Source organism: Bombus affinis, chromosome 10 (assembly GCF_024516045.1).
Source record: "Bombus affinis isolate iyBomAffi1 chromosome 10, iyBomAffi1.2, whole genome shotgun sequence".
NCBI lineage: Eukaryota > Metazoa > Arthropoda > Insecta > Hymenoptera > Apidae > Bombus > Bombus affinis.
In genome coordinates, this window is record NC_066353.1 from 11,396,186 (window position 1) to 11,684,543 (window position 288,358).

The 288,358-nt window shown below is 40.1% G+C and overlaps 8 protein-coding genes and 3 long non-coding RNA genes across 30 annotated transcripts in view; 4 read left to right on the forward strand and 7 right to left on the reverse strand.

The window, feature by feature from the left end:
• The first annotated feature begins 629 nt into the window (after positions 1 to 629).
• LOC126921303 (protein lin-54 homolog) lies at positions 630 to 7,958 on the forward strand. 3 transcript variants are annotated; one of them, XM_050732777.1, is made up of 12 exons: positions 630 to 939; positions 2,141 to 2,537; positions 2,598 to 2,918; positions 3,008 to 3,262; positions 3,382 to 3,600; positions 3,688 to 3,804; positions 3,905 to 4,042; positions 4,129 to 4,368; positions 4,436 to 4,641; positions 4,917 to 5,160; positions 5,240 to 5,436; positions 5,531 to 7,958. In XM_050732777.1, exons 2-12 carry the CDS (start codon positions 2,151 to 2,153, stop codon positions 5,712 to 5,714), a joined length of 2,508 nt encoding a protein of 835 aa, XP_050588734.1. In that variant the 5' UTR covers positions 630 to 939; positions 2,141 to 2,150; the 3' UTR covers positions 5,715 to 7,958. The 3 variants fall into 3 exon arrangements, with proteins under 3 accessions (XP_050588734.1, XP_050588736.1, XP_050588735.1); XM_050732779.1 differs by having other exon boundaries at positions 3,008 to 3,244; XM_050732778.1 differs by lacking the exon at positions 630 to 939 and adding an exon at positions 986 to 1,137.
• LOC126921312 (serine/threonine-protein kinase pakA-like) lies at positions 7,329 to 9,851 on the reverse strand. The gene is made up of 2 exons (XM_050732803.1): positions 8,607 to 9,851; positions 7,329 to 8,536 (listed from the first exon to the last, which is right to left on the reverse strand). The coding sequence occupies exons 1-2, from the start codon at positions 9,490 to 9,492 to the stop codon at positions 8,031 to 8,033; spliced, it is 1,392 nt and encodes a 463-aa protein (XP_050588760.1). The 5' UTR covers positions 9,493 to 9,851; the 3' UTR covers positions 7,329 to 8,030.
• A 275-nt stretch (positions 9,852 to 10,126) lies between these two features.
• LOC126921311 (chondroadherin-like protein) lies at positions 10,127 to 178,462 on the reverse strand. 4 transcript variants are annotated; one of them, XM_050732800.1, is made up of 10 exons: positions 178,299 to 178,461; positions 150,694 to 150,826; positions 114,084 to 114,155; positions 21,674 to 22,429; positions 20,942 to 21,164; positions 20,622 to 20,761; positions 18,503 to 18,655; positions 16,231 to 16,411; positions 15,981 to 16,120; positions 10,127 to 15,113 (listed from the first exon to the last, which is right to left on the reverse strand). In XM_050732800.1, exons 4-10 carry the CDS (start codon positions 22,020 to 22,022, stop codon positions 14,845 to 14,847), a joined length of 1,455 nt encoding a protein of 484 aa, XP_050588757.1. In that variant the 5' UTR covers positions 22,023 to 22,429; positions 114,084 to 114,155; positions 150,694 to 150,826; positions 178,299 to 178,461; the 3' UTR covers positions 10,127 to 14,844. The 4 variants fall into 4 exon arrangements, with proteins under 4 accessions (XP_050588757.1, XP_050588759.1, XP_050588758.1 ...); XM_050732802.1 differs by lacking the exon at positions 150,694 to 150,826 and having other exon boundaries at positions 178,299 to 178,459; XM_050732801.1 differs by lacking the exons at positions 114,084 to 114,155; positions 150,694 to 150,826 and having other exon boundaries at positions 178,299 to 178,462.
• LOC126921329 (uncharacterized) lies at positions 63,124 to 73,467 on the forward strand. Its single transcript, XR_007712292.1, has 2 exons — positions 63,124 to 73,081; positions 73,378 to 73,467. It is a non-coding gene; the product is annotated as an uncharacterized LOC126921329 (long non-coding RNA).
• Positions 178,463 to 217,098: 38,636 nt separating the features above from the next.
• Positions 217,099 to 231,013, reverse strand: LOC126921304 (sodium- and chloride-dependent GABA transporter 1-like). Its single transcript, XM_050732780.1, has 11 exons — positions 230,577 to 231,013; positions 226,772 to 227,077; positions 226,029 to 226,163; positions 225,829 to 225,957; positions 225,594 to 225,738; positions 224,943 to 225,314; positions 224,338 to 224,554; positions 223,688 to 223,840; positions 223,409 to 223,612; positions 222,733 to 222,903; positions 217,099 to 222,264 (listed from the first exon to the last, which is right to left on the reverse strand). The coding sequence occupies exons 2-11, from the start codon at positions 227,070 to 227,072 to the stop codon at positions 222,127 to 222,129; spliced, it is 1,965 nt and encodes a 654-aa protein (XP_050588737.1). The 5' UTR covers positions 227,073 to 227,077; positions 230,577 to 231,013; the 3' UTR covers positions 217,099 to 222,126.
• Positions 231,014 to 231,787: 774 nt separating this feature from the next.
• On the reverse strand, positions 231,788 to 234,379 carry LOC126921293 (uncharacterized). Its single transcript, XM_050732749.1, has 3 exons — positions 233,971 to 234,379; positions 233,252 to 233,522; positions 231,788 to 232,849 (listed from the first exon to the last, which is right to left on the reverse strand). The coding sequence occupies exons 1-3, from the start codon at positions 234,377 to 234,379 to the stop codon at positions 232,471 to 232,473; spliced, it is 1,059 nt and encodes a 352-aa protein (XP_050588706.1). The 3' UTR covers positions 231,788 to 232,470.
• A 741-nt stretch (positions 234,380 to 235,120) lies between these two features.
• Positions 235,121 to 252,426, reverse strand: LOC126921305 (uncharacterized). Of its 3 annotated transcripts, none has more exons than XM_050732781.1 (10): positions 247,575 to 247,963; positions 244,398 to 244,628; positions 243,954 to 244,053; positions 242,613 to 242,733; positions 241,213 to 241,423; positions 240,572 to 240,967; positions 239,075 to 239,431; positions 237,579 to 237,857; positions 235,784 to 235,999; positions 235,121 to 235,511 (listed from the first exon to the last, which is right to left on the reverse strand). In XM_050732781.1, the coding sequence occupies exons 2-10, from the start codon at positions 244,519 to 244,521 to the stop codon at positions 235,360 to 235,362; spliced, it is 1,956 nt and encodes a 651-aa protein (XP_050588738.1). In that variant the 5' UTR covers positions 244,522 to 244,628; positions 247,575 to 247,963; the 3' UTR covers positions 235,121 to 235,359. The 3 variants fall into 3 exon arrangements, with proteins under 3 accessions (XP_050588738.1, XP_050588739.1, XP_050588740.1); XM_050732782.1 differs by lacking the exon at positions 247,575 to 247,963 and adding an exon at positions 246,178 to 246,668; XM_050732783.1 differs by lacking the exons at positions 244,398 to 244,628; positions 247,575 to 247,963 and adding an exon at positions 251,909 to 252,426.
• A 140-nt stretch (positions 252,427 to 252,566) lies between these two features.
• Positions 252,567 to 263,754, forward strand: LOC126921308 (pre-piRNA 3'-exonuclease trimmer-like). 4 transcript variants are annotated; one of them, XM_050732793.1, is made up of 12 exons: positions 252,567 to 253,515; positions 253,594 to 253,828; positions 253,937 to 254,219; positions 254,288 to 254,482; positions 254,549 to 254,653; positions 254,735 to 254,842; positions 254,921 to 255,017; positions 255,103 to 255,202; positions 255,276 to 255,359; positions 255,435 to 255,523; positions 258,261 to 258,359; positions 259,592 to 263,754. In XM_050732793.1, the coding sequence occupies exons 1-12, from the start codon at positions 253,385 to 253,387 to the stop codon at positions 259,674 to 259,676; spliced, it is 1,611 nt and encodes a 536-aa protein (XP_050588750.1). In that variant the 5' UTR covers positions 252,567 to 253,384; the 3' UTR covers positions 259,677 to 263,754. The 4 variants fall into 4 exon arrangements, with proteins under 4 accessions (XP_050588750.1, XP_050588749.1, XP_050588751.1 ...); XM_050732792.1 differs by having other exon boundaries at positions 253,937 to 254,215; positions 254,284 to 254,482; XM_050732794.1 differs by lacking the exon at positions 259,592 to 263,754 and adding an exon at positions 255,649 to 255,704 and having other exon boundaries at positions 253,937 to 254,215; positions 254,284 to 254,482.
• On the reverse strand, positions 259,591 to 271,749 carry LOC126921324 (uncharacterized). 6 transcript variants are annotated; one of them, XR_007712288.1, is made up of 4 exons: positions 269,277 to 271,749; positions 269,117 to 269,193; positions 265,910 to 268,869; positions 259,591 to 265,305 (listed from the first exon to the last, which is right to left on the reverse strand). It is a non-coding gene; the product is annotated as an uncharacterized LOC126921324 (long non-coding RNA). The 6 variants fall into 6 exon arrangements; XR_007712286.1 differs by having other exon boundaries at positions 265,910 to 269,466; positions 269,558 to 271,749; XR_007712285.1 differs by having other exon boundaries at positions 265,910 to 269,193.
• A 1,226-nt stretch (positions 271,750 to 272,975) lies between these two features.
• LOC126921326 (uncharacterized) lies at positions 272,976 to 273,593 on the reverse strand. The gene is made up of 2 exons (XR_007712290.1): positions 273,169 to 273,593; positions 272,976 to 273,072 (listed from the first exon to the last, which is right to left on the reverse strand). It is a non-coding gene; the product is annotated as an uncharacterized LOC126921326 (long non-coding RNA).
• Positions 273,594 to 276,398: 2,805 nt separating this feature from the next.
• The window catches only part of LOC126921302 (calcium-transporting ATPase sarcoplasmic/endoplasmic reticulum type), a 51,102-nt gene continuing 39,142 nt past the window's right edge, over positions 276,399 to 288,358 (forward strand). For 2 of the 5 annotated variants that reach the window (XR_007712276.1, XM_050732775.1), the window contains exons 1-2: positions 276,399 to 276,833; positions 281,083 to 281,270. Coding sequence is in view for 2 of the 5 variants with exons in the window: in XM_050732775.1 (XP_050588732.1) it covers positions 281,153 to 281,270 (118 nt within the window). In the remaining 3 variants the exon portion in view is untranslated. The other 3 variants (XR_007712277.1, XR_007712278.1, XM_050732776.1) reach the window with 3 other exon arrangements.

A 288,358-nucleotide genomic window follows, 5' to 3' on the forward strand; every position in this document is an offset into this window, starting at 1 on the left:
ACCAGATTCCATTATATTTGAAATCCAAATTGATATATTGTTATAATACTTATTCTTTTTCAAGTAAAACATGTATAAATATTGGAAGTAAGATTATAATCGTAAACAGAAAATATTTTTACAAAAAGAATGCATTTAAATGTTATCTGATTATCTATCCTGTTTTTTCAGTGATTATATAAAAATAAGCTACGTAAGAGATATTTAAATTCAATATATATTTGTATTTTAAAGATCTATTTTTGATCATTAGGAGTAGTTGATAAGTAACATTAATACATACATTTTTACTATACAGAAGTAGCTCTCTCTAATATTCGAGTAATTTCATTACTTGATTAGACGGTCATTAACTATCAAATTAGTATTGTGTTTCGCTATCGCAACATAAGAATATACGTGTATTTTTTAAGTACAGAATTCATTTGATATTAACGTTAATAACTAAGTTATTGCATAAATAAAAAGGTAGACTTTCATTCCTTTATTTAAGAAATAAAATTTGTAGAAATTTATAGACAGAAACATTATAGTTATAACAATATACAACTTTTCGTGAAATATTTTACATTCAAAATATTCAAGTTTTTGGAACACTTGGTTTTTTATTGGCCTAAGAGGGCGCTAAAGGGCTGACGTGTTTTTAGCCGCGGAAGGGTGAAAATGGCGAAATCGAAATTTGCAAAGTGCGCGAAAATATTGGTTGTTTTTGACGTAATATCCGATTGATAAAGTAAAACGTTTACTTTTGTTGAATTACATATAAGAAAAAATATAACTCTATAGTAACAGTGAACTTGTCATTCTCGTTTCTCTTTGAAATTTTAATACTAAACGACCTTTGGGTCTGTTTGTACACAGCGGTGCGTAGTGCACTGTGGGACAGCAATGGTGGGCGCGTGATTTTGAACAAATTCGAGGTATTAAAGGAACACCCAGGTATGTATTATAAGAACGATTAATTTATTTAGGAAAAAGTTTAAGTGAAATTTAAATGCTTGACGAGCATATAAGAGACATTTTTGTATTATTTGTTAAAATTAAAATAAGTTTCGTGGCACGCCCCCACCCAGCACTGTATGTACCTGATATGAAATGATAACTTATAGGTTAAGTTAAATTTTGTGCGATTATAAGGTGAATATTTAGGAAAAGTTCCTTTTTTATTACCATTTGAAATATTAAGTGTTTAATTTTTCTTCGTACATTAATGTCGATTTGCTGTGAAATCATTAAAACTATTAAAATACTTGGAGAAATTCAGTTCGTGGAAAATGGCGCGTTCAAGTAATAAATGGCGCTAATGTTCCTAAGTAGACTATCCTTCGAATTTTTCTTCATTATTCAAATTTTATTGTTCGAATTTTCGAAAATTCGAATTATACTCGGTCTTTATATTGTTGGACGTGCTTGTAGATAATCCTACTGCCCTTCGTAGTTATAAAAGGCACATCTACATCTTAAAGATTTGAATTTTTGAATTTTTAAATCGTCGTCGATTCGTTTCGTTTTTAAGTCAATTCATAAATCGTTTTATATTTTTCCGTTTGTTTGCAATATTTCTTTCTATGTATTGTCTAACAGCGTTTCGAGCTTTATAATATAAACGATTTACATTCTATGAATTTCTAACCTGTGTATCCATCAAATACATGTTTATGATGAAAGATACAGACATCTGGAAAACCTTTTTAACTTAGATAAAGTTATTTTAAATATAAATAAGTGATATGATGACATGATATTAAATATTGCTAAAATTGTTTATAGTTTATAATTTGATATTTTATACTAGCATATAGACTTGTGCTTAGGAATCTTTGTATCGTATGTTTTGTTTCCGTACTTAGTTATGTAATTAATGTCCTGGCTTTATTATATATTTAAGATTTTTACGAAAATGATAATTTTAAGAAATTATATATTATATGTCTATATGGCTTTCTTGATTGTAATTGTTGTTATATAGTTGATTATATAGTTTGTTACAAATCTGTATATAATCCTACATTACATATTGTATGTAAAAAGAAATAATCTAAAAAGATAATATCAATACAAATTAAATGAAGTACATTATACGTATACTTATTTTCATTTAAAATATATAAGTTTCTGCAACAAGTAACATTTTGTATAGGGACGTAATCATGTCTATAAATAAAGGACAAAATGCTAGAGCATTGGTTGAACCATTAGCTCTTGATTCACGTACACTTGGTGATGGAGACTTGAGTGCACTGAGTCTATCGCATAATAATGAACAATATTCATCCAATGACTTTGAAGCATTTGCAAATATTCAAGCTGAGCTAGAATGCATGAATGCTGAAGAAGTTATGACAACGGATGAAGAGCATATAATAATTGGACGTAATATTGAGACTGAAACGATTGTACCTGATGTGGAAATGACTGAAGTTTCTGAACAAGCTCAAGATGAACATATTATCTATACAACAGCGAATCAAAATAATCAAAATATTGTATTTCAAACAAAACCAACGTTACAAAGGCTTCCTGCATCTACAGTACAGGTACACAGTATATAATACTTATGTTGGTTATATATTATTATTTGTTAATTATTTTAATAGGTAAAGTCAAATGTTGGTCAGGTTACGCAAAGTCAGTCGATTATGATAGTCTCTCCAGCTGGTGGTCAAGGTACTAGCCAAATCTTAAAAATTTCACACCCGTCAACAGCATCAGCTGGTCAATTACAATCATTAGCTCAGACTCTCATAACGGCAAAATCTGCTGATGGTAATATAGTTCAGTTAAGATCTGCACAACCTAGTAAGCCTGTAATGGCAACTAGTCATTCAGGAAATATCACATTAGGAAGTGTACAGAATGCAAAAACATCTCAGTCTGCTATAAAACGTACTGCACAGAGTACCTCTCAAAATCGAAATGTAAGATTATTTGTGATATAATATTCGTTATTTTTACTGTATTTAGGATTGAAACATATATTAAGCTTCCCTTTTTACCATGATTTTAGGTATATACAAAAATGATACTAGCTGGAAATCAAGCACCATCAGGTCAACAAGTTCTTATAGCAAGTTCTCAAAATGAAAATCAACAAACACAAGCAATAAAATTTTTAAACAATAGTTCGTCAAGTCAAGATGTTACAAGTCCAACAAAAACTATAACATTAGCACAAGCACAACAAATGGGATTACTTTCCACTAACAAAGTTCAACATATTTTGCCCTCAACACCACAGAAACAAGTGAGTATAAAGAAAAAAGTAAGTATTATCTTCTTAATATTTTTATAAAAAGGAAGAATTAAAAATCTTCCAATTAATAAATAATTAAGATGTAAGATCTCTCAGAAATAATTAATTCGTATTTATTTTTGTTAAAGGGAATAATTGTAAATAAATTAGTGCAATCATCAAGTTCTCAACCCTCTAAAATGACTATAGTTCCAAGTAATACAATTAAATCGCCAACAAAGATATTACCTGCTCCTACAGTAAACACACAAGTTAAAGCTTCGACAATTTCAAATCAGCAATCAACATTTTCCTCTTCTAATAAATCATCTGTTCAACAAAGTCCACAGAAAGTGATTATACGACAGGTTAGTTGTATGTATGTGATACATATTTTTAATATAATTTTAATATTTTTTTAATATCTCTATGCTAATTATAAAATATTTTGATAGAGTTCTTTAAAACCTGGAACTGTCCTTGGAAGTGGACAAGTTATTAGAATACCAGCAAATCAAAACATTGTTACTGGATCTAATCAAGTACATCAAATACAAATGCCTGGCAGACAAGTAATATTTTTTTCATAAAATCAAAACAATATTTTTGCAATATTTTTCTTTGCATTAATATTTAAAGCCTAAATATCTTAAATATACAATACTTTTCAAGGTGCAATATGTAAGATTAGTTAGTACTCCATCATCAGGTACTACAAATGTTGTTACTGTGGGTAAAACGAAATCACAAACAACTTTACAAACTGTTGGAGTTGGCCAAAAAATAGGAGGTCAACAACAGATTGTTAAGGTTTGTAAAAATAAAACATATAATCATCGAAAGATACTAGAAAATTTACTTATATACATCTTGTTTTTTTTCCAAACAAAATGCAGGTAGTTCCATTAAATACTAGCAATCAGCCATTAAGGACAGTTGCACCTAAGGCTACATTAACAGGAAGCGGGCAAAGATTATTAATTCCAGCAACTGCGACAGTAGCCAACCAATCAAAAAATGCAGTTGCTATCCCAGCATCTGCTTTAAGTCAATTAGCATCTGGGCAAGCTGTTCTTTCAACTAATTCGAATGTGGGAAATATTGTAGTTTTACCAGCCCAATATATTCAGCAACAGGTTTAGTATATTTCTTTCATTAGAATATTTGTGATACGCATAGAATAACATTATTTATCTCTTATAGCCAACAGATGATGTAAAATTGAAATCTCAACAAACAACATCTGGTTTACTAGGTAATTCACAAAATTTGCAGACCTCAACAGGGACTTTATCTGTGGGATCTGTTATAGAAAGTAAAAGCTCTCAAAGATCATATACCAGTGTTGAGCCAAATGGTATTCGGCCAAGAAAACCATGCAATTGCACTAAATCACAATGTCTTAAATTGTAAGTATAACATAAGACTGTAAACTAATTCACATAATTTTTGAATATATAATATCATTGTTATGATTCTACTTTTAAAAACTGAACATCAGGTAGTGCTTTTCATTTTTTTATTATGTTGTAAAATGACAGTCCACAATAGATGTTATATTACGTTTTTAATTAGAAGATTGTTTTGTGATGTAAGAAATATTTGATTTTGACATTAATACATTATTATTTTAATTGCGTTTTAATAAATGAAAGCAATAAGTCGTAAATATGTTTTGCTGCAGATATTGTGACTGCTTTGCGAATGGAGAATTTTGTCATATGTGCAACTGTAATAACTGTTCTAATAATCTTGGAAATGAAGAAGAAAGACAACGTGCTATTAAGTCCTGTTTGGAGCGTAATCCAAATGCTTTTCGTCCAAAAATTGGCAAAGGTCGTGAAACTGGCGATGATATACGTAGACATAACAAAGGTTGCAACTGTAAACGAAGTGGATGTTTAAAGAATTATTGTGAATGTTACGAGGTATAATAAATGGCCATAAACATAGATGTTTTTAAAAATAATAAAATATTCTCGCTAAAATATTTTTTTATTTTACTAGGCTAAGATTCCTTGTTCTGCTAATTGTAAATGTATAGGGTGCCGTAATGTAGAAGAACCGAATTTAGAGAAGAAATCTTTAAAAGACCTAGCTGAAGCAGCTGAAGTGAGAACTGCACAACTTACGCTAAATAAGACAAAATTACAATTATCGGAAATGGCTTTTAGGCCACCTGCTACATCAAATACTGGTGCAAGGTATGTTTAAGAAATATTGAAAAGGAAGGAAAAGATAGAAATATTACGAATTACATGCTTGTGATACATGTTTATTGTGATACATATTTTACAGGCAACCATTTAATTTTTTGACTGATAAAGTAGTACAAATAACGTGTGAGTGCTTAATGGCGCAAGCTGATGAAGCAGAACGTAACATGTTTGATGATGAAACATCACAAAGACTTATAATCGAGGAATTTGGTCGCTGCCTCAAAGAAATCATAGAATCAGCACACAAAGCTGAAGCTACCTAGCAGGTACATTCTAAGGAAAAATATGTTCAAAATGTTCGAAGTTTGCGAACCTATCCTGAAGTCACAAAATTGAAGATGTTAGTTATTGGTACTTCTTAATTTGATAATTGGTCATACCAACTATATATAAGTGTTACATACCAAAGATAATGGTGAAAGGTATTAAAATATTATACATTCAACCGTTTTCTTATTTTGTTTTATTAATATATAAAAGGCTTCTTTTATAATCATAAATTGCATATACGTACTTTCGAAATTATAGATATGTTTATCATAGCATAGTGAGTGTTCAGTTATGTGTGATTAAAAAGTCTATCACTAAATTATTTTTATTTTCATTGAGAATTTGATAAAAATAATATAAAATTGGTTATTATTTTATTATGTAATATATCAAGAATATAAGAGTAAGTTTAGAAATAATACGGTTGAATGAAATTTTACATGAAAATTTGTAACACAAATATATAAGATAACAAAAAATATTTATATATTTGTCAATTACATTTTAAAAAGATTTTATTGGAAATTAAAGTAAGAGGCTAAAGTAGTAAGAAGTATCTGTACATTAAATGTTCTATACTTCGTATCCAAATTTGAATTTCTAATTAATTAATTCTTGATTAGCATAAAAGTTCAGATGTTTTAATGAAAAGAAATGCATGTATTCATAGAATATTGGATAATGATGGAGTTTTATGGAATAGCGAAAACACTCAATTTTTTATCGCTAGGCAATGTGATTAATGAGCTCAAAATTAAATGCGTTTAATATAATGGTTTATATTATTTAAGATTTCCATATTGCATGTTAATTTAATATATTTATCTTAAATCGAAAAAATGATTTTTCTTGGTTAATTTCAGAATAGCTCGGTGTATATATGTTAGTTTAAAAGTTTACAAAAAAGAAACATTAATTTCCGATGAAATTGAATTTGTTTATAATCGTTATCATTATCAAAGATATTTGAAAAATTTACGTTATTTGTAAAAGTAAGAGTTACTCCAGTTATTCCTGAATAATGTTGTATTTTTATGATTTTTTCTTTATCGATGTTCTTCGTCTATAGCTAACATTAACAGATTTTTTAAAAGGAGGTTGGGAAATTTTCTTTCATTGCGTTATGTTTGTGCATCTTATAATTAGCATACTTTTGAAAAAAATATATTAGGACATTTCCGTACATTTTCTTACGATATGTAATATCGCACAACTTCTATCAATTCTAAAATAAAAGTTTTTCATTCTGCGTTGCAATAAATTGTCTCTTTGAATTTAATTATTGTATATTATTTAATATGAGGAATTATTTAAATAATTAATGGTGGAGCATTACAGTGAATTAAGATATTGAGAATGCAATTGTCTAATATATAAATTAAAGATTTGATAGGTACAGATAAATGGATATTTCTCATCATGTGTTGACTTTATTCATCACTGCAGTAGTAATAATATCTGTCTACCATTAGAGGTGATTAAAGTATAACTTTTATGTAGCAGATTAATATAAAATATAGAGAGTTTATATGTTATATATATGGAATAGTGTAAGAACAAGTGTAATATAGGTACAAACACATATAAATACATATATATTCATAAAATTCATACTTCAAATGATAATGTTTATTTTAAGTATATAAATTGTACAGATTCATAATATAATAAGATAAAAATTGTGTGAATAGAAATTGAGGCATTTATTTAGATGTCTCAAAAGAAAATTACGGTAATGAAAAATTAATCGTATGTTTCTACTTGTTACATGTCATTTGTATAACAGATTAAATATAGAAATATAAATTTAAAATTAACATTACAAATTTTGCAAATGATGCTGATATATGTATAAGAAACTACTACTATGTACAGATAATATTTGTATATCTACGTATATCTTTATAGTTTGTCCTCTGTACATAGGGAGAAAAAAATCTGATATCATAGAGTTTAATAAATAATTTATTCCTTTAACTTAGAAAAATTTATTTAAATGAATAAATAATTTCATGATCACAGTGTACAATTAATATGTAAAAAGTTTTAATTGATTTAAAAATTCCAATATAATGTAAATAGATAATACATAAATTGTAACGATATTATATGTTATTTGATATCAGATTTTTCATGATGGTGGTTTACATAATGTTAAAGTATATGTATGAAGATAATGTATGTATATACATGTCGGACACATGTACCTTTCAATAAATCTTACATTTACATAGCAAGCATTGAATTATATACAAAAAGTTTACATTATACATAAAAATACGTGTATTTATTTCTATTTTAAGTGCTTATTAAAATTTCACTATTTTTTTAGTCTTTTTATTATCTTTTTCGTCTATGCTATTTACGTCCCCTCCTAGGGATTCTAAATTACCATTTGCAATTGTATTTACTGTAATAGTATTTTCTTCCTTTTCTTTAATCAAATCCGGACAGTCCTTCTTCAAATGTGTAACATCTCCACAAATTTTACAAGCTCCTCCTTGAGGATAAATTCCTTTAGGATTATCGGGGCATTGTTTAGCAATGTGTCCTTGTTCACGACAAATAAAACAAGTTGCATATCTGAATTCCATTGGCTTAGCTACTTTACACTCGAAATGAGTATGTTCTGTTGATCCACATTTAAAACAGATTCCAGTTCCTGCTTGTTCTGATCCAAGTTCAGGACAATCAGATAAATTATGTCCAGATTTACGACAATGAAAACATACACATTTTCTAATTCTAGCTAGTGCTTTTTCAGCTTTTCTCCTTTCCAGTTTCATTGCTGCATTTATTTCTTTTTGTGGAATACCTACAAAATGATGAAAATGATTAAAAAATGTTTAATACACCATTATAAAAAGTTTACTAATACAATGTACCTTTCATGATCATTTTCTGCTTTAAATCACTTAGTCTATCTGCATCTTCTTTTTTCACTGGAAACCCATCAAATTTCACAATTTCTAATTCCACACCATTAATGGTTATTTTTGAAGGGGCTACGTCTGGTTTTCTTCTTTTGTGTTCCTTATCATCTCGAATTTTAGGTGGTTTCCTCTTCCTTTTCTGATTGTCAATCTTTTTCATACCAAACTTATTTGGAGTATTCTTAAAGTTCTGTGATTTAATTGGAAAGTTTTTATTAAAACTTTTTTGTGGTTTATTAATTTCTTCATTTCCATTCTTGTTATTATTTGTATTTTTTGGTTCGATACTATCATTATTATCATTTTCTGTGGTTTTGGATACACTTTCATTCAAATTTCTTTTCTTTGTATTGCGTTTTTGGCGTTTGGAAGGTATATTGTTTTCATTTTGTGATTCATTCATATTGATTACTGCATCGATATTATTTTCCTTAATTTCCAATGTATTGCGTTTATCTTTTTTTCTTTTCTTATTGTTATTTGTATTATATTGATATACATCTTCTTGGTGTTCCTTACTTTTTATTTCTTCTACAGGATTATCTTTGCTAATAGTCTTTTGCTTTTTCTGTACTTTTTGCATCATTACATTATGTTTTATATCAGAATTGTTTGGAAATTCTGCCCATGAACTATTAGCATTTTCAACATTATTAGTAGTAGTTGTATTTTGTGTGTCACCCAGCAATTCTTTAACAGTTTTTGTTTCTCCAGTAGATTCTTGTTTTTTTGATAAATTTTCAATTAATTGTTGTTTCATTACATGCCATGGTGTAGCTTCATTGGGTATTTTTTCATTTGAAGCTTTTGAACCTTTAGCTCTTGCATATCGAGTCATGATTTAAAAATGTTGAAAGCCTTTATGGTTTTAGATAATTAAAAGTTACCAGTTTGATTATTATTGTTAATGTTTATTCATAAATGAACAATATTGGTTTTAAAATATGTACTTTTACAGTTTTTTAAAATTGTAATATAGATGTAATTATAGTATTTTATCAAATAAATTTAGCAAACTGCTTTACCGTTTATTTGGGTATGCCATTATTAACAATCATAAAACAGTTATAAACATTTAAAGATTAAAATTCATTGTAATAAATTTCGAAATAATAACCCAGTATGTATTTGTTACCTTCGTCACGCGTAACATAACCTTATTTTCTAGCACGTGGATGAAGATAAACGATGTTGATTGGTTACTCGATTGGAATCGATTGTTCGAGTGTGATCTGTTGCCACGATCGTTCGATAGATCAATAAAGTATTTGAAAATACAAACTTTTATATTTTTTAAAAATAAAATACTCTTCCATTTATATTTATTGCAACAAGTAATTTGACTATTCCTTGATGCTTATATTGTTGTCAAAATTAATCAATTATAGTGTATACTTGTTAGTACAGCTAACTATAGTATAAATGAAAACAGACAAGGATTCGGTAGAAAGGAAATAAGATAACGATGGTCATATGCTTAGGTACCTTTTATTCGTTTTGAAAGTTTCACATATACACGTTAATTGTTAACGACATAATAAACAATGACATATAGACATTAGAATCTGAGTAGATGCCCGTATCACGGACCTTTGCGAGAAAAAGATGTTTCGTAATACATATCACGTAATAATTATCATTATAGTGACCATATATATATGTAACAATATTTATAGACATATACAGACGAATTTTATGTGTGTATCTGTGTTTTACATAATATTTATATTTATATATTTATAATTATATTTATATATATATATTTATACGTTGTAACACCGATATGTCATTTTAGGCATGGATTTTCCGTGTGCGTGTGTACGTGTGTATGTGTATGTATCCTTTGCGATAGAATCCTTTCTCATTCGTATTTCAATTTCACACGAACTTCGTGTGGCTCTTACACAGATTAATTATCTACTCTTAATCAAAGAGGAAATAACATATAGGTATGTAGGTAGTAATGTGTCCGTACATGTAATCTATCGTACGTGTATCCTATGTTTGTAAAATTATTATTTGTACGTGTGTATATGCTTGCATGTCTCTCGCGTGTATGTGATGTTTACCAGCGTATACAATAATTATAAGTTGAGGAAATTTAAATGATTCTTTGAGAGGTAACGAAGCGGACAATATAAGAGAGCACCGAGATAGATACAAGTAAAGATATCCACCGAAGTTCAATGAAAACAGAGAGAAAGAGAGAGAAAGAGGGAAGGAGGGAGAGAGAGAGAGAAAGAGAGAGGAAGAGAGAGATAAATAGAGAGAGAGAGAAAGAGAGAGAGAAAGAAAGAGTGAGAGACAGAGAGACAGACGGACAGACAGAGACAGAGACAAAGAAAAGCTCCGTTCTTGAAGTTGTTCATACGAACAAATCCTTTCTTGACATTGTGTATTTGTTCTTCGTTTTTACTTGCATTTTCTCTTTCGTTTCGTTAAACTGACGCTTTTTTAATTTACGTTTACATGCGTGCACATGCATCTCTGTATGTATCATGTGTACGCCAAAGAAAGGTTTTCAGAGTATTACGCGCTATAATTGAAATAAATATATGTATGTATATATATTTATATAATGTATAATATGGCTACGCCGTGAACGGCTCGTCGGCTGCGCCTGCAACGACTTCATCACTGTAAGACACTGTACAAAAATACCGCTTATAATAATTAGTAATAATAACAACGCAGCCGGCGAGACTAAAACCTACGGCCATCAGAGATATGTCTCGACATGGTTCTTTGGGTGTCTCCGACGCGAATACGCGCAAGCGACTAGCCCGTTTCATCGTTCTACGATCACCTAAAGGGATATGTTTCACTATGTGAGTCAGGAGTCCCTTGGTTTTTCTTTTGATAATATGTCAATGAAGAAGATAGTACAATTAGGAAGAAATCTATGATCCGTCGATATTATGTACCAAGTTCTAATAAAAAGTTTTTGAGAAAGTCGCGAATATATATGGTACTGTTGATAGGTAAAATGAAACAAGAGACCGATATTGCTCGACGAAAGCTAAGATCAATGCGGAAACGGATATACTTATATATTTTGCTACTTCTTTCCCGTCGATTCAGTCTTTAATCTTGGGATCTAAACTCCTGCCTCACTGGATAAGTGCGTCTATGCTAACGTTACTATTCTCTTTATTTCTGTATCTACTGGTATTTTTCGTCAACTTATAATCATTCACGTGCTGTCGTTCGAGCGAATCTTTTTCTTTTAACAAAATAATTGGCATCAAAGTAGTAAGATATGAAGAAAACGTATCTTCGATATGCCTCCTGAGGATCCTAAGCTATGTGTAGGGCCTGCAAAGAATACCACTCGGCGTATCGTTTAAATGAAGCTTCATATTTTTTTCAAATCCCAACTAATAAAGAAAATTCGTCAGAGAAGAAAGTACTGGACAATCATTAAATAGATACTGGGCTGAAATAATCTGCAATGAGATTATTCACTTGTAACAACAGCACGTAAATAACAACTTCGTATTTTTATATCGATGAAACTTCTTAGAAAAAACATCCAATGCGTATATGTATATATATAATATATAGGTATATAATATATCTTTGATGATCGTAATAATGTGTATATATATGTAACGTACATATATTATATATATATTAACAAATAAATTCTCTTAAATCTCACGTTCACGATATGTATATGATCTTTAGAGATTATATCAGTGAAGCCTTAATTAACCATTATTTTACAGGTAAAATTTTGGGCGTATAAATGATATGTGTGTGTTGTGTGATATTGGCACGAACCTTCTCCCTTTTTTGATCGAAGGAAAAAATATTTTCTTAATATCTTGTCATCCCTCCGATACCTTCGGTATAACTCAAAACGTTTTGAAAGAGAAACTTGATTTATTAATTAAATAAAATCGGTCAGATCGATGTTTTAAATCATACGTAGTATCTGTTTCGAGGACAATCGATAATTCGATAATAAATCGTATAAATTTCGAAAAAAAAGGAAAACGAATATTTTTGTGATTTTCCTTCGATTTCCATTAGGTTTCATAGCGGTTCGTGTCACGACGTAATATTATCATTAATCTAATTTCGATATGCAGTATATTATTCGTAATATTAATGCCTTAATCTTATTACTTTTTTATTACTCTATTTATCGAATAGTAAAACACGATGTACTTTCCATGTGTAACTTATTTACGATTCTGCGTTCTGTGAACGCATTATCGATAATTAATAATTATATCGCGCGGTATAAAGTGTACGAAAGGTGTTCGATGATGGTTTACCATTTTACCAACAAATACTCGCAACGGATTAATCAACCCACTCCTATGATATACATATATCTCTATATCGTTTAATGTAATCCGACAATATAATAATTACGTGCAGGATTTGTCTCTATACTTTCTTCGTTTCCGCGTAACAATCGAATTTTCCGCGTTCGTCGAAAAATATTACAGATATCTTTGACGTTTGCCGCGCGTATCGAACGAACTTCGAACACGTTTCGCAACTCGAAATACAAGCATACGTGGTGTGTTCGCACGTCACAATCCGTGCGTTGCTATAACAAAGAGGGGAATTTAAAGCGTCTAGTTGAAACGAAGGATGGTGCGGCAAAAGCGTAACTGCGACGTACACGATCGTTTTGCCGTCTCATCTCGCGGCGTTGCTGAAAGACGGTGTAATTTTATCACGCGCCGTATAAGTGTCGACGTCTAGAGCGCAAGTAGAGCCTACAAAACAGAAGCGACAAGCCACTTGAATGATCGCGGTCGTGCTCTACCAGAATTGACAAGTGTCGGTTTCCTGTTGAGTATATTACGTTTCATCAGCAGTCGTTATTTCATTTCGACCGGTCGGTCCTTTGTGAATGGAGTTAAGCAGCTGAACGATCTCAAGATATCACCGGTAAAGATTGCAGGCTAAAGAGCACGCCTGAATATCGATTACCCGATTACTCCGTTTCCACCGAATATTTATCGGCCGAGTAACGTAATAAATTCGCGATTTTTCCTGAAATAACGCAAATACCGTGGAACCGATATCCAGATAATAAATTAGCAATGTAACTTTGTATAATTTTCAAACCGGAACTAAATACCTTTATATATATACCTATTATATAAAATAGGAAACATTAATTTATCGTAAATACCGTCGGTCAGGCTGTCTGACGAATATTTTCGCAACTTTCAGCAACAACAGAAACTGGAGATTGACGACCTATCGTCTATATTGCTATTACGTGAGATTGTGACGTACGAAGTGCGAACATTAAGAAATGTCGACGATATCGTCCCAATGGTTTAAGGAACGCGTTGATATGTATAAGATGAATGTCCGTGGATGAGTGACGGCTAAACTATAGACATTCGAATTTTCTATCAAGTTATACTACGCGTCTCGCGTTCGTGCGAGCTTTAACAGACATCCATAAAATACTTGGCAACGATCTTGATATGTAACGTTCGATGAAAAAGGCTCTTACAATTATTTATGATATCGAGGGCTCCTTTTTCACCCTGTTATCGTACGTCGCGATCGAATTCTCTCTTGCCCCGTTTCGGATATTCTTTGACCGTCGTTCGTTCCCGATGGAACACCTACGATTTCGACCTTGGAATTCGACCAGTCAGACGCGACAACTGAGATGTACACGGGTGCTGTATTATATTCAATCGTATCGTTCTTCGGCTTCGTTTTACTCCTGATCGAACGACATCGTGCTCGATACGTTCTTTTCTTTTCCCTTCGTCTTTCGTACGATAAAAAGGAAAGTATCGATAAGATAACGAACATTGAAAGAAAAAACATCTTCGATTTCTTTACGATTCAACGATAAGATATCGCGCGCAAACATTTCCCACGACTTTCGACCAGCTCTCGATACATTTGCTCGTTAAGTAGATTTACTCGAATTGCGCAGCAGTGGAATTGCAATGGTCGAAAGTGAGACTACATAAAGGATTAAGCTATAAATCGTTCAATCGTGTCACGTCTCCGCGACCGTGGCATGATTGCACGACGACAGAAGAACGATAAATTCGCTGGCCAACGAAAGTGGAGCAAACGAGGATAACGCCGCCGGTAGCAAGCATTCGCGTTCGCGAATCAAGGGAATAAATTCGCGCTAGGGGAAACTGAGATGTCCGGACATAACGTGACATAACGGCATCGAACATCGCAGTTAGAGCATAGTAACGACGGCCACTGTTGCTATTTCTAGCATTATATCGATGTAAACGCCGCAGCTGCCAGTCGACGAGGTTCTTCCAGCGTTTTCACCGACGCAACCCATTCTCTCCAACGGTATGTTTTGAACGGAGTACTCCCGATGTTCGTTGGGCATGGTGCACACAGTGCGCTTCCTCGACATCCTCTCGTCGTCCTTGTCGCGTAAATTCCCCAACCAAGCGGTGTACCATCGTAGCTCGCAGTTGCAGATCAGAGGGTTGTCTGTGGAAAAAGTGCAAGTGGAAAATGTTTCAGATAAATGTCCAGTGTACGTATTTATTATTTCGTTTCTTTTATTCTTGGATATACTTCTAGTCGATCGTTTCCTCGATAGCTTTTATTAGTTCGGGCAACTGTAATTTCTTAAACGACTAATTCATTTTACGCTGGCTATTGAATCGTTCTGGCGAACTGAGATACCTTTGTGGAGAAAGAGCTTGGTTCGATTGCGGCCTGTTAAGCTTTACGATGTTGCAGGAGCAGCGCTCGTTCGTAGGTCTTACAGGGCATTATTTAAAAGGAGTGTTTCTCCGTTCACACGATAATGACGTCTCTTAATGACTACCACTTCTCCGAGTCGCAGTCGCTGCATTCTGAATCCTCCGACTTAAAAACTCGTCGGCGAGTTCGTTAACTAACTCTTGAAATATTTTCCTCCACTCTTCGCGATATTTCATTCCTATACTTTTACTCGACGACTGCTTTCATTTACGTTTCAAATCCTTCCCGTTTGTCGTTCAATTAGACACATTCGTGGAGTTATACGAAACATTGTACGAGTCGTTAAAATTTCATAAAAGGAAATGCAGAGCAAAGACTGGCAATTACAGGGACTAGGCTTTTTAATTTACCACGCTATTTGCGCCAGCCTGAGCCTGTCTCTTCGTAATAAGCAAGTAAGTTCCCGATAATAAGTTTTCCGTTTTCTTTCCTTTAACATCGAGTGATACTAATTACGTGAATATCGCGCATTTCCTTCCACAAAATCGTGTTAATCAGGTTGGCTTCTAAGAGGAACATGGCTCCCAGGAACATGACTTACGCGTTGCCCTCTCTCCAAGGAGGTTCGAACGGATCCTTGACATTTACCTGTGATATCGATGTGTCGTAGGGTGTCCACGATATTTTCAGTCACTTCCTCCTGTATGTGCGTGAGCTTGTTGTTCTGCAGACTCAGCGTTTCCAGGGAGTTCAAATTTTCGAAAACCAAAGGCGGCAGCACCTTGATTCTAAAGAAAAGGAAAAAGAAAAGAGAAAGAGAGGAGAACGTCGCCGTTTACGATGATAGAGTTCTACTAGAAGAGAAATATCGTTTTCTTAACGAAATAATAAAAATTACAGGTTCTTCTGCAGGTTGAGAAACGTAATGGAGTCACCATATCCGGTGAAAGCGTCCTCCGGGAGCACGGTAATGTTATTGGCCTTTAAATCGAGGTGACGTAATCGATGTAGACGGCGTAACGCGTCGCTCGGCACCGAGTGTAAATTATTATCGCCCAGTCGCAGATATTGCAGGTTCTCTGTAATTCGATTAAAATATAACACGCGTGAGCGTAGTCGTAATACGACAGGTTTTTGGGCTTGGGAAACGAGGCTAATTAATCGACGGTGAAAGAGAACGCAACGCGTTTACGTTGAACGTAGGGAAAATTTCGTTCCTCGACGATTCCAATTCGTTCGTTGGCTGCGATCGATACGCTTTGTTTCTTCACATTCTTTAAATCGTTTTCCCCCGATAAGGTGAGAGACGTGTGTTGGATGATCGCGTGATGACAAGTAATTTGGATTAAGTTATTTGGATTATAGAGGGCTGCAGAGCCATAAACGCGCTGATATTTGCCCCGTTAACGGCATAGCACGCGTAAAAATGGTCGTCTAACGCTTTTTTTGTTTGTTTACAGCAAAGCGTAGCTCGCTTGAATTGCTATTACCATCGATCGATTATTGGAAAGTTTATTTATCGAATCGTTTCGTCCTTTTCTGTTTATTAACGTTGAATAATCGATGTTTCAAACCAGTTATCGAGCAAAGGAATATCTTATACGTACAAAGTACGCCTTACAAAGAAAGCGCGAGCCGCGAGCTATCATTTAAATTGCAATTTCAGATGCGACAGCTGCTATACATTCGTCTATTTCAGGCTGTTTTCGTCGAATTAAGGAATGTTCATACACAGAGTGTCTTCGAAGTTAAGCGGTACAAGCGGTTGGCTGATGATTCTACGTGTAAAAATAAGCAGAAAAGAAGGAATAACGTTTCTTCGTTTAACGCTTCGTTTTCGAAAAAAGTGAGTCTGAAAATCGGTTGGGTAACCGTGTAAGTTAATTCTTCCATTTGTAAAACTTCTGTTCCTCTCCGTGTCTGTATTCTTAAACATATTAAACACACTATTAAAACTTATTAAACACACTATTAAACGTACAATATACATTGTCGATCGAAATTTATGGGAACGTACAATTGAGGTGCACGCGTACCTCACCGATCTTCAAACTCATTTTTCTCGAAAACGAGGCCTCGAACGAAAAAACGTTATTCTTTCTTTTCGACTTATTTTTGTGCGTAGAATTACCACCCGATCGCTTGTACCATGATTTCAGACACATCCTACGTTACATATCGTATAGCGGATTCGTTCCAACGCGTTACGTTCGGAATGGTGCCGGCACCATAGAATATTGAAACATGCGCTTTAAATCAGACCGTTCACACTATTCGCCACGGTACGTGACAATCCGTGCTGTACGGTATAATTGACCTGTAATCGTCGCACAGTCACGATGTAGCAAGGTAATATTTCATCGACGTGCATGCAACTTTCAAGTTTCCTCGATTCCGCCCGGGGCACAACGTCCATTCGATCGAGTCTGCTACCTGTTTGTACGTCAAACAGGCAGACTTCATCGCATAATCATAGAGAAGTTCAATCTGTTCGCTAATCCAGGATCCTGCCGGAAAAACGTCATCGAGTTTGAAAAGAGCGACGACTGTTCCCTTCAGAATAGCCTTGCCATAACGTGCCTCTCGTTTAACTTCCTCTCTGCGAGATTATTTCCATTGAATTTACGTAAATTACCCTTTCTTTTTTAAATTTTTTAATCAAATTTTTAATCGAATCACCGACAGTCCTTTTTTTCGCGAAATTACGCACGAAGGCAGGCAGGCACTCGCGAATTTCACCGACGTTCCACTTATCAGCAAATTGTCGTTAAACGGGCGTTCGACGCCGACAACGAGCAACGAAGATTTTTCCGCAGGATCACCGTTTCAAATTTCTACGTTATAACGCAATGTTAGACGATCGAACGATTTAATATCGTTACGTGCAACGATCGTTCTCGAACCAGATAAGCGATTGAACGGTTACAAAGGCAGTTTACGGGAACTGTCGGAAATAATTTCGATTAGCACGGTTCTCGCGACGTTGGCTTTTGCCGTCGACGGAAAATCGAGATCGACGCAGCTCGGTGTACGCGTTTGATGGAAAATCGGTCGGATAATCGGTTATCCGAGGCGTGCGAGGCGATGCGATAGAAATAATGGCGTTTCGCCGAGCGTGCCACGTGCCGAGACGTTTCAAAGGAATCGCATGAAATCGTGATTAAGCTTACCCTCGAGACCGATGAACGCATCCGGATCCACGTGTGTAATTTGATTTCCGTCCAGCTCCAAAGAGTTTAATTGCGTCAAATGGGCAAACACGCGGGCCGGCACTTCACGAAGCTGATTGTGCGCCAGTCCTAACGAATCCAGGCTTTTCAGACCTGATAACACAGGGAAAAGAGAATTTTTATCGGCACGACTAACGTGTTCAATTGAACAACAATTACATTATCTGCTAATATATATCGTTTCAGCTTTCGTCAAGGAATGGTGCCGGTTTCACGATATTTTACAAAATCCATAGTTTTGCATATAGTAATTTTACCAGTTTCATATACCGTAACGATGTATCCTGCGTTATTACAGTGAATCCTATTGTAACGCGGCAGTAATAGGTGCCGCGTTGTATCGACATCGTGTTTCGAGCGAAAGCAAAACAGCGTGATGGAAATATTCGTGTTATACGAACGCTGTCCAAGTCTTCTATTAAGTCGCGTTATATGGAAATCGTGTTACGAGAATATCGCGCTGTAGAATGGCCGCGGTAATTTTTCCACCGTGTTACGTGGAAACCGTGTTTTCAGAGTACATGCTGGTAATATCGAATTAAAAAGATCATCAGGTATGCGATGAAATATCCGCAGCAGCGAACCACGAATAAGCCGTACTCTTAAGCTGAGCTTGCGCCGTCAGACGACTGTCCGCAGACACGTGTCGCGGACAATCAGCGTCCGTCTTTCGTGGAAAATCTGCAGAAGGAACGACGCTGATTGGCTGCGGCACGTGTCTGCGGATTATCGTTCGCAAGCTTTGGCAAGATAGCATGGTAATTGCTTTCTCTGTGCAAAGTAAGCTAGGTTCGTAACACGATCGTTTAGGGAAATTTATAACGAAACATTAGAACGAAAGATCTAAAAAGAGTGTCTAAGATACGCGTCAGGTAAAGAGAGGTTTCCCAGGATTTGTAGAAACGCTGTCGTTGTTATTGGTTCAGGCAACGACTCGTCGTCCCATTCATAGATCGTAAAAGGTAGAGAGGCGAAAAAGAAAGAAATAGACAGATTCGAATAGATAGATTTGTTCTTTTTCTATCGCAAGTCTGAAAATAGAAGTCGACAGAAGAAAGTAAAGCACGGGGTTGGAGCGAAGGGTCGGTCTCACCCTTGAAGAGGCACTGCCATTGCGCGAATCGATCTGCTTGAAAGTTACCACGCGGCCCTCTTTTTTAGAGACGAGCTAATTCGCGTCTAAGAATAAATACAGATATTAACTCTATCGATGACCTTATTGCTCGCATGCGAAAAGGTCGGCGATGCACGCGCGTGCACGCACTGTAAAGTTACGAGGTTAATCGAATATAAGTGGATTACAGTCTAGTACTCGAGCTAGGAAGTTGGTATAATAAGACGAACGAATCGCTTTCAAACGATACGAAACTCTGATTTCAAATGGAATCGTTGCAAGTCCGATGGATGAGAAATACCAAGTTCAAAGTAAAATCCTCGAAGCTGCGAAGATGCACAGACGCGTGCAACGAACGCAATCCGTAAGAATAATACAAGATAATCATAGTGCTCGTTACGATAATTCGATAAGCGAGCCAAATGCCTTTCCACCCTTTTAATTATTTTCCTAAAAATATGAATCTTCACGAGCATCGATAAATATCTCTTCTCATTTTAGCGTGAATTCTTTGCAATAAAACTGTGTAAGAAATATTACCTATTACCATACGGCGAATTTTCATGTGATTATCGCATATTCGAAGATACTAGCGAAGCACAGAGTGCACATATCGAGCGGAAACACGTAAAATATTCAAAGTACGATATTTCATTCCTTTTAGTGGTACTCGTAACGATATGAATTTGCATAAACGTCCGCTATTTATCCCGACAGCTCGCTTCGTAATATTAGTCGATGGGAAAGTTCGTTCCGATTTTTAAGGAATTTGGTCGGCGTAAAAAAGATTGGGAAAAGAGCATTTAACAAATATCATCCTACTTCAGGAACGCTGCAACGCGAGGAGCTCGAGCCGTACGTGGCGCGTTAACGTCAACCGCCCCAGAGGAAATCCCGAGCTAAGTCGAGGAATCGCAGGGAAGGCGGAAACGAAAGTAGACGTACCTTCGAAATCGCCTTCCTGAATGGCCGTGATCCTATTCTCCTGCATCTCCAACTTCTTCAGCATGTCCAGAGTGCGCAGCGCCGGTGTCGGCACTTTGGTCAAATTGTTTCCTCCGAGATTCAATCTTCTCAGCTTCCGGCTACGGTTCAAACGTATCCTTTTACTTGCAACTTAATTCTACGACGCTTGTTTAAGTCAGTTTTTTTAATCGATTAATCGGAAATGATAGGGATCGAAGTAATGGAAGAAAAAGCGACGTAATGAAATTCGCAGCCAGGTGATAGGTAGCAGGTGGTTGATTCCAGCTGAAGTAACTTACTTGTGCAATCCTGTGAACGCGTCCTCTTCTATGTAGGAGATCTCGTTCTCGTACAGGGAAAGAATCTCGAGGGTGTCGAGCCCTTCGAAAGCCTTTTTGTGGATGTTTTTGATCTTGTTGCGGTTCAGGTTCAGTATAAGTAGATGTTGAAGATCCTTCAAAGCGCTAGACGGCACCGAGAGCAAAGCGTTTTGCGAGAGGTCCAGCTGCGTCAGGCCAGTCCCTGCGAAACGCCGCGATAAACCACATTGATGAATTGCTTGCGCTTCGTCGAAAGGGTCGAGTAAGAGGCGAATTCGTGCGATCTCAACGGCCTTCGCGATGGAACGTTGGAACAGTTATCAAGCGGTTTCTCGTTTGCGAAGAATGGAAAGATACTTAAAAAAAGAAAAAAGAAAAGGAAAATACACCGAAAGGTAGGAAGATGTCAAAGCGTAAATAAGAAGAACGTTCAAGGTCCGAGACACGCATATGTCTCTACTTAAACGCAAAGAGACAGGAGCAAAGACGAGAAGAAGCGTATCGCTGCTTGAATTTACCGCGTGATCGGGTCTGAACGAGCAGCGAAACCGTTCCAGACGAAGAAGAACGCTGTTGAGGTGGCGATTGAATTAAAAGGTTTTTCCGTCGGTCGATTTGAAAACAGGGAGAAAAAGAGGAGTCGCGAGACGTTGTCAAAGGGATGATCGAGACGCTCATTGGGCAAAGAACGAAGAAGCGGAGGGTACTCACCGATGGAACTCAGAGACGATTCCTCGAGCTTCGACAGGCTGCTGTTGTGAATGGTCAAATGGCGGATGTCGAGGCCGAGGAACACATACGGCTGCAGCTTCGGCAGGTTGTTGTGCCTGAGCCTCAGATAAAAGATCACCGCGTTCGTCCTCCCTTTCAACTTGCTCATCACCTCCGAGATGTGAAGTATGTCCGTGTACTCGCATACGATGTCCAAGCCGGATTTCTTCAGTGTGCAGGAACAGGGCGAGATTTCACCGTGCGAGGGGCAGTTGACCGATTGCGCGAGGCTCAGACTCGTTGCCAGACTCATTGCCCAAATCAATGTCCATAAGCTGCTCTCCTTCATCTTTTTGTTCGACTACCTGCTGTTTACTCGAAACTTTATCGAAATTTTATGAAAATTTGATCTCGTAACCTCTTTATTCCCCTCCTCCTCCTTCTTCTTCTTCTTCTTTTCCTTCCTCTAGCGGATTTCTCTTGCTTTCGTTTTGTTTTCGCTTAGCTGTTCGAAAGAAAGGACTGTTTTCGTCGTTTCAGTCTTGTCGTTCTCGGCGTTTTCTATTCCCCCCTATCTCTCCCTCTCTCTCCCTCTCTCACACACTTTCTGTCGGCTGCTTCTTCGCACCACACTCGGTCGGCTTCCTCTTTCCTGTTGCTTCGCCCTCTCTGTTCCTGTACCTGCAGCCTGCTACTTAGCCTCTGCTCTTCTCATATCCATTGTTCGCTCTTCCGCGGTGCACCGGTACACCGAGTCTGCAAACAAAGAGCGTAGGTGGTTAGAATTTCGTTGCGGCTTTGGAATTTGGTCGCTGGTAATAATTGCGCGTGAAACGTGGTCTCTTTTGTGCATTGCTGGAGATGCTAAGAGGAATCGATTCCACCTATCGGTAATGCTGAGTCTCCTGTTACGTTAAAATAGCAAGATTTAACGGCGAAGGCGATCGATACGCGAGATTTCCAATCGCAGACGGTCGTACTTGTAGTTTTATTCCACGTTACGAGATTTTATTGACACGTATAGAACGTGGACTGGCTACTGAAGCTCGGATGGTTCGCGTCTCTGTTCGGTGGAGGATTAAAGTCGATTTGCTAATTTTCGGTAGCTAGGAATTTTCGTATCGACAATTCTAATTGCAAGAGGCTCTATTTAACAATTTTTAATTTACTGTTATTTAACAATTGTATATAAATCTAACAACTTACAATCTCGTTATAGCTGAAGCTACAACAATTTGTTAATTAATTAAGATTTTATAACAAGAAATAAGAAGTAACTGCTTGGTTCTTACATTCTGCGTCGAACGCAACGCTTCTTATTATCTCGTCGGATGAATTATCACTGAACGATGACGTTATCTGTCCGGAAACGATGCAGTTATCGAAGGAACCGTGAGAAGCGACGTTACGAAACTGGAAAACAGCATCGCGTTACTTCAACCGCCAATTATCACGAACTGCGGATCGTTTCTATCGCGCTATTTTGCAAAATCGTAAACTTCTATTCAAATTCTTCGTTGGAACCTCGACTTTTCCGCTTCTCGCGTATCCGTGGCAGATCGATAGATAATTGGCGATCGGTTCTACCAATAAATAAAAATAATCGCTTGCGACAAGAGTATTCGGCATGAAGGAAGAGATAATCTTCAATTTTGTTTCTTCGTCGATTCTTTCTCGAAGAACACGCCATCGTACGTGAAAAGCAAGCCCTTCGAGGCAAAGATTCTTCGACGATCAGGATAATTAGAGTTCTGTTCTCTCTGTTTCAGCCGCACGAGCGACGCGGTCCCCAGATTTTTGCCACAGCGAAGATATTCGAGACACGTTTTGCTCGCGTGTGAAGCGATACATCGGATGCCAAAAAAAAAAGAAAAGAAAGAGAAAACAGAAAGTTTGGAAATAATCTCGGAACGAGAGTCTGACAACATGGAAACGAGATGCTCCTATCTTCTTAAACGAAGAAATAATTTTCGTTTAATAAACGTAGAGAATTCGTAATAAATTCGAGCGGCTTTAAACGGAAGTTGTAAATGATTGGAATTGTTATGACTCGCCTTAATAACCAAATAGAAGTTAAGATATATGAGCCCGGCGGCTTCGGGATTATCCGTAGCCATCAGCGAGTCGAAATTTATAGTTTCCACTTACGAACGTTCCGCGATAATCTCGCCGTTGCTCGCGTTCCAAAATCTCGAATTCATCTCCCTCTGTCCCGTAGTTTAATTAAAGATAAAAAGTCGCGTAGCTGAAATTCGCACAGCTCTGCAAGTTCGGATTAACGATCCGTTAAGACCGCGAATAGGATGAAACGATCCCGTGACGGCATTGTTTCGAAAAATTTACGCGATCCGTTCTTCTCGCGCGTTTTATCCGATCGCGGAAAATAATAATTTATCATCGCCGTCACGTTATTTCGATAAACATCGTTGTTGCAGTCGTCGTCGATCATTGAACGACGTAGAACGGCAGATAGAAGCGCGGAAAATGCCGCAGGAACGACTATCCGCTGTGAAAATAACGCGGCTGCGTAAGCAACGTTGCGAATATTTGTAGCGCAAGTGTTTTACCTCGTTCGTTAGAAAGTTAGAAAGTGGATTGGATCTATTTGGATTGGACCGGGCCATTGCTCGGATTATTTCTTCTTTGCTATTCCGATCGTTTCTTCCTCGGTTCTTTCGCGTATTATCTCGCTTCGCTTGTTTCGCTTGACGATCCTGAATAATTGCAACGTCCTTTCACACGACAGCCATCGTCGAAATCCTAGTTCCAACTTTCCGCTTAAATGTTCTCTGTTTCAGCCGCGCGAGTGACGCGGTTTCCAGATTTTTGCCATAACGAAGGATATTCGAGACACGTTTCGCTCGCGTGTGAAACGATACATCGAATGCAAAAGAAAAAAAAAAAAAAAAAAAAAAGAAAAGAAAGAAAAATGGTAAAAAAACGTTTACCGTCAGATACGTTCCTCGTCGCTTTTTACGAGGTATATTTATTCTTTATAATTTGATTCATACGTAACTTGGTTGGACGTAGCTGGAAGGAAAAGTTTCGAAAAATATTTGTCCCCGGACGAGCTCGGTTCCCGCCACCCTAGCGTGCTATCGCTTTCAGCCCCTGCTGTTTTTACTGTCCCATGGTATTTTTTCTATGTATAACTTGGACAGACCAGGCTTAGGGCGACACCGCCAAGAGTAAATCGGGCCAAAGTTCCGATCCTCGGTTACGAACGAAGAAGAAAAACGAAGATGAAGGTAAAACGAGTTACCGGCGAATTAACTAGTTAGCTGTTTTTCACGAGTATACTCGTCACGAAGGAATGGTAATATTTTCTGCTACGACGAGGCCCGTCGGCAATAAAATTAAAAAATAACACAGTCATTTCGTTACAAGCTAATTCTGTATGGCAACACGTACTCTACGTTCGACGAGTATACTCGTCGTCCTTTACATTTCGCGACACGTTTTAGGTACACACTTTTCAAAGAGGTTGCGACAGCTAACCGGTTAATGATACTCGGAGAACACGCTCTTTCGAAGGCTAAATTATCTGTTCTTGCATCGCGTTTATTCGAACGCAGCATTTCTATTTACGTTTCCGAGCCGTTTCGCACGTGGGAACCTTTTGAAAATCCTCGAAATAATTCGTCAGCAGAAAAGAGGATCGCTTAGCGAAAGGGAAATATATTTTTAATTAAATGGGAACTTTTTTTACCGTTTTAATTAAAAAAGCGGTTATTTTAGCAAAAAAGCGTCGTTTTCAATGAAAGTATGGCTTTCGGTAGAACAGGAAATTCTTGTAACGGAAGCAGCTTTTTTTAACTTTTTCCTTCAGCGAGAAAGTTTTTTTAGTAGGAAATTTTTCTAGTAAAAACGTCGTTACCGAAAACACGTTTCGCATCGTCATATCCAGCTGATTATAGAAACAGACGGATATGAGATCCCACGTAATTCCAAACTATGAAATTGGGTAGAGATCCAATTTTTTTTTTTTTTTTCGAAAAATATGAAAAACCACACGTACCGATCCATGTAGATCACGTGGCGGTTTCCTCTGTCACTCGCGAGATACTTGCTACGGAACTGCGAAGCGAAAGAATGACGAGCGTTCGCGTGATCACTGGTCATCGCTTATTTATGTCACTGCGTATCAAGAAACTTAGCCGCTCACTCGATTAATCGAAATAGGGGTTTACATTGAGCGCAGGGGGAAGCATAACGACACACTTTTCTCTATCCACGATGCAACTGTGCGAATGATGTAACCGCCACATCCAAAATAAAACATTCGATGGTTATAGGTCACGGTGATTAATCATCATCGTTATTATTATTATTATCCCATAAGACAAGCTTCACTCGATTATTATCTCTCACTTGGATTTCGTTTTTCCATTACTTCTTTTCCGTTACTTTTTCTCCAATATTAACCCTCGCTTCGTCCGTGAACTCACTTTATCGTTGACAAAGATAAACCATCGACGTAGAATTAATATGGAATTAATATGCCCGAGGATTCGCTCGCAAGTTCTCTTCGCATTTGCCGCGAAGGAACGAACACGATGTTCGCGCTACGTGGCCAGAGTTAATTTAACCGAACCACCGATTATCAAACAAACGAACGTCGATCGATGCGTCACTAGTCCTCGCAATTCCGTCCAGTTTCTATCCTTCCATTCGCATCCGGTATTCTCCGCACGTCCTCCTTAATCGGCCGCGCCGATCGCTTCGCCAATTTGCGAAAGCCGGTCAAAGCCGCCCGGACGACGTCCAAACGACCAAAAAGGATCGTAGCGAGATTCGTAGCGAGCGAACCGATTAAACTCACAGTCGCCGACGATCCAATTATCCACTGGAAGAGACCCCGCGAGATCTTCCAATTTTCAGCCAGCTCTCGCGAATCTTTCCGGTCCTCGAGATGCAGCTAGCGACGAGCAACGACTATGTTCCCTTCGATCCAATTGTGCAATTATCCTGTTCCCTTTTTAAATCGTCCCTTCTTTTTGCATTCCCGACGATTTTACTTTCCACGAAGAGAGTCCTCCTTTTTTTGGCTAACAGGCGAATGATTGATGAAACTTTGCCGTTCGTTGGACGGTTGCCGTCTCGTGGACGAAACGAAACGAGTGGACGAACGAAAGCTGCCGTCAGTGCCGGCCTCTGCGCGGTACCACGACGGAGAGCTGACCTGGGTGTCCGTTGGCATCATCATTGGCCGGCTAATGGGCGGTTTCCGTCTCAGGGGATCATGGGATACGCAACGACGGCAATGGCAACGAGGTGGACAACCACGTCATCGGAGATCTCGCGATACTCCTGGGCGTGGAAGCCAAACGGCTTACCGATGGTCCACTCGGTTTTCCACGCTACACCGTCGCTCGATGAACGTTTCGGCATCGGTGCACCGTTCGCGCTGATAATCTTCGTTCAATGCGTCGATTTGTAAGCTTTCTGTAAATGCGTGTATGTGTGTGTATGTTTGCGTGTAAACGTGGCTGTCTATGTATGTACGTGCGTCGAAGATGTCGTAAATGTATATCCGTTCGTTTGTCGAAATCGGATGAAAAATCCTACGACGATCAGATCGATCTTCTTTGTCTTGTTAATTCTGTGTGGCATTGACGTGACAAGTTGATGGACAGGTTGTGCACGTCTGTGTATTTATGGAACACCGAGACGCCCGGAAACGTTTTGATTTAATAGCGTTACGTGACGCGAAAATATTAGGCTGTTCCAAAAGTTTCATTTTATAAGCCTCCTTTTAATAAGGTTTCCTTTGATAAATTTCGTTTTGTAAGGAAATAGTACACACACAACGTTCTTTCTTTTATATTATTTTACTGATTTATCGTTCTGTGGGAGCAAAATGGATCGTAAAGAATTCAATGAAATGATATAGAACGGTAAATGTCGTGCATTCATTTTTTCCCTTATAAATAAATCTTTGCGACGAACTAATACGTTTACGTCACTCCGTGATAACGTGATACGTTTCTTCATAAATGTTTACTATTAAACAAGTGCGATTCAATGTACACGTATTTCCCTGACCTATTACGTACTCTGTGAATCGCCAGTACATGTACAGGGTGTCTTGCGTAACGCGATCAGCCGACTAGAGGCTGATCGTATTCACGGCAATACGAAAGTGTAGAATAAGATCTGCTCGACCGAAACTTCGTTTTCGAGAAAATCGAGTTGGAAAATTTATCGCGTATGCTTGAACGTGTCAAATTCTGGACCGGAGAGGAGCAAACTATGGACCAAAGGTTATCGTATATGTCGTATATGGAAATAAGTGGAAAATGCGCGGTACAAGTTTTTCGCGAGATCCGTTTCCGTGAAAAATAACTTTGCACTAAATTCTTCAAATTCTATTCTCTTGGTCGTGTAAAGCTTTAAACGGAAAAGTTTCATTCCACATTTTTGACTCATCCTCGGGTGTGCAATAATCTTTCGCCGATTATTATTACAATTCTTCGAAACTAGATTTTCTCGAAAAAAAAAAACGAGGTCTCGGTGGAAAGAATTTTAATCGACGTTTTCAACTAATTTTTGCATGAAAGATCAGCCGGTGGTCGGTTGACCACGTTACGCGAGACGCCATCGAATGCAAATGTAAAACTTCCACATTTACGAAAAAGCAGAAGGAAAATTTGAAACGCGGACTATCGATCAGTTACTTTGCCTTTGAGGATAAGTGTCCGACCGCTATCTCGAAGAAAGTTTTGCAAGATCGTATAAAATATATTCCCGCGAGGAATGGAATCAAGACGGTGAAGAATTCAATAAGAAATAGCGGTCACGAAAATATGTATAAGATAACGTTAGGACGACGCGAATTTTCGAGCTATCTGTTTAAATTGCTTTTCTGTAAACGTGCGAATATTTCACGAGTATTAAACATTATTTACGGTTATCTTCCCGTTAGTTAGGAACATTCGTTCGAACGTCTTACGTGCGTTAAAAACATTCTATGAGGCTATCTTTTCGTTAGTTAGAACGGCGCACGCGATTGTCGTTTCAGCGCCATATATTCGTATTAAACAAATACGTACGGGAATAATTTAAATCCTGACGTGAGATTAAAGGTTGTAGAGGGTAATCTGACATTTCGCAGTGTCGCACGCAATATCTGCTCGCAATGTGCTTGCCTGCGCCAACGTCAACGGCCGAATTCTTTTATTTCCAAAGCGTTTCCATTATTCGTGGTGTTTTCGTTAGGAGAAAAAAGCGTAGGAAAACGAATGTAAAAAGGGGAGAATATAGGAGGAATAAAAGGCTGCGAAACAGGGTGGAATAAAAGGCGGGAATATAGGTATTATACACGAGTATTGGACGATAAAGAAAACTAAAGGCAGATGCGTTTAAAATTTGGATCAACGTTGAAAGCTTTCCAGTGTGCTACAAGTTGCAATATTGAGGCGTAACAGCACGTTGCGATATTCAGCCGTGGCATACAGTTTTAACAACGAGATATATTATTGAACTTTACTATACGTTGCCACGGATTAGGAAATGGAATTGGTCATGAATTATATTATTAACGAATTACGTTAAATTGTATTCGGCCATAATGGCCGAATAAAATACCAAACAGCGAAATATTGCATTGTACTGCTAATGAAGAAGGAGAAATATGAAATTCTAATAGGTAATAAATTATGCACAACGGGCGGCTGTTAATTCGATAATGATAATACCGACGATACTATAAAATTACTAGAATAATCGGAATATTAAAAAAGAAGCGAAATATCACACGCTCGCGGTTCGAATTCTCATCTCAATGGACCTCGAATATTCCCGCAAATACAATTACCGTAAAATGCACTCGTCGTAACGATAGAAGCGACTTGTCTCTTCTTCGTTTCCAAATAAACCGTTCGACAGTTTCTAAGGGGCGAGTGCATTCCTCGTAGAAATCTTAAAGGCGAAATCTCGGCTTAATTGATATTAAAAGCGGCAACGATAACGGGAACAAACGCGCGGAAGAAAAGTTGAAGGAGAGCGCGGCGATGGAGGAAAGGGCCGTTGAATTTTATTCGTCAGTTTATCGGAGTCCGCAAATTTACCGCGTCCAGCTAATTTTCGTCACGAAAACTCTCTCGACCCGCCGGCTTCTGTCGCGTCATTCTTTCTTTTTCCCCCCTGCTTTACATAAAATAACCGCTTTGAAACTACCCGCGGCGCACGGTAACGAACGCAAGAAAAGGGACGAGGAGAGAAAAAAAAAGAGGAAGCAGAGTAGAAGGAAATGAGAGAAAAAGAGGAAGGAGAACGAAGCCGGTTAACGGCACAAAGGCGAGTTTCCATGGAGCAGGGTGAGAATGGAGAACCACACCTTACCTTCTGCCAGCCTGTGCCAGCGACCCTGCCCTTCTTATCGTAATTGCGACTCGCGGTGATCGATCGTTCGTCTTCGCGGCGCATTATCATGCGCGTCGGCTTGCTTCCATCGGAAAAATTCTCCTGGTCGTCGGAGATTCTACCGCGCTAATTGAATTTACAGAGGGAGGTCGGACTGTCGTGTCGAGTGGAAAATTCAATTCGACGCTAAAGGTGCTTTTATCCTTCCCTCGACTTCCATTCGAACGCACTTACCGGCCGATCGACCGACCACGATCGAGGTGAATCCCATTTTGGTCGTCGCTACCGGTTCACAGGGAATCAAGAAAGAAACGAGAAGAAGATAAAGGACGGTGATTCGTTCTGGATCTCGGGAACGACGGGCTCGGCTTTGAAACCAGCGACGCCAACGATTCCACGTCTTTCCTCGATGTTCAACGTCTGCTTGCTGCGTACTACTATTGGGCTGGCAACTATGTGATTGCGGATTTTGTCATTAGATGGTAATGACAACGTGCGCAATCACTTAGTTGCCAAGTCAATAGAACTAACTTTTTTTTTCCTTTTCAAAAACGGCGTTTCAAAAACCCATTCGGCTGGACAATTCGTGCGACGGTGTCTCGATTGCTGATCGTGATCTCTCGCTGAATCTGATCGACGAAATTAAAGAAACTGTCGCGTACCGGAGCAGGTTCGACGAGGAGGAGGGCCGTGACACTTCTACGGTGGATTGAGACGTTTCGGAAATGGAAAGCTCATGGAAGAGGGAATCGTTGAGGAATATTCTATTTGGAGGAAGAGGAACAGCAGAGGGAGAAACTCGAAAGGTGGCTAATGCGGATATCGTCGAATGGACATGAACTACATTCGTCTACGAAAGTGTTAGAATTTAATCTTAAAATTAAGATAAATAATCTGTGGGAGACACAATGTTTATGTTGAAATAATATTAGGTGATATTTATTAAACAGACTCACAGAACCAAATGGTAGTGACCCATGGTCCCTTAAAGATTTTGAACCCCACTCTCTATACTGTAGTGAGTATGACCTGTGTAAGTGTCGTGTTCAAAATGCCTGTGCAGGTGTCTGTATGTGTGTAATATCGTTGTATTGCAACAGAAAGTCGTTGAACTTCTGTTTCGAAACGACCGATAAAACGATAGGATCTGCTTAATAACGAGCAAGGAACGATTTTATGTTCGACTTGTCGATGAAATGTTACCATTGACGCGTTTACGTAATTATTCGACGTATTCGACGAAAATAATTCACGGCAACATCCAGATGCGATATAATTCAGTCGTATTGAAATTTTCTTGGAGATTTTAACGAAGCGTCTTTGTCGAACTCCTCGTCCGCCTTGGAACTATAATAATCTTTATGCCGCATAAACTTCCATGCAAGTTCCACCGCGGAGAATATGCGTTTGTTAGAGTATGTTAAACTTGGTGACCCAATTGCAAACTATCTCCAACCAGGCAACGCACCGACTCCATCCTTATGGCAAATTACGCTAACGTAAATTTAGTCTGGCTCGGTTCTGTCAGTCGTTAAAACCTCTAAGGATGCTCCTGTCGTACAATTAGGCAACGAGCCCTTTTCGACCACCAGAATAGTTGACATCTTCTTGGATTATCCCAAAATTTGCATCGGAATATGTTTGTCAAACGTTGCGAAGCTCTTGTCTGTCGTCACAAAGCTAAATTTGTACGTTTTCGAATTTTCCGATTTTCAAGTTTGCGAATTTTTGAACGCCCGAGTATTCGAATAATCAAACTGTCGGGTCTTCTTGTATCTTCTAACAATATTTGTCAAGCAGCTACTATCCTTCTATGATAATACGAAAGAATCTTGCTCGCAAACGGATTGCGACAAGGGTTTCCTATAGCGGCCATTATTTTACACAAGATTTAACGAGTACTTCGCGATTTCAATCTCGCTCGACTGCGATCTTAACTCCGCGTAAATTCCGGTAATTTAACAAGTGGAGCGAACGCTCAGTCAATGGTAAATCGAAACGTCTCGGGGAACCATTTCTCAGAGACGCGGTGAATAATTTCGTTCACGAGGAACAGTCGATTAACACAAGCATTTAACGCTAACATTATCAGAGCCGGTCGCGAATGGCTGGTTTCAAAATTCAATTTCAAAATTCATCGTTATTTCTTTCGTTCGTTTAACATTATGTTGATTCTTATATTAAACAAAAATTGAGAAATTCATCGATCGGATGATATAAGAATTTACATGCAGTTAGACGAACGAGAGAAATAACGACGAATGTACAATTTTAAATTAAATATTGAAATTGGTTATTCCACCGGACCTGGAAAAGTTAGTCTCAAACAACAAATGGTCCCAGCCTTTAACTATGATGTGTACATGCGTGTGTGTATATACAGGGTGGCTGGTAACTGGTGGCACAAGCGGAAAGGGGGTGATTCTACGCGAAAAAAGAAGTCGAAAATATAGAATAGAAATTTTTCGTTTGAGGCTTTGTTTTCGAGAAAATCGACTTTGAATTTTCGCTGGGTACGCGTGCACGATCTACGAGTGAGATCCGTTATAACGAGCCGTGATAAAGTGCACACGTACCGAGCGAAAATTCAAAGTCACACTCTCGAATAAATTTAATTTTCAATTTTTATTGGAAGCCATCCTTTTCTTTTTTAATTATTTTAAATTATTTTCAGATTGCGGTTTCATATATATATATATATGTTTACGTGATACTCGAAGGCGCGAGAAATGCAGAGAATTTAGGTAACGCGGGGAAACCATAGAAAGCGTCGAAACTGTAGAAACCAGTGTAATATTTCGCCAAGTAAAACGACAAAATTGTCTACCTAGGTTCCATTTTCCTTGTTACATTTATACAAAAACATGAATTTGCATAATTATCCGCAGTTTAATTATCGTAAGTGGCCACGCTTCTACAAATGAAGACTTCTCGCGGTTCTTTTTTATACATAAACGTAGGTATACGTTCTCCGTTACGTGGTCTGTATAATATTCTTAGCTGCTGTTTTTTTTTTTTTTTTTTAATCCTTGTCCGAAGAAACGTTGATCGAGTTATTAAAAATTCCAACATGTTTATTCGTTGCATCCGTTTTGATTCGAGAAAGACCACGTTAAAGCGAAAACGGACAAGAGAAGGCACATCCAGCGTTTCTCCGAGCTGCAGAAAACTACGATAGCTCTTGAAACTGGAAAATATTCTATTAGGATAAGTGTGTTATAGTTGTAATTCGATCGGAAATTTCCCGATGAAAATGTAGATAGTGCGGGTCTGTTAAACCGGAAAGTTAGACCGCTCGATCATCGAAATTGTTCATATTTACGAGGGTTCAACGATATCCGTTTATTTTGTAATTACGCGGTCGGTATAATTACCTTGATCATGCTAGTTGTTAATATCGCAGGGACAAACGGCCCGACCAACTAATTTCATAGAGTATTACCATTGCAATTACGATACTCGCGGTATTACGAATACGTCCAATCTAACCCTTCCCGATCAACCTTCCACTTATCAACAGATTCCTCAAACACCATAAACACAATGTCGATACGATGCAACATCTTCAACTTGCGGAAACCGCGGATAAAGTTAAATTTTAAGAGAGAGTTGCACGTACGTACAAACATGAAATATAAATATTTTTCGGCTACTTCTTTTGACGATTATTTTGAAAATTCTTTGAACGCGTTTATCACCTTTGAAAAAGTACATTTCTGCCAACTTTCCATTCAGAATTCTAATTATTCAGGCGCATAGAAACGAAAAGCAAATCGACTTTTACCTGACCACCATGCTTTTCAGTCTGTAAATTTTCAAATCGAAAATGTTCGCCTCGAAACTCTCTCCCTACTCGGCAAGTAACTTCGAGTAAAATGAATAATTACGAATGTTTAATATTTCTCGAACCTAACACCGAACACTGAATACTTTAGCAATCCTATTAGCTATTAATTAGTAATATGGCGTATATCGATAGCAAGATTAATATTGCTGACTCATTAATGGCACGCTAATATTTCATGGACATAGTGATGAAGCTGTCTATCGTTTTAACCGTTTTGGCACTTTTCATCTAAGACGATTGTCGTTTAACGAGAACTACCGAATATCTTACAATTAGACTGCCGGTAGCTATGGAAATTCGCGAGAGGCGTAATTTAAAAAATGGGATTTCACCATAGCATTGTTTTTATCTACGGAATATCAGGTCGTCCGAAAAGTTTCTTTCGTTTTATAAGGAAATAATGGATGCACAACATTTTCCGTTTTATGTTATTTTATCGGATTACGTATGATCCATTTTGTTTTATCAAAATAAAAATCACAACGTTTCACAGATTAGGTTTCGTGTTTGTATAAAGATGCATCGTTGTAAAAGACGTGTCTGTAAAAGAAAGACACTTTCCGGACAACCTAAAGCTACGACAGGCACTACGCTTCCGACGTGCGTCTACTTTTCTCACATTGTACGTTCTGAAACTTCTCGTAAACGCGTCAAAAGTCCACTTGTAATTTCCATGCGTATTTCCAGATTTCGTTCAAACCTGATCGATATGATCGCGATAGTCAAGCTCCGTAACAGCGTTAATTTTCAAAGTGTATCGCGTAACGAACATTTCTCTGTAGCGCGTCTCTAAAAGGCGTCTACGAACGTTCGAATATTTTCGTCGGTCTGTGTGCTTTTTACTAGCTCGTTGCATCAAGAATTTCGGTTTCCTAATTAGATTGTGCCACGGGCAAGAGCCAACGATCGGAGCAAGGTTCGCCTTAAAAATAGTCAGCGCCCGGCAAAACCTGGAAACGTAACGAAGTTCCTGCATCGTTGGATGCAATATTTAGCGAAATCGGCGAATGCTAGCAACGGAAAAATCTTTTCGCGGAGCCATGAATACTTCAGTCGCATCGATCCGCGTCGAAGGTTCCAAGTTGCGTCGGAATGAAAAGAAGAACAAGCGAAGCCAGAGAAAATCGGATAGAAGGAGCAGACGAAGAAACAAGAACGTCGGTTCGTTAGAAGAGGAATTTCGAGTGCGAAGTTTCCAGATTTTTGCTTAGAAACTCGTTTTACTTGGTTCGAGCGTGAACGTGTAACGTTTTTCGATTAAAACTGTATTTTATATTCCAGGAGTCTCATATCTTCAATTCGACAAGCTGAAGGATATCGTTTCGTCAACGAGAGAGCGAGGCTTTCGTCCCCTTCTTCGGATCAATTTCGCTCGTGCTCTTCGCGTTTTAGCAGTTTCTTAAAGACAGTTTATCAATTTTTCACGAGGAACTTTCTTGGAAGAGGCAACAGACTTGAACGCGATTTCTCTGCTCGGCGTAAATCTTTCGAGTTGCTTCTGAAAAATTATTCTCTCGAATTCAAAGATTCTTCTTTGAGATCTTCGCGAACGAAGCGGCAAACCGCCGCCAGTTCGAGTTTCGTCGATCGTTCGATTCACCAAGCCGCGAAACAGCACCTAAAGCTCAGGCAAATGTTCCCACAGCCTCGTCAATTTTATCCTCCGGTTAAACTTTCATTGGTTCGTTTCTAAATAGCTCGCGGATCCAGCGAATCCATCGATTCGTTGTACATTTCCATACCGGCTTGATGCAGATTTGCCGTCAATGATGTTTTACGAATCGCGATTCGCTTGGTCGACGTTGGCACGTTACACTGCCTCGTTATCTCGTTGTGGTTTGCGGCTCGTTTATTATCTCGTTACCAATCGGTCGCTTAAGTTCCATGTAAATTACGAAAGTTTGGATGTTGGTTGTTTGCCGCTGAGCTCGTGGAACGACCACTTAATACGGAAAACTTGCAGCCTCTAATCAGGCTCAAGTATTACCAAGCTAAATATTACACGAAATCGCTGTTTAATTGAATCAACGAGTTTCGCCGCGAGCAACGAGGTGAATATAAAACGAAACGACGAGTATACCCTGGGAAGCACACAGTTTGAATTGTCGCGTATTTTTCGAGCGATTGGGAAGATTCAAAAGGTCGGTGGAAAAGTTCGTTCCGATTTACATTTCCATTCGATATACCTTTTACTGAGTTACATAGGTGCCATTTTGTTCCACGATCTTTCTCCATCATTCGCGCCACTTGAATATTCCATCGTTGCAGAACCTCTCAGGTTTCTCGGCGAAAAACTTTCTAATACGATTTTTTTACCAAATTCCTTGAAACTTGGAACGAACTTTCCGAGCCAGCAGTATAGTTAGATGCATCTAACGCACCGATAATGGTGTCGTATTATTCAAACGTAAAAACACAGTCGTAACATTTTCTTTATGCCATCCATTGCTATTTTTACTGTTTCATTCGACAGTAGTTAACATTTTTCATAAAATATCGCACGAGATATCTAACACGCGAATTAGCATCTTTCTATTAGCATCTAGCAACGATCCGACGTCGTGGTAGAAACGAGTGAGAAAGAAAGAGAGAGAGAGAGGGAGAAACGTCAGAAAGGAATTTCATCAAATTTTTAGCGCGCCTGTGAGCTCGCGTTTTAATTTGTAGCAAGTTCCAATCGATTCGTTTCGTTTCTACGTTCGTCAAACTCCCCGTGATTCTAATTAGAACTTTGACTCTGCACTTTTATAATGTTTTAATCGCTTTAAAAGTAGCAGCTATGCTTCGTGGTAAACACAATGAAATATTTCCACATACAACTCTCCTCTAAATAACGAACAAACAAACGGACCATTTTTCTACTGTCCGACAGCATTAGGTTGTCCGAAAAGTGTCTTTCTTTTACGGACACGTCTTTTACAACGACGTATCTTTATCAGGTTTGTAAGTATGAAACCGGAATTTGCCTATAGATGGCCCTAGCTGATAATGAAGTTATCACTAAACTGCGTCACTGATGCCAAAAGTCTTTGCTGACATCTGACAAACATTTTCGACTCGGAACAATACAAGTTTCATACAACAGCATAGTTTGTAATAGCGTTGAACGTGTCGAATTTTGTGGCTGGAAACTACGATTTGCGGACAGCATTGATTTTCTGTTACCATTTGAAGAAAACTGCCGCAGAATCGCATCGAATGCTCGTCGAAGCTTACGGTGAGCATGCTCTTGGTAAATCACAGTGCTTTGAGTGGTTTAAAAAATTCAGAAGTGGCAATTTTGACGTGAGGAACGAAGAACGTGGAACGTGGAAGGTGATCTATTATGAGCTGTTGAAACCTGGCGAAACCGTTAATACCGAGCGCTACCGACAACAAATGATCGATTTGAATCAAGCTTTGCGCGAAAAACGACCAGAATATCAAAAAAGGCAACACAAAGTAATTTTGCTTCGTGATAATGCACCATCACATACAGCAAAACCGGTCAAGGAAACGATCGAAGCGTTCAGTTGGGAAATACTTTCGCACGCGGCTTACTCACCAGACTTGGCTCCGTCCGATTACTATTTATTTGCATCGATGGGACACGCACTTTCTGACCAGCACTTCGCTTCTTACGAAAATGTACGAAAATGGCTCGATGACTGGTTTGCCTCAAAAGAGCGACGGTTTCTTTGGCGTGGCATCCACCAATTGCCAGACAGGTGGGAAAAATGTATAGCTAGCGATGGGCAATACCTCGAATAAAATATTTTTAATCATTTTCATACAATAAACGTGTATTTTCTATACAAAAATTCCGGTTTCATATTTAGGTACGTGGTATACAAACATGACAGATAATCAAATGTCGAACGTTGTGATCTTTATTTCGATAGAACAAGATGGATCATAATTCGATAAAATAATATAAAACGGAAAATGTTGTGCGTCCGTTATTTCCTTATAAAACGAAAGAAACTTTCCGGACGACCTAATACCTTCGATCGGCGAAATATGATCATGCGGTAACGATATTATCCGGCGAATATTAATTAATTACTCTGTCATGTGTCTCTCTTTAGCGGAAAGGGAAGGAATCTGACGTGGAAATAAATTTCCTCGAGTCTGTCACGTCGCAGAGGTTCTTTCGCGTTTAATCCGTGGCTTTTCAACCGTTCGAGACGTAGCTAGCAGGAGGCGAAATTTAATTTCAGGGGAACAGTCTCGAAGAGGCTCCGACATCTTCGCTTTTAATTGCTCACCGAGAGGCATCGATCGATCGAGAACGTGACGATAATGTTAATCGATGAATCGTAGCGCGTCTCCAACGACTCGAACGTATGCCAGCATCGAGACATTTGCATCGATCTTTTATTCATGCGAGTTTCGTTCGAAGGAACACGCGATCAAGCCGAATTATTCGTAGATTCGTCCATTCTTTTTCCAATTTTATGCTCGTTCGCTGTGGATTCGCCGAGAACAAAGAAAGTCCGACTTTATGGTAGTTCGAGGTATTACGAATGCTGATCTCCATCAAGATAAATATTATTAATAGTACGAATAGCAGAAATACTTCGGGTACAAGCTATTACCGGAGAAATAGTTCGAATAAATAGTATTACGTTAATACGCGTACATGTACATGTACAGTTTATTTTCCAGCCAAGCATCAGGTTCTCTACCATTAAATTTCGTCGTATCGTCGATCGCGAAACGCGTTAAAGAAAAACGACGTTTGTAGATCGCGTATGCTCGATGTTGAAGAGATTTATAGCCGTAAAACTACCGAAACCTCGCTGCTTCAAGACTAGAGCTACCACACTACTCAAATTGACTGGTTTTGCAATTTTATTTTCAAATTCCTACTTCGTGTTATATCTTTTTCCGCAGTGATGTAATGACTTTCGCAACGATAACTAAAAGAATAATATAATGAGTTTTATTTTATTTCTTATGTATTCAAACTGAAAATAATTTTGTATCGAGACTACTTATACCAATACCAGTGAAAATGCCTGTTACTTGTCAAAGTGTAAAAGGGTGCTGCAATCTGTTTATCGATCCCCAATTAACCAGTTTCCTCGTTTTCTACAACTTGCCACGCGTTTCTCAAATTTTTACCGCGTGTCATTCGATGTGACGATATCAGTTATCAGGAAAATTCCGGATCGATCGCTAAATCGCTAGATGCTAACGCTCGAAATACCACAGCAGTGAAAATGACTGGTTCTACAATTTTATAAACGTGTCTACCCTCGTTTAGGGATCCCAGATTTTTAAAGACCAGTCGAAAGTCATTTTCACTGGTTTTGATAGAAATAGTTTCGTGTTAACTATCGGTAGTTCTGGTGTTAATATCTGTGCGCTCCTCGATTTGGAAAAAGTGCCTTGAAAATATAAATTCATCTCGTCTGCCTGATTCGTTTTATAAATTTTTATAAATTCCCAATGCTTGCGATTTACGTTAATGTACGAAAGTATCTTTGAAAAATGCGAGAATGGAATCACGCGTAATCGTACCATTTTATACAATTGCACAAGTGTCCATAAATTCCATAATACGTTTGCTGTTGATGAATCTCACGCATCGTGTCACGTTAATACCAGTCGCTAGATTTGCATAAATTGCAATAACCCATATTTCAACCTACCTTATTAAGTTATTAATCTCGCGTTACCAGCGAACGTAAGATGTACTCGAGTTAACGATATCGCAGCGTTTAAGTAACGTGATTGCCATCCGACCGTCTTGTTAAGTGTGATCTGTTCAAATTACTTTTTGGATATTCCTAGCTATTTTTATCGCGTTCAGATCGTAAGAGGCGCATGGAAAGAAAGGAACACGGCAATAAATATAAAACGTTTCGTCGTAAATCACGTATTTCCACGATGGAAACTAGTTCACGAGTAGAGAACGATTGATCGATACTTTTTCAACGTGGAAATAAAAGTTGGCCGAACGTTACTTTATCATTTTACATCGACTCGTATTCGCTTTGAAGTGGCAGACAACGTAACAACTTCCGAGAATGCGATCGATGTTTCTTCGGTTAAAAGACGAATTAAAGTCATTTGAACGTGTCGCTTTCCATATCCACTTGCGAGCTAAGAACACAAAGTTTCAACGGCGATGGAAAATCGAGACGTAACGCCTGTAACGCGTCGCTGCAGAAATAATCGAGAATTCAAATGGAACTACAATAAAGTTCTGTACACGTGATTGTACACGTCCGTTTGTTTAAAATCATCATTCCTATAATTTCCTATTTTCAATCTATTCTGGCAAAATGAAATCTGAACGTAATTAACATCGCTGCAGATACGTAGACTCACAGGGTTTCGCTGAAAATTAAATCGAGCAAACGGATCAATTTTTCATTCGATAGAAATTTCACGACGATTCATTTCTCGAAACTAACCCTCCTTCCACCAACATATTCGATTATTTAAAATTGGACTTTCTTCATTCTCCTTCCTGCAAAATTATATCACACCGCGCGACTATTCTTATCGAAGGAATTGTTTGACGTCAGAATTTTGACGCGGACTTTTCAAAATTTCATCGGTCCGAAGGTATTACGATCGTACATTCGCTACGTTCGCGTATAAAATTGATTTCGCCAGTCTTGTGCTTCCAAACGTACTCGAAATAATCTTAGAAAGGAAGTTTCAACGTCTATCGGATACGAATGAAACGTAAGCTTCTTACGAATAGACACGTAACAGGTTCAAAAGGAGGAATTTCGTTGGGAAACGAAACGACAGCTGGAAAATAACAACGAAGGGAAAGCTAGGCTGCGGAAAATGCACATGGGAAATATCGTGACGCTGCGGCGTCCTCCCGTCTCGTGTATTTTCGTCGGGCTGCCATAGCTTCCCGTTCTAATTACAATGGCTCGCCTCTAAATTAACACCTGCATTGTTTATACGCGATCGAATAAACAATGCAACCTCTGCGATGCAATCTCAGTGGAGACTGGCTGTACACCGACTTCGTTTTACGACGGCGGCTGTTTTTTAATCCAGCCGCGAGAAATTGATTCTCAGATGTGTTTCAACAAAGGCAAAAATATCCCACTTTCTTTTTTCCATTTATTCGTCACCGCTGTCGAAAGTAAGAATTTTCGGACTTTTCAACTTTTCGATCTTTGAATCTTTAATCTCTGGATTTTCAAGCTTTTAAACTTTCAAACCCTCCAACTTTCAAACTTGTGAATTTTAATACCCTCGATTTATCGTTTCGCTTTTCGAAGATTCGAGGTTTTAAACCTCTGAATTTTTCATCCTCCGGATCTCCAAATAATCGAAACCCTCAATTTTATTTAAATTGCCAATTTTCCAATATCCTAAAACCCTTCGATCAAACGTTAATATAACGCTACGTGAACAGTAGAATTCGCCGCTAACGCACTAATTACACTAACAGTACACGCGAATTATCATTCTCAAATGGAAACCAGATTCAACGACTAAAGTACCGGTAATTTCTTTATCTGGATGTATATTTCATTTCCGATATCCATAAAAAGCGACATGTTGGAGGAATTGTTTCGCTTTGGGGATTTCCAATAAGAGGCAAGGGACATTTTCCTTCCCTTATCGATTTTTACAGCTATTCGTGCCACTGGAATTTACGATTTTCATCTGGTGGAAGGGTATTTTTGATGCCATGAAAAGATAAGCAACGTAGGAAGTTGCAGCCAGGAGACTCGAATCTGTGGCTTGTTTCTCCATCTATGCGTTATTCATCGAGCTTATTAAGGAAGTTATTCGTAATGTATCCAACCCTGTATGTGCTCTGCAAATTGAACCGTTCTTTCTCTTACTGTCCTAATCTAACGAATTATAACGTTGCGTTATTTTACTCAGCAACTCTGCGAACCGCAAGATTCGAAACGCGTGATTGCCGTCCCAAAGTCGAAGATTTCCAAACGACACGCGTGTCCAGACGTACACTGACGGCTGACACTGAAGGCTAATAATAGCGATACTAGTGGTAGTGATTAATAGTAATTAAATAATAGCAGCAGTAAGGTAGCGGTAAATTAAAGTAACAATAGCAATGGGTCGGATAGAAAGTTCGTTGCGATTTTCCTAGGGAAATGGGTGCGAGCTTGGCGAATCGCTATGAACCTCGAGTTAATTTGTCCAACTTGGTACCGTCGATCGGTCAACAGTCAACCTCAGAGCGTAAAACGAACAAGTTGGAACGTGGTTCGCCAAGACGATGCAAGACCACGCGTGTCGATCGTCACGCGACAAAGATCGGTGGAACTTGAATGGGATGTTCCAGCCCATCTACCATGTTCCTTCGATCTTGCACGCTCAGACTATCGCTTATTCTGCTCGTTACAAAACTACCTCGACGATAAGAACTTGCCCCCTTTGGGAGACTGGAAACGCCAGTTCGAACGTTTCTTTTCCTCAGAAGACTAAGCAATTGTACGTCGACGGAATAACCAAGTTACCACGAAGATGGCGAAATGTCATCGGAAGGAAAGGCGCGTGCATTGCTCGGAAACAATACGCGTAAAGGAGAAAACGCGTGCTTCGATTTGGCCGTAAAAACGGAACGATCAGTCGGAATTTCTAAATCGAAGAAACGTTATCCGCAGTTAATCAATTGGTCGAGCAATCGCATTTATATTTTTATATCGCGCTTCTCTCTGTTAACCGATGTTAACGATTCGTTTTCCACTCGTTCATACGGTTTTATTCCCGTTTCGTTGCTCTATTTTACGGGATTAAACCGTACGCTGAAGCGCGCTTCGGATCGTCGATTATTTCCTCGAGTATTTTCTTTTTCAAAATGAAATCGAGCAAACGTGGGACGTTCCGCCGAAGAATATTTCAATTTCTTTTACGCGTGGCAGACGTTCGTCGCGCGTGAGATAAGTTCGCTGGTGACAATAACAGTGTCTCATCTTAAGTACGATATATTCCTGTTGTTTTGCCGTGGATTTCATAGGTTTTTTATTAGCCAACCGTAAACTTCAAAATTCCTTGATACGAGCCGATCTACCTGGGCCGAATGTCGTCGTAAAAACTCTCCGGGGAGCTTTCTCGTACAGCCCTGAAGCGTTGTCGTGCGGAGTATCGTTTCATCAGCTCGCCAAATATAAGTTTCGCGGTGGTCGATTTAGCGAAACGTCTATAAATCGTATAAAACAATTTAACGATCGAGCGTTTAGGTCTTCCAAGCTGGAAGATTAAATGCATCGTTGGTTTTCTCTTAAAAAAAAAAAAAAAAAAGTCAGTCTGCGAGACAGCTTTTCGAACAATCAGCTTCGGATCTTTGTTATTACCGCAGCGTCGGAAATAGAAAAATTCACGTCGACTATCTAAGTAATAGAAAACCTGTCAAAAGTGAAAAGCTTGTGAAAAATTCCTCACTGATTCGACGACGATTTTATAGAATCGATGCGAAGCGCTAAGCTGTTATATATAAACGAAGCTACATTTACAATCTTTCGCGATTGATCGCAGTTGAATAATTAAATTCGCCATTTGCGACGCTCGTTACTCGATCGTTTACCGAGAAGCCAACGAACAGCCGGCGAATATTTTTGTTTCGCACGGTGTCAGAAAATTAGCAAGAGAAATAAGCGCAGAAACGTTGAACGACGACTGGCGAAAGAAGTTAACGTTGTATCTACAGTTGCCAGCTTCTTTGACTTCGAGAACAGTGCACGTATTATGTCACCGGTCGAGAATATCCTAATTAGAGGGGTCGTAACACCGGCAAGCCCATTTACCTTATTTTCCTGAAAGTCGACGAGAACGACACGGTAGACGGAAGATCGTAGAAGAACAGTTTGAAGAAAATGAAGAGCGTACGAACCGATAGAATTTGCCGCAGCGACGCCGTGAAATTGCGTTTGTATATTTGATTTCCACTCGTATTCCTTTCGAACGCTCGTTACAATACGCGAATAACGTTATTAATATTTAAATCGGATTGATTCACGTTGAAATCCTCGCACACCTTTAGAAATCCAGTATCGACGACCGATTTAATGGCTTGTTTGTATGATTTCGCGATAAATCTTCCTTGGAGCAAACAGTTCGATGCGCTGCGTTTGCCAGCCGAAAATAAATTTCCCCGGTGAAATGTGATCCACCATGGTATTTGCCGTGGTCGGTGGTTATATTTCGCTGGAGAATGTTGCGCCCTTATTATGCAAGATCTTTATTATGAGAGAATTTGCATTTATATTGTCAATTAGTTCGCGAAACCTACCTGTATCCGAGTGCACGCGTCGGCGTCTGAGCGCGTACGTTCAAGTGAATTCGAACAGGTGCGGCGCTGGCTATAAATTATTCTATGCAATAGCTGTCGTACGTTTCGAAGTATACAAAAACTTACGACCATTTTATCGATAAGCTATCGGTGCAAGGTGGCTGAAACTTGTAACTACGAAAATAGTTCCATGTCTTAGCACTTTGAACAGGCTCGGTCTTTAAAAATGTTCGATCGGTTCCGTTGTCTGTCCAGAAATTCAACTATTCAAATCTTACGCGTTCGAAGGAGGCAACCTCTTAATGTTCTTTCATATCGACGCTTTATCTTTGCTAACTTCCAGCGTATCGAGAGACTTTGACTCAACGGCGAACGTCGTTAGCGAAATCGTCGACATTTTTCCGGATTCTGTAAGCTTCCTTAAAGCGTCTGTATTAACTCGCTATAGATGTTAAATAAAAACTTGGAGTTAGTGCTCGCTATTTTAGTCACCAGGGGATCCATGACCGTAACGATGAATAAATAGATAGATAAATAAATAAGATAAGATTGGACAATATTTGCAGTTCGAGTTTAAAAGACACGCAGGTGTTTTACCTAAAAGTTGATCAAATTCGAGAATCTTCTTAGATGATTGTTACAGAGAAGAACTCCATGTTAGATCGTCGAATAACGAGTTAATTAAACCGAATAAAGGAAGCAAGGATGGCAGAAAGAGAAACTAAAAGTCTTTAATCTGGATGGGACGTTTTAATTAAGAAGAGCGGTACCATCTTCCACTGATAACGTCATCAGCCTAAAATCCACCGAAAAACTGAAAACCGAGAAACGAGAGAACCTAGAAAAGAGGAAAAGAAGGAAACAAGAAAACCCATCGCTGTCGCTGTGCACGCAGCGTTCCCATTCACCGCACACGCTGAGTAATTCCTATGGCGGGACAGGATCCTCTTTGCAGCTCATTCCGTTCACGTAACGTCGGCATCATATTTCCGATCAAAATCCATCACGAGCATGGCTCTTCTTTTTTTTATCCGTATCCGGTTGCACGTTCGTCTCGTTTATATCGTGGATTCTCATCGAGATTCGATCCAGCTGGATGCTCGAGAATAGGCCCGAGGGAAAAAATGCCAATTCGTGGTCCGAGATTCTCATAGGCCGCGCTATCCACGATGCTTTTATTAATCCCGAATCACGTTGATCAAGACACGCGTCGGACCGTGCATTCTCGTGATTACGCAAGTCAAAGAACGTTGTTCGTTCGCGTATTTTCTCTGACGCGTTCATCCGACGCTGCAGTCTGTGAAGGAGCTATCCCTTCAAACACGCGGTCGTTTTTCAGAGCTGCCCGACTGGTTCGCCCGTTTCATCAACGAGGATTTTCATTTTCGGACCGAGCTGATACGAACTTCAGACTCGTATGAAAATTGTAAAGAGAGAGAGACGCGGTTTAACCGTACTTTTCGGATCTGGACGCGAGATCGGTTCGCGATCGTGCGAGAGAATCGCGAGAGATTTGAGCGGAAAAATGGTGGTTTATGGTGGCAGCTCGTGCGTGCCGTCCGATTAATTAAAATTTCGTTCTTTTTTCCTCTCGGAGACACGCGTTTGATGCGCTCCGCGTGCGAAAATCTAACGGGGCAGTATTTTCCAGACGAGTACGCGCGGAACAACCCTCTAACGCTTTATTCGCACGTTATTCAGGATATTTCAACTGCGGTCTTTCTATCGTTCTTACGTTACTCGGGTTTAAGCTGGAGTTCGATGAATTTGAATAAACGAGAACAGGCGTGAAATATTCCTTATGAAAAAATAAAACATGCTCATTTAACACTAGAACTACCACACCACTCAAATTGACTGGCTTTGCAATTTTATTTTCAAATTCCTACTTCGTGTTATATCTTCTTCCGCAATGATGTAATGACTTTCGCAACGATAACTAAAAGAATAATATAATGAATTTTATTTTGTTTTTTATGTATTCAAACTGAAAATAATTTTATATCGAGGCTACTTATACCAATACCAGTGAAAATGCCTGTTACTTGTCAAAGTGTAAAAGGGTCCTGCAATCTGTTTATCGATCCCCAATTAACCAGTTTCCTCGTTTTCTACAACTTGCCACGCGTTTTTCAAATTTTTACCGCGTGTCATTCGATATGACGATATCAGTTATCAGGAAAATTCCGGATCGATCGCTAAATCGTTAGATGCTAACGCTAGAAATACCACAGCAGTGAAAATGACTGGTTCTACAATTTTATAAACGTGTCTACCCTCGTTTAGGGATCCCAGATGGATTAATAATACGAAAAATCTACTACATAACATGGAATTGCTTCTGTAAGAAAGTAACGAATCAATAAATATAAAAATATTCCATTAGTACGTATTTTTTAAAGATCATTCAAAAGTCATTTTCACTGGTTTTGGTAGAAATAGCTTCGTGTTAACTATCGGTAGTTCTAGCGTTAAAGTTTAGTTTCCAATTGAGTTTGAAAATTTATCAAGTATATTTGAACACGGCCAATTCCTGACTAGACAGGATTAGACAATCTATAGAATATCGTCCTACCTGCGAAAATAAGTCGAAAATGGAGAATACAATGTAGTATCTCAAATGGGTCCTAGAGTAAGGACAAGAACGGTGTTTTATTTGCAGTTAAGTTTTAGTTTAACAAGCAATACTCAATGCAAAAAACTGATTACAATATCGTCGTACGTCTTATTATCATACTCGGCTTTCAACTTCCCGATTCATACTCTCCGGCTCCTCCACTCACATTCTCGGCTTCTCCATTCACTCTCTCTGACTTCTCAACTGACCACTGACTGTCCTAGCATCCCTTTTGTCTTTTCTTAGCCCCACCACGCATGTGTTCCGTAAACACCCGTGGTCAGGGTCACGTAGGCCATTTCTACGAAACTATTCCATTGAAGGACCAACGACACATTGATGGACCCGACGACGCCTCGGCTCTCGCGAGATTGTTTATGGTTCGACCGATATCTTAGGCCTTTATGTCCACGATTCTACAACAATTTTTTACTTTTTCATAAGGAACCGCGCGCCCGCTTGTTCGTGTTATTCGGCTACACCCTGTATAAGTGGAAGAAGCAGCGAAAGTAGACGCGAGTAAAGACCGTGCTATCGAAATCCATGGCGAATGAACGCGGATATGGGGCACGTGCAGATTCGTGCATTCTAACGCAGGAGCAAGGCTATTGATAGCAATTGTGCCACGAATGGATAACAAGTGTCGGATCATGCGTGCTGATACCGGGGACCTCGAGGTACTTCGAGTCGATATTGGTGACCCCGAGGTCACGACGAGGTTTGTAACGTTTCTCGGACGTTATCTCGATTAGTATCTCGGCTCTGTGCAACTTGCCTTTCGAACAGGTGACGCATCATTGCCAATGATTTCGTAATTTGAAACGACGCGTGTATCCATGTAATAACAGTTGGTCGGATGTGACTACATAGAAACGTGTATTAATTAAATATCAGTGTTAGAAGCGAACAATGATACACGTGGAATTACTAGATAACAATGACGGGTGATATATTCTCGATTATTTGTTTTGGTAACGTTCAGTGTGTTGGATAATACGATCGTTATATTATTACAGAATTATTAGGCGGTACTAGGTTTAATGGGATTAATTATTAAATTAACTTGCATATCTGATAATTAATACGTTCGAACGTTGCGTTCAACTTGCATTTGCTATCGTCCTAGACGATCGCGATAATTTTCATTTCCTTCATTTTAAAACGATCGATTTTAATAGCTTGAAAGCAAACGGCAGTAGTATAAGCCGATATCAAGCTATGTGGTCAGACGTGCTATTCCAATGTTTCACAGCGATTGCGAGTAGCAAAGGTAGCTTCGAAAATCGTTCTCACAATTTCCTTGTGCTTTCGCATATATTTTTATTTCCTAATCGTGAACATCCATAATCCGTAATTTATATACAGGAACGCATTTTTATTGAGACAAGCTTCGATTTAAGCAACTTAAAACAATATATTTGATCCGCCGATGGCGAAAGAAATGGAATAAAATGTTACGACAGACTAAAATCTCGGGATTTATCGAAGTCCCAATAGCGACGCTCGTTCGATTCGTCAACGTTAATAAAGCAGTTTGCATTCTAATTCGTCAAACTGTGAAACATAAAACTGTTAAAATCGTACAAAAGTCATCGTTATCGAGTTCAACTTAAAATACTGGAACTAACGATTCCGAAAATCTTCGATATCGATCGTGACGCCTTCGACGCGATTAGAAAACGGAACACGAATAACAAAGAACAAGTAACAAGTTTTTTTTTTTTTTAAATATTACAACTAATTCTTTGATATTACAACGAGTATCTCGTCTATTCTTCCATACCATAGTCGTTCTTTACATTTTTCCTCGTTTAAGTTTCCCATTGATCCATAGATTGGTCACAATTCGTCGATCAATATCAGTCTCGAAATTTCTCGCATCAAACTTCCTCACACGTCGCAAATCCTTCTCGATGTCCATGATTCAACAACATCGAGGATCCTGTAGCTCGGCTCGCTTTTACGCCGAAAAGTTTCACGACTGCGAATCGTTATTATCGATTTTCATGACTTGCACGACCCAGCATTCGCAACGATTCGCTATCTCAGTGAAATGGTCGAACATGACGACGTTGTACGAACCCAAAGAAGATCGCTGTCCATTTAAATAGTCGCGGAGGTTGTCGACGTCGGGTTCTACGGCCCTTGTTTCATCCCTGAACCGTACGTTACACGCTGGACGTTGCTTCCTATGCTCGAGGAAGCCGTGATTTTTCAGAGGTTTCTCCTCTGGCCGTGTTTCCTTCGTTTTGTTCATGGGAATGAATAAGTAGGTTCATTTGTAAGGATGACTCTGGAGCATGCTCGACCCTGTTTGCGCTTGGAAAATTGTTTGCGTCCTTATTGCCATAAAGTATCGTTAAGCCGGAGAAGCTGGCGAACTTACGCAAAACTTTTTGCATTTACGTGTCCCGTTCTTTTTTCCGTTTGTTCCTTTCGAATTCGCGCACCCATATAATTTTGATTGTTATCAAGTTTTCACGTCTATGAGATTGCACTGCCTTTGTACGATTTATTTCACATGTACTCCGTATTTCTAGAGAATCGCTCTTTCGCTTCCTAATATCTCGAATTTGGCTTTCAACCTTTGAAGCTATTTTTTTCTTTTTTTAGTTTACATTTTTTTAAAGGGTTCTCTACGTTGTGATAACAGTGCCACGGAACAAATAGCAGACACTCGACTTCTCTTGCTGAGAAGCTTCCACAACTTTTTACTTAGACCACTTTTACGGTAGAGAAATCTAGAGCAAAGCCAAAGTAAGATTTAATAACGTACAAAGATCGAGGGAAGAAAGGGGAATAAGCATATTTCTTTACCGTATTGTACTGTCGTTATTGTCCCCTAGAACGCATAGTACGAAAGTTCTTTCGCTTTAAAATCTAACGGAAATTTAGCCTCGTAGACGAGCGAAACGAGAAATGTATACGCAAAGTAAGTAAGTCGGGAAAGTTGAAGGATTCTTATTACGAATATATTTCGATTAATTCGCGAACAAAATTCGGAGAACATCGGAGACAAGTTAATATACGTCCGAGGCAAGTTTTCCTAAAAAACCAACGGCTGAATTAAACTGATAGAAATGCTGACGAAAAAGTAAAGAAGAATTTGCTCAAGCCAGTCCCGAATAATCTATCGACGACTTATTTTCAGCGACATATTTCGCTCGTTTTCCCGTGTTTCCTTGAATTATGCAACGAACCGTTTCGTTCGTCCTGTTCGTTTGTATCCGTTTCGATTCTTAAACCGAATCACGCGTACCTGTAAATGATCCGCAATGACGGAGCGCGCGTATCGATGAATTGAAAATAATTTTCGTAGAAAACCAAATTATGAACGATTGATCGTACGCGACGCGCCATGCGCAAAACAAACAACCCTGCAGTTTGTGCTCGCCGTGCACGCGATTTCTATCAATTTCTCTCCAGCGTATTTCGTTACTTCGCTCCTTTTTTTTTTTCATCGCGTCGGTGACCGAACCAGGAAAAAGCAAAAAGTTTCGAATATTTTTTTCCCGCCAGTTTGATTCCGGTTTTTCCTCCTTTTCGTGCGGACACGAGTCCCTTTCGCTCGCACGGGTTAGCTAAATATTCCCTGTTTATCCGCGAACGTATCGAATCACCGATATCGATCTATAGTGCGTCAGGCTTTGCAACGGATTTAGCAATTAGGTCGCAGGAATACCCCTTCCACGTATCCCTATCATTTTTTCCTTTCCTTTTTCCCTCACGATGTTAATCTCCGTTTCCAATAAGCACCTACGGTGACCTATGAAAATGCTGCAACATCTGCCATAAAAAGCTATCGTGGGCACGTTGTTTCCGTTATATGAAACTTTTTCAGATTTTATTGCTATTGCAACGACACGTGGCTATTTGTATCAACATATCGGTCCAATCAATTCGATAATGTACGATATATGAGAGTCGTGCGTCATTTGTGCGAATATGGACTTCGCAAAAAGCGACTATGAAAAATGACCATGCGCGCGATAAACGTTTCGCGACGTTCGTATAAGTTTTTCGGATGAATTTGAAATTTTATTAGCAGGATCGCGATAATCGTAGCTGGTTGCGGTGTTAAGGAAATTACGGAAAACCGGTTCGTCCCGAGAGTGGATCTTCTCTGAGAACGTTCTACCATGTGTTTGTTGATTGTTAATTTTAACCCCTTAACGATTTACGTTGGACCGAAAACGATCATCGTACCATGGGCTATGCCCGTAGTTAAGGGGTTAATCGACGCGCGGTGATCGATACGCGAGTAACGGGAGTATCGTGGAAATCCATCGGTCAATTTTTCGAAAAAATCGTTCGAAAAGCTTTAACGCGGCTCCTTGTGACATAATCAGGCGATTCAACGAAATTAAACGATTAAACAATCGCTGTCCAATTTCCCGATGCCGCCCGTATCCGCGTTTCGAATCTACCTGTCGATAACATCGATTCTGTCGCTGCCTTCGTTTCTTTGACGCACGCACCAGCGACACGAGACGATAGAAATAAAGCAGCGACCGAGAGCAATCAATTTCAGGGATGAAATCATCGCGATACCTTTTATTCCGAAACTGAAGTTATTTGACATAACGGAAATAGGAAATCGAATCTGATTAGGAGATATAACATCTTACGTTTGTATTTGTGTGCGGACTCGCGTTACAGGTCGAATTTCTGTTTACAGAGACGTTGCCGCTGATTCGGCCTAAATCTAAAATACATTTTTCACGTGCTGTATTGCTTTGGTTCTTAAAAGAAAAATCCACCCTACGAACTCCTTCAATTTCCCTTTAAATCGCATTTTGCCTCCCGTTGAAGGTTCTCGGCAACGATTCGCGACAAAATGAAAAAGGAACGCGTTCAAAAAGCTTTATCGGATTCCCCCTTCCACTGCCTCTATACCGGCGCTGTTGTACAGGCCGTGAAAATTGCGTGACAAAAGCGTCCCGGCGCCTTCTTACCGCTTTCTAGTCGTTTTTCTTGTTTTCTTCCGTCTCTGCGACTCGAACGTACGTACGTAAAACGGGGAGAAAAGGAATTCTAAGCGTCGTCTTCGCGGCGACGGAAGCTTCGAACGCTCGATACGTGGCTGTCCTACCTCGTTAGCCCGCGACGTTTCTCCCTTTTCGTCGTCGTTAGTCGGGTTTTAACGCCGCGAAGATATTTCGACGATCACAGTGAAAATATAACGAGTTGCTCGATGCAAGGTATTTCGAATTTTAATTATTTTATTGTCGTTCGACCTACGAATAATTTTGCTCGCCGTAAGATTCAGAATATCGCGAATAAGATAACGGTCGCGGTTTGAAAACTACGCTGATTCTTTTTAAGCATCTGCTTGAAACGCGAGATATAAGGAACAGCGAGGGAGAAATTTCAGCAGAGTTTATTTCGAAATGCGAAACGACGAATTTCCTCTCTGTGCTTTGCTCGTAAGAAAAGTAAGAAGAAAGGTCGTTTGATGCTGTGTAATTTCTAGAAACAGCTATGGAATTTGTTGGTTTTAAGAAGAAGCGTTCCGATAGCGGAATATAACGCGTAGCTGAGATCCTGTACGGTGTGCAAAGTTCTGTAAGACAAAGAGTCGGTAAACCTCATTGTTCGTGACTTCTCAGCTTTCCTCCTCTTTTATTTTTTTTCTTTCTTCTTTATCCTACTGAACCTTTCTCTCGTGTGCATTGAAATAACTTGCTGCAGTTCGAAATACGACACTCCAAAGAGGAGAACCGTTCCGTGTTTCCACAATGCGATTATTTAAGGAACGAAACGATAATTATATTCTCCCGGAGGTCTATCGAACGATTTTCTTTGACATTCGAATATCATTATTTTACATCGTAATAATACGTAGGATTTTTCTCTAACTTTATCGCTCCTCCGTTATAGGACTTTTTTCACAGAGTTTATGCGTCAAGCATCGTGAAAGATAAATCAGCAAAAAACCAGGAAGAATATCCATTCCTCCAATGCGAATTCTTTCCTTTCTCGGATTTTTCGCCCGTTCGTTTTAGCCAGTGGAAAGAGGCTTATCAAAGTTGTACGATTACCCCCTCTTCCCCCGGAAGTTGACGATCGCACTGACGCCGTTCTATTTTCGCGGAAATCTGCAAATTTTCAATTCTTTCTTCCGGAAACTTTCGATGCGTCTCGTCGCGTCGCTTCGTTTCTCTTCTTTGTACAAAGTCCTGCCGAAAAGCGTGTGACGGACATCGAGAGATCGTGCGAGTAAAGAACGAACGAAATCGGAAAATCGAATAATAAATGAAAAATCTGCTCTATGGATATTCACGTGGCTGTAACAAATCCGATGAAACTACCCGACTAAAGCTAGGATAATTTAAATTGCTTAAATTCGAAAGCATTCAAGAACTAGGAAAAGAGAAAAGAAAAAGGACAGGGAGGAGAAGATAATTCTAGAGCTGCAATTAGCGAGCGTAAATTAAAAAAGTAATTATCTCCGTACTTCGTATTTTGTTCGTAAATGAAAGTTCGCCTCTCGTTGTTTGAAGTTCCATCTTCCTGCGCAATTCTTCAAACGAAACATCGCCATACAGTTTTAGCCCTTCGACGTGACTTTCGTTTCACCCAGTAGATACGTGGGCGCGAGATGCGCATCGTCGAACAGAGCTCGAGCCATTCGTTGTGCCATCTCTGGCCTTTACCGCTTTTTTCACATCCTCTTCGGTCCTGTTGTTCTTCGCTGCTGCTGGGAAACACGCAACGCCCGAGGAAGACGCGCAATGATCGTTGGTGGAATTTCCATAAAATTTCTATCGCGATACGCTTTCTACGTTTCCAGGTGAAATAACAAAGTGCTCGTGGCGCAATTCCTGCACTCTCTGTCCCACTCATTTGCCACTGGCCAGTTGACCTTTCGTTCATGCGCCAACAATTTTTATTTAAATCACCGCGTCTCTGCGCTTTTCCTTTTTTGTCCGATCTGTTTTTGGCGTTTAATCGACGTGTGGATAATTCGGGCTTAATGTTACAACAGGGTTAGATTTATCAGCGTTTGCTGCAATTTTTATCGATAGTGGTATTTAGGGTAGGCGAGGAGATTTTTAGCCGATGGCGAAATATTCGTTCGAGAAACCCAGAATAATTTTTGCGTTTTTTTTTTGGTTCTTTTAGTAGAAAGTCGAAGAATAGATCGTGAAATTTATCGGACCGCGGTACAGGTCAGTCGCTTCGCTAGCAAACCTTTCGTTCTTATAATAGCTCGTCCGCAGTCATAAAATCTTCCGATTAGAAAGAAATTCGACGCTCGTCCTAATTTGCTACGTTGTCGAAACGTTGGAAGAGATACTGGAATAAGAGAGATGAGATATTTTACAGCATCAGAATGAATAATTTACGAGGATAGTCGGTGGAGTTATAAACGACATGGTGGACGTAGATATTTCGATCAAAGTAATTGATTTCTTTGCCTGTGAAAATACACGGATAGAACGTTACGGTCGATCTAATACACAATTGTAGCTCGCATAATTTCAGTACGATTAACCAACCGATAGCTGGTTATTTATAAGGTTAATTGGCCGTTCGATATTTAACGAGCTGTAACGAGAATTCGCAGGAATAAGAAAATCGAACGAGTCCAGTGGCGAATAGAATTAATCGAGTTTCAATTTCTAAAAATAGCCATGCATCCATAATAATTCATACGGTTTGTCGTTTGTGTATTTTTCCCCTGCGATTTCCCCCGGGTAAACGGTTCGCGTAAGAGAAAACTAGGAGGAAGGGAGAGAAAAAACAACAACGAGGATCGTGATCGAAGCACGACGAAACAATTCGTGGGAATCCCGGCAGGGGTTTCAATTGCAACACCTGTAACGCGTCACCGTGTTCTCGATGAAATAATATTTACAGCATTATCGCGAGCTTTATTCGATTAATTGTAAACAGATGCGAAGGATCGATCGCAGGTTGAAAAGTGTTAGCCGTTTGATTGGATGAAAAACGTCGCCACGTTCGATTCTCCGTTGCAACGAAATCCTATGGCGAGCCGATCGTTTCATCTTTTCCGTCGCCATAAATAATCACTGGGGGGATGCGCAGATTCACATCGATGTTATCCTTTCAATGGAAAATTATAGCGCGGTCGTTGGAAATGTTTGCGTGGTATTACCGGCGGTAAACGAATGGGTCGGTGTATGAGTGAAATAAGACGATTACGGTCAGACATCGAAACCAATAATACGCAAAGGTGTTTACGAACGACATACACGTCGAATCTGTCAATTTTACACGTATCGCTTGCTTCGTCGTTCCTAGTTAATAAATAGACGATGAGCCGCGATATCTTTCGTACGATTTCATGAAACGCACGAACGTACGTTTACGTTGATAATGAAACGCGCAGATATTCCGCTTTTCCTACGTGAAATTTTATCTTCCGTCGAGACGATGTTGCCCGCAATGATATAACGTTAACGAGCCAACGTAATCGCGCGTGAAAAACGTTGTTTACGAATAAATTAAAAGCAATTAAACGCAAGCGTAATTAAAATGTAGAGGAGCACGATGCGATCGGAAAAATCGTTTTAAAATCGAAATACTCGGCTCCGGATTCTCAATGTCCAAGTGACCATAATCTTGATCCTTTGATTTCACCAATTTTTCCCATCAACGAAATCAACGTCCCTTTCACGTTCGATCTCTTCGTACGCATCGTGATGTTACTCGCTTTGCGACAATATCCTGCGAGTATTCCGAGTTTGGAAAGTAGGAAAATGACGACAGTAATCAACGAGAAGGTAGGTTATCGGAGCAAGACGTTCTCGCGACAAATGGTGCTCTTTTCGAGCTTCTTTTGGCGACGTGACGCGTCAACCATACTAAGCAGACAGACGTGGAGTCTCGGAAGCGAAAAGGGAACACGGACGAGGGAGGCGTCCGTCAGCTTTGCCAGCCGAGAAAAATAGATAAAATCAAGCAAACTGCGTTTGCTCCGACCAATGGCGCGACTTGTTCCGACAACGTTCCCGACAGAATTTCGGATTTGCATGCTAACGAAGAAAAAGGACTACCGCGTCTCGTCCAGCTCTTTATTTCGCGCAGTTCTCCACAGCTGTAGAATTTATAGAATTCAGCTGTGCTACTAAATGTTTTTCATAGACGGGAACGAGAGGAAATATTTGTAACGAAACCTCGGTCCGCAAAAACGGAATAACGTTTGCAATTGTTCGATGCTGTAAAAAAGGAAAATTCCAATAATTACGAGGAACGATCGTACGCGGGAATCTTGCTACGCTAATACATTAAAGTTTCAAGGGGAAAGAGGGGAAATTTGAAAAGTAATTCTAACAATAACGAATGCAATAACGAGAAATCACATCGGTTTTTCCAATTTCCAGATACAAAAACACGAAACGCTAGAGAGACTTCCGATAATTATAAAATACGATCGACGCGCGCGATAACTTTTTAACGCTTCCAGGGAAAAAGAAGAAAGTCAAATAGCTCGAACGATCTCGAATGCCGATAATCTTTCGTTGTTCGATTTTCCTTTACCAATTTGCCGAAGGCCGAGCTACCAAACGCACCGTTAATGGTAACCTTGATACTTGGAAGAAAAGAGAAGAGCAAGTATCTTCGATTATCGCTAATCCCGCTACTCTCTGTTTTCCGTTTAACAATTTTCCCACGGCAAAGAACGGAAAACGATAAAAAGAATTCCAACAATTACATCATTACGCGCAACACGCGCGAGAAAATCTCGTTCGTCTAATTCCTCGATCCTCCGAGGCAGGAAAAGGAGGACGGTGAAAACGAGAGGAAGGAAGGAAAATTCTATTTCCAAATAAAATCAGTCGCGGAACGGCTGTGGAGGACGTCGTTGACGCGTCACGGGAACCGGAAGCTGGGTCGACAGCGGTTTGCGCGCAAAGCCATAAGAAAGCATAGTCAGGTCAGAGTCCATTAAGTGGGCGACTTGTGGCGAGCTGACTCGGCTCTGCAACCTTCTATCCGGGCCAGGTAATTTTATATTCTCCCCTTGGCCTCGTAGCGGCGGCTCTTCCGCGATCTAACTTCACCTGTTGGTTGGCCCTCTGCGTCGTTCCTCGGGGCGTGATATTGATCGGCGTGTACGGCCGACGTGCGGCGCGGCAAAACCTTCGCAACCGTATAACGCGACATGGCCGCGTAATCCCGATCGCGATCACTCGAATTCATCTCGGGATTACGAGCCGGGGTATCTGTCGCATCCGGCACTTTGTTTATCTTTTGCCTTGAATTTTCCCACCAGACCGTCGCTCCTTTTTTTCCGACGTCATCCTATCTCTGTCTGTGGCGTTTTTATTCTCGCGATCGAACGTCTCGGAGTTACCGATTTCACTGACTATCGTAGAATCGGAAGGTCGTAAGACGAGGACGGTAAGACGAATGGATTTAAAGGTGGACGTTGAAAAGTTGCTATCTTTGGACCTGTTTGCGAACGAAAACTTTATGCATTTCAGAGAATCTCTCTGAAGGAAGGAGAAAGGTAATTAGCATTTATGCGCGGATGCGATGGGAAAGTTGAAAAGAACGAACGCGATGACGAACAAGCGGCAAACTTGTCCTTGCGTTACGCTTACGAAAGTAAAAAAAGATCGGTTTTTAAGCAACGTGGATCGACGAGATCGAAGATATTTAGAACGCGATGGGTATGGATAATATTGTACGTATCTTTGCACGATGATGATGTTGTTTCGGTGAGATGATTGGATTGTTAGTTGTTGGTAATACGTGCGGTAGGTAAATTCTCCTCTATGATGATAGTAAATACAGGCAGAGTTGTTTTTAATCGAAGTTGATTCAGTGCACGCTAATGGACATGTTTGTTTAACAACGAAATTGTTTCTGGCTTGTAATTATGATTGATGATCGATGTTACTGCGACTAAACGAACATGTATAAATGTAACAGCGTAACAAGAACGCGATATATAAATACATAAATAGATAAATATGAATATACATAAATAGACAAATATATAAATATATTAATATATGACTATATAACACTGATTGTAAGATATAGCGGAAATTGTTTTCAATTAATATTAATATTCGAGGGGTTGTTGGATGAATTTATCCAACGATGAAGTTTATTTGCTCTTGCGAGTTAAATGGAATTGATGATGCGCGATATCAAGTATACCGAGCACGGGCGTTACTTTTTCGACCAACTTAGTTTTCAATTTGTCAACGGGATGACAGATCTGTTTTTATCAGAATCGCTTCGGCCACGTATATTACCAAGACACACGATAATGGTTCTCGTCTCGTTTTACGATTAAATCGAATCATCGATCGACGTCGAGCGCATGACGAATACAGATAATTTAGATTCTCTTTTGAGGATAAATAATCTTTTGATTTGTTAACCGTGCGAGCGATCTGCATTTTTCACACGGTTCTCGTTTGCAATGTGATTGAATCGTCGATCGACGTCGTGCATTTGATGTATGCACGCGTTGTCGATTACGGTGAATTATAACACACCTGTTCATTTTTATCTCTCTCACTCTCTCTCTCTCTCTCTCTCTCCCTTTCTCGTGAAATAATTACGTTTCGAATTACACGCGCAGCGTGTATTATTTGCACCGAAAACAGCTTTCGTGAACAAACCTTTTACTCTGTTTTTAACGTTGGCTTAATTAAAAATCACGGTTGATAAAATTATTTACTTCTACGATCTAGGCCCATCGCGTAAAAAAAAATTTATCGAATCAAGTTCCTCGCACAGATAAAACGTAGCACCAACGCGTAACAGTTTAATTAATACGAAATCCAACCCACGCTTTACCATTAATTCTATAATTACGGAACAAATGTATAATAATTCCTGCCTCTATGAGGCTCGAAAATTACAATTTTTCTCTGTCGCGAGAGCAAGCATTTTCAAGTCCTAAAAAAAGAGAAATTCGTTTCCCAGATCTCTTTGGTGGTAAAACATCTGCCAGATGTTTTACAAGATTAAAATTAAAATATCCTTCGAACTAATCATTTTTTCACCCAAGCATTTTGGTACGTTCTTGCAGAGAATCGAAAAACACATCGAATGGCGTATAAAAAATGTACAGTTGCGTTAAGGAAAGCAAAGATAATCGTAAAATAAAAAAGGCGCGTCCATCCAGTTTCGTTCGAAACGATTTTTCCAATAATACAATATATAGTTTCGAAGATATATCGATTAAAACGAGACACCCCGTATATATAAAAGATTTTCAGATTTAAAAATATATTCGAAAAATGTCTTACGCGTAGATTTTTTTATTTAAACTGGTTCCACGACTACGAACAATATAACGTGGTAAACTGGACCGTCGTCTTTTCGGGTTGCGATATTTGCCGATAGTGGACCATGTTCAACGACTGATCGATGATCAATCGCGATATGGGAACATAGCGAGTTCATTAACAGAAGCGCAGGTGTTCCTCGATACGCTCTCGTAAACGACGAACACCATTACAAATCACGTGTATCGCACAGCTTTCGAGGTGTCACGGAGGTTTAATTAGCACCACCACAGATACGATCATTCTCCGTGTAACCAGATTTTGAGGAACCGTCCTATGTGTAACCAGTCATCCGCATTGTACCATTGCGGATCATCTCGATTATCGAAACGTTAAATCGAGACGCTAAAATCACGAGATACTAAACGAACAAATGGTAATTTTACTTTTACTAATTCGTTGCTCGTTAGAGGCACACACTGCGAATGTTTATTTATTTACAAGCAGATGATAGAAAAATGGAAAGTTGTAGAGGGTACGCGTAACGTGTAAAAAATATATAAAACATCCAAAGTAAATTTCTCGCGAGTATTCACGATAACCAGAGATTATTGTAATATTCGAATGCCAACAAATTCATCTTCTTTTTCTTCTTTTTGCCTGGTACATCGTTCAGATAGCGTTAACAAGACTCGCTGAATTTCGTGTTTCTCGAAAAGAAATTCGTTTCTAAAATTTATTATACACCTGCTTAGAAATGGCAAGATGTTTGTCCAATGAATTAACAGCGATATGTGCGTGACTGAAGGATCGCTTACTTTGTCCACGATGTTAAAACACGATGTTAAAAGAGGAGTGTTTGGAGTGCTCGACATTAGCCGGCGAACGAAATGGCTGTGCAAATGGATGCAAACACGCGTAAAGACAAATGGTCGTGGAAGATACATGCGCGAGCACTTGAGAGGAAGCAATCGAGACAGAATAATAGAAGAGTTCAAAGTTCGAGACGAGAATATGGCAATGCGTTTAATGGCGTAGGACCAGAGTCAGCGCAATTAAACTGTTATCTTCGTTGTATTCTTATTAAATATAGTCGTTACTGTCTCATCTAACATTTTACGACACGAGAGCGAATAATTCGCGATCGAAGGTCTAACGATACTCGTGAAACGTCTGTTTTCGATTTATTCGTTTATTTATAGACAACTCAATTTCGCAGCAGCAAAGGTGTACCGGATGAAACCAAGATACGTAACACTAAACTATCCGCTGTGAAACGAGAGAAAAACAGAATGGATAGCGTTGGTTAACGCGAGTTCAATGGATCCCCTTTGATCGACTGCTCTTTTTTTCCCTTCCATGCTTTAATTCCGTCAGGTGTGAAAACAGCTGAAAATCTGTCGCGTTTTAACGTCTTTCCACGACGCTATATCGACGCGTGTTTTAACGCCGTGTATTACGTTCTATGTAAGTAGAACTGCAAAGAGAATCGTGTAACGGGACGGTGCAAGAACAAACTGGGTACTTTGCTCACGAAGCACAACTGCAAAGAAAATTACGTAACGGGACAAGTACAGGAACGAAACGGGTCTTTTACTCGTGAAGCAACGTAATTGCATTATAATTACATGTTCCGATGAACTATAGTCCTGACGAATACGCTGGAACAATGAAATACTCGTAACGCAGACTCATATCTTCGATTATTCTTCCAGTTCTTCGAATGTTTTATCCGCCAGGACAAGAATTCATTGTAACTGCAGCCTTGGTAGATTTAGACGATGATCTCGGACAATGATAAGCTACAACGAAAAGCGTATACGAGGTCGAAGCGGGCCTAACTCATTAGGATCGATCGGATCCATATTCCTTCTGCTAGTCTTCTCTTCATTTCTGTGTAGTATCTCTGTTATTTTATTCTGGCTGCTGGCAACAGAGAGGACTGGTGCAGCAACGAGGCAGCTCCATTTTCCATTAATTCGAGCGAATCGACAAAGATGAAGTTGAACGTGCCAGAAATTATCTGTACAAGTTTGTGATAATAAACGATCATCGTCAAATGATAAATACAATTGAGATATCGAAGTTGGTCGCTTATTGTCGCAAACGTCGATAGTTTTACTCTGCCCTCGTCGTTTCTTCGGCCGGTGCAATTTATGGAAAATCGTAAATAACAAATAGATGGCCGACTCCTCAGCGATGGCTTCCTCAAAAACTTCGTCACGGATTTTCCTCGCGCGGTTCCAACGTGTCGTTGAATTTTCACGGGCTGCACAACTTTGGCCACGGTCGCAACGTTCGCCGGTAATTATTTATACGGGGCGGGTCGGTTGCATAAAACGCGACGCAGGTTCCGCCGTGGCAGGGGATGGGAGGCAGAGAGATACGGTATAAGCGTTCGCTGGATTTATTCCAGTCATTATCTTACCTAATTCATTCAGCAATATGCATTTGCCGGCGCTCGTGGAAGTAAATTATAGCGAGGCTCGCGAGCGAAAATGAACGAGCCTTGTATTGTCCGACGCGACTCTCTCCGCTGCACCAGACCCCCGATTCAACTTAGACACGAATCTACTCGGTTTACAATAAACTACAGCTAGAAGCTGCTGTTGCTGCGAGATAGAACGATACATGGCGTTCGCGTGGAAATTATGCGCGCCGGGTTGCCTCGTCTCGCGTGTGCAGCGCACTATGGCAAGAGTTTGGAAGAAAGGTCTAACTTTCTACATTTTGAGCTTCCACGATGATGCGATCACGTGTTTGCCAGTTGTTTGATTCGAACACGTCGGAATATCCGCGAGATGTTGGAACTGATTTACGCGCTGTATCGACGTAGGCTGAGCTTTTCGTCTTGCGGTATGTACACGTCACTTGTACGATGAAACCACTGCGCGTTCGTTGGATAGGTCGTGGTGATAATGCAACTGCTGGTGCATATAAGACTTTTGTCTTCATTCGGGTTGCCTTCTTCCCAGTTAGGAATTGCGAAGAAAAAATCGGTCTACAGAAAGAACGACGTAGCAGTGGAAAAAGATCGTCGCATGGAGGCCCCTTGTGTCCTTGTTTAGAAAACGCATGCACAATCGTACAGCGAATACAGGTTGAATAAAGAAGAATAACATCTTTCTTGTTTAAGACCTAATTTTCGAGAACAGTTAGTTTGTAGATCGATCAGGTACGCGTGTACTAATTGTACGTGTTGAAGTGGGTTGCACTTCTAGGAAAACTCTACATCTTCTTTAGCGTTTAGTTTTTGGCACAACGATTCTCTTTGCAGTGGCTTCTTTGGTTTCTATTAAAGATCGTCGACATACAGATAATGTCGACGATAAAGTGCAAATGCCGATAAACCGAAAGGGTCGGGAAACTTCAATAGATTTGACGGCCATCAATATATTTCGGCACCACAGCCGTTGATGTTCAGTTAGCCACCAGAAAGTCAAAAGTTGTTAATCGAGAGTTGTCATGTCACACTACCGCATTAAGTTCACGTTAAATAATCATCGTTTTTTGTTTAATCCACTGTGATAAATCCATCTATCAATACATTATCGTGTAAACTAGAAACCATTGGAGATCTTAATTTCTAATATTTCTGAATAAAGAATGTCTATAATATATTCATCCACTCGTTCGCTCTCTCTATTCCGAGATATATAAAACCTCAACAGTAAGATTTGTTATCATTGTCTTATTTGCGCCAGTGCGCGCATTTGGAATGGTTTCAGAAATAACGATAGCGCTGCTACTTGAAAAAAAATCATTTCATTAACGTAACAACGTGTTCCATACGTGGACCACGTTGCTGCGTGCATAGCTCTGCTCTAATTAAACGAAGTTATTTAAAATGTTTAATTAAATTATTATCAACGCGAGTAGAAAGAGAAGTCCGGATGCTCCGTCTATCTCGCTTACTCTATGGTGCTAACGGTAAGAGTACTCTTTCATCGCGAAGTAACGCGCGGCTGTCTACGAAACAGCGGCGAACCGTTTACGCGTTTTCGCCGTGACGTTTTTGACGTTAACCAGCAACGAAGACGTACGTGGCAGATACAGACAAAGCGTTTTCCTCATCGCTCGGCATTTTGATAATGAGACAAAATGTACCTTACTGAACGCTTCGTGCACTGAAAACCGGCGTAGACGTATCATCACGTCTAATAGACGACGCTTACGCTTCCGCGAATTAAGTCGCTTCGCGGACAATGGGCTTTAGTAGTCTGTAGTCTATCGAGCGCGTGAGAACTGTGAAAGCAAGCGTAAATGTTGCATTGCATGGGAGATCCTCCCGTCCGAAAACCGTAGCTCAGAGGAACAAAACGCAACGTACCAATAATACGATTAAAACTCGAGGAGGAATTACAAGAGCGTTAATTCCGGTTTGATCGTGTACAGTTACGTATAAACGTGTGAACGTATGCGCGTGTGCGAGTGCGTACGCTCGAAACTGCTACCTAGAGATCGCGATCTTTGGTCCAAAATTAATACGAAATAATCGACGATTCGAGTCGCGGCTCTGTATCGCGCGTGTCGCCTTATAATTCACGCGTTCTTCTTTTTCTCGCGCGACTATAAAAGAAGCGAAGCCGAACGAGCGACAGAATCTGCCTTGCTGAGTATATATTTTCAAATACGTGTTCCTTTTACGGTGCGGGAGGTGCGAGAAGTTGGAGCGTCCGTTGAAACGAAATAGATCGTAATGGCAAAATCGAGCGACAATCGAGGGTCGAATTTCGACGAACATTCGCAGTATGGAACGTTAAAGCGGCGTAGACGATTTACGAGACGTCAGTTCCGAGGTCGATTCGCTTTTCGATCTTCGCCGTGATTCGGCGTTCAAGAAGAAAAACCAATGGAATTGTCCGCTTAATTTAATCTGCTCGCTGCACGGGAAGAGAGAAAAGGGCTATCAGTTGCACGCTATCAAAGGCGAGGATGGATATCGCGGTCAAAATAGCTTCACGCTGACGAGTCTGGGTCGCGTACGATCAACCACTTTCGTGAAATATCGCTGCGAGGTTTGATATCGTTTGCCATCTCTCGCTATGCAAAATCCACCATTTTCTCTCATTGGCGAAATAAATTTGCTGGAATACGCGTTCTTGCTTGACATCTGAATTACTAATTACGAAAAAGCAACAAATCACGAATCTTGTTTCGATATCAACGATGGAAATTTATTCCGAATAAAATAATCGCACGCTCAAACATTCAAACGACACGATTTGCTTCTAGCAAGAACATTTTCAGAGAGGAAATCGCACAGTTTGTTGTCGATAGATAGAAATTTTACTGAAACCCTTGGAATTAGTTTCGAGGATTCTTTATTTCCTGCCAGATTTTCAAGATTTCGCTCTCGGTGCCATTTTCATAAACCTCGAGGGGAACAAAACACGGAAAAACGTGTTCTCCACGACGAAGGATTCTATTTTAAAACCTGTTCTCGCCGCGTGCTGGCAAAATGAAATTGTACAGCCTTGTTTTCGAGAATATGGCCATGTTCTTGGGTCGTTTCGACTCCTTTGCGACGAGATCATCGCGATCGTATCTTTCCTGCTGCTATCTTTCCGTCAGTATCGCGCCTTTACCATCGTCGTTCCGATCTTTCGTTCGATCCAACTTTCGCGAACAACCGTGCAGCAGTTAGAAAATCCTCAACCGTGAAAAATGCTTCACCGATACCTTCTCGCGATACCTTTAAACAGGTTTTTCGTTTCTCGGAAGATAGTCTGCAGTCTGCAAAGAATATATCGCCACGTTGCTTCGAATCTTTGCCGGTTAAAAACTGGGAAAAGCTCAAACGCGTATTGGCGAACTTTTGAAAGCAGCAAACGTAAAGAATGAAACATAATCGTTCGTTAGATAGGAGCGACGAGTTAATCGATTTCCTGTCACCAAGTGTAATATCGGTGAAATATCGAGCCTCGTTCAACAGCATTTCAAGTTTCAAGTACAATTTCCACCCTTTGTACGAATACCAATTCAATCGTGGCGCTTTTCGTTCGCGCTTTTCTCCCTTTCAACGCGTTTCGATTGTCGAAACAAATTTCTATAAACGTGGCCCAAGTACCCTCTCTTTATAGAGAGAGAAAGAGAGAGTTTGCAAGAGAACCGTGGTTCGTCGAAGAGATATTAATTAGTACATTTTCCTACGATCTACATACCATTGCTACAAATCGGAATATTTAACCCACATTTTGTATTCTTTAGTTGACGTTTGAATCTTCGAACGTGTTAAGAAATTAGCTCTTACGCGTCCTTTCCTTATCCAGTGAAACGCGACTGTTGCAATTAAAACGGGCATTTGGTTTATGCAAACGACACGGCGAAGAACGAAGGGAATTTTCAGATTACCAGCCGCGATATTTAACGATGGAGCTAAAGTTCGCAGCGAATTCTTTCGCGTATTTTCTCTCCATTGTGCGAATTCCCATAAAACCGTATGAAAAAAGATTAATAATGGATAACAATGACAAAGGAACGAGAATGGAAGCGCGGCGAAGAATAACTACGTTCTACAATACCATCCATCAACCTTGTTCCCTGGAATTCGCACATCGTTTTGTCAATCCGGTACTTTTTCCCAAATTCCATTCTGCATCCCCGACGAATCGTTGTGACCAAGCTAAAAAGCTTTTTATTCGATTATTTTTATCCAGCTGGACAAAAGACGCGTTTCGTTTCAAAAACTACCGCCGCGGTATTGAGAATCTGCGACTTACAGTCGGTCGAGATTCCATAATCGCATAGACAAGATTAATTCTCCGTTTGTCTGCGCCATTTAGGGTTGTTGACCTCAAAGGATCAACGCACGTAGGATACCTGTTCCAGCGCGACCCTTGCAGCCTTCCCTCCTTAGAGGTTTGCGAATTACCATCAAGCTGTCTGGTATCCCTGAGCAGACCAAAAGATCGGCGTTGTATAGCCCCGGAGTGAGAAGATCCTCTGAAAGGACTGACGTTTGAAAGCAGCGTACGGTGTCAAACGAGGCGCCAACGTGCACCCGATCCCATCGTTAAGCGACAGAGGCGCGATCGTTATGGATTCCGCAAACGACATCGGGCTAATGTTCTACGTTCCGGCTGTCTGCCTTCTTTTTTATTCGTTCGACGAGTCTTTCCACCTTATTCCGTCTCCTTCGTTCCAATTCTTTTTCATTTTATTTCCATACGGGAGGAATCCACGTCGTGCTTCCGATTCCAAAGGGATTAACGAACTCTCGATCGACGCTAGAGAATGCGGCCAGAAGATTCTAACGGCGATTCGGTAGAATTATTCCGGAATTTATTTCGAAATTTGACGTGCACCAGAGCGATAAACGCGGTGGTGCGCAAATAATTTTGGTAGCCATCGTACATTCGCACGCGGATCGATTCACCATGAAAATTGTACGAAGATAACAAGGTACGTCGGCTGCCTCCCTCGAAGCGTAGCTTCTCTTTAAAAGAGTGCGAGACAAGTTTGCGGCAGTTCCCAGAACACTGTTCAAAGGTTACGTAATAGCTGGCGAAGTGGAGCGTGTAGTTCACGATGTACATTCGCAGAGCCGGGAAACTTTTCGGACGGCGCAAAGTATACGCGGCAATTCGCGTGACAGATATTATCCACGTGGGTGAAGGAGAATTGAAATTGGTGGTGGATGCCGGTGCTGGAAGCCCATAAAATTTCTCTTACTCGCCGGGGCGGCTGAGAATTTCGCGTAATTTTCCGTGGCGTAATGAGAAAATTACCCAAGCGGGATAACTCGATGAATCCGGAACACCTTTTCGAGCTCGCCATCTTGCTACGGCTGTTCGACGAGTATTAGCATCGCGCAGCCAGGAAATCGAACTTTCGATAAGCTATAACCGAGGTCTATCCACTCGACCGCTCACGAAATCGAACCGTTACGCGAATCCTGGGATCGATTGATTGAAATCGATCGACCGGCTACACAAAACGACGCGGGCTAAAATTTTCATGCGAATCGAGTTACGTCAACTTTTGTTCCTGCGGGTAAACGATCTTTCATCGACTATTAACGCTTATTATTTAACGATATCATTTACGCGATACGTTTCTTACTCCGCTTCTTTGCTACTCTTCAAATTTCCAACGACTTAAGGCACTGTGCTTTTATACGTAAGACAAAGAAAAAGAAAATTGCGAGTGTTTTCACGCGATGTCTTCTTTTCTCTCGTTTAGCTAGTAATAAGGCGAATAAATGAAAAATTGAAATGGAATGTAGAGAAACGTAGGAAAACGGTAAGAATTGCTTGTTTAGACGTTTTGAGTAAAAATTGACGGTAAAGTTGTTTTGTTTGCAAGTTGCGATAATGAAAAGCATTGCTGCTGTTTTTCTTCTTTATATTTCTTTAAAATTTCTTTAAAATTACGTCGAATTTAAAGCGTTAACCGGTTAGCTGTCGCGACCTCTTTGAAAACATTGAACAGCGTGTACGTAAAATGTGCCGCAAAAAGTAAACGACGACGAGCATACTCGTCAAGCACAGAGTATGGCTGTAGTAATATAGAATTAATTTTTAACGAAATGACTGTTTTACTTTTTAATTTCATTACGGACAGGGCTAATCGTAACGAGAGAAATATTGTCATTTCTTCGTGACGAGTATACTCGTCAAAAACAACTGACTGGTTAACGCACCAACGATACGTTTATCGTTCAGAGAACCGTAGCGATTCGCGAAATCACCTACGTACATCTATCGTAGAAAATTTTTATGATAATATTATATGCGCTGTACGAAACTTTCTGAAATACCATTAGCGTTATAACGAGGTACCATTATTTCGGCCGCTGATAAAGCTTCGAATAAATTTGACGACATACGTAATATCGGGATTTGCCAGACATTTATCGCGAACGTAGGTTTAGTAGAGGTCGCAAAAAATTTTTTATTAAACTATAAAAATTATCTGAAATCGCACGACGACTGATTCGTGCCATACCTTGCATGCTCGTAAAAGGGTTTTACAGCAAATGGTCAACGTTAGGATCACCGACGAATATCAAAGAAGGAAAGTTATTCGAATTTTTAAAATTGCACCCTTGTACAACGTAAAATTATAAATTGGCTGTTTAATCTGTTCGGCGGTTTGTACGTTAAGCGTCTTCGTAAATTTTTATTCGTAAGAAATAACGATAGTCCGAGCAGCTGGTACAAGTAAACGTTCGCGCCAGACAAAAGGTTTTTCGTTTGCGTTGTTGGCGACGATTTCAACCCTCTTTGCGGACTTTCGTCGCTTTAATCCCTCTGTTCGAGACTCGACGACGAGGTCGCGTCGGATGGTTTAACAACGTCAAATTACAGAGACGTGGAAGGGCGTTCGAACGACAATTACAGGCCTCTGTGGCGCGAGGTGAAGCACGTCGACAATTTCGTGCTCTTTCGACGTGGCCGCGACATAAAACTCGTCGAATTGCGTGAAATTACAAGCGCGCTGCTCTATAGCAGGACTGGTCGAAGTTTGTCGTGTGTTTGCACCGTCGGCGCTCGTATATTCCGGCTTTTTGTTTATCCGCCATGTGAAATCCGTTTGCGATAAACTACGCAGCAAATACGTGGCGCGGCCGAGTAGAAATAAAGGCTGTATAACAGCGTTCGTAGCCGGGCTATCGCGTGTTTGTTCCTTCGAGAAGTTTCGCAATTGAAAATAAGCGAACCGTATACGCGCACGTGTTTGGAAAATGTTTCGCGCAACTGAAGCAAGTTTGTCAATGTTGAGAATTTTGGATCTTAATAGCCGAAATAATGGTATAGGAACACTAAATTTACACTTGGAATCTATATTATAATAGTTATATATTTACTTGATGAACGATTTCAAAGATATTCATCGATACACACTTGCACGCGTCTCGGCACTTTCTTACCAGGCTGTTGACTGAACAGTTTTACATTCCTTCGTTTTCGAGAAGCCGCGCACACACATACATCCACATACTGATATTCACATACGAGTATCACTACCACGCAGCTAACCTAATCTAGCACATACAATTATACATATGTCAATAATAAAAAAAGGCGAAGAAAGATTCACGGAGCTGTTGTTTTTGTAATATTCGTATGTGTAATCTCTCCTCAACTTCTCTCTATACGTAATTTATCTTTCCCAACACTCGCGGGATTAAGTTATTTCGGATTCTAACGGATGTATAGTGTTTCCACGCGAAGTGCACGTTTCCATGTAACATCCGAGTACGGGATTGTTGTGACCAGAATTCTACAGTTAGCTTGCGACCTAGTTTGGTCAGAGCCACTCAACGATACCTTAGTATCGTGATAGTAGCCATCCAGACACGTAGCAATCTAGAACGTATAAAATACGTAATAGATAAGTCCGAGTCTGATGAAAAATTCATTTTTATTTACAACGAAACATGGTATTGTGGTTTATAATTGGCGGAAGAATTATTGTGCAGAAGCTACGAATTAAGCGAAATATCAAGGCACTGTTTCTCATGACTTATATCTTATATCGTTGAAAACCTAAGAACGAATAAATATACAAGATATATCGAAGAATATAGAAGATTAAAAAGGGGAAAAAAAAGAATGGTACAAACGTATGAAATGAAAATCAACGTTTATACCTGAAGAAGTTTTTCCTCGTCGAAATTTCTCATCGAAATCACGAGATGTTATTCCTATTCTTCACTGTCGTACGACCAATAGCTGGAAGATAATAGAACAGATCCGCCTGTACGCAGACATGTAGAATAAGACGTAACCAGTGGAGCAAGTAGAATAGGTTCTCGCTTGGTCAGACAAGACAAGAGACGCGTCGGTTGTGGTTCGTCGAACAAGTAGAATAGCAATTCTAACTAGTCAGACGAGTGGAACAGTCGTCATTTCCATCGAAGCAAGGAAAGTGGGCACATTTGAGAACAGGATAAGGATAAATCCCAACGTTCTTCGTGGTTAACAGAGTGAAAGTCTCTTGGAACATTTTTAACTCTCGTTTCCTAATGGCAATCGTTATAAAATTTTGCGAATATTGCAAGGAATTTTTATATTTGCAAACCATTTTTTACTTTACAAATGGCTTTCAGATTTCGGATACGTACACGTGTGAACATCGAATATGTACAGTGTCGTATATTTTTACGGTAAATCGATGGAACGGCTTTTGTTTGATTTTTAGCGATATGTCGGTCATTACAAAACAATGTGCCGTTCGAAACGAAGCATCGAGCGTAACGGTGCCTTTTAGTGCATAACGCGATATGTTAATGGAATTTTATTTCCATTACGTTCGCCGTGACAACGTTCGTATGTTATTAAACGGGCAGAAGCGAAGGTTTTCGACAAAATCAAGAGGCCGTGAAAACTGTTATAAAACATTATGACACGCTATAGGTATTACGACACTGAAAGATATAAAGTTCTCGTATATTTTCAAGTTGAGAAATAGAAAGAACAGAGAGAAAGTTGTAAAAGTGCTATCTCAGGCAGGCATTGGCTCATTCTTATTTAAACGCTGGGACGAGCAGGCAGGTCTAATGGTTTTCCTTCCCTTCTCTCGTTCCTTCCTCTCTCCATTCCTCTGTTCATCTTTCTCTTTCCCTTGTCCTTTTTTTCTTTTCTGTTTGCTTTCTTTCTTTCGCGCTGTATCTCTTAATCCCCCACCAGATCCTGCTTCATGCTGTGGCAGATAACATTAACAGAAGTAACAAAAATAACGCAACTAATATAATTATCATGTTCTCTCGATTCCGTAAATCGCACAACGCTCGTCCCGCGCTATTGTACCAGCCACGCATCCACGAATCGACGCAAAGTAAGCGTTATCAAAGCCATTATCGAAGAACTTGTTACATTCATTTTATCGCGCTCTTATTCCCTTTCCTTTGGTACTTGTTTGCTGCACAGGATCGTTCAAAGGCTGCGACAAAGCGGATTATATTCACCAGAGATTGTATTCTGCAACGTCGTTCGACGTTTCTCCGCGAATTACGGCGGCCTTTTCAATGCTGAATTTACTTGCGACGTACTTCCGGGGGACATCCAGAGATCGTTTTGCTCGCGGAAACAACGAGTCTCTTTCGTCTGTTCGCGTCTTGACTCGCGTCTAACCGACAGAACGGTTTGAAGAATCGCGTGCAAAACGGTGGTCGACGGCCGCTAATTCCACTTCATTCAGTCCTTTCAACGTTTAATCGCAAATTCCCGAGTTCCGGCCGGCCAGCCGTCACATAACCAACTAAACTAGTTTTAATAGTTCGCAATTAAGAAATTGTTTTCCGGTGGCCGTGGTATTTCAGGTCACGTTCGTATAATCGCGACGACATTCATTGGTCCGCGAATTAACCAAAGCGCGGTGTTACGACGGCGATCGCGCGAGGAAAACCGGCAAGCTGGCTATGTCGGTACAATGCAGTTTCAAACAGACACGAACACGTAATATTTCGTAAGCGGCTGCATCGCGTCTCTCGCATTCCAATTATTCAACTTGTGCGAGTTAACGTCGTTGGAGAAGACGTCGCCGAATTATCGGATGGAATAACGCTGGTCGTGTGACTCGAATCTCTGCACTCTGAGAGTCTCGTGCTTCCGCAGTCCTCCTATTTCGATGTACTCTTTTATATTTCTTTTTCTATTTACCAAGGCTTCTCGACGAGAGACACGTTACTATCTTTTCATCGCTTCAATCGTTTAACTATTGGTAGATTTTCATAAACGGTTCCCTTCGAATGTGAAAATACGACAAAGCTAGATACGATATGACGTTATCGATGTAACACGTGTCGTTAAGCGCAGTCGCGTTTTCCGAAATTTACGAATTTTCGTACTCAAAGTCTTGGAAGTTTCATTGGAAATAAATAGAAACGAAACGATGTCGGTACCAGCATTGTAGGTTTGAACAATAAATAACGAAAGGAGTTTTGGTTTATAGTTAAAGTTCGTTTTACGAGGCTCTGGAAAATTTCATCTGCCTCCTACACAGCTTATTTAATGCGTGTAGCAAATTGCCCCTGTAGATTCTTGAGTGTCAGCGAGCGTAGGCAGTGACGCTTTTGAAACGGATAGTCGAAGGGGATGTGTAATTAAATTCAATGGTTTCGGTTTTGTAACTTTCTCTGCTCCCACGTAACAGTTACGGTTCATTGGCGATCGAATTTCCGAGGCTAAAAGTAATTTCTTGCGAGCGCGAAGCCCACATCTTCGGCCAGAGTTCATTGACGTTAATCGAAAGATCGAACGCGATTTATTAAATTCATAAGAGTTTATCCTCAAGCTATCGGGAACCAACATCGCGTTAACCCTTTGAATTCTTATTCTTATATCTGAGGAACTCCTTTGTCGAGTCCCACTCGACATTCTTTCAGTCCCATTTTTTTTTTTTTGTGAAACGTGCGAAAGAAAACCAGGATTGCACCCTGGAAATTGTTTGAAGATATATCATGCACTTAAAAATTACAAAATACAAGAATAGCGTGAATAAAACTGGTATTTAAATGAATTTCTTTCTTCCTTTATTTATTTCAATTGTCTTATTTCTTAGTTAAAGTAAATTTCAAATAAAACACATAAAAACGTTGGCAGCTGCTGGTAACGAAATTGAAATGAAATTCGGAGTGCAAAGGGTTAACTTGGCGTTTCGTTTGTAACCATTGATCGGTCAATTTACGTCATTTTTTTGTTTTTGTTTTTCCATATTTTGATTTTGATTAATTTTGTAAAGTTCGAAGAAGCTCGGGTACCTGTATCGCAATGGCAAATTTCACTTTTCCCGATAGTATTGTAACGCGAGCTACTGTGAAATATTTACCAATTTGCAAATGGAATGGATTTTCCGTACTTCGACAAAGGAACGTGTCAATTGTTTTATTTACGTGTTCGCGTAACTTCTACGCATTATCTGGCTGCATTGTTTCTCTGTCCGGGTTACACCAATGGCGGAGACGCAGTTTAGTACTTTTAATATTCACGATGGGGCGTATGCTGGCTGCTGAAACGGGCAAAACTCTCATAGAAAGAAGACCAAGGAGAAAACACCTCACTGACCTCACTAAAGAAATAAAATAGTCAAACTCGAAGATGGTATCCCGCTGGGGGTAGCCACCCACGTGTTACTTAGCGATTAAATTAGACAAATTTACCAAATGTCCAGCTGGACAGATTGTAAAGTGCAAATTAAATAATAAAAAGGACTTAAAAATATCAACGGTCAAAGAAGAAATCGGCAGATACGCAGAAATACAAGAAAAGAACGGCAACACATCCAAACCAACTGGTTGCTGAAGCGAGCAAAACTCTTATAGAAAGAAGACTAAGGAGAAAACACCCCACTGACCTCACTAAAGAAATAAAATAGTCAAACTCGAAGATGGTATCCCGCTGGGGATAGCCACCCACGTGTTACTTAGCGATTAAATTAGACAAATTTACCAAATGTCCAGCTGGACAAATCGTAAAGTGCAAGTTAAATAATAAGAAAAAAATGATGTAGCGTGTGGATAAAATACGCGTTACTTACGATCGGTGAAAATTTAATAAACGCGTTGCTCTTGAACGACGATGTTTCAATATTTTGCTCATTTCTTTCGATTCATCTTGAATATTAGGGGAGAGGGATCGGCAAGTTCGGAATGGAAATGTCAGACTACGAATCAAGGTAGACAGTACGTGTCAAAATTGAAGTCTGTTAACGAGTTTCCTATTCGAGTACACAGCAGCGTGGCCTGTAGCTTCAGGTACTCCGATATTCGTGATTGTAATTCAAGCTAAGTTGAGGCTATCTCGATTTCCAGCCAGGCGTTAGAATTTAGTCCCTTATAATTAATTACAGAGATTTCGAGAGATCAAACAGTTCTCAAGATTGCGAATCAGCGTTCCACACTCTGGATCGACGTTAGGGATTTAGACGTTGCGCAGCTGTTACGATACGATCACGATTCTAACGCGAATTCCAACATCACGGAGATTTCGTAACTTGAAACTAGAAAAAGAAGGAAGAAGAACGCTTTTTCTGTAATTTTATCAAATTTCCGATAAAAATACAGAAAAGTACGATTTATGTTTAATCGCGTAACTCGTATCCTCGCCCGTGCGAACTTAACTCGTTGTGGGAATCACATTCGCGATAAATCAATTAAGTTTAAGCATTGACCCACTCAGGGGCGGAAAATATTTTCGCAAATAATAGCCGGAGCGCAAATTGGAAATTTCTAAAAATTTATTTATTTTCTAGCGCGCACATCGAAAACAATAATATATTTGATTAAATTTCGGGCGAATAAATTTTATTGGAAAATAATTCCGTGATACCATTGACCTCAATTACGAGATTGCAACGGTCAAAGTTTGTGAACGTAACAACGACACCTGTATCCGTGAAATTTACGGTCAGATTATTCAAAATTCCGTATCTACGATTAATTACCGTTCACACAGTGTCGTAGTTTAAATACTGCCGCTTAAACACTGACACCGGCTACTCGCTCCGAAATTAATCCCACGTCAAACACGTTTTAAACGAGATATCCTAATTGCATTTTCAATAATTTCGACCTCTTGGCTAACTCGCCCGGTTTCGTGTCTCTATTAATTTCTCTCTCTCAAGATTGCCTGAGATTTCGTTTTCCACGAAACAGCCACGGTTTAACAATTTCCATCTTTCCATCTAATTCAACACGTTCGTTCCGATTTATGGTCGTTTAATCGTGCAGAAGCTAACGGTAATATCGAACGAGTTGAATAATCTAAGAGTCCGCAAATCGAAGGGAACGATCATCGACAACGTTGAAAAATTTCCCAGAAAGGAACCTTACGCGAGAGCTACGTGTAGCGAAATGTCTGAATTCTGCTTGGTAAATCTTTCCGACAACCCGATAGGAAAATGCAATTAATCCGTTGAATTTAGGAATAAATGGATAGACGCCGGTTGAATTATTAATCCTTCATGCTGTTTCCTTTTTATTTGCAAAAGTACTATCGTTAAAAGCAAATAGCAACGAAGTTGGGCGATCGAATTGACTTCGAGATGTAATCGTGATCGATGACCAAGGTATTTACGACTTTGTGTCTGTTTCCATTGTCGAGTATCCGTGGGGATAGCAGAGCCATGGACGTGTAGTATTCGATGAAAGTAGTAGGTCAGATCTCGGTAGAACGAGCGAAATATCGTGTCTCGTATCAAGAGTCGATTAACATCGGGAAAGAGAGAAATAGCGAAATAGCATTTTAAGTATTTTGTAGATTAGAGACGCGACGGTCGACGACCAAACTAAATTATTCGATAAGTTTAACGTACGTTTTCTAGTTGTTCGATAATTTTGCATAATCGTAAAAGGTGTGCGTGGTAACGCGTACAGATCTTCGTTGCTTGTGGTTGCATCGAACACGCCAAATGCAATGGACGAAATTCGCGCAAATACGTAATTCTATTCGATTTTGTCGGTATCTGACCAAGTCTGTGCTGTAGCAACGCGCGGTTGCCTATCTCATTGTAGAAACTATTCGAAACGGCTATCGTTGTCCTAAACGCAAACTTATATTACGTTATAATTGGCAATCTGTGAAAAATTCCAGTCACATTACGCCGGTTTATCATCCTGAATTACTACGAGCGTAAAACTAATCAACATGGGAGCAACTTCGCTAAATATAAACCGTGTAAATCGCCTGTGTTACGTATACTGGGCGCATGAATCGCGTGCCACGTGTTATGAAGTAGCTTGGCTTGATAAACTACCTCACCGATTAATACAAACTGACGATACAAATTAATAGCAACTAATGCGATATCTATTTACCATCAGCTTGAATATTTCAAATGCTGCCACGTAGCTGGAAACGTTCGTAGGATGCATGCTCGATGCCAGATGCGAACGTTTAGAATAATTAATCTGTCGTTTCTCGTTCGAAATGCCTGGCACGTTCGCTGATCGGCGAAATCTCACGCAGATCGTCGACGATTCCAAAGTTCCTATCGACGTGAAAACTTTTGCACGCGGCTATACACACGGTGATACATAGACGCCGCGGTGATTCCGAATGAAAACGCTGAAAACGTTCGTTACTCGGTGGGATTCGCATGGAAGCTAGTTTACCCATCGGAAACGAATTCTAAGGGCAAACAGAAATTACTCCGTTTGTGGCTGATTGTATCGCAGCCCCCGGGGAGCGCCAGTAACCCCCCGGTCAATACCACCGGTATTTTCATTTCCGTCGGATGTTCTTACAGGCTGGTTCATTCGGCCCCGATGAAAACAAGGGAACGCGAGAGCGGAAAACCAAGAAAGCGACCTATTCGCCGGATTAAACGTCGGATTCGATAAACAGCCGATTTTTTTGCATTCGTTGAGTCGCGGCCGGGAGTCGATCGACTGGAAACGCGACGCATTTACGCTGTGTAATTTATCGCGAGTGGAAGAAGCACGATGAGGATATGGAAGATTGATTAGGCGTGATTAAAAAACGAAAGAAGCAAAATTCCCAAGTTCCCTGTTATCCGACGTGTATCGAACTTTATCCTAACTTTGTTCTTTTTCGAAACTTTCACGTAAATAGTCGGGTATTATTAAGACGATCGATCGAACTGACGATTAATTAACTAGACAATGAAACTCGTGCAATATCGCGTTATCAAAAATGTTTTTTATCGTTCTAGCGCACGACTTATCAACGTGGACATTTTCGTGTTACCCGAGTTTCTCATTGTTCGTGGTAAGTTCTGAGTTCCACGTCACGAGATCGCATAATCGAAATTCTACAGCACCTGGAATGTATAGATCATAGAAAGAGATGTGCCGGTAATTATGAAAGTGGTCTACGTAATTCGAATAGTCGTAACCGAATTCCGTTTAACGACGCTAGTGCAAATTCCATCTAACTGTTCGATTTTCCACCACTTTGCGAAAAATGATTTTACAGTTCTTTTCTTTTGTTTAATTTAAGTTTCCAAATTTCGTACAGATTTACGCGTTACACATGGTAAATATAAATAGAGTTGCAGAAGTTGTAAAACTAGTTTCGTTCCTCGAGTATCGAACAGAGGACATTGCCATACGGTGTGGTCGATGTTTCGACAGCTGTGTGTACGTGCGTGAACATTTCGGGTCGTCAATTATGCGAACTCGAACTCGAACTCGTCGAATTCACATTATCGTAGCGCGCGCGTGTGTGAACGCGATACGAAAAAGCTAATAGATTCATTTCCCTTTTAGATTTTTCACTCGGTTAGAATTAGCAGTTTAACGTTGTTGGTTGTCGATTTGAAGATAAAAATTTAGAACTTTTAGCAAAATAATAGGAACATAAAATATACGATACAGACGTATCAAGTATGTGAAGAAAATCGGAGAGAATATGACGTGTAATGGAAAGGAAATTAATTATTAACGCGTTTATGTATATTACCTTAATAATTAACTTTGCTATTAGAATTCAGCCATCAATTTTATTATAGAAAAGTGGAAAATATTGAAATATTGGACAGCAACTGCAGAGAGAACAGCGTTTACTTTAAACCGTTTCATAAATATTAATATCAAACAGGAACAACATACATATTTTGAATAAAAATTTCATAATTTTTTCCCCTGTTCTTGTTCTCTCTCTCTCTCTCTCTTCTAATATTTTTCATGAAAACCGAGAATCAAGATTCTCAGCACGTAACTAGTAACGAGAATAAACGAGAATGTAAACGGCCTGTTTTATAGATCGTTCGTAACTATTAAATGCGATTGGGTTACTAGATGTTAGCATAAGTTGGAAGAGACACGGTCGAACGAGATAAAAGACACGTCTAAATGGGTGGATATCGCGTTTAAAACGAATGTCGGACAGTCGGTCGGCGACTCTGCCTATATAGATAACTAGCGACGTAGGAAAAAATTAATGCGATCATTTGTATTCATTCGCTGTGTACGTGTTTGTCGTCCGAGTGGTGCATTTAATAAGAATGCAAATGTGGCTAAGATAATGTAAGACAAACATCGTTTCTATTTGCTCTAAATGAGTACATAAGCGTTTATCCAATTCAATTTGACGTGTACTCTGATGCTGATCTACGTTACGACCGCGTTGTTATATCGTCCATATCTAATATCGTCTAATATCGAATAATTACACTGATCTCATTATTTTTTTCCAAATTTTTAATTTCGTCAACGATTAATCCTATTACTATATCGACGAAAATTCGACTTTTGCTGTTTATCTATTTATATTGTATTTCGCTCGCGTGTCCATTTTACATATTTTTATCGGTATACTAATTTCGATGCTACTCGAAGACTACAGGAATTTCGATCAGTTAACTGCGTTCGACGCGGTTGACGCGTATACTCGTCGGATTACCATTTACTATAAAAGCTCAGAATTTTAGTAAAAAGTAATATAAATGACATTTGGCGATACGTTACCTTTATACCTCCAGAGAACCTATTCTGTATTTTATAAAAAAAGTTTGTTTGTTATTCTCTTTGCTGCGTATATCGGCTATTTCTCGAGTTGTTCTGCGTTTTATACCAGCTACACCATCAGAAGCAACTTCGCTTGGAAGATATGTCGCATGGTCGAAAAATGGAATCCGTAAGGAGTAAGGAGGTTACCGGTGGTCGACACGCGAAGTGCCACTTTGCGTGGTACTGTGCTTTGAAAAATACCACGCCGAAATCGACCGAATTTCTTATTAAATTTTCTTTCTTTAATCTTTCTTTTTTCTGAATTTTATTAGTTCGTTGGCAATCTTTAAGTCTTTAATAACGACACCTTTACCAAATTAACGAATCGTTAATTTCTTATCGAATAAGAATTGTAGTCCCTCCTCGTTCTGTTTTACCATTTTCGTACAATTTTTAATAGCAGCATTTGCCCTGCGTTCGACGTGTACATTCGTCAGTGCTTGATTTTACTTGCGCATCCTGTAAGGGATCTTTGAGATTAAATTAGGTTAACACGGTAAATCGAAAGAATAAGCTTCTTAGAAACAGATAAATCTGCGAATTGCCGTAACAAACCAATGCCATAGTGACGATCAATATGTTCGAAGGAAAGTTAGCGAAAAAGTGGCAAAGATAGGTTTAACTATACTTGACACGAAAATCAAATAAAAACGAGCGAGATTGGTAATGATAAAAGAGACAACGTTTAGTTGAAAAATTCCGATCAAATTAAACTAAAACGTTCGATCTGTGCCTTTCGCTTGTCAAATATCTCTCGAGCCTGCTAGCTTATCAACAGGTTAGAAATTGATTCTCGTGTAACACGATCGACATCGGGTATTTTCTTTTATTATCCTTCTTACAGGGTAAATCTGGAGAATCGGTAGAGCCAGTCAGAAGAGTGAATTTTCCGGCTCAGCCAGTCTGACCCGTTCTTTTCATTCGATATAAAATGATGGATGTTTTCAATTCGCTACGCAGGGATATCGGTTGGTCGGAGTGAAACGTGGTTAAACGAGAACGAAGGCAGAGTTCAAGGAGAAACCGAGCGAAGGAAACAGAGGAAGAGGTGAAATACGAACTAGACAGATGTCGGATAAGGATAAAGCGAACAAGACGTGATATCCACAGAAAATCTCGAACTAAATAAGAAAGAACGGAATGGAAAATGCGCTGGACTAAATCAATCGTTTCGACTTGTGTCGCCATTGACCTTCCGCAAAGACAAAGTGATCGGTCGTTGTTTCGACAAATTTCTCGATTTTACTACGCGGGTATATCATCGATGTGGAGTTTTCAAGAACTTGGTCGTAAGAAGGTGATACGAGTAAATAATTAATTGAAAAATAAATGTCAAACGATAACGTTTACGACACGGCAGTCTTTTTCTGATTTTCTATTTATGGCGTTGATCGGTATGGCTTGCGAGCGGTCAAATTGTGGGTTCTCGAGTTTGACGATGCAGAGGCCATAGCGTTGAAGTTGGAATCGTAAAACTCGACATGAATCAGCCTGAATTCGTGAAACTTCAGAATCGTAATATTGCACGAGGTTGGATCGCATCAAAGTCGTGGGATCCTGGGAATCGTTGGATTCACTTCAAAGTTCTATGATTCCGAAAATTTGGAATTCCAGTTATATATGTAACTCTCGAAATTGTAGATTCACGAATGCCACGATGGCGAGGTCACAGATAAAATTCCTCTCGAAATCCTGCCACCTCTGTACGATTGTAAGATCGCGCGAATCAGCCGTAGCTTCGTATCACGAAGCTGTACAATTAAAAAGATATTAAGGCGTCGACGTGGATATCGATCACGTCGAAAAATCAATTAAGAACGAAACAAAGATGCCGGAAGACAAAAGGATACGCGGAGCGAAGGAAATACTCGCGAATAGAGTGAAAGGGAAGCGTAATAGAAACGGAAATAATCGGATAGTAGCGAATGGAAAAAGGGAGGCCGGATGGGGCGTAGAAGAAGAAAGACGAGCCGATAGAGAAGACCGTGGCAAAGTCTGAATCATATCGTAACTCGCGTTAACTAGAAATCGATAACCTTCTCCCGTCCTGTTTTTTTCTCTCCACCCTTTTTACGGGGTTACGGTTGAGTCAGGGATAAAGAACACGTAGCCATAGTCGTTTGACGATATACGTGCCGTAGCTTTCTTACTCCGCCCCTCGACCGTCGTCGACTAAAACCTAACGCTTTAACGGCGTTCGCTTTGAAAACGAATCACCCATTACGACGATTTTAAGGCCGCTACAGACGTATACCTGGCGAAACACCTGTTTCCTCTGCACGATTAAAAGAACACACGAGTTACGCTATAGATTTTTCGCAACTTAGCCTCACGATTTTTTTTTTCTACTTCAGTCAGACGACTAGAATAAATGAGGCTCATCGCGCGTCATATAAACGCGTCACGGGTATAACCGGCGTGTAAAATAGAACACATGGAGACCAGTGAACGATGTTGTTATCTAAGATGATACAAAGAGCGGCGAAACTTTGTCTTCTTCCATTTTTCTGAGTAATTAGCCGCTTAAGGCTAAGGGGAAAAAGCTGCGGCAACTAATAACGCGAACAGGCTGTATATCACAATTTTACAGAGCAAACACGGTAATAGGTAAAAGGGTGAAATGGTGGAAATTTGCATCAGCGCGATCTACAGAAAATATCGTATTCAAGTGGACGTTGTAATCGCGATTTCTAGTTACCGTATGCACCGCTGGCTCTCCCTATTTTTTGTGTCGTGTACCGTCGATCCGTAGTCCGCTGTACAATTCGAACAACTTCTGTTTTCGTCCGGACGAAAAAAGGAAAGCAAAACAGAAACGCGTTGCAACGGGCACGAGATGAAAAATACGGTTTTCGAGCACAGTCGAACTGCATGCGTCGAATAGATTCCATTTTGTGACGGATCGACGCGGGAAAGTGATTAATAACGTGACGCGTAGAAGCTTCTCGGCCGCGTCTCATGCCGATGAATTTTTCCTTCGAGCGATACTGTTTATGGGTTTGGGTTGACAACTGAGTGATTGCGGATTTTGTCATTAGATGGTATTGACAAAATCTGTGTCGTTCTGTAACAGTATCATTCGAAGGAAAAATTAGAAATAGAACTGCAATGATTCTTTGAATTTAACGTGTTTTATCGTTGAGCGAGCGAGATGATTCTATTTTAGCGAAGTACGTGACACGCGGCTTCGTAAAATGGTAGCAAATAGACGGGTAATTTTCGCTAAAATGAAGTTAAACAGTAGAAAAGTTTAATTCGCTAACTACGTTACTAATTAGCTGGTCAAATTAAAAATTGAATGTGAGTTATAAAATTAAATATATTACAGGAGAATTTCTCCGAGCGAGATCAACGTATTCAATTTTTCAACGCTCTTCAACGTTGTTATATGACATTGTTATGAATTATTAATCTTTAGAGGTATCGCAGAACCGTTTTATGAACGTTTAACCATTTAAGAATCTGTCACACCAGAAATCTAACGAATCTCGTTTCATCATCTGCTTCCATAGATACGTTTAATAAATTTACCATCAGATATACCGTAATTGCTCGTAAATGTTTAAGCTTCTATAATCTATAATCTTAAACATTCATTGTTACTTTTCGAGGAATCTTCGCGATATTACCCTGATCGTTTATGTACACGGATTGGTAGTGTTTCAAGTTCGTAAGTGTTACAATTAGCTTGGTTCTGCTCAAGTTGCAGCGTTGTCTTGGCTCGGTGAAATTGTTACCAACACGTTGTCGTCACGGATGTACTTGTTGCGGTTCACTTTCCCGGGAACCCACGATCGAAGACACAAGACCGTGTAATCGGGTGAATTTACCTGTTTGATTCGGTAATACTGTCAGATGCACAACGTTGAACACGCATCAAAGCGAACTCTACAAGCTGCTGCGTATTCTGTGCGTGTACGGCGAAAATAGGTTGTTTAACAACTTGGAGAAACGGAATTTTTTATGCCGAGAGAGAGAGAGAGAGACAGAGAGAGAGAGAGAGAGAGAGAGAGAGAGAGGAAGATGATCTATTATATTTTTGAAAAGCAACGAGATTTCTCTTTTCTTTTGAGTGTTTTTTTCATAGAATATTTTTGTGGTTTAAACATTTGCAACCACCGACACGAAATTACGTCTCTCCTCAAGCTATAGTCGACTGTTGTCGACGTAAAATTACGTCACAGCGTAATTTTATCGTTCATCAGGATCCCGTGACAACGAAATTTTTAATTTGAGGAATTTTAATTCAGCGAGTACGTAGAAAATGGTTAAAAAAATGTAGCTGGGAAAACGATCGTGCCGATCGATGCCAAGTCGACAGAATTTTTATAATTTTGTTGCGTGACTTGTACCGTCTTTTTGGGATAAATTTGATCAAATTAAGATCGTCGTAAGGGTCGTAAGATTTTCCGATAACAAAAGTTTCACCATAAAAGAGACGAAACGAGGCATTCGGACAGATATAATTCAAGTAGAATCACGCGTTTGTAGTCAGACGCCGTGTATCCGATTACCCATTTCACGGTAAATAGAGTTTTTCCAGATTAATTTACGTTTGTCTGGAATAAAGCACGAGTAAAAGAAGATGTTCGTTTTTTTTCATAAGCAGAAAGCAACCGAGGGATTTTTTAAGCGGCGGGAAAATTAAACTGCGCGCAGGCATAAATAAAATTCACGAAAAGATAAAAAAGAATTCACGAAGTAATCCGTATTCTGATACCTACGAGATTTACCGCAGTGTACGCGGTTTAAAATATGCAACACTTCCGTCCTCAAGTTTCCGCGCGGCAAAGGCGAAAACGCGTTACACGTATACAGTTCGTGTACACCGCAATTAATAAATTCGTTTCTTGGGCAAGAAAATGTTGCAAATCTTGCGAATGGAACGCGTGGAGGATGAAAGGTGCGAGAGAAGCTAATTATAATATAAAATAATATTAATTAGCAGCGTAAAAGAATATTACATTTCGAATAAAGAACGTCGCGCCTTTCTGTAAAAATATATGAAAAATTCACGAATTTCAGCGACAGCGAGAAATCGCCAGAACAGTTAGATCGTTTTACGTCGCTCGTATACCGCGATTCTCGAGTTTATGCTCCATCGAATTCCCATCAAATTAAACGCCTATCGTCATTTCTGTTCCGGTAGATCGTCTACAATATCCGTATCACTTTCGGTTCAAGGAGAATGCTCGACAAATAGAATTTCGCAGGATTTTAACTAATAAATTTTACTTGCGCGTGAAACGCTACTTCAACGAATTTTGTATGAAAGACCGGTGTATATGGAGAAACGAAGGATCGGAAATAGATAGGAAAAGGTTCCTGGTCAACGTACAGCCGCACTTCCGGCCACGAACGACGTAACAAAACGAGACACGATTACCCTATTCCGATATTTATGTTCGGTTACATTGACTTGTAGTAGTCACGTAGCTAAACCGCCCCGGACGAATGAAATTAACTGGCCGATTATATTCTCCGAGATAATTAATCCACTTATATGGCTGATACGTGACTGAAGCGTGGAACGTGGCTGCAACGTATATAAACGGAAACGGGCGTGTTTCCGTTAAATTAGCATATAGCCATTGAAAACAGCGCAGCTCCGTCTCGATAATTTATGACAATTTTTAATTGGCAATCTAACGAACGATCATATCGCGTCGTAATTCGATTATCATTATCTTTATTTTATTTGTTTTTGCAATTTATTTTTAGTTCCGAGACTCAGAGTTTCGGAGTATAGAAATTACCGGATGTGCAAGCAATATTTTTTTAGGAAAATTTGCGAACAAATGTTTTTCAATTCCAATGTTTTTAAAAATAATTCTCTCCTGCCGACGTATGAGATTTTCTTAGTTTCAGATCGGCGATACGTGGCGTTCGAAAGGTAACCGGTAGCTATCCACGTCAGAATTTTTCCAGGTGAAATTCGCGTTGAATTACGACGTCCCATCGACTTGAAAATTATTTCACAACAACGACGATACACGTGAGTGAACTTCGTACAAAGGTCCGATCATCTTTCTTCTTCTCCTCCTCCTCGATTTCGCAATTTCGTGAATCTGACGGTTTACATCGCACGATTCGAATACCAACGTTCAAACGTATCTTTCGCCGCGAAGCGAAAGAAAAAGAAGAAAGAAAAAATATTCGTCATCGTTGTGACGTTAGATTTTTCCCGATTCTGATCGTTCAGCCTTTGAACGTCGTCCGCTAAATTTGCTGCAAGCGATAGAAAAGAGCGGAATTAAAAAAGCTATTGTCGGTCTATTTTGTCGATCTAACAATCAAACGATTGGGCGAAGAAACGCATCAGATGATACAAAGATGATTGCTACGAGTAATTGATTCTGCTCTTCCGTGCTTCCTACTGGTGATATCGTCGCCCTAGTTGTCAACTGTTCTATCTCCACTAGTTTGCAAATTGAGGAAACTGAGTTTCCAGGTGATGAACTCTAACATTATTGTTATTAGAACTTAGAATCTAAAAGAACAGAATATTTGTTGCATCCCTATTAGAAGATTCTTCGTATTATTACAGATTTGTATTCTTTATATCAATGAGACACACACGTATGGATCGGTCAATTACATTCTTCTGAAAAATGGAGTTAGAACGACTGAGAACGAGATGGACGATATGTAAAATCTCTTACACACATCCACTAATTAATTACTAATTAATCGCATACGAGGTCGAAAGAAATATTCTTCGACGTGCCTCAAATCAATATGCAATCGGAATAAACAATAGAGAAACACGTGAAACATCAGTTTCCTCTTATCTACATATAAACTCTCCTTCTCTGTAGACGAATCAATTTACAAAATTCTGCTTCATCGCAGAACACAGCAGCGAAACGATATCAAAGTCGAGTCGTCGATATTCGAATCGTGGAAATTGCAATTTCTCTTCCATTTCTATTTCCTTTCGAGTTTCTAATTTAGCAGACGACCGATCTTAGCAAGTAAACGAGTATTTGCCCGTTAAAATCAGACGGACAGTGGCGAGCAGGAACGTTATCGCGGTGAAAAACAAGGCCGCAAGCTTCTTGCGATCGTGCCGGTGTCTCGTACGCTTAGGCGTGCACCAAGAAACACCCGGAGCAATCTCGGGGCGAATCGGTTCTGTTACGAGGCCGACTAATGAAACCGCTAATTGCATCTACGCGACGGCTGGTTCCTTCCTAAGATAATAATAAGCCGAGAGAAGACGATAGTTGACTCGGCTAAACGTATATCCTCGAGACGAGGAGCCATCTTCGCGGCGCTCTCCAATCTTGCGGCAAGACGATACCCCCGGGGGCTCAATTTGCGTTGCCAGGCGAAAGCATCGCTACTTCTCTAGTGGCAGTGTCTGCTGAAATATTTAACAGTACCGTGGAATACGCCCAGTGCGTACACACCGGGCCGCCGGTGTTAAAAACACGACGGTGCAGCCGCTCGCTTCATCCGCCTTCGTCCTCACGCGCAACCGCGTCCTTGCGTCCGTTTCTATTGGACTGTTCCTTCGTTTCGGAGACGATGAACGATTTTAACGACGACGTAAATTGGTATTCTAAGAAACAAAGTTTGAGTTCGTTTGGTAGTTTACGTTAAGTCATTTCCTTTTACCTTTAGAGGTTTTTGCAGACGGCGATTTCGAGAGATTTGGGTGTTTTCCCGTGAAGTGTGCTGTTTCAGTATGGAAAGATCTTTGATAATAAGCGCAGGATATTTTGCAATAATTTAAAGCAGCTGTGAAATTGAATGAAAGAAGGAAGGAAGGTTTAAACTGTACTTAAGATAGTTCAGGTCTGATTTCTTTTTCTTGAACTCCGTTGCTGGTATATTTGTCTGCGACAGTAATCTTGCACCAGGATACGCTGTAGGTTTATTTCGTCCGAGGAGGTAATGGTATTTGAAGTCTCGTGTCGTTTGATGGCTCGACGAATTTACGATCTCGTGTTTCTTTCGCCAATGTTGTATATCCTACTCCCAATTCGATATGTTTCTTTTGCCAATGGTATATCCAACTCCCAATTCAATATATACCTTTTCACGTTTTCTCTTTGACAAAGATGAAAGATAATTAAAATGAAGCAAGATCTGACGTTTTCTTATTCGCGCGATTTTCTTCTTTTTTTTTTTATATCGTTGCTGAAACGTAGCATATGAAAATGCAAATTTCACGAAGATTCGCTGAAGAGCAGATGCGATCGATGTACCTGCCTCGCAGATGATAATCGTTTCGTTATTTAAAAAACGCCAAAAATAAGAAATATCGTTAAAATTCTCGTAGGACGTTCACAATCGATGAACTTTCGCGGATCATAAGCAACTCGCTATCGTTGCCTGCTAAAACGCTGAAAATATATTAAAAACACAAATGTTATTAAAATTCTCGCAGAACCAAGCCTCGTAAACTTCTTCTTTAACAATCAGCTTTTATCGTAATTTGACTACAAACTTTCGCATAAACTTCACCGTAATTAAAACATTTATTTTTCCGGTCTGCCAGCGGGAAAGACAGGGAAATCCGGTATCCGGTGCTTGGAAGCGCCAAGAAAAGCGTGGAAAATACCGAGAGGAGCGTTATACACGAGCGTCTCGGCGATCTTATCGGATTTCAGCGACGTGTGCAGGTTTCATCGGCGTCGATATCTGACCATCGCTTTTTTACCGTCCCGCGAATATGACGCCTCAGATGAACGGGCTTTACGAGCTCGCTAAAGCGAAGATTATATCTGGCGTCGCGTCGATGTCCATTTTCGTTTCACATAACGCTTTGGAACTTTATGTTCCTGATACTCTTCACGTCGAGATCCTCCGACAGCCGTTAACATCGCGATATCCAGGTCGAAACGTCGCTTTAGGCTTTTGAGAATTTCAACAACTTTCCTAAGCTTTTTCCTCTTACCCAACAGGTGTACACATACTGCCAATGGATATTAACATAACTTTCATATATTTGTATCGTGATATTGAAAATGTGTATCGCGTGAAACGAAGTTTAATAATCTCAAAGTCATCGTAACGAATTTTAATTATCTTCTTGTAATTCACAATTGGACTGGTTTAAAGGTATCTTGGTAACACTACGATGAAATTGGGCGAGTATCTCTTTCAAAGAAATAACCACGACATGGGAAGATCGTAAAGGTTTGTTTGCAGCGAGAAAAAAGCCGTGGAAATAACCGTACAATAAATACAGCTGAAACATGTTTCTCCATTGAAATGTAGATCGCATCGTTTAAACAAACAGAGCTATCTGTCATTAGAAACAAAGGACGTGTTTAGGTGTTTGGCTTTTGGCGAGACAGCGTGTACGTTTCCAAATACCGAATTGTAAACTTCTGGGTACACAAAGGCGTGAAAGATATATGTATGTAGGTGTGTATGGGTGAGTATGCATGGAAAATCCAGCCTGCGCGTTCGAAAAGCATCGTAATTCGGCGAACTGAAAAAGTTAGCCAACGATGACAATAGCTGTTGTTTAAATACACAGATGTCCATCCGGAATGCCGTGTTCGTTGTTACCGTGAAACAACACCGATCCGCGTAAACTCGTAAATTGAAAATTGTCGCACAAGCTTGAAAGTTAATAAATTCTCACAAAATCATCGAATGATCCGAGAAAGAATGACAAATATCGTCCGTTGAACGCGAATGCGATCGATCAAACAGCTGATTACATAAACCGATAAAACACGTAACGATCGAATAACATTGATCTTTGACGAAGTTTCGTGTTTTATAATTTGCAAGTAATCGTTAACGAGCGTTCGACACGCGTTTAATTCCTCGCTAAGTTCGCTCAGTCTCTTTTCTTTTTTTTTTTCCCATCTTCAGCAACGTTCGCATTTTGCCAACGGTTCACGTTTTTACCGCGCAAGCTGCATATTTGATATCCGTGAAAGCATGTTACGTCGAAGCATCTTGTAAACCGTATAGTCGATTTGAAACGCGGCTGCAAAAGGGCGGCGGACGAATAATCTTTAAAATATTCAGAGAGCCGAGAAACCAGAGCAGTAATAAACATACTCTGCGCCGCTGCTACGCCAGAAACTGGATATATTAAAAAACGAGACAACGGATACGCGAGTTTCCTAGCGAACATCTCCTTCCACTTTGTCCGACATTGTTTAATAAAAAACGCACTCGCCTAACAAACTGTCTGCTCTTAGGGTATCGAGAAACTCGACCATGAAACGTATTACTGCTATTAATAAATTTTCTAACTTTGTCCTTCGCTCCTCTGTCATCCAAACTTTCACAGAATTTCTAAGGAGGTTGTATTCCGTCCTATCGTTTCGTTAAAATACAGCAAACGCATGAGCGATAATAAAGAAGAAAAGAAATAACAAAAAAAGAAAAAGTTGCGTCGGATTGCCAATCCAAAGGACGAAAATTCTTTCCCTTTTTATCTTCGGTTTATATACATATAAACCCGGTGCAGCTTATAATTCGCTCGATAAATTAACGTGAAACGTAACGTCCGGGTACGTTTGAGCGACGCGTTTTAAGGATACTGACGGGTCGTTGAATATTCATCGGGTTTCGAAGAGCTCCGTTGAATGTGTACGTTTCAATCAAATATGTGCATAGTTGTCGGTTGAAATTAGATTTGACCTCGTGAAATTCCATCGCAATGCTTCCTCGTATTCCCTCCGCGTCACCGTGAAAGCTTAATTACGATATTAGTTATACACTAATCACGGCGAGATGTGTCGTGCTTTCGTAGCATGTTCAACGTTAAAATGCATTCTTCAGGCCATCGCACAGACAGCCTGATAATGTCTTCACGGATCAGAGCGAGTCAGAATGCTGTTTATTTAATGTATCAGGCCGTCCGAATAATTTCTTTCGTTTTATAAGCAAATAATGGATGCATAACATTTTCCGTTTTATATTATTTTATCGAATTATGATCCATTTTGTTCTATCAAAATAAAGATCACAACGTTCGACATTTGATTAGGTTTCGTGTTTGTATAAAGATGCATCGTTGTAAAAATCGTGCCTGTAAAAGGAAGACACTTTTCGGATGACCTAATACGAATACGAATAAAAAGCATTAGCGAAACGTTCGTACGATGGCTTAACACTTTACCGATCGATAGCCGATTAATCGGTTTTTTGTCGCCGACGCTTGTCGACCGATAGCCTATTAATCTTCGTCGCAATATTTCTCATTATTTGTTATTTAATGCTAAGGTAACTTGCTCAGTTGCGTGAGTCGCGTTGCTTTGTAAGAGTTTTGCTCCCACAGTTTTGTAGCAATTTGAAAAACTTTCGGTTCGCGATAAACGAAAAGAATGGTATCGGAGAGTCTAAACCGAAACAGAGCCGGCGCCAGGGAGAATCTGCGCCTGAGGTGCCGGTCGGACGTGCGTTGCTATTAAATCATTAGCGGCCGGTAAAGTGTTAAGGGTATTTTATTAAAAGCGATTAATAAGCGTTTCCATTGAAATCATTCTGAATATCCTACGATTGCGTTAACAATCGTTATCGACACGTTTAAAAGGTCTCAGGTTATTGCGAGTCGGTTGAATTTTATATATTTTCGGAATATACGAAAAAGCGTGTACGATTATAGACGCAAAGGATTCTACTCGAGTATTATGACAATTTATTGGAAATTTCAAAGTAGAACTTTTACCGTCACGATATTTATCGATCTTCTTAATAGTTTAGGAAGATATCTTTATCGAATAAAAGAAAAGAAGAAACGAAGGAAATAAATTCTGGTTCTAAAAGGAATACACATTCTCCATAGAGATTACTTTTCGTTAGTAAAAGTCACAGGACGTTATATATGACGTATCGATTTTAAACTATTAATTTGGAGTCTCTCGATACCTCCAGCAAGTCGATGAAATGAAAAATCGTTTAGATTAAAGCCCGTTGAACATTCTGTGCTTCTTTCGTCGGTCGGTACAAAGAAAGAAGCCGTACGGAGATTGTTTAATCAAAAGTTTCAGAACGAATCTCGATTCGTAGGAAAAAGGCGGCGGTAACTTCCGATATCTACGCCGCGGCGCAAGTTCTTGTTTGAAAGCTCGAGCTCGTGGAACGACGCCAACTTGGAAATAATCGTGGCGAGCAACTTTCCCGCGAAGTTGGCATAATTGCACGCAATCGAGCCCTTAACTTTTTCATTATCGCGGTGTTAACTCGTTTCTAATCGCCGGTTAACCAATTAACAACGCTCGCGACTTTATCTAGTCGTGAAATTAATACGCCGTGGCAAATGAAAATTTTAGTCTATCTTTTATGCTCGTTTACCGCGTGCTTGGTAACGAGATCGAGTTTCAACTTTTCAACAACTTTCCATAAGAGGAAAACTCTTATTTCGAACGAATTAGAAAATCGGAAGAGTTCGAGGAATAGAATTTTATATCGTTGAATTTGAAACATCGCCCGATAGATCAGAGTTTTTAAACGTCGTGTTTATGAACGAATTGAGTGTGAATATCAATCGGTTTACGATCGATCGTGTTCCGCACGTTCGATGGAATTTTCATTTTCGCGATAATTCAATCTTCGTATCAAATCGCCCGGAGGAATATTGCGTTTGTTCCGCGTTTCTCTCTGTTAGTTTCTATCGGGTATTTCGTTCCAAGGGAGATCCAACGATCGTTCGAACGTTCGGTAAGACAATAGAAAAAGTCTTACTTCACGGTACTAAACGTTTAGATTCGTAGCAATGATATACGAACCGCACTGAAACCTGCTTTGCTCAATGACTAAAATTAATGACTACGGCCAGCAACAAGTGATCACTATTACAGTCGACGTATCGTATCGTGAATCTGCAACATGTATTAAACAATTCGTGCGATCGATTCAACCATGTACCGATGGGCATGTAACAACGTATCACTGTTTGACATCGTTACGCTTCCTCTGCAGCTGAAAAGTGTTTGTTCCATTAAATTGCAAGCAAGATTAATTTGTAAATAGCTGAGAAATTAGACGATCGATAGGCTTATCGATTAAAAAGAACCGATCCATAGCTACGATAGAAAGCATTTGTAATTCCCTTTGCGAAATCGCAGAGTCAAAGCTCTGCTAACTCGATCATCATGCTTGGCAAATAAATAAATGAAATTAAGGAAGAACACAGAGAAGAAGAGAAGGGAAGAAAATCGTTCTAAGAACCTTGCTCCACTTGTCTACTTCTTAGCAAATAATCCGCTCCAATTAGGCGATTATCTCCCACATCATAACCCTCTGCATTCCGATATCAAAACGCTTTAAATTGCCAAGTTCCAGCAAGTTCGCAACTATTCCAGGATTCTAGCTGCTTTTCGAGAAACTCGGACGCGACTATTCGCGGCAACCTTCCGGAGAAGTCGGCACGTACGCTGCTCTGAAAACACAATGGGGTCACGTGACTCGGCCCGACCAGCCACTTTCCTCATAAACATTCACGAAGGTTTCTGCACTTTAAATATTTACAAAGGCCTTGGTGCTTGTGTGAGTACGTATGGACCGTGCAACGGCGGCGTGGCGTATCTCCTCGTCGTTGTTCCATCCACGTTAGCGCGGCGTTACCTTCTATACGGCGCGAATCTTTTATGGTGGCCATAACGCGACCGACAACGGGTCGCAGTAAAACGGATATGCGTTGCCTGGTCTGCATTGCGTTATAAAGTGGTTAGCCATCGACCCGCGAGACATTGTCACCTCGCCAAACGCTCGCTATTTGTCACTGTCGAGCCGGATCGCTTCACCGTCGATAATTTCCTTCTTCCTCTGCCCTGTCGTTCCTACGTTATTTTCTATGGGGCCTGGAAACGCTGCTCTCGACGATGCGTGGTCGTCTTCGACGTTTCGTTTCTGCTTCCTCGAGGCAGGACGCTCGCTGGTTTAAGAAAGGTTTCACGAGGTTTTGCCTACTTTTCCATCGCTTTCGTTTATGCTGGAAGAAAGGGAGCGATGCTTTTAGAGTGTACGTATAATAGCTTTGTGTAGGGGAGTTTCACTCCTGAATAATTCGCTTTATCAAGGATTTTCGCGTTTCGTTAAGACGCGCAAGTGGAGTTTGCGAAATATTAGGTGAAAAGTTTCTTTCGTTTTATGAGGAAATAATGGATGCACTTTCTGTTTTATATTATTTTGTCGTATTTTACGTATGATCCATTTTGTTTTGTGGCAGCACTCGACGACGATGTAACATCGATCCACATCAAAGACCAGGCCATACACCGCGGGCAAGATGGCAGTCAGATGTCTGCACATCCTTGGCGCGTATCCTCAATAGTCTTAAGGACCCTCCATGGGTCTTGGTATTTTTATAGTTGAGGTCCTTCAGACCAAATAAGTTTCTTTTGTTTCGGGTTTCCTTTACATTTATTGTTTGCTACGGGTTGATACGGGAAAGTTAATTTTTCTCACGTTTGGTATCTTCCTTTAGCAACTTTCTTTCGAAGGCGGCTAAAATCCTTCCTGGTCCACCAATCTTCCTATTATCCAATCGGAAGCGGTGTCTACTGCGCTCATTTTCCTAACCGAAATTGTCATCAACAAATCCGATGGTCTCGTGTCCTTAGACACACTCACTCCTAGCTTTCCTCAGACACAGTATCGTCAGTAAAACTTCACTTTCTGTATCCTTAGAATAGTCAACATATCTTTACCGGTTTCTACCCTCAGACCAGTCGCGTACTTAACGTATCAGTGTATCTAGGTTTTACACAAAGTTGTTGGAGTGAATTGTGATTTCTGTGTGTTCATTCAGCGTGTGTTCCATTGTGATTGCTGAATTCATAATAAAGTTTAATAGAAGCAAAATTGATAGTTGTGTTACGACACAGCTATTTTATTTTATCATCCAACCCTCAAGTTTACGTGACAACGGTTTCGCGACACAAATGTCGTAAATGTACCATCGATATCTCCGAATATTCGGCAGAATGCAAACGCGGCAACGGTCGTGGACGTATAACAAACTCGTGCATAGTGAGGATATCGAGAGACAACAAAGAAAAGAATCCATTTGGTTTTGAACAAAAGATTCGTCCCTTTCGAACAGCAAAGTGCGAAAGTTCTAGCGTAACAGCGAAGCAAACATTCGAGAAGCGTGATTGTTGACTGTTAATTGTTAAATAAACTTTGTTGTTGAACATCGAGAGTATTTCTTGGGCACTTACATCTAACATCAGCTCAGTTCTATCAAGATAAAAATCACAACGTTAGACAGACTATGTTTCATGTTTGTATAAAGATGCGTCGTTGTAAAAGACGTGTCTGTAAAAGAAAGACTTTTCGGACAACCCAATACTTGCGCCACAGTTGTTATCCTTGTCGTTTCTATTTTAAACGCATCAACGGACGAAAACGATGATGTTGCCTCAGCGCGGGAAAGAAGAGCGGGTACTTGGCAACAGATTTTTGTAAGGAGTTAAAAAGTAAATTGTTCAGTGTATGAAAGATACACATGGTTCTGTAAAAATTCTACTATCGCGAGAGGAAAAAGGGAAGACAGAGTAGCTAAGCTTAAAATGTTTAAAACGTTTCTACCTGCTGGAAAAAATAGGACAAAACGCGTGATTTATCGCTTGGAATTTTCCCCGTCACGCGATCCTTTGCGGAAAACAACGAGACGAAATGTCTGCAATTTTTCGTCCTTTTTCTTAAACGTCCTTCGAAGGAAAATTAGCGCACCGCGATAATAGTTCCGCACGTAGTAAAAGAGAAATATGGAGCAGAAATTCATACGTACTAATACATGTACATACATATAGCAAGAGTCGTTTGCGTCGTGTAAGCTTCGCATGACTGGCAGACATTCGAGCGTGAATCATAATTAAATTTCAATGGTCGCACCGCGCCACGGAACATTCGAACTTCGCCTCGATAGCGTTACGCCTGCGAATTATCGTCCCATGCTCGAACTGACACGACGCGACGGTAAGCTCTAATAAGTATTGTTTTTCGTCATAATTACGGATTCCAATGCGTTCCGATTGTACAAGGAAAATACACACAACGTTGTTTAAATAAAAAAAAAAAAAATATATATATATCGCTCGCTCGCGCGGTCCGCTAATTATGAAATTTTTCGATTCGAAGGATTCGAGCGAAAGAACATTTCTATGGACGGTAATGAAGCAATTTTTTGGAAGAATATTTATAAATTGATAACGAGTAACATTTGATTAAATTGGAAAGGAAATATCGAATAAAGATAGAATTAAATTCATTTGCTCTTGATTACAGCTTTGTCTCGATATTCATCACAGATTTTTACAATAAATGCCTTTTTGTTATAACCGTAATCACACCGTGATATATTGTACATGTACGATTGCAACAAACTGTTCCGGTATAATAAAGTTACTGCGTTTAAGAATCTTCGTTAATATTGGCAAGTTCTCGCTGCTACGTAGAATTCTTAGACGAAACGTTGAAATGATCTCGCAACGAAGCTTGACACTCGAAAGAAATACGAGTTGCATTTGATCGGAAAATGAATATATTTCGGGAAGGATGGCATTCCAGTTCTCCTTATACAACTTCAACGAGCACTTTTCAACTTCTTTGTACAAGGAACGCGGTTAAAGTTTAAAGATCTTACATGCGATCTGATCGTAATCTTTGTACGAGGATTTGCCGTTAAGTATACAATTTTAGATAGAATTTTTAGTTTAATTAGTTAAGAATTCAATTGAAATGAAAATTCAGTCAAAATCAACGAATTAGTTTGAAAAAGATTAAAAATTCTGTTGCTTGAAATACATGAAATTTTGAAATTCGGCACGTTAAATTTGTAGTTTGAAATGCGCATTTTAATTATGGACGGTGAATCGTAGATTAAACCAATTAAAAATTAAAGCTTCGCTCGTCGTGCAATATATTCATTCGTAAGTTATGCAAAATAGAAAGCGTTGTTCATTGATTTAACCGGCAATAAAAATACAAATTGACACGGATAATAAGAAAAAGTTGGACACTCGGTTGCGTGCAATTATGCCAACTTCTCGGGAAAGAAGTTTCGCGTGGCAATTATTTCCAAGCTAGCGTCGTTTCACGAGGTCGAGTTTCCGAACAAGAAACTTCCAGAAGCACAGATATCGAAAGTTTCCGTCACCTTCTCGATGCGCGTCGAGTTTTGTTTTCAAAACTTTTAATTAAATAAACCACGTGCCATTTTCCACCACATACATCGTACAATTCATTTTTAACAGAAACGAAACGACATTTTCGAAGAGACAAGAAAATAGAAAAATGTCTACGTAAAGAAATTACCAAGTTAAAAAATGTCTGTCTCTCTTTTCACGAAAGCTTGTTACGTTTCTTACAACTTTCTCCCCTTCTACATATATATAAAAGAAAAGAAGAAGACGCAACTTAAAATTAATATTACACTTAAAAGATCTGCAGTTCGGCTGACCAGTTAACTTTCGTCTTTCTTCGTCAACCAGTTAGATTTACGTTTCATCGTAGAATCGAAGTATGGCACGAACTTCGCCCCTCTTTGTACCTACATTTATCTTTCATTTTGTACATCGCCTTGAATTAATCAACCTCCCACATTGAAGAGGAACAACAGGCAAGAAATCGATAGAAGCTTTTCCCCGTGCTTGATACGATGCGCACCCTTTCCCTTTCTTTATCTTTTCTCTCAAAGGATCATGCCGATGGAGAGACACACGAGTGCTTCGAGTTTTGTTCGAACTCGAATGGCTCTCGAGATGAGTCGAGGTCTTTGGGGAATTTCGCTTCTTCGGCGAGGAAGCGGCAAACACAGTTTGCGATCGTTTTGTTTGTCGCGTTAAATATCCTTACTGTTACAACGATGGGAAATATTTTTCTAGCAATTAAAGCGTAATATTTTTATCGCCATGGTCTTTTATACGTAATCGCCACATGTATTGATGATAAAATAAAAATCAAATTTTCCGGCCATGTACGAGACGAGCGAGATCCCGTTCGTTCTATCAATTATGCAACGACGCGAGAAAAATAATTAAACTTTGGACAGCGTTATCGACGAAACTTTGTCGTATCTTTTCGAAACTTTGTCCATCGTCGAGGTGAAATTAAAGGAAACATATTGCACGACTTTAATTGAACTTTCTAGCATGTGATACGTTAATATATTAACACGAGTCGATTAGAAAACCAGCTTGTAAACGTCCGTGCCAAATTATCCGGAAATTACCTTGGGAAATTGTTTCGTAACGTAGTAGGAAATTGAAAAACGAATAAATTATATTTCGCCGACGTTCATTCAGATATTTCCTCCTTTTAACATATTCTATGTTACTCTAGCAGCTAAAATACCCAGTTTTGATCGGCACCTTATATTAGGTTGTCCGGAAAGTGTCTTCCTTTCGCAAACGTGCTTTTTACAACAATGCACCTTCGTAGAAACGCGAAACCAAGTCGGTGAAATGTCGCGGTGTTTGTCTCAACAGAACAAAATGGATCGTACGTAATTTGACAAGATAATTGTGCGTCTATTATTTCCTCATAAAACGAAAGAAACTTCTCGGACAACCTAACCAAACATAGCTGACGATCTTGTGAATTCCTGCAGGCTCGGTAAACGTTGTGTTGTCCCTGAAACAACATCGAGTGTCGAACAGGGAATTCGTCAAGTTCCTGACATATCGCAGGCCGAAAAGAGAAATATCGTGGTAGAAATTCTGTACGAAATACGATCTCTGCGAAGAAGATGCTATTGCGTTGCGAATATAAGCAAACTGTCTGTGCTTCGTATTTTCGACTCCTGCTCCACTTTCGTCATAGGTCAATGTTTCGCGCATCTGAACTATATTCGCGAAATGCTCCTTAAAATGGCGAAAACCGTCTAAAAATGCGTAGCAAAACTTTATTTTATGCTATGTGTAGACGATATAATTTTCAGAGAAGACAAGATATTCATTTGTTAGCATCCGAAAGTCAAATTATTTTAAAACGTCAGAAACTAGATGGTTTAATTCGACGATCGAGTACGATTATCGGCGCTAGAAAATTTATCCAGTAAGAAATATCGCGAGATATAAATTTCTTCTAAACGAAGAGTCGGTAATTGCATGGTGAAAAATTGTTCGTCGATTCGGAGAGCGAGGAAATGAACGCCGAAAATAATCGGCGAAAAAATTGCATTTCGTTTCCTTAACTTCCTTATTTCTGCTAAAAATAACACGCCGGATAAGTATATTTGCAGAATAGAATTTCAGGGACCTAAGAGAATGCATTTAAGGAAAGCTAAGAATCCACTGCTTTTTTATTCAATTATTTTCGCGAACGTTGCAACATAAATTGAACTAGACTCGGCTAGAGCAACGTATTACCCGGTTCCCCTACTCTGTTTTCTTAGCCGGACGCTAATGTGGTCGGTTAATGGCCCGGTCCAAATCCATTATGCTCAAACATTATCGCAAGTTCTCCGGTCGCGCATCATGACGTCGCTATTAATCAGAAATTCATCAACAGTTACGGTGGTTCCGAACTAATAGAACGTCAATTAATTTTCCAAGCTGACCTCCGCGATCACGATCGCGTTTGGTCCTTTCAACTTCATAGAACGCGTTCCTTTTTACTCATTTAGACCGACTAATTGCGTGACGAACCAGCGGTTTTCTTCCCGCACGGACGGAGATGAAATTTTGGGAACGTTCATTCGATCTAATTAATTTAATCAATTTCGTATTTTACAGCGGACTGATTAAACAAGTGGAAAGAAGTTAACCCTTTGCACTTTCAGTTCCTTTCAACATTTCGTTGTGACTGGTTCTCGTATTCGACGGATTAAATTCAAAGGCTGTGTTACGCTGCAAAGATTTAATTAAAACACTTTTCGATAAGAAGTTTTGGATCGAAATATGTATCTTTTCAAGTTTATCGTTTGTTGTTTATTCTCTGCTTTTATTACTTCGCATCGTTGCGATAAATATCAAAATGAATTATATGATTCCGCGGAACCATCTTTCGATGGAATAAGCGTGCAAAGCACAAGAGAATTACACCGCAGCGTTACGAGTACGGTGTAACCTACAAAGCGACTGGTCTCGAAATACGCTAAACACGCATCAGGCCTTTATTCCCGGTTGGTATTCGATTCACGTAATTGAGAAACTCTATCATTCTGTAATTCTACATTTAGAAACGTATCAAGTGTCTGTCGTTATTTTCCCCTGATAAATTACGTAATTCTTCTCAGCGCTGTATCGAGTTTTAAATTACACACACGGAAAAGAAGAAAGATTTCTGATAAAAGGAATCGTAATGTCAAATGTAGCTCGTCTTAGCACTGCGAAAGGTTGATAAAACAGCAAAAGATGAAACGTGAATATTTCGACCTTTACGAGACGCGAAAAACTATTACGGAAAACCAGGGAAGGTTTCTCTCGCAGTTTGTATTTTATTTATTCGAAATATACAGAGGCACCGTTTCACAGTATCGCTCGAGATTGTGTTTTGGAATTATAATAACCTCTGCTCGGGGTAGGTTGCCGGGTTTATACACCCCTATTTGGAATATTACGCGGTAGAGGGAAAGAGAAGGAGAGGATATCACGTAGGTTTCTGAATATTGAGGAATTTCGAGCTGTTGCGGCCAATGAGATAACGCTTTGCTGTGGAACGCTTAGAAATGGTCTTAAGAGATTTGAGATTTTGGGTAACCGTAGGCGATAAGGTAGCCTCACAATACCAGAGGTTCTAGATCGATCCTGAGGGCCTTGGAGTTTCGAGTTGTCGTAGATGATAGTGATAGCGATATGCCATAACAGGCTTGAATAGTCCTGCGATATATCTATAGAAATCTACTGTCACACGAACGACTGCGAAGAGATCGTTCATTAATATTTTCTAGATTTCACGATTTTATGAAATTTCATGAAATTTGCGTGTACGCGATCGCGATACATCAATGTCCTTAATGGGTTAAAGAGTAAAAGCGACTAGACTATTTTTACACGTATTTCAATTTAAGAATCTGGCTGTTCAGAGGTTCTTTCCTATGCAAGAGACGATTATCCTTCCCCTTTCACTGTTCAGATCCTTCACGAGCTACGTTTCCATTCCCCAAGGAAGCAACATCGATTCTCTTGCAATTCAAAACATTCTCGCGCATCTTCAGCGAGCGATCAATCTTACAGTCGCGTACAGCTCCTATCTCGAACACTGCAAATCTACGATTGCCTTCGACTATTCTTAAAAGTACGTTGTTCCGGATTAGCGTTATTCGGTCTAAGGGACTAAAAAATTGCAGGTAATAGAATGCTGGAAAGTAAGAGCCGAATGCATTGGAAATGAGATTCCACGAGCTGTAAGATTCCTTGGAAGAGCATTTCACTGCGATGAATTGCTAGAAAGAGAATTTGATAACGATGATACGACGACCGTTTAATATTTATATCAGAGAGATTGATAATTCACGAAATTGAATCGAGGATTTCGAGATAATTGATAGCTCCGTTTGCTGGCTTGCTGATCCCAAGAGTGGCAGCTCTTTGAAAATACTTGCTACCAACGTTCCACGTTATACAGTTATTTGAAAAATATTATTATTCAAAATTCAACGAAGATCAACGTCTCTTACTATGAGATATAAAGCGCAACGACAAACAGTCGACGGAAGTTATCATAAATACTACTACTATCGTATGCAGTTTAAAATCACGATTGCTCGTAATTAGCCTACCCTGTGCGGTATTATTATCACTTGCTCTACATTTGTAATTCAAACGTTACAACACCGTGAGACGTAAAAATGCATAATTGAAATTCGAATTAAAATTGAAATTGAAACGTACGTGTACGCTGTTCAACGTTTGTACTTTGTCGCGTAATGAACGGTACTATGAAAGAACAATGCGGAAACTGGGATGCTCGTCTACGCGGTAACAACGGCGTGGCGAGCTTGTTGTAGCAAAGATTTTTATATTTCCTGCCGTGTCTGCCGAACCAGGGATAGTTTTATGGAATAGCATCCGCTGTTCCGCGCGCTATTTAACGAACAGCAAAGTTTATTTGGTCTGACCGGCGAAGGAACGCCAGCTTTTTGTCCGTAACAAAACGGCATGTTAAAGTTAATTAAACTTTCGTCTGATAGCATCGTTACGGGAAATGGACTGCGAAAAACCTACTTGCTACTTCGTGCGCGATACGAATCTCTGATTTAACGCGCGTGCAAAGAGGATACCGAAGACAAGAGTAATAACTACGGACAGCTCGTGGGATTAAACGCGCGAAAGTTTTCGATGAACGAGGAGAATTTCGTCGCCCTGCTTCCAGCGAAACAACGTGACAGTCATGCGACTCGGAAGATGAAGGAGGGTGAAAGTGTGACGCGTTGGCTGGAATGAAAAGCGAGGATCGTTAGAAGCGCGTAAGTGTGGGCCTTCGCGAAACGCTGAATGGCCGCTGAGAATACGCGCGTGTATGGCACGAGGCGTTTTAAGGGGGCCGATTCCTCCAGCGGGTAAAGCTTTAAAGGGGCAATCTAGGAGAGTTTTAAGAGAACACCGCGAATGCAACGTTTATTTATGTAACGTTATCTGTTTCTGTGATTCACATAGTTCGAACGCTCGTAGAGATCCTTTACGAGTATTAGGTTGTCCGAAAAGTGTCTTTCTTTGGCAAACGTGCTTTTTACAATAGCGCACCTTCGTACAAACGTGAAACCAAGTCTGTGAAATGCCGCGGTGTTTATCTCAACAGAACAGAATGGATCGCACGTAATTCGACAAAATAATCGTGCGTCTGTTATTTCCTCATAAAACGAAAGAAACTTTTCGGACAACGTAATCGGTTGCGCGTGTTAGACGAAACGCGTTGGAATTAAATTGGTAAAATACGAAACCAGCCTGCAAATATATATAGCGGTTACAACGAACTTGTGTCGGTAAAAAGTTCGTAGACAACGCGCGAAGAGCGATTTTAACAGCGGATTAACGATAAAAATGCTGTCCGCCATGAGATTCCACTTTCACGCTGGAGTTTGGGAAGTTTGGTAGCCGCAACGTTGATAAGACCGCGGAAGAATCGTCGATGTATTCGAACAAATATTAAACATGTCAATTTAAACAGCCGTGGAGAGGTAGCCGAAAACGTGACAATTAGATTTGTCGCCGGTCGAATCGTGAAAAATTGCCTCCTCGTATTTTCTGTGCGCGTTAAATTGAAAATGTTTCCTTCGTTTCGCTTTTTTTTTTCTCTTGCATCTCCTGCAATTCGTTTCGCGATTCTATATTCGCGTTCTATACTGTTATAATTTTCACGAGACGCGTACCGTTGCCTGCAATTGGATAAACGTACCTGTGTATGTCGCCAGGAAAAGAGATATAGAAGGGAAGAGAGCGTGCATCGACACATGGTAAAAGGTGGTAGATTTTCGCCAGGAAATGAAGGCCAGAATTCTACAGCATCCTCGGCAGCAAATTCCATTATTCTTCGTTAGAGAGAAGCAAACGGAAAATTGCGGTACAGTGTACACAGAGAGTGCGCGTCGGATGAAACGCGAGCAACATTTGCCCTGGCCCCATCAACCACAGCCTCAGCGATGGTTAAATCCTGTTTACCAGTTTTAGAAATTCTAATCTTCTCTGGCAATCGTTTTCTCGTTCTCTTTGCCTCTTATTCTTTTTTATTGCTTCGTAGGACACCGCGTCAGCGTTTGTTTACATTTTATTTTAATGTTAGTGTTTTAATCTTCCTTTTGTCCAGAGGACTAATTGTCCAAGTTAATACAAAAGAATCTGGTTCATCCTGTAGACCTTCTATATCTTTTATCCATTCACGCAATAATATAAAATAAAGTTGCCGGTAAGCGTCTGTATGTTGCGGCTCATTCGCTGTGGCATTACCGAGCCAATAGAAATTCACGAGTAAAATAAAGTTACCGTGTAACATCGACTAGTTTCTGATACTTGTAAGGTTCTAGGAAGAGCGCTCGTGATCAACGTATATCCTTACTGAGGATACGAAGATTTCTTCGTCATTTCTGTGACAAGTCCAAGATTGAAGTATCAAGCGGCGGATTGGCGCAGTGAAGAGCGTTCTTCTTTTCTGTCTTTTAAAATATCACAAACTAAGACCAAGGTAGGTAGATTTCGTATTTGAGGTCCCAGTCAATTCGTTTGATCGATTCTCTGTTTATTCTTTCGTTCAGATGTCCTAAACGCGCAAGCGACTTCTCTATAACGCGTAGGTCGTATGGAAGAGCATTAGACTTTTCCCATAGAAAAATATTTGAGGTTGCAGCGTCAACAGAGGGTGTGTAAGACGCGTGCGAGTATCTTGCGGATTAGTTTCAATTACCGGGAAAGTTCATCGAATAACAGGATAAAGGTCAAAGGAAACATATAACGTGGTTCTGCGAGCTTAAAATTTCATGCGAAATCCTCGTAAGAATTCCAAGATATCGTCAAGATTCAATTACATTAGCACGCAACCTATAATGCATCGTTACGTACAATGTGTGCGAAATAAATTTCTACGACGTTGCAATTTGTATCGTCCTTCGTTCTTCCTCGTCAAGACGAGAAGTGTCTCCTCCAAATGATAAATTACAGCCAAGTATAACGTCTTCCGGTTCTCCGTGCGTCGTCTCAATACGGTCGGCCGTCGAAGTAACGAGTCCCCGTAGAATATAATTCTCGTTCCCTTCGCGTCCGATTTACTTCCTGTATCCTGCATTCTTTTAACACGGTTTTGCGTACACGCCAGCATGATTTATTAAGCCTGCATCGAGCCGTTTCGTGGATCAAGCCGGTCGTATCATTTTTCAAGGGTCGCGTTATTCTTTGCACAGACGTGTTATTCCCTTCCGCGTCTTTCTCACCTGTTTCTCTACCCATTGCGCGGCGCGTATTCATACTTGTCTCTGGACGAAAAGCGAGAAACGAAATGGTTGCTGTTACCGGTGAAACTATGGCTGGATGTTGCCGGTGTAAATAATGGATTACGCTGAATGTAGGAAAATGGAAACTAAAACAACGCTTCGTGTTTTTCGGCTTCCGTTGTTACAGATTATCGCGGATACAGAATGGCTGCGATAGTCGCATCGTTCCCAAGTTTTTCATACTACGTTTGCACGTAGATGACTGCCAACGTACGCGTGCGTATGTACGTTAGGATGGTTGATACAGCCGCGGATGGTACGCGATCGAAGATGCAACGAATGTTTGCGAGCGAGGCTATCGATTTACGTCTCGTAGAAATTGTGCTGCGAGGTAACAATCTGCGATGAGAATTGTGGATCTTGATAGCCGAAATATCGTTATAGGAACACTGAATTTACACTTGGAATTAATATTAGCATAGTCATATATTTATTTTATGGACGATTTCTAAAATATTCATCGATACACACTTGCACGCGTCTCAGCACTTTCTTCCATATCCGACTGTTAACCGACTGAACAGTTTACATTCATCTGTTTTCCAGTATCTCTTTTACGCATTTAACCCAGTCCAGCACACAAAATTATACATATCTCAATAGAAGTATTAATCGACGCTACTATACCGTAACGTTGCAATGAAGTTTTTACGAACTGCGATATCGCGCTTCTCATATACATACGTGCATCGTATTCAGGTATACGATGTTTGCAGCGAAACTTACGGAGGTCCGAGAAAGGGATCGTAGGATGGTCGTAAATCTCATCTGTGTCTGGGCGTGCCTCCGAGATTTTAAGGTAACCTTCTCTTAAATGGCGATATTTGTTTCCATTTAGACAGACGCGTGGCCTACGCTCCGCGAGTAATTCGTTCGCTTGTAACTTTCAACGTTATATTCGGTGTCATTTATTGCCGTTGAAATTGTAACTTCGTGGGACGTTTTCGAGATTCCTTTACCGTCTATGTACGCGCCCGGCACGTCTAAAAATGAGAATAAGGCTTTTCCGCTTTACGACTAAGGAAGACTATCACGTTTCTTGGTCTTAACGGTCATTCTATCATGCTATCTCTCTTCTAACTATGACAATCCCCATTACTCGTCACATAAAGCAGCAAAGTACGACGTGCCTTACCGCAGCTACGAACATTTCCTCTTCCAATAAGCCTCTTCTTCGCTCCAGAAATACCCCAAGCGATAAACTTCGGCTATAAATCATTTGGCAGAAACCAAACCACGGTATTCCCATGATGAAACTGCCCCGATCGTTCGATCGAATTATCTTACGATATTAGAATTCTCCCTATAGTCCACCTTTAATCCCATTAAGCTGGAAATCGAGAAAGCAGAATTCGCCGAATGTGTTTACGGTAAATCGGGACGGAAGGCAGTGACGGAGGAACAGCGAATCCTACGGCAGGCAATTCTGTTGGAATTGTTCGAAGCAGAAACGGAAAAGGGAGCGTTCGATCCTGTTTCCGGAATGCGCGATGGCTCGCGTGTGCGAGTGCATGCGTACCGTGTAAGTACCACTTACGTATTTCGTTCTCGTGTATTGTCCGGCTCGAAAATACGATTCGGCCGTCCTGTGGGGAATGGCGGAACTGCGACAGGAATTGCCGAAGGAGCCACGAAAGGAAAGGCAAAATAGAATCGCCACGAAAGTGAAGGCGAAATAGAATCGCCACGAAAGTGAAGGCGAAATAGAATCGCCACGAAAGTGAAGGCAAAATAGAATCGCCACGAAATTGTTTCGGACATCATTCCGAGCATTTATTTCCTCGATTCCGTTCCTTATTTATGGTGAAAGAAACTCCTCGAATGGATACGAGCTCTTTCTTCTTTCCCTCTTTTATCTCCTTTTCCCGCCCTTATTTCTTATTTTTCGACGGTGAAGAAGCGGAAGTGCTTACGAGGTTCTCTCCTCCTGGTCCGTATATATCGGACGGTTCGATGGAAGGAACTCCCGACACGAACGTCGCTGAAAATGAAGAATCGCTTTTTTTCCCCCCGGGGAGAAAGAGAAATATGGGAGACAAGAAAGATGGGGGGAATTCGAGACTCCCCGCTAGCTTTTGCTCTCCCCATTGCCATTGGGAGTTGCTTGGGTTCGCCTTTTTTCTTCTTCTTTCAAGCTTGTTTGTTTTACATGTTGCGTTATATTCATTCGTTGAAGCTTTGTTAGCTTCGGTAAAGCCAGGATTACATGACAGATAGTCGTAAGAAGATTCTTCTAAAACTTGAAAGGTGAAATGTTAGCGAAATTAGCAAGTCATCAATGTCGAATTCCATAAGGTGAGTTGCTTAATGGCGCCGACACGAGAGACATCGTTGCTATCAGACTTTACGAGCCGGTGTCGTTAGCATCGATTTTACGGTTTGGAAATCGTGTTTGCTGCATTCGAGAACGTAAAGTCGAAAAGAGCCATGTTCGTGACTTGCAAACTCGGGCAATTGCATTGATTCGCGAAACATTTTGAAATTTCCTCTTTCTATCTTGCAGCACGATTCCTTTTACGGGCTTAAAATCGAGTAATTTTCGGCGGAGGAAGATATCAAGCGCTGCTTCTGCTAAATTCATAAACTTCCGACGAGTACATCCGCGCGAGTTCATCCGCAGTACGAAAAAACATCTAAACGAGGATAGTTTGAAGCACGTTGACGCATAGCGACCGAGTTTTAATAAAAAAATATTAAAAGGCGTGATCTTTTTACTTTAATGCCATTTTATGACTAAAGAACGGTATTTTATTACCACATTGTAGAAAATTAAAGCAACGTGTTAGAACCGAATTATTAACGCAAATGGTATTTTAGTTTTATGACAAGCAATATTTTTAATACTACGAAGAGGAAGCAGGAATAATAATTAATAGCTTTTCGAAAGCAAGTAAAAATAGAATTTCATATATGTCGTTATCGTTATGCTATTTAACGTTTTTCGAATGAAAATCTATCTTCGACTCAACATTTCTACGGTAATGTAAACTCGACGATTCAATTGAGATGTATAGTAATACGAATTTCACGATGAAACGTAGTTATCCCTGCAGCCAGGGTAGAATCGTAACTACGTAGATTGAAGATGTTAGCAGTTGTAGAGTGTTGAGAGAATGTAAGGATTATGGTCAATATCAGCTTGCTTCTATATGGTCATTAGCCATGGACTTAGAGTTTTAGGAGAACCGCACGCTATCGACGTTAATAACACTCAGAGTTTCTATCTAGTCTGAGCACTGTCCAGAAGTTGGCCAGTGCTACGGTTAGCACCAAGCACTAACCGTATTCGATGTAACTTAACTCCGGCGATCAAACGAGAACCGGACGTTTCTGTGCTACAAAGCCCTCGACGATATTACGTTTGATTAATGCAAACTATTTTACTCGAACGCACGAAAACTAACTTTCCAACTTTCAGCAAATCTAACCTTCGGAGTAACCCAAGTTATTCTTAGTAATAAAATTTCAAGGAATGTTCGATGGTAATTTAATCGTAATAAAATCGCAACGATAATTTAAATAATTCCAACTACTTTCTCGCATTTTCTCACACGCTTACTTTGCCATTTAAACGTATAAGAAGTTTGGCTCGAACACATAATGACAGTTGCGTGAAATACCAAAGGAAGTGTACACTGATCGAACGAGCAATTGCCAGCCGTTGCTCGTAAATTTCACCGATATAACGTACAATAGAATCTAGTCTCGCGATAATGCTAACGAAATTTCAAAACGTCTCGTACACAGTATACGCGTGATACGCTCGGAAAAGGAACACGTTCGCGAGCAGATGACGAGCAAACGAAGAACCGATGGTGGCCTGTTCTCGAACACCAGCAGGAACCGTGAAAATAAAATTTCCTCTCAGAAAGTCATACCACAAAAAAAAAAAAAAAAACGAAAAAGAAAAAGAAAAAAAAAGCAAACTCGACTAGGTGTGAATTTACCCGAAATCATATTTTGTGGTCGGTGACACGTTGGCGATCGCGCCGTAACCGCGACACGCACCAGGCAAACTTAGTTTGGCTAAAGTCAGACGATATTGTTGCACGACTGTCGGCGGATAACCAGTTACACAGCTTCATAAAGCTTCAAATTTATGAGGTAGTTACCTTTTGAAGTGGCCGACCGTATATTTAAATCACAGTCCCATACACGTCACTTAGGAAGGGGTACGCGCGTGCCCTGGATTCGTGTCGGACACTGGTTCGACGGTATCACGGATCGCATGCTGGCTCCGACTGCATGAAAACGCATTCGCCGGCGAAATGCTCTCATAATGAGATTATAGTCGCGCGTGCATTATGCTGCGCGTTAATGATAATTAACTATCGTTAGGTGACACGTCCGCATACTGGCCAAGCGCTAGACAAAGCGCCAGCACCCTGCACGGATCCGCTGGCGAAAATAGATTCGCCTGTTGCGGTACGACACGAAATCAACCCTGCCGACGACGCCAAGATGCAAGGATTAAGGACCGACTAAACTAATGGAGAATCCACGTCGTCGCGTTCGTTTATTTATTTTTCCTTTGGTCCAGTTTATTCGATAAATCGACCGCGAAATAATTCTAGTGTTCTGCATACGCACAGCGTTGGTCAAATTTCTTTAACCAATGTTTCGAGGAACGAAACGATTTGAATTGCCCATGAAGCTTGGAATTGTTGTTTGTCTAGTTGAACTCGGTTTATACGAATCCTTCGCGGGACAAATTATACTCTTGGAGTTGATATTCTTCAATTTTTTAAAATATAGTATTTTAATATGGCGATTGAACCGAGGGAGATTTCTAAAATGAAGTTTTAAAAAACGTGTGTACGTTTGCGAAAGAGAAGCTCGGAAAAAGCATATCTGATTTTACGATGATCGATATATTCGACGTTATTCGATTGGATGTATTTTAAACGATTCCAATATGATTCGCGATATTGAGTTAAAAGAATCGGCAAGAATATATATTTAGTCTGAAAATCATATTAAAAGACAGATCTGATGAAATGGGATTGATCGACGTTGTATCGAATGATAAAGTATTTTTCACCCATGGTCTTTATACGAGATAATCAATTTTCCCAAATTATTCAACCAGTAGGAGTTTATTTGTTCGGGCAATAATTAGAGTATCGTCCAAACAGACCAACTTTATATAAATAGAGTTCTACGATCTAACGTTGTACATATTTTAATGCGAGTGACGAATTAAAAATTCACTACACTCTTATCCTGATTTTATTACGACTGTACTATACCAATTCCATGAGCAGTTGTTTAACAACACACCCAGACGAAGGGAACTCGCAAAATCGTAAAATCGGTTGATAGATACGAACTATCAAATAAAACGAATTAAAAATAAGCTAGTTTTAACGGCATAAACATTCAGCCGTAGACGTTACAGCGAAACAGAGCTAATCTTTGATCGATTTTTTCGTCCTGTTTTAGGTCGTGCTTTTCTTTTTCGCCTGTAACCTGTTCATCCTGCTTCGACTAGAGTTTTGCCTATCTATGTTGTTCCTCTGCCACGACTATTTGCGCCTACTTTACCGACTGACCAATCGCCAATGTTCACGTCTCGTTACGTTCTATCCATTGTATTCTGAATTCTCGATTTCCACCGATTCTACGGCGATCGTTATACACATGTAGACGTGGAGCAGGAAGTAACACGTGTCAGTACCTGTAGTACCGTATGCCAATACTATCGTTCAAGAAGAAAATACAATTCCTTCCGTTACGTTGCACAAATCGAAGAGAAATCATTTAACCCATTAATCTGGGATCCTGAGTTCAACACGCTTGATCGATTTCAGATGCCACGTCGAAAGTCACGAGTAAAGAGCTTTCTCCTGTACGCTATCGTATTTCCGATGGTTTGGAAGTTGCGCGATTTCGAATACGCGGCAGTCGCGCCAAATAAGCTCCGTTAATTAGAATATTAAAACAAAATAATACTCGTTACTGCTCCTCGTCCGGCGGACTTTTGTCCGAACAAAATGAAATTCCCGGTGAAATTCACTGTGCATTCGCCAGGATACTCGAGGATAATTTGCTTCTGATAATTAATCGTCTTTTGTTACTTCACATCCTCGTGTTCTCTTTCCCTTCGAGTATCGTACAATTTTTCGAATGTTGTTTTAATTTGTTTATAATCGATTGTTTGATCACCGATAATTGTTTTCTGTAGAGAAAACGTTCATTCCGCAAGAAATTTTTCTATAAATAATTCGCGTTTGTCCGATCTTTGTTTCTCTCTTTATCTTCATTTTAGCCGTCTATCAGCGATAATAAACAACTACAAACAATCGCTATCGCTGATAAAAGACACTCGAGTCCGTTTAATCTCAATCTTATTTCCTCAAATTTGTCACGCTTATGACTAACCGCAGCGAGCAATTAATCTCGCTTAGTATCATTTAAAAAAGCGGCGATGTCAGAGCGAGCGGAGAATCTCTGTTCCATCGCTCGTACGCATCTGCTAAACCTGAAAACAGACGAAATTCCGAGCAGAGGTGAATGCGCTGAGGTACAAGCGGTTTTGACTCTGGCCAATCTTTCGATTAAGACGAGAAGAGAATATTACCTTGTAGCAGTTCAAGAAAATTAATTCTCGAAATCGCTCAGCCACTGGCTACCTTACGACCTTACTTTATCTTTGCCTGGCAAATTTTCTACCAAGCAGCTTCTTCCTTCTAAGTCCATCCGCTATCCGAACTAAGCTCCGAAGCTTTCAGAACTTCCCTCCTTATCGTGATACAGAAATGGTCGGTTAATACTGTAAAATTGGCGTTATACGCGCGGAAAGTACCGGCGAATATTCTACTTTGAAATTTTGTCGAGAAAGACAAAGCGGAATTAATTAGCTAGGTATTAACTTGTAAACAAAGTGAGATACTTCCCTTTTTCTGGTTTTCTTTCTCATCTTTAATGCTACGATACTTCGACTTTGACGAAAGACGAGAGACTTTTAAGGAAATATTGGACTGGCAACTAAGTGATTGCGGATTTTGTCATTAGGTGGTAATGGCAAAATCCGCAGCCACTTAGTTGCCAACCGAATATATCATTAAATTCAACGTATTTGCAGTATAATTCAATTTTCAAAGAGCCTAGTCGTACAGAAATGCAGCCATTTATCTTCAACGTTGAAAGTTTGCCCGTATACGTAATGCTTATAGTAAACCGTTGGAAAAATGACTTTTTGATTAATTACGGAAAAACCGTTCTTGCAAAGTTGTTAGAAAGCCAATATGTCGTGTAAAATTGCTGGAAGAACGTCTTCTTTTTAAAAATTCAACTCTGACATCTCACCGTGTTCGAGCAAAGCTAACGCGAAGTATTTAATATCGGTAATTTTGGCATGCAAAATGTCGTTGAGGTATTAATATAACGTGAAGTTGTCGTTCTATCCATTCCAGAATTCTTTGTCAGCGTGAGCGTGTAGAGAGTGGAAACAGCGAAGGAATTTCTTTCCGGAGAGGGAATAGACGTGCGCGAACGACGTGGCTTTCGAGGCTCATCGTATTTTACTTTCGAGGGATATTGTCGCGCCACAAATACCTTGAAAGATTGGCAGGTTACTAACACGTTGGCTGCTACGCGAATTTTACATATTTTATCTTGGGAGTCGCGACAGATCGAAATATACTACAGCGTAATATTCAATTTTTCCAAAATATTTTCACACGTTTCTCCGACAATGCTATCCAAATCTTTCGTTTCGCGAAATTTATCTCGTCCCAATCGCTCTAAAAATTGTACAAACGTTAGAGTAAATATAATAAATTTATAAATGGAACTCGGATAACCGATAACCACCGTGACAGTCAAAGTGTCAATAACCCGATCTATTAATTTTGAAGTAAACCATAGACGCGATTAAAATTATTTTCTCGATTTATATAAAGTTCTGACAGTGGATAAATTCGAAGGAAATTGAGTTGCGTTTCGTGCCGAATGCGTAGGAAGTAGCAGACATGTACTTTCAGATTTTGCGTGGGCTTTTTCTCTTTGCATGATAAACATAAATATATTTTCGTCGTAATTTTGTCGCGAATTCCTCACGATATTACACGGATATTACATCGTTCGCACGCAAATAACTTCCTTTATGTGTGATCACGATTTCGTTGGAAGATACGTTGACTGTTACTACTGAACTGACCGTAAACTTCCACGTAAGCAAGTACAGTGGAGCACACGAGACGGAACGAAGAATTGCACTACGACTTTCTCCGTAAATACCGGGGCACGAAATGAAAGCAAAAACTTAAAGAAGAAGTTATTTCGCAAATTGCTCTTAGACAAAGAATTATGAAGTTGAGGGAACCTTGAGTCTAAATGTTTGCACGAGTCTGCTCGAACGAACGTCTAATTACATCGTACATCTACTTAAATAGATTTTTATTCGCTCTTTATTTATTGTTAGAAGTGGGTCACGCATAAGTCGAATCGATAAATTAATCCTTCTTTTTCTCTTACGGAGTAAACAAAGCGAATCTTCATTTTACAAAGTTCAGAAACAAAATCTTTTTTCGAACCGCGATTCGTCACACGTTCACAATATTTTTCGTATTATACGCGTATCGATGAAAGGAAAACACGAAATTTACTTTTGAGAGACGTACGTTCTACTTTTCAGCGACGATCCGTACGTTTAGAAGCAAAAAAGGATGTACAGACTCAAGTAATTCTGAAATCTCGAGGGGTTTCGTTTTAATTTGCAATTTATATTGCACGGGTAAGATCGTTAATAACGTTTACGACGTAACCTACGTGGGTGTCGTTATCTATGATCCAACGATGCTACTTGGAGATTAAAAATTAACAAGAGGTAGAAAATATTCAAACGATCAGATATTTTCACGACCAACGATACATACGATACGTGCAGCGCGAGTAACGTAACCATTTCGCTAAAAGAAACAGAAAACGTATCGATTGCAATAATTCGCGAGTTTGTTGAAAAATATTTACCTTGTAATCTACATCGCGCGGATGAAGAGTTATCGTCGTTCAACGTAAATAATCGCGAATCTGTTCCGACAGCTGCATTTTCGAAATCACAGCGTTGTTTCGCTTTTGTTTTACAGGATCCAACGACACTTTCTCGAGTCGTTGAGGATATAAATGGTTATTTCATGTAGTCAGATGAACGCAACGAGGGCATGACTGCGTCGGATGATTTACGAGGCTCTCCGTTAATAGTAATTAATCGTTATTCGTTAACGCTTGACAGTGCAAAGCAACTACGTCAAATGCGATTATAACTGGATAATAAATCGTGTAGAGGGAAAAAAGGTGAAAAGAGAGGAGTAATTATTACGTCGTGCAATGAATTTCTGTCACGATACGTTCTTTCTCTAATTCCTGTGTCTTATATTATAAATACAGAATGACGATCGTTCACATCCGATAAACTAGAAAATTTGTCGCCGATTTCTTGCAACGCTTTCGAGTAGGCGGAAAGTAGAAAAATTTGTGATCTGTTAGATGAAAGGAAATTTATTGGTACATCAGGTATCTAAAATCTTGAATATTCCAAAATTAACTGTTTAGAGATATTGAAAGAAACGGCAGAGAATGAAAACTTTCAAAGTATTTATTTCTCTTTGCTCCTTTGTGTTTCTCTTTGTTGAACAATTTAATAATTCGCGTGGCAAGTGTAGAGAAGTTGTAAGCCATATTAATTGCCAGTTACGAGCACGGGAGCAGTGTCGTGATGAAATAACCGAACGAAAGCACGTGAATATGGAAAGGAATGGCGAAAATCGAAAATTGGTAAACGCGGTGCACGAAGCAGAGTAGAACGCGACGGTAACATTTTATTACATTTGCGAAAGTTATTCGAACCATCGTGTCGAGCCTCTAATTGTCACGAAATAAGATTTACGACCAGACCGGAAGCTCCACCCACTGTCACGCCACGTTTACCGATTTTTTTTTCTTTTTTTTTTTTTATTAGCTGGAATGCAACAGCCGGAACTCGCATTAAATGGTTCGACCACCGTCGGTCGTCGTACTCTTCGACCTTACTATAATATAAATACCCAAGTACATACTTTTTCTTGCTCCGCCGTATTGTTATCGAAGGACGGCCTTGAATATCGTGGTATCGAGCCATTTTTCATCCTGCTAGCGAGTGTTGTCCAGATAAAATGACACTGATAGGTAATACGCGCGATTCTAAAGAACGATTTGAAAGTATTAATCTATCCGAGATTATATTCTTACGATGTCGAGGTTTTATAAAAATTTGCATAATTGGCTGCCGAGGAAGGAATATAACGATTTTGCTTGTAGCGAGAACGTTTCAATATGTTTCGTGTTAGGATATCCGAAAGATGTAACAGCTGGGATCTATTAATTTCCTTAATCGACCAGTTGTCTAAAACGTCATTTCCGAAGGGAATGAGATTCCTGAAAAATAAATAAATAAACTACTACGACGATGACGTAAAGATTTCCCCAGAGGCAAACGATAGCTCACATGAATAAGAAGCTCGCAGTTGGTCGAAGAAACTGGCCGAGAGATATCAAAGTTTTACGTTCGCAGAACGTCGTACAATAGACGAAATATCTGACTATCGGCATAATCTGAACGTTTTTACCTATTTTCTACGTTAAGACAATTCGAATTTAATTCTATTTATTCGTTCAAGTATCAGCTTCGTTAATGTTTCGATCGTTGAAAAGCCGAAGCAGAGTTCTTCTCGATACATTCGATGCATCTGAAGAACGAACAATATCGATTTTACACGTGTAACAGAATTTCAATGACACTCGTTGGGAAACGATACACGAGGCAGCATCGTTTCTTGCGTTCGCGGGACCAGCGAATTTTTGCCATCTTTCGAAATAATGTTTACTTACCGAACCGTGATCGGTTGTAGCCAATTAGCGGAATACCCTCGCGAACAGTTCACTGACGCGCACCGTACGTACCTGAAAAAAAGAAACGAACGCCGTGTGAGTGTATGGAATACTGTGCTGAATTTGATTTATGTCATCGACGATGAAAAGGAACGGCCATGAAAAAGCTCCTTCGTCGAGTGGCTGCTCGACGCGATGTATAATCCATACACAAACCGATACCAACGCCAACTCTATGATACTCGAATACCGCGCTGTTCTTCGATGCAATTCTACCTTGCTCCACCTTTATTTATCTATTTTCTCTCTTATCGTTGTGGAAACCAGCGATGATTAACGATCGGTCGAATCAATGGTACGTTATTAATTGTCGTAGATTTATCTACTTTTTCTTTCTTTCCGTTTCTTGGGTTTCGCTTCGATGAGAATTACTTGGAGCTTGTGAATAGAAGGTACGATTCGATGAAATTATTTGACGAAATGGAGCAGCATTTTATGCCCGAAGAGGAAATAGATGTTCGATGAATTAAAAAAGAGAAAAACAAACGACATTTTCGTATGTTATTAATTCAGAGATCAATCCGGAGAGTGAATTAAACATCGTGAATAAAGTATTGCTTGCTTAATGAAGAAATATTTCCATCGTTTACTTAATTTGTACAGACACGCGATTCTTTTATTTAAACTTAAACAATTGTGTCTACGTTATTCTTTATCTCAGTCTAATTAAACGAATCGTGTATCCGTGCAAATTACATTATCGATAGAAACATTTCTCCATTACGCCGGTATTATATATTTATTTCTTGGGACAGTTAGGAGGCCATTTCGAAGAATGAATTAAATATCACGAATAAAACTGGCGACTGGTCGATTTGCAGACATTTCATTAATTCGATTACCACGTAATTATTTTACAACGAAATATATCTATATATATATATGGATAAGTGGAATCTTGAAAGATTAAATCCATTAGTAAATAATTTTAAACAAATTCGAAAAAGCAAACTTCAATCATTCGGTAATAACGTTAACATAAATCATAAATAAATTACTATGTACCACTCGATAAATGCATATTTCAGCAGTAATAACTGGAGTGTCAATTTTACCTAAATTCAACTGGACAACTTCAATCATCCACCATAATAACATTAACATAGATTGCAAACACGTATTATAAATTGATAGAATTATATTTTAATGAAGTTAAATTTAATTGCAACTTATATAATAACTGGTCGGCGAAAAATAAATTTGACCTAATCTCTATATTCGTTGGTAGCCAGGCAATAGCTGGATCGTATTTTTGAAACGGGTTATCAAAACGATCAACTTCGATTTTCTTAGCGACAAATTCGAAGAACAGCCGCGCGTTAATTGCAATCTTGTACTGGCTGGGTACATCCGTGGCATGTTAACGTTCGTGCCCTCCAACTGCTAGCAATTAAGCCACCAGGAATTTCGTGAATCGGATTAACAATACGATCGAAGCAATTAAGCCCGCGTTAATCGCGTTGAAAACACAGCCACGCGGTCCTTTCGTTTGTACGCTATTTCAAAGATATACCGCCGGTTCGACTGTGAAACGCCATCCACATTTTCATTCTTTCGCTGTTCTGATCACAACATCGTCGAAAACAATCGTCTAGATTCAAAAGCGCAAAAATGTTCATACCTTGTGCAAGAGATATGTACGAAAACACGTACGTATTCGATAAAAGCGAAAAAAGAGGAGATCGAGAAAAATGAATTAACAGCACGGGCAACTATGTTATGCCATTACAGTATAGTAAATTTTTGAATAAATTGCAGAATATTTGGCTGTTGTCTGCGACCAAAAGTTTGTGGAAACGTAATTTACACGTTCGCTTCGATCCATTCGTCTTTTCCCTCGTTTTTCGAACGCCAGCAAACCGATAGAATCTGGTAACCAGGATTTCGAGAAATTTCAATTTAACTGATCGTTATAAACGGCGACTATCATTTTCGGTTAGGTTAACCTTGATGGCAGTTCGCGTAACTGTGCCGTTATATTTACCTCGTCGGACAATGAAATTGCGGGGAATTACGAGCACGTATCGGAAGTAATACGATCGTAATTGCGACGTTACGTATGAAATGAACGTCATTAAAACAGGACTGTTATCGCTATTGAAGCGTATATCATCTTATCAAATGAATTCGTACAAAAATTATCGACATAATGTAACGTGAAACGAACATAAGCTGAACTTCGGCACATGTGCGTAACGATAATTGGCAAATGAAAAATCGATCCGATATAATTCTATAATCGGACAAAAGCGTAATCCTTGACTCGTTTAATCAAACGCAACTCGTATAATTATTCCAGCGAGAAAATTCAACGCCCACTAACGCATTAATTTATGCGTAATGCACGCAGACTACGAAAACAGGAAACGATTGTTCGCCACTGAATGATCGATACCTCGACGAAGGCGAACTTCGAGCAAACCTCCTCGAAATGCTCAGATCGGAGTTTAAATTTCATCGAATGGATTTAATTGCTTCATAAGCGATTCCATACGTATGATTTATCACAAATACTCCACTTGCTATTCTCGTATTGCCGACATCCAGTCTCACGAGCCAGAATCATCAACGCGATATTAAATATGGACGTAATTTCCACTTTTGATATAATCTATAAATATTAATAATCTATTAATTTTAATAATAAGCAATAATCTCTTAATAATCTATCGAGTCTCTCCTTTCGGATATCGGAAGTTCTTGAATTGCATTTCAGTGGAATTATTTTTATTTAAGCGGTGACTCTTGATTTATCGAATGTTTTGCTCGTCCTCGAAAGGATTTATTTTTTACTTTTAAACACGATTCAATCGTTTCCTATATTTTCGTGAAATCGATAATATCCTTATTCAAACGATAGACGGTTCTGTATCTTCTAAATATTCCACCGGCATCGATATAAACGCGTGTTTTTTTTTTTAAAATATCTAGACATTTGTAATTTAAATCGATGTTTGTTGGAAATACTACCTTAAAATAGAAGCACCATACGATAAGCTCATATTCGATAATCAACATTTCAATTTGAAATACAAGAGTATTTTCATTACAAAAATAGATTCTGTTACAAGAAACCGCACGGCCCCGAAGTATGTACGATAAACGCCCTGTAGATCAGCGTATTTTAAATAACCGGTGACGTCTTCTGGAACACCGGAGATGCAAATGCATTTTCCATAGAGTTGGCCTGTAAATGAAACGAGCTCGAAACACGGTCTCGGATTTTGTCGCTTCTTTGAGTGACAATGGAGAAAAACGGCTGCCTGATACACAGCAGGGGAAAATAACGCCGGAAGCCTTGGTGGCAGATGCGGTTTAACGTAAAAACAACCAGACAATACGTATTATTTATAGAGCGTCGAAAAATTCACGGGTTTTTTCGCCGGCGAATTGGAAAACAACGATGGGAACATCGCCAAAGGGAGACGTCGAGAAGAGAAGAGATTGTCGTCGAGCGTGCGAACGTTCGTCGAAGGTCCGTGTAACATTATTTGAAAGAGCGTGATCGCGTTTCACGTACGAATGTGAGTTGATTTTTTTTCTCGTTAAATCTGCCCTTCCGCGGTCCACGGGGATTTTTTCAAAGGGTAGGAAATAATTTCACCCCCGTCGCCGGCAAGTTCTCGATATTTTTACGTACGTGACTAAATCGAGGTCCGCGCTTTTCCGATACTTCCTAAGCGGATTAAAGCTGTTCAATTTACAGCGGCCAGTCTCATTTATATTCCGCGCGGACAAAACGTTGCGTGAAGTTCGGTCGGAATTTTTACGGAACGCTCGTGGTATCTCTGATGGGATGCTTCTATTATATGTATGTTACACGGGTTTAACCTCGTGTTAATTATGACAAATGTTGAGCGCGTAACTCGCACTCGCGAATTTTTCAACTCTTTGTCATTATTATTATTCTTACGCGTCCCGACCCGGTTTTAATGACTTAATAAAACGAATCGTAGCGCAAACGTTGCGGTAGAAAATTTCCAGGATATTCGTGAATCACGTCGTTCACACGGCATCGCGAAAGCTATTCGAATACTTGGCGCGGAATATTTTTACGAATATATTATCCGCGTTGTACGAAATTTGCTGAAATTTTATCGACACCGTGACGAGACTCTGTCGTAATCGTATCGGGCTAATTTGAAAGCAATCCGACTATAAGATCCAGCACGAGCAAAGAAAGCAGAAATGAGGAGAAAGAAATAAATGAAACAGAGTCGTATCATGGATAACGGAGGAATTAGTAGAATCGAGTCCCATGGCTGTAAATCACCAAGGACACAGGAAGTCGAGCAACTCCGCGCAAGAATTTTAGGATTCTCAAATACATCGTACAGCAATCCATTCGTGTCGTTTCTCGTGGCGATAAATAACCAACGACAAAGTCTTCCTAGCGTCAGCTCGACGCGCATATTAAACGACGAGAGACCAATATTTTCTTCGATTGCTACTTCGTTCTACGTCGATCGCCATCACCGACGAATAAAACGCGATTCATCGCGAATCGTTCGTACAATTCGACGGCAATTTGCGCAAGCTGGTTGCCGTGTCGTTCGTGTATAACGACTCGTTCGCCGACGCATCATACGGTAATTATGCCCGTTATCCAATTAGCCGTGACCTAGAAACAAAGAACTACCTTTGAAACCAAGTGTCCAAAGTAGTTCGGCTCGTTTCAGGGTAGCTTGGAACCGAAATAGAAAGGAAGCGAATTCTTGCACATCTGACTCGATTATTCGCGACTTTTGAAACTAGCAAAGTCGATTGGCTTGAAATTCGTTTTCCGTTTTAGGTGACTTTTATTTGTAATAATACGACAGAGTTCGAAAATGCTAGCTTTAAGGCACAGGGAAGGTTATTTTTAAATTTACGTGTGTATTACGGATAATAATTGGATTTAATCGATGCAATTTTTGCGTACAGCGTTCGCTCTCTGAAATCATAATTAAAATTTATAGAAGTTATTCACTTCGTCGACTATTTTTCTCCTCGCAATTACATTTGCAAGTGTGCACTCCCCTGGTTCATTCTATAGTTTTATGCCATATTTGTTCATCGTTAATAATCGTTAACGTATGTTTCACTCCTACGCGAAGTTTATGTATATTGTACGGTTTACATGGACGTCATATAGACTTTGCTAATATACCAACCTCTCTCTTATTTGATCGTATCTGTCCGACAACGATATCTTCCTTAATAACATTAATGAAACCTAGTTCGATACTAGCGCTAATTTCACTTTGTTAATCAAGCTGCCGGCGATGTACATAAGTCAACACGTGTGTTCCAGTAAACTGTATTCTCATACGTATAAACTTTCGTACTAATTTTTAGAAATCACTAGATCTCCGCGCTTTGAAGCTGATATTTTTCGATTCAACCCGTCAAAGGGTAGAGAAGCCTCAAATTGGGTGTGCGGAAATCAACCGACGCGGATCAAAGATCCATCGAAACACGGAAATCAACCATCGGCCGTACGATTACAACATTAAATATACAGGGTGTTGCCGAATAAACAAGAAACAAATGCTCGAAGAAACAAATTTATTGCGCATTTTGTTCGTATTTTTTCGCCTCGTGCCCGTTTGCACGTGTTATTCGGTCGCACCCAGTATATGCGATTACAAAGAACCACCGTCTCGTAAAGCCAGCTCGAAATGAACTATAGCCAACGTCTTAGCAGGTAGAAAAGGCGAAACGAGTGGGTCGTTCAGATGGTACGTGGCCTTCCTTCGATGAAATTCGAGCAACTGTTCGAAGCTTGCCATGCTCCACGAGTTAATTCGTAACAATTGGATTACACGGTTGCGAAGGAGGTCGAGCAATTTGGAGGAGCGAAGGACGCCGTAAAGGAACCACCAAGGCTAGCAGCACACCTGTAGCACTATAACCCTCGCTGCGAACCGACCACATTCGTTTCCGGATTTCCTTGGTCGCGTGCGCCACACCGAAAAACGTGCCACAGCTGAACCAGCAATCGGATACGAACGAGTCAGCGTTTAGACAAGGAGCATCCGTCCTCGAACGTGTTACGGTTTCGCTGGTAGCTTAACGTAGACGTACGACCTTCTGTCCAAATTAGCTCTTCGCTTACAACCGCGTCAGGGCCTCGTGCAACCAAGGGGATGTTCGATCAAGGAAGGTTTCGAGTATCGAGAGAGGATCTCTGTGGTTGCTTTAGCGTCCTTGGGCGGGAATGGAGCCTAACGATACCCGTGGCAGTTTGATTCCACGTAGCGGTCAGGGTAGTCTGAATTATTCTTCGAGGCTGACGATGCTCGTACACCGGAATACCGAAGTGTTTTGCTGTTACATCCAATGACGCGATTGATGAATATCTAAGTCTGCTAGACTGATATCTAACTCTGTCTGTGTAATGGACGCAGGATGCAAATTAAAATCAAAATGCAATTTCCACTTATCGTGACTCGCTTGAGGGAACTTCGGGAAACCTAAATCAACCAATCTCGGTCTACTCTCGCTTCTAAATTTCCACTTACGAAGTTCCTCGTTCAAACGACCAGAAACTTGATCGAAACCAATCGTTTCGCTCTATCCTTGCTTCCAAATTTCCATTTCCAAGTCCCTTATTCAAACAACGAGAACTCACCGTCACCAGACTGGAAAACAAACTTCCCCCGCCGCTTTTCTTTTTTCTTTCGTGGCAGCATAGTGTCGGAGATATTACTCGAGAAGTTTCTGGCCCTGCGTTTCTTTCACGTGATCGCCAGTTCACGCAACGACCGTGCTGAATTACAGCTGAGATAAGGTCGGCGTGTTTCCATGGAGAGCGCCATCACGGAAATGCCCTGTTTCGCTCCCGAAGGAGAGCCACGCTCGTTAAACTAGCGGATAGAGCTAGAAGAGTTAACGTTACGGTCGCATTGTACGCGACGATCGGTAGACCGTTCCGAAGGAAAAGAACGTGTAAAAGTAACGCGATACCAAGGTATTCTTTGGTTTTGTTTGCGCCATGGCTTTGCCCGTGACCAGAGTTACGCTTCTACATTAGAAAGTCTAAGTTATTAAATGAGATTCGCGCGCTGCGAGCAATCGATTCGTTCGCGTTTCACGTTAATCTTGCGAATAGTTTATCACCGGGGAAATTCGGTTTAATACTGCACGGGCTTTACGTAACCTCGTTACATCGGCGATCGTTTCGTTAAGCTACAAATAGCCGTGGCATTTTCGATCGAAAGTTTTACCGTACAGGATGGATACGTTCACCCGTTTACGCTCTTTAATGTTATATACGGCCCGGTATACGCTGTTTAACGTCGCTGAAGTCGCGATACGCATCGTATGCGAGGCCTTCGACAGGGCGGTCGTGGAAAATTGACTTTTCTCTTATCGATTTACGATACACGCCGCTACCTGCATGGAAAAGCGTCCTTTTTCGGGGTTTATGGCGAGTTTTATCCGACACGGAATTTTATGACTTGGGAGAGAGAATTCGTATTACGACGATTACCAAAAGTATTTGCATAACATTTGGCTCGTATTTTGACAAAATTGTAGCTTTTTATTCGTGTTTCTAATAATAAAATGCTTCAATATGCTTCAGTAGCAGCGATCGGTGATTGGAATATCGGGTCTGAAAGAATAAATTCCGAGAGATACAGTCGCTAGTAGAAGTGTTTGGACAATGTGCTCGATGTTTGCAATTTCGGGATTTTAAAGTTCATCCACAAAATGATGTTGTTACAGCGCTAATGAAGTTTCAGAAAGCTTCGTGTTATAATATCTACAATACCTACGATGTATTTATGAATATTCGCCGTAAGTATCAAAATATTTTTGCCACTTGGTATCGTGGTATTTGCGCATAAATTAATTATTAGGTTGTCCGAAAAGTTTCTTTCGTTTTATAAGGAAATAATAGACGCACAATGTTTCTGGTTTTGTATTAGCTTATTGAATAAAACTAATATAAATCTACCTAATTCGATAAAATAATATAAAAGAGAAATTGTTGTTCATCTATTATCACCTAATAGAAAAACAAGGTGTCCGAAAACGCTATCGTTTCGCGAGCAATTTATGTTGTAAAATCTGATCTTAACGGTTAATATTAGAGGGAAGCCTAGAATTTCATGATCTTCTTGAAGGATTAGACAAAAGCGCAGGTGTGGGACTCATCAATGAGGCTTAGGTTTTCCTGAATATTACATGCGCTTTGCACAAATCTGCTCTGTGTGTGGTACGTGACTATGCAAATTGGGAATTTCGTATGCACCGTTGAATTGGGAATCGGCTCCTTCTAAAATCTGCAGCTCTCGTTGATTATTGATTCGTTGTTGAATAAAAAAGCAGCTGAATTTTTCGAAGCTCCATTGTGGCTTCGAAATATTCTCTGTTCTCTGTAACTACGTGTTAAAGCGAAATACACGAGTGTCCGAGTATTAGTGTGCAAGTAAATTTATATTTCAGAATAACGGTGGCTAATTACCCTTGCTAATTTCGTATTATAAATAAATCTAGCGATAAGAATTACGTCAAAATATAATACTCGTTATAACGTTTATTTTCGGTCACCGAAGTTTCTTCTCTGCCTGGTCACATAGATGTTAGATACCAAAAAATAAGGCTAAGTCATCGTGCGCTCGAGTCTTTATTCGATAGAAAAAATCCCAAGTACCATGTCTTAAAGACGTAATTTCCGTCTACGTTAAAAACATAGCGGATGGTGTAATTATTATACCTAAATAATTATATAATTAGCATACAACTAAAACAGTCAAGTTTTTCCATATAATTCACGAGTAAATATCGCTAGGATATTCAACAACGAGATTACTATCTCTGTAACACGATCGACAAGAAAATGAATTATGTTACTTTCATGATGTAAGCTTCAGAGATACGCTTTCATTGATAATCCGATATTCCGTAGCAAAACACACAAAGCAGGTAAAAACGCCAGGGGCAAAAAACGTAGAAATCTGTGGATCAGATTTAAAAATTTGCTCGTCAAGAAAAATCTGCACGTATCCATAAGTATCGCGAACGAGATACTTTGAGAGTTACTTTAAAGAGAAATTCGAGGAGGAATAACAGTGTAACAATAGCGCACGAAAGACACGCGTGAACTAACGTTTATTTCGCGTCAATAAGAATTGCATAGAAGATGTAGAGTGAAACTCGTACACGAAGATCGTTCGTATTGCACACAGAGGCGGGGCGTGCATGAACCAAACGGATGTTTCGTGTCAAGTTTGTCATACAGAATATTCCCCTTTACAAATGATGTCATTTCTGGGTTGGTTATCGCTGTCTATCTTTTACCTACGACGTACACTGTGCACGGTTAGCCGTACTTCCGTGTCTCGTCCGTATTTTGTAAATGATTTCAGTCAAGACACGTAACGTTATCGTAACGATGCAGTTTAAACGTATATAACAGGCCTTGACAAGAAGAATGCTGACGCTTTTCAAGACCATACATCACGCGATTCTACGCGGACAAAGGGAATTTTACGTTTTAATAATCTCGAGCAATTTTAGGCATGTCATTAACATATAATTAATATATACACACAAATATATATAAATATATATAAAATTCTACGTTAAGTTTACCAAAGGCACCAGTATTTTAAGTAATTATATTTTAAACGATTATGAAAGTTGCGAACATATAATTTTTTGCAAATTTGGTAATTCTAACGTTTAGTTAGTCAACGAACTATTTGAGTCAGGTGGTAGGAGGTTTTAATACATTTCTTCTTATGTTATTTTCTATAAAAATATTTGTCGATTAAAAAGATGCTGAAAAGAAATACTATTGGAATACATGTATCATACGGTCATGGATTGTTACAGCCATTGTCGTTTTCAAGTGATTACGATCGTGGCGCATATGCAGTTCAACATATTCAATGACAAGCTCCTTATAAATCAGCCCTAACTAATGTTATCATGCCCATTGTGAAGTTAGCGAATGCGTAGGCATCGATGAATAATGTATCGCGAATTAAGCATGTATCCAGTCAACGGGATAACGAGACCAGTGTTCCATAGACGAACGCATTCGATCGAGTTTCAACTATCCCATGTTACACGGAATAACCCTGTGCTACGTGCGTAAAATTTAATACATCGGTTGTATATAATTGACTCGGCATCATGCTTGAACGATTGTATCTGATGCGTCTAAAATTCCTCGTGAAATAACTCGTTGCAAGGCTGTCTTTGAAAATTCATTTTTCAATAGAATGTCGGAAAATAAAATATCCCTTTATTTTCTATGTTCTATGTATTCGTGCTTATTTTCATTCGTTTCGAATTTTAGTAGAATTTTAATAGAGGAACATTATACGATAGAGTAAGCGAAACTGGATTAAGCGACGGAGATGAACGGGACGCTTCAGTAGAAGAAGACACGGCGAGTCAGACATCTGCCGCGCGTATAATAAGATACAGTACGGAACTCCACGACTGAACGCTTCGTTCTCGTAATTTTCTTCCGGAGATTTTTCGCAGCGACGAAAAAGAAACACCCGAATTTGGAGATGTGGAACGAGAGATATCGAAACGCGAGTCCTATCGCACGGAGAACAACGACGACGACAAATTCCTACACGACGCGACGTTGTTCTTAAACGTTTTACGTCCGAGTGGTAGTGAAAAAATTCGTACAGCAGCAGGCCACAGCTAGCAATTTCGACGAAATCGAGATCGCGACCACGTACGTGCACAGAAAGCTACCCGCGCAACCCACTGATTAGTCATTGATTAGTCGTGAAAAGGAAAAAGAAAGAACGAGACGAAAAGAATGGCGGCAAGCTAATGTATGGTATTTATTTAATTTTTATTGAAGTATCGCGTGATTGTAAATTTTCGTGAGCACGTGACGTTACAGATGGAAAAGGGTTCTTAGCTATGTTTAACTGCAAATGATCGATGACAAGTCTAATGTAAATATAATAGCGGTCCTAGATAACAGACATTTAATTCCCTTTCTCTCTGTCGAGAAAAATGTTCCTTTCACTTCGAAATCTTTTTCGCTTTTCAGCTTCTACGTTGTTGCGTCTCGGAACTCATAAAGAAGCACGTGAGTGTTCGTCGTCGACGAAGTTTATAATTCTGAAAGGAAGTTTTTGAATGGTATCAGAGACAGTCAACAAAAGTTTTCTTCGTGCTGAATAATCAAAAACGTATTATAAACTCGGCATTTCCGAGGGCTAATTAAAAGACAGCTTTTAACGGCAACTCGCTCGCGAGATTTTCCACGGGAAAGGGAACACGTGACGGTACAGCTGGCACACTTTTTGCACGGTGGATGCGTACCGTGCAAAAAAAAAAGCGGGAAAAAAATAGAAAAGGTCGCGAAACAATTGGTTCCCAACAAAGTATAAAACTTGTGCTAAACTAAAGCTAACAGTGGAAAAAGCAATTTAAAATATAGAATTGTATTCGATAACGACATTTTATACAATAAACACACGAACGGAAAGGTGACGTGTCAAGGAAAAGCAAAAAAAAAAAAAAAAAATATTTTTTTTCAAAAATCGACATTTCATTCGCCGTTGCTCTCTATTACGTTACATGCGTTTTCTTATTACTGGGAAAAATATCACCTTTGTCGCTCGAAATATCCTCCGTTCGATCGTGTTGTATCGGTTGTGACGACGTATAATATTTTCCCTTTTCTTTCGACGATTCTTCAAAACAAAACAAAAATTTGAAATCGGATAAAACGTTCGAGATCGGTGTAAAACGATGTTCCACTTTGTCAGTTAGTTGTATTTCTTCTACGAGTAGTTTCCTTTTCTCGTTATTATTCGTTTTTACGAGATCAGAGATACCTGAGGCTACTCTAACGCGTGTTGAAAAAGCCAAGTAAAAAAAGATACCGTGTAGAAAGAATCTCAGGTGCTCTCACCGTTCCTCTTTCACCAAAAAAAGTGCGTCCAGGATGCACAAAGGATCGCGACTCTTGCAATCTCATTCATTGGAAAATTACCATTTCCGTACATCGCTCGATCGACGTGAATCCTGAGCGAACCAGCTCAGTCTGTCTCGAACGAGCTCGATCTACTTCAGATGCAACCGAGCACTGCAACACGGCAGAATCGTTGGAACGTCGAAGATAAGACGCGCAGCGCTAGTAAAACGCGTACTTCGAGTTCAGTAGTGTACGGTATAACGGATTAAGGCGGATTGTTGCACCGAAATTGGCTACAATACACGACCATCCTCAAAACGCCGAGACTCGAAAACAAGCGAAAAATATTTAGTCAGAAACTCGTGTCAAAGTCAACGAACTTAGAGACGCGTCAGACGGTGCTCGTTTGAAAAAAGTAGCCCAGACTATCTTCGTTTGAAAGGAGAATTACTCGAACGCGAAGATTTCATTCGGTCGATCCGCCTTTAATCTTTGATTAGTCTCGGAGGAAAAACCGGCAGATCAAAGCGTGGAATCACCTAAGATACCTCGGATCTTTTTCTGCGTCTCTTTTCGTCTTTCTATCGCGAAAGAATCGGACGAGCGCGTTCGATGAAATATTACCAACGACTCTTCGAGACGCTTCAAACCTTCTTCACCGAGATTCGTATTGATTCGACCGAGCTCCTAGACGTCGAGCTAATTATAATTGCACCGACTGAAAGGTACTAAGAGGCTTTTAACCGAAGTAATTGTAGCGTGAATTTTATAGGAATGCCGGCTACTCGTTCAGCCTTCGGGCGAACGTTGCGCCACGTGACTCCGTTTCGACCACATCTCGAGGTGAACGCGTTTCCGTTTCCAGTTTCCGCTTCTAGCTGCCGGCTAAGGGGCATTTGATCGTGAAATATTTTGACAGCGCTGCCTTCGTACACGTCAGAAAACACGAAAACATCGTTCTGTTCCCGAGCGAAGATATTCCCTGGAACTTCGTTTACCGTTTAAACAGAAAGCCAATAATTTCGATCGTCTCGATCTTCGATCATCTTGGTTACTTGTAGAGAAACGGAAAAGTTTCCTTTTCAAAGATTATACGATATCAGAAGCAGGCTATATCGAAAGTAATTTTTTCGAATCGCGTGCAGGATTTCGAGAGATCTTAGAATCACATCTACTCTCGAAATGAAATATTATACCTTTCCCGTTATTTGTAGAACACAAAATTCATACGACGCAACATGTCGTATATTACCTACGTATTTCACGTGAAATAAGACAATAAGACAATACTAAATAAACAATGATCTTCGCGTTATAAGAGAAGCGACGTTTATTCACGTCGACGTCATACTGCAGTACATCGTCGTTGAAATAGCCCATGAATTTTTTATCCATTATCGAGCTGTTAGTTCATACCGTTGGTGGATGCTCGATCTTTGTATACAGGTGATTCGATAATATTGTACAGGGAGTAGCAAGGAATGATAGAATCTCGCTATGCCTGTTACATCGTTAATCGTAGTCCTATTTCAGTGGATGATAAAATCGACGATTCCGTCCGTTTTACGATTGTATCAGTACGCATGTAAGGATTTACAAACAGATAGCGAATAGTCGTTTATCGGATATATTTTCGTTCGCCGACGAAAGGACATCGATACTTAAACCAGCTATCTTCACGGATATGTTTAGGATTGAAAGCCGTAACGTCCGTTGCAACGTTAGCTCTTTTACGTGCGCTTTGGTCATGCGATTACGATGATATAAACTGAAACACAGCTGCGTCATACGTGCACTTTTTTCCTTTGATTCTTCGATAATCGAAAGTATTTTGCTAAATAATGCTAATTCTTGGAACACGATTGATCAAAAAATGTTGTTTCCAAGAACAAGATGAAACGTTCAGCGATCTCTTCTTTCGGCTGTTTAACTTTCAGCGGTCTGCGTCTTAATGTCTTAATGTCTTAGTTTGCGGCAACGTCTTACGGTTTATCTCGCGAAATGCAAGTAGGTACTAGCCGTAACGCGCGTACGTCATTTTCCTCTTTAGAAATTCTTTAAGCGAGATACGTCTGGATAATGCACGTGAAAATCTGATTCGTTGATAAATTAAAGTAACGTACGTGGCGTCACATACGTTAAGTAACATGGCACAGAAACTCGCGTCGTACCTGACACATTGTATATCAGATGGAAGAGAAAAAAAGCACGAGTCGGCGTTATAGAGCGGTTAAAGGCGATCGTTTTCAAAGATTCGAGAAAGGACTGCTTTCTCCATCGAGAAACCAATCGTAGAAACATTCTTTCAACGCGACGTACATAAGTAGTTTCTGCCGATTGAAATCGACCAGCGTAATTTCCTGACAAAGGTTCGACGATTTCCCAGCTTATTATCCATGGAGCCGGCCTTATCTAAGGAAGTCTAGTTATTATGCTCGAAGGAACCTCTCGGTATAACCATTTCCATTTCTTCGCGCAGTATTCCTCCCGAGTATTTCACGGAGAAATAGAATCATCGAAGCAATTTTCGAGGGTATTGCGCTCGAGTAAAATCAGAGCCCGACTCGAACTTGTTTAACTTCCGGCCCGCCATCGCTACCGCCTCCTGGCTAACGTGGATTCGAACTTCTCGTCGACAGCCTGAGAATACGCAGGCGAAAATTTTCTAACGGCTGATAAAGTACGTGAGACGAAACTACGATGCCCGAATCTTTCGCTTAGACTTTAGATGGCCATGCGAATTAACTTTCGGAAACTTTGCCTCGTGTCCTTTCGTGATTCCAAGGGAATGGCACACGACACTTGAGAAAATGACAAGTTGATCTTTCTACTGCAACTTGCTGCGTGTTTAAATTTATGGCGCTATGGCGTGCCGTGTGTACACAGGAATACATTAAAAAACATTGCTATTCTACATATATTATGTTCTCTTTCATATTCTATCACAGATTAAGTTGTAGCTTACACAAGCCATAATTATGCCGCGTTTGATCGAGAGTCAAACACTTTTTTTTCAAGAATTTCTCTAATATATTAACTTTATCGTGTTTTTCGTTCAATTATACTTAAGCGAGCATGTCAATGTGCACGATGCATTCTGTTATTCGTCACGCGACCAATAACGAGCTAAACAGTTTACTCTCGGACGTAAACCGCTTAAAAGTCCTTCATAACTGACCTCGTGACTCGCCAAATTCCATGATCAAGGATAACCGGAATTACTCGTTTATATTTTTGCCGACTCTTTTAACACGTTGACTGCCACGCGTATTTTCAAAGAAAGGTCCGTCAGTGCGGCAGTACCAAGCGTTCTCTGTTAGGTGTTCCCATCGATATTCTACTAATGCGAGTCGCTCATGTGGTGGTCTCAAGAACGATCTTTCGTTTCGTTTGTTCGCAACATTGAAACCACTAGCTGTTGTCGAATATGATGAAGGAAAGTGTGGTATAGATTATTCCGACCAAATGGTTTTTTATGCCACCACAATTGGAAAAGGAATCGAATGGTACAGAAAACTTGGCGTTCGACTCCTTCTGGGGATTTCTGTTGTAAACGCTTCGACGGTTTACAAGATTGCAACAAGGAAGAATATAAATATTAGAATATTTAGACAATTATAAGTTGGAAAATTATTAGGGTTGTCTGAAAATACAAAAGATCCTTGTCTTCGACGGAGTCGGCATAATATCGCCGTTCGGAAAAATGATTCCGAAAGAAGCATTAGACGCGCATGCAAACTATGTTATGCGAATAAACGACGTCGAACGGACCGAACAAAGGCACAAAATAATTTGAAGAAAACAACAACTTCTTGCCCAAATTGTCCCGACCAACCTCAGTTATGCATAGAATGCTTTAAAGTTTCACATTCTAAATAATTTTTTAATAAACCACTTTCGTATTACTTTTATAACAATTCAACAGTTTTATTATTATGGAACATCTTTTCAAATATTTACGACGATCCTTCGCAAGTAGTCAAATAAGCGACACCCGAATACGGCGAAAGTTCCTGCAAAGATGAGGAAGAAAATCGAAGATCGCTGCGTGGTCCCTTGACGCGCCTCTGAATTGAAAGACGGTTGGCGGAATTACAGACAAACGATCGTGCTTACGAGTAAGCGTGGAGATAGATTATTAGCATAGTTAACCCCCGCCACGGAAATTGCTGGAGCAAAAACTGGTGTAGCACCCTTGAGTCGGCAAACGAGTAATTTCCGCGATAGCACATTCAAGTTGCGCGTTTGCCTTCCTTTAACGCCGGTGGCTGCGTTTCGTATTAACAAAAACGCCCCCGCCCATTTTATAATCGCGTTTACGCTATTTAATACGGACGATTTACCTTGGCAACTCTTCCAAAACCGGAGTTACCGCCGCGTTAGAACGGCGCAAATTAAAACCATCGTTGGCGTTTTACCGTAAAAATCGTTGCGGCACAAAGTACGCGAACGCATTCTAATTCAATTGCGCTTAGGCGGTTCGCGCGGTTTCCACGGAAGCAACGGCAATCTACGCGACTAAAGAACTATCATTATAAACTCTAGTCGCGATAGTTAATGACGTTATTCGTCTAGATTACAGTGTGCTTAAAACAAGTATTATTCGGCTGCCGGCGCGCTACAATTCAATTGGAAGTTACGTTATCTGAACGAAAGCGGAGTGTTGTTCCTGTTGTGCCTGGGAACAGGAAACTTTCCCAACGTTTAACTCCCGCCAAATGAGTAAAATGTCTGGGAAGAAACAGCGTAGCAAGAACGTTACAACCGCGTTGCAAATGTTCGGGCAAACTCGAATTCTTCTACGTGCGACTGAAGAAATCGCAGCTAAATAGAGCTTCGATTCGCGCAACGCTAATATCGATATTATACTTTGGATATTTTATACGCGTCTTTGTATTTTCGGGCTGAGAAATCGCATGGTCGACGATCAATTAAGAGATAGAATCCGGCGAATATTTCCATTGAAATGTATCGGTGGCAAGAGAAGGTGCGTTGCGCGCGTGAAATATTTAAGTAGCAGTAGAATTAAAGTAAATTAATAAAGAGTCGACAATGCCGCGCGTGAGTTGTTCTAGAGTCGATGAGAGAATGAAAAATTACTCGGTTGTTACGTTATCGTCGATTCAATCTTTTATGGTCGAACGTAGCTCCGAATATTTCTTTCTATATTTATTCGGCTTCATTCTGTACATTTTGTGGTGGGTACCAGCGACTTCAAATTTCCCACAAACACGTAAACATCAGCGATCTAGTTAAAGCGTTGAGCGATATTAAATAAACCAGAAAAATTCAGTACAGAAATCTGAGAGGAGATTCAACAGAAGAGGTTTATATATTTTCCCCAGTATATGTGGGTTATTTGCTCTGTGTTCATTCTTGAATCAAACGGTTGACTTCGTTTAACCAGCGAAGTTTGCTTTGAGACGAACGATCTTCACAAGTACTACAAACAGCTTCGTCTTGTTACCTTCGTCTCAACTTGAACATTCTATCCCTTCCAGGTTTATACAGCATACAGACGTTCGATCTACAAAACAATTCTGCAAGTTTCCGGCTCTATCTTGTAGCAAGAAACTTGCTCTGGTTGTAGAACCTCATTGTCGGAGCGACTTGCAAGCCGCGGCGAATTTGCCAAACGCTAATTACAGAAGAAACCGGAAGTTTAGATCGTTCGAAGAGCAACGATCTCGTTCGTTTCCGTGGAACAGCGCGAACGAGAGAAGAAGTAATTTTAAATATTTGTATGGACAAATTGACTTAACAATGGCAAACTTTGATCGAAAGCAAAATCTTTCGTCTCTGTCGTGTAAATTGACAAAGTAAACGCGACAAATTTCGACCGATAGATTCAACTCTAAAATTATAGAGTTGTACAATTTCAAAATAATGTTCAACGGAAGAGAAAAATGATAGAGCGACAGGAAGATTTAGTACATCGAAACGGAAGATGGAATTCATACAGCCATTGATGATTGATGTCGTTTTATTCGCGCGAGTGGCCATTTTGAATATTATTCAAATGCAGTCGCATCCCTTGCAAAACAATTTGTTCGGTCCAAGCAGGCATCTCCACAAATGATTCTGTTATTATATTGGGTCGTTTGGGAGGTTCATACCGTTTCTGAAAATCAATATTACACGCGGCCAGGTATTTGCCGAAATCGAAAAGGAATAATTTACTTTTATCATCCGATCAAAAATGGAATGCTAAAATAAGTATATTCTGTTTTTCGTTAAATATTGAGATTTCGATAACTAAAATCAACGGATGTTAACTTTTGACGAAGAGTTCTCGTTGAGCAGGCAAAAATATCCAATCCTCGTTTATCAGATATAGCAGACGTTAAATATGATTCAACGGATTATTATATTTTATAAGTGGAACTCGTAAGAGCCGTTGGAAAAGGCTCGATATCGGAAAAGATGAAGAGCTTTTCGAAGTAGCCGAAGGAATAGATAGGAAAAGTTAGAGTCAGAAAGCAATGATACATTATTCAACAAAATGCTATCTCTATGAAAATACATTGCCATCAAATTCTTCTTAAATTTCGCTACCTGTTTCTGAAACAATCAGATACGACATAAGATTCCCCGATAACTAAAAATGCCAGTCTTAAATATATCACGTATAAACGATTACAATTAACCCATTACCACGTTATTTTTTAACATTGTCTCTACGAAATAGAATTCCAAGCATTCGTACAGCATTTTTCTATCGCTACTTCTTTCGCAAAAATTCTACAATTTTATGAAACTCGACGAGCTACTTATAATATTACGAGAAGCTATATCGCTTGATCGTCGATGAATTAAAGCGATACGGTGAAAATAAATATGTACATTGGCGATTTTACGTCAATCGGTCAAACGTATTCGTATATTTTTAGCAATGACGTTTACTTCGATATTTGCTTTGGTAATTCCAATGTCGACTTCTAACGATATTACAAAAAAATAACCTATTATCTAGCCTTAATATCCCTAATCGCCGTGGAGATGCAAAATTCTGCATTGGGAATCGATTGACGTCACGGTGGCCAGAGCTTGATAGATAGGACGACCCTTTGCAATCGAATCTAGATCGAACCACGATGAAAATGCTGTTGGCAGCGAAGGCGTAGCGTATCCCGCCTTTATCGGTCAATTCATTCGCACCAGGTACAAAGGAATCGCGAAACGGTGCCGTCTTTCGCCTGATTTATTTGATCTGCGGCTTTCATAGAACGACGTGATGGAATCGCGCCGTAACGCAACCCATTTCGTATATCAAATACGCGGCGATGCATCCGGAATTCCGTATGCTTCTGTCGACGTCTTTGAACGGCGATATATTCGTATGTCAATGAGAAACGCGAGGCACGTCGTTAATGAAGCCAGTGGGGCACCATCGATTCATCCGCGAATGCGTTCATCCCGATAATATCTAACGATAAACGCGTCCCTGATATCTGCAACAGACATATCACCGCAAACAGTACGAAACAAGTGTTAGCGGATAGGCAAAACCGAATAATTATAGCGTCGTGTCGATGTATTCGTTTTGGGAGTAAATCAACAGCACGTGATATTTACCGTGAGAAGCTAGCAAAATCACGTAATAGCTGCGTATGTATACACCGTACTTGTTTCTTGTCTTTTGTAGGCGAAGAGAGGAACGCTCTGGTAAATGTCCGTAAATAGCGATAGAGCAGATGCAATGCAGTGGTATCGTGCGTACGAGTTTCGAATTTATGATCGCTGAAACGTTCAGAAAATAGCGCGGTTCAGCGGAATAATGCTTCTTGCAATCAAAGGTAGTCGGTGGGTTGCATTAACGTTTATGGCTGCTTATGCGCTTTACCACTTTGTGCATTCGCAGCCGCTTTTTATGATAACAGATAAAAGTATGACTTTTTCGAAGATGGAAGATTAAAAAATGGTATTTATGAAACACAAATGGTTTCGCTTGGATGAACGCGATAAAAGTGTAACTATTTCGGATGCTAAATATCATTAATATTAATAAGATAATTGTTAAATATTATTTTGATCGAACTGGCTGTGCGCTTGTTTTATATTAATAGAGGTAGCTTTCTTTTATTGGGATTTATATTGGAAGCTGGATATCGTAGTAAAGATTACAGGCTTTCGGATAATTTAGATGGATTGAAGTGGTTCTTATATTCCCTCCACTGTATTTAGAGTTCTCCGCGCTCGTGTAACGTGTTACTGCGCTAGCTCTGTAGTTGTTAAGCTCTGTAGCTTGCAACATGCTGGTTTAGTGTTCTTCGCTGGATATCTTCGAGTGTCCAGTTACGAGTCCTGTTATAATCGTCTCTTTCTTTTTGTGCTTAGAGTAGAAGAACTTTATTCGACGAAAGTATATCGTGGATTTTCGTACTTTTGCTTGTAATTTCTACGATCTGTGCCATTCTATCTTTCGCTATTCTACATGCGACTTCAGCCAACGTTATAAACAATGAAAATAAAAGAGACAAACACCAAGTCGCAAAAGTTATAACAAAGAAAGTTACGCGATCGTTGTGGGTGGCGTGACAAACGCGATCTTCGCCTCGGTTCTTTCGTATGAATGCATAACGCGTAACAAACAGTCTGCGTCGCGTCACCGTAAAAGCAATATCTCTTTCACCAAATATTACAATTTTATTACGCGTCTTTCGTATTATCGCAATGCGGGGAAACGTTCGCTAGTACGTTCGCGAAATATTTTTAATTGAACGCGCACGCCTGTTACGTTCTTCCCTCTTGCCGTTACTTTAAAACGTAGAATCTAAAAAAACGCGCGACATCGGCGAGGCGAGCGGAGAACTTTAGCCGATACGGTTGAACGAAATATATTTCCCCGGACAATATCGTGCCGTATCGCGCAAATAGAATATCACGGTTGTTCACGAATACGAGGATCGTTTGGTTCATAAATTTTTGTTTTATGTAATTCATAGGGCAATTTAGAGCTACGCTATTTTTCATTCGTCATAAAAATTCAATGCGCTGTTATTCTTTATTTCGAATGCAAGAAAAATATCACAACGATTTAGAATCGATAATTTAGCTTCAAGAGATACAAGCAAGCAATTAAATACTTCAGAAGTTGGTAAAAATAATTCAAAGCGATTCGTCGTTAAAGGGGACGAGAAATTTTTCAACAAAATTCGTTTCTTCTTTCGAACTTCATTTGCCAAGTTATAAATGACAAAAGATCTGAAACTGTTTCAATCTTCCTTAACTTTCGTTACGAATTTTCCATACAATATAATATATATTTCTCCATTTTTATTCTACTTTTCTCCTATTCCCTTTCATTCGCTTCTGTTGCTTTCCCCAGTTCCGAGAGGTGAACGCATAAAGATTTAACGTATCGTATAACAGATGCTCTCCATTTACCTTATTTACGACGTGTCTGCTTAAAAATATTTATAAGATTTCGGATATATCCGTCAGGTCAACCGAGAATGCTAAGAGGCGCATAAAAGAGTCGATCGTAAAAGTAAAGAAAGAAGGATATTATCGTTGTCCAACTTAAGAAAGGATGCTTGGTATAGTCATAAGTTTTTATTAGCGCGGTAACCGTGAGTTAAATGAAAAATATTTATCAAACAACGAGGTAAAGCCGGAGAATCGGAGCATCTAACCGAAGCGTTCTACGGAAGCCAGCGTGCGAAATTCACTGGAGACCAGAGTCGAGGGATGTGTTATATCCACGAGGCGTCGCCCATATATCAACCGCTAAATGGAAGGGAAGCGTGTTGTCTTATTTTCCTTGGCTGCCTGATAATTCGAAATTTTCTTGGCATATATACTACTTCCTCGATCTATCTTCAGACGGGTAAAACTGTCGATATGGTGAAACAGAGACGTTGTCCGATATCCGTATAAAATGATGAGAAAATTAAACTAGACCGGCAATGTTTCAAATATCACTATTTTCAGAGATGCATCTCCGACAATGAGAATTTAATTATATTATTTAATTATCGAAAATTTCATTTGGAAAGGAACAATCACTTAGTCGAGTAAATACAGTCTATTTATTTTCGTATATTTTGCTGCGTGTTCTATGCACGTTTATTGCATCGATTAATCTTTACTACCAAACGACCAGATACGTGGCAAGATACGCGGGGTTTAAGCGGAATCCCTTTCGTAAACGCAAGAAACTTCGCCACAAAGGCGGAATACCAGATCACCTCGAAACAATCCCATCTCGCCTGCCCACGTTCTTGTCTCATCGCACCCTCCAAACGGGATTAAGCGAGAATCTTATCTTCGCTTTTATAACTCGAATCGCATACGACGCGACGATTTCGAACTTGGATCGGCTAGAAGATATTCCATAGACCTGATATCGAAACAAGAATCGCGAAAATCCAGAGAACTCGAAGGACTTGAAACAGAGGAAATAATAAATAACAGGAAAATATTCTTCTTAACAAATTAGAAAGTTGTCCGTACGGTTAATTAGAAAATGGAAGACATAAAAGTGGCAGAATCCTTTGACGGATCGTGGTATCGCCATCGAATCGAGAGATAAAGATACGTGAAAGGTATCAGTTTGCAACTACTTGGTCTGGAAGCAGGTTCCGAACAATCATAGAGGCAACGCGATGTCGGGAACAAGATATAGTTGGGGAATTCATCCCCAAAGTCAGGGAGTCGAGAAGTTGATCGTAGAAGATGGAAAGGAAAAAGAAGTAGAAGTAGAAGCAGAGGAAGATCCTCGGATGGAGATGTCCCTTATAGTTTGGGCAGACTTTATAACGACGGCATTGCCACGGAAAAGTTGCTGGCCTCGTAACAGGATCAAGTGGCTGATCTTATCGTCGTTTTTACAGTCTGGAGTCGGCTCAAGCGCATTTTCTGATTTCGCCGGTGGATAAGCCTGTTCTGTAGGTTGGTAACAACGGCCGAAGACTGAACGTGGCCAGCGACGACCGCTACGAGCTGTCTGAACCTGATACAGGCGTGATTTTATAGCCAAAACTTTTGCGCCTTCATTTTCCAACGGCGCGTACGCGACCCTCGTTCTATCGATTTTCCCAGCCGTGTTCTTCGTCTCTCTAGCTAGTTGGCTCGCCCCTTTTCCCACTCGTCCTGCTCGCCTCTCTCGCTCCGCCTGTTCTCTACGCTTCGATGCAACCTCCCTCTCTTACCCTCTCTCTCTCTCTCTCTCTCTCTCCCTTTCTCATCGCCGCACCATCCCTGTCGCTCTCGTTCTGCCCTGTATCGGCTGAGGTCGGCTACTTGCGATCACTAACCCCGATAGTAACGTCGAGTCGGTATGAAAATGACGAGATCTTCTTGCGACAAATCATTCCCCTTCCCTTCTTTCTTTTTCCTTCCAGTCTTTCGTTCCTGTTTTCGGCTCTGCGTAAACTCGGACATGCGATTTGCTCGGTTAATAGATCGATCGGTTTGCTGCAAAAGATATCGTAGCGGTTGATGCGGTGAGTTCTGACAAACAGCGCAGAGATTTATAAATATTCTTTTTAACGCTAGGACCATCTACGACCAAAGCGTGAAACCTCTGTCAAATCAAAATAGGGGAAATACACGAGACAAACGTAGGTTAAACCGATCAACTTTATCCAGCTTGATGATTTATTTTCTAAGGTGTTAAACATTGGTCGTACGTAAAATCAGACAATTTTTATTTTATACCTATTTGCTCTTTTTTTATTTCTAGCCACTCGTCAAAGTTATCTTGAAAATGCGTCTAAAATATTGGATAGCCATGCATCCTTCGTTCGTAGTATATTCTCAAGCACTGGCCAAACACTCTTCCTTCGTGCATCTAACATCGTAGATCAAGAACCATCATCTATCGTTCTATTTACAAACACTCTTGACTCGCTCGATAAAATCCTATCATCTTCACACTACCGACGAGCATCCTTTCAAAAGCAAGTATTCCTTTCTTGTGTCACTGGATCTCGTTACCGAAGACTCGGCGCGACCCTTATTGACCCCAGTTCCAACATTTTCTTTCCACTTTCTTTTTCTCGGCGCCAGTTCCCACGACTGGTCAAACCAGAAAAAAACCACCGCTGAAACAATTTATCAAGACTCTCGTCGAGCATTTATTTGCATCCCGTTGACCCTGCGACTGGCAATTTTTGTCGCGGTAGGTAAGTTGCACGCTCGTTCCTCGATCGCGATAAGAAAGAGTATCACGCTGCGAATACGCTTTTTCCGGCGACCACTTTGTCAAACTGACGTCGGTGACGACGCGGTTAACCAACATCGATCGACACTGCAAACAGTACCCGCGATACCGATCCTCTCTGCTAACGAGCAATAGAAGAAATGTGGTTTTTTTTATCGGCCGGTAAGAGTTCGCTCCTACGTCCTATTAATCGTATTACTGGCAAACATCTTGATGCCTCCCGTTTTTCTTCCACAGCGTATGCACATTGCTGTTCGAAAGTCTCGCGACGGTACTCAGGTATGTTTATTTTAAATTTAGAAAGTTAGGTGATCTTCGAGACGTACGAGGGGATTTATTTATTATTTCTCTGGATTCTTTGTACGGTAGAGAAAGCGTTATATACTAACACGTTAGATTTTTAAATAGACGTAATTTTTTCAAGTACGTAACTTTATAATTTGTAATTCTTTCGAAACTCTCGTTATCGCTATATCTCTCGTTTTTAGGTAAGAAAAAAAGGAGGAAAAAAAATTATAATTTAACTATCGTTACAATCTTCTTACCGCATCAAATATTTAAATTAGTCTTATCGTACTCCAGCATCTCTACATCCTTAAAACGCAAGAGATTTATTTTAAAATAATCCCTACTCTTTCATTTGTACTATCGAGAGAGATCTCGTGGTCTAGTTAGAGAAAATCGGAAGAATTTGTGTCTAAGTCGTGAGAAATGGTCGAACGGGACTCCTCGACGAGCTTGTTGGACGACGATTGAGGATCGATGCGAGTGAATGACCCAATTCGAACGTTGCAAGCCGAAAGGGAGCCGTGTATTTCCAGCCAGCAAAATGTCACGAAACGCGTACGAGATCCAGCCGTTTCGCTTCAACGACTTCGTTATTACGTGACATTTCTTCGAGAGATGTTACGCTTGGTGCTCGGGTCAACTGGCTGGCCTAGAGTATTTCAGGAGTGTGATTTCGGGATCGTCACGTTATCGCCAGTTTTACCTTAACGATTCAACCTTCTAATGGGTTAGCGTAGGCGTGCTATGCTTAAGCTAATACGAACCTGCATATATTATGAAATTTCTTATCTCGAGCTTATAACCTCTAATTGCGTTAAATTTTTGCAAACTAACAAAAATTATCGAATGTACACGGTAGATCTTATCTTTTCGCTGCACAAACTAACTCTGTTGTTCTCAACAACTACACGAAGATAACTTTAAATGCGATCGTTTGATATCGAAGGCAGTCACGCCGTGATTAACAGATCTTTTTTTTTTTATTTTTGATATTATTAACACACATACAGATATATGTATAAGTTTGATGACGTAAATTTGTATGAACTACGGATGACCTTGGATGAAATAAAAATAGGTAACTGTACGTATACTTTTTAACTATTTTAGGCTAACAAATTTAATCTCCGGTTCTACTACGCGTATAACCAAGCGTATATTCGGTTTAATGCAACTTGATTTATTATTGAACGTTAGTACAATCGTGGATAATTGATGAGTGGTAATTATTGCAGGACGGGCGTGAAACGTTTAAAATATAATAGGAAAAACTGATAGAATTTTAAAGTAGATATTCGTCGAATGCGGACGGTATTTTCATCAAATTTCCTGCAACTCTGTGCCCAAATTTAAAAGCACCTTTTCGGACAAACAAATAGGACCACGCGAGGGACGAAAAATATAAAAGGGCGAGGGAACTATAATATGTTTAGGGGTGTAAAAGAGCAAAGTAAACGTGGAAAGAGGAGGAATGGAATGGTGGGGAGGGGGAGAGGGAAGAGGAAGAAAAATTTGCCGAGAAATCGCGGCGGCTACGAAACAGAATGCAAAATGAGACTTTTTAGAACTGGTCCGTTGAAAGAGCGAAAAGAAGGATAATAACTTTGGGTAAATTTCACCGCCACTCCAACCCCCGTGCTTCTTGTTACATCACGCTATAAAAAGTTCGAGCATAGTTACCCTCTTTAGCATGCGTCTCGCTCTGACCTTTGTTACCTTCGTTTCCCTACGATTATGTCCGTTCTGAAAATCGATGCGGTGCCAACTGAGAGCGATGGTTCACCAAAACACTCTATGCTTTTAGAAATCTTTTACGAATATACGGTATGTGTTCTACGAAACATTTTCAAATTTCTTTGGTACTTATCGAGTATTGTATCGATAAAACTTGAAACGAATTTGTTAATATATATATATTTTTTGCAAATATAACATACATGATATATTCGTCAAAATTTTCTATGGCGAGTATTCGAACACCTTTACGGGCCACTATGAGGCAATTCGCAATAGGAAACCAGGTTTCACGACTTTAGAATTTGTAGGGCGTTTAGTCGACGATAGTAGGCGTGTTGTTTTATAAAAGCATTGCAATTAAGCTTCCATTGTGGTTCCTCTGTGCCTTTTTTTTCGCATTTTTTCCAGCGTTGTACTCAGCGATTAACCTCAAATATACATCGACCGATTCAACGAGCGGAGTAAAATCTAAATCCCACAGAGTGATATAAAAACTATTGTAGAATGGGAAAGTTCGAACACGTGTAGAGAATGTAGGTTATTGCTGGAAATTTTAGGGTGCATAATCCAAGCAGCAGGATCCTTTTAGCTTCACGAACGTCACACTTAGTTGTTGGACGTGACACGGCATCTCTCAAAGGACAGATCCTTTGCGAGGGTGAGAAGAACGGACTTTGCCAGATTTCCAGTTAACGTATTCCGACATCGACAGTGAAAATAACAACCGGTAAGAAATAGTTTGGCCCACTCCACCGAGGAAAATGATCTCACTTTTTCGACCGTGAAGAAAACTTTGCTCGTCCTTACGGAAAACTGTTAACTGAAAGCACTCTCGTGTATAAAGCAATATTTACAAGAAAAACAGCGACGAGGAGAGACGAGATGGATCGATCGCCCAAACGGAAAGGAGAATACAAAGCGAACTCAGACACGAGACGAAAATCACGGAGAAACCGTTTTTCCGAGGGTAGAGAGATCTCGACTCGAGTAGAATTTCGTAGCCGATAATACGGAACAACGTTGTACAATATTACTCGTAACACGATAAATAATTCCCGTATATGTATACATGGCATTGCCCGCGTATTTAGTAATAATTCGGAGACGATCATTTGCATTTACATGCATTTTCCAATTTTCCAACGAAAATTTGCCAAACGTGTATAACATGTTGCAGTTAAAAAGTGAAATTTCTACATGACGCAACTACGGATAAAAATAACGGAATTGCATTTTCTGTAAATAACATACAGCGACACACGTACTCCGCGAATTTTCGAAATTTCGATTTATTTCGAGAGAAAAATGCCTGCTGGAAAAATAACCTTCTGCTATTTTTCACCATACCGCAACTCACATATCACTGTTATGTCCACCATATTTCATACGGTTCTATAGCAAATGGTTCGAAAGAAAGTATTCGAAAGTTCCTTACGAATAATAAATTTCGCTGCAAAATCTTCGGCTGTGTATTGTACTATTTCATAGTTTGTACGTTCTATCGAAGTAGGTTAAAAATCTATTCGAGAATTTGCTAGGAAAATAAATACTCGAGAATGCGATAGTCCGCGATTCAGTCAAAGATCGAGCTATGTATCGTAGTATCCACGAGCTCGTTTAAAAGCAACACACCCGTACGATCTGGCTTTTACTCCGACAGCCATATATCTCCTGAATTCTGCTGGAAAAATAAAAGGAAAAGGAGGACGCACAAGAAAGGGTAATACATCAGGCTAAGTCCGAAAACAATTTCACCTACAAAACAAGTGTAAGCGGGGAAATACGGTCGAAGAATGTATCTTCGGATGAACAATCTTTAAATTCGTTGCTTACAAAGCAGAAAACGTATATAGCTTGTAGACGATATCGTTAAATATCCCTTGGAATATCGTTTGACGTTGTCTTACAGAAAGTCCAAATTTTTCTTTCGATTCTTATCAGATATTTATTACACCGCGTATCGTGTCCATCTTTGCTGGTAATATAAACATATACAAAGACAAAATTGTGAATTATTGCATAAACGAGAACAAAATAAATTGCCGATTGCCGAATCTATAGCTCTATCTGCTAATCGATTTATTAAAATGATCAGACGAATTATAGATTAGGAAGAAGCTATCGAAAGGCGAAGAGAAAATATTTGTAATTTTTTTCGCGGTCGGATCAGTTATTCTTCGAAGGTAAATCATCGAAAATATTTTGGCTGACTGCGAACTAAAATCTGGCATGGTAATAAATGGTTAGGAACTCCGTGGAAGTGTGGTTTGTGGCACTAGTGGAGCAAACTATCTCGCGGACTCAAGACAAATCACACTCCTGGGAAATCTTGCGTGATTTAGCTTTGCATTCTTTAAGGGAGCACCTTTCCGAGTGTCGTGAGACGAACTTAATCTTCTGTCTGAGTCTAAATATTTTCCAAATCATTCAACTCGGTTAACTAGATAAACTACCGCGTCGTTTCTCATTAAAATTAATACCGAGAAAAGTTCCACGTGGCTCACTCTTAACGACTTCGAAAGAAAAAGGAATATTCAAACTACCATACTCAGGACTTTAGTGATCCGTGACGCTTTGGTAATAATTCCCGGGAAAGAAGAAATTAGTGCAATTAATCGTAGAACTTTAACGTGTAACTTTTTAAGAAAAAGATGATCGGATCTAAGAATTTAATAACGATCTTCTAGCAGCAAAGATGGCAACATTGATATGGAAAATATATTCGATAACGCATTGTTCGTGATTCTCAAAAAGGAAAAGAAGGGAGGCAGAATAGCAAAAGTAATATTTAGCAAATCTTCGTAAAGTTTTCTTGTCGATTTTTAGCAAAGGAGAAACAAGTAGACTTAGCTTCGTCCGAAGATGTATTTTTCCAAATTACTTTACACGTACGTACCGCTATGATTAACAAAAGAGAGTGGATAGAGATAAAACAGCAAGGTACAAGTACCATGGATGTAACGTAAATATAAAGAAGAATGGTCTACATAACGCAAACGGAGCTGTGTCAGGCGCAGCTTGTTTCAGTTTTAGGTAAACCGACGAACGAGCATCTTTTCCTTCCTGAGACTAAGGAATACAAGTAAATAGATAGACGAGAAGTTAAAGAGGTAAGATGGGACTGTAGGAGAGGGTGAGGAGGGAGGGAGAGGGGAAGAACTACCGACGAATAAAATGGGAATTTCTAAAAGACTCGTCTTCGGGAATGTTTTCAATTTCCTCGTTTGTTCCCAGCACGTTCCCTTACGCTCCTTTCTCTCTTCCTTTTCCGTTTATAAACGAGACTCCTCTTTCGAACTGTACTGAATTCGCGTTTTAATGAAATTATCGTATCTCGTCGACGTCCACGTTGAACGCAAACATCCGATGGAATAATTGTATCGCGTTAATCAAATCTTTACTTTGAATAAAATCTAAAAGAACTCGTAAGAGTTTGCCGTAAAAAATATTTGTAAATATATTACGCGTGTTATGGAAAATGTTTTGAAATTTCATTAGCAGCACAGCGACACACTACCATCCTGATTGTACCGGTAAAATGTGAAAGGAATTTGGCAATGTACATGGAAGTTACGAGATATTTACTGCAAATATATAATCTATTTAGTACACAACGTGAGAATAATGGTCTTCGACATATCCTCTAAAGATAATTCAAATATTAACTCTTCAAATATGTTGATAATAGCCGCGGAATGTACGTTTGCAATTACTATCTTACAACTTCTATATACATTTTCAGATTGGTTTGAAATTTTAACTAATATAATCATGCTAATCAGGTGTCATTGCAGTGTTAATGAAATTTCAATGTGTTCCGTATAACGTACATGGTACATTCATAGATATATTTATAACTGTTTAAACACTTTGATGAACCACTCCATGTATATCATATGTATGTATGTATGTATATACGTGGGAGTAACGATTTTAAAGCGTATAAACAGCGGATGAATTAATTATACAAAGACAAAGAAGAGACAGTAAAGAGGGACAAGTCAAAGAGCTTATAAGTATTAAGGTGCAAAAAGGAAGTTCGTTTCTGTGTAACTTAAATTAGTTTTAAACACGTTTATTGCATTACGAAGGGCTTCTTCTATTTAAGCTTTCTGTCTCCTGGACTTTTATGCATTCAAAGCGGCTCAGTAGCTAACCGAGTAACGGCACGAATGTAATTTTGCAATTCAATGGGAAAAAACGCGTAGATATCATTAAAAGTTATTTAATTTTTGCAACGTCGCTCCTACGGATATTCATTTCGTTACATCACGATGCGAACACGAACCGGCGACTATTCGCTGTTCGAACGTTGGGGAACTTTAACCGAACGACAGTAGCAAAATCTTTTTAATTCGTTAGCCGCAGGAAATTTTATTTTTGAGAAAAATCCCAGGACCTACGATCTCTCTTTCTATCAACGAGATAGAAACAGGCTTTCAGTTGAAATATTTAATTTTAATAAAACCTTTAACCTATCTGTTTATATTTACAGTCATCTTGCGAAAAGTATCTCTAGGCTGTTTAAAGATTTTTATGCGTTTGAGCAAGGAAACAATGTCGCGAAACAATACCTAGACTACTTTTCTCAATATTACATTATAATGTCGCGAAGGTGGTTCAGTGTCTCCTGGGTCATCATTATGAGACGAAACAATGTTGAGAGTATGGCACGAAGCAAGCACGCGCGTCGTTTAATTTTTGCAACAATGTCGCTAGGGACCCATAATGTTCAGGCAACTAGCAAATTGTTATGAAGTATAAATTAAAACTGCAATAATGTGATGGAACGTTTCAAAGAATTTTCATACTTTTCCCAATAAATTGTCCCACGATATTTTCGAATCTCGAGTAGGTTGCACCGTTTAACAGCATTGCTACGATGTTTCAACTCCCTCAGGTATTTTCAAATTCGTGATAATATCGGAAAGTGCCTCCAGATATATCTCATCCATATTCCATAGCATTTTTCTATAGCGCCTTCAGTCTTTCGACAATGTTGCAACAACACAGCGCATGTAACAGATCTATACAAATAACACGTACATATATATGTAGAACATATATATAGAACATAGAAAGCAATTTCATTTTGGCTTATGACATTTGCTTCAATTTTCAACCGTTCCATCAATGTACGCCACCTTGAACGCGCGAGATACTTCGTATTGGGTGAACAACATTTAATCAGTCGGAGAGTTGGTAATATTTTCTTGTATCTGACGTATTCGATTGATTCACTGGCAGACTGCATACACGCCGCGAGATGATGAAAGTTTTGCCGATGAAAGTCGGATGAAGGAATCTACTTGAAAAAGAAATCTTGTTTCGTTGGTAAACGCATCGGGTAAAAGACCGCGTATTTCTCTTACGGAACATATGCCAATACAGTTTATAGTCTGTTCGATGGAATTCTATCGCCGTGGCGAGTTCTATACGTGACGCTTCAAACGAAAGCTACTTACATACTTTTGCTCTCATTGATATTTCGTTTGAGGGCAGATTAAAATAAAGAAATAAATATTTGAAGACGTTGCTAGTTTTATAAACGACGACGCGAGCGAAATTAAAACTTACAGTCGCGTGAAAAGTATCGCACGAAGAAACATTCCCGATTTTATAGCTTTCTTTTTGCCCGAAGAAAGCTACGTATTATCTCGGGTATTATCAACTTCGAGCTGGAATCCGCCTCTCTGCTAAAAACGAAATTTTAACCAACTTTCCTCGAGTTACAGGATAAATTCGTAGGACGAATCCGAGGATGGAGAGAGAATTGCGGGCAAGTTCACAGGCTGAGCTTTTAAAACACAGAACACGTTGGTGGATACGTCAGCGCCAACAGTTTCATTGAAAGTTCGAAACTTTAGATTTCGAAAAAGATGAGTTTACGGTGAAAGTTCGACCGAACGTGGCTATACAATGGAGCTAGTAGTTGAAAATAGTCATTCTCAAGATGGGAATAGAGAATAGCGTGACGTGGATGCGTGAAAATAAGGCTCTGCCGACCTGTACACGGAAACTAGATAAAATTACACTTACAATTACAAACACGAAGTCAATCGGTACGCGTTTAAACGTACCGAACTCGAAGCGGGATCTTTATTCGTTTCGAAAAGCGTGCCTTTCATTTGCCATTTGCTTTTAAATTGAAAACTTTTATCGACGCGTGAGACGAAATTTCCTCTCGAACTTTTCATCTCCGTCCACACAAATATTTTCTTTTTATTTCATTTACCACGCTGAGAAGAACTTTATGCACTCGCGTTGGAAATTAAATACGTTACCGCGAGCCGTAGACGAGGATACTTGAACATTTAAATTAGTCCTACGACGCGTGCAAAACCGAATTTCGTACAGAGATCGGGGTATTAATAACGAAAACACGGACAGGTGTATTTATACGAGTGAGATTCGTCGATCTAGACCTGGTCTAGATTCACTGGAAGAGAGAAGGACGAGACAGCCTTATACCTCGGAAATATTCACACGTGATTCGAACGTCGAGTGTCTACCGCGCGCACAGAGATCCAAGAAATTTGCATTTTATGTCAAAATTTAGCATGCAAAAGGAAAATATTTCCGTTCCCTTTCCCCTCTTTTCATTCGTTCTCGCGACACCCGCTTCTGATTATCGTTATTCGAATGATAACGAATGCCAGCTTTGCGATACGTTCGAATACATTTCCCGGCGTATACGACAGAAAAAATAGGTTTTCGTAAAAACGTGCTACGAGAACTGTTTGAAGTTTCCTAGAATTCTTAATTTAAGTTCGTTCTATAGTTTAATATATTTTTAATAGCGAGACGCTTTAAACGAATCTTAAATATTGACGGTGTTTTCCAAATTTTCGTAACGTTAAAAATTAAAGATCAGTGAAATAAAATGTAGGCGTTTAACAGGCTTGCCTTTGTCCCTCGACAATAATCGTTAAAATCTTTTTACAAGAATCGTCGGTCTCGCGACGGTCATTAAAATAACCGTATCGAGACTGCGGATGGAAAGAAGAGAAAACTAGATGAATGGAAAATGATTAAGCATTAAAGCTGTGTAAATGCGTTCCTTGCGAAGATACGAACACGAACTAGTACATTTGCTCGGCGCGTGTTTGGATATTTCAAGATAATTGAACGCAGAACACGTTTCCTTTCGGCGATTTGTAAAACACGGCTTTGCCACGAAACATCGTTACCATCTCTTTGTCATCTCCGAATCTCTGATATTTTTTTCCACCCGGCTACGGAAATTCGTGACCAGAAAAACGAGATACGCGGTCAGTAATACACCTATCAAATAACTATGTCGTAACGTGTTATCAAGAACCTTTCCACTATACAACCAAAACATCGTTGAGAGTATGGTCACGAAGCAAAAAGCACCTTCTCAAACATCAATAAACCACACATATCACCCATTAACGATACGATCACTCAGAGAATTAAACTCGAGTGGCACTCGTCCGCAAAACATATAAAAACTAATATCGTAAAAAAGAGAAAAGAACCTGTGAGAAAAGAAAGAGGAACTCTCCAAGGAAGACAGAGTTAAGTTATCTGTTCTCAGCGGAGGGTCGATAATTGACCCATAAATCAGTTTGCCTAAATAGAAAAGTTGGAGTAACAGTGGTTTTCTAGACCCTGTTGGTCCAGTTTTAGGCTCAGCGGTCGAGGTGCGAAGTTATTCTGGTCGCGTGTATTGCTTTTCTTGGTGTTTCCCAATCCGTGCATACCTGCTTACTTGCATATATACGTTGAAAAGCTTGCTCGTGAATAAACTACCGGTAGTCGTATACACGCGATTATCTCCAGGAAATATTGCGTTTCGTGGTAGTGTACGCCGATCCCGAGAATACCATAAATACGATCGTTAGAGGAAAACACGACGAGGAATAATCGTGCAGAGGTAATCGACAGGATTGGCCTTCGGATTCGAAGGGAATTCGAGACGATAGGATCGAACTAGGAGATAAGAATACGATTCGCCGAGTAGCTGACGGGGTATCGACATATCGTAACGGTTACGTCAATGCTCGGGTATAGTCCGAGCGAATGTTAACACGTTACCATCGAATGGGGTTGAAGAAGACAAAGCACGATATCGATTTTACCGTATGTCTATGATCAGGAGAAAGAGGAGGGGTTGAAACGTACGCCACAAAGCTTACTAATCCAGTTCTGAACTGTGTCGGTGGAAAGAATAGGCAAGAATGAAAAAGTGATGAACGTGGAAGTCGCTGAGGAGTCAAGTATGTATATCGATTCGTTACGAAGAAAGAAAGAAGAAGCTGATTTATAAAATTAACATCGTGGAATAAAAGTTGTAAAAAAAAAAGAAAAATAATAATAATGTCGCATAAGGAAAACTTAATATACATATACAACGTGTATCCACAAGTGTGTAGAAAATTTGCCTACAATACGATCGAACCAATTTGAGATTGAAAGGAACGTGTTCCTTCGTCATTCAATCCGGAGATGTATTTCCTGGAAGCTTGCCCGGATTAAATGAAAATGACATTTCGCGATATTTGGACGTCACGTGTGGTGGGTGAGGTTTATCTGCAACTCTCCAACACAGAGCCACAACTGTGGTAAGAATAAAACGGCGCAATTTCGTTTTACCTGGTTCCCTGCGGCTTATAACTCCTCTCTTTTTGCACATTTTTCTATCTTGCGAGATGCGGCCACTTACATGCACAAGACATCCATTGCTGTTTCATAGCCGCTCGACGAGCGAGTGTGCTTGACGTCAAGAGTCTCGGCGAGAAAGACACCAACAGCATGACTCACGGCTTTTACTTAAAAGCGTAAATCGATATTTCGATTGCAGGATGTCCGAAGATAATTGCGCTCGTTGCAGGCACGAGGAATTTTATCGGTTCCTAGTCCCGTTCTCAAATGTAATCGTCCATTCAGACCGTCTAATCACCGGTTCCGTGTTCACTGATCACTGATTAATGATTAACTCTGCTCACGAAATCGGGAAATAAAATAATTCTAGCCGGTGTAAAATACTCAGTGAACGAATTTACAACTTTCGAACCCTGTCCTTGCGAAAAGTAAATTCTAGTAATTGAAAAACTAACAAATAGCATCAGCTTCCTGCAATTTTTGATAAAACGAGATTTTCTCGGAACCGTAATAGCACAGATACGAAAAATGAATGTCCGAGACGTAAATCTATACGAATCTGGAAATTCGATGTCTGTCTCTTATTTTAACTGTAAAATATTATTTTTGACCGCGGAAAAGACCAGAAATTATTAAACAATAATGCATGGGTCGATCGATAAACCGATAGTCTATCCATCATACGAAGCAAGCAGCTAGAAATAATGACCCCGAGATGGTCTGTGATGGTGGTGTTTTGGGGTATTTTATCCTTAGTCTCTTGAGCTTAGAATCTTCTTTGCTTTCATATCGAATCGATATTGTAAACTGCATAAACATGACGGACATTTCATTATAGAAGATTATTATGAAGTATGCTATTTTTATTATTAGCCAAAATTCGGTAGCTTTTAAATGAGTTGTTAAATCCTGTTATTTGTATTGAATGTATTTGCCATTTTGCAACCAATAAAAAAATGTTAAGTATTGGTTACGTATATATATATATATAATTGTCACCTGAAACAAATTTTCATCTAGTTTCATGTTCGATCTAGCACAATCAGTTTCCTACCTCATGAAACAAGGGCGTGATTATTCAACGAAATTATTGTGCGAATAATAACGATGTGAATAATAATGAGAGCATTAATATGCGAACGACTAATTTCATTGATACATATGTACATTACTAAAATTGTTTAGCCTTAGGTCCTCGTGCGAAGGAAGTTGTAATTAGTAGTTTGAAGAATCTGCTTAACAGTTGTAAAAAGAACAAAAATTCATACTGCTGATTACTGACTAGTTAATTGATTACTGTAGTTTCCTTCGAGCAAGGTATTTTAATATCGTATAATACTCTATAATATTCTATGCTGCAATATTATGTACCTATTTTTGGAGCATGCTTTATTATACAAGCGTGTATTTTAACATATCTGATGTTCCTCAGGCTTATTCCATGTTCATGTTATTAAACGTTAAATATTCAAGAGCACAATATGAAGTAAGCTATATTTTCCTACTTATGTAGCATCATAATGTTAATATTTATCCCATTATTATAAATTCCCTATAATATTCCGCTGCAACTTTGCAATGCGTTTGATAAATTGTCAATTCGATCAGGTAACGCTAGCGTAACACCGTTAATTTAAAGCAAATCATGTTACGCTTGTATTAATTGAACGAATATATGCAAATTTTAAACCGATTTTCTCATGTAATTTTTGTCAACTGATCATTTCAGCATTTCCGTTACATGATACACGCAAGGATTATAATTCGTACATTTCCGTTACAGCAATAAATATTGAAAATAATTTCTTAACAGAAAGTATGGAATGCATGATGGTACTTACTGATGAAGACAGTGATGTGTAAAGTAACTTTTGGTATGATGTGTCGCATGAGAATATGAGATGTGCCCAGGAAAGCACTGCCTAGACGATTTGTCGCGGAACCAGTTTACTTCTCATCGAGTCAATGAAACACCTAAACATATGGAAGATTATAAATAAGAAATAGCGTTCATGATACACGTACGTAGGTATACTGGAAGATGGATGTTTTTGAAATTATATAAAAAAAGGTTATATTTCTTTTAATCTATAAATATTCACCCTCGTGTATGAAACTATCGATTTTGATAAAGTTGAAGTCAGAAAAGCAATTTACAAGAAGTGGTAGCAAACAAGTATACGTAGTAACCCGTTGTAGTATACACGTATAAATATTTGAAATTTTATGGCACTCCTGACATATCGACGCCATGACAGTTAGGATTAATCGCTGATTCGCGACATGTAATCTTTGTGATCAATTTTTTAAAGTAACTAATTATAATTTAATTCGATCTTCATAAAAATAGTTCTATTACGTTACGTGCTACCTACCATGATATTTACAATAATTACAGTGGAATTAGAATATGTTGCACTTGTTTCACATTTACATATATCGAGAACGACGTTCCCATAGTATGACGGATCACGTACTCACGCGTTTGAATATCAATCTTTGCGAACAAGTGGCGCTGATATCGGTCGACGCGCCAAGGGAATCATGGGAAAAATATTGCAAACGAATCAATACGTTAGTCTTTTCGGTACCATTTTCTCATATTCCCTTCCCGCCCCCTCCCCAACGTGATTTTCTACAGTGTTTCATTCTTCGTACGCTCCGTTCCTTTTTAAAGCATCCTTCTCCGAACGCAATCCAGTGGGTTACCTCTCTTTGTAAGTAGCTTACATTTTCCGAACGTTCCGGCGTGCAGAAGGCGTGTGTTTATTTACATTCATACATAGGTATTTAGACGAAAACAATATAATGACACAGTCGTAAAAGCAGCAAAAAATCAAAGTTTGTACGTTTCATGTATTCAAGCACGTTTGAAAACATGTAATAACAGACATTTTTTGAGAGATAAACATTTTAAACCATGATAGTTGTCACTGAAGGATTTTATGAATAATCCAGCGTTTGTTATGATTCTTTTCTTCGTATTGTTTTGTTTTTATATTTAAAGAAGAAATAGTATTTGAAAAGTGAACAGAATTCATAATCTCGTTTGTACTACGCATTAGACGCATATTGGTTGTTTGTTTTTAACCTAACATTTCCATAAATGCTCGCGTTCTGAATCGCTCTATGCCGATTGCATTGTATCCGAATAAGTACATTAATTTATATGTGTGAAAAGCCAGAAAACTTATCTATTTTTTAAAACTTGACTCACTTAAATGGCATATATGAAAGTAGGATGAATTCAGCCCACTCCATTCCTGATGTTTTTGTTACTTGGCATTTCGAGCGGTATACACGTGTTATCACTTACTCGTTAAATCGTTTGTCTTTCGTTCGAACGGTAGCAAGACACGATACAAATTGCGACTGATAAACACAAATCTATCGAGATGGAAACTGCGCAACAAGAACGATGCAGTATGACGTATGACTGATCGCGTACTCGTGCGTTCCAATATCGATTTTTACGAACAAGTGGCGCTGATATCGACTGACATGCCAAAGGAATCATGGGAAAGATATTGCTAAACGAACTAGTCATGTAAGGTGTAGTAAGTGCGTCGTGTATAGTTCACGAGTACGAATGATTTACGCATGTTCGGATGATTGTTTGATGGAATTATTGTTAACAAATATCGTGTACTCCTCGTCCATCGCATAAGGTAACCAGATTTTTATCAATCATTCTATGTTATCCCGTGGTTTGTGGTTATATGTTTTGACGAATTACAATTTTGACAAATGAAACATTTGATTGGTTTGGTGTATTCGCCAGAATGACAGTTAGTAATTTTATTACAAAGATATATGTGGATGCGTGCGTGTATTTCAAATATAATTTTTCGTCATTAATAGCTATGATAAATACGGTTGCTCGTAGAAGGTGCTTTCGTAAATATATTACGAAATCATTTATGTTGTAGCTTCTACATATATTACATTTTCGAAATGGATATAAATTTTATCGATATGATCAGATAACAGACATATTTCATTACTGTACCAATAAAATTTGAAAATGTTTTAGTAATACGTTTTCTATGATAACCGCTCAAATACCTTTACGAGTCATTGTATTTTGAAATATTGAATTTGCTATCTCTGATCCCAACGTACCGTATGTGCGCGTGAATATTTCAACGTGAAAAATTGTTCGATAATGAAATTAGGTGTTTAAACTCTTACGTCGAACAAACACCGTTGTATATAAGGAAGTTTACAGGCGCGCAGACGGGAAGAAATGACGTTCAGAACTTCTGAAGTTTCGATCAAAGATACATAAAAGAAAATTTATAAAGTCGACGTTATCGGCAGCCATTTTGTGGGTAGAAAAGAAATAATTTATGTGGCTATTAAACGAGACCGTGACCAATTTTCTCCGAGAAATATTATCATATCGAAATTACTGTTTGATGGGCTTATTTTTCTTCATGATTCATACGTATACTCGGTTTTATGTAATAGTTCGTTAAGAACTAAAAACTTTATTAATGCTACAGGAACGTTCAAAAACGTTCTAATTGAGTAAAATCAAACAATGCTCGTATCCAGTTGTCAAATTATACGCGTTTTACAAACCTTCCAATTTTTCTTATCGAATTTTAAGAAATATCAATCGCTTTCGAAATTTCGCTTTAAAAAATGGCTAATATTCTTTCTTAGTTCGTTAAGTGGGGACAAAATTTCACAGAAAATGTGTCTGGTCAATGTAATAGAGTTATTGTCGTGGATAGCTTTGCACCTAACGATCCTCATTTCTGCTGGGTCATTATTTCGTCGTCCTAGAAGCAGATGGCCTCTTTTAAATTTATTGGTCTTTTAGCACCGTTACGCGAGTGTTGTGCAAATACAACGCTGTCTGCTGCTTGGAAATCCAACGACCATCCCCGGGAATTTTGATTTCCCCCTGATCCATAATAATAGACTTGATCCTACTTTTCTGGCAATTGTAATTCTACAAAAGCATTGTATAAAATATAGTTCTTTTTAACTGTTTGCTGGGTCGCAGAAGAATTGCATTCTTGTCACCATCATTTGGTTTATATTTAATAAACTATTGTTATATTTATTACAGGATATTGCCGAATGGATGTAGTCACAACGAGGTTATATTCTACAAAATGTGAGTGAACCAAACATACTTTTCATATATATGAACCTTTTAGAAACTAAACTGGTCAACTGCATTTTTTATTCACTCCATTACATAAGTGCAGGATTAATATTTTGTTCTCGAAGAAACTATTTATTTCTCAAAGATTCTTACAAGTTCATTGCCATAAATCATAAACAATGGTAAATCCTAAGGTAAATGTACAAATGGACAATGCCTGTAGCATCACCAGTCTTCTTCAGTTATGGAGCTGATCAATGTGGTTTCTGAACGGTTCATATGTAGATTTATTTTCTCTCGCTCCAATAAATACTTTCAAACAAACGTATGACGTATATGCATAAAAAATGTAGCGAAGTAATACAGTGGATAAAGGTAAATTTACATAACGCGACAATACATAAGGCAAGCGAAGTAGAACATGAGAATATTTTCTTAATTGGCAAAATTTCTGCACAATTTCTCCAAACTTCTACTACGTTAATTTAACCGTTATATTCGAGTAAAACGTTATTATATCTCTCCTATATATCTAGAACCACCGAAATATTAAACGATTACAAGCGTAACGGGTTATCTCTAAAAAAAAAAGAAAAAAAAATGATAACGTTCACGAGTATGCACGGTGTAACGACGATATCGGAGTACGTGTTTTGCGGAATACAGCCACTTAGTCTCAATTTCAAGCCCGGCCTCACCCCGTATACAGCTGTACACGTCCCACGGCATTATCGTTTCGTCGTGGCCCGCCCGTTATACGATAGCTTTATTTCACGTGTACGTAGAGCCGAGATTCGATAAAAATGTAAATGCGCCCGGGCATATTTATGTCGCGAGTCGATCGCGCGAAAAATTTCAATGCGGCCGCTTGCTTTATCGGTCCTTTACCCCCATGGATACAGGTACACGTTTGTTCACGTGAGACGAAACATCAATTAGCCTCTTAGAGAGGCTATCGGGAATCATGTTGCTCCTTTGTACCTTGGAAAATTATATATTCGCGATACATCATTCGGCTATATAATAGTAAAAGGCTAATGTTCCGTTCGTGATTAAGAAGGGAACAAAACATAGAGTAGACTCGCGGTTATCTGATGCCGCTTTAATCGAACACAATTTTGTTGGGATACAAACAGTGGATCCCGAACTGAAAGCGAGATTTTGCTTGAACAAACTTAAATTAAAGAAGCGGAAGAAGATGATCGACCGTTTTCTAAAAGTAAGATTAATGAAAATACCTTTCAATATATGTATATAAATATTAAACGTTACAGATATATATGTGCAGATTTTTCCATTAACAGCCCATGAATATGATAATTAAAGGCGAGTAAACGAAAGTATATCGTAGGAATAAAGAGAAGCAAGGAAATTTTTGGATGGCGTAAACTTAAACGGGAGCTTTCTCGTATTATCGACGAAACGACGATAGGGGTGGTTTCGAGTGGCAGAAAAAGATTCGATTAAATGTAAAACAGTTCAGTTTCTGAACACAGCCTTCGGCAATTTCTTTGCTTCCCGCGTTAGAATTATAGCCTATAAATATTAAAGCGGGATTGCACTGCTCCCTGTGCTTCGAACATTCGTCGTATCAACGTTTCAGTTTCAGCCTTTTGGTGGCCCCTTTACAGTTATCGAATAGAAACGTGGTAATTTAAGGGAACAGTTGAATCTACGTTTTACGACTGTTTCGGTGGCAATCGCTTTTTATTTTTTACATATAGCTCTCTACGTTTATTCCTTTCCACTCGTCCACTCTGCTGCAAGTTCGATGGAGTAAAATAACCCCAGGATACGAATGCAGTCTTTTATGATTGGCGAAATGAATAGGACCGTACATATCGGCCAGCAGGGATACGGTAAAACCATATGAAGTATCGACGCGTATCTTGGTAAAAAGTGAGCGAACTATCGGCTCCTGTTTCCCTGTTCCAAGCGTTGAAGAATTACTATTCATCGATCGCCACCATAGCGTTCGTAGCGAAGATGTGCCGGTAAAATATAACGGAAAAGTATTCGTGCTTCGGCTATATTTTTCGTTTTCCAAGAGCTTGTTTGGAAAATCTTTCATGGCCAAACAATATACATCAGAACATAGTAAAGCGAGAATCATCTTATTTGCATACAATCGGTATCATTTGATAAATGACAGTGTAAATGATATATGAAATCTATAGAGAAAGAATATGATAAATCACGTTTCCTATCTTGTACAGGCAAGCTATTTTAAGATTCACCGCGTTGTCGATTAATTTCGAATTATTAAAATTATTTTAATATTTAATATCGCAGCTGAACATGCGTTTTCCATTGCTTCCAGAATTTTTAAAATATTGCACGCCTGTCGTTTATACCTTTGATTATCGTTACGTATTATTAACTTACTAACTATTTTTTCGAGTCTAACATGTTATTGAATCAAAATCAAGAGAACGAGCGAAAACCTACTTATCGCTTGCGGTCTTCGTATTGTTTTAATAATGAGACAGGAGTAAAATTCGTGATAAGGATTTTTGATAATTGACGTAATATAATTTGGAAATCGGGTTGATTCGATTGGCCTGATTCTGTCGAGTTTAGCGTAAGTGCGGTATCTAGAAAGGGACATAAACCAGCACGGAGTTGTCTCGCCGTATGGTATCGATCCCATCCAATTCTGGAAGGTCAGAAGTGGGATACATCGTTATTAATTGCACATCAGATCGTGCAACTCGGTACTAATCTAGATAATTGCGTTGTATCCCATGGATCGAACGTTCGACTGCTCCAATAAATCGTAGCTAGTTTAATTGGTAAATCAAAACATCGAAGCGCCGATTGGAATTGTCTTGAATCAGGCCGATTAAGGCAGGTTGATGGATTTTAATATGAATTTAATTATCCTTCTTTCCGCGGCATTTGTTAACTTCATTTAGATCCCTTCTCTGCCCTTCGTTGAAAAAATATACTTTATGTTCCTAGAACCGTTAATTTCCAGTAATAACAACGAGTTCTCGTACGTAATTAGCTTATACATTAGCAGAGTCGCGACAGAACGAATTTATCCATTTTCATACCAGTTCGTGAAGCACGATTTACATTTTATAGTAAGCTGTTACATTTTGTAAAAGTATAATGGAATTTCGTCATGCCGCGTGGTGACGTTAAAAAATAGGATACTAATCAATAGCGTATAACCAGTCTGGAAATTTTCGCATAAAGAAAATAATCGCTCGCGTTTTTTATTCAATGCTATCTCAAACTTAAAACGAATCGTGAAATGATGAACGAATGAAAAAAACAGATGGAATTAGCAGCAGTTAAGTGTCTTTTTCATATAAAGCCTTGCGAGGTATTAAAAAATGAAAAACGTTCTGCTATTAAGTGAGAGCGCAGCACTCTGGAAAATAAACGAATTTCGCTGTGAGATTAACAGAGAGACAGAAATAACGCGGCGAACGAACGGATCTTTTGCGCTGTAACGCGGGTCTCGGTGCTTTTCGTAGGAAAATATCGCGTTTCGTGGAAACACTTTAAGCGACTCGCATCGAGCAGGGCAAAAAGCAGACAAATGCAAACGTTGCGTGAAGGATCAAATGTGAAGCACGCGACACACATCACGCGACCGCGGCCGCAATAAGTAAAATCTTATCTCGGTTTCATTTTCTCAAATTAACGTCGCCCCGTCCAAACGATAGTTTTATGCGTTTTTCGTACGATTACCGACGTACACCGCCAATTAAGCGTAATTTCGCCGCTGTCATTTAATCATTTCAGGATGCAAAATTATATAGTCGAGGCTTCTCTTGCTGCAAACATTTCCTCTTCTCTTCCATCACCTTATCGGAAGCGGGGATCGCAAAGAACGGTCTTTCTTTTCTCGAAATTCCAGGTTACTTTCTCCACCGTAAGAAATTTTCTACAGTTTCTTTTATTTAAAAAAAAAACTCGAGGCAATCTATTTTAATTGAAGAGACCCTAGAGAACTCTCTGCAATTCTTTCTAATCTACGAGCTTTGGGTTCTCGTTTTGAATAACGTTCCGCCGATGTTTCACTTTGATATATTTCTCGCTGAAATTGAAGAAACGTCGATCAAACTTTCGTTAAAAGTCTTCGTGTAACGTAAAGAGTACCGAGAAATGCATTTGTCATCGTCGTTAATAGAAGGTAATAATACTCGTGTAAAAACTTCCGTCTCGTAGAAGCCACTTCGTCAACCTCGGTAATTGTTACGCGCACGTGTACAACGTTGTATTATACAACTGGTTCGATAGATAATTTCATGCAAATGTATGGTAGACGGAAGGGTAAATTACTTTCTCATTTGTAAGAGGTCAACCGTTGGCGTAGTTAGCACAGTCAAAATATGAACTAGCAGAGTTTTTTCTAGCGCTTCACAAAATCAAGTGTCGAGTCGATGGGTATTCTCTCTATTTCTCTTTACCTTTCTCTCTCCGCTATTGTTGACCGAACGTCTGTCGTGCAGCGCCGCGTTAACGTCGTTGGTACACAACACGAAAGTTAACTTTACTCATTCATCAGTTGACCAAACATCTGGTGACCAAATTGAAGCGTTTTCATTGCACTTCAACTCTTCCTCTCCTCTTTCTCGTAGCACAGTTCCGTTCCTCTCTGACACGAGCGCCGTTGCTTCTCGATAGTCGGTGGAACCATCGAAACGACGAATGCAAATTCTGCTTGTCCGTGGGTGTCGAACGCGCAATTAAGTCTCATCAGAAGGAAAGCTCGAATAACGTTAGATCTGATGAGTGGTGCTACGGTATTCTCATTGTTGAGACACGGACGATGGAAAACGCAATTAGAGAGAAGAACGAGGGAAATAGAGTGGTCGCTTACGTTTCGTCCTGTTGTTTACGTTTCTCCTAACTCGGAATAATGAAAGCGATGACCGTTTTTGCCAGAAGGTTCATTAAAACGTAGTTGAATTCGATTAATGATCTTCGTGAACTATTTTTCCTGATCTATCGCAGTCGCAGGGTCACACGACAATCTGATCATTTCGATCTTGCGAAACCAGTTCTGCTGGGCAACTTGTGCCTGAGAAAATGATTTATGTTCGTTTCTTTCTGCGAACGTTTTATCGAACGCTCGAACATAACGTCACGGCACCGAATGAAGCAGACTTCGTTAATTGCGAGGTTTTTCTCCTTCGTTATCGACTAGCCAGGAAACTTTTAATTAATCAAATTACAAGATAACTTGGCACATTGAACACGCTTGATTAATAATAACCTGTTCCAGCCTCTTTTATCACTAAACGGAGCAACGTTATTACACCAGATAAGGACAAGCTTAGATTTCGTGTACGCGGTTCGACTCTGTTCAGGTCAGATCTAGATTACGTCCGATCCAGGTTAAATTTCAGCTCGATGAAACCTTTCGTTTCTTTTCGTCCTTGGCTCGTACGAAGAAGTTGATCGCATTCGTACACCTAGAAATCCGCCACATCGTTCTTCGCATGGAAATTTCTTATGCATATATACGCATATATATTATGCAATTTCACGATGACATCCCCGTGAACCTGAAATTGTTCGTGTCATATACGAGACAGATAAATCATCAGAAAAGTTCAAGTACGCTTGAGCTGTTCAAACAGGAGAGTACTAACGATACGCGAGTTCAGAGTGACGTGAAATAACATGAGATTAAAAATCGGCTAACGATAAACGTGAAACTTTCCCACAACTATCAAACAAATTGTAGTATCGTTCGCCCTAAGCGATACAATGGTAAGTGTCCGTCTAAAAAGTAGGGTTGGCGTTTCCAACCATCGCCTACCAAAATTTTCGGATGACACAATTCGCTATTATAACTTAAACAGGTCCTACGTATTGTAATTAATGTAGCTGTTTAAAGTACATACGCCGAGACGATTTCGTTTCTTATCGATAGCAATCACAGTAGCCAGAAACGCGTTCCACATTAACGTTATCGTTGGAATTCTCCCGGTGGTCGATTTAATTTCTGGCGACTGGATCGGTTCGTCGTAAGCGTAATTGTTCTGTCTCGGCTGTGCGATCCTCGAGGTTAATTCTTTCGTTACAACTGTCAGCCATGAAACCGTCGAGGGAGAGGATAATTGCGATCGTCGAAATGGGTCTATAATGTAACTGGGCCGATTCTACGTTAACTAAATGTTATTTCTACACGTTGCGTGCGTCACATGTCACGATCGGAAGACCTCTCGTGACGAAGTCGATCTCGTTCAACGTATATGCTCGCCTGAATCATATTACGAGGAAGGGAATGATTCGCCAACTTCCCACAGCCCGCACCCTTCATCCCGTTAGAAAAATTTTCATCGCTAATTGCACAGTCCGGATATCGAAGCACATTTGGATTTAAGCGCAAACGTTACTGTTATTTTCGTTGCTTAAATTCGTTATTGCCGCTTTGCGTTAATTCGTTCGAAGAGGATATCGTACTGGGATCAAAAATGGAATTTTTTCTTCTCGAGCGTGGAAGCAGCGCGGTAATTTCGCGTGTGTTTCGTTTTTCCGATTTTCATTTGAAGAAGATAACGGCCGACGTAAGTGGCGTTTAGAGGAACACGAAAGGGGATCGTAAGTTCGTTTTATTCCGCTTGCACGCGGAAGCGTGGCCTACTATTTTTCTTATTGAATTCTCTCGCCGGTGAACTGGGTTCACGATTTCAGATTAGTGAGAACTGCTTCGGTGCATTTACTTTGGCAACCTAGTTAGGTCCGCCGTTGTTAAGATAAGTCTTTTCGAGCATTAAGATTACAGATTACGTGTCACACGTTACACTTAAATACATATATTTACAATCCTGTTAGTACGATTTCAGATACAGTAGCGTAGCTCGATTATACGTAGATCGTCGTTTCAGATTTATCGACGACATCGAAATAGAAAATTTCTAAGAACGTTCGCAAACGAATCGCAATATACTACTAAATTCTATCGGACAAATCTTACGATAGTAATAATATAACGTATAAAATAAATTAATGGCCCATATACCTCGTCGAGAATTGATTTGAAATTTTACGATTCTCTGTTCAAACCACCCCGATCGATACGAGATAGGTTTGCTATGCTTGCCCACCTTTGTTCGTGCTTTTAAGGGCAGAAATTTTATGGTGAAATTTCACCGTAGGAAATTGATATAGCAGGTGAAAAAATTTCCAAATATTTTTCCTCCTTACCGAGTTATAACAGCTCTTGGTCCACGGATGTAAACTGCAAGATATCCTATCGATATCTTCCAAACAAAATAGACGGAAAATAACACGAAATCTCGTCATTCCTTCGCACTCGGTGGATGCTAAGAAAGAGGAAAACACAGGTTCGTAAATTCTTGCAGGTTCAGCGAATCTTCGCTGTTGCAGAGAGTCGAAGCATCCGGGGTGCGTGGTTCGATTTTCATCCAAGTACTGTGTTTCTAGGAGGCCGTACGTTACCTGTAACGCTTTTGCATTGGTAATGCGCCGTATCTCGTAGATCGTGGCATATGCATGAGCCAATAGTGTAACAATAACGTGGTTCTCGACGACACACTACGGAACGGATATCAACGCACAGTAAACTAATAGTTTCAGACTTTTTGTCTCTCTAATTGCAATGAAACTACGTCTATACGAACTTGTCGAGGGAGAAACGAATCGTATAATTTGATGAAAGGTCGATGGCAATTATTCGAAGTCATTAACTTCAATTACAGTTTCGCATTTACGATAGTTGGTGGCATTCTTTTCATAACCTGCTTTGGTTCGATGGGTTCTTACTTCTTAAATTGTTCATACGCTGGAATGATCAGATACGCGTGTCTAATGATACGTTCGTAGCGGGACTTTGCGTGACGGAAAGGTACTTACACCGTGTTTATTGGATCCTTTTTAATTCATGCCACAATTTATCCCCCTTGTCATTAACACGGTCATAGTTACTTTTCTTCGTGTTTGTTTAAACATCCGAGGGACAGTGCTCTATTATTCTCTTATTAACGATTTATATTACGAGCAGGGGTTATTTGGTCGACTTTAACGACGTTGATGAGAAATATCGATCGATGAATTTCGGTTTGTCGAATAAATTCTTGTAAGAGGGATTCGCTATATTTGGGTCATCGATTTTCCTTTAATTTCGTGAATATTATATGTAACGATATTCTAGATGATTAGAACGATGATTAAAACCAGGTATTATACGAAAGTTTGTTCGATACCGCTAGAAAATGTCGAACAACAGCTACCTACGTCTTCTTTTGCTAAACGTTTACAGTCAAATATGCTATGTTATTACGGTTGCATTTTGCACCTTGATACGTATTCATTTGGACCTTGTAATGTTAACGCGTTATTTACCTCATAGTATAGTTACGAAGCGTCTACCTACAGGCAAAATTGTATCTCCGTTTCAAACGGTGAATTTAATCGATGACTTCGAGGCGTTAACATATGCACACACGTGACATACCTTCGGATCTGTTTCAACCAAGATTTGTTCATTGAGATCCTGTAACGTCGCTTACGCGTAATCATACTAAAAAGATGTAGCCAGGAAGATTGAAACGAGACGAAGCTAAAAGTAAAGAACAAAGAGAAATTATTCGATACAGAAGAATAAGAATTGAAGATTCGTCGGATATCTCTCAGGTTATAATTTTCTGCAAAGGTTTCTACAAGCGTTGAAATACTTTTCCGAGTTACTGTACGCGTCGGATACATTTTGCAATCAAGAATTCCTATGGTATATGTTTTTCTGAAAGCGCAATTGGTAGGAAATGGAGTTTCTTTTTCGCGGAGGTAATAATTTCTCCGCAAGAAGAGAATTTTCACAGCGAAAGTTACGCGTGTAGTTTGGTCGAATAGCGCGCTGAAACTCTGTGCATACCTCGAAAGGAGAAAGCAATATAACCTTTCATCTTGCGCGCTAAATTACGCAAACTCTTTCTCGGCTGGCAGACATTATGCGCGAAGTAGCGTCTGCTGATGCAAATTTTCTAGACGGATGCCTCCGCAAGATCTCTCAATTTAAGAACGGATATAAATAACCGACCTGGGACGTAGTGGAACTCTTGGTTTTTAAGAGATATTCAGAAACCTAACATCAAACAGCTTAAAATAAGCGACTTGAAAATTACATATCCAAAGCTTTCGGTATTTTAACGATCTTTTATCTCTTTTCTGCCTTTTCTTTTCTTTTTGCTCCCGTTCATTCATCGAATTCAAGTTTCACGCGAACGATCGTTAAACGTTATGGCGTGGAATTTAACGGTCAGTCGTATACCTATCGCATAGAAAATACGATTTTCAAATTATAAAACTCATAATCGAAGGAAGTTAGCTTCCGTTTGAAAATTTCCCACCGACGTAATTTCCACACTCGGGCAAAACTTCCATTCCAACTAGATCGCATCGCGTATTACGGTTTCGTTGTAAAAGTTGGTCACGTAGTTTGACTCGTAGAAATGTAACTTAAACGATAGAACCACGAGTTTTCAAGCGTTGGTCCGTGAATTTTCCATAATTATAGCCTCTAGCTATGCGTGAACGACACTTTCATTTAAATTTCATATCGCCTATTATCGTTACGAATTTAACGCTTGATCGGCTAGTTTTCACGTGCAATATGACACTCGCGCACTAGAACGCAGGAAAATTGTCTTTCGAGTTTTCATTTCCCAGTTTTCAACGTGTAGTTACGTGCAAAGAGGATCGTGTAACTCGATGGGATTCTTGATTGTATTCGCGTATAGAACGGTGGAAGCTTTTTCGCGGTAGATATGGCAGAGTAATTCGAGGATTAATAAATGTTCGTTTGAATTCAGTTGGTGGATTAGTGGTGGCGGAAATGGTCGACTTGAAAATTTTATTCCGAATAGGATGTTCCAGTTTACGACTGTAATCTCTGGAAACTATACGGTTAAAACTCGAACGAAGTTAGGTTAGTGGCAGGGCCTCCCTCAAGAACCGAGTAAAGCTTGAATTTTGAATTATGCACTTCGCCAAGAAGCGACTTACGCTATCATAGTAAAACCCTGATAAAATGCGTTACAAAAGCTGTCCAACCACGATCTATGTAACTTGCGAAACTTTTAACTATCGAGTATAACAAAATTCTTATATCTCGCGACCTCGTAAATTCTGAAGCATGTAATTGAAGAAAATTATAGCCGCGAACAGCAACAACCCAGATAGATAACAATTACCTTGTCTAAACCATTTAACATCGTCAACCAAGATACGCGTACCGCATTGTGCGTATTAATTAGACCGTCACGCAAGATCGCATCAATAATTAAAACGTGGATAATTAATTCCTTGCGAGGGTGGCCGAAAGGAAATAACGGGACGGTGGCGGAGATAAGATAGAGAAATAATTTGATTTTAAAGAAGAACCGGCGAGTTGAACCTGTGAATTAACGAAGCTTACTGTTTTTTTTTTTCTTTTTCTGATAACGAGCCGTAAGAATTAGATTTTTTTTTCGTAAACCACAAATAGATACGAACTAGTCGTATCGACGTTTTTTTCGTTGTTATCGTTTCGTTACGATTATATTATCGTAGCAAATTCCGCAATTAAGAATCGTAATGTTCATCGATGTAGATGTTATCGACTTCTATTTGAAAATTATTTTAATTAGCGAACTAAATAGCAATGCCTCGTTAAAATGCTAATTAACGTAACATGCTACTGAAATTTCACTATCTCCCTAAGCACGCGCGCTTCGATCAAACTACTATACCTGTTGTCGCGAGCACGATCATAGCACCGAAGGTTGTCGCAGATTTCAAGTACGAATCGTTAAACTCTTATAGTGCAACTATTTTTCTTCACCAATCGTTAAATCAACATCCAGCATCTTCGTACACTTAAACGACCCTTGAACTTCTTCACGAGTAAACTTCTCACGCTATTAGGAATTTGTACTTTATGCTTACTATAAGCAAACTCGTGTAGTTAAATCATCCGTTTCTTGAAAATTCAACCTTCGTCGTATTACGTAGCATATAATAAAATTGGGCAATTTATTGAGAGCGAAGTTAGTCAACTTGACTTCTAAGAAACTGGAATATCAAACAGTCTTTTAATATCCATCGTTAAAATTCAAAATAAAGAAGAAAGGCAGCCACGCAAGGTCGTAAATGTCACGCGCTTTTGGTCGATTAAATCGTAAATTCTATTTTAATCTTCGGCTGGAATCGATGAAACGTTAACCGATCGAAGGCAATCCGAACCGGAACCTGTCCATCGAATCATGACGTGTATCTGATAGAAACTGGCCGGAAATCCCCTCTCCTTGACAACTTGACCAAAAATTCGACGAGTTCGCTGCGTTAGTTTGCAGGTGCGATCGGTTCCTTTCGACGCGTCAGCGCAATTAACGTGTCCCCAAAGTTAAACGTAATTACACGGCGTAACGAGTAATTGAATATTGATTTTTCAGTCGTATCGGTACAGAAATTCGATTGGCGGCGCGAATGCCAACCAAGTGCAGACGCGCGTTCATTCCGCCGAGGATCGACGTTCCGTGGCTAATTTTTATGATTTGGGGAATTTGACACTGGGAAACGGCTGTTTATCGATGGCTGGTTTTCAGTTTGTTTTATGGGCAACCCTTCTGACCTGTTTCTAAGAATATTGGAACTTCCCTTTGAATTATTAGTAGGGTCGAGATTGCTGTTATGTTGTTTCAATTTGGTGCGTGAAATTTGTTATTTCGCGCCAGCGTTTGAAGGATGTATATATTTTTTCATAGATTTTTAAAGCGTGTTTTTGTAAGAGAACGTGCTTTGGGATATTTTTTTTCAAAGCGGAATGTTTTCCAGTGTATTTTTTTCCTTTGAGTAAAGCGACTTTTAAAGGGCTTGCCATAAAGCAGTGTACGTCTAAACGAAAACGCGAGCAGAATATACAACAATCGACCGTGTTCTTTCCTCGGTAAATTTATTAAAATTCGCTGCAGTACGAAGAGATAACTAAATTCGCGCGAAATTAAATTCCTCGTAATAAAAATACCCTTTAATTTAAGACTATAAGGTTACGCAGCTCTGAATCATTCAACAATGAAATTCTAATGCAAAAGAATCGTGGGATATTCTAGATTTTTATATTCTAAAATTCCAAGCCTATAAATTCGAAGAATAAAAGTTGTTAGATATATTCATCTGCAGGATCCTGCAAGGTACATAATTCAGAGACTGTTTGATATTTTTCACGCATGCCTTTAGAACTGGCTGTTCTTTTAAAAATACATGCTAAGACGTTCTCAGAGTGTAACAGAACCGGATGTTGACCGCGTGAACCCGGACGTGAAGTAACTTCCGCCACGAGGGTATAAAAGATACATGGCGGTATTCATCTCGGCCGAGGAGGATCGATATTCACCGAAACAACGTCGTGGAAGCGTTCAACGTAAAAACGTTCGTTCGATTTCTCTGCTTTCGTCTGACTCGCGCTTTCTGCCTCGATAATTCCAATCGGAATTGCACGTTTTCTAAGAAAAGTCGCACGATTCTATCGCTGAAATGGGCACTTGTGGAATATTTTATGAACGTAGACGCGAACTACGTGATTGTCGTGCGAAGATACGCGGACGAACAGATGTACCCAAGTAGATTGTGACGTTCATTTGTCCTATTTGCGATCGACTCTGTCCAACGTGTGACAACCTGTTATAGATATTTATTACCTGCTACTTTGTATTTATTCTATGATTTATGATTCAAGTTGAGTTTATGATACTTAGCCCTGTTACAAATGACGTTGTCGTTCAGCTTAGGTCGAGGCTTTACGTCTCTACGTGCTATGTTACTCTGTCATTCTATGTTTTAGACATTTACAAACACGATCCCATTATTTGTCTACGTTTGTCTCTTACCGGAAGAATATCCGAGCGTCCTGAATTTTTGTTTGCCACGGTTCAACGTGTTTTAACAAAATATTCATCGCGTTACTTGTATCATAGGAGAACCTTGTTTAATTAATTCTCGAAGTCGAAGAGCCTCTTTTTGGCAGAATCGATTAATTTTTTGCCTATAAACCAGAACATGGATCGCTTTCACAGCGACATTTCCATCATGTTATAATTACTGGAACGAAATGTTATCCAAAAGATCTGGAAATATTGACAAATATTGTGTTTTGAAAGTATACATTATTTATTTTCTACCTGATTAACATTTTGGTATTTTGCCATCAAAGGATGTTCAGAGGCGAGAGAGAGAGAGACGTTTCTTTACCCGAGAAGAATGGTTCTAAACGAGTACATGCGCGCAGCATAAATTACAATATCCATCTTCACGCGAAAACGATCCATAAAAGGAAATGTTAACGTTGGAGAAGTTGAACGTTGAATGGCGCTTCTTCTTTTTTCCGGCGACTCCTCTGGCTTTGCAGCCGTCCCCACGACTCCCATTTACATTTGGGATTTGTCAGCGAACGAGAAAGAAAACTTAAACCGATAGAGCGAAAAGTTTCTCGAAACGAAGCAAGCATTCGTCCCTATTGGGAGCTGACCGATCTTTGCTCTAGTTGTAACGAGATCGCGTGCCACTACCAGAGATGAAGAAACTTCGTGTTGACGAGATGTTCGATTCACATGTTCAATTTCAACGTTGACGAGCGGTAAATATTACTTTAGCGAAAATGATGCCATGGAATATTCAATTAATGCTCGTACAGTCGTCGTACTGATAATTCGCTGCGAATCTGATCTTCGTTATCTACAATAACGTACGTTAACAAATAATTTTCATACAGCACCTGTTTCTGTATCGTAAAATTCTACATACACGTCCAGTACATTACATTTCGTAATAATAATTACGAATTCTTGCGAGATTTTAAACATAATAATTATGAATCATTATGAAATATTAAATATAATTGTAAATAATTGTGCATTGTTGTGAAATGTTTTTGAATGTCAAGTAGGCATTAGATTAGAATCTTCTATTTAACACATTTCACTTTTCAGAAATTAAAACGCGCGCACAGGTTCGTGAAAATATTTCAACACTTTTTCCCCACTTTTTTGAATATTTCACGTGCGTTATAGGAAACATTTTGAAATTTCACTAACGCTGTTGTCGACTATCGTGATGAGTTTAAAACAAATTAAAAAATACATAGAGAAACTACGAGATATTTGACACAGGTACATGTATATTACACAAAGATGACAAAAGCATTTAAACAATTATCCATCATACTAGCAAACCTCTATATATTCAGCGAAACCATATTTACCACTTATCGTGTAGCAAAGGTGTGTATTATGCTGTACTCTAATTTTTTTATTAAATACATATTTGCAATAATTATTTTCGAATTTTAATATACATTTTCAAATTGGTTTCAAATTTAAGCAATATGATCGTCAGTGTCGCATCTCATTATAACGCTAATGTAATTTCAAAATGCTTTATGAAACGCATACAATATGAATATGAAAGTTTTTATGTGGCAAAGGTTCAAATATTACCTTCGCGAGCCGGTTTACATTGAATTTATTTGATACACGCAGCGGACGATATTTTCGTTCCGATGCTTTCAGTTCCGCTGTCGTTATTAATCCATCGACTTTATTTATACAGCGTAGTCAAAGTTTGTTCGAGTAGCACTGCTATCGGAATCGTTGTTCGAACACGAAGAAACGAAACGGGTAATTGCCGCCGGCTAAAGAGACAATAAAGACGTTAAAACTCGCCCCTGTCTCGCCGCAGATTATTTCCATAACCAGGTTGCTTTCAGGCAGGTTTCCCTTTTGTCTTATCTCTCGAAGCAGAAATATTTAGCGTTTTTGTCCGGTCGGGTCTCGTGCAATTACGTCTGGACGCTAACGTTGTAACGAACCAGAGCCTGTCTGCTTCTCGAAACACTTAATTTCGCGTAATTTGGTGCGCTCTGTCTCTCGGCTAATTTCGTGTCTCTAACTGGGGAAAAAAAAAAAAAAAAAAAGGAAACGATTCTTCTACCAACGGGAAGAAAATTTTTCTGTTCTATATAAAAATCTCTCGCTTTTCCGATCGTCGATTCGTTTTCTTTTCTTATTTCATCTCGAAAGACGATTAATTAAGATTTCAATCAAACAGGGATTCGTAGAAAGCAAGAAGAAAAGTATTTTTCAACTAGATTCGTAGATGACGGGAAAAAAGTTTGTGATTTAAATGTATACTTGTGGTTTCCAATGTTTAATTGACTCAAAAGTGTAACGGTTTCGTTAGCAAACTTTGATGGAAGTAGCCTTAAACCGAGCTAACGAAGTTTAATCCTGAACATGGTGAAGTGGAAATTGAAATCAATGTTTCGTGTAGACATTGGATGTGTTTGACGAGTCTTGTTCCTCATTGACCCTTTTTCCCAAGAAGCAAATACATTTCACGCCGTTTCTAATGGCCTTCTTGTCACGAAAAATAATCTCGCACGTAAAGACGTAACGTGCAATTTATTCAACGAGTAACATTAATGTAAGAAACGTGTTACAAAATTTGTTCTATGTTTTTCAATGTTCTTTCATCGTGCTACTCTCTATGATACAATCAGCTGTCTCTTCATTTTATCTTATGAAACCTCTTGTCCATATTTTACGTCGTCCTTCGAGATTTAAACCATTGACAGATCTTCTCTGTCTTTCCACGCAAATTTTATGCATTCGTCGACGAAAGCATAACGAAACAGGAAGCGTGCATCATCAGAATCGCATTATCGCGCTGAATTCAAGCCATCAGGCGTTTCTTCGTCTCAGCTCAAAGCTCATCCATTTTAATCACCAAACGCCACGACTCGATCTCCAAATTAATAATTGCCATAGATTCTCTCGGGTTGCATTATGTAAAACGCTTTAAAGTTGAGCCTCGGCCCGGGACAAAGTTGGAGTACCGATCGCGTGGGACGATAGTTAAAAATCTCGAGGGGGACGTTCCCTCTTTCGTTAGGGAAATATTCAACGACGTCGGAAACTACTCGCAGTAACGAACGTTGGTGTGTCAAGGCAGCGGCTTTTTAGAAAATCGCTTTGGCGAAGCACTCTTCGCCGATTAACCGGGAAAATACCTGTAGCATCGGTTTTTTTTTCTTGTTTAAAGCAGCCTTTTTTTTCATCTCACGAAGCAAGCGAATTAATTACTAAAATTCCGCGGTACACCAGCAAATGTATTTGACACAGTACTTATACCAGACGGCTGTCGTTACTTTTTTATTTGGCAATCTAAGGAAAAAGGAGTCAGTGGCTCTGATTAAATATTAAATACAGGTAATTAAGTATCGTACGGTTCGAGAATTCTCGTGGCATATTGGTCGAATATTGTTGGCTTAGCGACACGTGCAGATCAGCTTAACGTAACATTTCTATACTGTTCGTCGTTCCCTTTGGTTTTTCGTATTTCTTCTGTGAAAATTTCCTGCTTTTTGTTCCACTTTCCTTTTCTTCTTTTTTTATTGTAATAGAGTTTGAAATGTACATCCAACGTTGGCACCAATTTTCTTAGAAACCTGTAGAGAACAGACCAAACCGGTTTAACGTAGCTTTCCTATTATATTTGTCGTTTCACTCTATCTTTGGTCCTTCTTTTATTAAAACATTTTGTCTTCTAACCGAAGCAAAGTTTAGAACGCGATTTAACGTTATAAACTCTCTTAGAGATCTGTAGGAAACACTGCATGGAAATTGGTTTAGCGTAACTTCTCTGCTGTATTTATCGTTCAGTTCAGTTTCCCATTGCTCTTGTGTTTTTCAACCGGAGTAAAGCTTGCAACCTAGATTTCACGTAAATGCTACTCTTTGGTTTCTCTGGACGTGTGGCAAGCCGACAATGTGTAATATAAGGATATTGGAGCGAGTACTTTAATCAATCTTTGTTGGATAGCAGCTGTCCTTTAATTTCTTCCATGTGCAATCGCGCGACCGTTTCACAGCACGAAAGTTCGTGGTTTATCGATTACGACGACTGCTTCGATCCATTGACTTATTCACAGGCTTGTTATCGTTATTTTATATTTATTTTGTTCTTTAATTTTAAGTTTAGTTTTAATTTAGATCTTTCGAATCAAATACATTTTCGTCTGGACAACAGATATACGATAATTTAATATTTCAAAAGCTATATTTCCAGCTTCGTCGTAACAGCTTTATCTTCCATGTAATACGAAGCTTTATTTCGGACGAAATGAAATATTATTTTATAACCTTGGACGTTGATCGCGTTAACTCTCGCTGTACCTTAAAATACTCCAACGTTAACTAGAAAAAGCTCGAGATATCGTCCGAGGATCAAGAAACGCGATAAGCAATTTTCAAATTCAATAATCGACCCCTCCTTACGAACGTACCTAATGAAACTGTTATGTCCATCTAACTAAATATCGCTTCAATCGTTTACAAAGTCTCGTACATTTATTACCTACTCGTCAAGCTTATACTTATGAACCTAGCAAACCTAACGACGAAATTAATAAAATCGTTCGCGCGTGCTGTTCGCTAATTTTGCCCATTTACTCGCGCTTATTCCATCAAGTATTGCACCAAATTCTACGATCGAATAAACCACGCGCGTGATCGTAACCTGATCGTGCAAGCCCCGTGTCGTTATCGTTCTCTCTCGAAAAGTACGAAAAAAGAATGTTTCCCCTGCACAACTTTCTCCTTTGCCTGATAAACTTTTAAGCCAGCCAAAAAATAAGGAGCACGTCGCCGGAGAAATCTTGTAACACATCGCGGTCCACTTGGATTTCTCTTCGAAAGCACAGACTCGCGACATCATCGTCGTACACGCGTATAACTGTCCTCTTGCGAATAAGGTAAAAAGAGTAGGTGGATTTTCACCGAAGAGACGATCTTTCCGCTGCAAAAAGGTATAACAGGGGAGACAAAGCCGGCGAGCGAAAAGGACTCGATAGCAGGATAAAGGAAGATAGGGCAGGCGATTGCCATTGCCTCGGTTTACGCCGAAAAGGTTGGAGCGCCGCGACGAGACCTCCAGCAGAATGGGCCACGAAGTTTCTATCTGATAACGTTCAATACCGACTCGTTGCGTTTCACGGATTCTGCTGTGTTTTCACGGTAACGAAAATCGGGAGTCGCGATTACGGACGCTTTTCCTGGTCATAAGCCGCCAGTGGAACCTATCCTTTGTGATTTTCCAACAGTTGGATGCTCAAATGTGCATTTGTTGGTAAAATATAGGTGGAAGTTGATCGTGTGGGTTAAAGCATCGCGGTACGGCGGCTAAATTATTAATCGAATCGATCGAGTCTGTCTAGACGAAGAGCGTGTAGAGTTTTAATAGTTTCCCTATAAACAGACCATTCGAAAATTAAGTAAGTAAATCTCGCAAAGGATTTGTTGTTGGAGAAATGGCCTCGCTCTTGGCAATTTAGTTCTGGTCTGGTTATTAAAAATCGCTGCGCTGGTAGCTAGCGTTTCTCCGCAGCAGGAATTGAAAGGAACGCTTAAAAACTTAGGAAATTGCGATTTATTTCTCCGACTATATTACTTTCCAACCGCATCGCGTATTTTTAAATGTCAGAACGAAGTCGTACGGATGGATGATATCGGAATACGAACGCGATCAAGTTCAGTCGAGGTTCAGCAATTTTAATATGTCACCGGGCTTAATTCGGGAAAACGTCACGAGGCGGTTGAAACTGGTCGCGTGAAAGCCAGTTAAGGTGACTGGAAGATAATAACGGTATCGATCCTGGCGCAAAGACAAGGATGCGTTTACAAAGGACCAAATATTCTATTGGAAAGCTAATGAACGCTGTAAACCACGCCCGATTTCATTCCGACGATATTAATGATAGAAAGACAGAAATAAATGAGAAAATAAGAAGAAAGGAAAGTCAGATTAAACGAGACGAGGAGTTTTATGGCATTAAAAATGTTGGAAAGTGCCGAATGGTTTTTAACGAAAGCAATATCTTAAATCGATTTCCCGGCTGCGAACTTTTTATTACTGTTGCAGGGAAGAAAGCCGCACGCTGGCTAGAGGCAACAAGTAAATTCACAACGTCGAGAAAGAAATTCATAGCAGCGAACAAGGCGAACTTAAATTGTTCGATTTTATTCCAGCCACGGGTGACCAGATTTACGAGCTTTCAAACACGCTCTTCTCTCGTATTTGATCGACAGCTTGCGCGAGACGATTCGTTGCTCGTCGAGGGTCCCGATCGTATCTCGCTGCTCGTTTACCTTCGTCGATGAATTAATTATTAGCTCGACAAGAGACTTCTGATAAACCTTGGGACGCGGCGAATACAAATTCCAAATTGATATTCGATAAGATCGTGACTCGGGGAAATTGAACATTTCGGAAAATCTTCAGAAACAGAGCTAAAATTTTGAAACGGTAAATTGTAGAAAAAACAATGGAACCTTTTTGCTATCGTTTGCTCTATATCTTCGTTCGTTGGAATTCCACGCTAATAAAAGTCTACCCTCGATTTTGGATTAGTCGATGATTCTCAACTGATCAGCCGGAAAAGGCGAGTCAAAATTCGTCATTCAGATCCGCTATTTCTTAACGCGTCTCTCCTCGAAATAAATTAAACCGTATTTATATTTGCAAGGACTAAGATCGCTCTGTTTGAAATTAGTTGGTCTCTGTTCATTCTATGTCCATTCAACTTCTGTCCATTCAACTTTTCATTCTATAATTACGCAAGTTTCTGGTTAAGAAATCTTCGAAGGTCTAGTCGTCCGTATTATTCCAATCTTCCAAAAAAAAAGAAGATACAAAAGGAGTGTTCGGCAGATATAATCAAACTTAATCAAAGCTAAATTAAAAATTTTGTATTTCCGTGGGAAACGGCGAAATTGCGAGACAAGATGAACAAGTTGAGCAACAAGCAGATGGACACCGTGTTGACACTGCATAGAGCGAAAGGGGGCAGGTTTTAGTTGGAAAGTGCGGTCGATGGGGAAGAGCCTTTGATAGAAGCGAAAACGGCAAGTGGCCATGTTGCAGATCCCTCGAGGGATTAAACAAACAACCGTGAGCGAACACGCACACTCGAATCGGACACACCCTATGCTTTTGCTTGGTCGTGTGGTACTGGCGGAAATTCGGGACATTGCTGATGACGAGGTACGCGCGAAACAGGATTGAAATCTCCGGAGAGGGCGTTGTTGAATCCCACCCGGTCCCATAAATTCTTCGTGCCGTGGCTGACAACCAACGGTACGGAAAATTTCAACCAACGGAACGTTTCCATCTTCTAATATCGCACAGTCCAGCAACATACGCGTACGAGCAAATGGCTTGACTCGCGTTAGATCCCTCGATGTATGTGTTTTATTACTAGACGAATACGTCGGCCAACGTATATTCCATGTTTTTTTATGCAGTTGGAGATGCAGAACGTACGAACGAGAATGAATTGGTATTTACGAGTAGATACGAGAACGTTGACTCGGATGAAAACTCTGTTTCGGACGATAAGATGGTTTTAGAGAATAATAAAACGCATATGGAAAGATGAGCTTTCACAAGTTTGACAACCACATTATGACGAGTTATTCGAATTGTACGAATTGATATCTCCTTTGGAACTTGAGAGAAGTATCGCAATAATTATGAATATATTGTAGTACAAAATTAAATCCATTCTTGCGTATCTGCTCCATCTTTTCAGCATCGGTTCAGTCATGTTGGTAATCGTATCGTATATTCAAATTTCTTGGAGAAAGATTCTTATCCAAATTGCTAATTTTTTGGGCAAGATTTAAATGAAGGTGCATGGGAGGAAAGACGTGGTTGTTAATTTGTTCTTCTCCTATCTTCTATCGTTATCTCGCACGAACGTAAAATTCTGAGCGATTAATCATTTCCCTAATAATCTGAGTCGGTTATCGAGCTTTGTTTAAAAGCAGCAGGTGTCCTTACGCTTACGAACAGGGTCTGTACGTGGACGGAGGTTAGAGAAATGTTTTATTAAATCCCCAGTCGGAAGAAGATAACGCACAGTCGTGAAAGCAGTTGAAAAATGCGAGATCTTTGGAAAAGGAAACGACGTTTCGTTGTGTCGAAGGAGAAGCTCGAGTACGCTTTGTCTCTTAGTGGGAGAACAAAGTCTCAAGTAACACTGTGTATAAATTCAAAAGTCGTTAATCACGGTTTTCTAGAAAGCTTCCTTTCGGTCTTTGTACCAATTACAAAGGACAACTCTACCAATAGAACATTTTTTTCACCAAAATCGACCTCGAAACGTTCGTCGTTTCCATTCTAATGCCATCGTCGAACGTCTACATCGTCGGGACAAGCTTTCAAAACATCGCAGCGCTGAATAGCAAGCAATCGAGCCAAGAAACGGTCGAAAAATCCGAAAAGCCGAACGAACGAAAAGGCACGCGGTAAGTCGACCGCACAATGGATGCTATTGTACAGAATGAAAACGTGTCTCTATACTGTGAACGTATTGCGCGATTCTGGAACACTGACCAGAGAGAATCAGCAAGATCGAACAATGGAAGCAACGGAGAAGAGAGAAAGAGACCAGAAGCGGAAGAACGGAGCCACTTGTTACGCGCAACGCGCGTTCAAAGTTGTTTCTTCGGTTCGTCGTACGTTCGCTTCGGTGAATATTCTCGGCGCGATCGATATCGTGCTCATTCTGTCAGAGTCCCCTGGCCTGGTTCAATCGAAACGCGTCGCGTCGCGCCGCCGAATGTTAAAACACACACGCGCATTGACATTTGACGCTCGCGGTTACCGTGAAACGCTAGTCGATGCCAGGAATATCGTGTTCGAGTTCCAACGAATCGCGTTAGTCTATGGTTACCGGTGGATGCGTGTTCTGACAAACTGTCATACCGACGAATATGTCAAACCGATCAATTATGTATATACACCGGCTCACCAAAGTATTTGAAGGCTTACCACGGCAAACTTTTACGTCCATACTGTACGTGTTACGTAAGACAACTTGAAATTTCATTCGTTGTCCCTACACTTGTTTCAGATATCGATGATGGTGGTGTCTCGTAACGATGCTGATAAAATTGCACAATGTGTACGTTTCGTATAACGCGTGTAATATTAGGTTGGCAACCAAGAGATTGCGGATTTTGTCCACACCACCTAATGACAAAATCCGCAATCATTTAGTTGCCAATCCAAAATATTCATAAAGAGGTTTGATTCTTTAGAATCGAACATTAACCGCGCGCTTACGTAACGAGGTTGAAGAATTAATAAAATTCGAGGAGTCGATCGGTTTGGAGAGCTGCATCGCTCTTCGGATGTTTCATCGGAACACGTAATTGCTGTAATTCTAGCCCTACTGTCGCGCCCATGTACATATTTCGAGCTACAAACCACGACGCGTAATCGATCTTGTGGCGAAAACGACAAGTGAACGGAGCATGTAATTCGTTCCGCGATACTACACTACAGGTTTCGCGTGGTTATTTTATCAGTAGATGATTGACGAAACAGGGTGGAGTTGGACGTTTGGATACGTTGCACGTATCCACGACTGAAGTTTTTCTTTCATGACTAAAGTTTGTCAAACGAGAATATCATTTTTCCATCGTACAGTCAATATTTGTTAAGGCGAAACAAAGAGCATCATGTTCCTAGCTTTTACCAGTCCCAGTTCCTCGTTCACTACGAGAATTCCCATTATCCGCCGTATGAATCAAGTAGAACGTACAACCTCTTGGCAGGGCAACGAGCGTTTCCTTTTCCTAAGCAACTTGTCGGCATACGTCGATATTTCGGAGTTAAGATGCGACTCGTTAAAGGCAAGGACACGCCTTTAACGAGTTTAACCTACGCATTCGACGAGCTGACGTACAAAGAGACGGCTCAGTCAGAGAAATCATCGAACGTTCAGGGTAGAAAATGCGTATTACAGCATACGATAGCTTTTGTATAATCCTCTTCGAGTCTATAGCTTTTTTTAAAAAAGCAACACGATACCAAGCGCCTTGCTGTATTTATCGCAACATTACGCGATCCGTTTCGTTCGCTGCTTTCGTTCCGTTTCAAACGATAGACGAGGAAAAGAATCCGATACTCTCGCGTGCTTGATATTTCGATGCGATGCACGGAACCTTAAGGAGAGCGTCGGCGAATATTTTTTCACCGGGTATAGGCGTGTATCCGCGAGAGGCCGCGAAACGATCGATAACTCTTGTTTTAAGAAATTCAGAAGGGTCTTCCTGGAAAATGGCTCAGAAGCTCATTAAACTCGTGCACGCTAGGATTTCCAAGTCGCCACCAGGATCGTCGCCGACATCCTAGTTCTACGCTACTTCCGCGAGTCCGAGCTGTTGCTATACGTGCGCTAACGCGACGCTACCACGAAATTCGCGCAGGCCACGTATACCTTTTTCCCTTAAAACTACAAGTTTCGACTTGCCAACTCTCGTACCTTTTCAAAGCTGTATTACGGCTATTATGAACATGAAGAGAAAGCATTCGGAGGGAAGTAGATACGAGAGAGAGAGAGAGTTCAGAGAAGAAGATGACGAAGAGAGGAAGGCACGAAGTTACGAACGTACAGCCGAGTCTCTTTGAAACTTTCCGCGCAAAAGGGAGGGGGAAAAAAAGGAAATGGTTACTCACATCCGTTTCGACCTCGTGCAGCCTGGAGATACCAACTTCTCTGAATAATTTTATGAACCATACACACAACTAAATTAAATAAAAATCTTCTGTGAGGCGAAATTTCGTTAACCCCGTCACCAAGAACTTCAACGCTGCCGACGAGAAATTCTTGCTGAGCATAGTAACAGGTGTCTGATAGGTATTCGTCGGGCCCGTGAACAAATAGCCACCTTCTTCGATATTGCAGACTAATACCAGTCTTAGAATCATTCGATCAAGCATAGACAACGATACTTATGAAACGTTCTTCGTAAGACTCGTTCTTTTATTCAAACTCGTACGAACAAACAGAAGGATGGCACGAAGGATAGAACCATCAAAGATTATCCGCACTTCATATCCCGAAATATCATTTCATCCACAATTCAAACGAAGCACACGATCGTCACTTGTCCCGATTTTCCCGCGAGAATTTTGGAAAGGTGCTCGCTTGTTCACGGGCGTTCATCACTGATCATCACTGATCCTTGTCTAACGATCCGATCAAACACCTCTACTTATCCCTCGACAATTGCTCGGTGCTTTTTCCACTACATACATAGATGCATGTATATCATTTTCAACTTTCTTCCTCTAATTTATATCGCATATACATAACGGTATAACGATATATAGATTCACTGATCGATAAGAAATAAACGAATGGCAAGATCACTGATACGATAAGAATAGAAGCGTCGAAGCTGTTGGTGGTGGCGTTGAACGATTCGACTGGACGATCGCGATGATCGATGTATCACTGACCTTAGACCGGAAGTTGCTCCCCTAGCTGACGGACGCGCGGGAACCGAGGCTCATGTCAAGAGTCGTTTAGACGACAACGGGCTACCGGCGAGCGACTTTGCGTGATTGGACCTCGTGATCCTTTGGACTCCTGCCGCGCTCTGTACCGTGGCGGAGCGCGCGTACCTTAGCGGAGCATGCAACGACGCCGACGCCGACGCCGACGCCGATGCCGACGCCGACGCCGACGACAGGAGGCCACGGTGCACCTGCGCCTTGACTCCTCTCGTCCTCCTAGCCGAGTGGCCCAAGCCCGTTTCAAGCGGATCGAGCACCTCGGCTCGCCCTTTGCCCTTCGCCGCGCCGTGTTTCAACCATTCACGCCAAAGCAACTCGTCCTCTTCCTTTTACAATGAATTCTTCGCCGTGAAAGCATAACGTACGAGTCTGCACACTGTGCACGATGGGCATGGTCAACGCGACCAAAATGTCCGTTCACTATGTCGCGCAATTCCTCCCAGCGAGATTATTTATTCCGGTCTTTTAATTCCTGTAACGCCAGTTTTTCTTTCTACGATTTAAGCTGCTTTCCGTTGGTTCTGACACCAGCTAAAGACAATCGAGTTAATCGCGTGTAAATGTGTATGCGCGCCTGGGAAATTTAAATCTAGAATAACGTACAAATTCGAGAGTACGCGAAGTTATACCTACAAGGTAATCGAATATATCTACGAAGTAATGTATTTAGAAAAGCAGCTTCTATTTACGTTATGTTCCTTTAATTTTATTCGTACAACAGATCAAAATATGTACCTACGAAACGAGTGGGAATTTTCTCGAATTTCGACGGTATAAACTTTTCGCTTCGTGACACCCAGTTGGCCCTTTAATAGTTTTCACGAATTAAGTATAGATCCTGTAACAAGCGTTCGTATTTGCTAAAAATTGCTCGTTCGTTCTAATATATTTATTTATATATTATATTCTCGAAAAATCAAGAATTTAAAGGAAAGATCGAACCGATCTCGTTCGCCAGGTGCTGTAATTGGCAGAGTTGGCTAGAGATTGCTCATTAATGGCATTCTATTGGGTGGCTGTGGTAAGGCAGCAGAATTTTGGTTTGCATTATAATGCTCGGAGTGGCTTTTGTTCGCCCCAGACATTGTGGATGGAAGAGCTGGTTTTGGTTGAGGCTAGGGAACGGGGACGGATAAGAGGCCTAAAAGATTAGTTCTAACTCATTCTGTCGCGTTTCTACGATACTTTAAACGACCAGGATCTCCTGATTCTTCGTACCTTTCGGCCATTATCATAAACATCCATTTTAAAAATACCATTTATCGTTTCTGCTGTTCCCATCTATAAAACTGACAAACAAATCTTTTAATGCCACTTTTTATATTCCGGCCTGGGAAACAAAAGCGGAAAATTTTAGAGCTTACAGTCTCAAAAGCCCGGAATAAATTGCCGCAACAAACGACGGTGCTTACAATTGCGCCGTTCTGCTCGAATTCCCAGAAAACTGACGTTATTATATGGCAACGTTTCCAGTCAAAGTAAATATACATCGAGAACTTGCTCCGTTCCTTGCGTACGTTCTTGTTGCTTGTCCATTCACAAATGGGATCACCCATCTATACGACGTAAAAGCTATTCTATCGTTAGTTGTGAAACTAATCCCACGTCAGCCACGTCAGTTACCTATACGAGGCAGCAAGTATCACCGCTGTTTCCTTGATAATTTAGCCAAGTTAGTTATCTAACAAGAATTATAGTTGGCGAAATCAAAAGACGGTTAATCAATATAGAGATTCGTCGAATTCGACGAATATCGGATATCGAATATGAATATTCAGTATTATTTAACCTTAGAGCCTTGGAGCGTGAAACTCTCGTTTGTCGGATGTTTCGTGTTTGATTATCGACTATTAAGCAAATATGTACAATAACACGGTAAAATATTAACTACGGTGGAATGTGAAATATTTTATCATAGAGAGAAAAACTGAGTATGGCAGATTCTGCAAATATTTGTGTTAAAAGGATATCGAATAACGTTTGTGTTTTAAAGTTAACTTTCAACGTTGCTTCGAAACGTTGATTTGTTGAACGGTTGCGCCATTGAGACACCCTGCAATCTTTTAAGCGCGTCCTTTTAGTATCGCAATTTGAATAACAAAGTTCTCTCACAATACAAGTTTCCTTACATTTTGCATAAGTCTGCTAGAAAGTATGATTTCCGGACAACTGATAATATTTTCCAACTCGCAATGTTTGCGTTACGTTTCCCCGAGTGATGGGGTGGTTTAAAAAAATGTCAAGCAATGCTCCGAAAAAAAGAACATTTATTCAAAGACACGTGACTTGCGACGAAGCTTCGAAATTACGTTAGACGGTCGAACGGAATGTTCAACGCGTGGCGGAAATATTTATTCGAGTCGTTATCGAATCGTTATGGTGATCGACGCGCCGATTCGTCGAAGAGCGAGAAGATTTAATAAAAATGAACGAATGCAAAAGATGAAACGCGAGAGACAAAGGACCGACGCGGTAACGAGATATCGTGGACGCGTGACTACGAATGTTTCAATGTCGATCGTAGAACGCATTACGATGAAAAGGAAAGGAAAATAAATACATCCTCGCTGCCAAATTATCGTTCGGTTTGCATTCGTTGAATGGTTTGCGGATCCTCTAGTCAAGGTCCATTCAATTCTCTCGGGTTGCCCGCTTCCCGTTGCGGGTTTTTCAATCGATGCGTTTCATCCACATCCCCCGAGCAAATTAGTTTAGATTTAACGATGACGTTGTCTGAAACGCGCTGCTGTTTGTTCCGAATAATTCAATACCGAAGCTTCATTAATCATGTCTACGTAGTTTCCAACCGCCGTAAATTCCATGTACGTGTGAAAAACGAATTCCATTGTTCAACATTTTCAATCGTCTCGATGAAAATCGTCTTCGCTGTGTGAAATTGTGTAGTTACGAAACTACTAGTCGACCATTTATATTGTAGAAACCTCTGCGTATGTTGTACAGAAATTTCGGAAATTTCATTAACGCTGAGTAATAAGACGTCTTAAAGTTTGAAGCAAATCTGCAAATAGACATGGACGTTGCAAGATATTTGATACGAACATGTGCCTCGCAGAGAACGCAAAAGAATTGAAATAGTTGATTATTTGTACTTCGACTTATTACACGCTTAAAATGATATACTTTACGTTCACCGTGTGTACCAACGTTTTTACTACGCGTAGCAAGTATTGTAATTTCTATAGATATTTTCAGATTCAGCTCAACTGTTACCAAAATGTAATATCGATAGTCGTGTCTCGTTACATGGATAATGAAATTTCAGTGTTTTATATGGCGTTCGAATGAAACCAAAGGGAAAGATATGGAAACCTTACAATTCTCGTTGAATTTGCAATTATTCTCCGATTCTAAAATTCCTGAAAAAGATATAGAATTATTACGCTCGGAGGAGATTAATTATTACGCTCGATATATTTATTATTTAATTAACATAAAATTTTCTCTTCTCATCGAGCAGCAGCACGAACAGGATATTTCAATCGCTTACTCGTCAATTCTCCGTTTCTTCGCGAACTTGCTCCCATAGCGGAAGTTACGCGTATCCGGTGCCATCTCCGCGAACCACTTAGCAATCAACGCTACCAACAGCAAACCTCGTTCGTAAGCCTCGTGATCGTGTTTCCTTCTTAATTAACTCGATCGTCGGCATGCGCGAACTATGTCGCGACGTCTTATCACTAGAAATATCCGAACGAATTAAAACACATCGGACGTCGATGGAATAATAATCTCGATCGCAACCTCGTCTCTGGATTTATGGATTTGTTTGTTTGAAACGGTAGAACTATCGGCGAGTAAAGTATAAAACGTACACCAAAAAATCAAAATCAAATGTATATGAAAGAAAATACATGACGCGGGAGAAAAAAAACAAGCTTTCGTCTATACCTGTACACGCTCTGTCTGGCTGAAAAATAACGAAATTTTTTTTTTTCAATTGTACAAACGCCATCTACAGATCGTTCTTGCGCGTGGTTATGTTTACGTGTACAATTCCATTACAACAGACGTATTCGGGTATAAGTTATAACGATCAAAGCGACGCTATCTTACGATGCACGTATTTTTGCGATAGTACACAGTATCGGTTTCTGTCGATGCATCTATTTATTTTAGCGCGATACTACGCGAACTTTCGAGACGAAATGAACAAGTTCCGCCTATACGATCGGTGTCTCGGTCGTTATTTCGTTAAAGATCGTTCGAGCTCTGAAACATGTGCCGTTGTATTGTATCGGTAGAAAGGAAAAACGACAAATTGATCGTTTGGACACATCTAACAGTTGTAGCATTAATCGTTGCCACATTTCTTTTGTCTGTCATTTGTTATTTCTTCTTAACCGTCTCGGTTTTTATTTATCGATGCAATGCACTCGTCCGACCGATGCGATATTCCATCCAACAGAATGAACTATGCCAACGAAGATAAATTATGCAACGGGCTTCTGAACGGTGCTCTGTTATTCTATAATGTATCCACGTTCATCGTGTAATAATTTGCGGCACGTTACTTGCAACTTGCAACGGAAAGAAGTTTCCTCGTTAAAACTAACAAAGAACAGCCAGACGGACAGCAATTATGTCGCGTCTATTAAATGACCGTTTAATTGTAATACAATTTTCACGGTGTCTTCGATGCTTCTCGCTTAATTGCCGGACACTGTGCTCTTTTTAATTTTGCCAGACTACGGACAATGTCCGATACGTTTTAAACTCTGCGAGCTCGTCGGGAGAACTTACAACGTTCAGATCTACTCGCGAAGAACTTCCTTTTCAAACCGTTGAATAGGATTCCCTTCGCCGGCCGCGAACTCAGAACAAAGGCCAGATCTTCCTGCGCAACTTGCCATCGAGAAAATTTATTCTCTCTCTATACACGTGTTACCTGGAGAATATAATTTCTACGAATACGACGCGCAGCCCGGTATTTTTTCAAAATATCCACGTGGGATAAAAAAAATAAAGGGAGAAGTTGATTTTCCGAGCACGTTATGAGAAATCGATGCTTAACGAAGTCGGTTCGTTACAATAATTAACTTCATTGGAAAAGTCAATAATCGACGCACAAGGTACTCCAATTACGCACACACTGTTAAAATCGAGGGAGCGATGTTCGATTAAATCACGAAGCAAAATTTATCATATCATATAAATACGTTTTAATAAGTTCCTTAGTTACTGCGGTGTTGTATAGCGCTGATCGATTATTTACCATGTAATTTTCTAATACAAGCCGCGTTAATATTTAACGATCTCTATCTCGTTAATTAGTACCACTTATCAAGCTGCATTATCTATCTCTTCGTTGTACCTCCCTAATCAGCTCGCCCCAACGATATCAAAATATAACAAATTACTTTCGTAATATGATAAACTCGCGTAACATACGCGCGCAGATTTTCTATGGGTATTTAAAAATTTTCGCGAGCCACGGCACAGCGAAAGAGCGGAGCACGACAAAGGCTAATTAAAACGCAGAATCGTTCGCGTTTAAACGTCGATCTGGCCGCTTTAACAGACCTGGTTGGCGCCCCTTTGTCACCGGCAGAAGTCCTTGAAAAGTATCATCCCCTGGTTAGAGGGGCGGTCCTTTGAGGAAGTCGCGAGAATCACCGGGAACGCTGCGTGTAGCCTCGTTTAACCGACGTCTTTGTCTATGGAGGGGGTGAAGAGTTGCGTAACGTGACACTTTGCGCGGTTTTGCACACGCTGCGTGGCCACGCACGCACACAAACGTAGCTGGCGGGCTCTGTCGGTGTACCGCGTGAGCAGCCACCGTCGCCGGGGGTTTGCAGAGGGTGAAGCAACAGCGAGCGCCACCAACTGGGTCAATACTGACGTCCCTGTCCTTCGTTGGTTCCACTCCCTTCGCCTAACTCGCTTCACTTCCATGTTCTTGCCACCCTTGCACCACGTTCGCGTGGCTACGCCAAAGAAAACGGCCGTTCGTGCGTCGACTTCCGGGGATGAGGAGAAAGAGGCGTACGGCGAACCAAGCGAACAGGTATAATACTCGTTAGTCGATCTGCTCGAGCTAATTTTCTGCTTGGAATGGTCGAACGAGAGTCGTCGTTGGGCAGCAGAAACGTGCAATGGGATGTGTAAGCTAATTCGGTGTTAAGCAACGACAAGCTTCGAGCGTAACTTTTTCTTTTTTGGAACATCGTAGGCACGTTCAATGTACACGATTGATTTTCTTCTTAAATTGAAGATTCGCAGGAAGATGAAGAACGGAGATACGATCGATGGAGGAACCGTAGAACGAGGTGTATAAGTAGATCGAGCTTTAAATAGTGGCGATCTTTGGGTGTAGCTTTTTTCCCTGAAGTTTCTTTCAACGTAACAGATAACGGAACCTCTTAAGATTTAATTAGAAGAAAGTAGAGAGGCGTGTACGGCAAATCGAGTATTAAATAGCAGCGGGTTTCTTTCTAGGACTAAACATCTCGTTTCTTAAGGAAATTTGGAATCTGTCGTTCGTGGTACATCTCTGAAAATTAACACGCAAAATTGAATCCTCGTTCACGAAAAATATTTTAAGTCTACGATGGATCGTGAAACTTGTGTGAATTACTATCCGAAATTCAATCTAGATTTTTCAAAGTCGAGGAGGATTTCGAGAAAGTCGAAGATGAATTGTGGATGCACGACTTGCATACTGTCGCATGGAATCCATTCTAGATTTCCAAAGCCTGGCAGCAACTTCAAGAAATTTGAGATCCAAGGTACATTGAATCGCAGCCGTACCGGTTCGCCGCAAGACGAACGAGATTGCGATCTTTCGAGGAAACTCGACGAGCTTACGCGACGCGCGGAATTATCGTAGATAATTTGAACAAACTTGATTTTACAAAGGAACATTGTACTCGTCTACCGTGAATTTTCGTAAAAACGAAGACACAATTGGTTCAGTTAGGATGGCGATTCGTCGTTATCCAAAGAAACTCGGCAGGAGAGAGAAGGAACGTATTCCTCGTGAAGATCGAGCATCGTTTTTCTCTCTATTTGGCAATGCTACAAAATACGAAAGAAACGAGAGAAATTAATCTACCGGCGTTCTTTTGGTGGAATTGTTGTTTCTCCTGTTACACGGGGAACGAAATACGTCGGTTCAGCGCGAGCGGCAACAAGATGTTACGCTCTATTTGTAACGTTCGCGTTTTGTTTTAATTAACACGTTATTTCGAGACGCGTTGGCCAGACTGCGTTTTCACACGTCATTGCCCTCTTGTACTTACTAAACGCGAAGTAGCGCGATTCATTTTCCTAAACGTTTAACGTCAACTCCTTTTATTTCGTAACTCGTTTTTCCTAATTTGTCCGGCTTCCTATACCTGCTGCTATTTTCCTTTCTTTTTTCCTGTAAATGTCATTTTCTACTAACAAGCCGGCCGTTTCTCATCGCCCTTTTGTTTCGATTCGAAGAGAGAAATATCGGGAAATAAAAGAAGATCGTCGATGCGTCAGTTTTCCAAATTGGATACAACCCGAGGCCGAAGAGCAACAGGGAGCCAGGTAACGAAGAGAAGAGAATTGAATTTCCATTGGGCGAGCGTATAATGCATCGAAAAGCGTGAAAATGAAAGGAACGTATCGTAATGGATAGAAAGTGGTAGCTGAATAATTTACTTGCTTCGTCTTTGAATAAGCCAAGTATGTAGAAGCAAGAATGTACGTGCAGAGCCAGACGGAAGGGTATAATTGAATATTCTGTTGGAATTGTATTCACCCCTTGACAACGGCTCTTTGTATCTCGTACGGGCCATGCGTTTTTCATCTCCCATAAGAAATATTAACGCGCTTAACAAGCTGACTTTATGCTATCGACTAATTCGTACAAAAGAATATCACGCTTTCAGCAATCGTATCGAATACAACGAAGAGGGAAATGGCCCGTTTATTTCGGAAGCGGTGTAAGTTCAATTTTTGAAAGAAAATTGAGAAAACGAAAAATTTGCACCTTACCGTAAACTTTTTATTTATCAAGAATTTGCAATTTAAATTTTAAGATATTCGTGTCTTTTTTTTTTAATCAATTGAAATGTTAATAAATGGAATTGCATAATCGTTTATTTTTCGAAACTGACGCGAGTCATTTTTCTGTGATCTGTGTCCTGGTTAAACAGTCGAAGCGCCAATAATAATTAAGAACAAATCTATTATAGCGAGTGTAATTCCAACTTTAGTATTTCGCTTGTACCTTGCATTTACGGACACGAACGAGTTTAAATACGTAAACTGTTGTGACACTTATCCGATTAAATTGTTCCAATTAAACGCAATAATAATTGCATTTGATGTATTGTTAAACGAAGGATAGTTTTACATTTCTTATTGGGTCGTATCGAAGCATAAATCTAAGATCGTAGAGAGCGTTATATTTATATCATTGCCATCTTGCTTTCTTTTCTCAATGGGTAACCTCTGACATAATGATAGAATAATTTTAATTCGTTCACATTTGTTTCATTCATAAATTCCGAATAATTAACATTTAATGAATTGCACAATTCAGTAATTGTAAAAGTGTAAGTCCATTCGTGACCCTGAGAATATATATCGGCCTAGTTGATTCTCAGAAAAACTATTTGCATAATGAATTTACATTTACATAAATACGTAGGGACACGAACAAACTACAAGGAGACCTTATCAGAACTTGAAACACTTTGATGTTTCGAAACAAAGGAGAATGAACTTACGCCACTGTCAAAATAAACGGGCTATTTATAAATCGTAGGAAATCTCAGATTGTTAGACCTTTAAATACTAGAATAGCGTCAAAGCATTATGGGAAATAAACTTTTGCTCCAATAGTTGTTCAAATAAAATGTTTATTTCATTTGTTAATTATCCTGTTACGTTGCACCAAATGATTTCGATTCAAGTAATCGCGTATTTGAAAAATAAATTATTTTCTTATTTGTTGCTTCATTTGGAATTTAGATATTCGATATTTACCAGGCAAATAATTTTCCCCGATGATACGTATCGTCGGCGATGTTTACATCTATCGTGATGTTCATATTCTGATGGCCTATTTTAATTATTAATTTTATTCGATTTGTGTTCGACAGATATATGTATAATAATGTACATACGTAATACCAGTGGCATTCGTGTTGTACATTGTGAACATGGTTGATTTCGTTAACAAGTGCTCGTCTTCCATCATCAGGTCCAGTTGAACGACTGTTTTTTCCTTTCTCTATTATAATTAATGGTCATACAATTCTCATGAAATGTTTGAATTGCCAATTGTATCAATAACTTGCGAATATATTCCGAATAATTTGCAATAATTTGAATGCCTATCATATGTGTGCACATGTATGAAAAGCTTTTTATTTTGCATTATTATTTGGAATTATCGGTTGAAAGTAATTTATTTCTCCAATAGGATATTCGGATTTATATTTCTGCGTTCATTCTTACCTTCGAATAAACTCTTTTCTTTTTTTATTTCAAGTAATTGCTTATTATTTTTACTTGTTATTTCTATTGCAAATAAAAGCTGGCCAATCTTGACGCGCGATTGAAATAGCATAGGCAGCCAGCATCGATTAACTGTAAATTAAACCGTGCGTTAAAAAGAAGAATTGTTTTACAAACAATTTTGTATTATCAAGGAAGAAAAGTTATTCCAAATGAAAGCAAAGGTAATCCATGAAAAAAAGACAATAAGAGAAAGCTAAATAAGTATGTACCGTGGATCGAAGGAGGCGGCAGAAGAGACATTAGATATTTTTACAGTTTCGTTCGTTACTACTATCAACGTTATTAAAAACATGTTTGCGAAAGGTATTTTTAATTTAACGAGGGAGGTCATTACGTGCATATTTCTGCGATTTTAATTATAGAATATATTATACGAATAATAATAACTACTGCAAGTTAAATTAGCAGGATGAGTTGCAGCGATTCTTTGTCTTAAAATTGCTCACGGCACTGCGTGTAGTTTCAGTCCCGCGACACCTGTAGTCAAGGGGTTAATATCTTCTGTTGAAATACAGTTAATTGAGAAATTTAATTACCTTACACTCAAATACGATGGCAAAAGTACAATTCATTCGACAGAGGACGTTGTTTCATAGAATTTATGTGTGATACTCATCGCGAATTTCTGTGGCAATCTAATTTTTACCAGGGTTGCGAATTAATGACGAAAAGAAACAAGTTTCGTGGAAAACGAAAGCTACGAATGTAAAACAAACCTAACACGAAATACTGGTAATTTTTGGCGATTGTAATATTTATTTCTCCGGTATTGTACCAGCTGGGTCGTGTGATAAATTGATAATCACAATGGAGCGAGTCGAGATTTTGTGAATGAGAATCCGGTCGCGTATTTCGACTCTTCAGAATATCCTTCCCTTGGTTTTATCATTAATTCAGTTGTAACTTCGTTATGATAGTCGTATAAAGTTTGCCGCGATACGTTTTCATAACCCGAGGAAAATACCATGAAATTTGTATAACGGCGAACGCAGAACTCCGTTTCATCAAAAATATCGATGGACCGATTTACGCCACTATGATTCACGTCCTCCATGTATAAGCGTTGTATTTAAAGCTCACTGCAGCTTCGTGAAAACGATTAAAGAACCAATGCTAAAGCATCGATAACTGTGAACGTGAACCAAGGACACGGTATAATTGATTACCGCAGCATCCGGTTTTTGAGGACGATCGTCCAAGTAAATGGAAATACGAACGATTCGAAGAGAGCGACAAATCTGGAAGGATTCGTGGCACGTTCAGGCCGCTCATTAACGCGTTTACAAATACAGAGGATTGAATTTACGTAGAAACGGGATTGTTAATTACCAGGCTGCTTCTAATTCGGTTAAATCGTCGTAATTTACTCTTTCAGCTTTATTTTCTAGCTTATCAGAATGACCTCTGAAAACCTACTTTTATCGGGATTCGCGTTAAGCTCAGGTCGCGCATACAAACATACACGCCGCGTAGGTAGATGCATCGCGTCGAACGAGGAGAAACACAGAAGCGAAATTTCATTTGAGAAAGAAACTGAAGATCGATGAATAAAATGGGGGAAAAAAGAAGGGAGCTAGCGAAATATGCTATCCGAGGCAACGCGCGGCAATGTCGAAATCAAATGCAAATAACGCGAAATACTGGAACGAGCTTCGGCAATTGTCTTGCCTCGTCGATTCAGAGAACGCAGAAAGCGCGAGGGCCGATCGATCTTTCGTGAGTTTCGTGAGTTCACGCGAAGGAAATATTCGCGAATGTACGAGGCATCGATCGAAGTTTAAACGCCGAGTCGAAAGCGTAACTTGCTGCTGGAACTCGCGGACGCCGCAGCCACTTCTCCGAGAAGGTCTTAATTATAACTTGGTGTCATTTTTATCGCAATTAATCTTGGTCCTAACATGCTTGCGTGTCTGCAACGCATCAAACACGCATCCACTACTCTTGGCACGTTAATTATAGCTGGCCAACTACGAGTTCGTTAAACTACCTGCTATCACGGTAGTTTACTCTTTTTCTTGTCACTTATTCGCGCCCTATACCGCGCTCACGGATGCTACCAACAGCTATCGATCGGATATCATCAATTTGCAATTAGCTTGACATATGTAAAGCTTTTTCTTTGGAATTCGTGTTCGACGAATCAACGTCGATCGTTAAATTATACAAACCGATAGTTATCTGTGCTAAAAAAGATGCCATCTTTCGCAGTATTACGCGTTGAATGATAATAAGATACGCGATGAAAATATTAGAATCTTGTTAGTCGCGAATCGTATCTTTTTCTAGGCATCGACGATCGGAAAGACTGACGCAGAAGTTAATGAAAATATTAAAGAGCGTAAGTTGTGAGATACACGATTTCTATGCCCATCTCGATAAAAATCGCCATTAATTAAACAAAAAATTACGTACCTCTGGTAACCGCGAAATCGACAAATCTGAATCCTATGATTTCCTTAGGTGTTGCACTCTTGTCAAGTTTTAATATAAAATAATTGTCAGTGAGTCTGGTTTGAGTCTAATTTGGATCTAATTGGAGTCTTTGGCGATCGCTATAGTTTATCCAATTTCGTATAATAATTAAAGAAAGCAGGTCAAGGAAAAGATCAAGAGGAAAATAAGGAGCGACGAGACACCAGATGGCTATCAAATAACACGTAATTTTAACGCATCTAATTGCGAGTTGGACGACGTGTTACACGGTAACAAACAGTTTATCCTGAGCAACACCTCCGACACAGGCTTCCACTTGCCGTAAAGTGGAGCGCGGCCACTTAACGAGTCGAAAGCTGTGCTTTCGCGGCTGCTTTGAATACCAACACGCTGTGTCAGCAGGCAAATCGATGCATCGTACGGTGAAAAATAAAGACGTGGAACGTGATGCACCCTGGTAAACCGTGATTTCTCGTGAAACGAAGCCGCACAGTTCGCAACCGCCGCATTGATCTTTCTCCCTTGTCCAGTCGAGATTTATATCGCCGATTCGAGTGTCACACCGCGCACCAAATCTCGTACAAATTGAAGAAGAAAAAGCTTCTCCGACCAGTTGTTGCGCTTTGTTTTCGACAGCCGGCGAACACGTTTCTTTCTATCTTCTTTAAATCTGGCTAGATATTCAATTACCTCGTTCGTAGATGTCTACGGACGTTGTATTCGTATCGTCGAATTATTATAAAATGTCTAGAACGCGAGAAAAATTGGAAACGCTTTACAGGTTTTGGGCGAGCGATGAATTTTCTGAGGAAACTTTGCACCGCAAGGTTAAAATTTAAAAGCAGTTTAGAAATTTCGGAGAACGTGGACTTTTCTTGGAGAAAAGGCAGGAAGATTTTAGGAACGCAGGAGTTTTTCGAGAATTTTAAACGCCGTAGACATATACAGAGAAGTAATTGGAAGAATTAAACGCTGGAAACTAGTAATGACAAGTTTGGATCTTCTCGACGCTAAAATTCGAAGTTTCTATATGTGACGAAAGGTGATAATAGCGCGAGATGAACGAGTTTCGAGCAGTTAGTTTCTCGTAGATTTCGCAGATGAGGTAGCTAAAAGAAATGCTTGATGATTTTAAACGAATGACGATTAAGATTGGTAATTTGGTCAAAAATTTTGATGCCCCCGTACAGTTGTTCGTAGATTGCGAACGCTCGATTAATCTGGAGATTGGTTGGCAAAGAGGAAGTAATTTTGCTGTCCATTTTCGCGCTGATAAATAGCAGCTGTTCGTACCACATTAACGAAATGGCTGACATTTTCTTGCGTTCGACGCGTCCCATACGCTTTGCAAACTCCATTTTACACGCACGGATTTACTAGTATTCTGTTTTGCTTTATCCTGCGAGCACGAAATCCCATCAGACTCGTAGTTGGAAAGTTTCCATACACGTCCCATCGATGAAACTTACTTTAAAATTAGTAATTGGTTGTGAAAGCGTATGCGTATTTTCCTGAATAATTTATTCCACATTCTAGAATCATCGTCATCTGTATTCGTCTACCGTAAATAACTTGTATCGATCAAACAAAGAATCTAGGAAAGAATATACAAATACATAAGAAGATGAAAAGAAGCAACTTATTCATCGAACTGGCAAAGTAGCATAGAAATATATTTTCTCGTGAGAACTTTTCTGGATCATATTTAAGAAATTCCAAACTCCGAGTTACCTCGTCCCCTTCCTCCTTTTCCGCCTCCGCCACCCACGAAACGCACACAGAGTGGCACTTTGTGAAGATATTCGAACATATACGACCGTGCGTTCGAACCGACCAAATTTGTTGAATCTTAAACGTAATCGAAGGAGGAAGCGGTAACAGAGGCGAAGAGAAATTTCCGTGTAGTAAATATCCTTTCGAGCAATTACGTAGGCATCGTTTGATACTCCGATTTCACACTTCCGCTGCGTGAACGTTCCAGCAAATACGATCCCTTTTGTTTTTCTATCCTGTGTTTCGAGTCGATGGAACTTCCGTTATTAATATAGCTGGCGGCTGAAAACGATACGCTCGCTCTGTTCAAAATCAATCTTACTTAATTACTGGCCGTTCCCACTCGACGGTTATAACTACGCGAATGATATCAAACGATAAAGCACGAGCAAAGCCTTCCGCTTAATTAGCTGCAACGCAGTGACTGCGAAATATTCCATTCAGATATTATTCACGATGAGAATCTCCAATTCTACGTTTTTGTCTTTTTTTTGGGGGGGGGGGATTCGACGTTAGTTCGTTTTGTTCGCAAAATTTCAACTCGCTGTAATTTTCCGCATCGTGGATGATTACGAAGTTGATGCTCGACAATAATTGTCACGTGGAAATTTCTCGTCGATCGGTCTCGGTTGATCGATCGTCGAATATTTTAAACGTGGTTCTGTGTCAATAACGTCCATCGGATGTCTCGTACGATGACGTATTACCAGCGACGATGCCAGTCACCGTATCTTCTCCTTTTCGTTGTCACAGTTACAGGCTCCGGTTGAACGTAGTCTGAAATGTAACAGGATTGCCGATATCCTATCTGTTAATTCGAACGTAGATCGCAGAAACGTGGAAATCGTTCATTTTATTGAAAATATGATCTCTCAACGCCGACACAACATCGTTGGCAATGATCGACCAACGAACGTGTATCTAGCTATTTACTGTAATTTCATTCGTTTCATACAAGTCTGGAAGTATTATTTTTCGCATTCTCCACTCACTGATCGAATTCTACGTGTATCTCGATTTTCATTTTTCCCTCGATACGTGCACTCGTGTATATATTAACACTTTGACTGCCACGCCGAAATCACATGTTTCGCTGAGGACGCCACGGGAGTATTTTTATTATTCAAAGCATATAATGGCAAAATAATAATAAATTGACGATGTAAAACAACATTGTTCCCCAGTGGACCGTTTATCTTATTGGTGGTCACGGGTGACCACCGTGGCGCCTTGGTAACAGTTGATAGCGACGTATTATAACAAGGCTTCGTTTATTTCGACGAACCATTCGCATTCGTTGTTTCGTCGTAAGTAAAACGTGCAGAATATATTGTTGAAACGTGTAGAAGATATTAATAAACGGTATTTGCTTATTCTATATATAACAGTAAGGTGTGTGCACACTTCTACTTCAATTATACGATTATAAAGCATCACTTACGATTATTTTCTAAGGTGTGTTTATAATAATATTCGTAGATTGCTCCTCAAAGATATGGATGCAAACACAGTGCACCGTTAGATGCAAGATTCGTTCTCATTTTTTATTTTATTAATCTTCCAATAAAAATGTTTAATTGTTCAATGGGGCACTTTTTGTTTCAAAGCATCTTCTATTTATCGGTTATATTCAAAATGCCCAAACTATCAATTTCCATACAATTTTTACAATTGTAAAAAGTTCAAGGGCTCCGGTCACCAATGACCACCGTGGCGTCATAGGAGAAACAGTGGCCGGTCTTATACGACCAACGTGGCGGTCAAAGTGTTAACTTACCACGAATCAGATAGATTATGGTAAATTCGTGGAGGCGGCGAAAAACGGTGGAAAATTGGCCTACGAGAGAAAATTATCGTTGGATGGAACTGAACAAAATTAAGACGATGCGTAATCATTCAACGTCTTCAATTTTACACCGTTCTGTTTGTTTTTCCATCGAGAAAAGATCGTCCTATTTCAACCAACACGAGAGTTTACGCGCGTCTATATCGCGGTCCGATATTCGAACAGATTCTCTGCAACGTGAAACGAAAATGGTTGAATTTTATGACACACAAATGCACGTCTATGCCTGTTTTTGCCATCCGCTCGAACATTTGTTCCACTGTTTATCCTGGCTTCGAATGACCAGTTTTCTATTTTCTATCGAGCGAAACGACGCGACGCGATGGTTACACAGTTACCGATGGCACTGCATAATTCAAAGAACGTACGGTGAAAGCACAATATCGAACGACGAATGTGCCGTTCCCTCTTTGAATTTCGTTTCACGTGGCCACGTTATGGAGCTGTAGCTTCTCCGCGATCCTATACCATAAAGTAAGTTAACAGCTAAACGCGTAATCAAGTTACTGGAAATATACCGAAGAAACGTCTTCTTCTATGTTTCAGCAACTTGTTCCTTTGATATTCGTTGATATCGGATGATTTTTATAGAGACTTCCCTTGCATGACTGACGATATCGTTGAACATTCTACTTGAAAGGATAAAGCACTGTTATACAGAGTGAAATATCCGTATCTCTATTTTCATCGAATATTAGGATAATTAATAATTAAACAAACTCATTTCAAAAAACGAAATTCTACTTGAACCTTGCATTTTAATCTTGTTTTCTGGCTTACAAGATTTCTTAATGGTAGAAATACAGAATTGGATCGAAAGTAATTCGAAACAACCGCGTATCGTGTCAGAATATTACCAATTCCCTGATGACACCTACGACCTCTGGTGACCTACGAACCTAGTCGTTATTTTTACTTTAACAAATTTCAGTCTAATCTTGCGAGTAGTATCTATAAATAAAAATTCATTCCAAAAAGATGAAAGAATCCAACGTAATCGAACAGAATGGCTTATCGTTCTATTTCGAACGAGGAACCTAGTCGTAGATTCAGCCACCAATTAATCCACTCGATAATGCATTTCGGGAAGCTAGCAGGCTGGAAGCATCAGGATCTCATTTAGTTGGATTAATAATTTCATTTCTGTCCGGCGGAAGCGAGCTGAAGTATTTAAAAACTCGCGTCTCCTTTCCGAGTTCTTCGTTCTTGTTCTCTAATCCGGTTCGTAGTAATCGAGCCGTAGTAAACGAGGAAAATATCTCGTTTATAAGGAAGACGAACAGGAAAAGATATAATACCTAAATAAAGAAACGCGCGAAGCGAGAGAAAGAGGATAAAAGATCTGCTCGACTATGCGCATTATCTTTCGATCGTCGAAAGGGTTGAGGCAGAGAGGGAAAGGGAGGCAGATCTTTTATTCGGCGATTTTCTGAGTTTCGGTCTACGACCGCGACGTCGTTCATAAATCTCCCAGAGCAATGCATAGCAATGCACGGTGAGCTTTTTATAGAACGATTCACGAATCGCTAGAGACGAATGGCGCGCCGACTCGCGACGAAACCGATTCGTACGGACTCTTGGATCGAGGGAAGAAATCTCCTCTGTTCCCTGTCCTCCTCTTCCTTTTCCCATTTTCTCAATCCCTCTTGCTCTCCCTTTTTCTTCCGCTTTACTTCTTCGCCTTCTTCCCTTCTTTTTTTTACTTCCTTCTTTCTCTAACGCTGTCCCTCTCTTTATCCCCCTTTCGTTCATTTCGTTCCCCCTATACCACCCACTTTTCCTTTATCGCCGTAGCACTCTCGCCCCCTGCCTCTCCTGCTTTTCCATTTCTTCGGCCGCATCTCTGTGCGAGCAGTTCGCCCGACTCGGCTAGGGGAACTCGAAGACAATATAACACACAAAAGTCTCGCTTGGCTAGTCACTTACGTTTCCTCTTCCTCCCGGACTTGCAGCCGAGAAACTCGCCACCTATTTTCGCTCTTTTCACCCAGCCTCCTTTAACCCCATCCTCCACTACCCGTTCTTCCGTTCTTCTTCGTCACGCTACCCGACTCGCACCCCGCCCAAGTATTACGCGCATCCTGTTCGTGATGTAAAGATCCCGACTTCCTCTTTCGCCAACCAGTTGCCTCTTCCTTCACCGGCTTGCCTTCTTCTTATTCTCTGGTGTTATTTACCGAGATCAACAACCACCGTCTCGATTCGACCGATCATCTTTCAGCTTCTTTTAATTTCTCTTCTTTCGTTCCATAGAATCAAACATTGAACGCGTGCGATTGAAGAAAGTGGAAAGGTGCGCTTCGTATAGTTGCCGATGGTATCTGATCGATGTACAATGGCTCGCGAAAGTAGTCGAAGATTTATCGCAGAAAATTATATATTGGGTTGGCAACTAACTGATTGCGAATTTTGTCATTTTGTCATGTGGTGGTCTCAAGAACGATCTTTCGTTTCGTTTGTTCGCAACATTGAAACCACTAGCTGTTGTCGAATATAATGAAGGAAAGTGTGGTATAGATTATCCCGACCAAATGGTTTTTTATGCTACCACAATTAGAAAAGGAATCAAATGGTGCAGAAAACTTGGCGTTCAACTCCTTCTGGGAATTTCTGTTGTAAACGCTTCGACGGTTTACAAAATTGCAACAAGGAAGAATATAAATATTAGAATACTTAGACAATTATCAGTTGGAAAATTATTAGGGTTGTCTGAAAATACAAAAGATCCTTGTCTTCGACGGAGTCGGCATAATATCGCCGTTCGGAAAAATGATTCCGGAAGAAGCGTTAGACGCGCATGCAAACTATGTTATGCGAATAAACGACGTCGAACGGACCGAACAAAGGCACAAAAGAATTGGAAGAAAACAACAACTTATTGTCCAAATTGTCCCGACCAACCTCAGTTATGTATAGAATGCTTTAAAGTTTCACATTCTAAATAATTTTTTAATAAACCATTTTCGTACTACTTTTATAACAATCCAACAGTTTTATTATTATGGAATATCTTTTCAAATACCTACGACGATCCTTCGCAAGTAGTCAAATAAGCGACACCCGAATATGGGTTACGTGGCCTGACTAGAAACTTTGCTGACACCCGAATACGGGTGTCGTGGCAGTCAATGTGTTTATGCAGCGAATAATTCACCGTTCGAGCTCTCCGGCGATCTTTGCGAGGTGCGTGCTTCCGATAAATATCTTACAACTTGAATGTACATTTTTAAATTCGTTTCAAATTTGTCCAGTGCAAACGCTGTAGTATCTCGTTGTAGCGCTAACGGGATTTCAAAGTGTTTTATGGGACGTACACGTAAAAAGTGTTTGAAAGCGTTCGAACATTTTCACGAGCGATCGCGTGTATTTCACGCTTCACACCTGTATATTGTACACACGTCTGACTGGTTCGACGATCGAATAGGGGAGATTCGTTATGACTCCCAGGCGGTTATGGCACGACTCATAACGACGATACGCTTGTGGCAACAACAGGTGTCGCAAATACATTTTGCGTCTATTATAACAATACGATCATTACCGAGCTAAATATTTACACGCGACCGTCTTCGTTAACGATGATGATCGCCATTAACGCGCTGTCTAGCTCCCTGTGACAGACGCTGGTGGTTTGCGGATCAGCGTCCATGGCAAAAACTTCGATTCAACATAATGATGGTGGAACGAAGTCGAGGAAGAATCGCAGAAACATGCATTATTCGTATTTGCGAAAGAGCGCGAATAGACGGCAGCCGACCAACTTGGAAAATATAAATATTTATACCGATCGTTCGTTGAGTAGAACTCGTGCATTTGAATATGCAAAATATTTGTTCTATGTGTTCGACGTTTTAGCAACATCGTGAAAGCTGTTCCGCGGATGTGCAATTGAAAGCAACGTCAACGGTGTATTCTTCGAATGCGAATTCACTGTGAAATACGTTAGATTGTTGCATAAGAACGCGGTTAACGCGCGTTTCATTAAGAAAACATTCGAAACTCGATGAAAACGTTTACCCGGCTTTTTAATTGATGTACATAACTTTCTGAAACTGTCGATACCGCCTCGTGTTCCAGGGCCAGTAATATTTGAATCGCTGAAAGACAGCTGGACAAATTTGCAGGTTTACGTTTCGAAATTATATTTACTAAGACATTAAGTAACGTTTGTTATTACTTGCGTAGTTTCTATGAACAAGGATCAACGACAAATGAAATATCATTAACATTAAGCCCTTTTAACACGATCGTACGTCGGGGGTTAAGTTACCTTAAACCAGTTGCAGAGAACGTTCCATTTTTCTGGCTTAAATTTTCCTAATTATTACGTTGTCCCGAAAATGTCTTTATTTTACAAATACTTCTTTTACAGCGATGCATCTTTATACGATGAAGCCTAATCTCTCAAAGGTTGTGGTCTTTAGAAGAAAATGGACCGTACGTAATTCAATAAAATGACATAAAAGAAAAAATACTGAGCATCTATCATTTCCCTATAAAACGAAAGAAACTTTTGGACAATCTAATATTTATTTATTTATTCTCTTTTCGATACGAACCGATCGAACTGAAATCCGTTTAATCGTAGTCAGAGTCGGCAGTTAAAGGCGTTACTTCGAAAAACTGAAAATATGCAGCACGTACAAGAGTTTCAACCTTCGTTAGATAGTTCTGAAAGCGTCGTTGGTCGATCGTGGCTCGGATTGATGAGACAAACGTGAACGAATTAAGTAGGACGAGCTGTTCCGATTCGTCTTTAACACGAACGAATTTCTTTCGGTCGTTTCGTGTATAAAAGTTTTGCATAATCTTCGTGGAAGGTGAGCAGATAAGATACTGGCAAGGATAAGGCGATAAAGATTACTCGCAGCTTTTAGGGTGAGATCCTCTCGGGGTGCATTAACGAAGCCCAGTAAAACTGCCCTGCCGTTTCTTCCGAGTAACTTCGATACACGGGATGGAATATAAAACGCGTGAGAGAGCAGTGATTCATAAATAATCAGAGACAAATTGCACGGTGACTTGCGCTCAGACGTCTGGCACAGCAATATAAAAGAGAATATTGGTCGTTTGGTCGTTCGGATTTACTTTGGACTACCTGGAAGCTCGCAGGAAGTCGTAAAAAAATTTGTTCCTTTCGACTATGCAAGTTTGCCTGGAATGGTAAAAAGATTTTTATGCGAATTCTCGATTGCTATTGCCGCATTATATTAGGAGAAGACCGAGATACAGTATGATGCAATTATATCAGGGATAAGATTTTTCATCTCATTATCCGCGATATTATGTTTGTATCTCTCGGATATATTTGTTTCATATTCTGAGAAATATTTCTCCGCGAAGCTTTGCAAAATATGATACGGATCTCGTTATCAAAATTAAGTATCCTTTGCTATCCTTTGCTAAGTTTTCTGAATATCTAGTTGCGCGTTTTCTTATTAAAACTCGGCTCTCTTGAGCAATTGCGCCAGCTTATGAATACCATAGGCTTACCGAAGTATTTTACAAGTGAATTTTACAGATCTACTGTTCTATTCGACGAGCAGTTATGTTTGTGAAATACTAAAAAGAAATCGGTAACGAGTATCTTATGATTTGTCGATTTACCGATACTATTAGCTAATAAATGATTATACAATTTGTATAAAAGAATTGTATTCAGACCTTGTAAATCGCTTACTCGTTGAGAAGATAATGTTTTAATCTTAAGAAAGTCTGACCAACGGAGAAATGGAAATTAACGTGAAAATAATGGATCGTGTTGTACACTGTAACCTGATTTTCGCCTCTTAATCGGCTCGCGGCCGAGGTAGTCTTGCTGCGAGCTTAACGTTACGTGGAAACTTGCTTTGATGTAATTAAATCCACGACGAGATACAGAAAACTTACCACGGTTAGGAAATTCACGTATGCTTGCACCGTATCGACTCGTTATTTGTGTTTCGTCCATTACGAGTTTCCATTATCAAGTTTTCATGCTTGCTGGGAAAACGCGTTTCTCTTTAACAGCTCGCCTTGAGGGCCTGTGCTCTACGATTCATTATAATAATTATCTTCGTAACGATACTAGGCGAACGCCGCTTCTAACGTTATCCTAACGTTAAAACGTAACGCGTTATCCGGTTAATTTTGCGCGCTATCGTTTCAGTCATCTTGAACGGTTCGATAGTTTTAACGTTGAATGTATCGGCTTGAAGTTTCGTTTACTTTGTTGAACAGAAGAGAAAATTGAATTACAGTGGCTGCCAACATTTTTTCCACGTCGTTATATTTGTAACGGTATTCGCGCACCAATTAAGCGGGTCGAATATAACAGGCGATACATTAAATTTTGCATCGTTTGATAGTACTTTCTGTGAAACTAAAGGAAATTTGATATTAATGACACTGAAAAGAATGCGACGAACAAGAGTGGAAAGTTTGTTGGTAAATATCTAAGCATAGGTTTCGTGCTCACTGTATTTAGATTTTTCTTTGGTTTTCGTGAAACGTTGAGAGAGATACAGGGTAGACCCGATGAAAGAAGGAAGCAGAGGAAAATTGATTGGAAGCGTTTTAAGATAAATAACCGTAAAAACGAGCCATGATTTCTGGATGCTGGACGTACACGACAATACACTCGAGCCGGCCGCGCCGCGTCTCCAAGTTTTAACGCAATAAAAGAAAAGTTACCAGTGGCTTTGAAGTTAGAAGGCTGGCTCCATAAAGCTGGAGTAAGAGCCCGCGGCGGAACGTTTGCTACCATTTTCTCGTTAACTTTCCGTTTTAATCACGCAGATAATTAGTATCAACGCACGCTGTTCCAATGCTGAGCCACCGAACCTACATTTTCATGTTAAACGAAAAGTTCCCAGCGAGATTTATGCACGGACTTTGCGAAGTCTAATCAAAGTTCAGGTCGCGATATTTATTTTTCCTATCGAAAATTCCTATCTAATTAATATTCGTAAAATTATATTGAAAACGAGGATTTTAGAGACACGGATATCGATCGAGATGTTATCGTGAAGCTAATGTACGAGATATTATAAGAAGTAAAAACATTGGAAATCGATTTCTGTGAGGTTAACGTATCGAATGATCGAAGAACTCGCGTTGCGGCTTCAATAAATCGCTAATTAGTTACCGAATGTTGAATTCGGTCGAATCATTTAATCAATTTCCGACGTCGAAAAGTTTCCTCGATCGATTATCGTATCTATTAAAATCTGTCTGCTTTTGAAGAGCTTCTGCCATATTTGTTATATTTTTATATAGAGTTACCTTCTGTTTCTTCTCTTTTCAAGCTTTTAGATATTGAGAGCTGCGAGATTTACATTTACATTTCCACTGAATTGTAGCAACGAAAGTTAAAAAGTGCGACTTAAAATCTGATCGTTGAGTCGAGACGTTTCTTAACCAGAAAATTCTACGATGCGAATAATTCTATTACTAGAGACAAATTAATCTGTTGGATGAACTTTAATCGTCGCGTATCCGAGTATAATACAATTTATTTGTAATATTTTTAATACCTTAAAAGTTAGAAGAAATTGTTGCTTCAAAATATTAGCAAACCTCGACTTTCTCGATCACGAGATTAACCAAAAAATCCTACGTTTCTAACCGCGCGAATAATCGCAATTCACCTAAGAAACCGTAGAAATTGGATCGGAGGAAGTTGCTCGGAGAAGAGATCGAAGTCGTTTCGTTAATCGAACCTTTCTAAGGAGTTGCTTCTAATCAGAGCTACGCTTCGAGACGCTTTTTAATAGTGCATAAGAAGAGGATCGATAAAACGGTTGGTAAGAAACGAGAGACAAGCTAACCGACGTTAACTGCGACCGACCGTGCAGCGACCACCGTACGAAAGAACATTTTCTCTGGAAAGGAAAGTAACAGCCAGACTCCGCTATGCTAAGTCAAGCCAAAGAAAAACACTGCGATGCCTGGCAATTACGTAACCACTTTTATTTTGCTGCGGTAATGGAAACAGCAAAAAGGCAACCGAACGAACAATGGGACTTTAACTCGTCACGCAGACAGGAACTCTGTCCGTGAACATGTCCGCACCTGTTTGAATCTATAACGAGAAAAGCAGGGAAAAAAGAAGAAAAGAGAGCCGTGATAAAATCAAAACTGGTCACATACATAGATTCTCGGATATATATAAAATAGAAAGTTGCTCGACTATTTTCCGCGATAAGCGGAACAAGCTACGTATTTGGCCGAATAACCGACTAACCGATTGATCGACTCCCAAGAAGCCGACTGACTGGTCGTCTCCGCCGATCGCTTTCAAACGCTGCTACGAAATACGCCAAACACGCGATCGAACAACAATCTTTTTAACGTTCTTCGTTACGTGTGATAATTACGTTACGTATTTTAGGTTGTCCGAAAAGTTTCTTTCGTTTGATAAGGTGATAATAGATGAGCAAGAATTTCTGTTTTATATTATTTTATTGAACTAGGTATCATCCATTTCGTTCTCTTTCTATTACTGTATTCGCGAATAATTCAATAAACTAATATAAAACGAAAAACATCGTGCGTCTATTATTTCTTTATAAAACGAAAGAAACATTTCGGACAACCTAATACAAATATGTATACATCAGTGTAGTACTACACGTTAAAGAATATTAAAATTATACCGATGACAGAGAAAATAAAGAACGTTACATTTTTATCAGTTATCGGTAATACTAAAAATCGAAGGTCCATCGATCGACTCTTCTTGTCGCCGACTACAAAAGTGACCGGATAGTCGGCTTAACCGACTAGTGAGCCACTAGTCGATACAGTTCCAATAGCCGGTTTATGCAATGCAGCTACCTGCGTCGATAGTCTCTTTTAGTCTATCCATCGTCTCACGCCTCTTCTCATCGACTGGTAGCTTTGCAGTTCGACTTTGATCCGCCTACCTTGCGTCTGATCTCTTTTTCTCTTCCTAACGAGCTCTTTATAATAGAAACGAACAAACGTACAGCTGGTTGAAGGTGGCAAAATGGAAGATTAGATCGGTGACTTTAAAACAGAGCAACAAATCTTTCAACAAATCCATACCTTTCGATAATCTGCAAAGAAACGCGTAATACTCGAGATAAAGTCCACGGAAAACGTAAACTCGCTTACGAGCCAGAATTGAACGAAATTTGCGTGGTATTGCACTCGGTAAATACACGACAACCCATTCTGGATATTTGGCGTGTATCTCTGTTGAATCGCGCGCTGCTACAATTTCTACGCAAACAATTTAGTGATTCATTAGCGAAATGTCGGAGCTTACAACGCGAGTGTGTCAACTACGATCCCCAGTCGAATCCATGGTCCGGCTTTATCGATACTAATTTATTATAAGAGAACACATTAATACCAAAGGGGGAGCGCAGAGAGATCGCGTTGTATTAATTTAATTACGATATATGCGCTGCGTGTTGTCTTATTGCTCGTCACGAAAACGGCGAAACGTTGTTTTATTCATCATACGTTGATCCGGCAGGTTAGGTTTCGGTCGAGTCGATGAAATTCCGTCGGCGTAACAATTTTCTTTTTTCCACCAGGCAAATCCGGTAATAGTTGTCGCGGTCGTTTTAACCATCATACGAGAACGGTCGGGAAACGGTGGCCCGGTGAACCGAAATAATTACAGGTCTAATGAATTATGCAGAAGCTGCCATGCGATGGTAAATAAACCTTGTCCGATAAATATTCCACGTGGATAGATCGCGATAGGTGGCGGCGGCATTATGACGGAGCCGAAGTGTTATTCGCGCCGAGAGATAAACGTACGCGAAACTGGATGATAACGAGACGTTAAATGTTCGAAGGATGGGGTTGGCGACGATTTATGGCGTCGTGATTAACGTACCGTGTACGAACTGCTGATTCGATGGTGTAAGATAACGTGGAAAGGATGAGAGTAAATGTCACCAGGAGAACTACGAGAATAGATCTTATCCCCTGTTCGAAAGGAATAAGAATGGATGGATGTTTCTGTAACTACAGCACTGCTCATCTACAGGAAATTTAAAGACGAACAATCGCACGGATTGCTCATGACGCGACGAAAAGATACATAAAGCGTCCGTGGTATGATGCTTTGTACGATACATGGTAGGAAAAACAATTTCCTACCGAGACTCTACTCTTTTCATCGTATTCTCAGAGATACGAATTTCCATAAAAATCTTCAGTCTATCTATAGCTATTCTGTATTGTGTATATACAGGGTGAGACCGAATAACATGTACAAGCAGGCTAGAGATGATCCGTTATGAAAAAAAATAATATATTTATGGATCTAAATGAAAAAGTAAATATTGTGCAAACATAGATGATTTAAGATCTCGTAGAAAAGTTATGACAAAAATACGAAATACGAAGGGAACTTTAAAGAACTTGCTGTTACTGCTACACAATGTAGCAACAGATCAGCGATATTTACGTTTAATCTACTTATGCGATCCGCGATTACTATCTTATGTCGTTAACGATCTTGAGGTTAGTATCTGCCAGCACAGTTAATGAGCTGCTTCTACCAAAATACCTCGATTATTTACGAACCGAGGGTACGTGCGGATATACTCTTTGTTGTAAATATCGCTGATGAATTCTTTCGTTGTATCGCAGTAACAAGTTCTTTACCATCCCTCCGTGTTTCATTTCTTTTTTCTTTCTCTGTCGTAACTTTCTTACAAGGTCTTAAACGATCTACGTTCGTATAACATTTTCTCCGTATTTAGAGCCGTGGAATATACCGACAAAGCTTCGCCTTTAAAACCTGGGACATCCTGTACAAGTATAAATTCGTCCCGTTTTACGAACCGATTACGCTTAACTTAACAAACGTAAAAGCAAGACGAACCTACGTTACGACTCGATACGTACTCGTACACGGTGGAATAGAAAGCGAAATTGATTAATTCGAGGTTAATTTCAAGAGACTTCAGTAGTTGTCCGTTGAGTAAAATAAATCAAATGGCACATCTACGCGTTAACGTAATACGTATCGAAAGAAACGGATGAAATTTGTTATTTTCCCTGGAAACGCTTCGCATGGCAATTAAACGGATGGGGAAATTGTTGAAGTTGCGAAGCTTTATCGTGAGAAATTTCCCGGAATGTCGCAGGTTAAGAAAGAAATATATGTATATTTGGCTAACGAGTTGAACTGTTTAAATCGTTTTGAAAGATTTCGCGGAGGATCTCAGTGCGCCAACTGGGTCGCGTCTTACGCTACTATTTGTTACACGGAAATTACCTCGGGCTCGGAATTAGAAGTTTCCGGAAAGGATTAACATTAGCTATATCGATTTTAATTCAGACGAATGTAGCGAAGGATAAAGGATCTGTGAATTGGAAATGTCGAGTCACTCGATGTGCTACTAATTCTAGTCGACCCTTCCTCACGCTCGTAGATATACGGTGGCTATAAAAAGTATTTGCCGTTCTACTTATTATACCACTTGCCATTTAGTAGTACTTTCGCACGATTAAAAATTTGATGCTATGAGAATGCAATGCATAAAACTTGGTAGAGTTACGCTTCGTTGCAAAGTACGATCACGCGTAAATACTTTTTGCAGTTACTATATTGTGGACGAGGGGCCTGGGGGGTGTCGGGCGAATTATAAACAAGCGGTTGCGCAACATATGCGTGATGGGGCTAAAACAAAAGTCACGAGGCTGAGACAAGAGACAAGGAGTTGCTAAGGGACGACAAACGAATTAACAGTTAGCGTTAATTGAGAAATCAGAGAGTGTAAATCGAGAAGTCAGGGAATGCGAATTGAGTTGTCGAGAGTGCGTTGCTAGTGTCACATGCTCAAGAAGACCACCCGCTCAGGAACGGTAATAGGATAGGCTAGACACCCTGCATACCACAGCCATTGAAACGATAACCAAATAGTAACGGAATAGGCGTCTTTGAGATGCACCAGACGATAGCACCTCCGGAGGGACTGAAACCTGAGTATAAAAATCCTCCAAAATAAACGCTCGAATCAGTCTGTTAAAATATTTTGACTCAGTCTCTTCTAACGCTTTGAATCATTCTGTAACGCTTTGAACCGTCACTCGGTTGGATTTGCATAATAAATTCTATTATCATACCCAAAGTTCAATTTCTTCAGCTTATTCGTGAAACGTTCGAAGTGCGACGCGAGGAGATCGCCGGCGACCTATCGATTTCGTGATTTATTGTGTCTCCGACGTGAGACTGGCGTTGTGGAGAGAGTTTGGTCCGCGTGAGAAGGAGCGTTGGGTCTGTGGTAACGAGAGTTGCAAATTAACTGTCTAGTTAAGTCTTAATTGTAATACTTAATTGTAATTTGTTTAGTCTTAATTGTAATACGTTATTGAGATTAATACACGTTAAACAATCATCGTTTTCTGTTTAATTGATTTAATTATTAATTTCAAGTCAATTTTAAGAAATTAATTTAATTTCTAAATAATTTCCATTTATTGTAAATAAACTAATTGCAGTAAATATGCTACAATATATCTGCATTTTGTATTATCACTGTGACACGTTATTTTACTATTACGCTATTGCATTGCTGTTTGTAACAGCGCGATAGCGTCTATTTCTTTCGTCGAAATCAAAACTGTTAATTAGCCGTAATTTGTTTCCTTACAAACAATGAAAAATCTATTTTGCGGAAGAGTTACTGGGTTAATTTATCTTCCGCTGAAAGAAGCCCACATAATAATTTATATCCGTTTCTGACAGACTCGTTCGACCTTCTTGGTGTAACACGGTTCTATCATTTTCCCTTTTCCCATTAAACGCAAAGATGAGAAAGGAAAAACGAGAGGTGAAATAACATCGAAACGTGGCTCTGTTCGTCAGGACGACAACGGTTTAGCAATTCAGAAAAACGCGCACTGAAGCTCGGCTGAAAGCGCCCTCGAGACGCGTTTCTTCGACCTCGTAGAAAGAAGCGAAACGCTTGCGACGAACGAACGTGTTTATCGCGACGACGCGACGCCCTGATTATGTCTGCACAAGCTTTCTTAATGAAAGTCGAGGAATCTGAGAAATAGGAAACGTCGACACTTCGCAAGGATTAGAAAAGATTTGTATAGGACGCGTTTCCGGGATCGAGGATTCCATCTCAGACATCCTTCCCATCGTAATTACAATCTCTCTCATTTTCTACCAGTGGATTCTCGTTTATCAACCATCTTCCGATCCTTCCGTTTATTAGTTTGTCAGCTTAGGAGATTCTTCTCGCAGATTTAATAAAACTTTGAACAGTGTCCTTCATTTACAACAATGGTCACAAGGGAGAAAAACGCTAAGCTTATTTTTCTCAGCTTTTCATCATTTTCTTAATTTCCATATCGACGCGAAACGTCTGTTTACGAAATTTCGTAAAACGATCGGTCGTTTCCCCGGGTCACTGATTAGCGTCGACCATCCGGTTAACGTTTTACGCTTCTCTCTTTACAAATTCGTAATCCCACAAATACATCTGTCGAAAATACACTGCTCGATTTATGAATATTTTATATAAATACTTTTAAATTATATAAATAATTGATATATCTAGTTAGGAATATCCAATGAGTTAACGTTATTCGTAGGCAGCAGATGTAATAAAACACATTTAGCATCGGTTCTCAGGAACCTTTAATTATCGCCAATATTAACACACCCTATTTCCACATACATAAAAATAACACTGTGCGTACGGTAAATATTAGCACATGACAAGAACAATGACAATTTTGCACATTGATACGAAGGCATAAAACGCGGTAGAAACGATTTTGTTAAAAATGACTAACACGGGCATCTATCTGTCTCTTTCAATCAATAAATTCTCCACCATTTTGTCGTATTTATTTAATATCGATATTTACAAAATCACATTTATCGTGTAATTTTTTAATAAATCTATAGCAAAGATCCTCGTTGCGCAGTAACGTGCCAGTTAATAACATTTGGCAAGTTGGCAAATCGTAAAATAAAATAACCGCGAACGAAGCACTCACGACCGATGACTGACCATGAGATCGCAAAGTTCGACCGGTAATGTTAATCCAACCGCACAAAAGATACCAGCTTGATCACATTCACGTTGTTTCACGACCATGCGTTAGTTGCTAATGTAGTTCGAAGTTCAAAGTCGATGTTAGAAATGCTAATTCGAAGTTCCGAGCGCGCGGAAATGAAATACATTCCGGGAAATTTTGTGGAAGAAGCGCAGAGAGAATTTCGCGAGTATGTGGCCGTCTATCAGTAGCGGGAAAGGTTGCTGAATATTTGAAGGATCCCGCGGGACGGCCCCTTCTGTTGCTGCGTTCTGCAACAAATGCGACTCCATGCACACGGGCAGCGTAAAATATCAGACGAATCCAAGAAGCGCATAACTAAAAGCCCTTTCGTCGCTGCAACTTCCGCGCGTCATAATCTTTGAGATTCATGTCGGCTGTTCCGCTGTCGCGAAACTGGAAACCTCATAAAATAGCGTGATCTAAAGCACGCGCAACCCTATTTTATCCGAACGTTGCGTCCCGCGTGTTTCTTCCGCCGGTGAGATATTTTTCCGGAGAAAACGTTCCACGGGACAGATGATCGTTCGAATACCGAACAAGAATCCTGGAAGGATCCTGGAAAACGCTCGTTTTTTATATCGATTTGAAAGGAAAAATTCATGCAGCATACGGCAAACAAAAGATGTTGGAGTGGAGTGGATGTGGAGTTTCCTTTCGTTCAATCCGATAGCAACGATGGATATACATTGCCGGATGAAAAATTTTGACGAAACACCTCTTTAAAATCGCCATCCGGAATTCACTGGTTAGTTCCTAAACCGATAGTCGAAACTATTTTTCTTTTTTTAAATTCAGAAAGTAAGAAACTTAATACAACTTCATCGTGCAGCGAATCGCGAAAGAACGCGGCGTCTCTGGAAACAAAGTTCTACGATTGGTACAGCGTAATGTATGTGGCAGAATTTTTGACAACCGTCAAGATGATATTGTAATGTCGCAGCTTGCGACGTCCGATAAACCGAGCGTGTCGTGGCCGAGCGAATCTGTTCGATTTCAAATTGATCCACCGCGTAGCGATGCAAAGTAAGCGTCGACGGGGCGTCTGACGAATATTTCGATGGTCCGGTCGAGGGACTTTGTCGATGAAAGATAAACCGAAGATGAACGACGCACAGTTTCGGTGATTTATGTGCCATCGGGTCAGTTCGCGTGGAAAATCGACGTTGAATCGAGTTTAAAGCGAATGCATTTATATCGGTTTATCGGAGTTTGCTGCACGAGGGGATTGCGGTTGTTAATGGACGCGAATCGATCGATTTTCCAGCGATAATCCAAAGATTCGGTGGCCCCGGTTCAACGGTCAAACCAGACCAGCTTTTCTAACTTTTTCAAATTGACTTCCTCTTCGGATAATCCTCCGACTTGCGACTTTCTAACGATCTCGAAAATTAGATTGGTGATCGTGGCGAAAGAAAGGCGTGGCCTATGGTTTATGTTTCGATCAGCGATCAGCTAGAAAATTTGTTCCTGCAAATTCCTTCTTCTCGTTCGTGTTATCCAATTTACGTTGCAAGATATTTACCCTCGGCTTGCTCTTCTCGCCACTCGATACTTCGATATCGGCAAGCGACGTTAACCGAGTCCGAAATTATGCGTTTCTTGAAATAATCAGGTCGTTTAGTAACGTAGTTAAGTTACGCTTTTACAAGATGCAATTTACACAGGCAGAAAATTGAAACGCTACAGCGTATGAGGTTCCGCCGAGGTTACGTACGAACAAACGCTTCTCGATACGATCATCGAAGTGCTTCGAGCAATCTCGGAGTTAATTTACTCTAACGATTCCACGATTGCTCCGCTGGTTCACAAACAGCGAAGACGCTGCAGATGTCCAAAGCAAACGAAGCAGCTGGTGTTAAGGAGTGCTTTTCTTCCAGTTAAAACACCCGAGCTTACTGTTTCATTTAAGAAGACGTTTACATTACCTTCCACTTCCTTTTCACCGTGAACAACACCGTTTCCGTGTTAAAGTCCCGTGACACGTGCACATGTACACGCGAGCAACCCAAACGTTCGCTGCTTTAAATCAGACGGTTGTAAATCAAGTCACGTATCTTGGCTACGAAAACAAAAAACGCCGGCTCGACTTTTCGCCAGCTGGTCGACCATAACGCGCTAAAAAATATAGGGCTACTTCGCCGCGGATTTAAACTACATTTTTCTGTACGAGTGGCTACCATTTTTCACGGCTGTTTCGCCATGCGGCTCACCCTCCACTAACTTGCATGCAAACCGCCGCCAATCGATGGAACTGCTGGAAAATCTGTTGATCTAAGTTTTCATTATCTGCTATAAAATATATATATATATATATAACATAATTTTATGAACAAAGTATAATAATCATAAAAATGAACATGATCATAAATTACGTATCGCGAAGCTTCACGCGCGTACTTGACGCGTTCTTTCTCAACTTTTACGATTCTCCGCCTGCGGTTTTGCATTCGTACGCGACCAACGAGCCAGAAGAACCCGACGCATCTTTGATTTTGTCGCGAAACTATGTGTCCACGTCCTGAGTACGCACGCTGCTGGAAAATTAGTTTCCCTGTGATATGAAATTTATCAGTGCCATAAATATACCGATGCAGAGAAACGTGGAGTAACGCTGTAATAAAAATGTACATAATTTTCGCGAAATATACATAAGTACTTTATTTTCGTATGTGAGAATTATTCGTATAGCCAGTCGGCCTTGTGCGGCCTGGGATTAATTAAAGAGACTCGTCCCGAGACTTTCTCATTCGTACAGCAACTTGATTGACAAAGAGGGATGCCGTTTTACGGGCAGGGGGCGAACGTCTTAACTGCATTCTTTGAGCAACGCGAACTACATTATTCGAAACGGAGGCGTGTACTAGGGTGTTGTCATGGCGACGACGGCGACGACGACGAACATTTGGGGGTCGCATCCCTAAAACTAAACGTCCTTCGGCCCCTAAGAACGCGTGGGAACATTTTCTTAACGAGGATCGATTTTCTGATTATTCGACTAACCCGCACGTGATTCAACCCTTGTGATTCTACGAGCCAATTTGATTCGTGCGCAAAAGAATAGTGGTATACGTTTTTAAGCCACCGAGAGATTTAACAAAAGAGGGAGGAATGAAAGGGAAAGAAAGTAAACGTAATCTAATATACGTTACTGGCTGTACAGCGAGAGCCAACAGAATTCGTACAGTTCGAATGTAAAAATAAAGAAGAAATATTTTTTATATCGTTAAATATATTCGGATAATAAATGAATCTATATCGTTGCAGATACTTGCAGTAATAAGCATAATTAATTTTTATTTCTACAAATTTATTATCGTAAATGTCTGTAGATATATTAAGCTGTCTGAGAAGTATCTTTCGTTTTATAAGGAGATAATAGAAGCACCACATTTTTCGTTTTATATTATTTTATCGAATTACGTAGGATTCATTTTGTTCCAATAGAACAAACATAAATTTATATTTACTTATAAAACCAAAGAAACTTTTGGTGCAACCTGATATTTAATAATACAGAAGATAGTGACTTTCTTTATTTCTACCAACTGTACGAATACTTGCGTCCTTCGCTCTAATTATTCGGACAACTAGTCCTCATGTTTATGTCTTGAAGAACTCTATCAAATTCTACTATATTTTTTTTTTAAATATCTACTTTACATTACGAGGTATACATGTTTCAAATAATATAGCAATTACAGTAAAACAACCAGCACTTAAAATACTATAAACAGCGAAAAGCGTTCAATTTGCAATACCAACCAATGCGTCTGCTATGGCTGGATGAGAATTACGACGAAAGTTAGCGCACAATTATTTGTTATAAAACGACACTCTACATTTGTTACCGTTACAAACTCGTATCGTTCCAAGACAATGAAAACGTACGACACGGCAGAGCAAAGTTGCAACTTAAACGATTATGACACCATAACGAGACGATACTGGTAAGAATTAAAACGTTTCAATGGCTAAATCTAAGTTTTCCGAATCTTCATCTACGAAAGCGATATCTTCAACTGGTCCTACGATACTTACGGTCCACCGTGTAACTTCGAATCCATCGACGACATACAGAAAGCGTTTGGTTTTTTCAAAAATGTGACGCTACTAAAAAAATCTGAAAGGAAGCGAAGGTTCGGCTGTCGAATGGAAAAAAGGGCAACGAACTAATTGGACGGAAATTCCGTCGCACGGATGTCCCAATCCCTCCTCCTCGATCAACCATCGGGAATCAATTTGCCGGGATGACGGCTCGGTTTTTCAACGCCATCCAAGGAGGATGTTGTATGATTTATACGCGTCACTGGCTCGACAGAGAACCGTGCAACGAAACCTTGGCAACGCGTTTGCTTGCTGAAGGCACGGGTTCCAGCCTGATTTTGATACACGACGTATCCACAGGTGATTCGCAATTTATTCAACGCGCGGACTCCAATCATCGATCGGACTCGCTGACTCGCGTCACTGCCCGTCCGCGTTATTCCTTCGGACGCACGACTACTTTGTTGTTTTGATATTACGAAGATCTAAACGACACACGGAAACAAATTTGTCTGCAAGTTCAATCGAAACAGTTCTATTGGGTTGGCAACTAAGTGCCAATATGAATATTTCGACGATGCGTCGAACAATTTTCCGTCTACATCAGTGAAAGCGAGAGAAGTTTATGAATAAAAATATTTGCCAATTGCTCGAAATAGAGATGGCCTCGCCGATTCCGATGATCCTGAAATATGTCGTCACGGTCGATACATTGGACAACTCTTTCCTGTACGTTGGCTTGGCTTTAGCTTTCGAGTTACAAAGCTAAATTCGAGTTATGTTCAATGGCCATTTTTCTATTTTTCTATTGCGAATAATTACGAAATGTAATTTAGTAATTTAGTTAGTAACGAGGTTCGAATAGTTGTCGCGCGGTTTCAAGCGCAGCAACTAAGTTTACAGTTTACAGAAGTTGGCTACGAGTTCTGTATAATAATGATCGGTATGGGGGAGAATCGTTGATCGTACGGTAAAAGTCGACTTAAATCTCAGAAGAAAGCGGAAACAAATTGACTATGACGAAAACTCGTCGTCCTCGACATTCTTTAGGATCTTGATTTCAAGTTCGACAACGTTCTTCGAAGCTTGAAAGTTAAGTTAAGTTCGTAGCTTGGAAGTTTCGAGGGCTCTGTAAAATCCAAGACTTGGGGAATTTTTATTTGAAAAATTGATAGAAGAATTACGAAAATAATTAGCCTTGGAAAAATCGAGCGATCGGGAGAAGATATTTGCTCGGGTAATACGAAAAGGGTAGAAGTTCGATTCTCAGATGAAATTAATCACTATCGAATAAAGAACCATACGATTTTTACAATTTTCAAAGGGAAACTGCATGGAAGTGGATCAACGATCGTGCGAAACTTACGAACGGGACAAATTGCCGATAAATTCGTATCGATCGACCGTTTTGCAAATGACCACTGCGACAGAACGTTTAATCGAGGCAAGAAGGACAAGTTATTTAATCGAAGAAATTTGCAGACTTTTCATTAAATCGCTCGACGATCATATTAAAATCGTAACTTGCTCGCAATATAGCGAATGATCGACGGTGATATTCTTACGGAAAAGGAACGATCCTCTGTAATATTAAAACGAATTCCGTATACGTTCGGATAAATCGCGTTTGAAAGTTAAGTAAAACCTTGTTGGACATATGAATAACTGGGAATCGTTGAAACAGAATAAAAGGTATGTAACGTCGCTAGTGACCAATCGTTATTTATTCCGTTAATATCGTATTGCGGACGTACGATGATTCGATAAAAAGATAAATTGCAATAACGATGCAACATAAAACAAGATAATTCGTAATCGATGTTCGTTGGAAACGAAAACCGTTTTCAGTAACCGTTTTAACTCGCAATCTGTCGAAAAATATCTACCTTTAAAAAATAGAGAAAAAAGTTTAGTAATTGAAAACGAATGTTGCAAGATTCCAGTCATGGGATTCTAACTTCTGAAATATACAAAAATATTTCGACGCTTTTAACGCCAACGATTTGTACCTTTAAATTACTCCAAATCTCGCTTAAAATTCCTGAAATAAGTTTTCGTAAACAAAATTCACAAACAGAGTACTTTGCTTGATTTTGATGTACAGAGTAACCGGTACGTTCTCGTCGATCTTTGTAACAACGTGGTAAGAGTAATCCCATCGGTGGGAAGGGGAACGTTTCTCCATCGCCATACTCCATGGTTGGTGGTAGTTTCTTTCTGGAAATTCCGTTTGTTTGCCAGGCGCGCAAACAGCACGATGCAATTGCACGAGACAGCGGACTAAGTGGTCTGCCAAGTATGGATTACTTCATCGCAACGTAGGACCGGGCCAATACCTTTCCCATCATTGCATCAGACGTTTGTCAAACGTAGTTTCCTGTTTGGACGAGCTTCCAGTTTTGTCTGACATCCGAGTCGTGCTTCGATTCGCTTCTTCGATACTGTTCCGCATTTCGATAAACTTTGAGCTTTAAGATATTGCTCGTCATCCGCCAAGTTCCTCCTTTCTGTACTATTTTCTCGCAATAATTTAATTTATCGCGATAAAGCAATCTAGGCAATTTCGATCGAGAATGGAAGACGATTCTGAGATCGCAATGTTCAGGTCCTTTCCCATTTTTAGCTCCAAACTTTCGCATCGTTTCTATACTTCCAAAGAATTCTATATTTCGAATCTCACAAGTTCAAAAAATGCTTCGAAAACTGATTTCGAACAGCGCAAGGAGAAGATTTTTCGCTTACAATGATATTACGATTATATGCCGGTGTTAATTGCTCGCCAATATTTGCTGCATCGTCCCACGGATAATGGCGATTCTTTCGATAGTTAGCCGTATTAAATACAAATAAACAAGTATCTATCGATATACGTACTTTCCAGCGATATATTTTCTCGTATTTTCTACCATCGTTTGTCGTCTTTCCACTCGGCTCTCCATTCTTCTCTCTACGAGCCTCGTCATAACTTTCGCGGTTCTTGGTAAAATCATGTTACTTACTTGCTTCACCTAATCCACGTCTACAATTTATTCGATATACGAATCGAAATACCTGGAAATACGGCACCGAGTTCTCCGTCCCCTTCGACCAGACTGCAAAATGAAATTTCGCCAACCGATTCTAAAGCCAGTTCCTCGCCTTCAAAGTGTACGCAGAGCGATAAAATAATTCGAGAGTCAAGCATCTATTTTGAAGGACGCTGTGAATATCCGAGATCCGCACTTTGAAAACCTGACAATAGACTTTCGGGGGAGACCGTAAGGAGCAAGCTGGCGCAAGACGAAAGATGGAAGAGCGTGAGAGAGGGGAAATCGCGAAACCCTGTACAGAATTTCCGATTGAATTCGTCCGGTGACAAAGGCTCTATTCACTGTACAATCAACGCGTACCGCGTTCGTGCCGGTTTTCATTCTCCTTTCTGGAATATTCGACGGCGCGAGGTCGTTCTCTTTCGCGAAGCGCGCTTTGAATTTTTCACGGACACGCTGAGGATAAAGCGTGCGCTGGCTATGGTGGCGACAGACTGTATCAATTTTTCTAACGGCGAATAAATCCCAGTCGTTCGTTCACGGGTCCTTCGTTCGGGCTGATCCTGTTGTCCGGTCACGCGTTCACTCGCAAGGTTCCCAAATTTTATGAGGCTTGTTTTTCGATCCCGTCTGTGACGAAAATTATCCGAGTAATAATTTAGCGAACTCGAGGAATATCGATTTCGTCGATAATAAATACGCAAAGGTTCATCTGCTAACGACATGTTTGTTCGTCTCGAAGTTGATATGTGAAAATTTGATAGCAGAGAAGCAATTCTGTTGGTTTTCCGATTTTTATGTTATTTGGTATTTAAGGGGTGACTCGTATATTTGGCCCCGTTAAAAATCCGCGTCTTCTATGCAGAGTGTCTCGTAATAAGCGGCCAATGTTTAGGAGACATCAGATTCAGCGTGTAAAGAACAATAAAAAAATATTCGTATCAACGTGTTTCTCCAAATAAACCGATTACCGAAACGATTTGGTAAAATCGACCCTTTCGTCCATTTAGTTCGCATACTCTTGAAGAATATTTTCGTCAAAAACATTGATTTATATACAGGCTGTTTCATAATATGCGAGCAATAATTTCGACTCAGCTCGTAAATACCATAGAAGAGATCGTATCGATCTTATGTTAACTATCTGATCTTGTTTACGAGACGTAACGAGTTTTGTATTCTATCATTTCCTATCCGACTTATTTTCGCACGAGATGCTCGAACTCGCGTCCTTACATTTTAACACATCCGTTGGATTTTTATTTGTACCAATACTCGAGATGCACCGTATGCTCCACGTGCACCGAAAGTGTCGAGACATCTGACCGTAAAATTGAACAAGGTTTTCGACAAATTCAAGGAACTTCTGTGGATATTGAACGAGTCATTACATCGATAGCAAGATTTCTCCATTCACGCGTTCAGACGCAAGCAAGTCGTTTTGAGCATCTGCTATGAAGCTAATAGTCGGATACGAGATGAAAGCTCGCTATATCTTGTAAACGAGATCAGATAGGACGTACGTTGATACGAACCTTTTTGTGCTTTTTAGGTGCTGAATCCGTCGCTTAAATATTGATCGTTTGTTATGAAACATCCTGTACATAAATCAATATTTTTGACGCGAATGTTCTTCGGGAGAACCTCGGCTAAATCGACAAAAAGATGGTTTCGGTGATATACGACTGGCTCACGAGCTACTGAATTTTAAAATTGCTCTCGTGTATGAAAAAGAAAAATAAATATGGCTCGTCGTATCTTTTCCCTGTGGTTCTCAGATGGATAACGTTATACATATGTAAATTCGTAAAAAACGATGTTCGTAGGAGGAGAAGCTTAATATGTATCGACATCGTTCTGGTTTCGGGTAATTTTATTAATTCGTTGTGAGTATTTTGTCCTCGCAATGATTTCTCCCAATGATTTTGCAAATTAAACGTTCGACTGACAAATAAAACGGAAGAGAAGTGAAATATAACAAAGGGAAAAATTTGTACGAGGATCATCGCCGGTAGCTTGTCAAAACGAATTAAAATAAATGAAACACGTGTCCATTGTAGATACATTTAATTTTCGCTTACAAAACAATACTGTTTCGAGACAGATTCCATTTCTTCGCACATATGTAAATAATTGAATTCTCCGATATATCCCATTCGAAGGTAAAACGGGAAATTTCGATTGAATTTCTTGTCGCAGTAATCAGAATGGTTGCAAGGATAAGATGCGAAGAGGTGCAATTTGCAATTTCCTCGTCGTAAGATGGCAACGATTATTGGAGCGAAATAAAAGATATCAAAAATTCTGAACGTTTGAAAAGATAAAAAGATGTCAAAAATACCGTATTATCAATTTATACTGACCGAGTTATTGGAACGGTAAACACCGAATTCAGGCAACCGCGAGCTATGACGCGATCTTTCCTAAACGCGATCTTGAAAAATCAACCGCTCGGCAAAAGACCGATACGTAAAAGATACGAAAGATACGAATGTGAAAAAGAGCGTTGAAAAGAGCACCGAACAAAACGATACTCAAAACCATCGAAAGACAAATGTTTGCACGCGATGAAAGGATTTGAGAAAAATGGCAAACAAACTGATCTTGTGCTAAAATGATATCTCCGCGTTGTTGTTCCCCTTCGCATTTAATCTCCTCGACGCTTAACCTATCCTTTGCTAAACGGCTAATTCGCATTGGGTAATTAACCGAGTTCGCACGCTGATACAAGCTTCCATGGCGTATTCTATCGTTCGCGGCGCAACGAGCCTATTATAAACGATTACGTACACTACCCACTGAAAGTTTGGAAGCAACTTGACTCTGCAAAGGTTAAACAACACGATAAACTAAACGCGTTCTTCGCGCTAACGACAAATGTAACTTATCGCTAATTTCATACGCTACAATAAATAGATAAAACGACGAAGTATGTAACATAGATGGATACAATACGATCGATCAACGAGGCAATACATATTTATATCTTTATAAAGGGGCGGTGTAAAGTGGTATAAATAAATACCACGCAAGCCGGAAGCTAGGATCCTAAGTCGGAAGGCAAGGATTACGATAAATGTAAGTGACAAAGGTAAAATGAAATTCAATGTAAAAAGAGCGTAGAAAATAAAGAAGACCTGCTGCTTTGAAACTTTTCGTCGATAGTATACAAACGCGCGCATATGGCATTTACCGGCCGAAACGTATTGGCACGAAACGAAACATCGATGTCGAGGCGATACGATTTCGGTTCGGTTTGCGACACACCGTGGATATCTATGTCAGCTGTTGATTCGTGCATGGGAATACTTGTCACGCATCGCGTACAGCTTAATCCGTAGAGAAACGATCAAAAGTACATATATTGATTAACGTGACGGTAATTAGCGGTCATTCACTCGGTGAATCGCTCTATGCTCGGCTAATCGTTCGGTTGATCAATGAACGAGATTAGACGCACGAGGGCCGCTACTAAATTCCGATGAACCCGTGATACTCCATTGTTTTCGTTTAAGCTGATTTACGTTGTTTATAGTCTGGCGAGTCGAGCGATTCGACGCGTTGCGATTAATCTGTTGTAATTCCGTTCACCGGTTCCATCGAAATCTTCCTGGCTCGCGTATCGATCGATAGTCCGACGCCAGTTCTTCGATCGAAACGTTTCTCTTCGAAATATTCTTTACGCGTTTCTGTTTATTTTTAATTTCGGACATACGCCAACACTCTCGTCAGCGATATTATTATTTCGACAATTTTTAGAAAAAATATCCTCTTCCCGTGAAATTTCTGCGTCATCTTTATCGTTTCCTTTTTATACTTTTCAGATTGTAAATTTAATCCACGATTTATCCGTTATCGATTCATCGATATGTGATTTTATATTGGAAAACATGTACAAATGCACGGTGTATGTTCGCATCCTGTTGCGTCTAATCCGTTCAGTTTACACAGAAATACACGCAGTCCACTAAACTATCGTAAAAATAAACGGCTTCGTAGCTTTCTGTACAAAAGTATAGATGTAACGAAACGATGACAGCACGCGGTCATCGCGGAAAATATTGAACCACGTGGACCTGCAGTATCCTTAGCTCGCTATTAAAATGTCACTCGCGCCGTAACAATGCGACAATAAAATATACATAAACGAACGTCGTATAAAGCTTTCGGACGATCTCTCGATATCGTACAACATCAACAACTGTTAAAACTCGTTTAAATAGGGCGCAAAGCGATCGCGTGTAAACGATTTAAACGACAGAACTATTACTTAGGCCTGTTTTCAAACTTGTAACGTTGCGTTACGAGTATCTTTATTGCTCATGTTCGCCAACCAAATGAATCGTGAAACATCCAGTTTTGCTAAAACCTGACTTTTTATTTATATACAGCGTGAGTCAACGATCTAATCGTGTCTTTGACGAATGCAAGGTTGGACTTGAATTGGGTAAAATATATTCAGGGACGCGCGATTTAGTTCGTTCGATGCTATACCAGCTTCGCCGATTCGTTTCATTTGTCCTGTAAAGCGAATATTATTCGCAGCTAATTCGGTAACAGATTAGACGAGTTAATTTTAGAATATTTAAATAATTACAACCGATACTGCATAACTGAAAGCATAGAATCGAATATTCATAGCTGGCAATTATTAATTGGAAAGCAAACATGCATAAATTGCACGGGTAAACAACTGAAACATTTATTATTAAACGTTGACCTTTCCGATAACTTAGTTTCCAAAACGTTGCACGCGCTATTTAAATTGAATTTAATATATTCACCCATACAAGTACAGGTCATGTAAAAAGTCTACAAATAGATCGATGCAGGATTAAAAAAAAAAAAAAAGGTATACGTACGTATCACACGATCGACGTTTGACCCACCCTGTATATACAAATTTGTAGATCGATTTCGATAATATTTTCAAACTCGTGATTCGTTCGAAACGATATTATACTCTTTCTCGTTTGTTTGAATATTATTAATTGGTCGTTCGAATTTCATTCGCAAAAAATATACTATTAATGCAAGTAACAGTGTCTCGAATAATCAATATTGAAATAGCTCTTATAGTAACTTTAGGATCGTATATCGATAAATCCCTATATATATATATATATCCTCCAATAAAACTAGTTTTATATATATTTTTATCTTACACTTATATCTTGGAATTACGAACCTTCGTATGAAACCACTGCGATCGAAACATAGCTTTGATTTCTTCGTTAAAAGAATCAGGTAACAAGGAGCTTCTACCTAAATTCGAACATCTTCGTCGAACAAACAGTTACTAAATATTAATCTCGGTTTTCGATCTTCTACGAATTGATCGTGAAATCTGTAAGTGTGATCGTTTGTTTCTAACTCGACAGCTTTTAGGGATTACGATACCAACGGTTTCTGCGAGGCACGTTTCTTTCCTGCGATCAACTCGATCGGTTTTGGTAGAAAAATCCTCTTTTCGTGGAATCTCCGTGGAAAAATTCTGTCTCGTTTTTATGGTACGATATATCACAAACTTGGCTTTATCGACTTTAATCAGAACGTAGAAGGAAAACGTCTAGAAATAAATTTGTCAGAGGTAGCTAACATTTTATAATTAACATCGACTTGAGTATGTAAAGTTCGTAAGAAAGTTTCGGGTAAAAAAGACGAAAGACGGCAGAATTTTCCGAATAGATCTAACGTGTCGTTAAAATTTGTTCCGTTTAAAAAACTGGTCGCAACGGTGTCAGCGTTGAGGCACAAATTTTATTATCTGTAATTTAATCTTTAACTGTTCTAACGATTTGACTAACCGCGTCATTCGCAAGAATTTCTTCGTGCGTTCCGAAAAACAAGCGCCCGTCGACTAATAAAAATGCTGGTAGAAATTTTGGTAGAAATCGGTTCGCGCAAATTCAATCTCGTAAAACTTCCGTTGAGCGAATCTCGCGTATTAAACAACATCATAGAAAAAATAAACGAACGTTTTAAATCCGCAAATATCGATCGATCTAAATAAAAAAAGAAAAAGAAAAAAAACACGTATCTTTTTATGAGAGACACGTCGAACTATTTCTTTCGTAATCATCATTAGAACTCATCTTATGATCGAGACTTTCAAATCGATTTTCAAAGTTTCAAAACGTTCGTCCGCTGAATAAAAATACAATTGCTCCTCCAAAAATTATTTCACGTGTCGACGTTTCTTTTCGCACGTCGGTTTGATCAACCCTTTGCCTTGTGGTTGCCTCTCGTAGCTACTTAAATCGGTGTTACGACTTACGATCTTCATTTTTTTTTTTTTTTTTTTTTTAATTCAAATCGCTTACGTAATTTTCAGTTTGAAAAGTTAAAGTTAAAATTAGCGTTTCGATTAAGATCCTTGTTACAAAAAATAAAAAAGTAAAATCTGTTTTTGTTAGACTTCAGTTATGATCCGTAACCTGTCTCTAGTTTGATATTACAAGGCAAAGGTTCAAGCTTTATTTTTAATCTCTCGTTTGCTCGCTCGAGAAAAAAAAGAAAAAAAAAAGAAAAGAAAAGAACCAGGCTATCAACTAAACTACGTTTCTCGCGTTTAATAATCGTTTGTGGGAGCATCGCGATTAAAAATCGCGATAGAAAAATATACACACCTCTTCGACTTATCTTCGATAGCTATCCGAAAACTAACGATATCTGCTACTGTCGTAATATACTTTAGATTTTATGTTCAACTCTTCTTCGCTCTCTCTCTCTCTCTCTCTTTCTCTCATTTGTCTAAATAACTCTTCTTTTTACGTGGTATCAGTATCGTTTAAATATATCATGTAGAAGGAACGAGGCCAGTATTTTGATTGCAGCAGTCGCTCGAATTACGCTCGCTCTAATTACGCTCGCTCTACCATGCACTGTCATCGTAGTAATTTTCTTAACGTAGATCGGTCTGCGGATATCTTCCAACAGTTTCTCCAATTAAACCACGAGACTAAGTCGAGCTGCTCTGCGTGTTCGACACATACTTCGATTTTGAAATTCTGTTAAAAATACTACACTTATGGTAATTACAACCTATGACAGGGAATAAGAAAGCCGTTTACGGCGATCATGTTTGACTTAGGAAACTATTGTTCTTGGTGATTAGTCCGGCGCTGCTCTCTGACATTGGTATCACCGCTGATTTCTCGCCCTTTGGTAACTTCGGATGCGTCTTTATGTTCGGCTTCAGACCTTTCAGGATATTCTGAAAATTATCACGTACGTGTGTTGATACTCAAATTACTAGAAGTAACGATACCAATTACAAACTAAATAACTGGATTGAAACGGTACAATGGCGAGATTTGTAACGAATCTGGAGAAAGATTTGCGTTTCCGAATTTTAAACGTTGCTCGTATTTTCTATGTTCCCGACTTAATTCAGTTCCGTTCAACGTTGAGAAAGATTCCATCGTATAAAAGAACTTTATCTGCATTGACAAAGATCGATACGTTTGCTAAGAATATATTAGCGAATTAGTCCGAAAAGTTTCTTTCGTTTTATGAGAAAATAATAGACGCACAACGTTTTTGTTTCATATTATTTTGTCGAACTACGTTCGATCCATTTTGTTCTGCTCTTGGTTTCACGTTTGTACGAAGTCGCACTGTTGTTAAAAACACGTTTGCGAAAGAAAGACACTTTCCGGACAACCTAATACTAATGTTTCACCTCCTTGATGGATCCTGGAGTAACGATGACGTAGTAGAGAGCGTAACCCGGTATCCAGATCATCGATGACAAGCTGAGACAGACACCCACGATTTCCGCCCATGTTGGATACTCGTAACTATTCCCGTATTTCAAGGGCTTGTACTGCACGCATTGGAACACGAAGATGAACTGAAAAAGAAGATACGTTGACGAATCGAATGTGGCGGTTGGAATTTTCGAATTCGAGTTTACTAGTTTAAAGCTTGTATCTCGACTTGAAAATCGATCGGTAGAAGCAGCTTCGTTTTTTACAGGCCTCGTTCATATAGTTATATAGATAGATAGCAAGAGACGAAGATATTGATCTCGACTATTTAATTAATTTTCGCTCGCGAATCGATCTTATCGAGATACGTTTGCAATGTTGAGACGAGATCGTTAAGCGTAAAATCGATATTGCGCGAGGACGACGAGATAAATAGCCCTGTCATCCACCTTCGAGGAGATTACTATCTGATCGATTAGGCTGTTCTTCGTAGACAGAGCATGAGAAATTAACGATCATTCGTCAAGTCTTTTCAAATCGTTCTATGTTTGTACGAGAAAATTCAATCTTCGCTTCGCGTCCCGTTCGAAGGAGAAGAATCTTTCATGTTTTACAAATTTTTCTTCTCGATACAAACACGATACTCACAGCCATAATCACTGGCGCGAACAGCACCCAGCATATGTACCAAAATTTGTTCAGTCGTACGCCCATCATCTGATGAATACAGTCGCAGAACTTCTTCGCGCCGAAGATCCACGATATCGCGATCGTTTGGAAGAAACAGACCCACAAAATCGACATTCCACTCGCCGAATAGAAGTCCATCAATTGGAATATGTAGACTCCACCCTGAAATGATAAAGAACTTTCGAAATAGTTGCCCCTTTCGAGGAGAAATTTGAGAAATGGTGGAGCGATGCTAACGTTGGTCACCATGGGAAGACCCAAGAGGAACATGAGACAGCAGATCGCGACGGTGAACTTCTTCCTATGGGGACGAAGAAGTTCCGGCCAGTTGTCAACGACTCCAGTGATGAAGGATTCCACGATACAGAATTCGCTATCGATGCCCAGTATCTGTCAGAGAAAATGGAAAACCATGTTGTTTTCGTGGTGTTCTCGGATAAATTGCTGATCTACGATCCTCTGTTAAATGATCGAACGACGCAGCAACGATTGCCTCAAAACACGTGAAACACGCGTTTTGCGATGTCCTGCGATTCGACCTAATTTCATCCTCAGTTGGGAAATTATTCCGAAAAGAGGATGATATCTATATTCGCGGAGAAACTTATCGTACAAGAAAAGCATGTCGCTTCGAAGATACTGTGTATATATATAAAAGAAATACTTCAACCACGGACTAACATAAAACTATAATTATCGCGAAAGAAAAGGAAAGCAGACTTTAATCGCGTTCGAAAATGAAAGCGGCTGGAACGATGAAGCGAGTCGGACTCGAGGACCTAGATTCGCGCTAAAGTAGTACATAGAACGTAATCGATTCCGATAAACAGACATTGATCATAGAAGAAGCGGAGTGCGGTCGTTCGACTAAGTCGAGTGTGCCTTACAAGTAGCATGACGAAGAAGATGATGGCCCACATCGAGGCACCGGGCAACTTCAAAACCACCTCTGGATAAGTGAGGAACACCAGTCCTGGCCCGCTTTTGACCACTTCTGACACTTGCGTGCCTTGCTCCAAAGCGATATGACCCAAGATAGAGAAGGTGACGCAACCAGCCAGTAAGCAGGTTAACGTGTTGACTATGCATGTGATCAGCGCGTCTCTGGAACGAAATCTCGCGTCATTCAGTACGTCCAGCGATTGACATTATTTAGATTTGTTTCATTAAATTAGATTTGTTTCGTAATTTGCGTTCTTTTTTTTCGTTCGAACGACACGCTCGAATACGAATGGACCTACCTCAACGCGCTCGTTGTGACGATAAAATTCAGAAGGGAAAATCAAACAGATTTTCCATGATGTCGCTACAATCGGTTAAAATGTATTGCCTTTTGTGGCGAAACGTTCGATTCGGAAATATCGATTCAGCGACGATGAATTTAGTTCGCGCGATCGTGCGAGAAAAATTCTGAACTGGCCGTTAGTCGCCGAGACGATCGCCGAATCCGTGAGAAATAAATTACCATAAGATAAAGAGTGGCGACGCTTACTTGTAACAATTGTGGTGGAACTTGTTGTACGATCCGAGAGCAGGCAGAGCCCCGGTGCCGATACTGTAGGCGAAGAAAATTTGCGTGGCGCCGTCGATCCACGGGCCAGGCGATAGCAATTCGTTCCATCTCGGCGTGACGTAGTACAGCAAGCCGTCGTAGCTGCCGTCCAATGTCACCGCTCTTCCCAAAAGAATGAAAAGCACCACGTAGGGGAACAAGGCTGAAAACCAGATGATCTTACCGCTCTGATGCAGACCCCGTCGGATGATAAAGTAAACGAGCAGCCAGCCGACGATCAGAGAACCCAACAGCTCCCATTGCATGCCACCGATGTTCTCGATACCGGAAGTGATGCCAAGAACTCTTCGTCTAAAATCGTCGAACACGCACACATAGATTCATATATATCGTTGTTTCACACCCTTCGGCGATTATTACGCTACAATCTCACACTTTATTCCAATCGTTGCGGTCGAGTGATAGATTTTTCGAGAAAATGAAAAACTGTTATCATCATTAAGTAAGTAAATTTCGTGCCGTGAAAATGTTTTCGTGGATATCTTTGATCTTTTCTAACGTTACAGGCGATTATATCGAAGGTTTTACTCGAACAGATTGGTAGATTTAAATTTACGAAAGTTCGCTTACTCCCAGTACTCCTCTACCGGAGTAGTATGATGAGAAACAGCTCGAGTATAGTTGTCGTACGTGGAATTCGTGGTATTCGAGCTATCGGACGATTCGTTGATCTTTCTCAGGCCGTCGGAACAATTTTCGGTGTTCCACCAATTTTCTATAAAATATCGTTGGGATACGTAGAAATGTAAATAATAATTTTTTCAAAAGAATACAAAATTCCATTGCTATTAATCGTTTAACCAACCACAGCCCCTCCAGGGTACGCTCGGTATGTTGGCGAAGGTACTTATGAGATAGAAAAGCGTCCAAGCGATGATTATGCAGTAATACACGTCCAGGAAGAACACGATAGTCATCGTAGCGTATCCGACTCCTAAACGAAAGTATCTTTCGAATAAAAATGAAAGATGGCTGTTAGAAAGAAGTGATTTTATTTTAGAATACCTTGCAGCAGAGGACATAGCTGTCCTACCAGAGTCATTCCGCCCGCACCGAGGTACTGGCCAATGGCCACTTCTTGGAAAAATATCGGAATCCCACAAAACAACATGGCAATTCCATACGTGATTAGGAAAGCACCTAGAATTTGCATTTCAACTTGAAGCTTTGAATTTGAATTTGTAGTTGAAGTTGAATAGGCATTTGCTTGATCAATAGAGCAATGCGGAATACGCGACCATCGACGCGATATGTCATTGTTAGAGATGAATCGTCGCTGCTCGTTAGGAACGCGATGCGTTCACCGATACGCCCGATCTCGCTTTGTCCTACTTCCAGGAAATCGCAAATGCTAGATAATTCATGGAATTTCATAAGATCGAATCTCGTGATTCCACGTGGATAACCATATTTCGTAATCTTCTCGAATGTGAGTTCGATCGAGTCGTTTCCTCGGCCTTGTCCCCTCGGCGTTCTCAACTATATCATTTGCATATCTATACGTTCGTTCGAGCATTACGAAAATGACGAGCATCGATTAAAAGTTGAAATTGCACGAAGCGTAATATTCTTCCACCCAGCCGATATAGACGAACCCCTGCAAATACGGAAAAGCAACGACGAGACGCGGATGTACAGCGGTTTCAACGTTTTTCAGACCAGCAAGCTTTCGCGTTTGACATTTACGCAACGCTCTAACGCGACTTAAACGGCCGAGTTCTAAAAGCTATGGTAATTCTCACACTCACCTCCGCCATTTTTGTAACACAGATACGGAAACCTCCACACGTTTCCAAGTCCCACGGAAACGCTGATGCAGGAGAACAAAAAGTCCAGCTTGTTGTCCCAGCCCCCGCGTTCCGCGTCCTCTTCTCGGTCCTCCACTTCCGTCGCCCCGTTCTGCGGCGCGGAAACGATCGTCTTTGGCGCACCGTGACTCGAATCCCTTCGTCTACTCGAGCCAACCGATTTCGCCTTGAACTCTATGAACGTCTGCTCCGGATCGACCTGATCTTTCTGCTCTCCCCAATAATACATCTTCTCCGCCATAATTCCTGAAATCACGCGATGCGTCTTTGTCGTTTTGCATGCTCGTGACCTTGAACGTGGTTCAGGAGACCGACAGCAGCAGACTAATTCCGCGTAATTGATCGTGATTGCGGCTGAGATTACGTAAAAGTGTCCTGCATGTGCCGAGCCATCTTCGTCGAGAGTGACACGCGACAATAGTGAAACACGCGAGTTATGAGACATAATCGAGGTTAGTTTCGCCTGGAGATTACTTCGTGGCCGTTCTCCGGTAATTGCTGCTACACGTAATCGCTTTTTTAGTTACAGCTTCGAATTCCACGGTTTCCGCGAGGGTAGGTTGCGCGTGGGTGGTATACGGCTTCACGACTCTTTGACGTTCTTTTTACTTTACGTCAAACGTCTTTCGCTGTCGCCAAGTTCTTGCAACCAACGATCCTCCTTTGTAGCTAAAAATGGGACGGTTTTCGCGCTTCGGCTGACTTTCTGACTTTCTCGTTCGTTCTCGTGTATTATGATAGAAATTTAAAGCTGCAACTGGCGACTTCAACGCGTACTAAAATATCTTCTGCATAGTTAATTAAAAGCGAAATACGATGAAGGTAAATAAGCGTACGTACAATTGCGATTCTATTTCTGTGAAAATAGACATCGATATTATCAGAGACGCTTGTTCGTTCTTAACTATAAAAGCGAAAATCCGAGTTATTTCGACCGATCGATAATTCCAGCGTGAGATATATTTCCGTTCCCTAATATCGTTCCTTCTAAATGAAACATAAAATTTGTTATATTTGCTTAAACGAATTTCGTCTGGTCTACCTTCGGCAAACAGACGCTAAAACTCAAACGTTTCTACATTTATCGTTTACAGGATGCAAACGTACGTAGTAGATCAATTTGCAACGCAAACATTGTAACGTTCTGCCAGTTTGGCCGCATAATCTATACAATTTTCTCGTCAACGAGCGAAAGTCGATTTCCAGTCGATAAACAACGCAGCGTTATCTGGTTACTGCGTCGCGTCGTTTCCTAGAAATCGAAGCTAATGGCTACTCGTGTTCTTATGGTTTAACGCGGAATCGATGTTTATTATCCTATGAATAAATAAAGGAACCTTGCGAAAGGACGCGTGATTTTCGAAGAATACGTGAGCAGCGTAAAAAGCGTGGTCAATTTTCCAGCACGCGTGCTTTCGCTCCTGCATTCGAATTTACATATACTTTCGCATCGAAATCGACATTAAAAGCTCTGATTCCAATCTACCTACGTCGTTGCACGTTTCAACAGCGGTCGCAAGCACGGGCAAATAAGTAAAGATTATTGCATCACCTTGTGTATCGCAACGTAGATACGTCGTACAACTCAGTACGCTAGAGGCTAAAACTCGCGTTTATAACGCGTTTCAGTTAGTGTAAAAGGTAACGATATGTTAATAAGGTTTTATTTAATCGATATCGTCTATTTGCGTTGTATGAAGCGCGTATAAACGTCGCGAGCTGAATTTCCTGTGCATCTATAGAAACGTAAATATAAGAATATCGGCTATACATATATGTATATATAGTATATATATATCCTTCTAATCGATAAGGATTGATTAAGGGTTCAATAAGAACGAAAAGTCGATTAAATGATATCGTACATCGATTTAAATGCAGCACGTGACATGCGTATTTTTAGACGTAAAAAGAAGATATAGAAACGAAGATTCAATGGAACAACGTTTATTTCAGGCTTGTAAATCTCTGAAAAGAATTCATTAAGTTAATCGAACCGTATCGTGGACGAATCGTGTACACTGTTCGGGATATGCCAGGTTGCTTGGCCGCGAGCAAAAGCAGGACGTACGTACATACGTAAATAATAGATTTAATTATCATCCGTCTGATTCAGCACACGCGACATCGAATTTTGTGTTTCGACATTGCATGCAACGTTTATACACGGCTATCCCGATAAATCTCCCAATTTACGACTCTATCACTGTCACGCGTAACCTTTATTCTCATTAAATGGCATTTCATTCACATGTCCAATGGATGGGAATGAAACTTATGCAGCCAGACGAACGTACCAAATTGGCAATGACGAGGCGCGAATTATAGCTCGGTTCAGCGATAAAATTCAAATCTCCGCGTTTCCATGTTCGTACTCGAAATTATTTCCACTAACGAGATTGTACGTAGGTCGTTGATTCGGTTCCTCAAAATCCTTCAGAATAGTTTGCCGCTATAATTACAACGATATTCGATGAATGTAACTAAATTGGAATGTCGTGTGTCGTTGGAACGTTCGTGGGTAATCTTCAGTGAAACCTGATCGAGCAAGAAGTGCGGGATCTCGCGCTGGATCGATGGTGTCATACGTCGACGATGATGCTTTTGGCGTATGACGTTCAGCCAAGACAAATTTTGCCTACGAATCGTTCGTATTCCTATATACACAGTGGCGAAAAAATATCTATAATCCCTCGAGTAATATTTGCTTCGCTAATGACAACAGCCACTCCATCCCTTGATATCCAGTTCTCGATATACTGCTCGTCCCTTAGGGATTAATATCCAACCCTTCAATACGCACAAAATACGCTTCGCTACGTCAAACACAGCGGTGTCATATGACACGAAAGTATCAATAAAAACACCCACGAGACGATTATGACGAAATGAAGTAAAACTAACGAAACTGTAAATTCGACGAGTAGAACCTAAACGCCAATCATTTGATTTCTCTCGTCAATTTCCCTTGGACCGTGTATCGTCGATGATCTCAGAGGATTATTTCTAATGCGATCTGTCGCGCTATAGTCGGTATAGATAACCGGCTGCGGCTCAATGAAAAGCCGCCCCCTTTCCTCGAAAGGGTTGATTCCTGCTTGACGCGCGTCCCGCTACCCCTATTACCACCCAGCCGATTCAGAATGAGCAAACAGGAACTGCATAGAGGAAACGTACACGTGTCCCGCATCCGTGTGTCCTGCAGGCGCAACTATTTGTATTCGTGTGGTCACGCGTGTTTCTACGCTGTACCATACGTACGGTGTAAGTGTGCGCGTGAAATCGACACACGTGTGCGTACACGCGCGGCCGAGTCCGCTTGTATACAAATACTCGTGCGCGCGCTACGGATGCTGAACGCAAAATCAATAACAGCTTCGTGTCACGTTACGCCGTACACGTGGATTTGTATATTCTTCTAACTGCTCGTTTCTTTGCAAAATTCTCTTCCGTTCTTTACAGCTGTTCCTATTCCTGTTTACATCATGTATTAGATCAGCCAGGGATGGTGTAATCTGCGACGTTGTAATCGTGGATTCGATTGATTTTCATGGCAGAATAATTGGCACGGTTTTCGCGTCGTTATTGAAAAACGATGTTAGCGGGGAGGAAGATTTAAAAGAACCTGGAGAGACAAATCCGTTCGCGAAGATGGTGAAAACGATACGAGGCTCGCGCGTTTCTTGGCAAATTACGGTATTAGCAAATTAGATTAGATTAGACAAGATGCGCCAACTTATCTTACCTGAAGGCTGCGAGATCTCAAGGTAACCACGAGATCCACGATTTTCGATTCGGCTGAAATTTCTTCGCAATGCACCTAACTTCCGCAACTCGTATATTCTTCGAATTATTCGTCTTCCAATCGATCGTTTACATTGCTCGATGCTCGGGAGCCCCGTTCAGCAGCGGAGTACGACGTCCTCAGAGAAAAACAATCCGTTCACGCCCGATCTCTCAGCGTCGTGGACCACAGTTTCTCTTTGGTCTTCCTGTGCACAGGAGTCGAGATACTCAAAATCTGGTTTATCCGATGTTGATGCTTCCGATCGAAATCGTTCGTACAGACGACAACCGACGCGAACGACGCACTTTCGCCTTGAAACTGGTTTTATTACGTGTCGGATCGTGGAGAGTGTGCCTCGTGCCGACCTACCCTGCGAGGGATGTCGTTACGGAATAATGCTTTGCCGCAAGACGGGGAGTGTTATCCCTTTGAAACGCATGCGCGGCCGCGAACACCCCCTCCAGAAGCCTGGAACAAAGCTGTCCCTGGGCTTTGAGCCCCCAGGACCCTTAGGTTCGGTAAATAATCAAACTGGGTGGCGAGAACACATCATAGATGATACATGTTCGACGTGTACGTCGAAATTACGTAGGGGTGGCTTTCGGCTTTATGCATTTACGCGCGGTCGGATCGTTTGTAGTTGAACGTTGGATGGAAAGATCGTGGATCAGTAGACTGCGGATGTTCGTGCGTCGTCGAGAAATTGAAATGCGTCAAAATGTACAGAATACTCGCGGTGTGTAAGAACGTGGTTCTTTAATTGCGTTCAGCAGAATTTGAATTTGCAAAGCAAGATTCGTTGATTTTCTCATTTTGATAAGGAGCACGATATCGCGGAAATATTTTTCATAGGCTAAGAAGAAGAATTCGAGTAAGATAGGCCAGGTTTAATGCAGGATAAATACGTCAGAACGATTAAATGTATATATAATTATATATACGTTGTTTTCCGGATATTCCATTTGCCAGAACGCACTGTATCGCAGCATTAGACTTCGTGCGTAGGCACCATCGAACAACACGAACTACGTGTATATCTTTCTTATAAGTATAAAACCTTAGATTGTACACTGTACATTCTTCGAAATTAGAAAGATACGTCTGTACATTTTAGAGACTTAGCCGGGGAATAAAAAAGAGCATCAAGATTATGGAAAAATACGTAGGCGTATAATTTTTATGGTACAATACAATAGTTTCTATAATATTTTACACCTATATCGTTCTATCTAATCGTTCCTATTATAGATAGGAAAGATTAAACGAACACTATTATATATATATATTACATAGTTTCTAAAAGCTTTTGAATTTTTCTGTGGCCTTTAAAAAAAAAATATAAAGATAAGAATGACATACGTCGTCGACCAAGGATAGTTCATCGGTAAACACTGTGCTATCCTTCCGCATCTGTATTAAAAAATATACGACCATCGGCGTCCTTGCAGCTGAACTTGTCCATTTCCTACCCCACAACCATAAACGTCTATCGAACTTCCCCTTCGTTTATACCCTTGAAACCGGGTCGTTCGGCGTGTCATTGGAAAAACACGCGTAGCGACCCAATTCGTACCACGTCTCTCGAACCTGTCGCCAGTCGAATCCATCCTGAGCACGCAATGCGCTCATAAACATTCCGATTTACTCGTCGTTGTTAATCTTCGCGTGTCGCGTATAAAAATCAATTTCTATATTCAGGCTCCCGTCCGAGCAACAGCGACCCAGAAACTCGATCGGCCAAAATTTTCCATTGCCAGCCAGGATATCGGATCTCGTTTAGCAACACCGTTTATCGCACAACAGCACCTTTAAAGTCGGCCATTCAACGACGCGCAGCTTAGTCGTCTGTTCGTCAGCAGCCGCTCGACTGGTCGCTCGAGTTGTTAGGTATCACCGTGTGACATCCGCGTTTGTAACGCAATTGTCGGGGCGATAAGTCGTCGGAGTCCTGGATGTCGTTCACCACGGCTACCGTGTGCAGAGACTTCATGGACGCTTTCCTCTGAGCGTCCTTGTAGCCGGAGAAACTCGGCTTTGGCATCCAGTTCGTGCCGTAGGATATCGGCAGGATTTCTCTTCGAGATTCGTTGATCAGGTCGCTCGAAATCTCGGATCGACACTCGTCGCAGATGGAGCTGCCCTCGCTGTCGTTCATCGGCGCGTTCATCTTCTTCTCGATTAGCAGGGGCTCTTGTTGCGGCCAGTGTGCTTGCAGTACGGACGTTACGATACTGCATTCAAGTGGCACATGGAATTCTTAAGGTTAGGATCCAAAAGTGGAAGGTGTTTAGGTTTGTGGATGTCGTTTTTAATCAAACAAACACGATTCAACAACGAAGAGTAGCAACGTGAAATTATTGGGATTATTCGTATTTAATTTTACAAGCGTTTGTTTGAAAACGTACGAGATTTAGAAATTACAGTTTGAACGCGTCTACTAAAATTCGCGATCGCAGTTGAATTAACGGTTGTTTGAGGATGTTCGTTTAACCACTTGGTTTCGTTGACGTTGTAGCGAAATACGCGAGATGTTTTTGAATTAAGCGAATTATTACGCAATTTATGCATGACGCGCGAAATTTAATTTGGTGTCTTCATACGTTTATGGCACGTTTATGTTACGTTATACCAACCTCTTGAAACATGACTTTGCGTAATGTTTCACCATCACGAGCGCGTCCTTTGCTCCAGCCATAGATTCCGTGACCAAGTTCCACACTCGATTCGCGGAAATCGCGCAGCCTAAGACAGTTGTGGCGATCGACATCGATATCAACCAGCTGATCAAACCAGCTGACATCGCCGGCGGTTGCAACGGCGGAGGATAATAGGATGACCAAACTTGTTGCCACCACTGATAGGAGACGTCTCGATATTCCGATTCCTGAGCGAAACAAACCCTTTCTAATTAGGAAACATATAGCAAACAGTCGATATACGAGAAATTCATCAACGAAGAGTTACAATCCAATGAGCATGATACTCCTATAATACTCTTATAATTAACTCTTTTTAAATATGACTGTTTGCAACAGTGTAAATAATTTAGACAACGTTAGTATACCTTTCAATGTATCGCAGCTGTCGGAGCAAAATATATAAAATTCGCGTGGCAGTCAATGCCTCTTAGATACCATAACATCATCATTCGATGATTCCTGATCTTTTCACGCGTCCTTTCATATAAATACGCCGTGTCAAATTTCACGTTAAATTACTCGACGAGTTTCCCAAATAACTCGATGCGGATTACGTTGTAGGGAAAACGCCGTAAAATCGCGAGCAACGTCGTGGCCCTCGAAGGCCACGAACGCAACGATCGAATAGGTTACGCAAAGCTTTCGTAACTTACGTAACCCCAAGACGTCCAGACGCAGCAGTAGAGCAGCCTCTGCATCATCAGCCAGAGCCAGAAAACCGCGATAGCGACGACCCAGCTGACCAGCAGCTTCAATCAGAAACACGTCTAACGTTATCTTGGACGGACTATCCGAAACTACGCGATACGACGATACCTGAAGACCTCTGTACACCATCGTCGAGGCTACGCTTTCAGCCAACCCGCTGCAACAGGGTGGATTTCTCCACAGAACGATCGCCATAGAGGTCAGAATTAAAAACGAGGGCAAGGTGTGGATGAAGTCCGGGCCAACGGCAATCTTGGCATACTCTCGAAAGACCTTGTGCTGCAGAAAGAGGATCTCGTGCGGCACGGAGAGCAGAGAAACGATCTGCGAATCGAGAGCGGTCAAACAGGACATCGCTGCGGAGGCTGTGCACCAGCCTGGTCACTGGTTATTTATTCACGCCAGCATCGACCACGATGGTTAGAGTTTTCGACGATAGAAACGTGACGTTGCGGCCGAAATGAACCGCGTCGCCGATCTTCCTCTATTTCTCCCCTCTTCGCTCTTGATCGGTAGGATCCGTTGATAGCGATCGAGGTTTCGACGAAAGCAATGGACAACGATAACGGAGTGACGTTTTTCGGGATGAGAAAATGAGGTTTCCGAGGGTTAAGAGGCAATATGGTACGGAGTAACCCTTCACGTCATTAGAGGATCGAGTATAATGCTCAAATATCGAGTTCTTATTAGCTAGATATTAGCTGGTCCGAAAAGTTTCTTTCGTTTTATGAGGAAATAATAGATGCGCAATATGTTGTATATTAATTCGTTGGATTACATGCGGTCCGTTTTATTTTATTTCTATCATTACGGTCATACGTAAAGTTTCCTATTCTTCCGTTTAATATCTTTCGTTGGCTAACCTTTATGGGCTACTTTTTCATGTGACGATAACGTTACACCAGAGGGGTTAACACACGTAAAACACAGAGGAGAGAAACGAGCAGTTTCTGTTCGAAGATGGCAATATAACGGAGAAGAGATGTTTTTGTCGCCCAAGATGTATGCGTGAAGCGATACAAGTATGCGATATTGAATGATACAAGTAATACAAGATTGGCAAATACACAGGGAGACGAATATAACAGGTAATGGTAAAAAATTCGAAATAATATTTATTGACTAATGTGTATGCGAAAGTACGTGATACATAGAAAAGTAGTCCGATATTTATACAATGATAAAACCACGTTCCTCGTAATTAACCTTTTACTTACAACGAAAGAAAAATGCGAATAATACAAAATCCTTGCCAAGGTATGTAACTTTCAGTCTGGCCGCCTTTATTTACAACTATGTACACGGCGTACGCGATTCTTAGGGCAACTAACAGTCTATATAAGGAAGTAATCCGGTCCAACGAAGGATCCACATTTAGGGAAATCTTCCGGAGCGGGTACCATGTCACTCGTCTGTCCAACCTGAAGGATCACGTCCAACCCACGCGTCCATTCAGCTGCATGCTCGTCTCGTAACATCCAGTAGCCTGAAGATTTAATCGAACAATCGTTTAGAATTAATAAATTAATGATTATTCGACATGAATAAAAATGATGAGATGATCGAAACCATCTTTCATTATGCGTCCAGTCATCTGGTATTGTAACTTTCTCGACTAGAACATTTTTTCCATGATTATTTATAGGAAGAATTTTGAAATGGAAGAGACGAGACATTTTTCTGAAGAATCGAATCGAGAAAGGGCTAATTGAGCGAAAGAATGTTTTCTTAGACGATAACAGACAAATGATGTATTACCTGGATTATCCGCTTTAAACCTGAGGGCAACTGCCCCGAATTTCGGAACAACTACGGTATCTTTAGCCACGGTGCAGTCGAGATTCCGAGAAAGCAGTTGACCTCTGTCGTCCAGGCTTTTTAACTCGTGCAGAGACACGCTGCGACCGAACTTTCTTGCACCCACTACGTAGAAAGTGTATCCGTGCAAGTGGTAGACCAAGTCGTCGAGACCGCCTTATAAGAGGGAGAAGGAGATGTTAAAAAATATTACGGAGAAAACTGATGTTTAGAAGCAATATGAAATACAAGGCAAAAATATCGAACTGATATGAAAATTCGAATCTCTCTCTCTCTCTCTCTCTCTCTCTCTCTCTTCTGGACATTTCTATTCCTCGAGGACTAAGAACGTACATCAATTTGAAAAAACAGAGATAAGTCACGTGCTTTTAAATAATTACTTTTCGAAATTTGCTGAGCGCTTTGAATCGAATTTTTATCATTTTCGAATGGAATTTGAAGCTCCAAGTGCATTTTATCGTTTGAGAAATTTCTCCAGTTACACCTTTACAGTTTACGGTTATTTCTTTTGAATTTGCGAAACAAGCTCGAAAACAATAAATGAGAAAGTTGAAAGGTAACACTCGTCAACAACGGGAATGGAATTAAACGAAGAAATCGCGTTTCCGCTTATCGCGAGAAACAATCGTCCAGATGGAATAAAGTGGCGATCAATATACCCAGCCTCCGCGACGTAGAGAAATATGGATCAAGGTTCTTAACTCGAGGCAACGCTTCGGTGAGTTAATCCGGCTCGTTTCCTCGTCCGATCCTTCCAAAACAGTCCTTGGTGCCTTCTACGTACCCTTATATATTCGACTTTATTACACAATTATAATAAAATAATCGCGTAAAGGAACTAGACGTAAACCTTCCTATTTTTACGAAGGAAAATTAAATATCGAAGATTATTACCTCGAGTTGCTTACTCTTCGTTTCTCTACAATTTTCAAGAAAAAAAAAAATAATATTCGTCCCAATGCAAGTAACTCGAAATTCGATTTTAAATCATACCGGTTCTATCGACGAATAGAAATCGATGAAGGATATTTTGAATCGTGAAATCACGATGTTTGACGAGTTAGATGGTCGAGGAAGGCTAGAAATATTTATTGCAGATGGACGCGCGAACGTTTGCCACTATGGTAACTGAAAGCCTAATTTCTCGTTTCATTTCATGACGAAACCTTAGAACGGTACACGTATGAGGTATCTTCCGTAAGACGTCGATGCGTGTTAATATAATCAACACGATATAGAGAAATGTTGGAACAAGAGGAAGCGTAATTTGTTTTTCTTTCCGCGATTTAGCCTATTTTCACGCTGACTCAACCAGTCGTTCAACTACGCGTTAGTCGTAGAGAATTTTTAATGACGCACATGAGCAGCGAAATGAGGAATCTTGTGTATTTTAAAATGTACGATGGTAGATGCTAAGAAAACAGAGAAGCTATTCCGCTCGTCGTTTCTTAGCGGTTCGTTTAAACGAGCTAACATTAGCGAAGGATGAATAGTTTCCTTCTCATTTTCGAGATCGCCTCGCCATCCTATATCGTATGTTGCTCTACGAAATTGCAAGAAGCAGGGAAGAGAAAGAAACGAGGATCATTTTTCTGAAATTTCGCTACGATGTTTCCGAGCAACGTGACGTCATCTCAAAGTAATCGAGCAATTACATTAGGAGGATTCAATTGGAATGGTATTTAATAGAAAAAATTGGATCACCCGATAAAAGCGACGAATTAAAGTTAGTTACCTTGATCGAGCAGAATGATCTCGACGGTCGCCCCGAGCGGTATATACCTCACATGAACACACTCGCAAACGTCCGAAGCGGTAGCGTCGCTACGGCGGCAGCGTCGCGACGACAACGACGCAGTTTCGTTGTTCTCGACACGAGCGTCGTCCTCGTCGGGGGTGGAAGAGCACATAGTCTCCTCGGAAACGTCGGCGCCCTGTGTCAACAGCGGTGACGACGGGTACGTGAACGTGGCGTTGTTCACGTTCAGAACTCTCATCTCCACGCCGCTGTTTCCTTCGATAACATTAAATACAACGAATTAAAATTAATTTCACGTATACGAACAGCTTTCTTTATTTCTGAATATACAGCGTGTTCGGTTCGCGCGAGCACGTTGGAATACGACACGAAAAATTGTCGCAGACAAAAATCGTGCGATATCGAGTCATCAGATGTCGAGGACACGCTACGTTTTCGTTCATTTGTCCCTGCAAACAGCTTGAAACGTGCGAACGTTGCAGTCAAATCTTCGAATGGAAACCTGTATTTTTTATGACATGTAAATCACGTTCTGCGAAAATGTTTCTCAGTATGTTCACGTGTGATGGAATGTATAACGTTATATAGGCTGCAAAAAGTATATTCTACTTTCTCGCGTATACATTCGGAAATAGATAAGAACGTCGAGTAGACTGTCATCTTTTACTACGTTTGATGCGAATAAAACTATGAAATAACGCGGTATGAGTATAGCGATGACGTCCGTAAAGAGGATGCTAGCGAGAAATGAAATTTACATTCCTGCTATCGCATCTGATATCGTAGGAAGAGATCGCCTGGTTGAAATTTCTTAGAAATTACGAACCTTCGTGACACTCTCTTTCGTTACCTTGTCAGACGCGTGTTCCTCGTAATTATTGAAAGTAAAATAAGATGGTTAAGGTCAGACACACGAAGACCGCTCGTTAAGTAGTTTCAACGTCCGTGGACGTTGCAACGCAGACCGAAGTTGCCGCGATATGCGATAAACCAGGGATTAATAGTATCCGTTTTCTCTGCGGCATCGGTTAAACGTAACCTGTCCTCGATTTTTCATCGTTTAGCACATCGACCGCGTGCGTGTCAGTTTTCGCGCTTTCCCCGCTTGTCATTAAATCGAGTTATAGAGAACTGCACAGAACTGTGTACATTAAATCACGCTGTAACTTGAAAGTTCATTGGGAAAAAGAGAAACGAGGCGCGTGAGAAGAATCAGAAAGAAGAAACGGAGAGAAAAATCTCTTACGGTTGACAGTATTCATTTTGATACGTCTTTGAAATATCCACGTTGATCTTACAGATTTGACAAAGGTAAATTTTTCCTCCAAAGGTAATTAAAGACACGCGTAAACCAATCTAACGATAAATCAAAGAAAATTGATAGTTTTAATCGACGAAGAGTATTCACGAAATATGGTCGTGCGTTTCAAGAAAATTACCATTTATTTATTTATCGGTTGTTCGTCGCTTACCAACGATATCGCTCGTCTGCAGCTTGTAATTAATAGGCAAACGGATGGTGACGTCGGTTTTCGGTTGCCCTAGAGCAGCTGGTATCTTCCGCAATGCGTGCAATTCCGTCACGCACAGGCTCTCTGGATTTTCACACTTTGCCGCGGGGTTCGTCGTCATCGCCACTCCAACTTCCTCGGCTTCCGACTGTTCAGTAGCTTCCGCCACGGGCAACGGATCCTTCGTTGAACTTCCCTTGTATTCTAAGATCGCGGCACCGTTTATGGGACTGACCGCACATTCTTTCGACGTGTGCACGTTCATCCAGTAGGAAGCAACTCGCTTGTTCGCCTTCAGGACAAAATCTGCTCTCTCGCCTGCGATACATTTTGCAATTTTTCTGTATGTACCATGGCCTGCGTGTGTATAGTTACGAGAACGAAGCAGTAGCTGATCTATCGCTTACTGATAAAATCTTCGATCAATATCTTTTGGGAAGACAGAAAAGTGAAGTTCCCATAGTCTGAGAATCGCTCGCCTCGGCTCTTCGAAAGAAAGAAATCCGAAGAACTAAAGTTGTAACTTTAATCTTATACATTTGTAGCGATTTTAATTGCTGCATATTCGTTGCAACAATTATAAATGCAAACATTTATGAATTTATGCATTTATGCGCAAGGGTGAGCAGCAGTGCAGAAATATGTAAAATAAATACACAAAAATAAAGTACACGCAATAGCTAGAAGATAAGGCACACTTTTATTCGTGTTTCGCCTTTTTATGCGACTTTCGGTAAATATATGAATTTTCATATCGATAAGCAACGTTTCGATCTTTAATTTCCATTTACTTTGGAAATTAGTCTGTTAGGATCTATATCATACAAGGTGTCCCAGTATTGATGGTACAACCTGGAGGAGGCGATCGTACATGAGAAAACGAGTGGAATATATGTAATAATATAAATTGCAATCGAATGATATTTCAAATATTCGTCCGAGGTTTCGTTTTCGAGAAAATCGGCTTGACTATGCCGTGGTTAAACGGGTCTCGATACAAACTATTATTCACTTTACCCATTCACGTAGAAACGTACATATTAAATCAAAAGTTTACTCCGAGGTCTTGGACGATTAAGAAAGCGAAGAACGTTTTGGCGTTCGAAGAGCTAAAAAGGAAGAATACGTTGGAAATCGTGCACGAAGAATTAATTGAAAAATTCAACTAACTCGAATAAGAGAGATTTATTCCACATTTTCGACTTATTTTCTCGTGTATTAGGTTGCCCGTCTTTTACAACGATGCATCTTTATCCAAACATGAAACCTAATCTGTCGAACATTGTGATCTTTATTCTGATAGAACCAAATGTGCATCCATTATTTCCTTACAAAACGAAAGAAACATTTTGGACCACCTAATACAATCACCCCTCTCGGTTTATTCCACCGATACTGGAACAGCCTGTATTTTATATACAGAGAATCGTGGCACACGGTGCATGCGACAACACTCACCTTTCGCCAAAGTAATCGATGCAATTTGTCGTGGTTCCACTGGCTGGCCATCGAGAGCGATCAGAAGAAGGGGATGAGCATCGACGGAGATCATTATTGGACAGGATCCAGCACCACCAGCGTTCGCAACGCGGAATCTGTGACGTCGTCCCGGGATAACTGTGAACCTGGTCAAAGGGACGTTGGGCCCATTTGGCTGCCGTCCCCTGCCATTCACCAAAAGGATCGCTGGTTTCGCGTGGCCGTCGGTGAACGTGATTTCGGTGGAATGTTGCCACTGGCTCACGAGAACCACATGATCCGAATCGTCGATATCGTAAAGAGCGCGATGAGGATCTTTGATATCGGCTTGCTTCACGATCAACGCGCCAAATATGCCATTAGTAACGTCGGCACCTACAAATTAGACGAGTTCCTTCTAATTCACTGTGACGTGGTTAATACAAATAAGAAGAAACAATTCGTAGATTCGTTACACTCGTATGGAAGTATCAATTTCTGCAAAGTATCGCTCACTGTGGTTTCACCAGCAGGCTTCGTTGCTAATAAAAAGACGATCCGAGTAATCGGAAATATGGTAATTTCGCTATCACGGTGTTACGATCGTTTGTAACTGGCGCACGAAAGTATTAATTACCCACCAGCGTGAGCATGCCATAGATGAGTTCCAGCTGAAGAAGCGCGGAATTTATATTGGAAGGTGGTGTAGCTCGGTATCGGGCACTGAGTGACCAGAGGCGCGCCGTCCATATGCGGCGTCTCGATCTGCGTTTGGCCTCGCCAGTGCATCGCCGCAGTTTTACCCGGAATCCGATTAATCACGTCCACTACCAAGATATCGTTCTCGCAAACCTGACAACCAAAGAAACATTCGGTATGCGTTAATTGGCTAGAGATAAATCTTGTTTCTTATCTGTAGCTAGTTTCCAAGAGTTTTTTTACAAGACCGCTATCTAAATAACGTACGATACGACAAAAACAAAGTACGAATGCTTGTCCGAGCATTCGCGCGAAACCTCGGTCTTTTGGGATACAAGTTGCGCCAACAGATACGATAGCAGAGAAGATAGCAATTATCCGTAAGCACGTGATACGACGCACGAGTGAAAATGGCAAATGTATTTGAGAAACCAACATAAATTGATTCGAAACGGTTGTCAGAGGAGAGAAAGTCAAAGCGATTATGCATAGGCAACTCTAATGTCTGTTTCTCCGACAAAGGAATCCTTCGGTGTAGTTTCCAATTCTTCTTCTTCTTCTTCTTCTCGAATTCTTCGGTTCTCGAATTCCGTCATCGAATTCTGAATTTTCCACTTCGATTTTTGTAACTGCGGTGTGTTTCACCATGTCCGTATTCGTCACCTATAACCTTGAAATCCTCCGCTTGGAATTCTATCGGACGGGACCCTCTATTTCAATTTCTATCGCAGCCAAGCTCTTTATTTTAATTCATACAACCCCTTTGGTCGCTCGCTTCGATTTCTATAACCCCCGGGGTCCCCTATTTCTGCTCATATGACGCCGGAAATCCACTATTTCAATCTCTATAACCTTCAAGTTCTTTATTCCAACTTTTACGATCGCCAAGTCCTCTACTTCGACTTCCATAACCCCGAGCTTCTCTGTTTCTTATGATTTTTTATGGTTTCGGCATCCTCTAACTTCACGGTCACTCGGTACCGACTTTCTCCTTACAAACCGCGGCAAAACCTCGATTATCGGAATATTTAAGGACTCTACCTTTTAATTAAAAAAATCGAGACGCGAGGATAGAAATTGAAAAAGATGGCTAAATTTTTATTCGAAGGTCTTCCCATTTAATACCGATATTTACCAAACAGTTCGAAACGATCCTCTTTCATCAAAAAAAAAAAAGAGAGAGAAACAAACCGAATTTATTCTATTTTCTTGTTCCATTGATCAAGATTTCGTAGCATAAACGTTTCGAGTGACCTCGCACGAATCGATTCGTCGCAACTCTTCCCTCTTCCTTTCCCTTTCAACTTCGTTTCGATATTCGTAAGAAACTTTCGAGAAATACCTGAATGATGGGGCCAGGCAGCTGACGATTCGCCGTGAGGATCCCGCGTCTTTGTCCATCCGCCGAGACGCAGTGATCGGACAAACATGCCGTTTCGTTGTGTGGACAATCGCCGCACGATCTATGGAGCAGAGATTGCAAACAATGAAGAAAAACAGGTAGCTGTGTAAATCATAAAGATTACAGTCGGAGCGTGAACGATAGGACAGCGAGTAGCGGCGCGAAAGATTTCCGCATTTCAGCGCTCGAGGAATTGCGTAACAGTAGTTCGTGTTGGTAACTCGGTCGGTGATTCTGATGAAAATGATCACTGGACGCGGGAATCGTTGCGTCGCTGATATAACTAAACGTACAGCGCTATAACGCGATATGATGCGGAAAACGGTATCCTTGACGCGTATTTACTGCAAATTACGTGCAAAATGTATGCATATATTTATCGCGAGCCACTTTCAAAACTTGAAACCTCGAAGCTGAATAATAATTTTTGAAGTTGAATCAAACGATATCTTTTTCAAGAAGTTAGGAGAATTTTTCTGGCAGACGAGGCGTAAAAGAAATGTGAAAAAATTGCAATTGGTCGAGATCACGAAGGAACGAGCGAGTGCCGCATTTTTTCAACTTTTTTTTCTGGCGTAATGAGAATTTAAACCTGTTAAATTTCGACGTGTTCTATAAACAACGGTTTCATATATAAACCATATATAAACGTTGCACACGTATTGTTTAAATTTTCATTACAAACTCAGACGAAAAAGGTTGCACAATGCGACCTTTATGTTTCTCTTCGCGATTCCGATCGATTGCAAGTTTCTGAAACAATTTTTTCATACGTCACTTGGCAAGCTAATCCTCTTAGCTTCTCGAGAGAAACGAAGTCGTTTGATCCAATTTTCAAAGAGTTTCGAAAGATGTTGCCACCGGTTTGAAAGTCACCTGATTTACATTATGGAAACGATCGGCCAATATTTTCCCCCTTGTCCTTGCTTTTTGCATGATAAGGAGATTTAGCCGAGTGTCGATAGAAATTTGTAGTATACAGAGTGTCCAGGGTTTAACGGTCAAACATTATCGATGTTTTCTACGTATACGGTTAATCGTATTTTTATGCTCCGACGTTTGCAAGAAACATCGAATGACCCGTATTATACGTAACGTTCTTCTGCTTGATCCTCGTCACCGACACATCGTGATCGCTAAAACCTGGGATACCCTGTATATTTATTACATTTTCTTATAACTTTTTTAACACGTTCGCGGCCACCGATGCGTGCATCGCGACGAAATATTACGTTCAGTTGTAAATAATAAGATGGAGAAAGAGACAGATGATAATCTTACTTGCTAAGCGACTGGAACACTTCCAGAGTGAGCTTCAATCGACAAATCATTGGCCAATCCAAATGGTGGCATGGTCTGTCGCAGGAGAGGAATATTTGTTCTATAATAAACATAAAAGCAAGAAAATAAATCATCGTGTAAGATCGATCGAGCAAACACATCTGCCCATTGCTGTCGTTACTTTTAACACGATTTCTCTGAAAATTTCCCTTAATCCATTAATTATCACGTTTCCACTTTGACAACTACGAGAAGGAAAATTGCTACGAATTTCACGATCCTCGAGATTGGATCTCGGATGAACGGAATTACGTATTTTTCTCTGTCGATAGAATCACGTGATTTTCCGATCGAGCGATCAAAGATTCTGTCGGATGGAAAAGATCGGTCGAAATTCTGTCCGGCGTAGCTGTGCGAAGGAAAACGCGCAGAACGAGCACTTACTGGGCCTATAATTGTTCACGTGCAAAAAGGTGGCCGCAGCCGCGATCGTGAAGACGACCACGAGAAATCGTAGACCGTAGGTGGCCAGCATCATCGGCAAGTCGGCACTCGTTGACGCGCGCATCGTCTACCCGAATTGTTATGCAACGATAACAGCAGGTGACTGCATTCTTTGCAGGATCATTCGACTCAGAAAGTCTGAGAAGCAACCTAAGCTAGTTGCTTAGACCTCTGATGTATCGCAGTCGTGTTTAGTTTTGACCATGCGCGCATGAAATTATAAAAATCAGGCAAAACGATTATTGGGAGTAGACGAAACAAAACGAATATTAAAGGATGATCGATCGAGAACGTCGGATGAAACAGGAATTATGAAGGAGCGGAGGGGACGGTTGGTTGATTACGAGGATGAATTTTCAAGCAGCTGAAGATGACGGTGAATCGATAGCCAGCGACGAAATTCTGATGTCAGCACGGAGAAAGTGAACCACGTGGAGAAAAAGAGCGAAAGGAATAATCGTTCGGCTGAAGATGAAAGTCGGAGCTGTTTGACTTCTGCTCGCGTGGCTAGCTAAGCAAATACGCTCGATTCCCGAATTTCTTTTTTTTTTCTTTTCTTTTCTTCGCCTGGAAAATGAGAAAGAAAATGAAATTCGGAAGATATATACTTTGCAGATTATTACGTACGAAGGTAAAGCAATGTAAAAGATGATGTAACGATGTATTTAACGATGTTGCCTCGATGTAAAGATTACGATTAGCGAGATGTTCCTTTAGCGGCCTGCTAGACAGAGTGAATGCGATTGGTTGCTTTAATAAAAGAGAATGTTACTACTTTTTACAAGTCGGTATACTGAAAAACTTTCTATTAATTCTGTTAAGCAACTTTCACTCGATCACGATGAAAGAGATATTTTGATAACTCGTGAAACAGAAAGAAAACGTTCGTGGTCCGCGTAATTTCTCGTCGAAGAACGAACGATTTTGAGAAAATGTGCGAACCATTGCCAAGGAAGAGGAGAAACGGATACTTCAAAATGACCGGTTTTACTGCCGGCAACGTAGATGATGTAATTTAATGAATTTTCTTTGCGAGTAAGAAAGTAAGCAGGAAAGAAGGTTGAATAACGTCTGAGGCAGATGCACGAAGGCCATCTAATCGCGTTCCCCATTAAATCCAGCCGTTATCATTACGTAAAAATTTGTATAATCTTCGCGTAATAGAGTCCCATCGTAACGTGATTGAACCGCGCGTCCGGCATAACTCGAATCGCCCAGCATTCCTATCCAGTTAACTTCCAATTAAAGTTACTCCACTGTGTACTTATATAATTGCGCTAATTTCGATCAAACCGACAGGCAACGAGAACATTTTTTCCTCGAGGCAAGAAAGAACGACGATGTAGTTTCCAACTGGCGTGTTGTTTCCAAGGAATAAAATAAAAGACTCGCAGGCGCAGTCAATTCGCCAGTCTACTCGCGAGAAAGACACGAAGCGAGATGAGATTAATCGATCTTGATATTTAGATTTCAGCGAAAATGACTTGTTTCGATTCGGTTTCACTGGAAAGTCGTTACACCAAGGAAAAAGTAAACAAAAAAGAAAAGGAAAATAGCCGAGAGATTTCTATCGAACTTCACTGGATGTAAACAAGGATTCCAATGAGAGGACGAAGAATTTTCGTTCGATCGAAGAGGGACGTTTCGAAGAGATTATAACTTTGACAAGTGGCAGGTAAATGCAACGATTAAATCGATGGTATGGAAACCCATATCAAACCTGAACAAGGCACGTGTCAGCTCGTGAACACCGTTACGCTTTCTGATGTACAACTGAGTAGGCCGAATTTTCGTAGCCAGAACTAAACTCGGGTCCTCTCTCTTCCTCTGACTTTCCCTTTCTCTTGTTGCCTTTTTTCACAGGCCACCACGTGCCACATCTAGATCGATTATCGACACCTTTTCTTTTTATTTATCAGGACCAATCCGTACACGAGGAAAACAAAGGCGATACGATTGTTTGTTATTTTCACAGAACGTCGCGATAATAAACCGTACCGTCACTTCACCTCGTCCGGAATCACGTAAAAGACTGTAACAACGAACGACTTCCATTTTTTCTTTCGACTTTCTATTTGGATTAGAGAAGGATCGCGCGCACTATTGCTGTCTGGTTTTTTAGTCAAAAAGTATCAATCCGCGTGAAATGGAGAATTATATCTACATGACACAAAATGTCAATCTGGAATCAAAAACGACGTCTATAGGAATCTAAAAAAGTAAAACGTTAGTTAGTTACTCGACCATTTCTTCGCTTTCTTTCAACAACAACGATTAAATGGAACAGAGAAACGAAGTTAAAAGAGAAACAAGCGATTTATTTCGTAAATGAAATATGCTAGTCGTGTGAATATATAGGCTAATCAATTTTGTAATCGTACGTAATACATCGTAAGAATTTTATCAACCGGGACTATTACTATGATTTAATCGTCATAGCCGTCTGAAAGTCAGTGGTCAATTACGTAACAATTATAGCGATCGCCGTTGACCGATAGGAAAATTTGATTCGCGTGAGCCGCGTCGATTAAAACTTGCGTAACGTCCGCTCCATATAGTCGAACGGAGCAAAACTTGAAAAAGTTGTATCATTCGAGTAAACGTTCAATCTGTGCACCGAACTGACATTTCCACCGCTAAGCAAATAACCGGTGAAGGATCCTGCGAAACGACCGATAGAAGACCATCTCGACCGCGTAACTTCCGCGTTTCGCAAAACTTCAATCCGATGTACTCGGATAATGGAACGGTGGAAGATTTTGATTAAAAATTCGATCGAACGATGAAATCGAATGATGCGCACGAATTGAAAATGAAAGGTAATGATGGCGACGATGAAAGTAATCGAAGAAGAGTAGAAAAAGTCTAGTCCGAGTGTCGGGCGAAGATACGAAAAATGAAAATGTCTAACTCGACCCAGATAGTGGGAGCAATGAAAAATTCCAATTAAAAGTTCAATAATACAGCGGACGATTAAAACGACGAATGGAATAACAAATCGAATGAACGATAATACAAGTGAAAATGAGAAAAAGAATAAAAATAGTTGCGATGTAGAAACGATGAAGACGATGATGAAAAAACAAAGAGAAATTGACAGTTTCACTACACAGATACCAATTCAACACGATCGAGCCAGAACGAGAGAGGAGACAAGACACTGTCACGGTTCTCGTGAACGACTGACGAGCAGCCAGCAGTTTTGGCAGAAATTTCATTGCCAGAACTGGAAATAATCTCCACCCCTCTCTATCTGACCTTCCATTCCCCCCTCTGCCTCTGCGTGACTGTATTTCGTGTATTTCCATTTTCTTCTCCTCTTTTTTTTTCAACTCTACGCTCTCGTTTAGTCATCGTCGTGGCTGTCTCACGATAGTCAACGATTGGATGGAGATGATAATACGACGGTCGGTATCGTAGTTGCCCCCTCTTGGCTCTTTGAAATCGTGCGACCATCCGTATGTCGAATATGTGTCAGAGACGGCGATATGGCGAGTGAAAGTTGGCCTGAAGGGAGCTGGTAGAGGAACCACTTCACGCCCCGTGTGTGTATCTTACCTTTTCTCTGATTACCTTTACTCACGCATATACATTTATCTATCATTTTTCATTCTGCATTTTTCCATCCACCTGCGAGATACGTTTCTGCCTTCTTCTAGATATTTACCTTTCCCCTTTCTATTTGTTTTATTTACTTTCGCTGTTTCTTTTATCGAATACCAGCATCGAAGAGTTTCATCGATTAGGTGGTCGCGTGTCCTACAAACTACTTGGCATTTGGAGGCTGCAATCGTGATTTACGAGTTCTATATCTCCTAGCGAGTTAATCAGCTGCTCCTTAAATCCAATGGATTAATCCCTCGCTTCTGAACTTTTGAACCACGGGATACGTGACTCTTTCTCTTACTCTCTCAATCCATCAGGCTCCATCCCTGTTTGCATCCAACTCTGTGCAACTGTATCTGTATACGTTTCAACTTGAATATCTCCACATCTATCTCTGCTTTGTAGTTACAAACTGCTTTATGTATTTCTGCTTGCATATCGACATCTGTCTCCGTCTTCGCGATTACACGCACATCCGTCTCTATTCGTATACCTATATTTATCATCAAGCCTGGTCAGTCTGTTAGATCGATTGCTACGAAACAAGCGTGGCTGTTCGAGTCTGGCAAATACGAATCATTGTCCGTTAGCTATGACTTTTCTTCTATCTTCTTTCGTTACGCCGATATCGAAATTTAGACGGTATCGTTTGACAGTAATCGAGAAAACTTTTATGTAATTCCCCAATTTATCGTCGCCTTTAATTTATATTTTTAATTCGCCCGTTTCCTTCGTAATCCTTCACGGTATCCTTCGCGGTTTCATCTCGGTATCCCTCCTCTTCTATCGCTGTGCACTGTCTCTGTCGATCTCCATCTCTGTCTCTTTCACTGAGCAGACCGCGACGGGTCCAAGAGATTTCGATTTCGCTTTCGCTGATGCTGGCGAAGGGAATTCCAGGTTGTTTGCTCTGCCCACTCGCGAAGCGAGTACCGTTCTGCCAGCTGAATACCGCCTTGACACTTTCTACTTGTTGCACCGATTTGTTTAGCTAGTTAAAAAAAAACCCGCTAATTAATAAATCGCTGTTGCGATAAAACTGTCGTAATTTGTTACTTATTCGGAAAATAACGGGGTCACAACGTTTTCCACCAGAGGGATCGCACGTGGAGAATTTATGATCTCTCTATGAGATATATAGAGTCGTGATATACCTGGTAAGCGTTTAAACGAGCGCCAATTATCCAACGAAAGCTTTGAAGAAAATGATCGTACGACTCGAATATTGGCTATTTGATACTTGTTAAGGCGATTTCTAATTGCCAATTATAAAATATCGTCTCTGAGATGAAATAAAAGATCGTGTTCTATTCGAAAGAGATCGACGTTTGGATTTGTTACACGTCTATTAAACAGATGTTTACACAGTCCGACTTACCACGTATCTCATGTAAAGTTTCTAAAAAAAGATGCTCTTAAGATCAGAAATTTCTAATATTGAAATAAGTACGTGTAACCCAGACAACATACGCAATGCCGCTGCAACGAGCTTACTCCGCTTCGCAGGATAGAATCATCCCGATCATCGATTTCTCTTGTTGATACTATTTTCTCGTCGCGACGAACGGATAGTCATTAATCATTGGTTGCGGTATGTTCTGAATTAATTCCAGTAATTTGCCGCATATAGTTATATTCGTGGTAGAGCGACCTATATATCGATAATTATTTACGAGACGAAAGCGTCTGAAATGCCTGTATAAAGTTAGACGCGGAAATGCAGCGAGCTACGAACTCAAAGATGTCTTTTCCTTTTGTCGCCGTGGTGTTTCGTTTCCAAGACGGTAGAGCCGTTAGAAAGCCGATCGATGAAATGGATACCAACGCGCGCGTTTTAAGTTTCACCAAGGATCGCTTAACGTCTCTTTAATTGACCTCTATCGCACATAAAAGCGATTTCCCCGTTGATACAAGAAAATGGACTAACAGAGAAAGAGTTAGAAAACTGTATAAAGAAAAAGGTACAATAAAATAGCGCGAGGCGTTCATGCGTGAGTTGGGAACAATCGCCTTACGATGTTCGCTCGCTTTCACTTCACGCTGCAGGGATGTCAAAGCTGCGTTCTTCTTTCTGTTAACGAGCTTCTGTCGTTTACGGTCTTTCGTCGAGCAAAACCTCGAACTTAGGATCAGCGACGCGTCTTTGTTGTAAAAAGAACGTACAGATGAAGAAAAACTTTCTTCCTCGTGGAGTTATGCAACCTGTTGCGAATTACTTTCCCCGAAAGCAAGTTTCGATCGATTGTCGTCCTGTTTTTAATTATTCTCCAAAATGACTCCATCGTTCGCTTTCTTCCTCGGGAAAGAAAGTGATTTATCGTTGGGTATTGCGAGAACACGAATCGATTAAACTTTCCTCTAACCTTTCTGGTGGCCACGAATAAAAGACCGGGTGTCGAGGAGATCGTAGAGCGAGTTTGCAGAAGCCTGTGTACCGTTTAGATGCTCGATATCGTTGCTCGAGGGTGAAAGTAAGTATTCATGTACGAATAAAGGATAATGGTCAGTGTGTATAAGTAAGGAAAGAAATTGGCACGAATGGTAACAACTAGCACGGGACAGGAGTTTAATGTCGTAGAGCAACCGATATCAAAAGCGGAAGAAAGCGAAGATGCTACGTATTGGGATGAGAAGCGGATGGGAACGATACGACGCGCTTTCTCGCGCAACTTTCGACCATTTCGATCAACGTATGCGTGTTTACAGCTTCACTCGCGTTGAGATGTTGGTGCCCTAAGATATTCATTGGAAGAAATGGAAGAGGAAGATCGATTTTCGCAAGCTTTAGTTCCAATTTATATCGACGAAGTTAACAGTTCCTTTTTTCAAGTTCGTGTTCGCCTATTTACTTCCTTGTCTGATAATGGGAAAGATACCGACGATGCTTTTCGAAGATAAAAGTACTAAAAAGTTATTAGGCTGTGCGGTATGTTCCGAAAATACAGGAAACTTGAAAATATATCGGAGCGTTGCACGTGCAAAGATATTTTGATAGATGTCGGAGATAGTTTCAGTTTCGTAATAAAACGAGTTACGATATTAAATGGTAGGATGAACTGACATGATGCCACCAGTTGTATCGCATCCCGCATACATAACGGTTATTTCACTTTTTTTTTTTTTTCTTAATAATATCGTAGCTATAATTACTCGTTGTGAATGGATATCCTTACGTAGCGATATCCGAGTTGCTGAATCTTGGCTCGGGGTCATTCGCCTCGGTGAATTCGACGCGAAATATTTGCTGCTTTATGTCGACGATTTCATATGAACGCAACTCGGTTGCACGTTCGATAAGCACGAAGTATCAGTGTTCCTGAGTGTTTACATCTTTCGCTACGTATCTTCCTATTTTCCTCCTCACCGTGATTTTCGAATTTTACGAAACTTTGATTAGAACGCTTTGCATAATTCTCAAACTTCCAAATAAGTATCGTTTGCATTGGTACAATTCTAGAGAGCAACAAAGAGAACAGAGCAGTGACAAACACCACGTTAATTAGGAAATGATCACTTCGAAGATCTATCGTAGAAAGGATTACAATCGCTCGCACACTACGAATACATAAATCTCACGCTGAAATTGGAAATTCGACTTGAACGAGATGAGGAGTAAAATCATGAAAAGAATCGCCTGCAGTGATTCGAGTAAATCCATTTTCACCGTGTATTCGCAACAAAAGTAGCCATTCTCCTAATTCATTTCACGCATAATAAATACGACGAACGTTACTTTCCACTTTCGTGTAGTCGATCTTCAGCAACACGTGACACGCGTATTTTGATTAATTATCGATCTTCCGAGAAACGAAAGAAAGAACGAAATTATGAAAAAATACACTAACCTGGTATAGGCGTCAAGTAGATGATGGTTGCGACGACGGAGCTCAGGCCGACGAATACAGCGAGCCTGAAGAACATCGTTGACGAACTCTGGTCTCGGTTCAAGGATCCTGTGTGTTCAACGACGACGTGCACTCGGCTCAAATACCAACGAAGGATCGAAACGATCAACAGGCCGAACTAGCCAGTTTCGTGGCCGCGGATACACTAGGCTACCACGATACAGGCAAGTTCATTGCCAGAGAGAGAGTTGTATGCCGATTAAAAAGAAAGATCTTTCGACTGCGGAAACATACGTTTACCAGCTCAGTTGCGCGCGCTTCCGACACTTTTTGCTCTTGCATAAAGAATTTATCTGTCGCGAAACACGTGAAGACTGTTCGACGATCGCTCGATGCTTCGTATGCGGCTGAGTGCTGACAACGACGATGATTCTCGAAAGGGAATGTTGCACTGAACCGCACGAACGAAAAAGGCTGCGTGTACGAAAGGATGTTGATATGTAATAAGGAAGTGAGTATTGCCTTCAGTTTCGTATCTTAGTTATCGAATTACTTTACACGAAATTCCTCGTACGTTATGACCGCATCGAAATTCATCGAAATAAATATGCGTGTAATTGATTTATTTGTTTGATGATTTTCAGTCGATTATTTCAAAGGAATTATTTGATCGATTAGGTACACTCGTTCTGTATCGTTTCGTTACTTCACACTGACAAAGTAAAGTGGCTTTTTAACGATCGTTCGATTTGAGAAAGATCCTTCCTATCTTTGGCTAGCTATTGAATTTGAATTGGATGAAGTTGTTGCTGCTAATTAGGAAATTAATAAACCGCTACTATAAATTTACTCTCGTTAGAGAAAGTAGAATGTATTAATCACGACCGTTGAGTAGGTGATTTCTGTTATGATCGATTGTTCGATTAATTATGTCCGTATTCAAAGTTTTAAGCGCCTCAACTGAGGCCGTTCATGTATATTTTTAGTTTCTATAATTATAATTTTCATATATTGTATATATTATATTATATTTTAATAAATTGCGGAAATTTGTACAATGAACGAGTATTTTATATCAGCGATTAAACGTGTTAGAGAATAATTAACGGTTCTGTTTGATGAACTAATAAAAACACAATAAACAAATACGGTAAATTGAAGGATAAGAAACATGGACTGCAATGTATTGATTCCTAATACATAATTCTATTTTTGATCCTGTTCAATTCTGTACTTCCAGCGTTTATCATTTTGTCATTCTTTTGATTGTTATTAATATATTTGAATCTTTAAGAACTTTTTAAAATAATTATATTTTCATAAATAAAATTTGGATCAGATAAAATTTTGTGATTTCGTTTGACTGCAATATTCATTTTTTGTAACCAAATAATACTGTGGATCAGTTAGGTTATATTCACGTGATTATTCGCTGAAAGTCAGAGTTACTGTGTACATAAACAAACAGAATTTAACATGAATGAAGTTTTGAATAGCAATTTTGATGCTGTGTATCCACGGATAGAGAATGCTATAAACAATGCAGCTTTCATTGCGATAGATGCTGAAATGTCAGGTATACATACGGAGAGAGATTTGAAAAATAGGTTAGGTTTACTCAGGATTGAAAGGTTATCTTAATATTAGTTGTACTTCTTTTCATACTAATCTTTTCTGTATTTCAGTTTATTTGATACTCTCAATGATCGTTACACGGCATGGAAAAGAAACATTCAGCAATTCGTAATTGTACAATTTGGCATTACAACTTTTTATCGTGTTCCCTCTAAGAATGCCTATAAAGCGGACAGCTTTACTTTTTACTTGTTTCCTAGATCTATACCATTAAAAAATAGACAATTGTCATGGGAAGTGGAAGCGATGGATTTCCTTTATAAACATGGCTTTGATTTTAATAAAGTATGCTCCCAAAATACAATTGGAGTAAAATGTTTGTATGTTTGCTTAGGCAAATTTTTTAACTTAGCAGTATCAAATCTGTCATAGAGATATCGATATATTTTTTAGTTCTTAGTCGGAGGTATTTCATATATTGACGAAATAGATGAGAAATTAATGCTTGATCACATAACACAAGGTGATGTAGAAAATTGTTTATCACTTTTATCCTACGACGAAGAAGAAAATTTCAAAGAGTGCAAGAGCAAGGTTTGTGAATGGATTTCTAATAAGTCAGAAAATGCACCGTTAAAGTTGGAAACTATCACTCCTATGGTACAGTATGTATTACATAAAGACTTAAGGAATAATTACAACGATATTTGGACTACGTCAGACTGTAAATCAGTATGTATGTAATACATATTTCTATTTGGATACTAATGAAACATTATATAACATCATTTGTTTTTCAGATAGATGTTATGAAAATATCGAGTAATGCACAGGATGATTTGTCCAAGAAGAATAATTTGGAAGATGTACTGCTAGATTTTTATTTAGGTTTTTCCAAAGTATTTAAGCTTTTGTCCTCTAGTAAGAAAATGATAATAGGGCACAATATACTTTTGGATTTAATGTTCATGCATCAACAATTCTATAAGCCACTACCAGGTATTAAATGAATACATATTAACAATAATTGATAAATCATATAATTCGAATTTGTATGTGTTTTAGATTCATACAAAGAATTCAAAAGTAATATACATACATTATTTCCACAAATATATGACACAAAATTCTTAAGCTTTGAGTTGCGAAAATTACATAGCAAGGATGAAGGTAAAGAACATTGATAGAGAAAAGTAAATTGTAGACCAATAACATATCTGTATAAACGTGAGAACATGTTTTCTTTTTAAGTAAACTGGAAAATAAATTCATTGAATATTTTGTACGAATATTTTACAACTCAAGGACGAATTATAACTTATAATTCACCAGAGATTATCTTTAATGAAGAATTTTCACGTAATTTGATTTTATGATGACTTGTTAAACCCTATTGTATTACATGGCACCTCTTTCTCATTTCAAACTATATTGTAGATAAAAAGAATTATCATAGCGCTGGGTGGGATTCTTACTTTTGTGGATATATATTTGTGAAAATGGCACATATATTTTGTGTAAAGAAATTTGGGACGTATGCTTCATATTCATATAATATTTACATTGTAACATATGATAATATGTACTAATCGATCATGAATAATGTTTATTATCTTTAGGGGTTTAGAAGAAAGGATAGCGTCCCATACTGAGTTAATGAGCAGTGTAAAAGATTTTATAAATTCTATAAATATAACCAGAGGCAATGAAATATATATGGTAGGAAAAATATATTTTTCCATAACTACAAAGCACATAGGATAATACTTTAATCGTACTATAAACATTTCAGAAACTTGATGGAGAAGATCCAGTGTTATCGAGACCAGAATGGCTTCATGTCAAGTTGAAGTCACCATCTCTAGATATCAAGCAGGTATTCTCAAACATGAAATTGTATTTGAAGGCTGTACTTTCAACATTGTCCTGATCAGTACCAATTTTTTTTCAGTTAATGATGAAATTCTCATCTTATGGTTCAATGGATGTAATGCCCTTTGCTCGGAGACGCGTTTTAGTAGCTGTCTCAAACCACAATACGTAAGTATAGTTTTTGAACTTATCAACAGTATGTCTTATCGTTACATAAGACAAAAACATTTCACATAAAATTTTTAATCTCGATCCGTAATACAATAAAATGTCCTATTTCCGTCACTCTTTAGAGTTAGTAACAAACGGAACAAGGCGACAGTCCGCAAATGATAAAGTACGAATCTACGTAAGTACTTTTAGGTAATCAGCTTATTTAGCTTGAAACAAATTTAAACCTCGTTGTCGTCCAGCATAAATATCTTCACGGTTGGCCGTCAAACTGACACAAGACAAGCTCCCAGAAACTCGTATTTCACGTTTTACACATCACGGTATTCAGGTTAGCAAAACAATGAGCTGAGATTAAAGGAAAAGGGGCAAATACGGTGAATCCGTGCAGAACTCGTGACATGCGCGATTTTCGTTGATATTAATTCTTTCGGTCGTCTTTCATTTTTCCGTTATATCTTCCCTCACGCATTAAGCAAATATAATTAGGTATTAAGTACGCAGTTGGTATTTTAGTATGAAGCTGCTTCGAAGTAAGGTGCCGGAACTATTTTGGATCTTATCCAAGGGCAACCACGTATACTCATCATTGCACTTACAAAGTGTGATATCGATGCACGTGATTTTATATGACGTAATCGTATTTTCGTTTTGCCAAAATTTGTCCTAGTTAATTTACTCTTAATATTTTAGCCGCGTATTGTCTTTAGATTTAGATTTTAGATGCGTACATTATATATAGTTCTCCTCGAAGAAGCAACGATCGAAAGACGTTTGCTTCAAGGTTGGAATAAGTACATACCATCAAAAGCATAGAATCTTGTCTTTCTTGCTACGCTGTTAAAACGTAACGAGACCGATATAGAATTACTGGGAAACGGATTAATTATAATCGTACGTCTTGTCAGCAGAGCATCAGCAGCAAAACTATAAATATCAGTGGGAAAGGTGAACGACCTAAGATCCCTTAAAGATAGTACGGATCTCATTGATGTTCTTATATCAAATTATAATTTGATATACATTACGCACTTCTGAATACAAAGATATATTTTTCAAAATAATATTGCACAAACTCTAATTCTGCTCGATTAATATACCGACTACTCTGTATTTCATTGTATGTATAAAATCAAAATTACATTTGCTGTTTCAGAACATCGCTTGATTTTCAACGTGAATATGGTATAACGTATATAACTTGTTGACAAGTAGTTAATACAACAACGTGATCGATGAATCTTATTTCATGCGAGTATCGAGTTGTTCTAACTCCCTCTTCCTTGCGGTTTATTTCTCCGGTCGGATCGATTGATCAATCGATCGTGTTTTCTTAATTCAGACAGCTTGAAATCACAAACCACCATCAGCATCGATATCAAATCCATTAGAAGCCCGTTTACTTTTCGTTCGCCAAACTATCGGAACAACGAGCACTTATAAATGAGCATAGCTGTCGGGAAATCACTGCACCCTACCGTTTTACACCCGATCTCGTCCTAACGTTTATTGTTCCACCTACCACTTGGTAGCGATTCCCTACGGAATTCATTAAGCGAACGTTGTAATATTCCGATTGCTTTGACGGAAAATGGTTTTCTTAACTGTTTCCTAATTATACTATTAGTAGGATAAATATATTCGAGTACATAATATTTAATATATATATATACATACAAATAAACAAAAGATACGCGTCGTAAAATAAGAATAGATACAAAAATTATGTAACGTGAAATGTGGAATTTTTTAAATTTGTTATCCGCGATATCTATACACATAAAATGTATACGCGTAATCGGAAAATCGAAGGACATTCGAGAAACGATAAAAGCAAATCGCTTGGAACCGTGAAACAATAACTTTGTACGCGAAATGAAATCATTCAACCCATAGATCTCGTCATCGGGGATGCACGCGAATCAGCTGACTTCATCAAGCTCGAATTAGATGGAAATGAATTATGTAGCGCTTCGCTATCAAGTATTGCATTTCACGAGCACGATGCATTTTCTTTCGAAGCGTTAAGCGTTCGGCACAATTCAGCCGCGTTAGATTTTCCTTGTCGCTGGCATTTTTCCAAGCGTTCCCGCGTGCCTGTGTATCATTCCTACTGGACAACTTTTGTATCGGCGCGTGCATCGCATTATTGCAGTTAAATGATTCAATGACCGTCGTTATTCAATAAGTTTGATCGCGTAATTCTTGATTATCGTACAAATCTTTTGGTCGATTTTCGCGGAAAAGAATTGCTTTAGCAAATTGTAGATCGTCTGAGTTTGACTTTACCATTTTCCACGAATTGTACCACGAATGCCAAATAATATTCGTGTATTTCGTTGTAAAAAAAAGCTTTATCCCATAATACTGTTCGATATGATGAATTTCTATTTTTACATTTTTTATTATTCATTCTTAGTACGAGAGATTCTTTACAAGTTCCTTTATAAATCCTTTTAACAGTAATCTACTAAAGCGTGTCTCGTTCAAGTAACACAATGGTTAAATGTATAAAAGGAATATCGATCAGATAGTGGAAAATTGAATTGCACAAGATTTAGCAAGCATTTATTTGTTGATTTTATTAATGTTATTAATAAAATAGTAACCCAAGCTTGCCTTGTAACGCGCGTCGATCAGGCCAGGTTGCTCAACGTAATCGATATGACATTATTTTTACCCATGTATTATTAATGTATTATAAATGGTGGTCGCTTGAAAAATTCTGTTGCAGCGCGTCGGAGATATTGCGGCGATTCAAGAGCAGCGAGGAATTACAGGTGACACGGTACAACCGCATAAAACACGCGACGTCCATGACCATTCTTTTGTGGTAAGTTTTCCCAAAATTTCCCATTTCTCGCGCTTCTCTATATTTTTATACTACGTATACCTATATATTATTATTACAAGGTAGAATCTTGCGGGCGAATTAACGTAGAAGTAGATAGGAAGCCTATGGAATTTAAAAAATTTATAATTTATTGCTCGCGAATTATCAGAGTTACGAATTCAATTTACCCACGATTCTTTATATATGCGACGTTCCTTAATTAGAACGTAATTGTCGAAGGCCAGGATTGGTTATTAATATCCTTGCTATACTAAACCGTATTAAACATCTCAGATTTCAATCATTTCGATTCTGAAATAATTTACAAATAATTGTACTCTTTAAACTCAAATTTATTACATTGTTATTGCGTAAGAAAACGATCTTCAAGCACAATGGTTCATCCTAACGGAGGAAAACGGACAAGATCCGCGGGTTCGTTCTGCGACATGTCGTTAAACGGTTGGGTGGATGTCACGCCTGACCATTTTGGGAATTGCACCAATTCGGCGAGGTTCTGCGCGAGCCCCTTGATGACACGATCACGATCGAAATTCGGTCTGGACACCGGCGAGCCCTAAATTCGATCGCCGTGTTTCAGCTTAAACGAGGCTGTCCGCGTTACGTCAAACAAATTAATGGCCCTTCCACAGGCCTGTGCGCCACCGCAGAATCTCTAATTAGCACGAAGATTGCCGTAGATGCATAAGTGGAGATCACGTTGCCAATTGTTGCGAAGCTGGGCCCTCGCGACGCCCATCGCATCGATGTTGAAACTGTAAAATTGTCGAATTCAATGCGGCTCTCAATGTCTATCGAGATGATTTCGAAACGAGCGTTATATAACGATTCGTCGTGGATCGCGTATTAATCGTACGGTTTTACGTTTGATTAGGAATTTATACAAGCTACCGATGAATTCCGAGCGAAACGATCGGCACAGCGTTGATCGTTCATGATGAGATGAAATCATATGGGACAAGGACCATTTCTATCTTTGATACCTTTATATTTAGCCAGTCGATATTTCTCTAAAAATCAATGTCCAGGCTTTCTACATTTTCTCAGCTTTCGAGCTTTTCAAGATATTTTTACATTTCATAACTGTTTTCAGCTTTTTAGCTACGAGAAGTCGAACGAATTCGAGACGATATTGATTAAAACTATTGACAAATGTAGCCTGTCTATGCTACGGTGTATAACTGTTAGAAACTAATTATTTTTAATTGCAGGAGCGGAGCTGTTCTGTCCGGAGGTATTCTTGCCTGGATGTTAAAAAATATTTCTAAAACGTATATCAATCAATGCATATCTTAATCAATCATATGCATATTTGATAATGGGGAACGTTACAAAAGTAAATCCCAGTAACGAAACGATTATTCCAGTTGATTTTCGTATGGCAGAAGATACAGAATAAACATTCAATTTTATTTTCCACGCATTCCATCTGTATATCAAATAATTATATACACGTGTTCGAAGATAATGTCTTTAATATATCTTTTTGTATTAAGAAACTGGCCAAATTGTTCAGTCATTTGGCACCGATTTTTTTAGTTGTCCTTGTATTTAGACAACGAGTCTCTGTATGCAAAGCGAACAGTGCAATGTTACGAATCGTACGCTATATAATTATCTGAAATTCGCTTTATGAAACCATGTAACTATATAACGAAAGCAAAGCGCATTAATGAAACGAGCATTACACGTAAGAAAGAAAATCATAATTTTCCGTGCGGATGAGACCGCGATTCATAGATCAAGTTCTACCAACAAGACAGCATTTCAATACGTTCATTGATTACACCATGATTCTCTTGCATAAGAATCTATATAAGAGATCATGAAAGAAGAAATGAAAATAAGCATCGTAAAAATGAGAAAGTAAAACAAGCTTCGATTGGATTTCCAACTGGCCGGCCAACCCAGAAAGAGTGCCTCCGTCTCTGTCTTCCTTTCTTACGCTCGTACGCGACCACCAGCCGCAAAATCTATTTAAATGTTAGATCGAAATCGCGAGTGGAATCTTTGCGTGAGCTGTTATTATTATTTCTCGTTCTGGTTTGTCGACGTTCCGGGCCAGAGCTCGTTTTCGTCAAGGAACCTATTCACCGTTGTGCCAAACCTCCGTGCACTCGCGAAAAATCCAATTATCCCTGGCTTTGCTGCGAACCATTGCAATTTCGATCGGTCGTATTTTCTACTTTTTTTTTTTTTATTCACACGCACATACACACGCGCACATACACACACACACATAGGCGCGCGCGTCGCTAGACATTTGGAAAGTTTTTCGATTATGCTTTCTCCCAGCGTGTTGCACCCTTTTTTTACCAGTAGAATGTTGCTCGAATATGGTTGAGCATAACGTTTATCGTTGCTACGCTGGTTTAGGCTTGGAAATTCTTAAAGGAATCGAATATTGTAAGGAAAATGAAGATGTACGTATTGGCAATATTCGAGTGGTTATATACGATTCTCGCGCTATTAAACGAAAACAAGGGGCAAAGAGTAACACGTGACAGGTTGTATCGTAAATTTCGTTGCAGTCTTGGCAAATGGTCTGACATTCATACTTTAGAACAACGACTTGTTACTATCAAACGACGTTGAATCGTGTGTGTGGACTCCTTAAGCAAGCGGTAACGTAGATAACATTCAACAAAATCTTGCAGAGAATCGTTTTCAATTATATTTATTATATTGAATTATTCTTCGCAGAATGAAGATGGATAAGCAGGACGAACCAGGTGATGTCGATCCTCCTAACGACAAGGTATCATAGTACGAAACGAGACGACGTTCTGGTTGCGAACTCGTTGCTGTTACTCGCGGACCACTTTGTTCTACTTTGTGCTTATCTTGAAATCCTGATGGCCAAGGAAGAGACCAAACGTTCCCCGATATTTCAAAAGTTTTCTCTGGCCGCCACCCAAGGCTAAATCACTCGAAATAACGCAGTAGCAATTTGTGTAGGCGTGCTGCCGGACGGTCAGCCTGGTCACACTGGTGTCCGGTGGCAGGTGGAGCAGCTTTCGAGATGGATCTCACGCTCTGTCTCTTTGGGTTCTACTTCGACCGGTTAAACGACGAACGTTAAGGTCGCGAGCGCCGGTAACGAGGTCTATGGAACTGGGTTAACCAAATTTGCTATTTTCTCGTCTCATCGGGTACAATTTGTATTCGGATCATCCTTAGACTACTTGGATGTTTCTTCGCATCCTCTTGGGAATCTACGTTCATTGCTAACCGTCGTTTCTCACCAAACGAATGGAAACTTAACCCATTGGTCGTTAAGGTAATTTCCTTCTTACCGTTGCTCTTCTTTTGGTAGATGCATTTGTCTAGTACATGGAAGAGGTGAAAGGTGAGGGCGCGTGATAGATAGAGGACGACTATTTGGCAACCTTGAGCGATCGGCCGATTCTACCGAGGCTGTAGCACGTACACTTCTCTCGGTATAATTCCTAGTTTTCAGTCTACGGATTTTTCTTAAAACGAGAAACTAATCGTCAAGATGAATTGTAAACCTCACTAGCCACTAAATCTTTCGAGTCTCTGATCTAAACCGACAGGGTAATCATGGATCTCATCTAATCGTGGATAATCACAGAGTCGCAAGTTGTCGAGAAACGGAGACCTTGCGATCCTGGTTTTACAGAAGAATTAACAAAAGAAAAAAAAAAAAGAAGAAAAAGAAGGCTTGAAAGAAAATCTCGATAGTCGGTGACGAGGACCTACTTCGTAACTCGTGCACAAAGTGGAAAACAGTATCACGTGGCTGCCCAAAAATACGTCGAGAGGTGACTCGATTCGATCGCCTTCACCTATCGGTCCGGCCAGGACGAGAGGCGAGTCGGTCGGACCGTTGAACGCACTGCCAGCAAAAAGAAGAGACGATTGAAAATACCCACACGTCGGCGTTCTGGTCTCACGGTTTCGAAATCACTCGTGCAGCCGAGAATCGTAGCGTTTCACGGGAGCACGGTGTGGGCCAGGCTGCGCTTTTGCTTTGGCATGGACCGAGCACCTGTCGCGCGTCGCCGACGGTGGAAATAGCCGTTTTCGACGGGGAGAAACGCGCGCCTGCGCCGACACAGAGTAACGCGATTATGTGGGTGCGCCGAGATTAATTGCTTCCACCGATTACCGAAATAATTGTAAATCGTCCGCGTCCCTACGATCACATCCATGTAATTAAGCTCTGTTCTCGAAACGCAACGAACGAAGGTTTCGTCGATTCGGTTCTTTAAAGAACGTTGATCTTTATCCTATGCAAATGGCAGGGAAATTGCAGGCGAATGGACGTTCCTTTGTATAAGGAAATTGGTAGAAGATTGTTTTCTTTTGTCCAAGAAAATTGAAAATTTCGTACAGGAATATCGGTCCCTTGTTTAAAGTTTTTTTGATAAATCTCGGATACTTTGCTTCTATCTGTATAATTGCAAAAGCTAGAGATTAAACTGTAAGAGAGGAAGCGAGATTAATGGATGGACGACCGGTGGAAATTATCGGATGTAAAGAATATCGCTCTCGAAATGTCATAGATAAGGGAAATGGACGATGAGATGGGATTGAAGAGGTTCGATTGAAGTGGCGGAAGTACGAAAATCATCTTTCTCCGACGGAGGGGTACTAGAGGTCCCAGCAGCTTCTTGTTCGAAACCTCTCTAGGACTATTTTTGTCCATAAGCTGAATAGCGGAAATAGCCTAGCCTAGCCCCTGGCCTAGAGCGTAGGCTTGACCGGCCATAATAGCGCCTCTTTCAAGGATATATCGTGACGTCACGATTTCTTTAGAGACAAAAGTCAGACGTCAGTGATCACCTAAATGACGTTTCTCTTTCGATTATGAAATTCGGCATGTTAATAAATTAGACTGGGCTATATTCTCTTCTGAAACGTAAATGAAAATTTCTTTAGAGTTATAATTATCTTATGGGTTAAACGCGATTGTATATGTTCCTTTTGAAATCCCAATGGTACGCGAATTGGTTACGTTTGTATGATGTTTTATCTAGGATAAAGACAAGTATCGTATTAGACACCTTGGGGCGCGTTGTCTCATCTCAGGATGGCAGACGTAACGTCTTCTCCGATCAAACCACACAAAAATAATCTAACGTTTTACAGAAGCATGGAATTATAAATACTTCTGAGCACATTCGTCTTGTTTAAATAGGCCTTGCTTCGTTCGCACCGTCAATGAACATTTTTAATCTTGACGCGTTTTAAGCAAAATCGTCAAATGTCCATTCCTTAAATAATCACATTTTCTCATTCTTTTAACCATCTTTGCGAAATATGTTACGTAATTATTTAAATGCAAATTAATCTCGATACTCTCAAAGATGGCAATCTAATAAAGAGAAATTTCTTTTATTACAGAATACCAAGTGCTGTAGTAATTACACCTAGACATCCTGACGTCGTTCATCCTTTGAAAAATGAAATTTTATTTTCCTGTATACAATTGTCCACCTCCTAATGTCATCTTCAATGATTGTTACACAGAATGAACGACGAAACTGGACGACTACACCTTCAAAGGTAAGCCGAACAATAATATTGAGACAGAACTCGAGTTTCTGGCATTTTAATCTCTTTTCGAGTCGAGACAACAGTTGTTCCGTTTCACGACGCTCGTCAGAAGCTGCGTCGACACAGATCCACTCGCATAGTCACAATGAATATGTTTATATATCGCATTTGTAATATTACTAGCTATTTATACAAACTTTCATAATTGTCTATGAATAGTTCCAGTGCCTTGATGAGAATAGTAAACGCAACGCAGGTTGTAAAACTTACAGTTTGCTTTCTACAGAATTAATAGAAAATTAAGAGCAAGATTCAACGAGATAGACGTTTTTAATATTAGCGTGATCTCTTAATCGAATAATTATTATAGAATGTAATAGAATGTATAATAAAATATAATAGAAGATGCAACGGCTCTGTTGATATGAATTGTTGGTTATCGATGTAGCGTATCTTAAAGCGGATGTTCTTCGTAGAAAATCGCTGATAGTTTGCATTAATAATACAATCGTTATTTCATATCTCGTAAAGTTCGCGAGTAAACAAAACAATTGACTAACGTATCATTCGACGAATTATATCGCGCTTAAGTGCACATGCACCTAGCGTACCATGGCCTTCTTGAGAACAAATTTTGTGCAACATTTTCGGTTTGTCTTTGCACGAGCCATCCGCTTTATAGCATCGTTCTACGATACAGCGTCGTACGCAGTTTCAGTTTTCGCAAGAATTTCATTAAATTCAACCGATTGTAACATTCAAAGTGTCCAATTTCTTGAACTTTCCAACGTCCAAACCTTCGCATTTCCAAGCGCCAGACTGAAATTTTCAAGTCGTCGACCATTCGAACGTGAAAGTTTTTAAGTATCTCGACTTCTAGGCTTTCGAGTTGAAATTTCCCGATTCACATTTCTAGATAAACATTTCTTTTTTTTTTTATGAAATTTCATGCCAAAGAAGCCGCGCGATCGAAAGCGGCCGACGCGTTCGCAGTGGACGCGAGGATGGCGAGAGTGTCGCGGCAGCTGGTGCGTACGCTTGATAATCCACGCGCACCCTTGACGCCCGGCGTCCCGTCCACGCTCTCGCCAAGTCCGACCTCGGTGTATCCTTGCGACTATTTTCGCGCGTAACACGTTTCGACATGATAGATGAGAGTTTTCTGCGTTTCCTCCACGTCGCCTTTGCTCGAAACCTGCCAAAGATTCTCGTTCGTACTAGTGGCAGGGAACGTCGAATAATTTAGGACCGCGGACAATACCTGTCGTTTTGCTGCCGTTTCGCCCTCCGTCGTCTCGTACGCTTCGCCGGTTTATCCTCGCGCTGTGAACGCTTGCCAGCGGCAATTTTTGCGCCGTTCGAGTTTTACTACTTTCGATTCTTCTATACAGCGAACGAGATACTAAAAGAGTATTAAAAGCCTTTAACAGGTCGATACTTTGAAAATACGCGTACGACTATTTACGACACGTTTTCCACATGTTCGATTATACGCATCGTGTATTTTATATTTCGAATTACCGCATACCGATAGAAGAGGAAATAATATTAGGTTGTCCGAAAAGCTTCTTTCGTTTTATGAGGAAATAATAGACGCACAACGTCTTCTTGTTTTATATTATTTTGCCGAATTACGTACGATCTATTTTGTTCTGTCGAGATAAACACCGTGACGTTTCGCAGACTTGCTTTCGCGTTTGTACGAAGATGCGCTGTTGTAAAGAGCACGTTTGCGAAAGAAAGACATTTCTCTTTTAGGACAACCTAATACTCGCGAATGTGCAAAAGCTATAGGCAAACTTTTACAAAAGCTGTTACTACTAATCGTATAAAATAATTAAACGTGAAATGCGTGGATATCTTTGATACTTCGCCGATCATAAAACGCCATTAAATGTTAACGAGCGGGAAGATAAAAGGGTGAAACGATAGATGGATGAATAGGATTAAGGACAGATACGGGTTTCTCCAGGCGCCGCGTGTTTGATTGCAGACAGATTTCTTACCGGATGTAAAAATAGATAGCCGGTGCTTTCGTTCAGCCGTAAACACGTGTAATGAAAGGCAGGCTTCGCCGTGACCCTTTTCCTTCCTTTCTCTTCTTCCTTTTTTGCTTCCTCTTCTTTTATATTTCCCTTTCTCCCTTAACCTTTACGCTTCTCTTCCTTCTCGCTTTTTTTATTGCACATGGAACAACCTTTTTTTCTACTCTCACCTTTCCCATGGAAAGATTAATCATCGAGTAGAATGGAAATTGGCGAAAGACGATGATCCGTAGGATTTATGAAAAATAAATCTCTGCAACAACGAGTTCGAGTACCTACGTAATATCCTTCTATAAACGTAATCTCTGACTCCTCGCCAGACGTAGTTACGTCGGTTTCGTCCGTTTCTTCTTCCTTTTCTCTGTTTTGCTTTTCCTGTGCTTCGTGTATCGGTCATATGGAATTCGTCACAATGTCAGAGACCCTCTGCTCGTTCGCTTTTTCCTCGGCCCGTGACGATAGAAAGAAAGGTATCTTGTAACGTTACTTAAATAAAAATGCGTGGAAGTGAAATGCTCGGAGACGCTTGGAATCAGATATCGAAGCATCATTTCTCAAATTTTTTTTTTACATTTTTCTGTAGAGAAAAAGGTGTCCACTTTTTTTTATTGACATCTTTTTAATACTCTTTTCTTCCCCGCTTTATCGTTATTTTTATCTTTTTCCTCCTCCTTTTTTTCGATCCTCTCTTTTCTCCTATACATTCTTTCGAATATTTCTTTGAAAAAAAAAAAAAAAAAAGAATGACACCTCTCAACAGCATTTTTCCTAAAATATCGAAGGAACGATCGACCTCCGCGACACTTTTTTTCCTCGAACCGATCTCGCGTGGAAACCGCTGTCCTTCGAACTATCCGACCTCAGAGGAAAAAAGGAAAAAGGAGGGAACTCCTATCGCGGAACAGGGTTGCGTGCATAAATTTCATGCGTTATTTATACTGGATTTTCCTTGAGAACGAGCAATATTTCCTTCCCCTTTGTCGCATCCCTCGCGCGATCCATCAACGTCTCGCGGCAACGAAACGGTTCCGCTTCTACAGCTCTCGTCGCGGATTACCAATCAGACGTCCGATGCAAACGTCCACGACTACTTTCACGATGTCGTCAGTAACTATCGACGTATAAACAATCGCGTGCCATTTATTTATAACCGTTGCACGTGTCATCGTAAATCGAATTGAAGCGAACGTACGATAGTGTAGGTTTCCTGGCAACGATCTAGCGCGAGGATGCTCGGCTGCTCGCGAAAATCGCAAAATTAAGTTGCTGGCATCGGTGCGTTCCGACGAGATTCCTCGAAAAATCTTCTTCTTAAGCCGAGAGATTTCAACCTAAGCGGAGAATTCGCATTTGATTCGAATTTTCTCGTTGATTTTAGACGCGAGGGATCGCTGAATTTCTATTTAATACGCCTGACATTTTTATCTCTTTTTGGACGAACATCGATATTTAATCGAATATCGTTTTACCATAGATCGCCTGCATTTAGATCTTCAAACGTGACAGGATCTTCGGCTCGTTGATTCATCGCCTCTTGGATACAATCATTTACCTTCTCACCGATCATTTGCTTCTTACACAATGCATATATTTGCTACGACGAATGTCGATCAAAGGTAAAATCAGTTTTCTTCCACGATCTGTTAACGTTTGCAACTCTACGAGTCTTTCTGCTTAAAAGAAGCGACCCAGAGAAAGAAAGAGAAGAATCTTCTGCATTGAACGATTCGCGAAGCTAAGAACTATTTCAAGGTTTTGACTTGCTACCAAAGCAAACGTAATACTTTGCCGCGAAACCAGCCCAAAGTGCTTCAACAACCTACTTCATCCGTACCATCGAAATGAGCCATCGCCATTGTCTGGCATCTCTCGGCCGCGAATCTTCGAACCTGCAAATTTCCCTCTCTCGATTTCAACGAAAACACACGATCGTATAGAGGGAACGATTATATCAACGGAGCAAGTTTCGGGAGAATTTCAGGGGAAGACAAAGTGCGGAGACCATGAAAATTGTCCTACGGATTCTCCTCTCTCAGCTGCAACGAAAACACGCGTCCATACACAGGACGAATTACACCGACGGTTTGACAGAGCCTGCGACAATTTGAAGAAGACGAACGCGTAGGAAATTTGGCCGCGTTGGGAAGAAAGAACGAGCGAGAGATGATCCAACGATAGGTATGTCATTAGGGAATCGTGGTGACAGCCGCTATTATACTGTCGGTGATGTTTGCACGTTGCCGCGGATGCCAACTATCGGCACTCCGCGACTATATGTACAGATGTCGGACTATATTTGGGACGTTGAGCTACGGTTACTTCACTGGCCCAGTTGGCCGTTGATCGGACCCCGTACGTATTTTTAGTTTAGGTCGTAAGCACCTCTAACGCGGCGAGGATCTTCTCCGCGCAGCAAATTACTCTTCTGATTGCGACGTTGTACGCGGTCAGGTAGGTAATGAACGCGTTTCTACGTTGCCATGGGCCAGGCAGGCCTGACTGCCGTGTTTATTATTAGAATGCCAATGTTACTCGTACAAGATTTTACATAAGCGGCACCGATATTTCGCCGCGTTAACCCTGAAAGCAAACTAGTGGACGAAAGGCACGAGGACAGAGAGGAGGAAGAAAAGAGGATAGCCGCCGATCGCGCTTTGATTCGCCGCTGTCACGGACCGCTTGACAGACACGACGACGACGACTACGCGTCCCAAACTTCCGACCGGAAAGAATGCGTCGCCGTGACGCAACGACACGAGCCAAAGACCCGTTGTTGTTCTTCGACTGCGTGCGTATGTACCTTTGTACGCCGTGCGCTGGTACTTCATTTACTTCGAACCGGTCAGCCGATAAGCAATTTGTTATACGTATACAGGGAAACCATCGTTGTTGGTGGTACAATGACGGAGGAGTAGTCGACTCTAGGTGAAAAAATAAGTAAAAAGTATAGAAGAAATTCTTCTCATTCGAGGCTTTGTTATCGACAAAATCGGACTTGAAAATTTCTCTGATATATGTAAAGTTGAATGCCTAGTTGCCTATTGGCTACGCGTGATCAATACTTGGATACTTCTCTACTCCAGTCCGAAATTAGCAGAGTAGCAGGTATACTTGAGAAATTTCCACTCGATTTTCTCCAGAGCGGAGCGTTATGTGAAAAAGTCTTACTCTGTATCTTCCATTTGTTCTTTCACGAAGAATTGCTGTTTGCCGATTGTACGATCGATAGAGGGACACCGTGTGCACTATTTGCGATAAAGTATCATGCGTGGAATCATGTTTGTCGGAACGAAATTGTAATTAGTTGTTATGTAAATGAATTACTCACATGGTTTGACAAGTAACGAAATTCGATATCGACATATTCAGAGAACAGATACTGTTCCACTCAATGCCTCCAATTTCTATCAAGAACTAGCAATAAACAGGTCTCGTTGTTACTCCTATAAATGATGCGACGAGGTGTACCTCGTGTATCCAACGATTTCCTGCCCTTGCTCGGCTCCAACCACGCAAACCTGCAACGCGTATATCCATCAACGTGCACATCCCTCTTAGTTGCCATCAAACTCTAATAAAGAAGCCTAAATTACCAGCAAAGAGGCTTACCGGCGTTAAAACTCATCAAACGAAATTCCAAATTCCTCCTGGTATCGTAGGACGAAAAATTTCTGAAAAAAAAAGGACTCGCAGGGCAAAATCTACGCCCCTTTGCTCCTCTTTACGATAAATTCGGTTCTTGTAAAATTAGAGGAGAATCATCGATACAGCGTTCGATCCGTTACAAAATACACAAACCAGCCGAACGTTAACCGATCCACAAATCAAGTAGACGTACAGTGGCTAGAGCAAGTATTGGCACATACCCTTATTTTCTAATGAAGTAGCACGATTCGGTTTCACAGTAGGGAAATTTTAGTAGCCGTTTAAAAGTACCGCTAAACGATACGTGATTTAATATACCTCGGCCGAGGTATGTTAGAACGTAAATGCTACAACGACGTTGCGCCGATACAGTTTATAGCCACCGTAAATCGACGAACGTTCGCCTGTCATTCCTTAACGATCGCGACAAAATTCAGAAGAGAAGTTTCACGGAAGAACGAACCATAGATCAATAATACGTTCGTCTTCCAGGAAGCTGCACGATTTATATCCTTCGATTATATACAGGATCGTAAATCATTCTCGGGAATGTTTGCAAGCAGAGTCTAGCTCGCCATCCTCCATCATCCGTCCGGTCGACAATCTCGCTCGATGTTATCGTCGAAGCATCCGTCAACCGGCAAAATTTCTCGCTTCCTTGTTAAAAAGTGAACGTACCCAGGCTTTTTGGTTTTGTATTTTTAGCAAGCGACGCGCAGGATAATACGAAATTAGACCAGGCGGCCTTTGTACTAGCCGCGTTATTAGTTGTTCGCGGGAGCACAAGGCGCGTGTGTTGCGGTTGGTCCACTCGGTCCGCTGTCCCTGGCGGGCATTATTGTTGCCAGAATCCAGAATAGACGTATCTCGCGCGCTCTGCCCCTCCCGTAACCCCTATCTGTCATCCAAAGTCTCAACTTTGATCCTCCCGATGCCTCGCTTGTAAATCTTCAGGGACCGTGCGTCTCGCGTTCCACGTGATTTGTTGGCTGACCGAACCGAACGGTCCGGCTCCGTTGTTTCTCCTGCTTCCCCTTGCGTCAGGTCGTCACCTGCTGTACGAGTATTCTCGATGATTCGGATTATTTTCTTATTTTACGGTTGCTCGAGCGATTTTTCGTTGCCGACCGCTTTAGGAAGATCGCAAGTGGCAGCTAGCAGCTTCGCTCGCACGTCCGAACTGACGTTATCGGTGAGATTCTAGTAGTTAGAAGCAAGTACGGCGATGATAAATTTGACAACGAGCCATACGAAGCTTCGCAAGTAAACTTCATCGTTCGCGAGTTATTTGATTGTCGTAGACTCGATCGAACGTCCGGTAGACGTTGAAGAATACCATCGGTGAAGAGAAATGAAAAGACGATCGATTTAAGATGCTCAGTGTCGAGTGCCTTGCATTCAGAAATTCAGAAACGAGAAGGTCTGGTCAGCCGATTGTTTAACCAAGCAACTGCCAAGTTATAAACCTGACAGTTCTCATCGACAGTTCCAACGTCAGTCTCTTCTTGATGACAGTGAAATTTTGATTAACGGAGGAATCGATTAATTGGACCTTGGATCGATCGAGAATTTGAGAACGGTGGCTCGGTAAGAAAAATCGGGTAGCAAAGACGATGGCTGGGAGAAAAAATATCGCGGTCGAAATTCGTGATAATCGACAGACCTAAAATTTCAATGAACGAACGGAAGTACCGTTTGTTGTGCCATTCGACAAGGTAGATACGAGGGAATTTAGCACAAAGTTTCGTTTAAATTTCTGGTTGCGCGAGCACGTTTGTTTTTCTTTAGCCACGCACATGTCAAATACACTCGAGATTTTATTGCAGGTTACGTCTCAACTTTTCGCTAATAGAAATAACGTGTTTCTCCTTATTGTTCGAAGATTCATTTCGGGCCAGATCCTATGGATCATCCGATGCCTGACATCCGATGTCATCGTAGATGTTTAGCACGTCATTTATAAAAACGTTCATAAATAAAATCGGACTTGTCGAGTTTCAGGCAACTAGCGCGTGTCCCACGCTATTTCCAGGGTCTGCTCGATGAGATTCACGCTAACGTGGACTATTGAAGCTTTCGGAACACGTGTTCCACTTAATAGAACCTCGTTAGGGGCAGAGCCCGATGGAGGCATTAAACCCGAATCGTAAACGCGAATCTCTAGAGATCGGAATAAGCAGGCGCTATTAGCTGGCGACTGAATTCGGTTGTTTAATTTGCATTAATAAACAGTGGTAAATCTAATTATAGAAGAGGAAAGTTACGGAGAAAGATAAGCCCATTTATCTCGTTTTTCTGATTTTCCTATCACTTCGTGGCTGGAAAGAAGTAACTTGGAAATTTAGAAATTTCGAACAAGAAGTTGAAAATAGCCGGAGAAGAGAACAACCTGATAAATTCGAAGATATACATTTTTTGAAAATACATGATAAATTTACAATGTCGATTAAGACAAATTAATATTAAACTGCGTACTGAATGTTATCGGTATTTGTTAAATTAAATGAAAGAATACGTTGTTTTCGCGTGGAATTGGTTGGCAGGGTGTAAAGACGCGTGTAAAACGGAATATGTGGATTCTTTCATTCAGATTGAAAATCTGAGAAAAATTTAAATACGCCACAATTACAAATCGATGATATTCGCGGCGAAGTTTCGAACGGCGAAAGAGAAAAGGGAAAAAGGAAGATTCGCGCGAAAATGTCCCGAAACGTCTGTACGCTGTTCGACGTTTACGTAACGCTTTATGTTTTACCTAAAAATAAAGCCATGCTTTAAACCGCGGCTTCGTGTAAGCGACGAAATAACGATGTCTATTTTTGTTGGTTATAATGAGAGAATACCGACTGCTCGTGTACCTTTTACGAGACTCGACTGATTGCCGTATAGTTCTATCGATGATACGTACATCGAACGTCAAACTTCCGTTGTTTCGTAAAAGCCACGGATGTACACCGTGCTACGGAAGCTTAAATTGCTGGTGAAATGCAATTGACACGCGATATTCTGCACGCGATTGACTCATTAGTCGGTAGTTTTAGAATAAATTCTCTTCCACGCGAAATTTCCATTCTTACGCGAGGACGCCATTTCTTACGATATTTCGCGTTTGCTTCGATACACGATACTTATATCCTCGTCAATCGCTAGTAACTCATTGCACACGATTCGTTCGATTTATAAATATTCAAATATATTTCTTAGAAACTAGGTGTTCAGTAATTAAAGAGGATAAGTGGTTAATACGAAAGAAATAACATGTACGTGATTCGCTTGGAGAGGACATTGGGATCATCTCGAAATTTGGGAAATTTGTTAGAATATTATCGCATATTTTTATCTATGCAATAATAAAAGGTTGACAAAATAAACGATCGAAAAATACAGCGACTACATATATATTCAAGGTCCATAGATTTTCATGCTCTCTTTTACCTTCTTTAATCCGCCAGAAGAAAGCGTCCGATTCGAAGTGGTTCCTGAAAGAGAAGCATTTTTAGATCATCCTGTATATCCAGAATTAACTATCGCTGATCTGCACGGCAAAGGGACGATCCGATCCGCAGGTTAATCACCTTCTTTGGTATCCTTTACACGGTGTTCATTAGCCATATAGTATGTTGCAATCAACGAAGTAAGTAGAAACACTCGAGGAACTGTGACCTTCCAGAACTGTTTCCGAAATCCCTGACCGTCCTCGCGGTCGACCTCGTCTCTTCGTTCACTCGGAGGACGCGACATTTCCCATCGATCACCGCTATCTCCCCGGAATCGAGTTTGCGTTTCGATCTGTTCTACGTTTAGCCCGGCACCGTGCGTAGTTTATTTCTGATCGGCCGGTAATATATTTATTTCCGATTTTCGGCGCGATGCGCGCGATCGAAGGCCCTCGCCTCGATCAGCTGGCCTGGATGGAACGGATTTAACGCGTACCAAGTTTTCATGGACGACGAACGCTACGCGAGTCGAGCACGACGCGCTCATATATTAAAATGTATTTAGAATCCGCGCAAGAAGCAGAACGTTGACCGTTGCGCGGCTCTTCTCTTCCTTCTTCTTCGCCTTCGGCCCCCATCCGTTGCTTCGCGCACTCCGGCCCTCCTCCTCTTAGGCCTCGTTCACATCGGTCAAGTTACTCGACTTTGGATTCGAGTCACCTGGCTGTCGATCTGTTTCATTTGCTCCACGCTTCAGCGTCGTTTGGATTAATTAAACGATATTAGACTAACCTGACATCGTCCGATACTATAAGCAACCCAATTTTGAAACGGTGTCGAGGAAGGCGGCGTTTGCTAGAAATATGAAACGACAGTAAAGGTTGTAGTAGCATAGAAGAAGGATAATGGTACAGAGAATGAACGTGTCAGGACGAAAGAAACTATGAGCGAATGATTAAAAGTTCGGGAATGCGGCTGAGGAATTGGTCTGCCGCGGGGTTGATATTTCCTTTAAATGGAAGATCGAAAAGGATGGAGATGGCGAATTGAAAGAAAACTCGTCTCTCCTTTGTGCGGGCGAAGCAACTTGAAATTTACTTTATTCTACTGGGGTTAAAGAGAAGTAACCTAAGTAATGTGAACCAGACTTTATATCCGAAACGCCGTCGCGTGGGCGGCTAATGCTTCTTTTCTGCTCCTATCTATGAATAATGTTCCTGGTACGCGAACCTTACTGCATGGGAATGTAGGATCGAAGAAGCAGAATCTCGAACCGAGGGACTTTTGGGATTAGACGCAACGCGGTTTTAGCTTCGTATCTCCTTCAATCTTTTCGGTAGAAATCAACTTGCTAAGCTCCGCTTTTATAATTTGTCTTCCGATCGTGATATTTTTTAATATCATAACAGAATAATACACCATTGTTAGATTTATATACGTTGGATGTTTGAAACGATAAGAAAGTTGTATTCGCCGATATAATATGGCAACGAAATTGCAACATTCTAGTCACGTAATTTAATTAGGAATTTAATGCTTCGACTAAGTACGAAAGACGTATTACCTACGCCGGGTAAATTTGGATCGGTATAGCTCATTTCTTACTAAGCTGACATAATCCTGCACGTGAAGATAAATGTGAGGTATGTGCAGGAACTCGGCAAACAACAACTATATTCGCAGACATAACGTTTCTACGAAAACTGAAGTCAATTAAAAATGACATGCCTCTGATCTACGTCAGCAAGCAAGTCGCTTCTTCGAGCTACGTGTACGTCGTGGTCAAAGGGTGAATAAAGTCCATTTCAATTAAACCTTAAACGAACGGCCTATGATTGACAGCCGGGTCTACGTATTCTCTACTGTCCTTGAAAAGACTCAGAGTATTTATTTGACGATGCTCGTGGGTGAACGAAATGGACGATTCGGTGGATGGAAAATTTGGCCGAATGGCGACAAGGACGTTGAACGTTGGCGAGCGATTTCCGATTGGAAGAGGTTCCGGAGCGGCAGAAGTCGGTCGGCTTGTCGAGACAACGAAATTAGTGTGGAACAATTACAGAAACGAAAATGGCACGATCTTATTTTAGGTTCGCCGCGTATTGGACCATAATTACATAACCAGCCGCGGTTCCTACGAGAGGGAATGGAGCAAGGTTCGCCAACCGTTGCTCGCGTCCCTTGCCCGTGGAACATGATCGATCCATCATCGCGTTCGGCCCTTGATTGGCCCGAAAGTTGCTAATCATCGGCGAGATAATAAATGTCCCGCGATGTTACCCGTCGGTTGGGGGTCGCAGTCGATGGATTGTCTTCGAGGTTCTAGCTGATATCGCATTTGGACATACGCCAACCACCTATTTTCGATCTTGAGAAAAACGCGTACCTTGAACGTTCCCAATAGGAGCATTGTGTATCGGGGAACTGGCTGATCGTTTGTTAAAACCTGCATCTTACGTGGGTCCTTCGCTCAGCCGATAAGTGGAATCTGATGGATCCCGATCAGGATCACACGCGCAAATCGTGAATCGGAATTTTTGGAAACAGAAATGCTTGATTCGCGTTAATGTGGACGTTGCGGAGCAGAAATATGCGCGAAGTTACTCGGAAATTAATTATTCTGCCTCGTACGCCACCAATAATAATGAAATGGAAATGATGAAATTTCAGGGTTGTCCGAAAATACTGGCAGAACATGGTGATCTTAAAAAGCTCGAATCTGCCGCCTACGGGACCTTGAGTTGCTTCCACGTAATTCTATTTGAGGTCATTGAATTCTTGTGTCTTACATCATATTTAAAAAAGAGGCACCCCAGACCTGGCTATGAAACCATCTTAAAAAGAAGGAAGGAACGGCAGTACCATCGGCATTCCACCTTGAAGAAAACCAGTATCTTTATTATTGCTCTATGAAACAATTAACCATTTCAAGCTACGCTTATTCTCGTATTTTCTACGCACAGATCGCAAGCAGAAGCACGAACGTAATTTATTCCAACGGGGAAATCTACACGAAGCAATCGCTTCCAAGTGGTAAAGTTCAACGCGAAGGATTTTCGCAATGGCGGCCGTGGTGTTCCGGTACCGGAAGTGGCTGGAGCGAACTACTACCTGGAGTAGTACTCTTTCGCGTAACTCTCGCGACGCAAATTTAAGGCTGATGAGTAGCAGGTAGGGCGAGCTGGTTCCCGAACCCAAGCGTGTGCTGGTGAAATTCGAAGGTTAAATGGAAAAAACTGCGACGAGAAGCGAACCGGGAGGCTGTGCGGCGGCCGCCGGGACCACTGGCTTCCGGCCAGAGTTTTCCCTCGTTCGGTGTCTCGCCGCCAGGTAGCGACGCCTACGGACTATTTAAAGGAATTTCGGCGAGGTTCGTCGCTTCGTTTCGTTGAGCAGCGCAGGCGTTGCCCTTTGAATGTTTGTTTGTTTTCGCCCTCGACCACCCTTCATGTAAAGAGGAAAGCAGAGGAACCAGAGGAAAGCGCGCGTTCTCACGGTACGATGTTCAGGGAGGAGTAGCGAGTCTGTAATCGGGATCGTCGCATCAACGGGGAGAGACAGGCCTCGCAAAAGTTCGCCGTAGTGTGACACACTCGCCGCCTTCTCTTTCGCTTACTTTACCTGTTTCCACGGTACTCTTCTACGCATTGTTCGTCGTACAACGCGAAAGAAACGCGCGGCCGATCGTAGAATCGCAAAGTGCGACCGGGACCCAGCCGCACCGGTGCCGATTTCCTTCGAGAAATCGATTCGGTGAGGAAACAACAGCCCGGAGCCAAGCACAAGAAGACGAAGCAAAGACGGTAAGTCTGCTTGCCGCGCGAGTACAACCAACAGGTGAACAGAGGAGTTTTCCCAGATATCCATAGTGTTTTTGTGACGACGATACATGTACACAGTGTGATACGAAAATCGACCGAATCGGTAGAAAAGAAAACGACGACCGGACGAGATCAGTGTTGTGTGACCGAAAAAAGCTGAAAGGGACTTAGCCGAGGGAGGCCGTGAATCGTTCTATTGTGGATCTCTTAACGAACAGCGTGAAAGATCGTACGCTGTTTTTCGTCGATGTCCAATGTTTCTCGAAAGAAATATGTGTGTTTGGTCGAATCGACGTACTCGGTATGCTCCGTTCGGTGTACAGTGACAAAGATCTCGAAAGGGTCTTCGACTTGAACTTGGAAATTCGAGGAGATTTCGTTCCGGTAAAATCTATTTCGAAATTGTGGAAAATTCGATGGAATACGTTCGAGGATTAGGACCGCGCGAAGAATTTGATAAGTCAGTACTCGCAGATAGGATCGTACGAGAGGGATAAATTTAGGAACAATTTCTGCGCGGGTGAAGATACCGAAAGTTTCGAAAGGCGATCGTTCGTCATGTTATACGCTCGATTTCATGTTGTCATAGATATTTAGTGACGTATATCAAATCGGCGTCCAGCGAATGTTGCTTAGTCGAAAGTGTATCACTAGCCTAAGTAGCCAGCCAAACTAACATAGCCTATGTTACTTCATCGAAGACGTGTCGATGTGGAGCTCACGTTACATACAAACACGACCTCTACTTGTTTGCCAACAAACGTACTACATTTCCTATCTTTATAGCTCGTCCACCGTGTTGCATCTCATCTTCAAATAGAAACTGTTCTGCCACGCCGCCAACCATCCCCGATATTATATCATCGTCGATCTATTACCTAACATAATTATGCTATTAACATATAAGCCTGTTTTAATTCAAATGATTCATCCTGTTTGCTCCATCCTTACGTACATCTTCGTAACTGTTAGAATCAGAACAAATTAAACCAATAACAGCTTCATTGATCCAAGGGTTAAGAAACTGCAATCAAGCCAGTCTCTTCGCAAAATCAAAATTATTTGAAAGTAGAGCAGTTAGCATATCGCGGAAAATTTGGCAAAGAATCATTATTGACAGAGGCGAGGAGAAAACGGAAGGAAACGGGAGAAAGAAAATAAGAACAGGGATAGAATCTGGTAGATAAGAAGAGGGATTCGGTGCGTAGAACAGGGACAGGGGTAGCTGGTGAGATAGAGACGAACGTAGCGGCTAAGGATGGGAGGGGTAGGGAAATCAGTGGCTGCTGGCCATCTCTGCCAAAATAATTAGGAAGTCGTCGTCAGAGACGTGCTAAAATGGTCCGCTGGGGCGCGCGCGATTTGGCCGGTTAGTCGCGTCCCGGGCGTTCGAGCGAGCTGATCGTCCGGACGGTGTTTCGGACCGGTTCCCAAGTGTTCCGCAGTCCTGTTCGACCAACCGTCTGTCCTCTTCGTCCGTTCATTTTGGCGCGCGACTTTCTTTCAAGTTTCCAATCGCGACTTTCGATCATGATCGTTGCTTGTTCAGGTTTCTTGTAGCCACAGGACGATCGAACGCATCAGCGTCAAAAGGATTGGTTGACAGCATTCCTTGAATATCTTCGTACGTTCGAATTGTAGATTTTTTAATCGAAACAGTAAGAGAGAGAGAGAGAGAGAGAGAGAGAGAGAGAGAGAGAGAGAGAGAGAGAGAGAAAAAGGGGGAAAGGAGTTGAAATTCGACGTCGAGGACCCGTTGGAATTTCTTTTTTCTTATCGTGTAAGATCAGGGGTTTCGGTTGTGGAACTTGTTCGGGTGAATAGGATTACAGGTCGAGTTCCGGAGACGCGGAGTCTGCCCGGTGACTGATTCCAACGGCCGTAACCCCGATCGAGTCTCCCGGCTAGTCACCGCTCTTCCATTCACACTTAAGTTTAGCGCTAACCTTGGCTTCGGCGTTTGCTGTACTGGTTGTGCGACCTTTGCACTCCATCCGAGTTTTAAGTCGCCGCGACGTTGACCTTGAGCGTACGACGATCCAATGACTTTTGGAAACTCGTCGTCGATACTGGCTTCGCGTGTGTTTCTTCCTATTAACGTGTCGTTCTAATAATCATAAACAATCAGAATTGTTTCTTCAAATTGTTTGGCTTCTTTTCTTCTTTCTGTTGGTATTTGAATCTACATATGTATATAAATGTTATAAATATGTGTATTCAAACGCATATATAGTCGAGCAACGTGAAAGAAAATCGTTGACTGGAAGTTTCGGATTATCGTTGAGCAAATTGGTCGATATAAGTGTTTCCTCTTTTTTTCTTTCAAGTATTTATTTGAATTAGTAATAAAATCATACATTAGTAGTAGTTGCAGCTTCTGCGTCGTGAAAGCTTACTGGTTTATGATGTTTAAAATGATTCGATGTACTCGGTTCAGTTTAACGACTACCGCTGCTACGGTCCGATGAATTATTGTTACTGTAACAGTGAAAAGTTACAGGCCCAATTTTAGGCACGCGCGTGAACGTTGCATATTGTACATTTCGATACTGATATATTACATAACATCGTCTCATTTGGCAAGACGAACGACAAATTGAACAAAGTTGACTCAGCGATCGATGAAATATCGATCTTTTATTCGTGATCGATTAAATGCAAGAAAGATTCGGATGCAAAACAAATCTATATTGTCGAGTCATCTTTCGTTAGGTTATATAACGGGTTTCAAAAATTTTATACAATCTACAGACACCCGGTTGCTTAGTTATATAACGAAACCACTTAACAATCATTCGGTGTCGATTCGATTACCTGGTCGCCGTATTTAATCGAACGAAAATTGTCGAACGGCGCGAAAATCAACGCTCCGTCGCGAATCATCGACCGAAGCGATGGAAATGAAATTATAAGAGCAATAGTTATATAACGAGAATATTAGCCATGTCCTTTGAATGTCTTAAAATACGCGCCAAGGAAATAGACTAGCAGAAGACTGAAAATAGCTGAGTGCGTCATACTTGACGAACGCTGTCCAGCCAATGGCGTCGCTCCACATGCTCGGTTCATTCGACTCGCACGCATTTTCATACTACACGGTGCGCCGCGCTGTGACGTGGATTTCGCGAAATACAAAAGTGAACGAACGACTCGTCTTCATAGAAATTCCATAGTTTGAAAAGTGAAGGGCTATTCATATGGAGTAATCGTAACGCGTTAATGAATCTCTATTAACTGGATATTTATGTTTATAATTACGTTTGCGTTGTAGACGGCGCGCGGGCAACTACGCTGCAACTTGTTAATGGCGCATTCCGCGAGGTGGCGCACGTGTGCAATGATTTGCCGTTCGCCGTGTCAGTCTTACGGAAGAGGAGGTTTGCTTAGCATTTAGGGGAAATATATCGTGAAGAAAATGACGAGCGTCTTAAATTTCTGTGCCCGCGTATCGTGATACGTCGTTAATCGGCCGTAGAACTTTTCATTTTAGTGCCCGGCAAGTTTGTTCGTGCCAGTTTGTTTCATTTTTTCTCTTCTTCGTCTGTCTCTCTCACTCCTTCCCTCCCTCTCATTCTCTTTCTCTCTCTCTCTCTCTCGCTGTGTGCTTGAGTGCATCTTAGGGACCTGTAGCTAACCTAAATATTCGACAGCCGTAACGTAATTTCTCTGTGACACGTCGCCAACGAATACTTCGTACTGGTCCCTGGTGAGTTTACTTCTGTTCTGTTATCGAACTTTGTACGTTTCGTGTCGAACGATCAGGGGAAATCACGGTGCGTACACCTTGAAAAGTTTCGTTCCACGACGAAGGTTTAACCTGAAACGGTTTGGCTCGTAATTGCGAGCACGCGGTGATTTTTCCTCATCGCCTTTATCTAAGCTTCGCTCTCTGGGAATCCTTATTTCGACAAGTTTCTGCAAACTATGTATTCTTACGGTTTTACGAAGTGTTTAGGATTTATCTGAAGGAGCATAGCTCTCCTTGGTTATATTTCAGCTTCGAAAACAATTGAAATTAAAGTGCATCGAAACGTCTGTCTTTGTAGAATCATTTTGTCGTCAGTCTGGTTATTTAATAATTTCTGCTGTTTCCAATAATTGGTTACACTTGTTATTTGCAGTTGATATTTATGCGATGAGCAGATCACTTTATTTGTGCATGTTACAAAGAAAATGAATATTTATTTGAAAGAACAAATAATCTATAATTGATTGTCTGTTTGAATTACAGAAAATTGCAGTGTGAATGAACGTGGATAGTCACTGAACAGATAAAATTAGTGACTAATACAGGAGTAACCATGGAGGACGGTCATAGCAAAACAGTGGACGAGGTGGTAAATTTCTTTAATGTCGATTCTGACAAAGGATTATCTCTTGACCAAGTTAAGAGGAACCAGGAGAAATATGGTCTCAATGGTAAGTAACTTCTTGTTCCTTACAATTATTTTTATCTTAAGCTTCAATATTATTGGTTCGTACGTGCAATGGTCTTTGCTTTCACTACCTACAAACTTTACATATGTTACAAATCAATCTTACGTTTCTAGGATCAGATTAAATACTGTTTATTAAGTATTGTTTATTGTCCAAATATAACAGACACACAAAATGGTAGCAGTAGCATAGTACTTGGTGATAGCATAATATCCTATTTCTAGTATCCAATATATAAGTTAGATAAAAGAAGATTTGAATCTCATATTTATTACAATATCTGTCATATATAAAGAATTTGTAAAACGAAAAGAGTTTGAAGATACAAATTTGGAGGCCATGCTACACGGTAAAAGTTCAGCGTATCGCGAAGTTATTTACTGGACTTTGTCGAGCAGCGCGGTAAAAGCATAGTGACTATCTAACTGGATGCTAGCTGCTAGAGCATTGGTTCGTGCACGACGCGCGATGCTTATCCCCACCATGCACGGTTCCACTGCTAGTCCTTTGGTACACGTGTTCGAAGTTTCCTCAATGACCCGCATCGGTAAAATGCCCTGAATCATTCTGCCGCTTCTGAACGTCAGTATTATACCTTTATGAGGGTGTCTTTCATCCAATATAACGTAGTTATTCATTTAATCACTTTGAAGCTACCAAAAGCACAGACATTTCTGAATGCTATTTTACATAAGAACACCAAATATTTCTATGCTATATTATACAGATTCATGGCAAGTATATCTTAGATCATTCTTTTTACGAGGTAACACATTTGCAGGATATTAAAAATAGCACTCTCGAAAGTAGCTTTCCCGTGTTCTAAAAAATATTTAAACGTTTTCATTTAGATGGCATTACTTTAAATTCCATTATTACATGTATTCTCGATTTATTGAAATCACAATCGTTGACAATGTATGCATATATATGAAGAGAAAGAAGAATGGTCGACAATAGCATCGTACGATAACGTCGGAATTAAGTACCCGATAAAAATTCGATAAGCTATTGGTAATGTTCGTTTGCCTTATGAAACGATTCTCTATATGAATTTCCAATTCCAATTCCAATTTCAATTTCATTCTTCGTCGAGTTAAAAGATACGTCCTTTGGTTTACTCCTGTTTTTTTCTTTTTTTAGCTAACAATCGACGTTAAAATTGAAAGGAAACGAGAAGAACTAAGCAAGGTTGTTCGTAGCTCGACGTCGTATTTGAAAATAATAATAGGTCGTGGATTGTCAATAATGGCCTTGAATCATTAGTATCGTGGCATTCACGGACGACCAGTCGGAAGATATGCGTTGCACCTTTTCTGAAGCAGCCGGGAATACCTGCGGGTTGACGTAAAATCGATCCGAGACGCGTTTAACGTACGATCACGCGCAATTTAACGCGGTTTTCATATTGAAAACGTCTCGTCTATGAAAATTACAATATTTATCGAAAGAGAGTACGACCTACTTCGCTAATATTTCATTTGTCGTCCATTTCAATCACTGAATCGGTCGAATGTCTGTGATCTTTTATTAATTTTTCGTTAGCGCGATGGTCCGTATTCTCCCCACGTGTTCTTTCATTTTTCTATTTGAAATCTCGCGAATTCGTTGAATTCGGAACGACGTGGAAAAGCGAATAGACTGATGTTACCGTTGGAAAATCGATTACATGGATTGTTTAGTGGTTGCCTTTTATTACCTTGGATAGTGTCCCTGCGCTCCAATTAGAGAAAGAACGTGGAAGTAACGTGAATCGTACGGGGACAATAAGTATTGATTACGTAATTTCAGTTAAACATATTTTCTCCGAACAACCGAGTTATCCTACGTTTTTAAAATTATGTTTCCATTTATATAATTACGCGTGCATTCAATTTTCACAGCGAATTCTCCAGCATATCGCGTGTAAAAAATATATCGGAGAGAACATTTTAATGCTTTCAGTTTGAAATACTTTCTGCTACAAAGACCATTCTCAACGCTTTTTCACTTTCGATACGCGTTCTATCTGTCGTATATTACTTCGATAATGTATCCAGCTAAACGTTATATTCAATGACACAACACTGTCACGGACATCGAATGCATACAAGTGTCCTTAATCCATAGCGAGGATTTTCTCTGAATGGTCGTGAAAAGGTTAAGAGGTTCGCAACAACGTGACACGTACACCTGTTGTCTCCGTCACGAACACTTTCCAATTCGATATCGAAACCAGTTAACGCGCCATCGAGCCGATTCTACGATCATGAATGAGTTCACGGCCGGCGAAATACGCTTGGATCACGCTCGCGAGACACGCAAAGAAGAACCGTTACGAGGATGAAACAGCCTTTTCTCTTTTCGTTATCGCGGTGCCAAATTAATCGTGCCGAGCAATCGCACGTGGCATTCATCGTTTATTTTCCCAGAACGCTCGTTTAGTTGGCTAAACATCGAGTACCAGATATTCTTCTCGCGCTCCTCGAGCGGGCTACGCTGATAAATATAATCACGGCGATTTACGCGATCTAAAAACGATCTCGATCGTACGAGAACTCGATAAAACGCAGATAACGATTTGCATTTTACACGTATCTTCGGTAGCTTTGAAAGTCCATCGGACAATCTGTCGTCGCCGTGACGAATGCGAGCTCTTGCAGCAAATCGTGATCTGAAAATCCTAGTGGCGTAAATCAAGATGTAGAAAATTTGAATTCACTCACGTATACTTCCGTCTATAAATATTAGAGCATCTGGTTTTATATAAAACGCGATAAATGGCTCCGGTTGATTTAGGGAAGCGATTAATCAATTAGAACGCTGTGTTTTGTATAAGCAAACGCTCCAGAAATTTTTCCAAATTATTTGCACGAGTCAGCACTATTCCGCATGGGCACAGATTAGTAGGTATAATAAAATGCACATGACGAACTAACGATCATACGCATGGCCTTCGCGATTTTACTCTTATTATAAATCTGTTGAACGAGTCAAACGAAAAACCGAGGGAAGTACATTTGTAATTTCTACTAAATAAAAGCGAATACGATAGACGAATTAATAATAAGAATATGAAAATTGAAAGCAATAATTGATGAACGTAGTGGATAGAAAAATGAGACTTTACTCTAACATTGAACATGCAAACTTTATTTATGTAGGGTGGAGTTAGAGCTTCTGTCTTAATTTCACATAGATAATCTTTGAAGGTTCTATAAATATCTTGATGTTTATGAACGATGGCGTCTATCAATTCTTACGAATATCGCTGCTTTAGATTCATAATTCAATTATAGCTTTAGCCTTTCACGTGATAAGTTTTTATGATTCAATACAAGTAGAATGAATTTTCCTAATAATAAATGTAGAACGTTATTTACTACAGCGCTATAGATATTTTTATGAAAATAACAGTGAACTATCTTACGCTACTATCTGATTGCCAATTGGCCATTGACGCGCGTGTACGATCGTATCTAACGTCTTTGGGAAAAGTCAGCGATTATCGCATTATCAGTGGTGTTGTTTCGCGACCATGATCGTTCATTCTTAATGACGTAGATATTTTCCAATTTGCATTCTGCGAGTCAGAACTTTGCTGATTCCGGTGGTCGTCGAGGTTCGTGATGTATAAACTTGTCGGCTGTGAACGTGCAATATCGTGGAATTTGTTTATTTCGTATTACGGTTGCGCTGGGTTTAATTCCGATCGAGAGTTCTTCGAAATTATCGTATTATCCGCAGCGACGGAATTTTTCTGAAAGTTTCGAAGAATTCGTGGCGGAGTGGAAGAAGCTTTTAAATATTTGATTCTGGGACGTGGAGCCAAGCGTTGCACAGTTTGTTCGTAAGAGTAAAAATAATCTGTAAAAATTCCATTCTCCGCATTTCTTGATTTAAATTCTACGACCGAGCTACAATAGTTGCGTATCGTTTCTCGTTTCCCGCGGTTATACTTTAACAAATAAGGAATTCCCTCGCATAAACAATATCATAGTCGTTAACGCGCAACTATCTCGAAGATAGCAAGATTGTTACTTACATAATCATTCTTTATCGATCATCAAACAATTGACGAACCTGCGCTGGTTTCCCATTTTAGAGGAAAATAAACTTCATTGCACGTTTAAAACAACGGTAAATTATTCCTTCGTGATTGCGTTTAACGCGTAAACGTTATATCGAGTCGTCGAATCCATTTTAAAGCAATATAAATATCCTGTCGTATTTAGAACTACAGCAAATTATTCTTTGATGATTGCACTTACCGCATGTAAAGGGTATATTTAACCCTCGTAAATCCTCGAATTTTTATGCTCCGATTTCGCTCTCGTTTCGACAAACGAAAAGGCCCTTAGTGTTTTACGCGATACTTTAGCACGGAATAATCCATTTCGCGATGTATCGTCCGAATGACCGGCAAAGTACAAATGTTGGCGGTCTGAAAGACGAAATGGAAACACCGAAACTAGCGTCTCGTTACCGTTAGAATTTATAGTTTCGCGCTTACGAGCCCACGAATCACGGGGTAAATCCACGATCTTCGACCAGACGACCGCCAATTCGAGCGTTACGATCGTCGATTACGAATCCTACGCAAAATAGACGATTTCGCGCCGCCAAGTATCATCTTTCGTTTACGAAAATAAAGCACGTATCTGCAGAGAGGGACAGGCTCGGCTGGTCGGAGGTCCATTTCTCTTGGGTTTTGGTCGTTTGGAAGGCGGTTTCTATAATTGTTGAACGACGGCATTCTAATTCGTCCATCGTCCAAGAAACGTTAGGATCCGGCGCATTAATCGAACAGACAAGGCTACACACGGTTTCGTTACGTTGCTTGCACAACGGTCCTTCATAGTTGCGAAGAACCCGCTGCGACTGGAAAACGTTGAACGCTAAAATTGGATCTCGTGCATTCGAATTCCGGGATTAATTCGATTCGATTAGCCGGAATTCTTTCGTGGCTGATCTCATTTTCCTCGAATGCCATCGCGTTGGTTATTTATACCAATTATGAAATGCATCGGAAATGATCGAACGCGAATCGCTTCAGCTACGCAGATTATCCGTTATCTGCTACAGGTTACAGAGATCTTTTCATTTTTCTCATTATGATTATTTATTTTCATTTGTTTGCTTGTTCGCGTGTTTCCATATTCGAATATTGGCTGGTTCGTACGCGAACGACGTACAGTGGAATTCTATTTATTTAATCTGTTGGAAGATGAACAGTTTGTACAATAAGATCTTGTTGATTCTTATAATCTATGATTTCTCGTCTGTAACATACTGTAGATAATTAATAGATGAATGGGATCAAACAATTAATTTCTTAGAGTCTTCGACAGCAGAGCTAAAAATAGGAAATTTCTTAGGTACAGGAAACTCGACGTTCTCGTACGTTTCGTTTGAAAGGATCCGTTCGAAATCACGAGACTTCGCGGATCCTCTTGTTGCACGTGCGACCCACATCGATTATCGCGGAAACTCGATAAACAATATCGCGACCGGGGTTAATACACCGTGTTACGCTCGAACATTATCGGCTATTGTCTCTGGCTTCGCTTTTCCGATCGTTTAATTGCACCATTCCGACTTTGCGCGATCGTATAAGCGATCTTCCGTTCTCGCCAATGTTGCAATTGCAACGCGTGAATTCGTCTTCTCGCTTTTTCTCACTTCGAGCATAGCTTACACGAATTAAGAAGAATTATCCCTTTCCTCGCGATAATTCCTTCTCCTATCTAGCATTTTCTCATTTATCGAGACACGTTCAAATATATGTGAAGTGTTCCCTGGTTTTTATCTTTTAAGCGAGATTCTTATTCTTCTTAGGCTGTTACGAGATTTAAATTTAAATTGAACTTCGTTTTCCTCGGGTGTCTCGCGGTGAAAATAAAAGTCGTATGAGAGGGAAATTTTAACTAAGCGCAAGCGACAGAGCACGTGGCGTTTCGTCATCATATGGTAAAATCTATTGCCTCTTTTTCCAACTTCATCGACGAAGTAATGTGAAACTAAGACAGTCAATAGAAACGGATTTATTATGTAGCCCCGTGTGATCTTCGCTTATGAAGAATATACAACGCGTGTATACGCTTCGCGCTTCGTTTATTCCGTTCCAGAAATATTCGAAGGCGGACGTCGACACGGAGGTGCTCGCAAACGAGTCGTTTCTCGCATCGGTTGCCGCGTTACGAGCGGTTTTTAATTCGCGATTGAAAGCGCGCCAACGTGGCGACAGTAAACTCGCCAAGGCACGATGCAAATAAGTCTCAACCGTCTCTTCACGAAAGGATAAATTGCAGCCTGGATCTCGCGCAGGCTAGCGAAATAACGTGCGAATAACAGGTCGCGATATTCGCTTTGTTCGATGGTAAATCGATCGTGTTAAGTGTCGGAGGATCGTTCGTCAAAATCTGAAGTCGCTGGGGCCGCTGTGTTGCGAAGCTTTTAATTAAAAGGACTTTGTTTCGCGTGCGTTTAAATCTCAGGCCTATTTTTAGTTTAATTCGTGTAATTTTTAACACACACATGTTAATTTCGTATATGGTTGTGTCGCAGAACCAAACACGCGTTATAGGTGAAGCAATCATCGTTCAATTTGCGCAGTCAAATTTTATTCTCGATTCAAGATCAATGCCACGAACGTATTAATTTCTTTTATTTCTCGACAGATGTTAGAAAATACTCGAAGATTACAGCACTTTGACTGCCACGTTGGTCATTAGTGAACCTTTTACGATTGTAAAAATTGAATAAAAATTAACAGTTAGGGTATATTGAATATAACCGATAAATAGAAGACACTTTGAAATAAAAAGTACCCCATCGGAACAATTAAACATTTTTATTAGAACATCAATAAAAAAAAAAAAAAAAAAGAAAGGAACAAGTGTTGCATCTAACGGTGCACCGTGTTAAAAGACTGTGGCGTTCTGAGTGAAACATGTGATTTCGGCGTGGCAGTCAAAGTGTTAAGACATTAGCCGAGCTTAATGTAGCAGATGACTTCTTTAAAAAAAATTTATGGACGCATTATGATTCGAAGCTTTTAGACGATAAGACACGTTCCACTTGGAAGATAT

Bases quoted from the DNA above. Each gene is read 5' to 3' on its own strand.
- LOC126921305 (XM_050732781.1), bottom strand. From the start codon at position 244,521: ATGCGCGCGTCAACGAGTGCCGACTTGCCGATGATGCTGGCCACCTAC. The intron at 244,054-244,397 runs GTAAGTGCTCGT...TGTTTATTATAG, and splicing joins CGTGAACAATTATAGGCCCA to AACAAATATTCCTCTCCTGC. The intron at 242,734-243,953 runs GTAAGATTATCA...TCTGCTCCATAG, and splicing joins GTGTTCCAGTCGCTTAGCAA to ATCGTGCGGCGATTGTCCAC.
- LOC126921308 (XM_050732793.1), top strand. From the start codon at position 253,385: ATGAATGAAGTTTTGAATAGCAATTTTGATGCTGTGTATCCACGGATA. The intron at 253,516-253,593 runs GTTAGGTTTACT...TCTGTATTTCAG, and splicing joins GAGAGAGATTTGAAAAATAG to TTTATTTGATACTCTCAATG. The intron at 254,843-254,920 runs GTAATTTGATTT...ACTATATTGTAG, and splicing joins CTTTAATGAAGAATTTTCAC to ATAAAAAGAATTATCATAGC.
- LOC126921304 (XM_050732780.1), bottom strand. From the start codon at position 227,072: ATGGCGGAGAAGATGTATTATTGGGGAGAGCAGAAAGATCAGGTCGAT. The intron at 226,164-226,771 runs GTGAGTGTGAGA...TGCAAATTCTAG, and splicing joins GTGTTACAAAAATGGCGGAG to GTGCTTTCCTAATCACGTAT. The intron at 223,841-224,337 runs GTAAGGCACACT...TTTCTCTGACAG, and splicing joins TCTTCTTCGTCATGCTACTT to ATACTGGGCATCGATAGCGA.
- LOC126921293 (XM_050732749.1), bottom strand. From the start codon at position 234,379: ATGTCCTGTTTGACCGCTCTCGATTCGCAGATCGTTTCTCTGCTCTCC. The intron at 233,523-233,970 runs GTAAGTTACGAA...TTTCCTAATTAG, and splicing joins TCTGGACGTCTTGGGGTTAC to AAAGGGTTTGTTTCGCTCAG. The intron at 232,850-233,251 runs GTTGGTATAACG...ACTTGAATGCAG, and splicing joins GCAAAGTCATGTTTCAAGAG to TATCGTAACGTCCGTACTGC.
- LOC126921303 (XM_050732777.1), top strand. From the start codon at position 2,151: ATGTCTATAAATAAAGGACAAAATGCTAGAGCATTGGTTGAACCATTA. The intron at 2,919-3,007 runs GTAAGATTATTT...CCATGATTTTAG, and splicing joins GTACCTCTCAAAATCGAAAT to GTATATACAAAAATGATACT. The intron at 5,161-5,239 runs GTATAATAAATG...TTATTTTACTAG, and splicing joins ATTATTGTGAATGTTACGAG to GCTAAGATTCCTTGTTCTGC.
- LOC126921311 (XM_050732801.1), bottom strand. From the start codon at position 22,022: ATGAAGGAGAGCAGCTTATGGACATTGATTTGGGCAATGAGTCTGGCA. The intron at 21,165-21,673 runs GTGAGTACCCTC...GGCGTTTCGCAG, and splicing joins ATCGTCTCTGAGTTCCATCG to GGACTGGCCTGACGCAGCTG. The intron at 16,121-16,230 runs GTAATTTTTATT...CCTTTTCTTTAG, and splicing joins CTCAACCTGCAGAAGAACCT to AATCAAGGTGCTGCCGCCTT.
- LOC126921312 (XM_050732803.1), bottom strand. From the start codon at position 9,492: ATGACTCGATATGCAAGAGCTAAAGGTTCAAAAGCTTCAAATGAAAAA. The intron at 8,537-8,606 runs GTACATTGTATT...ATCATTTTGTAG, and splicing joins GCAGAAAATGATCATGAAAG to GTATTCCACAAAAAGAAATA.